The 284,449-nt window shown below is 34.0% G+C and overlaps 31 protein-coding genes and 5 long non-coding RNA genes across 47 annotated transcripts; 12 read left to right on the top strand and 24 right to left on the bottom strand.

Moving 5' to 3' along the window:
- Positions 1 to 8,391: 8,391 nt before the first annotated feature.
- LOC6642444 (protein odd-skipped) lies at positions 8,392 to 10,700 on the bottom strand. Its single transcript, XM_002065452.4, has 2 exons — positions 10,166 to 10,700; positions 8,392 to 10,062 (listed from the first exon to the last, which is right to left on the bottom strand). The coding sequence occupies exons 1-2, from the start codon at positions 10,236 to 10,238 to the stop codon at positions 8,885 to 8,887; spliced, it is 1,251 nt and encodes a 416-aa protein (XP_002065488.1). The 5' UTR covers positions 10,239 to 10,700; the 3' UTR covers positions 8,392 to 8,884.
- Positions 10,701 to 30,752: 20,052 nt separating this feature from the next.
- LOC6642442 (UDP-glycosyltransferase UGT5) lies at positions 30,753 to 32,598 on the top strand. The gene is made up of 3 exons (XM_002065450.4): positions 30,753 to 31,969; positions 32,035 to 32,251; positions 32,316 to 32,598. The coding sequence occupies exons 1-3, from the start codon at positions 30,886 to 30,888 to the stop codon at positions 32,596 to 32,598; spliced, it is 1,584 nt and encodes a 527-aa protein (XP_002065486.2). The 5' UTR covers positions 30,753 to 30,885.
- A 63-nt stretch (positions 32,599 to 32,661) lies between these two features.
- Positions 32,662 to 33,140, bottom strand: LOC6642443 (kunitz-like peptide PcKuz1). Its single transcript, XM_002065451.4, has 2 exons — positions 33,023 to 33,140; positions 32,662 to 32,966 (listed from the first exon to the last, which is right to left on the bottom strand). Exons 1-2 carry the CDS (start codon positions 33,138 to 33,140, stop codon positions 32,791 to 32,793), a joined length of 294 nt encoding a protein of 97 aa, XP_002065487.1. The 3' UTR covers positions 32,662 to 32,790.
- A 1,826-nt stretch (positions 33,141 to 34,966) lies between these two features.
- Positions 34,967 to 84,236, bottom strand: LOC6642441 (cGMP-dependent protein kinase, isozyme 2 forms cD5/T2). Of its 2 annotated transcripts, XM_002065449.4 has the most exons (9): positions 83,612 to 84,236; positions 62,452 to 64,057; positions 53,989 to 54,155; positions 39,250 to 39,469; positions 36,697 to 36,933; positions 36,489 to 36,638; positions 35,803 to 36,422; positions 35,551 to 35,740; positions 34,967 to 35,489 (listed from the first exon to the last, which is right to left on the bottom strand). In XM_002065449.4, exons 2-9 carry the CDS (start codon positions 63,993 to 63,995, stop codon positions 35,324 to 35,326), a joined length of 3,294 nt encoding a protein of 1,097 aa, XP_002065485.1. In that variant the 5' UTR covers positions 63,996 to 64,057; positions 83,612 to 84,236; the 3' UTR covers positions 34,967 to 35,323. The 2 variants fall into 2 exon arrangements, with proteins under 2 accessions (XP_002065485.1, XP_023031750.1); XM_023175982.2 differs by lacking the exons at positions 53,989 to 54,155; positions 62,452 to 64,057; positions 83,612 to 84,236 and adding an exon at positions 40,542 to 41,778.
- A 9,918-nt stretch (positions 84,237 to 94,154) lies between these two features.
- LOC26530077 (paired mesoderm homeobox protein 2B) lies at positions 94,155 to 147,273 on the top strand. Of its 4 annotated transcripts, none has more exons than XM_023175925.2 (8): positions 94,155 to 94,347; positions 107,594 to 107,717; positions 116,606 to 116,697; positions 116,773 to 116,874; positions 125,984 to 126,085; positions 127,786 to 128,363; positions 146,147 to 146,331; positions 146,489 to 147,273. In XM_023175925.2, the coding sequence occupies exons 2-8, from the start codon at positions 107,621 to 107,623 to the stop codon at positions 147,202 to 147,204; spliced, it is 1,872 nt and encodes a 623-aa protein (XP_023031693.2). In that variant the 5' UTR covers positions 94,155 to 94,347; positions 107,594 to 107,620; the 3' UTR covers positions 147,205 to 147,273. The 4 variants fall into 4 exon arrangements, with proteins under 4 accessions (XP_023031693.2, XP_046866500.1, XP_046866502.1 ...); XM_047010544.1 differs by lacking the exon at positions 94,155 to 94,347 and adding an exon at positions 104,092 to 104,312; XM_047010546.1 differs by lacking the exons at positions 94,155 to 94,347; positions 146,147 to 146,331; positions 146,489 to 147,273 and adding exons at positions 104,092 to 104,312; positions 129,174 to 129,409.
- On the bottom strand, positions 126,492 to 127,521 carry LOC26529843. Its single transcript, XM_015178482.3, has 2 exons — positions 127,363 to 127,521; positions 126,492 to 127,304 (listed from the first exon to the last, which is right to left on the bottom strand). The coding sequence occupies exons 1-2, from the start codon at positions 127,408 to 127,410 to the stop codon at positions 126,693 to 126,695; spliced, it is 660 nt and encodes a 219-aa protein (XP_015033968.1). The 5' UTR covers positions 127,411 to 127,521; the 3' UTR covers positions 126,492 to 126,692.
- On the top strand, positions 129,759 to 132,471 carry LOC111518604. Its single transcript, XR_002724018.2, has 3 exons — positions 129,759 to 129,874; positions 129,931 to 132,162; positions 132,220 to 132,471. It is a non-coding gene; the product is annotated as an uncharacterized LOC111518604 (long non-coding RNA).
- Positions 132,846 to 134,015, top strand: LOC111518605. The gene is made up of 4 exons (XR_002724019.2): positions 132,846 to 132,953; positions 133,013 to 133,494; positions 133,552 to 133,749; positions 133,806 to 134,015. It is a non-coding gene; the product is annotated as an uncharacterized LOC111518605 (long non-coding RNA).
- Positions 137,538 to 138,145, bottom strand: LOC111518603. Its single transcript, XM_023175927.2, has 3 exons — positions 138,029 to 138,145; positions 137,774 to 137,971; positions 137,538 to 137,718 (listed from the first exon to the last, which is right to left on the bottom strand). The coding sequence occupies exons 1-3, from the start codon at positions 138,093 to 138,095 to the stop codon at positions 137,558 to 137,560; spliced, it is 426 nt and encodes a 141-aa protein (XP_023031695.2). The 5' UTR covers positions 138,096 to 138,145; the 3' UTR covers positions 137,538 to 137,557.
- Positions 147,274 to 148,989: 1,716 nt separating the features above from the next.
- On the bottom strand, positions 148,990 to 149,338 carry LOC6642260 (kunitz-like peptide PcKuz1). Its single transcript, XM_002065447.4, has 2 exons — positions 149,252 to 149,338; positions 148,990 to 149,184 (listed from the first exon to the last, which is right to left on the bottom strand). The coding sequence occupies exons 1-2, from the start codon at positions 149,319 to 149,321 to the stop codon at positions 149,015 to 149,017; spliced, it is 240 nt and encodes a 79-aa protein (XP_002065483.1). The 5' UTR covers positions 149,322 to 149,338; the 3' UTR covers positions 148,990 to 149,014.
- A 790-nt stretch (positions 149,339 to 150,128) lies between these two features.
- On the bottom strand, positions 150,129 to 150,666 carry LOC6642259 (male accessory gland serine protease inhibitor). Its single transcript, XM_002065446.3, has 2 exons — positions 150,496 to 150,666; positions 150,129 to 150,436 (listed from the first exon to the last, which is right to left on the bottom strand). Exons 1-2 carry the CDS (start codon positions 150,578 to 150,580, stop codon positions 150,249 to 150,251), a joined length of 273 nt encoding a protein of 90 aa, XP_002065482.1. The 5' UTR covers positions 150,581 to 150,666; the 3' UTR covers positions 150,129 to 150,248.
- Positions 150,667 to 151,204: 538 nt separating this feature from the next.
- LOC111518638 lies at positions 151,205 to 152,041 on the bottom strand. Its single transcript, XR_002724034.2, has 2 exons — positions 151,521 to 152,041; positions 151,205 to 151,460 (listed from the first exon to the last, which is right to left on the bottom strand). It is a non-coding gene; the product is annotated as an uncharacterized LOC111518638 (long non-coding RNA).
- A 1,331-nt stretch (positions 152,042 to 153,372) lies between these two features.
- LOC6642258 (male accessory gland serine protease inhibitor) lies at positions 153,373 to 153,737 on the bottom strand. Its single transcript, XM_002065445.4, has 2 exons — positions 153,671 to 153,737; positions 153,373 to 153,606 (listed from the first exon to the last, which is right to left on the bottom strand). The coding sequence occupies exons 1-2, from the start codon at positions 153,735 to 153,737 to the stop codon at positions 153,434 to 153,436; spliced, it is 240 nt and encodes a 79-aa protein (XP_002065481.2). The 3' UTR covers positions 153,373 to 153,433.
- Positions 153,738 to 155,931: 2,194 nt separating this feature from the next.
- Positions 155,932 to 157,406, bottom strand: LOC26529585 (kappaPI-stichotoxin-Shd2a). Its single transcript, XM_015178461.3, has 3 exons — positions 157,321 to 157,406; positions 156,273 to 156,384; positions 155,932 to 156,205 (listed from the first exon to the last, which is right to left on the bottom strand). Exons 1-3 carry the CDS (start codon positions 157,384 to 157,386, stop codon positions 156,024 to 156,026), a joined length of 360 nt encoding a protein of 119 aa, XP_015033947.2. The 5' UTR covers positions 157,387 to 157,406; the 3' UTR covers positions 155,932 to 156,023.
- LOC6642257 (chymotrypsin inhibitor SCI-III) lies at positions 156,510 to 157,155 on the bottom strand. Its single transcript, XM_002065444.4, has one exon. It carries the CDS (start codon positions 157,111 to 157,113, stop codon positions 156,760 to 156,762), a length of 354 nt encoding a protein of 117 aa, XP_002065480.3. The 5' UTR covers positions 157,114 to 157,155; the 3' UTR covers positions 156,510 to 156,759.
- A 1,954-nt stretch (positions 157,407 to 159,360) lies between the features above and the next one.
- LOC6642256 (protease inhibitor) lies at positions 159,361 to 160,372 on the bottom strand. 2 transcript variants are annotated; one of them, XM_015178392.3, is made up of 2 exons: positions 160,173 to 160,372; positions 159,361 to 160,104 (listed from the first exon to the last, which is right to left on the bottom strand). In XM_015178392.3, exons 1-2 carry the CDS (start codon positions 160,327 to 160,329, stop codon positions 159,929 to 159,931), a joined length of 333 nt encoding a protein of 110 aa, XP_015033878.1. In that variant the 5' UTR covers positions 160,330 to 160,372; the 3' UTR covers positions 159,361 to 159,928. The 2 variants fall into 2 exon arrangements, with proteins under 2 accessions (XP_015033878.1, XP_002065479.1); XM_002065443.4 differs by having other exon boundaries at positions 159,361 to 160,107; positions 160,173 to 160,368.
- A 2,282-nt stretch (positions 160,373 to 162,654) lies between these two features.
- On the bottom strand, positions 162,655 to 163,113 carry LOC6642255 (protease inhibitor). Its single transcript, XM_002065442.3, has 2 exons — positions 162,976 to 163,113; positions 162,655 to 162,915 (listed from the first exon to the last, which is right to left on the bottom strand). Exons 1-2 carry the CDS (start codon positions 163,109 to 163,111, stop codon positions 162,740 to 162,742), a joined length of 312 nt encoding a protein of 103 aa, XP_002065478.3. The 5' UTR covers positions 163,112 to 163,113; the 3' UTR covers positions 162,655 to 162,739.
- A 4,017-nt stretch (positions 163,114 to 167,130) lies between these two features.
- Positions 167,131 to 167,540, top strand: LOC6642278 (kunitz-like peptide PcKuz1). The gene is made up of 2 exons (XM_002065441.4): positions 167,131 to 167,304; positions 167,368 to 167,540. Exons 1-2 carry the CDS (start codon positions 167,229 to 167,231, stop codon positions 167,538 to 167,540), a joined length of 249 nt encoding a protein of 82 aa, XP_002065477.1. The 5' UTR covers positions 167,131 to 167,228.
- Positions 167,327 to 169,104, bottom strand: LOC6642277. The gene is made up of 2 exons (XM_002065440.4): positions 168,588 to 169,104; positions 167,327 to 167,841 (listed from the first exon to the last, which is right to left on the bottom strand). The coding sequence occupies exons 1-2, from the start codon at positions 168,688 to 168,690 to the stop codon at positions 167,621 to 167,623; spliced, it is 324 nt and encodes a 107-aa protein (XP_002065476.2). The 5' UTR covers positions 168,691 to 169,104; the 3' UTR covers positions 167,327 to 167,620.
- Positions 169,105 to 171,077: 1,973 nt separating this feature from the next.
- LOC6642276 (kunitz-type serine protease inhibitor vestiginin-1) lies at positions 171,078 to 171,597 on the bottom strand. The gene is made up of 2 exons (XM_002065439.4): positions 171,441 to 171,597; positions 171,078 to 171,382 (listed from the first exon to the last, which is right to left on the bottom strand). Exons 1-2 carry the CDS (start codon positions 171,535 to 171,537, stop codon positions 171,171 to 171,173), a joined length of 309 nt encoding a protein of 102 aa, XP_002065475.1. The 5' UTR covers positions 171,538 to 171,597; the 3' UTR covers positions 171,078 to 171,170.
- Positions 171,598 to 173,157: 1,560 nt separating this feature from the next.
- LOC6642275 (chromosome transmission fidelity protein 18 homolog) lies at positions 173,158 to 178,692 on the bottom strand. Its single transcript, XM_002065438.3, has 11 exons — positions 177,813 to 178,692; positions 177,153 to 177,756; positions 176,753 to 177,098; positions 176,589 to 176,691; positions 176,379 to 176,524; positions 176,084 to 176,318; positions 175,517 to 175,692; positions 174,230 to 174,363; positions 173,944 to 174,167; positions 173,469 to 173,532; positions 173,158 to 173,405 (listed from the first exon to the last, which is right to left on the bottom strand). Exons 1-11 carry the CDS (start codon positions 178,620 to 178,622, stop codon positions 173,305 to 173,307), a joined length of 2,943 nt encoding a protein of 980 aa, XP_002065474.1. The 5' UTR covers positions 178,623 to 178,692; the 3' UTR covers positions 173,158 to 173,304.
- Positions 178,693 to 179,168: 476 nt separating this feature from the next.
- Positions 179,169 to 182,239, top strand: LOC6642274 (glycerophosphocholine phosphodiesterase GPCPD1). The gene is made up of 4 exons (XM_023175599.2): positions 179,169 to 179,514; positions 179,576 to 181,526; positions 181,600 to 181,746; positions 181,863 to 182,239. Exons 2-4 carry the CDS (start codon positions 179,586 to 179,588, stop codon positions 181,980 to 181,982), a joined length of 2,208 nt encoding a protein of 735 aa, XP_023031367.1. The 5' UTR covers positions 179,169 to 179,514; positions 179,576 to 179,585; the 3' UTR covers positions 181,983 to 182,239.
- Positions 182,240 to 198,038: 15,799 nt separating this feature from the next.
- LOC6641861 (potassium voltage-gated channel protein Shaw) lies at positions 198,039 to 207,528 on the top strand. Of its 5 annotated transcripts, XR_006954171.1 has the most exons (8): positions 198,039 to 198,406; positions 198,476 to 198,593; positions 198,661 to 198,855; positions 198,921 to 199,139; positions 200,168 to 200,771; positions 200,847 to 200,981; positions 203,029 to 203,455; positions 205,876 to 205,910. XR_006954171.1 is itself a non-coding variant. In XM_002065435.4 (7 exons), exons 1-7 carry the CDS (start codon positions 198,153 to 198,155, stop codon positions 206,250 to 206,252), a joined length of 1,884 nt encoding a protein of 627 aa, XP_002065471.2. In that variant the 5' UTR covers positions 198,039 to 198,152; the 3' UTR covers positions 206,253 to 207,528. The 5 variants fall into 5 exon arrangements, 4 of the variants coding, with proteins under 4 accessions (XP_002065471.2, XP_023031758.1, XP_023031757.1 ...); XM_002065435.4 differs by lacking the exon at positions 203,029 to 203,455 and having other exon boundaries at positions 205,894 to 207,528; XM_023175990.2 differs by lacking the exon at positions 203,029 to 203,455 and having other exon boundaries at positions 205,876 to 207,528.
- Positions 207,529 to 211,598: 4,070 nt separating this feature from the next.
- Positions 211,599 to 251,695, top strand: LOC124460196. Its single transcript, XR_006954132.1, has 3 exons — positions 211,599 to 211,704; positions 212,154 to 212,482; positions 251,534 to 251,695. It is a non-coding gene; the product is annotated as an uncharacterized LOC124460196 (long non-coding RNA).
- LOC26528769 (kunitz-like peptide PcKuz1) lies at positions 220,309 to 220,782 on the bottom strand. The gene is made up of 2 exons (XM_015178404.3): positions 220,682 to 220,782; positions 220,309 to 220,623 (listed from the first exon to the last, which is right to left on the bottom strand). The coding sequence occupies exons 1-2, from the start codon at positions 220,746 to 220,748 to the stop codon at positions 220,442 to 220,444; spliced, it is 249 nt and encodes an 82-aa protein (XP_015033890.1). The 5' UTR covers positions 220,749 to 220,782; the 3' UTR covers positions 220,309 to 220,441.
- On the bottom strand, positions 221,349 to 221,763 carry LOC26529773 (hemolymph trypsin inhibitor B). Its single transcript, XM_015178478.3, has 2 exons — positions 221,664 to 221,763; positions 221,349 to 221,605 (listed from the first exon to the last, which is right to left on the bottom strand). Exons 1-2 carry the CDS (start codon positions 221,728 to 221,730, stop codon positions 221,436 to 221,438), a joined length of 237 nt encoding a protein of 78 aa, XP_015033964.1. The 5' UTR covers positions 221,731 to 221,763; the 3' UTR covers positions 221,349 to 221,435.
- LOC26529382 (male accessory gland serine protease inhibitor) lies at positions 222,339 to 222,775 on the bottom strand. Its single transcript, XM_015178449.3, has 2 exons — positions 222,663 to 222,775; positions 222,339 to 222,585 (listed from the first exon to the last, which is right to left on the bottom strand). The coding sequence occupies exons 1-2, from the start codon at positions 222,727 to 222,729 to the stop codon at positions 222,404 to 222,406; spliced, it is 249 nt and encodes an 82-aa protein (XP_015033935.1). The 5' UTR covers positions 222,730 to 222,775; the 3' UTR covers positions 222,339 to 222,403.
- Positions 223,265 to 223,689, bottom strand: LOC124460193 (male accessory gland serine protease inhibitor-like). Its single transcript, XM_047010601.1, has 2 exons — positions 223,589 to 223,689; positions 223,265 to 223,511 (listed from the first exon to the last, which is right to left on the bottom strand). The coding sequence occupies exons 1-2, from the start codon at positions 223,653 to 223,655 to the stop codon at positions 223,330 to 223,332; spliced, it is 249 nt and encodes an 82-aa protein (XP_046866557.1). The 5' UTR covers positions 223,656 to 223,689; the 3' UTR covers positions 223,265 to 223,329.
- LOC124460194 (male accessory gland serine protease inhibitor-like) lies at positions 225,667 to 226,091 on the bottom strand. The gene is made up of 2 exons (XM_047010602.1): positions 225,991 to 226,091; positions 225,667 to 225,913 (listed from the first exon to the last, which is right to left on the bottom strand). The coding sequence occupies exons 1-2, from the start codon at positions 226,055 to 226,057 to the stop codon at positions 225,732 to 225,734; spliced, it is 249 nt and encodes an 82-aa protein (XP_046866558.1). The 5' UTR covers positions 226,058 to 226,091; the 3' UTR covers positions 225,667 to 225,731.
- On the bottom strand, positions 227,675 to 230,893 carry LOC111518640. 2 transcript variants are annotated; one of them, XR_006954131.1, is made up of 3 exons: positions 230,765 to 230,893; positions 230,174 to 230,691; positions 227,675 to 227,812 (listed from the first exon to the last, which is right to left on the bottom strand). It is a non-coding gene; the product is annotated as an uncharacterized LOC111518640 (long non-coding RNA). The 2 variants fall into 2 exon arrangements; XR_002724036.2 differs by having other exon boundaries at positions 227,675 to 227,821; positions 230,183 to 230,691.
- On the bottom strand, positions 228,069 to 228,503 carry LOC124460195 (male accessory gland serine protease inhibitor-like). The gene is made up of 2 exons (XM_047010603.1): positions 228,393 to 228,503; positions 228,069 to 228,315 (listed from the first exon to the last, which is right to left on the bottom strand). The coding sequence occupies exons 1-2, from the start codon at positions 228,457 to 228,459 to the stop codon at positions 228,134 to 228,136; spliced, it is 249 nt and encodes an 82-aa protein (XP_046866559.1). The 5' UTR covers positions 228,460 to 228,503; the 3' UTR covers positions 228,069 to 228,133.
- Positions 228,789 to 229,196, bottom strand: LOC26529866 (kunitz-like peptide PcKuz1). Its single transcript, XM_047010604.1, has 2 exons — positions 229,091 to 229,196; positions 228,789 to 229,036 (listed from the first exon to the last, which is right to left on the bottom strand). The coding sequence occupies exons 1-2, from the start codon at positions 229,155 to 229,157 to the stop codon at positions 228,855 to 228,857; spliced, it is 249 nt and encodes an 82-aa protein (XP_046866560.1). The 5' UTR covers positions 229,158 to 229,196; the 3' UTR covers positions 228,789 to 228,854.
- Positions 238,884 to 239,446, top strand: LOC124460192 (carboxypeptidase inhibitor SmCI-like). The gene is made up of 2 exons (XM_047010600.1): positions 238,884 to 238,995; positions 239,058 to 239,446. The coding sequence occupies exons 1-2, from the start codon at positions 238,924 to 238,926 to the stop codon at positions 239,253 to 239,255; spliced, it is 270 nt and encodes an 89-aa protein (XP_046866556.1). The 5' UTR covers positions 238,884 to 238,923; the 3' UTR covers positions 239,256 to 239,446.
- A 129-nt stretch (positions 251,696 to 251,824) lies between the features above and the next one.
- On the top strand, positions 251,825 to 252,163 carry LOC124460304. Its single transcript, XM_047010836.1, has one exon. The coding sequence runs from the start codon at positions 251,825 to 251,827 to the stop codon at positions 252,161 to 252,163; it is 339 nt and encodes a 112-aa protein (XP_046866792.1).
- A 248-nt stretch (positions 252,164 to 252,411) lies between these two features.
- On the top strand, positions 252,412 to 261,089 carry LOC6641860. The gene is made up of 10 exons (XM_023175741.2): positions 252,412 to 252,890; positions 254,735 to 254,931; positions 255,080 to 255,221; positions 256,869 to 257,042; positions 257,215 to 257,516; positions 257,611 to 257,769; positions 257,966 to 258,127; positions 258,202 to 258,373; positions 258,458 to 259,202; positions 260,541 to 261,089. The coding sequence occupies exons 1-10, from the start codon at positions 252,419 to 252,421 to the stop codon at positions 260,944 to 260,946; spliced, it is 2,931 nt and encodes a 976-aa protein (XP_023031509.2). The 5' UTR covers positions 252,412 to 252,418; the 3' UTR covers positions 260,947 to 261,089.
- A 7,453-nt stretch (positions 261,090 to 268,542) lies between these two features.
- Positions 268,543 to 280,902, top strand: LOC6641858. Of its 2 annotated transcripts, none has more exons than XM_023176001.2 (20): positions 268,543 to 268,587; positions 268,844 to 268,890; positions 269,464 to 269,601; positions 269,660 to 269,841; positions 269,904 to 270,077; positions 270,672 to 270,815; positions 271,102 to 271,167; positions 272,155 to 272,498; positions 272,568 to 272,877; positions 272,950 to 274,501; positions 274,567 to 274,835; positions 275,072 to 275,175; positions 275,470 to 276,896; positions 276,955 to 277,150; positions 277,765 to 277,899; positions 278,556 to 278,968; positions 279,025 to 279,230; positions 279,308 to 279,471; positions 279,590 to 279,731; positions 280,392 to 280,902. In XM_023176001.2, the coding sequence occupies exons 1-20, from the start codon at positions 268,569 to 268,571 to the stop codon at positions 280,441 to 280,443; spliced, it is 6,084 nt and encodes a 2,027-aa protein (XP_023031769.1). In that variant the 5' UTR covers positions 268,543 to 268,568; the 3' UTR covers positions 280,444 to 280,902. The 2 variants fall into 2 exon arrangements, with proteins under 2 accessions (XP_023031769.1, XP_046866687.1); XM_047010731.1 differs by having other exon boundaries at positions 275,072 to 275,229.
- The last annotated feature ends 3,547 nt before the right edge of the window (positions 280,903 to 284,449 follow it).

The following is a 284,449-nucleotide window of genomic DNA, read 5'->3' as shown; positions in this document are numbered from 1 at the left end:
TTCTAAAAAGTTCTTTCTTCTCATGTGTCCATCATCTAGTTACTTGCCAAGTTGGATCTCTCTCTCTGTGTGTTTGTGTGTAATTGAATTGAATTTTAATTGTTTGCCAAAAATTTGCAATGCCAATCAAATTGAAAACAAAAATCAACTTGAACCTCTGAGTATTTGTTGTTAACAAATTAACGTAGAAAGCGCAACGAAGCGAACAAACAAGACCTCTCCACACAGCGGGGACATCATCATCATTCGTATCGTCATCGGCACCCACAAAAAATACAAATGAAAAAAAAAACAGAAGAGGAAGATATGTCGATTGGCATGACGACGCAATGCCCGGGTCCCGATGATGAGTTCACAGACGACTTTGATGCCAAGGGACACCCTGGTGTGACCAAAAAGCGCAATGACCACCACATCCCAGCCAGAATCCCAGTCAGAATAATTCGTCTGAGCCTGAACCTGGTCATGGGTTTGGCCCATGTGCATGTCAGAGGCATGTAAACGTGAATAAACATAATTTGTGGGCACGTTCGGCCAAACGCCAACGCCAATAAGCCCCAACAGTACACTACTGATGGGAGTAGGAGTAGCCAATGGTTTGCACTGGACGAGGGGCTTGACGGGGCTACAAACATATGTAAATGTCGGGGCGTTAAATCGGTGCATCCATAGAGTGAGAAATAGACAGGGAGGGAGGGAGGGGCAAGAAGGTAGAGTAAGACTCAAACCGTTTATGCCTATGAAATATAGTTGCACTGGGGTTTATATGATCATTGTTCAGGAACTTGCCAGATCTTTACATTTTTCTAACAGGGTCGTAGGCAAGAGGAATTTGCTATACTTAAAAGGGGTTTTACTTTGGTTCTCAAGTAGATAACTGAGGAATCAAAAATTGGGAGGATAAATGTATAATTAATCGGTCCAAATGTTCTATAATAAAGATGTAAGTGGTAAAGCCGAAAAGTGAATAAAATTAAAGGTATTTCTAAGAGTTTTCTAAGAGTAATAAGGTTTTATTGTTGTATGTGTCGCAAATAAGGATATTTTTAGTTCGGTTTATATATTCAAATATATTCCACAAGCAATTTTCCAACCTGACGGCTTTGTTTAATTGGCTTAATTTAAAAAAACAACATATAAAACACCAAAATTAAATTAAATGTTTTTCATTACTTAATGGACAGTTGAGTAAACTATAAACAGAAAAAAATTCATAATATTGATATGATTTATCAGTCAGTTTCTAATGACGGAAAGTGTACATCACGTTTTAGTTGGCTCTATTTTGTTCTAGTAAATTGAATTTAATCATTTCATATTAAAGCACTCTAATTAAGTTTTTTTTACTTATAACCAAGTACGTTTAGTACATTAAAGCTGCATAAGTTTCTATGTGGAAAATATGCATTAAAAGATCTTAGAATATTTAAATTATAATTTGTTAATACCAGATATTAATTTCTGTTAACGAGCTGAAAGCCCTGGCAGCTAAGTGCTCTATAGGATAATAAGCTAAAAGTGCAAGTATCCTTTCTCTTCAAAAAGTAACAAATTTTCAATCGCCAACTAAGTTTTTGTTGAAGTTTAAACTAGTTGGAAATTACAACTGAATAAGCCAATAAAAGGGTCATCTAAAAAACCTTTTATTATTTTTAAGAGCTTCTTTCTTAATTGCCTTTCGACCCCTTAAAACCCTTTTTGGTGGACTTAATATTTTTAATATGCACCTCTGTCAATTGTAGGTGTTCTTCTGCCTTCATTTACCCTTCTCTCTCGCACTGTCTCACTCTGTATCGCTCTCTTAATATTTCTTTAAAGATTCACATTCTATATGATTAATGATGGCCCTGGCTACGGAATTTCAACATAACTACTTTGTGCTCAGATACAAATCGTTATTACACATTAAATGTTCCCAGTGAGTGGTTAATCAACACAGTCAGCCAACCAAGCAAAAGGGTGGGGAGAAGTGCGCGAAGTACGCTGGAAGGAAAGGGAAGGGTCTCAGTGTTCAATTCTGTGTCTCCGGCTGGGTTCTCTGCCCCTCTCTCTCTCTATCTCTCGCACTCTCTGGGGGTATTGGGTATATGTGAGGCGGTTGTAGGCTTTTGAACTGGTGAACTGCCAGCGTGTAAATCAATTGAAAATAATTTGTTACTTTTAATAATAAGTGAAAGAAGCTGCGAGATGGAGATGGAGCGTGGGTTTTGAAGCTTGGGAACCTGCCTGCTCAGCTTGTAATTGATCATGTGTTTTGTCTGCGTGCGTAGGAGAGCGAGGAGGAGATCCGTAGTCAGAGACACAAACAAATAAACAAAACATCAACAATAACAACAACGAAAACCTTCAGCGTTGACTGTTAAGCCATAATCGATGAAATCAATCGATCATCAGTCCGAAGAGCGCAGGAGATTTGCCTTTTGTTTTCACTTTTAAATGAATTTCTGTTGAAAACTCAAGCCAAATTGGATGGGGGGGAAAAAGTTAAGGATATGGCCATAAGTTCAAAGCTTGTTAGGTGGTCCAAGCTTTAAGTAACTAAAATTCTCCCTCTCCTTCTCCTCCTATAGATCTCGTCTCGCCTTGCCTTTCTCCCTCTTTAAAATGTTTAAGAAAGGGTCAAAATGGTCAACAAAAGAGTTGTCAATTTGGGACCATGGTAGATTTCCCAGTGTTATCTTTTACCACAACAAATGCCGTTTCTTTTCTTCTATTTTTCTTCTTCTTTGACTGCGTTTCAATTAAGACCTCCCAAAAGAAAAAGAAATAGAAACTGAAACAGAAACTGTCTAGTCGCTGCCAATAAAATTCATCGCTCTTTTAACCACCTTAAAAACGAATGAAAGAATGAAAGAAGAAAAAAAAAAGAGGACAACTAAACCGTACCAAGTGATTTGAGCCTGGTGATAAATTCTCTCAACTAATTGACAGTCCCTTCTAGGGTTTCTACTCGCTTTGTCTAGGGAGAGGGTGAGGAAGATTGTTGGCCAAACGATAAGCATGTCAACGATTAAATTGTTCTTAAACAACTTGGGAATGGCTTCTCGCCTCGACTCATCTCTCTCTCCTCTTTGCTCTCGTCTCGTCTCTGTTTGTTTTGTTTTTCCTCCAATCTATGGTAAGTAAGTTATAATCGAAGAAACACCTTTTTAGCCCAAAACAAAAGTGTCAAAATAGTCGAGCCATAAAAATGGTTAAGAACACCCAACACGTTGACAATGATCAGTCTATCAGGTGGAGCACGGCAAGGGGGAAAAAAGGGGTATGAGAGGAACCTGCATGTTTAAGTCAAGTGCTTGGGTTACCTCAAGTTGGAGGCACAGGTGAAGTGGGTTCGCCTCTCTGTCTATTTGTCTGTCTGTCTCTAAGTAACTACGCGTGTAAATGAAGTGCAATTAGAGCAGCAATCAGTGTGACACATTATGAACTACTGTTTGCAGTGTGGCACCTCCTCGCCTCCCCTCACCACCAACAGATATCCTATTCTCACATGAAACGTCATCATGAAATGAAGAACGCAAGAAAGAAAATGATTTATACACTTGAAAAATTGTCACTAGCATAGTAGAACAAGTTTTGTTCGTCGTCCAAAACACTTGTAATGATTCGTTGCCTTTTTCCCCACCATCTGCCAAGTTCTGACACCTTTTGTGATTCATTGAGGTCTATATTATCTTTGAATCTGTAATTTTAATTTGACAAGCATTTATTATAATATATTGTCAAACGTGATAGAGGATAATTCTCCCTTTTTCTTTTATATTACGATAGACAATTTTGTATGTGTAACAATAAAATACACATACAATATAATAATAAGAATAAGTGCTGTTAAATTTTTTGATTTTTAGATGTCATAACTTCATATTTATAAGAAAACATAGCAGAACGTTAATCTTACGAATAGACAATGTAGGCATACATTATCTTTTTGATTAGAGTTAGTTATTTTCGTCATCAAGTTAATAATATTTTAATGTATTATATTCATTACTAAGATAATTTGAGGATGAATCAAAATTTTCCTCCAATTCGCTTCATCCAGTTTGTTGGGACAATTCTCTGATTCAATTTATTTAAATTGTTTTAAAATTATCCTAGACATTTTTAAATAATGACTGAGGCAAAACCTTTGTTATAAAAAGAAGGTGAAAAGCAATTCCCTTTGAAAGATGTTTCATATATTTTGGATGAATTAGTAAAACTAGGTTAAAAGGAATAAAATACAAAACACATATATATATAAAACACGTGCATAGTAATCTGATATTCAAAATATTCGATTTTTATTATATTTTACTTGTTTTTGTAGTTTTCGTAATCAAAGCAAAATATAGTTTGTCTAACAGAGTGTTCAAGATAGGGCTATAAAATTATTAGTATTTAATTTGAAAAATATTTAAGCTTATGTATTTTTTAAATCTCTTAATATGTCGCTAGAATTCATATGATTTATTACAAGGATAATAATAACTCCTGAGTTTTGATTCTTTTATGAAAATATCCCAGCATAAACTTTTGTTTAAAATAATTATTAGTTTGTTGCTAGTTCCTGAAAGAATCTATATTAATAAATTATAGAATTTCTTTTAAGCAAATATTGCCAATAATACAGAAGAGGAGGTCAATTGGTTCTTATTATTAAGACTCTTAAAACTAAATTCTTTAGAAGTTTGTCTATTTAACTACTTGTTTTAACATTCTCACAAATAAATTGACATTTCACTGAATGCAATTATGAATTTACTAGTTAAGTGGCCTTTTGTGTCACTTTATTGCAACATTCTACTATAGTCATAGAGTATTTTCTCTGTGAATTTCCATTGACTACCTTTAGATGATCGAATAAGTGATCGTATATACATATATGTTTCCCAATGAAATGCGTGAAGTGCCCCATCAACATTGTTATTACTATTGCAAAAGGCGTCGGCATATCAAAAATCAAATAAAGAATGTAAGACTACAACAACAATTCAAATGGCTGACAATCTCCAAACAATGTACAATTATGAGAGACAAGTTTTATTTTTATAGATACATTTTTTGGGCTTGGCCGGAGCCACTTGACAACTGGCAACAATCTGGCAGATACATAGATAGACAAGTTAGACAAGTGGCTGGGGTTGTCATCGTCATCATCATCATCATCATCATTGCCAGCATCGCTAGCATCATCATCCCCATCCACATCAGCAACAGGCAAGTTGTCTCTCTAGACGATTCAATGGCTTTAAATCGATTTGCAACGTTTTAATTGGACAAGAGACAAGTGAAGCAACTTCATTTAGGCCAAAAGAAAGATTGTTTTTTTTTTGCGTCTACATCTACTTGGCCAATCTTTCGTTTTTTTTTTTTTGAGTTTTCTTGGGTGGTCACGGAAAGGGACGAACGTGCTTGTAGCAGCTCATTAAAATTGTAGGCGCAGCAGGAGCTGCTGCAAGAGACCATGAGCCAAGGGGGTGCTCCTGTAGGCTCACTTTTGGCAGACGTCCTGCATATCCTGCATGGCCACTAGAATTTACAATCCAGATAGATAGATGTAGTTGTAGGTGGAGTGAGGGGAGTATCCTGAGATGAGATGCCACCCTAGTTGCGGAACCGATGTGTTTAATTGTGGCCCAAACACACACACACACGCACCCACACACTTGCACAAAAAGGACACACATCAATCTGACAGGATAACACACACACACACAATCGCTTGCCATTGTCATGTCCTGCTGTGACTTTCACAAAATATTTTGGTTGGTGCGGATTCCTCTTTGCCCATGTGCCCTGTGGCGAAGTGTTGCAAAACACTGCCAAGGCGAGACCCTAAATGTGGGACAACAGGGACAACAAGTTCTACGGTTGACCAAGAGGAGATAAGGTTAAGACTTCTAGCTGGGCATTTGGCCAACCCACTGGCCAAAACTGCTGAGAGCTGCAGGAGATAGACAAAGCCAACACCAAGAAAAAAACAAAAAAAAAAACTGAAAAACTAAAACAAAAACCTAAAGGTAAAGGCACTCGGCAGGCGGGATGGGCTCGCTCTGGATACTTGTCAAGGATATTTTTGTTTTTGTTTTTTTTTTTCTGAATGTAGACATCAATTTATTTGAATGCAAAATCAATTGTCCATGGCCCATTATTGGCCGAAAGAATAAAGTGAGATACCAAAATCGAATGGAGAAAATTGAAAATCGACCAGCAAATGAGGCCCAAACAGTCGCAGCTGTTGTCCTGTTGACCCGAGCCGGATCCTTGGCTCTTTGGCATGCGGGCAAGCACACGTCGTGTCTCAATTAAAACCAGAAAAAAAACAAATTCCTGAAACAAAGATCTAACAGTTCTTAGTACCGAAAAACGCAAAACTAGAAATTGAATTGAATTAAATTGAATTAGAAAATAGACAAAAACCTCAGACCTTTTCTTAGCCATTTGGCACGTTCCCTTTTTATTTATTTGAGTTATTTGTTGTCTGTATTTTGAGTTTCCTTTTGTCCAATATATTCGGACCACACCCCAACAACAAAAGATTGAAACTAACCTGAATTGAATTAAATTCTCATTCAGTTCATATAAATTAACATTTTGCGACATTTTCATGTTTCGTGTGATTTTTGCCTTTTTTGGCCCAAATCTATGGCATCTTAGGCATATTAATAGAGCTGCTCATTATACAAAGATATATACTTATGTATGTATTAACTATGTATATACTTACTATCAATACAACAAAAACTGATTTATGCGATTGCTTAATAAATTTTGACAGCTGTCAGTGCCCCAGATGGGCAATCAATTGGAAGTTATAGTTATTGCTTTTTATATTGTGGGTGTTAAGTGTGGCACAATCAACACACACACACACACACAAAATGACAACCAAACAACATGTTTTACTATAATTAAATTATATTCATATTAATTTGATATGCAAGAAAATGTCATGAAATTATTTGCCACTGAAATCTACACTAGAGAAATATCTCTTTATGTATATAATTATTTTCAAAGGGTGTCTAGTTTATAGATTGTTATTAGTTAAAGGGTTATAGAAGCACTAGGTGTTTGTCAGATATCTGCGGCTATATAAAATATTATTTTTAAACTGCACCTCTATTTCTTAGATAAATAAGAATAATAATTTATTTATTTCTTTGTGCCCTAAAAAAGACTCATTTTTTAGTATTTATCTGTGCCTTCAGTTACCTATATAAAATATATATTCAGCTGCACCCATTTTAAAGACATAAAAAAGTATGAAACAGTTTTACGGTCTATTTTACTTAATATAACTTTTTTTTTATTATTATATTTTCTTTTAAAAATTATTGACATGACTTTCGTTTAATGTTTTTGCAATGCAGTTTTATATGATCTATATTTAAGATTATTACGAGGGTGTCTATAGCTGTTTATCTTTTCCCTGGTTTAAGGGGAATCACTTTCTATTAAAATATTTACTTTTTAGTCTAGAACTTGAGATATTTTAGTCAACTTGCATTTCTTATCTTGCATTGAAACAAAATGAATTTGAGTGTTGGAATAAATTCTAATATTTAACCAAGCAGAATGAATCATACTAAGTGATTTTCATTTTCCATGAATTAAACAAAGTAGAGACGCCTTTAGTAGTCTTTTTGTTGTTTTTTGGAATAAAATCATATTTACTAGACATTTTGTTAAAGTTTTTGCCTTACGACAAATGCTTTTGTCGTAACCCACCTAGGAGTGGCATTTTATTAGTGATTTGCAGTGTTATTCAAAACGTTGCAACTTCTTTTAACAGTATTTTTTTTTTAATAGTTTTCGAAAACATAAAAAAAGTAACTAATCTTGCTTAGAGCCTAGTCTAGTGAGCCAGATCTAAATTATATAAACAAATAATTATTTTGGGCAACAAATTTAAGTAACTTACCTTGTTGACGATTCGACCCAGAATACCATGAGTTAACTAACTTCATTCAGTCAATCCTTTATGAAGTCCTTTAACTCAATATAGATAAAATATAAAAAATCTATGTTGAAAACCGAAAAATATTCTGTCATCAAAAATGAGAACATAAAATGCAGAAAACTTCTTCATTAGAGATTAAAACTAATCCTCTCTATGATTAGTTCGAGATCGAACTTTAATTTCCTTTTACCCATAGTAAAGAAACAAACAATAAAAATTTCGTTTAAATAATATTATTTATTTTTACTTAACTAAGACAATGAGATCGTTGTATCTTTGTGTAATATATGTAATATATATGTATAGAGAATAATGATCTAAATCAAAATCAACACTTAAATTGCTTGGGTTTGTATTTTGTTTTTGTTTTATTATGAATCCGTATAATCTGCAAGATTTTTGGTTCATAATTCATTGAAAAAAACAAAAAATTGGAAACAGTCTTTGATGTAATAACCAAGAGCGAGGGTTGTTTAATATGTTTCGGTTGAGGTTTGTGGTATTTCGTTTTTTAACTATTATTACAGAAAACAAAGTGAACTATTTAAGGCTATAAGGTACAACATAAGCTATATAATATATATATAATTAAACTATATATGGTTACAGTTACATTTGATACATGTTCAATTAGTTGTTGATTGGTTTCAATTTGTTGCAATACTTTGTTGCTTTGGCATTTTGCGACAAAGGGCGACGACACTTAAATTGGACGACGACCTTTTGTTTAGCACTAGCTTCTAATGACTTCATCACTGGGTGCGCAGAGCGAGAGCTGGACAGCCGGAGCTGGAGCTGGACCTGGACAAGCTTGAGAGCGTCAAATCCTGGCCAGGCATTACCCATGCCTGGCGGCGGTATCCAGACAAGTTCTAGAACTTTAGTTCCGAACGAAAACATAAACCAAGAAGTTGTTATGTCTACATCTGGATTGCTTTATCTGCTCATGATCTCATCTATGGTGAAACCCTGACGTTTGGGTTTCTCGGTTGCAGGCGTAGATGAGGCAGAGACAGATGTGGCGGCGGAGGAGGAGGAAAGATCTAGAACTGGCTGATGATGAGGATGAGAATGCGGCATTTGCAACTGTTCCCCTTGATTCGATGTCAAGGGTTGAGTTCCCGTTGCCGCTGAGGTATGATGATTCGCCTGGTTCTCCTTGGAGCTGGCCTGCTCGCTGTGGCTCTGCAGATGACTCTTGAGGTTGGCTCGCTGATTGAAACTACGCTGGCAAATGGGACACTTGTGTGGTCCCTCCTCCAAATGGGTGACCTTATGGACGGCCAAAGTGCGCGACTGGCAGAAGCCTTTGCCGCAATCGCTGCACTTGAAGGGCTTATCCTTGGAGTGAATGTAACGGTGATCCCGCAAATGATCTTGCCTCCTGAAGGCCTTGCCGCAAATGTCACAGGAATAGGGGCGCTCGTCGGTGTGGGTTCTCTCGTGGATGAGTAGATTGTAGGATTTGGTAAACTGGCGATTGCAATATTTGCAAATGAATTGCTTCTTTGGGCGAGAGCTGCCGCTTCCCGTTGCACCACTTGCTCCTCCACCGGCTGCACCACCAGCTCCGCCGCGGGGCAGCGAGGCAAAGTGGCGACCGGCAGCCATGGCGGCAACATGCAGACTATGCAGTCCAGTAGGACCGGCATAAGGACGTCCCGAATGATGATGATGATGAGGATGATGCGCATGATGATGAGGCATATGATGGGGCATATGATGACCGGGATGTTGCTGCTGCTGCTGTTGCTGTTGCTGATGATAGAGGGCTGCATTGCGTATCCATTGATTCATTATATGCTGTTGCATGGCCACATGATCCGCTTGATTGGCTTGACTGGCTGCATAGACTGGATAATGCTGGGGATTGGCTGCATGTTGTGGATGCATTTGAAGCCAGAGGCGATGTTGCTGCTGTTGTTGTTGCTGTTGCTGCTGTTGTTGCTGCTGCTGGTAGTGCATGTGTCGCATGGGATAACCATTTGATTCTACCTCGACAGGCAAACGCCTTTGAGGCGGCTCCTCTGTGGGTGTATGCGGCGGTGTTAACATTGGCGATAAGCTGCCCTCGCGTTCTTCTTTAATCACAATGAAATCGTCTTCGGCAAAATCTAGAAATTCAATAAAATAAATCACAAAGTCAGTTAGCGATAAAGAACTTTCAAAGTGAATTGGACGAGTGAAATAATTGATTCACCGTCGGTGGAAATTTACCTTGTTCTCTGCTCAAATTAAGTTCGTCATCCACTGTTATGTTGCTGATGGGTGAGGCCGATGTGGAAGACATTATTCCTTAGTTGTGTTTGCTTACAAATTTTCTCGTCAAAATGCACTTTTCACTATATTTTTGGTATATATATTTTTACGTCACTTTTTCTTTCACGTTGTCGTTTGAATTTGTTTCCCTTTTTTTTTTACAGAGCAACTCAAACGACGTTCTTTCTACTTCAACGTCTCGACATGAACTGAATTGGCTTGAGGTTGAACTCTCTCCGACTCAAACTAGTGAAAATCGGTAGACGAGTTGATACTCAACTTGCTATCTCACTCTCACTCCCACTCTCTTTCGCTATCTCTCTTACACTGTATGTGTGTGTGTTCGTGTGTGCGTTGAGTGAAGTGACTTCTGGCTGCTGGCTGCTGCTGTTGCTGTAGCTGTGAGTAGCGCTCGTTAATAACTGAATGCAACTGACGACTTGCCGACCGGTTTTGAAGAGAAGCAGCAGCCACACAGAGACCCAGAGCCAGAGCCTCCTCCCTAGCCAACGGCAGCGATAGCAGCAGCAGCAGCAGCAGCAGCAGCTGTCGTTGTTGTTGGTGTTGGTGTTGTTGTTGTTGCTGCTGCTCGACGGGGTTGAATTTATTTGGAAATGGTAGATACTGGGTCCACGCCTACCTGCCTAGTGAAGCTCTCCGATTGGCTGCTGCCGTATCTTTTTGTTGCGCGTGTCCATATGTAGTCCATGTAGTAGGATCATCATGATGATGGAACGTGGTCCGGGTTGAAAATTGGGTTCACAATCGAGTTCGGGTTTGGGTTTGGGTTTGCGTTTTGGGGTCTCTGTTGTCTCTGCTTTTCTTCTTCTGGGCAGTAAGCAAGCGGAAACTGTTGGCCTGATGGTCGGACGCCCTTGTTGCTGCTGCTGCCGCTGCTGTTGCTGCTGCTGCTGCTGCTGTCGCTTCTGCTGCCGTAGCAAACCCGCATCTGCATTTTACGTCCAATCCCACCCAGACTCTTCCATTCGTTTGCTGTTGCTGCGCCCCAGGATATTGTAATCTATTGTCCCTTTTTGTGTGCAAAACTGTTTTATATTTTTTTTTTACTTTTTTCCTGTCGTCGTCGTATTTTTATTCTCGTTTTTACTTTAATCTGGAATTCAATTAGCCTCATCCCAAATGATGAGTGAATGATGGCAGTCAAATGGAGATGGAGTTAACTATATTGGCATGACGCCATTTTAGTAGGCAAAAAAGAGATTTCTCGTTTTATCTAGCACATTAAATGTTGACTAGTTATTAAATTCGTTTAAACTGTTTTTTTGAAGCTTCACAAATTGTCTTTAATGAGTTTGTTTTTTTTCAATATGTAACTAAAAACATATTTCATGCTATTTATCAACCGATGAAAGATGATTTTTCTGTGTTTAATTGATTTCGAGCAGGTGCAAGTTCTCGAGTCATTAAAAATGTCGAAAAGGTGTAAGTAAATTATAAAGAATTTAACCTAAGGGTAAGATCAAAGATATGTAATAAAGGGGAGACAAAGAGAGAGAGAGAAAGAGAAGGGTGTTTTTAGTTTGTGTGGAGTTTACAAGGAATTTATAAATGAACCTTTTAAAATCTGTTTTAAATGCTGCTTAAGTTAATTTTCTTGACAGAAATTAAAATTAAATATTTTATTAATATTAATATTATTCCATATCATCTAAATTTGAACGGCCTGACTGGTTTGAATTGTGTTTTTGCTTTAAGATAAACAGCATGATTAAAATTATCGTATTATTTATGATTTTAAATTTTGCTATGAATCCTTTCTTCTATGAGTCCTTAAGAAACAGTAGAAATTAAGATATCAAAATGCTTGTACTTATAAACGTAAATTCTATCAAGAGTTCTTAAATAATTGTAGTCCTGAAACAACTAAAAATTTTGACCGAAAAAAAATGTATTGAAAAAAATTCAATTTCTAAAAATATTTATCATAAACTTCAATTCTCTAAGCACTTTTTACCAATTATTTAATTTCATATAAACGATTCGAATTGAAGAAACAACAACACCTAAAAAATCAAAGTATTTTAGATTTTAAATGCAGCTGAAATAAATTGAAAAGATTTTGATGCTCAGAAACATATGTATTTTGTAAATTGTTCAAAAAATGATTTAGTTTCTGCCCAACTGGCTATATTAATTTCAATTCCGAGTAAATTTATTTGGAAACATAAATCGAAACATAATGGAAATCGCTTTTAAATGAAATTCATGTTTTACTCAAAATAAATTATTGAAATTTTAATAATTCTGAGGTCATACATTGCAAAAAGACGTTTCAGCCTATTTCAAAAGTAAATTAAGAAGCCAATTAATTAATTTCACTTTATTATTATTAGTATCAGTATAGGATAAAGTTGAAAACTATCAATAGAACTAAATTTTACTGCCAACTATGACCTTCGACTTAGACGAAAATCTACATTCCTACACTAACCTGGGATTGGAAACTGGAAATTCATATGATTATTGATTTCAATTCCAACAAATTTATTTAGAATCGTTAACTTAATCGTTAATGAGCAAATTTTTACAACTCTTTCGCAACTGATTGCTTCACTCCCAGCCCTAACTATCTCAATGTTTTAGTTTTGTCTGCATTTTTTGTTTCTTTGTTGTTTTGTTTTGTAAGTCAACCGCTAAAGTCCCAAATGACTTGTTGATTGAGTTGAACTAACAATTAGTATACAAACTTTCCCATTCACAGTGGGGTTTACCCACGATTGAAAAACGAAAAAAAGGACTTTATGTACTCACATAAAGTTGGTTGATTTTTTAGTTTTTAAGTTCTAAAAACGTAATAAATACATTTAAAAAAATAAATGAATTCATATTTTTTATTTTGAAACATTACATTAACTACTTGCATTTAAATTTTTTCTATATCGCTTTTAGTTTAGATTTTATAGGAAGACAAACTTTTTTCAGGGTGCTGGTTGAAATAAGCTGTGAGCCACTGTATGTATGATCAGATGATATTAATCTGCAGAGGATTTGGATTGGGATTATTGGGATTGACTTGCCACTGGGAGAAGAAGCCACAACGCCGACGCTTAGCCAATTAAAAAATATTTACATAACCAAATAGGATTTGGTTATTAGCTGTTTGGACAAATTTTCCCAAAATGTGTGCTCAGTGCGGGTTTCCACACAGAGTCACACAAAATCACCGCAAGTCAGCGCTATATCCGCCGAATAGCTTTAGCATTTGTCGCAAGTCGCATGTCGCACCGACGACATCAATATCGAGAGCCTATTGACACGGCGTAAATATGGGCGGCGAAACTTAGTTGGTTTCCCGACTATTTCAAAGCGAGTCGCGCGCAGTAATTAACATCATGTCATAAGTGTACTAAAAACAAATAAATAAATAGATAAAACACACAAACAACAACCGAAACAGAGACAGAGACAGTGACAGAGAGACATGAGGCGACAACACATGAGAGCATATGAGAAGTCACCAGATGAAAGAAGCGAACCGAATAATTCCCAACATACTCTGGCATTGACTTCCTGTCCATGCGTAAAGGATTAACTTTTTCCAAAACCAAACACACATGTCCACTTGGTCCAGTGTGTAGAGAAGAGAAAAGCAGAACTAGAGAGGCAGACAAGAAACAAAAAAAAAAAATCAATGTTTAGGAAAAACGGAAGGAACGACTGGAAATTGAGTCCATGTCCATGTCCTTGTCCAAGGACCTGCTTCAATAAAGAAGTCATTAGGCCATAAAACCATAAAAAGGAACAAACTCAGCCATTTCCATGCTCGACATTAGTAGCCTGCCATTGTTCCATCCATCTCCTGAAGGACCTTGGCCTTCTCGAAAAGAAAACCAAAAAAAAAAAACAAGAAGAAAACTACAAAAAATTATGACAAAAATGTAGAGCGTAAAAAATATAACAACGAGAGCAAAAATCAAGAGGAAAAAACAACATAAAATCTAATGTCAACTTGTATTTCGTCGTTTGTCTCTCATTCTCTAGCTCTCTATTTATTATTTTTTTGCGCTGAACCATAAACGACACTCAAAGCATTTCGAAGAAGACCTTTGGGCTACGGGCTCTCTGACCCGGTTTTTAGTCATTTTTTGGCCATTATATTCAAATATGCTTGTCGATTTCTTTGAAAAAAATTAGATTTTTTAGGCCAAGTGACTTTTGTCTTGTCAATTTGCTTCAAAAGAAAAAATGAAGAAACCATTTACCATATGCCCAGAGTCAGAGGTTTTTTCCGCACTAAAAAAAAAAAAAAATAAACACACAAAGATACATTTTCTTGTTTTTAGGGGGCAATTGTCAGGGGTATAATTCAAATTGAATTGAAGGCAGTTACAAAAACATTGGGAAGAAAAATTGTTGGGCGTGATTTTCTTTTTATTGTCAAATCAGTGGCCTTCGGCAGATATCTTTCGTTACATATCGTATATAGTTAGAGTGAGAGTGATAAATTCTATATAATAAATCATAAACACATTTTCAACTATGATGACTTCTTAATTTATGTAGTTTAGTGAAAATAAATATAATAAACAAGGGTTAAGGACTAATATTTCCTGAAGATTTTGGAATTAAAAACAAAAGTAAACATTACAGAAATAAAAAATGTAATAACTTTTAATTTTTATACTTTCCTAACTATTATTTGCTTTTATTTTGAGTTTTCCCCAACTTAAAAATAACATAAAATAAAATTTTTTATTCAGAATTTTGAGCTAAAGTTAATGTGTTTAAAATACATTTTACAAAAATCCTAAAAGTGCCTTTCTTAAAAACAATTTAGCTGTTTGAACTTTATAGTTGTTAAAATATCATACTAGATGATAGCGATTAGCGATATGATGTAATACATTTGAGGAATCTGTAAACGAAATTAAAGGACTATGTAAAAAGGACAGCCATGTTCTTAGTCCCACCAAGATTTGATGTTTGGTGATGTTAAATGCCATCAAGAAATATTGAGAATAATGAGTTGCATTTTATATAATTATACGATGAAATGTGAATAATTCAAAATTAGCAACTGCCAACTCAAGGTAGGGAAATCAAATAGAAAAGAAAGGTGACAAAAATGGACTAAGTATCTGTGAAAAATGATGAATTTAGACTTAAAATGTTAACCGTCTAGTTTTTAGTTTTAGTTTAAGATAAAGTCATAGCACTTTTTCTGTAAAAGATACTCAAATTGGTGTAGCAACAGCAGCCAATCATATTCAATATCGATTTCTCCATTTTGCCTCTATAAAGTCAAGTTTCTCTTGGGAAGGGGGAATAAATAACTAAGGTATTCCCTTCTTTTCATCCATTTGGCACACCAAAAGATGCTTCTTTCAAGGCCATTAACTTTGCGTCTGGCAATTTGCAATTTCATGGCTAAAGGAGAAGGGGCAACAATTGAAAACAGAAAAAAAGTAGAAGCAAAATGCATCCGTAGCCAATAACAATTTGCAATCTGTGGAAAATGCTTCCAATGAAAAGTCATCAAAAGTTGAAGAAAAAGTCGCGCAAAAATTGCTTCACATGGATGGATGGTTGGATGGATGGATGTACGGTCGTGAGTCCTTGGCAATTTGCGTTTATAATTAGGTAAATATGCCAAAATAAACTATTTTGCGTAGGCCATATAAACAACAACAAAAACAACAAGAACAAAAAAAAAGGCAACGCGAAAGTCAAGGCTAAACAAGGCGGACGGGTGCAGAAAGTGGGCGATTGTTGCGATTTGTATTGCTTGCGAAAAGTATCTAAACATATCATAAAACGTGTCACGCCCGCGCGACTCTCGAAAAGGACATCAAGGACGTTAGGGAATGGGCAATAGAATATGAGCAGAAACCAAAACAAACCATCCGTTCAGTTCACTTGGAATAGATGGGCAGAAAAAGGGGTGTACCCTTTAGCAGAGTAATTAAAAAGGGGTGTTGAGGTAGTAGCCCAGGTAGGCAGGTCCAGCCAACTCCGAGAACTACTAAACCTGAAACCCTAAACCTAACCCTAACTCTAACCCAAAACCTAAATGTTATGCTGAACTTGCGGTGGGCGCGACGCACTTTTACTCCCTTCATATTCTCTTTTCAACACATTCGCACACAAAGAGACAAACACACACACACACACACACACGACTAGGCAGACGTTACCTGGAAGGATTAAGACATATCTAGGATATCTTCCAGCTGACCTTGGCTGAAAGATGTGCATGAATATGGATTTTTTGCTTCGTGTGTGTGTGAGTGTAGCGAATCTGCAGACACAGATTTAAAGCAAAGGGTTTTTGAGTTTGCTTTATTTGCTAAAATAATTAGATTAATCCTTTGACGAACTTGACTTTTCTGGTCATATTAGTCCTGCAAATGAGTCTCGCCCACTGGCCAAACAGCAGAGTAGAGTTGGCAATTGAAAGGCCGCGTGAAAGGGTTTCCAAAAAGGGTTTACACAAATAATTAGATTAAGCCTTTCATCATCATCTCACATCCGTTACGGTTTCTAAAGATACCAAAATATAACTCCTCACGGGACTTGCAGAAAGGCTTAAATAATGTAATTAAATAAAATAAAAAACCTCTTTATCAATTTATGATAATGTAATATCAAAGACAATTACTCAGTTTAATTACTCATATGAAAACTTTTTTTTAGTAGACATTAACTATTTTTTAAAAATTATCTTCTTAATAATGCTAAATAATTAAACAAATAATTTTTTTTAGCATTTCATTTTAAATTCATAAATTTTATAATTAGTGATACGTTTTGGATTGAATTGAAGTAATTTACTCTGTCACTTCATTTTGTTTGTCTATCTGTTTGCTTGATCAAATAGCGAATAAATTTGGGAAAAAATTTTTATAAAATATAAAGATATAAATAGATCTAGATATACTAAATAGATAGGCCTTAAAAGTAGAACTAAAAATAAATCATTTCTCATTTATTTTAGATAAATAAATGTATTTAAAATGCTTAAAAACCAAGCATAAAATTCTTCATTAACATATTAAGTAGTTAAGCATTTCTCAAGTACATAATTTAAATTTTAAAAGGTGATTTAAGTTTTAGAAGATGATTTGAATCTTAGAAGTTGATAAAGAAAACATTACTTCTTTATTGGAAACTGTTAACGGAATTTTTCATCAAAATTCCGATATGTGTTGAATTAAGTAAATAATAATTGTGATAATATGATTTATAAACTAAAAACTTTACGTTGTCAGACACTCTGCTTAGTTTCTAAAAGTTAAGTAGATAAATTCCAAACTCTTGAAAACTGGGGTGAAAGGTCCACAGGACCTTTTTCTCCCAAGACACTCCTTACTGTGGGAAACATATTTTAATGATTTACATACATATGGATGTATATTGTTTTCGAGATCGACCTAAGCATCAACATAAATAAGAAGACATAGAAAACAACCATAAATATTGAAAAAGTTGTCTTTGAACTCAGTTAAACTATTTACTTACTATTTTAAATACCTTATTTATACATAATATCCCTAAACATTTGCAGATAGAGAGTAGTTATTTTCAGAACTTTTGCTAACAGCTAGAGAGAATCGACTCAAACTTTCCTTCATTGAAAGGATAATGCCTAGGGAACGAATGTAAAATATTTTGAAATTTGAAAAATAGATAAAAATAGTATTAGAATATATTAAATGTTTTTCTTTAATGTTTTGATTCTACGAAAACCGCATTTTTACGTTTATGTTTCGGTTTTTATTTTGTCCACCCAAAACAAACTGTCAAAACCAGAGAAATCCTTAGAGTTGCGAGATAAGAGCCATGCGGTTTCAAGTAGCAAATTTAGCTTACTGGTTTAATATGGGATCCTCCCTAGAAATCCACGGGGATGCCACTTGAGTGTTTTGAAAACTATTTACTACCGTTTTTTCTTCTTTCTTTTATCATCACAAAGAGTTCTACGAAAAGTTCTTACTTAAACGAGTCGTAAAAATGCAAATGCAAATGGAAATTGGTGAATGGAAATGCGAGCATCCACACGAGGACCACACAAAGTTATAAATTGTAAAGTGATTTTCATTTCGAATGGCTGGCAAACGAAATATGCCTAAGAGTCTATAATTTCGGATGTCCAAGGAATATTCCTGTCGACAATTAGTCTCACAGTAAAAATGTAAACAAAAATAAACTCAACCCAGAGAGTGGCCGGGGGAGGGGAGAGTTTTCATCATAAACTCATAAGAGCAAAGGATTTTGGGATCAGATTACCGAACTCAGATTTAAGAGTGGCTTGCTCTGGTTTGGCTTGGGTTCGATTTTTTAAAAGGAAGGGGCGCGACCCTGGTTGATGCGTTATGTAATTTATGTGCATAGCGCCGTACACTCATTTACTGTTGCAGGCACTGTAAACACTGGCCTCCAATAATAATCAGCAACAAATAAGCAACATAGCATGTAATCGGAGCAAAAGTATAAAACACTTGACACTTGGCAAAGTGGCGCTCAAGGATCAAGGATTCTCCTCTCGATTTTGGCTACAACTCCTCCTATAACTCGGCTTTTGTTTTTTTGTGGGTCGCACATGTTTTGCTATCATAAATCATCAAATGTTATGGGTGCGACATGTCATGTCGTTTTCAAAACGCATTTTCACACTTTTCATCGGCTAGTAATTTGAATACTTTACAAGTCTTCGTTGGAAAAAAAACGAGAAAATCAGAGAGCGACTATTGGGAAACTACAACTGAGCATTATTAATTATCCACACTTGTCTTGGATTTCATCTGGTTTTGCTGGTCTGTTTTTTTTTCTTTGGATGTAAGTGATTGTAAGTGATATGAGCAACACCTCGATCAATGGGTGGGCCTTCATAGATTTCACCCTTCGCCCTGGCAATCCATTTAATCGATTAATACTCACCTTAATTAGACAGAGTTCTCAGCCCCAACTCGACCCCAGGGGGTGATATTCAGTTAATTGAAAAGACAACGGCAACAAAACGCTTTTTTGTTTGTTGTTGATGATCACAATCATCATCATCTTCGTGATGATCGTGGATCGGTAATCGGTAACCCATTTGATATCGTCAAGATAGATAGATATATCCAGCAGGCGGCCTCCCTACATTGAAGTCAATTCAATTAGCCTCCATGTGATCAATAATTAATCAAAGCATCGTTTGCCTAGGCATTCATTGAGCTCGCTCACTCGATCGATGGCTCGATCGGTCGATCGCTCATCGTTTTTGATTGGCCGCCTTCGCCTCATTTGGACTATGCCGACACTTGGCTAGGAGTTTCGGTGTGTGCCTACCATATCCGCCATATTGCTAAATCACAAACGCAAATAAAGCATAAAAATAAAAGAGAAGTTTACAAAAAAGGAGAAAAAAAAAATATATATATACAAAATAAAAATGGATGGAAGAAAAAATAAAAAAGAACACACATAGACGGCAAAATATGAAAGTCAGCATATAAAGCGACGTTTATGACAAGCGTGTGGCGGCTAAAATCAAAGCCAACTCGCTCCGTCCTCCTCCGCCGCGTCCACCGCGTTCTCTCTTCTGCAGTGCTCCGTTTGCCCATCGTAAAGGTGTCTTAAACCATATTGTTGTTGTTGTTGTTGTTGCTGTTTTTTTTTCATTTTATTATTAGATTTTTGCGACATTTTTGGTGTGCGACTGAGCGAGAGTGTGTGTGTGTGAGTGTGTGTGAGTGTTTGGTCTTCTGTTATCAGTGTGTGGGGTTGGTTTTTATTTTTATGATCACAGTAAACACACTGTGAGTTGGAAAAAAAAAGGAATGCGGCATTCACCGTGTGATGACTGACGCTTGAGCGATAATACCACACGATGCGATAACAGAGCTCGGGAAAAAACGCAATACCATACATATATGCGCCTCCCTCCCTCCCAAGGCAAAGGCACAGGCAAATGCAAATGTATGTATAAGGTAGCTACATGCCACAAGAACTACAACAAAGACCCCTCCCCCACACATATCAAGTGGGAGGAGTCTGCTGGCAGACACCTGGAAGGAGATATTGAAACAATGAGCCACTGTTCTCTATGAAGTTACTCCTTAAGTTAATCCTTCAGCATAAAATCACTTGAAATATTCTTGGAATAAATAGATCATCAATTAAGATTAAAAGAGTTGTTCTCTTTAATTTGTTGGCTCCTTAATTTCCATTCACCATTTAAATATTTATTTGATATTAAGAAAAAAAGTATAAAACATTTTAAAGTAAAACTTTTTGTTTTATTTTATGAAAATTTCTTCATTTAAGCCAACTCTCAGGTGTGAATTATAATGAATTATGGATTTATTCGATAGTTCCTTAAGGTAACTTACTTTTAAGTTATCACTACAAACAGATGAAACATTCGTTGAGATTATGACCTTTTTAAAATTTAAACGAAACCTTGTGGACGTCAATCTTAAAAAAGCGCAAAGTTGGATTTGAAATGAATCATATTTTTGAAACACTTTTAATTTCAATAACATTCTAACTAATTCATAGATTGAGCCGAGATTATATGAAATATGGCACAAAAGTGTGAGGAATATAATAAAATGCAAAATCAGTGTCATTTGTGATTTTAATAGTTCATAAATAATTGGTAGCTACTCATTTTAAAGAATAAATAACAAGTCATACTTAAAATTATATTCAATTTCAAAGTTTAAGGTTAAATGAAGTAAGTAAGTCGTCTCGCCGACTTAGGTATACCATACACCAGTAAAGCAAATATTTCAACTTTATTAAACAAATGCATTTTCACATGCTTCTTACAAGCATATCTTAGTATCTCGCTCACTCAATCATACGAGCACCCTAGCGCCCCCACCAGCCAACGGCCAAATCCGGCCTTATGGAAAAACGTTTATATGCATAACTCGACTGTTTTTTGTCCGATTTTGACCAAATTTGGTATTTTGCTAGATATTAGTATTAAATTTAAGTGTGCCAAATTTGATTGCATAAGGTAAAAAAATACGGGAGATAATCAAGTTTTTCAAATTAAGGGGGCCGAAAAGGGCGTGGCAAAATTTTTAGACATTCAAAATGTGTGCATTTACTAAGCGAATATACATACCAAATATGGTGTCTCTAGCTGGAATAGTTTTTGAGATAAACGCTTTTTTTAAATTGCGGGGGCGGAAAGGGGCGTGGCAAAAATTTGAAATAAACTTGATCACTCTACATACTACACGAGTCTACATACCAAATTTGGTGACTCTAGCTCTTACAGTCTCCGAGATCTAGGTGTTCATACGGACAGACGGACGGACGGACGGACGGACGGACAGACAGACGGACATGGCTAGATCGACTCGGTTGTTGATCCTGATCAAGAATATATATACTTTGTGGGGTCGGAGATGCTTCCTTCTGCCTGTTACATACATTTTGGCGACTTTAATATACCATTTCACCCTATGGGTGTATGGTATAAAAAATAGATCCTAAGTCAGCAGTTAACAAATACTTAAGGTAATGAACTTCAATTTACACTTTAAGTTGTAAAAGACAATCAATTTTTTCTGTAAGGTTGAGGCATAATTGAGTGATCAAAAGGGAGCAGATCCTTTTAATGAATAAGTCAGCATGTTTAATTATTTTGCTCACATATTTAACTTTTTACTCTCTGTGAATATGTTCACTAAACTTGTTCTTTTCTGACTCGTTGAAGTAGCTCTCCCTCTTGTTCAATTGATCATTCATTCAACTGTTTGTCGACTCACTTGTTCAGTTGTTCCGTGAAACAAAAGGAAATTGAGATCTTCCACTGGATGATTTCAGTATTAAATATTCGATTGATATATTTTCGCATACGCCTTCAATAAATAATGATAAAAATCTAAAAATGCCAAGCAATACCCGATATTTACTGCCTATAGTTTGGCGAGGAGAAAATAATTGAATGGAGTCAATAAAATAACATTTAAAAAAGAGGAAGCCATTTAAACCAAAACTAATATGTATCACTAAACACGTTGGAGTACAATAGAATAGAAAATAAGTTTCAAACTTTGGTAAAGTTCATGATCTTGATAAAGATTGTTGAAAATTGATGTCAAATACTTGCTACCTAATGGCCACTAATCAAAATTATTTCAAAAACTTAGAAACAGTTGTATTCTTAAAATTAAGAAGAGTAGAAGAAGAGAATTCTATCCAAAAATCTTTAAATAATCCTGAGGTAAAAAGAGCTTAGCCTATATATGTATACAGCTACATATGTATAACTCACAAATATATTTTATTCTACAGTAAATTCCTTACACAAATTATTAAAATAAATTGAATAAATTGTCAAAATTAAGCTCATAAGTTTTTACGTGAGCATTTGTTTATAGAATTTTAGAAATTTCATATGAAGTTGTTAGTTAAATTCAACTATTATTATCCAATTTCAGATGGTACACAGAAGTATAGACAAACTAAATTTGAAAAAAGGCAAATGAAATGATGCTACTCATATAGAAAAACATATTTTAAACGAATTCTTTGCATATTGGTAAGTACCGTTTGTCTTGTTAAGTATTAAAAGATGCATAGAATATTAAAATTTCTGTATTACCTATTGAAAAACTATAAAACACTACACTCATATGAATCAATTTGGGCTTAAGTTGAGATCAATTATCAAAGAGTTGAAATTTGTTTAAGTAGTTTGTTTAGGCTCTTTAATTAATGTTGAAAGCAAAGATGTGTTAGATGAACTTTACATAGACAAATTTCCGTTTCCTACCAATTCACTTTTCAGAACTTCCTTTATATGAGTTCTTTTGAGTATTTAGTAGGTGCTAAGAACTTGATTTGTGCATTGAATTTCGTAAGAATTGACAATGGGTCAACATCAGAGAGCAAACAGTTTCTGTCCATTTGTTTGTTCATTACTTGATTTTGTTGTACTCGGCCCGGTGTACAGGGGCAGGGGCAGGGGCAGAAGCAGGCGTGTGCTCAATGCAAACAAATGGAGAGGACGGAGGCTGCGCACGCGCACTAAACTCAAAAACCGGCTAACACAGAGAACAACCAAAAGTCGGAACGGAAGGGCAAAATTAAATGGGAAGTCGAAGGGAATGGGAATGGGAATGGAAATGGGAACTTTTGGGACATGTTTTACACGTGAATTATGATGACAAAAAGACGCCGGCCGTTGTTGGCCCGAAAAGGCGATTCCGAAGGCTAATAAAACAGGCAAAGTGAACTGAACTTAAATGAAATGAACTGAAGTGAAGTGAAGTAAAGTGAAGGTGAAATTCGATGAGCATACAAATTGGTAGATGCTTGTCCTTCCACGCGACGCGTTTTATGAGCTATGAGAATGCGCGTTCGTTTGTGATTCGTGGAAAATATTCAATTGATACGAAATTGCTGCAATATAAATGCAGTGCTGACGATCTGTGTGGAGAATCTGATAGGTAGGTACAAAACTACAAGTAAAATGCGGCAATAAAACCATCTAGGCACAAAAATCTTCAGGGACGCGTGGCTATAGCAAGGATAGATAGAGACAGAGACAGAGATAGAGAGAGAGACACTGCCTGGCGAAGGTTGAGTTCGGAGTTCGGTCCATTGCTCATGCTCAACGCTTACAATGATGTTGCAATTATTGAACCTTCTGTATTTTCAAATTTCCATCATTAATAACACAGGCGGAGACCAAGGTGAACGACGGCTATCGACGACGACGACCAACAACCAATGGAACGAAACGGAACAGAGCGATGTGGATGCTCCGCTGTGACCATTAGCGAGTTTCGGCGGAATACGCGTGAATTCGTTTTGTTCGTCGACGACTCACTGAGCGCATCAATTGAAGGCAATAACAGGGATCTCGAGGGATGGGAGAGAGTGAACATTTTGTTGGAATGCAGGTATAAAATATACGTATATTTGTATGTATATCTCAGCAAGGAGCCGGTGCTAGCATAAAGATTACCCATAATTATTCATCTTGGGTGGGGGGCCCCGCAAAATGTAAACGCTCAACTCAACTCAACTAAACTGAAGGAATTTTTTCGCCTTGAATTTTGTACGGGACCGCTTACTGTGTTTGTCAACGCAGATGCTAATCACGACATTAGTTTCCCTGCGATGCTGCACTTCAGCAGGACGAGGAGGAGGAGATACAACTATATAGACATACAGGGCAGAGATTTTCAAAGAGATTTAACAGATTTGCCACGCCTAAATGTCTTGGCTAGTTGTGGGCTAACCTCTGGATGTGGGCCCCCCTCCCGTGTTACTCTCAAGGCCAAAACATTGCCAACTATTCGATGTGCGTTATTTTGAGTATTTTGCCCAAAATAGATAATTATTCGTAACTATATGACAGCTGGAGAGAGGCATTAAACTGAGCGAAAGGTGACGAGCGTTAAATTTTGGGTTAACCAGGCAAATGCTTTGCAATTAGTTGCACTTTAAATTGAGTGATTAAAACACACACAAAAAAAAAAACGTTTTAAAATAGTAAACTTTTTCTTTAATGCATGCTAAAGATGCTTACGTATCGCAGGACAAAGTCGACAAAACTCAAAAGTAAAGTCTAAAGTCTAAAAAAGTAAATCTAACTCGCTCAAGAATGAATCATGTACAAACCAGAGAAACCAGGAAACAAATTAATTTTAAATACATTCTTGTTTGAATTACAAAAAAAATAGGCGAACAGAAATGAGCTACACAAATGAATTATTAAAAACAAAGATTTTAAGAAATTTAATTTGAAATAAAATGTCTTCGTGAAAAATGTGTAGAATTTAATGCCCACACTTGGCCACGTCCCTGAAAATGTATATTGAGATATTAATAAATGATTAAATCATTCTATCAAAAATTTAAAAAATCAAAAGGTGAAGTTTGACATTAATCATATCTTTTATTTAAACATTTCTTCTCTAGTGTTCAGAACTTTGTTTTTTTGTTTTTTTTTGTTTCATACTTTTTGCTTTTTCAGAATTTCGTTCAAGCCTTACGCCGACATTTGTTTTATTTGATAACTTTGGCAACCCTGTGACTTGCAAGTTGCAACCCATTTACCTTCTTGCTTCCTCTTCGGTCACTCACCTGAACTTTTCTGAGCTCTTTTCATCTAATTTTACTCGTCTCTTCCTTTTTCGATAATTTCGGTTTACCTACGACAAAGACAAATGACAGATTTGTATTGCTTTAAGTTTTGATGTTTTTAAAAGAATGGAATATTTATTCTATAATTGGTTAAACAATCTGCAATATCAAAATCTTTACTTTTCTTCTATCCAAACAACTACATGGTCTGAAGAAATTACTTCTTCGAAACTATTGAGAGCTAAAATTGTGTATCTTTCTGACTTCTCAAATCCACTACTAAATGTAAGATAAAGAATGGTTTCCACTAGGCGCTGTATACAAATTACAAATGACTTTGCTTTCTGGTCATTAGTTTCTCTTTGGTCACAGTGAATTTCATTTTACAATTTTTTTTTTAATAATTTTTATTAAATATTCTAAATGTTTGACAAGGGGGTGGTTTCTTATTTGATAGAAAATCCTTACACAATCTCTACAACCTTTCAATCAAATGGAACTCCTTCATCTTAGGAATACAAAAACGTTCTTGATGATAAAGTGATATTTATATTCTATATTTGTCTGCCTATTAGTTACGGATTGTGAATCAAACTTAAAACTTATTCTTTAGATTTGTGATAACTACTATTTGGACTTTATTTTCCTAAGTAGATAATAATATCAAAGGAAAAAAAAACAAGATATGATGTTTGAAAATAAAGATAATGTCCAGTAGCAAAGCAAAAACTAAGACCCGTTAAAGTAAGGCGGTTAAAATATTTAGAAATGACAAAATTGTTTGTGCTACCAACCGTTTCTCACGTAGTCACCGATTTCTACCCTTGAATCAAGCATATTTTCATATTCCATAATTATCTCTAACTGAACTATCTGTCTATCTATCAGTTTGAGTGGCAACAAATCCCTGAACAATGTGTTTTTCATTCTTAGACACAAACAAAAAAAAAAGAAATAGAAGTTATCTCTAGACAAGTTGCCAAGTAGTAGTTAAGCTCTAACGCCCACTTTTTAAATTCACACTCGATTCTTGCATATCAAAGGCGATTGATTGATAAGCTGCTAGCTATCAATCTAAACAATCGATCGGTGAAAGCAACTTACATGTATCAGATAATTTTGCAACTGAAGTGGCAACTGTTGAGTAGCTCGTGTGTAGTAAGTAGGCAGGAAACTGCAGCTCCAACTGGACAGTTGCAACCAGTACTGACCAGCACTTGACAAATTTCATGCTATCTATTCACCTTCTCCTTCTCCCTCTCCGTCTCCGCCTCCTGCTTCTCCTCTGAACAACACCACTCGGCAACTGGTCAGAGATTGAGACTGCTCGGAGGGTTCGAGCTACCCGTCATTGTTCCATTGGCACGAGTCTTATTTGCCTTTTGTGTTGGCCACATTAAATTGGTCCCCTCTAGTGTCTCTTGCCCCCCAATTGGGTTTACAGCTGTCTATTTAGGTCTGCCCGCTGGGCACACATGTCTCCTTTGCTCTTTGCTATCGTTTGATTGCCTACTAATCCAAATCATTGATGGTCTCCAACGTTTTCTCATCTAGACAGACAAATGAGCAAACAAATGTCCTTAAAATGCAGCCAAATTGGATCATAACTCGGACGAAATGCGAAAATCTGTGCAAACAGCGCATTAATTAAGTCATCCTGCAGTGAAAGGACACACCAACGCCCATGCACCCATAAAATTCATAGCGAAAAGGACCTCAAGGCCTTAGGACTTTGTCACTGCCGGGGTCATCGTAATCGTCAAATCGGTCATCCATCCGCCATTAATGTCTGTTTGCCTCAATTGCGTCATGAGTTGAATCCACTGACACGTTAAACGGAATAAAGGATATTTTCCACTCCGGATAGTCACGAAATTTTTGTATTGTATTCTAATTGATATTTCGAGAATTTCTCTTGGAAAACTTCGCTAATTTATAAGAGGGAACGTAACTTTATGGCAGATCCAAGTTGTTAGAGATATTCAGAACTAGAAAAGGATGATTCAAATTGGCGTTAGCTTCGTAGGACGATGACTGAATCTAATATTATTATCTTTTAGATAATCCATGAACACGTTTATTTATCTCTTTTTGAAGATGAAGTGTCCTTTTAGGAACGATGTTAACATCATTTGTAATGAAATTTAAAGATCGTCCGAATGACCATCACTGAAAATTAAACCAAATTTCATATCATTGCAATTCTTGATTATTAGATGATGACTTTGACTTTGCATAGCCTGATCCAGAGTTAAATTAAGATACAAGGCATACGAAAAGTTATAAACTTGTTGCAAATAATGAATACTTCTTGCATTTTCCCATTTCACAGTCCTCCACTCTTAGTTCTTTCGATGATCGAGGCAAATATTATGTTAATAGAGCGCCAGTCCTGCCTTTAGAAAAGCTATCAAAGATTTTGCCTTTTATTTAAGGTGAACTTTTGGATTTTAAAATAAACACATTTCAAAAAGTATCTTCAATATCTTACTAGCAAAAAGTATTCTTTCTTCCTCTGTCAAAATACATTTATATAAAAATCCCCCAAAACTGATCAAACATATGCAATAATTTAACTCAATGAGTTATTATAAAGCTAAGATCCTTGAACATTTTTAAATTTATGTCGAAATGTTATTTTATATATTGCTGGTCAGCAGTATCAAACATTTGGAAACTTCAGAAGTTCACTAGCAATGTCAAAAACAAAAATAAATGACTTTTTGCAATAATCTTAAAGAAAACATATTTCACAAGGCCCCTCGCTTTCTCACTGCAAACTCATCTAGTGTCCCCAATATAATTGTTAGATTGTTATAATTTCAATTTGTTAAATCTACACACAATCAGCAATCACAGAGAGTGTTTTTTTTTTTGTTTTTGTTTTTTCATTCTTTCATTTTATATTGGGGGGCGTCAGAGAAGCCATCAACTACCAATGAACCAAAAATAATTATTCCCATGGGCACCTACTTATCGCAACTACGGTCGGGGGCAAACACTTAGCCTCTGGCTCTCTTTCTTCTTCCAATTTTAATTGCTGTGTTTGTGGATTCGATTCTTCTTCGTGTGTGTGTGTGCGTGTGTGTATGTGTGTGCGAGAGTGAGTGTATTTTTATCGAAAAAAACACTTAACTTTAACGCTGGTCGTTATTGAGGCAAACAGCCAATCGTCATCTACATACAATTGTGGGAAGTGGGTCGATAGCACGCCCACACCCATTCTCATTCCTATTCCAACACTTCTAACAAGCCTTCATCATCATCATGATTATCATCTTCATCATCGGCGTCGTCATCATCGTTCGATGTGCAATGTGTACAATTTGTTGTTCTCTGGGCTGTGGTCTCTGTTCTCTGGCCACTTCAATAATCTTTCCGGACCCGGGCAAAACCGCAATACGAACACAAAGTGCACACTTGACAGGCAGATTTCGAGGGTGGAGATGGAGGGAATGGGGAGAAAAGAGGGGCAGCTGCTGCAGCTGCAATTGCAACTGCAACTCCCTGTAGATGTTGCATGTCGCTTGTCTGGCAATTACAAATTATTAACGCATTGCAATGCCACAACGACTGAGAGACTCCATCGCTTGAGGTACAATTAACGCTTACTTACTTACTACTGTCTATTATCTCTTGTGTTCGTAGTGTTTTGAGGGCGTTTTCTTCAATTCAATTGTCTTCGTCCTTGTTCTCGTTCTCAATCGCGTTATCAATATCTTAAGGCTTTTTCAATTGCTTCTGGTGTTGTTTAATTAGATGAAAATTAACTAGGAATCACTTTAAACAATAATTTTATTGAACTGCGAAAGATAACTTTACAAAATCTTAAACATAACAATGAAACTTTCTTCCTTTAACAGGTAAAACAATTTGGAATTTTTGAAATTAGAATTCATTAAAAACGGAATGTTAAAAATTGGTTAAACTTCTTTATAGCTCAGTAGAATCAGCTCAAATATTTCTTCGACTTATGTGCATCTTCTTAGGAATAATATAAATAAATTGCAGAAAATTGAGAAAACACGATTTTAATATCGTTTTGCTGTCATTTTTGCAGTTTCAGCATTCGAGAATCACAGTCTAGACGAATTGAACAATCGTCTCGAAAATCATTCTTCATTTAAAACCAAGACGAGAAAATATGCAAATTGGTGTAAAGATTAACGGTAATAACAAGTAGACCTGTTGCAGAATATTTGAGAGCAAATTCTAAATCAAAACATTCAAATTTATGCGGAACTTACTCAAATTTTTCAACCGTAATCAGCTAAAAACCATTAATGATTCTGCTATCACCCAGAAAGCTAAAGATTAGTTATTAGGTTTGGATAGCAATTCTTTAACAATTACAATCAAAAATTGGTAATATTTTGAACTTTTGCAACCGTTTTGTACAACTAAGAAGTTCAGATAAATTACGGAAATTACTGACAAAGCTGCCTGACTTGGAAACCTGCAAGACCAATTAGGGGCAAATACAAATAAACTGGAATCAAGACCAATTGTGATTATTCATATCTTAATATATATAAATCTCGTGTCAAAATGTTTGTCCTCAATGGACTCCAAAACCACTTAACCGATTATAATAAAATTCGCACACCATGTGCAGCTCGATCTAACTTGAGAGTTAGGATAGTTTAAATCTCAAATTATAGTCGCAATTTTAATTTTTCAAAAGCGGGCACAGCGAAGCGTGGCAGGGTTTCTAGTATACATATATAAAGAAGTGTATTTAATTGTTCGCTAACCAATCGAGAATTTTCGTATCCCAACATCAAAATATTGGCTATTGATGTTGATCAAAGCTATAAACTAAAACTCGTTTTGGATTATTATTAATTAATTTTCATTAAGGTAAAAATTTGGAAATTTGCGTTTTTTTTAATTTTCAGTTCTGCTTTCAATTTACACCCCAAAAGTATGTTCAATGAATTAAAAATAAGCAGCCTAAAAGTATGCACACTTTATTCCTTTATTCGACAGACCTCTGTTAAAGTAGTAGAGCTCTGTTAACTGTTAAAGGTTAGCTTAACATTTCACGTCAAATCTAGCTTTTTTTTTACAAATTGCCTATTTTAATAAAAAATTTAATGTTTTTTTGTTTGTATTTAAAAATAGTTGTAATATTACAATCGCTTCGTTTTGTAAAGTATAATTAAAGGGACGATTAAAAAAAAGATTACAAAAGCTCGTTTGTATATTTTAACACTTCTGATTTACATTCATTGTCGTATAAAACATATGTAAATTTAACTAAGTTCAAGATCTGCCTATGAAGCAAATACATTTTATTGAATTACTGGATTACATGTCGTATGCGTTAGTTGCATTGCGCATACGACAAGTATTACGGAAATTTCCGTGTTTGCCCATTGTGATTCGTTGAACTGGAACCAATGTCTGGAACTGGTTCCTGTTCGTCATTACGTGCAATTGCTATTGTACTTGCAATTTGCCATCTAATCACTCTGTATAACTCATTCGATTATTAAATCAACAATTCGAGGGTGTGAATAAAAACAAACCCCTCGTCGATAACCCCCTCCGAAGACCTTTCAATTTACATAAGATAATCAAAATGTTAGTATTGCGTCGAAAGTTGAGGAAAGAAGATGAACGCGTGGAAATGGCTAACACTATTGATTACTTTGTGGTTGAATGTCGGTCACGGATTGACGGGAAACATTTTGGCCGTGTATCCACACTTTGGTTTCAGCCATTTTAAAGTGGTGATGCCGATATTAAATGAACTTGTGTCACGTGGCCATCGCGTGACGGTTATCTCATATGTAAAGAATCCCCAAGCCAAGTATGAAGAGTTGGTCATTGCCGACAAGGATGAGGATCAGGCGAGCACGACCATCAATGTGGTGCCTCTAAGTGAGCATACACCAACCCGTTCCTTATGGGTTCTCTTCCAAGAGTACATGGGTCTGCATCACGAAGGGCAAGAGACATGCGAGAGACTCTTTGCCAGTGGCCATGTTGAGAAGGTCATCAAACGTCATCAGAGATTGAACTATGATCTACTCCTAACCGAATACTTCAATGCGGATTGCCAATTGGCCATAGCCAAGATCTTGAACTTGCCCATAATAGGATTGAGTACTTGTGCCCTTATGCCCTACTATTTCGATCGCATTGATCTACCCAATACACCCTCGTATATAACATCGGAATACGTAGGATTCGCTGCACCTCTAACCTGGTCTGAACGTTTGCTCAACTTTGTTCAAGCCAAGGGATTACGTTTACTCTACGAATATCATTCGAATAGAGCGGATAATGCTTTGATTAAGCGTTACCTCCAGGTGAATGTGGATGTCGATGAAGTGGCACGTACCCAAACAGCTTTCATACTGGGCAATCAACACTATTCCCTGATGGGCAGCCGTCCGCTGAGTCAGCAATTTGTCGAAGTGGGTGGGGTACACATAACACCAGAGGCAGAGAAGAAACTCCCTGCCAATGTTGAGCAATTTCTTCAAGAATCGGAGGAGAAAGTTCTATTCATCAGTTGGGGTTCCATGGTCAGAGCTTCCAGCATGGATGATGACAAATTGTTGGACATCCTAAAGGCACTCGACGAACAACCTTTGCGTGTCATATGGAAATGGGAAGCTAACGATTTACCACATAAAATCAATCCCAAGAAGATTCTCCTTGTCAAATGGGCACCACAGTTGGCTCTATTATGTGGGTATTACTTGGATTCAACTCTCAACTTCCATACTCATCGGAGGTCGCACTTCCCTATTTAGGTCATCCCAAGGTGGTTTTATTTTGGTCTCATGGCGGTCTCTTGGGCACCACCGAGGGTGTTCACTGTGGCAAACCCATGCTGGTCACTCCCATCTATGGTGATCAATTTCTTAATGCCTTTGCGGTACAGAATCGTGGAATGGGCTTAAAATTACACTATCAAGAGATAAGCCATACAAGTCTAAATGAATCTTTTCAAGAATTGACTAAAGCAAGGTGGGACCACAAAATGTCTTAGACAAATCTCTCTGGATTATTAATTCTTAACTTTTCTTCTTAGTTACTCACTACGGGCCCAGAAGATCTCACAGATCTTTCGTAGACGTCAGCATACACCTCTTGAATCGGCAATTTGGTCAATTGAACATACAATCGAACATGGTTTAATGGGTGCCAAATTATTGCAATCTCCTGGCATAGATCTTCATTGGTTTATCTATCATTCTATAGATAGTATATGCTTGATTTTCTGTACCTTAATGCCATTTTTGCTAGGTTGGTTCTATCTAACTGGTTGGAGTTTTAGAAGTCTTATGGCATATTTATTTCATTGGAATATCTAATTCGTTAACAATAGTTAGATATTAAGAGACTTATTTCGAGTTTTGTATAGAAGTTAACGAAAATTTGGTAAACTGAATCACTGTATCTTAAGACATACTCTTTAAATATATATATACATGACGTTATGTTAAGCTTCAATAAAAATATATATGTAGGTATATACAAAACGACATGAAGATTTTAGACGCCAATTAGTAGCGCAAACGGAGCATACAATCACGACGACACTCTTCATAGGTCAAGAAGTTGTTCATCGTCGAGGCGCATCCTGTGTAATAAAAACTCTCACAATTTCCCGAAATCACATTGTAGGCATAACGCAGCTGTCTACCACGGCAGAGACCAGGAGCCTTTGGCTGGCGGCAAGCTGTAAACGGAAAACAAGTTAGTCTCTAAAGCTTGAAATTCATTTTAAGTTATTACCCATCAATTCCTGGTGCAGTTCCTCATCCGTTTGATTCTCCAGATTCAACAATCCTTGGGTTAATGTCGCCCACAAAAGCACTAGAAGCCACACTCGTGGCCAATTTAGCCACCACATAGTTGTCTCGCCTCAGATCAATGCAATTCAATTCAATTTAAGAATAAATTTTATTTTTGTTTGGATCAGCAAAAAATTTAATTTACAAAACAACAGATAGAGAGAGAATGAGAACTTTATGCGGCAATTTCACTTTTCACACTGCTCTGATGAGAATGTTTTGACAGATTTTTCTTGGCTTGTTTACAAAAGTTTCTTCTCGTCTGAGCTCACGTAGTTTTCGTTTTTTATTTTTATTTTCCATTTCATTTGTCAAGTTCTTTCCGTTTTTCGTCTTTGAGTGAAAACGTGTTCTCAAAGTCAAACTCAAATACAGGAAATAACAGAAAGTTTAACTAAAAAGGTAGCTTAAAAATATATTCACATTTTACTGTATATAAGTAGAACCAGATGGACAAGAGAATTTATTCTATATTCTATCTCCCTAGCCCTTTCACTTCTCTTCTAGCGAAAATTGATTATTTTAATTCTATAGAAATTTAAGGTTCTGCAACTTTAGCTATAGCTAGATTAAAATATTATGTAATAATAGAATTTGCATCGGGATGTGTCTAAATTATTATATTTCTTATTTTTAAGTAATTTTACGTAATTTGTAATAGGCGTTAAGCTTGTCTAAGGAGGAGTTTTGCAAACAATCCTTGTAAAAAGCAAATTTATTTTAAATGTTATTTTAATTGGAAAATGGGAATTGAAAACTATACAAGGCAAAATACAAGACTATAACCTGAATCGCTTGGGTATCTTTCATAAATGATAAACTTGTATATTTTAACTTATGAGTTGCAGATATGATGACGTCATAGTGTAAAAGAATTTTAACAGGCTTAAAGAATTAAAGACTACAATTGCAGCTATTACAGCAAAATTTTGTCCACTTCTATTCTATGGTTGATAATGTTAGCCATAATAATTCACTTGTGGTCTCAGGTAATATTAATAACTTGCAATACCTAAATTGTCACTTTCTAGAAATTATAAATCTAATAATAAAAATTTCCACAACAGTTCCAAAATACTTTTAAATTTGGGACCGAAGTCTGGTCCTTCGAATTTTAATTAATCTCAAAGTAAAAGAATATGTTCAAAAACAATCAAACAAATCAAAAACAATTTTGACCACCATTAACTATTTACTAAATAATTAATCTTACGCTCGCTCGACATACAAACACATACCTTTACATCTATGTCTATTCAGATTCAATATATATCGAATACTTATATACTCTAAATACCCTAAAATTCTTGAAATAGTTAATCTATCAACAATTGAATTCAACTAGTTCATGGTCTACGCTTCCAAGGTTAATTTTCCTAATTAACCTTTTCGATCTCTTAATTGTTATGAAATTTTTTACAAAAAATATATAAACTATAAAGTCACTCCAGAGAGAATATATAAAAAAAGTATAATAATTTCGTTGCATAAAATTTGTTTATTAAAATTCTAATTATTTTGACAATTTGAAATATATAATAGTTTTGTTTCTTTTTCTTCTTTGTAAAATTTAGTATATAGAAATCCGTACTAGAACTAGGATGACAGATTTAAAATATTAAAAACATTTTTAGTATGCATTTTGAACAAAATGTTGTTATGATGGGAGGGGCGGGGAGGGTTTTGTCATTAATAGAGATGAATAATAATGCTTAGTGGACTATAAGGCAACCCGATTTGTGTGTAACAATGATATATGTATGTATATAATATGTATAAAAATATGTTAAATATAGTTATAGAAAATAATTTTTTTTACAATGCACTTGGCCGCTACTTAAAATTTATCTGTATATATGTATATATATATATCGACACATATATATATATATCAATTATGTATTTCCAATGAACTAGACAAATTACTCACAAATTTCATCTTTTTGCTGGGCTTAATTAGTTGTAAACTCGTTAATAAATTCATTGTGTTTCACATTCCTACAAAGATGGATGTATATGTATATGTATGTGTGTATGATTGATGTGTGTGTGTGTGTGTGTGATTTTGCTTATACATTATGATTTTTGAGGGCCTGGGGCCAATGGAGACTTTTCCTTTCAAGCTGCTGACTGTTGCTTTGGCGTACATATGGCGCACAATTTAAGATCAAAGTTTATAGATAGAGGATAGAGAGCATCGTCTAGGAAATATATTTGTGTGTGTGTGTGTGTGTGTGTGTAACTAGAAATCTTTATCCCATCCGGTGATATCATCTGGCGGTGGTCCTTCTGGATCGGGTGGATAATCATCAAAGTTTGTTGTATCAACCACACTCTTGACTGTTGGCTTTATGGGCGGTTCTAGAGTACAATTCTGCAGGCCCCACCAATAGAAGCCATCGAACCATCTGTGAGGATACAAATAGGAGTTAAGTAGGCAAAGTGGACTCCACAAAGGGTTTTACTTACTTATGCTTTTGTATTTCACTAATCCCACCACGTTGATAGCCCAAACGTTCAGCTGGATTATCACGACACAATTTCTTAATCAAATTGCTGGCATTGCGTGTGATATTGCGTGGAAATTCGATGGCATCAATGCCCTTAAGTATAATATTATAGGTACGCATGGGATCAGAGCCAGTGAATGGTGGGGTTCCTATAAAAGAAAATGAACTTTAGAAGTGTCAAATCTAAGATATTTTTCGTTGTGTTGCTCACCCGTCAACAACTCAAACATCAAGACACCCAACGACCAATAATCCGCACTAATGTCATGGCCGCGATTCAATATCACTTCCGGGGCCACATATTCGGGTGTGCCACAGAATGTCCAAGTCTTGCGACCCGTTTGCAATTTCTTGGCAAAACCAAAGTCAACCAATTTGACATAGCCCCGCTCGTCGAGTAGTAAATTCTCTGGCTTCAAATCCCTATAGATGATATTGCGCGAGTGCAGATAATCAAAGGCCTCCACCACACAAGCTGTATAGAATCGAGTGGTGCCATCATCGAAGTTGCCCTTGTCACGCAATATCGTCCACAGTTCACCGCCCAGACAACTCTCCATGAGCATATAGAGATATTTCTTGTCCTTAAAGGTCTTGAATAGTTTCACTATAAACTGACAATTTGCCTCGCCCATTATCTCCTTTTCGGACATTATGTGCTGCTGTTGTCGGGTCTCGACAATTTGCGACTTCTTCATCTGTTTCAGGGCAAAGGAACGTGAGCTATCGCCATTCGTTTGGACCAATTCAACGCGTCCGAAACCACCGACTCCCAATGTGGCAATGACACGTAGATCGGTGAGATTTAAATCACGGAATTCCTCATTGATTCTGCAACAAAGAAGAAAGTGAAGTTAGTCTTGTATTTCATTCTCAAGTCTCCCCACATTCACTTACTTTCTACGCTCGAGAGCTCCTTCATCATCGTAGCGATGTTTGATTTCATCTAAACTTGAAATCAGCTGATTAAATGTCTCACGATCAATGACCAAACAGCTGACACCTTCAGGTGATTCGCATATAATATTCGCCGTGCGTAGATCATCCCTAAAAAAAGAGAGAATTGTTTAGTTGGAAAATCTCTTCCTCCTCCATGATTACTCACCCTTGCAAAGCTTTTTCACCAAAGAAATCTCCTTTGCCCAGCATACGTATGAATTTCTCCTCCTGTGTATCCTGCTGCTTAATGGTCACACGCACTTTACCCTTGGATATGATGAAGAAGGTATCACCGCGTGCTCCTTGCCGTACAATATAATCACCGCGTTCATAGTGAGTCTCCTCAAGGACATCCGAGATTTTGATCAGTGTATCATCGGGCAAGTCTTTGAAAATTGGTACACTATAAAAAATGTTTGAAGAAAACATTGGTGAAAATACATATCTGGAGTAATAACAAGTGTAAAAGTAATATATTTAGCACTATGCGAAATTTAGTAATATTAAATATTTTATTGTTTCATGTTGCTTTGTCTTTTTTTTAGTTTTTCATAATTTAACATGGTGTATGATCCTGACTTACTATATAAATTACTAGCTTAACTGATAAGCATAACAAGATATTATAAATTGATTCGGACTCGGACATCATTAACTTTTATTTCCAATATTAAGATCGGGTGGGAGGTGTTCCTCCTTTTATCCCATTATACAAATTTTAAATGGAAATCTTTTTTCTTTTTATTGTTGTATTTTGATGAAGATATAACAAATTGTTGTGATAGAATAACTTGATGTATGCACAAACAAGTGAAAAAAAAATCGATGAAAACAACAGTTTATAGGATAGAAATTATTGCAAATTGAGATAAACCTGCTAGTTTGTCATATATATTAGTTAAATTGTTCATTAGTTTAACCCATTTTGCACCCGGGTTGCAAAAATTATTGATTTTGTGATGCAAAGTTTTAAAAACAGTGTAAAACTTTAGCTTATATGCGACTATTTTGAGCTACTTCCAATAAACTACACTTATGAATTGAAATCATCTTAAAATTGCACAATATTTTTAATACAAAGTATGAAAATTAAGTTAATTTTAAAGAGATTAAAAAGCTGTAAAATTGTGGAAATAACAGGATTCCATCTTAAAAGTCAACCTCTAATTTTGATTTGTACATAAATCGGGTTTTAGCTGGAAAGAGTCTAAAAGCAACTCTGACTCTGCTCACAGACTCTCTGATTGAAGTTCTTATTTATGTAATAAATTCCTAAAAAGTCATCGGTTGATTAAAGAAAGAGATTTATACAGAATTTAGACCTCACCCTTCTCCACCACATAGAAAGATTTATTGAGATACATATTTGTAAATCTCATGCCCAACCCTCGGTATGGAAGATTTAGTGAGATTTTTTAACTTCCCTCTCTCTTGAAGTTAATGAATATTCCCTAATTATAAGTCTTTAAGTAACTAAATAAGTTTTAAAACAATTATGGGATCTCTTCGGTAATTTGTCAATAATTTTTCAGAAAATTCAGCTAAACTTGAAATGGAGTAGCAAAAAGAAGAAAAATCCTTATGTAGCTTATACTTAAATACTTTTTCAAGGCTTTTGATAATCTACCTAAATTCATTTTGATAAAGCAAAACAACTCAAGTTTGTTAGTAAATAAAATTGGAAAAGACTTTTGTTATTTCTCCTTATTATTTCCCTGCCTTATCAGCTGATCATTAAAATATCTGTACATACATTGAATTTAACCCCAGGGAAACTTTAAAGTCTTTTCACATCCATTAACCAAATGGTAGAAAGTTAATTCTTTCAGTGTATCCACTTTTGCTTACATTATCATCATGAACAAATCTGAATCAGTTAATTACAAAAAATTTCTGCTTCCAGTGAAGTGAAACATTTGTAGATCCAATCATCATCGTCATCATCATCATCATCATCATTTTTAACTACGAAAAATTTGTGCACTTTCGATTTTCATTTGTGTTAAAGTCATTGAATTAAGTGCATTTCGGTTAGTTTTTCCGCCAATTCATGCTTAAATTTCAACTCTATAATTATAGTCATAGTCCGAATCATATTATATCTCCCATATCCATATTGAGAGATATTGGCAGTTGGAAGCTGGAAGCCTAAAGGCATGCCAAACCTCCATTACAGTTTTATATGCACTTTTTGTCTATGCCTTGGCCAATTAAAAGTGATTTTAATTTGTTGGTCATATATATGTGTATAAAGTGTGGTGGAGGAAGAAGAAAAGATTGAGGGAAAAATAGCCAAACTGGTTGCTAACTCTCTTTAAAGAAAGAAGACATTTCTATGCGTTCGTTGACGTCTTTGGCCAAGTTGGACTTGAAGTTGGGAGTCGGAGCCGGCAAATTGGCAGTCGACTGTCCATTTTTAAGACGTTGCCCACACATCATACGGACGCCCATGACCATGACGATGCCCGTCAATGATGACGACGACGACGACGAGATGCCATTGCCCATACCCATTGGAGAAAGTTACTACTACCACACAATCCTTAAGCTAAGCGTTTTTTTTATGTTTTTTGGTTTTTCGTTGTTGTTTCGTCTGATTTTCATTTTGTTGGCATTTTGTTGCTTTTGGCAATATTGATATAATTAAGTGCAAATGAACATTAATTGCAGGCACCTGGCGGCAGGTAGCCAGACAATTTTTTGTTTTTTGGTAACTCACCTCTTGAGGAAGTCCGTGTACTCGGCCTGCCTGATCAGGCCAGTTCGCATCATTATTGTTTGGAAACATTGTCGCTCAATGGCCCAAAGATTGCACTCAGTTATGGCCGTGATTGTTGCTGTCCTCTGGCAATTATATAAAATGGCCAATTCACCCAAAACTTTGGCTCCCGAAAGGGTTGAGAGATATTTGCCTTCGCGTGACACCTCAACGCGGCCATCTGAAAGTAAAAGAAGAGACAGAAGTAATTTAGTTTTTGTTCATAAAGTTAATTGTGATGAAGACCAGCAGAGCCAAGAAATTTTTTCTACATAATTGCATTTCTTAAAGTAAACAATTTAATTTATAGTTCTTAAAATATAATCTAAAAATTTAGTACAAAGTAAACGAACTCTTTCATCAATTGTTAATAAGAATTTAAGCGTAAATGTTTATTAAGATTGTTTCCAAGGAAAAGTACAACCATCTGCGAAGCAATTAGTGGATCCAATGACGATATCAAGGCATTCAAAATCGGGGAAATTTGCCTCCAAAAGTATACAAGAAACAGTTGAAGGTTTCATTTTTGAAAACTATAAAGGACTTTTGCAAATTCTTATGGCTAAAACATTTTCTTTTTCGTTTTTAGCTACAAAACAATTGAAAAGTTGTTTTTATTTTTTAAAGAAATGAATTTTTAATGCCTAATGCAAAGTTTAGACGGAAAGTTTTCCACATTTTCCATCCCTAAATCCCGCATCAACTCGGCAACTGGTTAAAAAATTGGCTTAAAAAGTAAATTCCACGTCTTTTACCAGCTTTTTATAGTTCTTAACACTGGAAAGGTTGTTTATAGTATAAAATGAAATTCTGATCACAGCCTATAACATATTTTAGGGGGAAAATATTCAACATTAACATCTCAAAATTAGTCATTAGCTTGTTAACTAGCTCAAAAAAATTGTCTTAAAAGTAAATAGAATGATATAAGCAACCTTATACATTACAAAAGATTGGAAAAGTTGGTTTCCTTAAATGAGTCATTGAGTGGGCATTAAGTTCAAAACCAGAAAATGTGATTTTATTCAACATTCTTATCTGAAGACTTTAGTATTATATTATTCTCCTCTTTGAGAATTGATAAGTTGATTCAAGAATCTATGCCCAACAAGCCTTTTTAATTGTTATTATATAACATACATATATCATAACATATCCAAAAAGCTTTTTAAATTTAGAGTAAAAAATCTTACATTAACTTTATAAAAACTTCATTACCCATTGAAATCATTTCTTAAGAGTATTCTTCTTACCACTTTGCTTTTGATTTTGTGTAGTTTCTGTAGTTTGATCTTTTTGTCGACTCTTTGAGGTCGCTTGATCTTTGAGATTTCCAGTGCGTCTTCTTCGCGCATAAGTGTGAACAGGTACAATGAGTCTGGGACGAGGAATTGAGAAGTTCTCGCCATTGAGATCCTTTGTGCTGCCATTGCTGCTGGCAGTGGGTGAAATCCTTTCCTTAATCTCGACCACCCCTTTCTCCGATGGCTCCTCCTTCTGGAGTTGGAGCTGCTGCAGAGCCTGTTCCAGGCTGTGACGTCTGTCAGCATTTCTCGTGCCAAGTGATGTGGTGTAGGCGGAGGGCATGCGTCTGATGGTGGCATAACGTTGGACCACACTGGTATTTGAGCGACTCAGAGATGATGCAGGTGGCTTGGGCGGCGGTTCTCTGGGTGGAGGTCTGAGTTGAGGTTGCTGGCAAATTACTTCCGCTTGAGGCACCGAGACGGCGGAGAAGCTCGAGTATTTGGAGGAACTGGGTTTCGTTGTCGGGGTCGCTCGCATCGTTTGGGAGCGACGCACTAACGAGGGCGGTTTCACTGAGACTTGTTGACGTGGTCGTGGAACTCTTAGTCTCTCAGTGGGATCCAAGACATAATGATTTGCGTTTGCTGCAGGTGCTCTGGATGGCTCCTTCTCCTTTGACCCATCATCATCATCATCAGCTTCTTCCTCGGCCACCCATCGATTGTCCAATTGTTGTTGGGGAAAATGCTGCAGCGCCGATGGCCGATAACCATTCAATTCCTTAATGGTTCTGACTATGCCATGATCTTTCGTTTGCTCCAATTGTCGGATATTCTCCAAGGTCATTTGATATTTGCTCAATGCGGAGATGCCATCCAAGAGAAAGCCGCTGCCCGCATTGCTAGGCTGGCGACTCAATTTATGTGACGACGAGGCCGACGACGAGGCGGTCGATGAGGTGGAGGAGGAGGTGGAGGAATTGACTGCCGCTTGCCGTAACCAGTTAGCCTCATATAGGGCTCCCATGGCATTATGGCCATCTAATGATAGACTGGCATCGACCGCTTTGCCTGGATAATGTTTGATTTTCATTGTAATGGAGGAGGAGACGACGGAGGAGACGCCGGAGGAGGAGAAGGTGGGCGGGGATTTTCCCTAATGTTGTGTATTTCGCCACGAAAATTTCACTGTCCAACGACGATGAGACGTGCTTTGTTTTCTTGATTTGGATATACAATTTTTTCTTTCGTTTTCTTATTTGTTTAAAGTCTTTTTTAGTTGTTATTGTTGTGGTGGTTTTTTGCATAACCCGCCATGAAGAAATTAGCTTTTGGTATTGTTGACAAGTTGGCGTTTATTTATTTATATAAATACATATATATATATTTATTTATTGTGCATGTATCGTTTTTTTGTAGTCTTCAATATTGACGAAACTTTCCATATTCGAATTCCCCCATGCTCTATTTATATATAAATTTGTCATAACAATTAATAACAATTTGGCTTTAGTGCAAAAAAAAAAATGAATGAATCGTTTTATCAACAAACAACAAAATTACTCAAGTTTATAGTGGAAACAAGTTGAGCTGGGAGGATGGGGAAGGGGGCGAAGGGATGATTGAGGGCTTATTGCGATAGCTAAGCATAATAACATTAACATCAGCAACAACAACAACAATAACAATCAACCAAAAATGACGTAGTTAAACGACCTAGACGAATAATAAAGCGAAACGAAAGCAAAAGATGAAGACAGAGACAGAAAGTAGAGCGTGACTAATTCTGTACAAGTACTGCAGCAAAATGTATGCTAATTGCTCAGGTAAACTATGCACTGATCACTAGATCAGATAATCGAAAGATGATAATAAAATATGACTAACTCAAGAGAAAGATTTGTGTCTCAAATCATTACACACGAAATCGGTGTGTCATCTGGAAATGAAGGTTAATAGAATTTTCAGAATTTCAGATTCAGTGCAAAACTTTATGGAAAGTAACAATGTTTTCGCTCTATTTGTTCGCTAAAAGCATTATAGGAAGAGTTCTTAAAGTAAAAGAATGTTTTCCAGCAGCATGAAAACTTTGAAAACAATCTTAAAAAGGTTTAAGCGTCTCAAAAAGCAAAAAAATATGAGTCCTTAACTCACTCCTAGTAGATTTCCCTGTTAAAGCAAAATTTAAAATCATCAATTGAAATCGAATTTTAGAATGAATTTCATAAAGAAATACAAAACATTTCTAAGTCAACTAAGTTAAAGATTTTATAGATTATAAACTCAAAACAATAGAGCTGATGAATAAAATTTCAAATAGTTCAGGTTTAATGTTTAAATTCAAAGTTTAAATAAATATTCTCTTATTTGTCTTGGCCTTTTTGATTTGTTTAAATTTATCTAAAGTTCATTATTCCGTTAATAAAAGCATCAGTTGCTTATTTATGGAGCAACAATTTAAATTAAAGAAAGTTTGAATGACTAAACTGTAACCAGTTGAACAAGTTCCCTTCCTGTGCACTGGTGACAGGTAATTGAGTGTGACCATATAAGAAATGAGAGACAAATAGATTTACTTTAACCACATTAATACAATGCTTTAAATACATTTCTAATCAAGTTAATCCTACAAGCAAGATTAATTGAATTTAGTTTGAAATGTTATATAGAAATATCTTCTAGAAAACTTTAAAATTTTAGCAGGCTTAGTCCGTTGGGAATAAAGTAAATTCCAATAGCAAATATTTTTTAAACTTTATGGTTTAAACTAACTCTCTTAAATCTTGATGTTTCTAGGCAATAAAGTATTTAATTTATATAAATTATTAACTACCAAGTTTTTGCAAATATTTTGTTAAACTTTGTTTTAAGCTTTTAGACTTTACATTTTAAAGTAGAGAAGTCAAAGACAAGAAATTTCAAATAAATTCTTGGGAAATTCGAAAAGTTGTATTACAAATTCAAGAAATTTCAAAAGAAAACTCTTAGAAATCATAATAAAGTACTGAAACATTGAATTGCCTCAATGACTGAAAGTAAATTTACCGTTATTTTTTGAATTCAATGTCATAAGCATAAAATATTTAACAATTTGGATTATTTATTGATTGAGTATTTCGGTTTATACTGCTTCTCATTTCATCTAAGCAATCTATTAAACAAAATTACAACTTTAATTAACTTTTTCTTGTATGGGCAACATGATAATTTTGACGTATCGTTAAGATGATCAATCAAAGAGCAGTCTGAAACATTTTTTCTTACTCGTATTTTGTTCTTTCAATGTTATTGAACTATAAATTATTTTTGTTTTGTTTGTGATGAGAATTGCTGACATAACTATATATAGTCAAATATAAGATAGACAGAGGCCGTTGTGTTATCAACCTTTTAGGCTGCAGATAAGAAAACAAAAACAAAAATAAACCAAAAAAAGAAAAAAGCTAACATTTTACAAAAATTAGAAAAAATTGAATGGAATTTTTTGTATGCCTCTTTTTCTCATCTTGTTGTTGTTTTTTTTTCATTCACAGGTTGAAAGACTTTTTGCGAAAGATCAAATGCGGAAATCCGTCATGGCAAGTTGAAGCCAAGAAATATATTTTGCAATAATTTAACGCGGCCCCAGCCGGACCCCAAAACGCGCAAGGTCAGCCAGTTAAAACTCAACGTTGATTTGAATACAATTCAGAGAGACACACAGAGAGGAAGATTGAGGAGAAGAAGGAAGGTGAAAAGGTAAGAGAGTGTAAAACAAGAATTTGCCAACTTGTTAAACTATATACAACTCATTATATATGTAAACTTAACGGTCTCTGACAACGCCTTGACGTCGGTCCGAGTCCAAAAAAAAAAAAAGTCGCCAAATAAAATCAAAGTTAGTCACAGACTTTGCCTACATAAAGCCAAGGGCAAGAGCTACATCATTTGTTCAAACTGCTTGTAATTACACAGATACAACAACAAAAAATTGTTTTTTGTTTTGAATTCGCCCCCATCCTCCTCTTTGTTTCCGTCTCTCCTTTGCACTTCTTCTACCTTCATTTTCAAGTCCAAAAATTCCATTAAATTAGTCATACAAATCTGACCGCATTTTGAACATGGTATTTTTTTTCTCGTCTTTCGTTCATTTTTTTGGTGTTATTTTTTTTTTGCTTATAAATTATAATAATAAATATTTATAGACCTCATAGTGTTTGTCTATTTGCTTGTCTAGTGCTAATGAAAGTCAACAGAATAAAGAAAGTTATCAGAAAAAAATAGGAAAAAGAGAACTTCTATGAAATGCACAGAAAAAAATAATTTTGAAAATGAATTTAGACTTGAATACATTATGAATCCTTTAAATACAGGAAGAATACTACACTTTAAGGAGTATTTAAAATAGTGAAACTATTTTCGAAAAAAACAATGTTTGAAAATTATTTTGCAATGTTTTGGAATTCGATCTTTAGAAAATTTCGTAATGAAATTTAAAGTCATAAGATATGTACATAAGTTTGAAAGTGTTTAAGAGTTTTTTGAAAGAATCGACTCCTGACTATAGAAGAAGTCATTTAGTTAAAGTCGTCATCGTATATAGAAAGTAAAGAATTAAAGAATTGAAGAACTTTTATCAACTCTTTAAGATCCAAACGACTGTGCAAGGATTTTGTTTGGAATTAGAAATATAATAAAGACAGGCCTTACTAGTGACTTACTAGTTGGGGTGAGTAGAGAAGAAAAAAATTCAAAATTATTTGATTCACTAAAAGTGTCTAGAACCCCCAAAACCCATTCCTCCCCCTGGATCCGTCGATGTTTATAGTTAATGTTAATTTGTAGACACTTAATAAAATTGATAAAAAAAAAGTCTACAAATTTATGAGATAAGATGTAAAAACTTGGTTTAAACTGGCTTTAAAACTGTCATACAAAAACTCATTAAAATTATTTAAAATTTAATAACAAATCAGAAACCATAAAGAGATATCAACACTTGAGCACCTTTACCTAAAATGAAGTTGTATTGCTACATTTTTCGACTTCGATTTACCTAAATTGTTGTTCTATGGCAACTTTTATCAAACCTTTGAAGTGCCGGCTCAAGGTCATATAAAAGTTTGATAAGATTTACATAAGGTATCAGATCAGGTACCGTAATAGATGAAATAATAGATGGAGTAATAGAGGGAGCAATAGAGGAAAATCATTTCTGACTGAAATCAAAGTGAAATGAAACTAGAACCAGAAGGCCGGGGCTAACTTTGACCGCGTCAAAGTTTGTATACCCTTGCAACTTTTTTGGTAACTCTTTCCTTACCTATAGCCATTAAAGTAGAAAAACGTTTTATCTAAAAAGGCTAATATTGCGAAAGAACGGCCTACAATCTTAGCGTAGGAAAGAACGAAGATATTGATCAAAGTCACTGTTTTCCTCCGATCGTTCCTATGGGAGCTATATGATATAGTTAGCCGATCTTTATCAAATTTGGCACAGTCATTAATAGATATATTAAACTGACAAATGTTAAATTTGAAAGCAATCGCGTCAAAAGTGTCGAAGTTATTGACAAAAGTCACTGTTTTCGAAAGATCGTTCCTATGGGAGCTATATGATATAGTAACCCGATCTTGATCAAACTTGGCATAGTCGTTTATATCTATAATTAACTCACCAATATTAAATTTCACGACAATAGCTAAGAAAATAACGAAGTTATTGAGAAAAGTCACTGTTCGTGACTTTGCCATTTGTATGGGAGCTATATGATATAGTGATCCGATCCGACTGAATCCGAGATATACAACGCCTGCAGTATATACAAGCCTACATGCAAAATTTCAACTCTGTAGCTCTTACGGTCTAGGAGAAGTTTGCGTTGATCCAGACGGACGGACGGACGGACGGACGGACGGACGGACGGACGGACGGACGGACGGACATGGCTATTTGAACTTGTCTCGTCGTGCTGATCAAGAATATATATACTTTATACGGTCGGAGATGCTTCTTTCTATGCGTTGCACACTTTTGACCAAAATTAATATACCCTTTTTGCAAGGGTATAAAAATAGTTACGAATAAAGACGAAAATATCTTATATTTCATTTGTGAAACATACTTTCAGTAAGTGGACCCTGAGACGACAATCCTACATGGAACTGGTAAGGTTCTTAGGGGTCTTCATAGCTTTACATATATAAAATATTTATGAAGACTTGTTCAAATTCAAAAATATTACAAATCCTTTCTACAGATCTTTCTTATTTGCTGAAACATTTTCAAAAGTTTTCACAGTTGAATTTCTTGATTTTCTCTCTCTGTAAATTTCTTGATTTCTATACTATTGCCCCATATTCTTATCTTTTAAGCTTGAGTCTTGTAGCTATAGCTTTAATTTGCAGTACGTTTGCACATTTTCCAATTAGATTATTAATTACAAATATATGAATCTTCATCTAAAAATCTTCTAATTGTTCTATTTCAACATGTGTATTTTTTTCACAGTGTATGAACTTTTTTTTGTTTTATGAATATCTGATATTTAGATAGTAGTCAAGCAAGTTGGAGGTTTGGTTTTAGCTCATTAAACAAATGATATTTGCATAAAAACTGCACAAAAAAACAAAACAGTTTCGAGAAGATATTTGGCAACATCAACAATCAATGGGATCGCATCTTCCACTAATACATATATGTATATACTTATTGTGTATATATTTATATATTGTGTTTAATGCAAATATTCAACTGGACACTTGACCTTGTTGTTATTCACCCAAGTGATCTTGACTTTTAAATTGCAAAATACAAATCTTTATATAACAATTAGCCAGTTATATCAAACAAACTTGACTTTAACAATAAATTCCCCCCGTTCAACTGATAAGATTTTATTCTATAGGAATGAATGGGTAAAACCGCATTCAGACAGACAATCTACCTCTCTCTCTCTCTCTCTCTCTCTCTCTCTCCCTCTATCTCTTCTGACATGATTGATATGCATTAAATGCTTCAATTGGAAATCTGATCATTATTTGATCATATCATCATATTTTTTGGTCTTCAAGGGAATTTTCCTCATTTCAAAGAAATTATCTTTATTTTGATTTTCCACACATGTGGCCTAAAGAAAAAAGATTACTCAATCATTCAACTGAAAAACAAAAACAAAGCCCCACCATAAACATTTAGCATGTCAGAGAGAAAAACGAGAAACCAAACTCAAATGAAAGACAAGAAACTTGTATTTAAAAAGTGAGAGTGCCTCCGGCTACGCTCGAACAACAACAACAACAAAAGCAACAACAACTCGATGCTAGAGTAAGTAAGCATTTAAAACAAATGACTTGTGAGTTGAATTGGTAGAAGAAATCAAATAATAATGAATTCAAAAAGATTAAACTCAGTTGTTTTTTGTTTTTGTTTGGGGTGAGGCTTTTGTCTTTGCAGCATTTCCAGATTTCACACGATTTCTTTTTTTCTTTTTTGTTTAGTCTTTTGGTTTAATATTCTTTGAGTTCATTTTGGAGCTGATTCTTTCCAGAGTTGATGATGTCTTCCGCATTTTAAGTGAGAATTTCTTTCTTTTTTATTTGCCATCTGATATGTATGTATGTTTTCACCTGAAGTAATTCTAGCAATCACTTTAACATTCTTTCACGAGTTTTGGTTATGGGGCTTTGGCTTTATGTTATGCGAAAAGAGAAAGAAGAAGACGAGAACCGTTTCACATTATTTGTGCGCTTCTGTTGTTTGAAAATGGGTATTTGGGCTATATTGAAAAGTTGGTTATAGAATTGTAATCTAGTGAGGAAAACTTCGCAAAAATCTCCACTCGAAATTATTTTTAATTAATCTTAAAAGTAATTCTGTAAATTGTTGGTTATTTGAATATCTTGCCATCAAAATTTAAATCAAAACACTCAAAATTAGTGAAGCTCTGGCCAAACTATATTCAAATATATTTTTTCCTTAAGTTTTTTAATTATTTTGATTAGATGAAAAACAGAATAGACACTTAATAGACAAAGTCAGTTCTTATTCCAATGAAATTGCACTGAGAATCCTAATTATTATCTTTTAAAATGCCAACGATAAATCTATCGGACTTTGATAATTCTAAATTTCAAGGGAAAAGGCTTGTTTGGAATTAAAGTGGTTTCTGAGAAACTTTCTGAGCACAATTTGTCTTTAAAGAAGCAAAGATGTGTTGAGTTTAAACCATAAACGATAAATTTAGTGCAAAATTTTAAGAGAATAAGATCTGTTTTGGTTTTGGTTTATAAAAAGGTTTTTCCAACAGGATTTGTTTTCAAGCATTGTAAGATTTGTGGGTTTCAATGAAAAATATATAATTATTTCGAGCCTTTGAAATTAACCGATTTTGACATTCTTTTCTGGATTCTTTAGAACTTTATTTATTGGGATTTCTGATGGTATTAAATTAATCGAAATTAAAATGTATTGAAATATCATTTTTTTTGTTTAATCATGCAAATTCGACGAAGATTTTGTGATTTTTTGTTTAAAATCGAAAAATTGTTCGATACCGTTTGAAATTTTTTGGTCTAAAATGCTCAAACTTTGTTATCTAAAACGAAAATTTGTATCTAAAAACGTTTGACTATAGAAAAGATCGAAAAGATCATCAAGGATTAAAGTTAAAGGAAATATCTATTACTATATTTAGTTTACAACTAATTGTTCGACAAAGATCAAAATGTTTGGTCTAAATTGCACGAACTTTGTTATCTAATACAAAAATTTTCATCTAAAAACGTTTAACTATACAACTAGCTGTATCTCATTTCGAAAATATCATCCAGAGATTAATGTTTGAGGGAATATCTATTACTATATCTTTATTTACAACTAATCGCTTAAATGCTACAACTCAAATCTTTTGAAATTCGCAAAGAGAGGGTATTGAAACTACTGTGCGATTTCAATTGCTACTAGCTTGGCCCTCTGTCTGTATATTTTTTTTGGGTTTTTTTCAGACCAATGACCGACAAAAAAAGTAAAATACAACAAAATCAACGGAACGAAGCAAACGGCAGCGGCCCAGACACTCGGACAGCCAGACAGACAGATGGACCAAACAGACAGAAACAAAAAATAAAACCGGAATTCTTCAAGTGATCTTTTCGTTCAATCGAAACATTTTGCTCTTTTTGCTACCTTTGTTTGTTGTCTCTGTTGCTTGTACATACACATGATATTTGTGTCTCTGTCTGTTCCACTGTCTTTTTCGAATGTTTGTCTGTCTGTTTGTCTGTCTGTCGATATGTTTGCTACGCCTACGGCTTTTGTGGTCTATAGAAAGGAATCGAGACTTGCATTAACTAAAGTTGGTTGGGTTTTTTTTTCTTTCTTCTTCTTAAAACACTTTCACTTTTCCCATTCTCTGCTCTGTGCTTCTCTTTCTTGAAGAATTCTTGCATGGTATTTTTTTCGTTTTTGTTTTGTTTTAGTCGTTGTATAAACAAATTGTTGCTTGGTGTTGAAGTCTCGATGTTGTTGTTGTTGTTGCTGCTGATGTAATTGTGTTAAAAATATTTTAATTGTTTCGGCTTGAGTATTTCTTCTACTTTATTTTTTGTTGGTTTTTGTGGTTGTTGTTGTTGTAATATTCGACGCTCGACGAAGCGTGCACATATATATGTAAAAACACTCACTAACACACACACGCACACACACTCCTACAGAGTATGCAAAAAAAGACAACAAACTACTGCAACTGCACAAAGAGACGCATTTAACGGGTACGCGACGCGGCGGGGGTGGAAAGCGGAGAATATATTGGGTGGTGGATTTTTTTTTTTATTCGCAATTCCGTGTAGCTAAGCGCGCAGGCGCCTCGCACGTTGTCTCTGTTACGCGGTCTGACAAACGAATGAGCGACGACGACCTGAGAGAGAGAGATAATGCTGCGCGCTGCTTATGCTGGGTTGTGATTTCAAGTGTACCACGAAGAGAGCGCAAGCGGGAGAGCTACAATGAGAGAGTGAGCCGACGACGAGATAGTGATAGTGGGAGAGATTCCAAGTACGGGCAGCTGTTTCATATTTGTATATTTCTTGTGGGTGAGAGCAAAAACTCTGCGAGAAACCAAGAGACAGAGAAGGATAGACTGAGACGAAGAGAGCAGAATTGGCAACAAAAAAAATTCATTATTGAGGTAAACAAAAACAAGTGAAGCTGATGGATGTAGGTGTAGATTAAGCAGGTTATAGACAACCTGAAGATACACTACCATATATGTTATACTTGAAAAAACTATAGTTTTAAGAACATTTAGCATATTATTAATATTAATATTACTACTAAATTAATAGATTAATTAATATACAAGGCCTAAACACACATATTATACATTTAATATGCGTATGTAGTATATTTTTCCATCGAAGAAGTGCTGGTGTTATAAATCATTCAAACCAAACATGGGTCAGTTCTAGAACTGTAAAAAGGGGAAACTGCCCCTTAAAGTATGCAATAGGCTGTAAAAATTTCCAAAATTTATAACTGTTTCGTATGGCTTATTACTTAAAGCCGATTTACAAACAATATTTGCTTTGAATATTATTTATCATCCACAGAATATTATAAAAATTCTTTACTTATTTGAGAAAGCGAATTCCTGGGTGCATTTTCCAAATTTCCCCATTTTCTAAAACCAGAATAGTTTTTACAAAGATAAAAATTTAATTTATTATAAAAATATTTCCCATATTATGAGAATTTTGACAGGAAAATATTTAATTTCCTTTTCTCTGCATATTTTAACATGAGAATTTTGATAGTAAAATATTTTGAGTGATTTATAAAACGAACTGACAATCCGTAAAGTGTTAAAAACCATAAGAAATAGATTTTTCCAGTTATATCTCGACACTACAGAGTATTTAAGGTCGATCTCTGTGGGATACATTAAATTTGCGATAAATACCTTTTATATTTAGGGATAGATTCTTCCTCACAAAGAGAATTTGATATTGTCTTACTTAAGAGGTTAAGCGTAAGCGTTTCGTATGATGAATTGTTCTTGGGTTTTAGATTATCAAAGTAGTATTTGCATTTGATTATCTTCTAGCTTAGTCATTAAGATTAAACTTTTAATTTATTTTTTACTTTACAACTTCGATACCGCATATATGTACATATAGTAAGTATATTTTATTGTAGTATTGTTCCCAATACATTTCTCTCTTACTTCATGGGCAAATAAAACTGTTTTGCACATAATACATTGTATGTATGTATGTAGGAACATATGTTGACCATAAAAATGTATATGAATTGTAAAAGTTTATATTCATTTTGGCAATTAACATTAATTACATTACTTTCTTAGTTTTTTTTGTTCAATTCGTTCCAATTCGAATGCTCTGATAAATCCAAAATAAACGCAAGCACACGCGAACTTAGGTACACAGATATCAACTAAATATATAAATATACACAAGACTGTTTGTCTAATCAACAATTTACTCCACGTTTAGTATTTGATTTCTTGTCACATTCAGCGTCATTGTTCAAGTTTAGACTTCAAGGCAGACAATCGAGTATATAAAAATTCGTTATCTGTTCGCTCTATTTTTATTGAATATAGTAATTCTATTCGTATAATCATCAATAAACTTCACCCCATTCACTCTAGATAGGGTATAAACCAAAACTAAATAAATGACCCAAAACCCACAAAACATGTGTGGAAGCGATTTCACACAGGAAGAAAAAGAGAGAGGGAGAGAGACAGAGACAGAGAGGAGAGAAGTGCATGGAATTCGAAACCTAGAGACAGCTGCCGTCCGTGACATCTGTTCCTCCAGTCGAGTAGCGGGTTATGAGTGTTGTTAAACACACACACACACACACACACACACTTAGTCGGTGCATGGATGGATTAAGGAAGCAACATGTTGCATGATTGAGGAAGCAGCAGTTCAGTTAGCCTTCCTTCATCTGCTGCTATGCGACTCATTCTCATAGTGTATAATTTGGTTGTGAATTTTTATGATATTTTTTCCATTTTTTTGTACACACATCACATCTAATGCAATTTACTCCTCTCTCTGACGCAATTAAAATGCTAACATTAATACGTAAATTAAGTCGCTGACTAAATTAACACGAAAAGAGCAAAGCAAAGCAAAGCGAAAAGCCGCAATAAACTTGTAGAAACCCGTTGAACCTAAAGCAAAATTAAACCGAAACCGAAACCCAATCCCAGTCTCAGTCTCAGTCTTGGTACTAAACGCCTTTTGCCGTGCAAATATTTAAAGCAACAATTATTACTACGACCAAACAAACGTTCGGAACGAACAAACCAACTGAGCAAACCAACCCAAAAGCACACCTAGAAAAAATTCAAACAAATACAAAATCCAAAACGTGCCAACTTGAAAGAAAAACTCGTAAACTATTTGTCTACTGACATTTTGCTATATGGCAAAAGGCATTTTGCAGCATTTGAACTTATCTCCACCGCCCTCTCTTCTCCAATCGCTGTGGGTGTGGCTCACACGTGCACTCAGTGTTTCAGTGTCTCGGTGTCTTATCTGCCACAACTAGTTGCACGATCTTGTGAGTGGGCGATGGAAATTCAAGACATTCAATAATAATGCACTGCATTTGGCATTTCTTTGGAGGACCAAAACATTGCATACTTTGCGGATGTGTCTTTAAGATGGACTTACAAATGCTTAGCATACTTAAAAGGGCAATAGTTACCTTCAAGAGGGCGAGAAAGTTAACTTTTCAAAATTAAACTCAAACAGATAGCAGAACACTTTACCACAACAATACTTTAAATTTAAAAACTGACAGAATTTTATTATTAATTTGGAAACTAAATTAATATTTTTTTCATTTCTTTTTTCATCAGAATGTAAAGCCTAAAAATTATTCAAGATTAGTCGGAGCTAAAACTACCTATTTAATTATCATTTTAATCTTAATGATTTTTTGATTCATGGCTTGTCTATGACTGTAAAGTGGGGTAAAATTTCCCCCTAAAGTATGCAGTAGGATAGGTTAACAGAATTTTATAACTTTTCTTTTGAATTTGAATTGTTTACTTAAAAATATTTATTTTTTATCCATTTCATTACTTCATTTCTTTCAAAAGGTTAGTTCCTTGACAGCTTATTGCATACTTTAGGGGGAAAATGTCCATTTCACAGCCCTAGATTCACCACTATCCATACCAATAAGAATTTGTATGAAAAATATTTAATTTTTAAAATTATAACTTGACCTATTATATATATTAATTTCTAATATTTTTTAAATTTTATTCTCATTTATAATTTTCCTTTTTTTTAGGTACATACATGAGAAAACAACTCATATACATAGGTAAGTATCCTATGTTGACCTTATTTGTAATTACTTTCGCAGTGATCAATTACTTTTTGCTAATCTTAATTTGTAATAATTGATTTAAAATATTTTCAAACTTACCTTCCATCACATAGACAATGCTGCCGACATCCCCTTCTTTGATAATCAGATTCTTGGCTGGATATTTAACTGGATACATGCAATCGACAATTTCACGAATTTGCGTCAAGTCCAAATTCTTCATGAAATCGTTATCCAAAATGGCAGCTTTGATAAGCTCACGGGAGCTGCAAGTAGTGCAAAACGGTCAAATCGATAAATTAAATGTAATTTTTATTTTGTAGACTCTAACTGTCAATTGATTGGAAGTAACAAAATGAGGCATGAGCCTCTGACTCTCCGACTCTTAAGAATTATGAGTTGCCTCTGACCAAAAGGCCAATTAATTTTCAAGCTGACATATATAAATCGTTTTATCTGGTTTACCAGTTTTGGCTTACACGAAAATTCAACAAGTTGCCGCCGATACCAAACGCCGATGTTGCCGCTGCCGTTGCAAAGAAACTAAAAATTGTTAGGCCACAATTGATGTTGGCATGCGACCAATCGACCGATATGAAATTAATACAAATTTGAAAATTGTATGCTTTGGCATGACACAGTATATCCCACCTCCCCCTCTTCCCACCCACCACACACAAAACCGAAGGTGCTGGCAGGGTTTTGTACGGTGAGGGAAGGGGAGGTGGAGAAGTTATGTTGCCAATGCCTGTAAATGTCAAATGACTTTATCTGTCAGCGTATTTGACAACTTGGCCCAAGCTCGCTGCAGAGGCAAACGCAGACATAGAGCTTAGCTTAGTCTGATTAATTAAAGCCACACTGAGAGAAAATTTTAAATGCACTTGGTAAGCGTTAAGGATTGTCTGCGGATGGCTGAGAAAAGACCGAAGGTTTTTCTATATTTCTAGGTAAATAGGTAATATAATATAATATAATAGAATAATAATAGAAAGAGCTTCTGGTTTTTGCTAATATTTTCCCTTATGGATACTTTATGCAGATAAACCATGTTACTTGTCTATTTAAACTAACTATGTAACTAACTATGTTTAGCCTAAACTCATAATATTTTATTTAATGTTAAACTCACGAATGTATAGAATAACAACTTAACGTGAAATAAATGAATGAAATATTACTTTTGCTGCATAAATGTACAAACAAAAAGTTCTTCTAAAGACTTTAGAGAAAATCAATAAAAATTATTCCCACTATCTCATATAAATGATTCTCTTAAGTAAATATAATTTTATGTCCTCTAATCTAAAATAATTTAGCTTATGGCCTAGCAACTGTAGCAAATCTAAGAATTGGGAGTATTTTGCAATTGCCATTCGAATCAGATTATATATAAATGTACTCCTGATATAACCAACAAATACCAAATTTAAAGAAATCTAAACTAAAGTTCATTACCTTTCGGAATAATATTTGATTAAAGATATAGCTCATTAATAAGCCCGTCGATGGGCACACCATACCTACATATATATTCTTCTTACAATTCTTCCTATCTTCTTCTACCTATATCATAGTATTATGGTATTTGCATTTTAAATCCTTCCTTGATAAAGGAAGGCGAATTCATCAGTCGAAGTCCTAAGTTGTGTGTAGAAATGTTTAACCGAATGTAGACAATAACAATAAATTGAAGAGGAGCCTTTTGTTGCTTATTAGACTAATTAGAGGTTATTGTGGTCTTGTACATTGTGTTTCTACCATGAGAATGCAAAATATATTGTTATCTTCTAGAAACTGTTATTCTTAGTAGCTATGTGTATACAAAATGTTTCATAATTCTAGCATTCATAAATTGTTGTCCATTTTTTTGGGTCTTTAAATTGTTTTTTATTTGGCAAAAGGTGTGTCAGTAGGCAATTGCGTATACGCAGGGAGTGCCAGATAGAATAATAATATTCAGGAGAAAACGATGGCAGCTGAATATTAGTATTCTCCCTTGTATTCCTCAACTCAAGATTCAAAAACGCTTATTTGCTGGACGATATTTTTAGGCAAGATAATCTTCAAAAGAAATAGTAAATTGCCTCAAAAAATTGTCAAATTATTGTTATTGTTATACAAATTAATCATTTTTGTGTTCTTTTTTTATATAGAGGTTATTATTATTATAAAGGTAAAATTGTACAATTGTTTACTACACAGCAAACAAAGCCTTAAAAAGATTTCATATAGACATAACTAACGAAAATTTCATTCATTTCTCTCAGTGCACTGACAGCATCCAAATGAGGCATTAAGGCGTATCTGGGCTGTCGTCGATAATATTTTTGTTTTCTTTTTTCTTGAGTTTTTGGATAGATTTTCGCGCGCGTTCACCCAATTTGTAAAAGACATTGCGCATGCTCAGAGGCACTTAAATGAAGTGAGAAAAGTTGGCTACCAGATTGCTCCGACCCGCGGCCACTTGGGACAGCCAAAATATGTCGGCGCAAAGATGATGAGTTCAAATTGGAGTGGGTAGAGAGTCAGCCACTACAACGACCACCACCACCACCACCTGTGGTGCCTGTTTGGCAGGTGGTTGCATTTTAAATGTTTTTTGGTTATGGTAGGTTATTTTTGGGTTACACCACACACACACACACATAGACAACAGACAACACTTACAATTAAAATTTAATAAAAACAAGTAAACGATATTCAAGTCACGACTCTCGATGGCGCACTAGGAAGCGACCAGTATTAGATTTCCCCCTCAAACGAGTTCTCGAGGTGCCCCGGGGCGTTGAATTTTTGCACCGATTTTGCGTTGCTTTTTTTTTCTCTCTATGCGTAAATGCGTTTTGGTGGCAGCGCAACAGGCAAAACAATTAATAGCCTCAATTAAGACCTACGGGGCGAGAGACTTCGACTTGGACTCATACTCTCCCAGGTTGTCGCAGTCGGAAGCTATAACCATTTATATGTCTATATTTGTGCGTAAATTTGTTTCCATTCGTCAGAGTATGTGTGCCAAGGCATCGACAGGCAGAAACTGCACCTCAATTTGCAACTCCCAAGAGATAGATCTCACTCCATAGAGAGAGTCCACTGTACGTTTACCCAGATGCGGGTGCGTTGGTTTCCGCGGAACCCACAAAAATTGAAAGTGCAAATAGTTTTCAAAGGCAGAGAGTTGACAATAAAACAAAGTGGCTTGAGTCATTTTGCTCTTTTGGTATTTCAATGGATGCTGACTGGGTGGGGCCTCGTTTCAGATCAAGATACGCCTGATATATGCGCGATATACATATTTTCCAACTTCAACAGACATATGAATACATTTATGAGTATATTCACTGTCACTTAGGTGGAGGACAATCACTGCTCAACTGTCAGCCTATAAATTGAGTGTTGATTGCTTGATAATTTGATTGGAAAAATGTGAAATATGAAAATAAATAATAATTGCATCTAATGCATTAAATCAGTATCTAGTTTAACTGCAATTTATTAAATTGAAGTCATTTTTATATACAAAATACAGTTGCGTTGGACTCGGAATATATGTTTCTCTTTTTAAGGGATAATTGCAAATCACAAGTTACTAGACTTTGGAAAATTCAGTTCGAGCTGCTCTATCGATCTATGTATATAATTATCTATTTATTGGAACTTAGGTCTTACTATTAAAACATTGTGAATGAATAAATATTTAATTAAACCCCCGATTAAAGCAAATCATATTAGATTTTAACTCACGTTTTATGATTTCATATCAAACAGAAAATAAAGAAATCTCTGTATGAATAAAAGTATTTTCGTACGTATTTAAAACTTAAACTTAAATTAAAATGAAGTAAGTAAGTCGTCTCGCCGACTTGGGTATACCATACACCAGGTGAAACAAATATTTAAAATTTCGAAAACCAAATGTACATATGTCTACTAAATTGTTTTAATATGCCTCATACCATTTGCTATCTCGCTCACTCTACAAACACACAAGCACTCTAGCGCCGCCACTAGCCAACGGCCAATTCTGCCCTTATGGATCGCGTAGCAAAATACGTTCATACGTATATTTTGTATGTTTCTAGTCCGATTTAAATCAAATTTGGTAGTTTGATAGAAATAGATAAGATTTATTAGTCTGCCAAATTTGATCGCGATGGTCAAAAAATTGCAAGAGCTAATCGGTTTTTTCTAAATTATGGAGGGGGAAGTGGGCGTGGCAACATATTAAAATATATGTATTCTGCGCGCATACTAAGCCAATATACATACTAAATTTGGTGAGTTTAGCTTTGTTAGTTTTCGAGAAAATCAGTTTTGTTTAATTTTCGGGGGCGGAAATGGGCGTGGCAAAATTTTTAAACAGTCAATATCTGCGCGTCTATTAAGCTAACTTACATACCAAATTTAATGTCGGTAGCTTTCATAGTTTTTAAGAAAATCAGAGTTATGTAAATTCCCGGGGCGGCAGGGGGCGTGGCAAAAAGTTGGAACAATTATTTTCTGCCCGCTAACTAAAAGAGTATATAAACCAAATTTGATGTTTCTATCTGCTATACTTTTTAAGAAAAACAGTTTTATGTAAATTCTGGGGGCGGAAGGGGGCGTGGCAAAAATTTGAAACAAACTCGATAAGCGTACATACTACACGAGACTGCATACCAAATTTGGTGGCTCTAGCTCTTATAGTCTCCGAGATCTAGGTGTTCATACGGACGGACGGACGGACGGACGGACGGACGGACGGACGGACGGACGGACGGACGGACAGACGGACATGGCTAGATCGACTCGGTTTTTGATCCTGATCAAGAATATATATACTTTGTGGGGTCGGAGATGCTTCCTTCTGCCTGTTACATACATTTTGGCGACTTTAATATACCATTTCACCCTATGGGTGTATGGTATAAAAAGAAATTGAATGTTTATTTCAAACTTAATAGATATTCTAATCAATTAATCAACCTCAATTTATCTAAATTTTTGTGTGATAAAAACCAAATAATATCTTTTCCTGAGAAGTATATAAATAGGCGGTGTAAACATGACAATATCCTTGCAATAGGACTAATATACAATAGCAGCAAACAAAGAGGACTAAAACGATGTCAGGTGCTTGAATTGCCAATAGATCTTTAAGAATATATATGTATTAAGATAATTTATTAAGTTTACTTATAAATCATTTTGATTATTGTAGACTTAAACAAAAAATCTTTCAAATAAATTGTTACAACATCTTTGGGGTATCCCCGTAAGGAATTTGAACTGTAATGTCCCAGTCTTCACAAGCAAAAGCGAAACCCGTGCAAAACAAAGGACCTTATTTATAGACTTTACTGTTTTTTTGCTTTCCTAATTAGAAATAAGAAAAACTTTTGACCTTGTCTACACTTTATAGTTTGTCAAGGCGTTAATCATACATTTTATTAAATCATTAAAACTGATTATTGTTTTATCATTTGGCCAATTTAGGTTAAAAAGTTTTCAATGTCTGTTCATATCATAAATAGATCTTTAAAATCCTTAAATATAGCTGGGACTTGGTGGGTTTATGCAATATTCCAATATATATTAACCTTAGTTAAGCCATTGGGAGAAAAACAATAATAATATGTTTTCTTATTGACTTATTTTTTACTATTGTGTTGACACTATTGTTTATGATTCTTTTAAATTACCTATTACTATATTAACACCCTTTTTAAAGAAGTAACAATTATATTTCTATTTGTACATTCTTTCAACATTTTCGCTCCTAGATCAGCTGTTTCTCATATTAACTTTTGAGTCAATCTCAATACTTTTAGCAATTTGTTTGAATGTTCTGTAAAAACATCAAATCCCAATACTACAGGTATAAAAATGAGTTATTTGTTTTGAACGTTTTTTTCGAATATGGAATGAAAAGTTATGGCTCCCGAACACAATAATATAAATCACTTTGGGCTACATTTAGATCTATCATTAGCTGAGAAGCAAAAAGTTCTTTACGGTTTTGCATGTTTAAATGAAAAAACAAGGTATACAACATTATGTTTGTTTACTAACCCATCATCAGCCTAGGTAAACTCCTTCTTCTAATGGACTAGTATGGCCTAGTAGGAGACTAAAATACACTGATACCTAACAGTGCTCACTTTGAAGTGACAAAGTACTGAGTAAAGTCAGAGTCCACTGACTTTATGAATGATTCATTAAATCGTTTACATTCTAAATATTTAAAGTACTCAAAGTAATTATTATACCCTTGTTTTCCAATAATTTTGTTATATATTAATTTAGGAACTCTTCTCTAATAAAATATTTTCTATTAGTCCTTCTCCGACTACAGAACTTATTGGCTTATAATGGAATTTGTAAGGAACTAAGTAAAAACTAGTAAATTTTAGTCTTACCTCGCACGACTTCTCTCTAAAATCTAATTGTAAAATTTGCTTTTAGTTTCGTTAGAAATCGTCATGTTTTTAGTTTTAAGCAATCAAATCTATGTATGGATCAACTTTTATTTAACGATTTCATTGCCTGTTTGAATTCAATTAGTTGTATTCTTATCTATTTGTCTAAGGTCTGTCAATGCCTCCAACAACTAAGAAATTTATATCTACATCTATCGCAAACTGGTTTTTATTTTCTTTTATCGCTTTTTTGTTATCGATTAAGTGCATAAGTTTATTTATTTGCATTAGTCAATGCGGCCAAATGTTATAGCAAGTACCTACTACTACTCCTCTATGCGACCCCCTGTGCATATGGCAATTTCGCACAATTTTTGTGGGGCATTATTTATTAGATGGCCACGTTGAAAGCTCTACACCAAAAGCAGGCTTCACTTTGTGGAGTGGTGGAACAGCGCGACAGTTGCGTGGTGTAAAATTGGCCACAAAAGACATGGACAACTTCGAATTCAACTCCCAAGTCGAGTATGTGGAACACATTATACTATATAGAGGTGGAAGGCCTACGGCGCTTTTGATTTATGCCATGCAAGTGTCAAAAAATGTCCTGTTGCACACACGCAGTGCCCGAAGCGGCTTTAGATTTGCCATACAGATACAAGTAGAGTCCAAGCAATCCCATTAAAAAGTCTAAATTGTTGCCTGGCTTATTCACTATTTTATTTTATTTTTGCATATATTTTTGTTGAATTTTTTTCCGATTGTATGTATTGCAGTTTAATTGAGAATCGTTTTCTGCTCTCTTCTCCACGTGTCGCTAATTTTTTATTTTACTGTTTTGCCGGGGAGGAAATCTTGGCAAAATAAATATTTGTATTTTTATGTTTCCCCTTCTCTCACACACAATCTGCTGGGCCAACTTCCAGTAAGTGTGAAAAGTGTAAAGTCGACAGATTGTTCGGCACCCACGCATTTTCACAGAATGAAATTTCTCGTATATCTCTTTTCTCTTTCTTTGTGGTTTTTTGTGTGTTATAAAAAATTATTATTTTTTTTAAAAAACATATATGTATATCTACATATACGAAATGACGCAATGAAGCGTGCTGCCTGCCCCAGTGGATGCCAGTTGGCATCGTTTTCATAGGATGACACCGATCAAGGCCATTCGCTCATTCAACGGGCAAAAACTGTCAACGGGCATTTTAATAAACGCATTTCGGGGACAGGCGACAAAATGTCATAGACACAGACCAGAGAGTGAGACAGAGAGAGAGGGCATTGCTTTCTATATTGATTATAGATTGCTTTGCCCTGACGCTAATGCTAATGATAATCGGCAGACCACTATATAAAAAATATATATATATATGTGTATTGTATAGGTAAGTCTGTACATATATTTTTATACGATTCAAAATAGCAGAAGGCGAGCAGTAGCGAATGAGAAATTGAATTTAGTATAATCCAATTTGTGTTCTCATTTGCAATAACTCATCAAAAACAACGGAAACATTTGTCTTTTTATATTTACAAGGGAAAAATATTGACAAATTTTTCAATTTAAATCTTTTGGGATTTGGATGGAATCAGAATTGTCTATATAGAAGAAAGATGATTCTGCTTTATGGAACGTAAAGGCATATAGTACGAAATGGAGTAATAGAATTGACTAAAATCCATCGATTTCTATTGAAGAAAGTTAGAACTAATCTAATAGTTTGCTATTATTACGTTTCAATCGAATCACTAGGCTTTTTGCCAAAAAGACTTGCAGCAACAACTCCAATTTATACATTTCATTCCATTTTATACAGTTCATAGGTTAGAAGCTAAAAGCTTCACTTAGTAACCTTTCCAAATGACTACCCATTATGCTTTCCTGTTTGTTTTGCTCTCTGTTCTATTTCATTTCGTTTCATTTTAGAATTTAACTTGCCTTTTCATTCTCTCTATTCCCTTTATTCAAGCACCAATTACACACAAAAGTTGACTATGATTCCAGTTGTGATTTCGTCATTTCGTCATCAATTTGACTAATTGAAATTGAGGCTAAATTGTAAACGAAACCATCATTCGACCCATAATCATTGGCGTTTGCATGCTTATCGTTAATAACAATCTCAATCACATCAAATCAACAACAAAATTGTAGCACACTCACCGCTCATCCTTATCATATTTGGGAAAACTGACATGCTCCAATAGCACCGATGATTCGCTTTGCGGTTCCGCTGATATACCCTGAGCGCGCTGTCGTTGAAATGTTTGACCCGATTTCCGAGTTGCTCCTGTGCCTGTACTTGGTCCCGGACTAGATCCACCTCCTCCACCGCCGCCTGAAGCACCACTACCTGCTCCACTGCCAGCACATCCCGCCGCACTACTTCGACTGAAGGGGAAGACACTTTGAAATTTATCCAAATGCGATTTGAGTTCAGCGATTTCATTGTCTTTGAACTGAAGGGCTCGTTGCATTTCCTGAATCTTTAGATCCTTGGCCTGTATTATCTGAATGAAGCGCTCCTCTTGCGGCGTGGCGGCTATGTAGGTGAGGGATGCAGATGGATCCGCCATACCCACCGGAGACGGGGTGTCCGGGGTACAGCCCGACGATATACGCAATCCCTGCATTTGCTGGGCCAGGCCTAATGTATTTGGTGGTACTGTGGGCGAATGACACGCCGCCGGTGATCCGGGTATGGGCAGAGGTTGAGTTTGTGCTATCGTTGGTTGCTGTTGTTGCTGCTGCTGCTGCTGGTGGTGCTGCTGCTGTTGATGATGCTGGTATAGAACCGGACTCCCTGTGGCCGTATAGAAACCTTGTGTCTGCGCCTGCAATTGCTGCAATTGTTGATAGCGTTGCTGCAACTGCAGTTCCTGTTGATGCAGCAGACTCCTGGGATCTGTGTGTAACTGCTGCAGCGTACCACTCGGTGGTGTACCATAGATTAGTGTGTGGGTTAGAACATCAGAGTGGGGCGGTGGTGCCGGCACTAGACGTAGACCCGCTGAGGTATGCTCCAGTCCCAACAGACCCAAATTGGCAGCGGGCAATGTGACAATGCCCGTGCCCAGAAGCTGATTCGGATTGTTGTTGTTGATGTTGTTGGGGTTGGAGGTGTTGATAACGATGGGTCCAGCACCGGCGTTGTTGTTGATCAGCCCCAAGTCGCTGGGAAACTGATGATAGTTGGCATTCGGCTCCTGTTGCTGCATACTGATGGCTCTTCGCAGCGTCGGTGTTTCGCTCGGAGATTTTCTCGTCGCTGTCGTCAACGTTCGTTGATCTTCGGCGCTGCTATGACGGCGATAGAGACGCAACGGCAATTGAAATGGCGCTTCTACGATGGGTGGTTGTATGGGTGGTGGTGCTGTCTGGGTGGGTGGTATGGGTGGTGAAGGTGTAGCAGACAATTGTGATTGTGGTTGTAGTGCTATGTCCGGTGGCTTGGCCTCGCTGCTGCTGTTATTGATTATCGCCGGTTGCAATTTCTGATAGTCGGCATAGAAATGATTACTAACTGACGATTCTGTTGTTGATGCAGGTGGCAATTGTGCTGTGGGTGGTGCTGATCTCTGTGATGGTGGTGGTGCATCTACTTCTGATATGAAACTAGTGCACTGTGGCTCCTCATTGGTTTGATTTTGGCGATTTGTGGCTGGCCGCTTTGTGGCAAAGCACAGCCGATCAAAGCAAAAACGCATCCAGGCGGCCTTCGATATGAACCGCCGCCAGAAGGAATTCGTTCACAAAATAGAAAGACGCCCTAAAACAAAACAAAACCAAAAGAAAAAGCAGGTAAAATAAATTATTAATATCATGGGAAATAACATAAATTTATTAAGTATCATATAATATGAATATACATATATTGAATCTAATCGCTGGCTAATCTTTGCTGTCTCAACTGATTTACAATTATTAAAGGGGAATTCATAGCAACAGCTGACTAACTGAATGAATGACTGCACTCTTTAGAAAATTAATGAGAGAAGAAGAGAGTGAGAGAAAATTTGGACTTTAATAGTCTCCGCTAAAATTTTGATTTCATAATCTATTTTAGCTTTTTCTTCTTTTAGAAAGAGAAATATTTGTTTCAAATAATTTATTAATAATATTATTATATTTTAAAATTCAGCTCAAGGTCAATGACCTAGTACAGTAGTCATCAGTAGACTCCAATAAATATATCATTTGGACCCAAACTAAAAGATAACTTTTCAATACATAAATGTATATATGTTTATGTACAAATCGGTAGAAAATTAATAGAATTACAAATTGGCAAAGTAAGGAATATCTGACAATTTTTTGAAATATTTTCAATATAAGTTTTGATGAATTTTACAAATTTTCCACAAAAAATGGCATAAAAAACTTGAAAATGTAACAAAAAACATTTTTTTATTGATTTTTTTTTTGAAAATTTATAATTTTTATTCCGAAAACTGACAAAATTTTGGTTGCAATATTAAATAAAATATAAATTTTAAGAATCGGTAAAAAATTTACAATATTACAGATTTGTAAAATTGGGATTATTAGATTTAAAACATTTTTAATATATTTGATTATTGGATTTGAGACAATTTTAATATATGTCTTATTCTAAACAGACTGTATTTTGGTCACTTTTTGACCGACTTCAAAGTAATATGTCTATTATATCGCAATTTCGATGCAACTTTATTTTAAACGTCATCGAAAACTTGATGACTTTGGGTAAACAAAAATTATTCTTCATTTCGGAGAAAATTCACAAATTAAATTAGAAATTATTGCCATGTTTTAGTTTTAGAGACAAATTAATCTTATTTATTATGCTTTCAGTCATTTATTTATTGAATTAAATTTTTAAAATCTTTCAAAGCATAAAAAGTTTGTAGAACTTATTTTCCCCCTTTTTTGAGATTTTTTATATATTTTAGTTTTTATAATTTTTGCCTTTGCGATTTGCTTATCTAAGAATATTTAATAATATTTAAAGCCAAGATTCAATGCAAGTTCTTAACAATTATTAATTTTAAGCAAATTTCCGGCTTCATACCACAATGATAATGCCATATAATTTGCCCCCTTCTTACTTCTCTCGGCAAGACAATAATGTGAAACCAATTTGTGTTTTTTTGCTGCTTATCATTGGTTTCTTTTTTGTTTATTTTTTTGTTTTTGGCTTTTTGGATATATGTACATATGTACATACAGTTTGGAATGGCATTACATGACTTGAATGTCTCCATACGGCGGACTATCTGAGCTAACATGACAGCCGCGCCTAGCAACCCCTTGTGCCCTGATAACGCCTCTATTAGAACTTTATATGCCAAAAATTGAAAAGAAATAGTACGAAAAAACGAAAACAGAAACCACAACATGGTAAATAAAACTGGCACAGACAACTTCTTGACATATTTTGTGTGTTGTTACGGTTGCTGGTGTTAGCTGCTCTTGGCCACGTTTAGACAATAATTCAAACAGAATGAGAGAAGCTAAAAATAAAACAAGTTGAAAACCTAAACATGGCCTGGGTAAGTTATAAACAAATATGATTAAAAACGAAGAAGAGTGCAAAAACAAAAAACTATAAACGAGTGTGTCAGGTTTTTTTTGTTTTGTGGGTTCTCCAAGATGAAGAAGAACCTGAATGAGTGGGCCGTTTTTTTTTTTATTGAAAACTGAGTAAATGAGTAAAATCAAGATAGAACTAGTCAAAACATAAAGTCAAAACAAACAAAAAAATAATTTTGTGCTTGTCATAATAAACTTATAAAAAAAAGTAATTTGTTTTGGAAACTAGAACAAAATCATTAATTTAAGCATTTTGAATGATCTACTTAGGTTAGAGACTAACAGCACAGACTAACTACTTTTGAAAGAATGGATCCAAAAGAAAATTAAATTACTAGTAAGTATGAATAAGGCAAAACGACTATGTGTATACTCTTACTATAGATTAAGAAATCAACATTTTTAGTCAAAGAGAGATACATAAAGGATAAACGATTAATAATCACAAATGATTTCGTTAATTGATAAAGCAAAGGTTTGAAATTTGTTTCAATTAAAGAGATTTTAGTTTTTAGAGTATAATTAAGTTATAATTAATAAAATAAACGAAAGAAGTAGGTATTAAGTCGTTGTCCCTAGTTTAAGACATTTCCAGTTTAAGGCAAAGAAGATAAAACATTTCGGAGAATTTCTTTCAAGATTTGGAATGAATCAAAGTAATCTTCTTAAGGACCGGGAGTCTGAGGGTCTATACACCCCATAATATCGACAATTTTAACCTTTTTCAGCCCAGATTCATTCGGACAAATTTGATAAATTCTCAAACTGTCAAAGTGCCACTCGAAAATTACTGAAATCCGTTCATGAATCTTTTATACGATTTTGCATATCGTGTTTATTGATATATGCCCAGCCTAGATCAGCATTTTTTTTGCTTTTAAATATAATATAAGAATATGTATGATTATAAGAATTAAACATCGTATTTTAACAGTGGAGAACGCAAAGGATCGGTAATTAAAGGATAAAAAGGTTGTGTCGATAGGAAGAGCTTATTTTAGTTCACAATAAAATTCTTTTCCATGTCTGTCTATGTATGTTCTGTTGGCTTTAACAACATATGTATGTATGAGTAAAACATAAATTAATAAATGAATACTAATAAAGTACGTATTTTACATAGGCATATCCAATTTAAATTAAATGACTAATTGTAAGATACTTAGGTTTTCATTGATATTAATATAAATTCATAAAAATATTGATTTTACTAAAGAGAAACACTTAAATTCTCATACTTATTCGATGACTAACAAAATAACTCTGTATTAAAAGTAGTTTTCTCGAAGCAAACAACAATTAAAGGTGTAGCCCTAGCAAATGAAGTTACAACAGCTGAATATAATATATATAATATATAAAGATCACTTGGATTTATTTTGCAAAATCATCTACACGATAAGATATTGAAGAGATCCGTTTATGATACGATATTGTCCAAGTTGAGTGGGCAATCCCACCTTGATTTTTGGGACGAGTGACACTTGACTTGAAAGCAAGAGAGACAAAACGTACAACAAAAAAATACACAGACAATTAATGTAAAAGATCACATTAGATACACATTAGCATATTAATGATCGCACACAGCCGGCCCAGAGTCGGCACGATTAATGGTCGATTTGTATGCCAATGTATGCCTATTTATAGTACATCACACTCCATAAACAATTCGCAGGGAATTGGCATTGTAAGTGAAGGTAAAATCAAGAGGGGGAGAAGAGAGTGGAAGGGTATTCCCCCTTCAGCAGTCTGTTGTGTCTGTTGTTTGGCCAATTACCGCACTTAATTACCCGCAAATTTGCTAAATGCAATTTCTCGACTGACTTTGAATTTTTTGAGTGACGGAAAAATGGAATGGCTTGGAATTAGTGTGAGTGAGGGCTGAACAAAAAATTGAAACAATAGCACAAAATATTCAAACAAATTGACACAAGAGAGCGTTGGAAATGTTATTTATAGAACAATTGACAGGCCACTCAGAAAAAAAAAAACAAGAGCTCCCCGCACCGAGCATTATCATCGTTCTCTCTCTTTCTCACTCTTGGGGTCTGCATGGCTTTTCAATAAAAAGACATTCATTGTGATCGGTTGAGTTTGTTTTTGTTTCTTTTGTTTTTGGTTCCACTTAAACGCAATTTACTTGTGCAATTTGTTTTCATCTCTACGTAATATTTTAAATGATTTTATATTTTTATTGTCATTTAAATGACGATGGCTCTTAGCATTGAGTGGAACAGAGAGAGAAGATACAAGTGGTGTGTGTGTATGTGGTGGCAACTCTGGGTAACATTTTTTTGAAACAGGTTCATAATATTTTTTTGCTTTTTTTTTGTTTTGTGGTTGTTTTGCTTAATTATTTTGCGGTAATTCTTAATGTCAAACACCATGAGCGACGACCAAGTAACTTGGCGAACAAGTTGAGGGTATTAACATCAAATCGATCGTGCGGTTCTCCCGAGTTCATTCATGCCAAAAACTGATAACACGGCAACAGTGTGACGGTGAGAGAGAGAGATAGCAGGATTGGGGTGGAGGGGGGTAAGCGAGATGGAGTGTATATATTTGTTTAAATATTGTTTACACAAATAACTTCAGTATTTGTCGTCTGGCCATTTAGGGAGGCGCATGCTAGAAGCATGTCTAACTAAAATTCTAGACAGGCGACAGCTCACGATCCGATCACGATCTCTTTTGCCACTGTGTGTGTGTGTGTGTGTGTATGAGTGTGCTGGGATTTCAGTTGATGACTATTAATCGCAATTAGTGTGTCATTATAATGATGATCACGGTAGATAAACAATTTAAATCGAGGCTATTTAAATACAATATCAAAATAAATCAAGTGACCTACATATTAAGCAAACTATTTTTAATTCTACTTTTTTTTACGAAAAACAGGCAATAAAACTACAACAGTTTTTTAAATGAAACCAAGACAGAATGTTCATGGTTCATGGTCATGGATAATGATTCACAAGGTTCTTCTTTTAAGATTGACTTTTTCAGGAATGATGTGCAAGTTTAATCAGAAAAGGAATCTCTTAGCAACTTTACAGCGATTCCGCCTTATGCAAATTCCTTTATCAATTTGATTGATATAATTGGAACAAAGAAGATGTAAATTTATAATTTTTATCAGTATTAGAAAAAATTTGTATCTCTTGAAAGATTTATTTTTTGATTTTGGGGCACAGGAAAAGAGCTTCTTGAAGGTTTTCTTAATTATTATCTTCTAGTTTTATCATATATCTGTATAAGGTGCTTTTGAAAGGAAAGCATTTTGAAAAGGAAAAATGAATACATCGCAATATCATAGAGAATAATTTGAAATTCAAAGAAAATTTGATCCATGTAAATGGTTTTGAGTTTCTCCTGTTCTATTATGCCATTTATTCCATCTTCAATCTATCCTATCCTTTAAGGTACTAATGAATGAAATGCTAAAAATCGATTTGCAACATTTAGTTACTAATGAAACAAATGAATGTAGCTTTAAAGTGAAGTGAATGAAATAAAGTTAAGTACTAAGGTTGCACAACTGAAGAGCGAAATAAAGAATCGAAACGAATGGATGAGACGGATAAGTACTCATAAATAATAATAAATAATTAAATACAAATATTCAAAGAAAATCCAGTGATAAAAGATACTCAGTTTTAGTCAAAGTGCTCTCTACATCTTTTCATTCAAAAGCCCTAACCTTACGAAAATCATGAAAAAATTCCTGCCAATGACTAAGTAAGTATGTGGTACTCCAAGACTGAACTAATTTACTGAAATTCTTACATCATTAACACTTTTTATTCTATGAATAAACAAAGCTTTCCCAGTTTTCAAAGATTTATTCATTTATGTATTTAGGACTTATCAATATGTACTTGAAATATTACAAATATCACTGTGAGTCTTCGAAAGACTTAATCTTTTTATCGTTTATTCATTTATTTGAAATGCTTTGCAATGAGTAAATTTAAGATTTAAATTAAATTTTAGTCTGTGGTTTAAACGATTTTACTACAGTTCTCGAGTTCATATCCCTACGATAGTGAAAATATTTGTTCAGGTGAACCCAAAGCAATACTCTATCTGGGATAGTTATGGAAAGGAAGTTGAATTATGAAAGTATATTTTGTTTTTGTTAGCCTTGAAATAAGTAGATACTTCTTGAAATTCGAATTTCAATTCAATATTTTGTTCAATAATGAACAGCGTAACTGAAATTTGTTGCTGTTATTTAACAAAAGGTGATAAAAGAAACGAAATTGGTCATTTATTCCTCTATAATCTCATACTAAAGCTATATACTTTTTATAATTTCTTGTTTATCTCCCATCTTTATAATGAAGAAACTCAAGTGTCTCTCTACAATTAACACAATAGTATTCTGTTTTAATATTTTAACAAACAAAATATTGATTTTAATTGTTTTCGGCCTTGCACCTTGATCGAATTTTCACCTTTTCTTAGCCGTTGCACTGTGCAAAATATTCGATTTGATTTGATTTCAATTCATTTCATTTTATTTTCGCTACGTTCCGCCTGCTAAATGAAGGTTTTTTTAATTGATCGAACGTGCAGTTAATGCCAATTGGCTGTGCCTTCAATTTTTTCCTTCTTTTTTGCCAATTTGTGGAGACTTGTGTCTCCATGGGTAGTCATAGATAGAGCTTCAAAATGAGCACATTTAATTCCAGATATCAAACGCAACCGAAGCAAACTACTAACTTGAAACTGAAATTCAACTTTTCTTATCAGACGCGATCAATTGCCTTCGACTAGACCATTCTGGCCATCGATCAAATCGTGTCGGCCGCAACTAATGAGAGTATTTTGTAAAACGCACACGATAAAACCAAATAAAATAAAAAAAAATATTTTTCAAATGTTTCTCAATTTTATTAATATTGATTGGCGCATTGACGATGAGGACGAGAAGGGGGAGAGCCTGTCGAAAAAATTTGAGAAGTAAACTTAAATAATTGCACATCTCTTTCAATCAATTTATATAAATATTGTGTAGCCGCTGAAATCCGGCTGATTCTTGTTTTTGTTTTTTACATATATATTTTCTGAATTGGCTTGAGGAAGCAGCAGCGACAGCTCAACTGATTGGCGCGAACCTATAATTATAGCATTCTATATATACATAACAGACATTTCCTATACATAACCAAATATGGTTGCCACATAACTTTCAATTGATGTCTCAATTCGAGAGGGAGAGAGAGAGAGAGAGAGAGGCTAACGAAAGGCTGACTAACTGCTTAATTATGTTTAAATGATTCGAATGATCCGCATTTTTCAAATGTTTCATCTCTCTTGCTCTATCACTTGATCTGTCGTCTGTCATGTCATGTCTCAACTGACAGTTGGCTATGCATTTAGATCTGTTCTTGCTTTCAGTTTGTTGTGTGTGGTCAACTCGAAGCGCCTGTCAATATTTTTGATTAGCCAATTTGCAAATCCGGAAGATGTCACGAATTGAAAGCAGTTATCTCAAACATTATTGATCGATAAAAGATGCCGTTCAAATCAGACTCAAAAAGGAGATAATCATTTTAATGATCGATTTGGTGGACATATTCTGGTTAGGAACTTTTCTAAAGGGTACTTTTTTCTCTTTAAGAACTGCTTAAAGAAAGATAATTACTGATATTTTTCTTAGATCTAATGTTTAGCTTTTCAAATGCAGCAGTTTTAGGTTAACTATGAACAGTTTTTTAAAGATTTGTGTCTTTGATAATTATCTTGTTTGGAATGTTTTCTCCTTTTTTTTTTAGATATTGTTCCCTAGGCTGCCCTACAGTTGTCTATTCAGACCATGAGTGAGGCAAAACATTTTGAATAAGGGCAAACTTTGAAATTATGCGCATTTTTATAAACATGTCGAGATACAATCTCCAGTTTGAAGGGATCAGAAAAGGTTAACACATGTGAGTTCAAGTATTATGTCGCGCTCAAATAACTGAAAGATTCATAATTAAGTGAAAAGTATCATATAAAAATGTCAAAATCTGAATTTTTTATCGTTTTTTATGCAAGATTAAGTTTTTTACTTGGAGCTAAGCCGAATTTTGAAATTATAAGCATCGTAAAGATAAACATTTTCAATGTATATTTTATCCATCTCACTGGCTATACATCAGAAATATGGACGGATCCAGGAGAATGGGTTTTAAATGATCCCCGAAATGTCAATAATTACAAAAATTTTTATTTTATTCATTTCTTTATACCCTCTTTTGATCCTGATACTGAGAAATGGCACTAATAGAAAATTACTTAAATTACTGAGCCAAAAATTCGACCCTTTCCCCAAAAAAATTTGCTATATATGTTTATGCCTGCAAAAAAAATAATATTTAAAATTCCATGGCACAAAAAATCTCAAGTCCCAAAGACGATCTCTAAAAAAAACTACTAATGACTAACCTACTACTAACTACTAACTACTAACCGACTAATAAAAGGATTGTTTTTAATTAAAAAGGATGAAAAGCTATCAAACACACTTAGAAGAGTATTCCAAAACTAAAATTCATAACTATATATAAACCATGACTAAAAAGCATTTTATATTCTGTTGATGAAGTTGTGCTATAGAGTTTTTTGATCTATAGGATATTGAAACGATGAATCACCAAAAGATTATAGAATCTAAACGACAACCGCGACATCGTTGTTTTTATTTTTGATACTAAAATCAATTTAAGTTATTATTAAATAAAAATTTATCTAAACAAACTCAATGTACTTTGTTGTGGTATTTTAAAAATGTCTAAGCATTAGTTAACCGTGATATGTGACGTTCATTCATCACAAGATATATTTTTATCTTTGATAAATCAATTGAATATGTCATGTCAGCGCCTTAAAAAGACATTTGAACAGATAAGAATTAGCCAGAACATGATAAACGTGTGAGACTTGAAATAGAGTTGTTAAGAGATCCATTCATAATGCGAATGGGGCGAAAAGCATATTATCTGTTGCCTTAATAAATGCCAAAGCGAACCAAAAACAGAATTCAATGCGATAAATTACTATAAATGAAGAAATGTTGTGATGATGTTGGAACCAGTTGACAAGTTGTCCACAGGTTGTTCCCTGTTCTGTTCTATGGGGACCACCCCACACGTCTTTAACGACTTCCTCACACATTCTCATTGCACTCTCCTTTGGCTCTGCCTCTCTCCCCCACCCCGTTTAATGGTCGGTCTCTTATGATTTTGCTGTCACATGACTGCTGCAAGGAACTCTTCAACATTAATTAAAGCGTTTTTTTTTTCTTCTTGTTTTCGTTTCTTTTGGTTTGACGATCTTGCCTGAGCAGGAAAATTGCCCACTTGGGAGAGATTGCACGACATAAAAGGAAAAAGGAATTGGTATTCGCTGCTTTGGTTGAGGAGGTTTTTGGGTTACCTTTGTGAGGCAGACACAACAATTTGCACTTTTAATTAACAACCACTTTGGGGTACGTCGCGAGTTTTTTTTTCTTCGCTTTATTTTTAATTAGTTTTATGCGTGAAATCGTTTAAGAGAATTCCGTTACGATCCACACGAACCGATTCACAATTCTGTTTTGGGCTTGTTGACCGTTCGAGCGACAATTGAGAACTGAAACTCAACTCAGAGTAAAGGAGAAGGAGAAGCAACGATCGTAACAACAAATAGCACACACACGCACACATACACGTACACATAAGCCTATCGATAATAGTTTCGCTGCGACAGAGAGACATTTGTTATCGAAGCAGCAAATGGAGGCAGAGAGCTACAACAACAACATCAGCAACGACAACGACAACAGGGAAACCCAGAAGCGACAGTCGAGTCGATATTGTCGTTCGTTACGGAATTTGGCTGGGAAACCAGTTAAAAACACACACACACACATGAACATATATAAGCCCTGCCTCTGCTGTGATTCGTCGCCAAGCGTTAAGCTCACGTTTCTCCCCTCGATCATCTCACAGACACACACACACATACAGTCAAACATCTGTGATGAAAATTGCATTGATCTAATTGCCTGGTGGCATGCTACCTGCAATGAAAATCTCACGCACTTCCAGCTTCCCTTACTTCTCGATTCTATTTTGCATATTCATGAATTGCTCTTTAATCGTTTCACATGCTAAACTCTGTTTTTTTTTTGCCTTTTGATCATAACTCAAGAGGATAGTTAACTAAGCCAGAAGACATCTTAATTGCCCCAACAAGTTAGCATAAGCTACTAGTTGGACAAAATATCTACAACAGAAGGCCTATCTTAAGTGGGATAAGAAACAAGTGCTTTAACTGGGCTAATTTATCACTTGGCCATATTTAAATTCTAGAAATGGGCTAAAAAACTAGGTCACATGTGGCGTATACTTAATATGGGATTGGTGTTTTATCACTAACCATAGAACACATAGATGGGACAAACTCATGATTTTTTGATTGCAAACGCTAGCCTAGTCATGGAACCCCAGAGAACTTCGGGAAAACCCGAACGCTCTCACTCTCAATGAGAGCGTAAAATGGGGAGAGGGCAAAGCAGCTGGGGGGAGAGGGCAAAGCAGCTACGAAAAAATTTCAGTCTAGCACAGACTACCGAACGACGAAGGCAGGCCTACGTCGCTTGTGATTTCGTTCTGTCTATGTATGTGTACACTCGTCGGTACATGCTCAGGCTTCGTAGTGTGTGTGTGACGTGAAGTTGTACAACATCGCATTTCAATAGCTCGCTCGACCAAAATTTTTCATTTTCGACAAAACAGCGGCAATGCGAATAGGATATGCCCCTGTCGAAAGAATATCAAGAAATATTGGCATCAGCTACGTATGTATCCCGGTGGCTGTGCCGATAGAGTGTTTGCTTGGCAATAGGAATGTCGCTGGTTCGAATCCCAACTCGATTATCGTTAACGAAGTTTTTTTTTGTCTATTTTTTATTGTGTTCCTTTTTGATTTTTTTTTTATTTATTTTCATTTTGTTTTTTTTTCCTTTTGTTTATTTTTATTTTTTTATTTTTATATAAATAAAAAAAATAGACAAAAAAAAACTTCGTTAACGATAATCGAGTTGGGATTCGAACCAGCGACATTCCTATTGCCAAGCAAACACTCTATCGGCACAGCCACCGGGATACATACGTAGCTGATGCCAATATTTCTTGATATTCTTTCGACAGGGGCATATCCTATTCGCATTGCCGCTGTTTTGTCGAAAATGAAAAATTTTGGTCGAGCGAGCTATTGAAATGCGATGTTGTACAACTTCACGTCACACACACACTACGAAGCCTGAGCATGTACCGACGAGTGTACACATACATAGACAGAACGAAATCACAAGCGACGTAGGCCTGCCTTCGTCGTTCGGTAGTCTGTGCTAGACTGAAATTTTTTCGTAGCTGCTTTGCCCTCTCCCCCCAGCTGCTTTGCCCTCTCCCCATTTTACGCTCTCATTGAGAGTGAGAGCGTTCGGGTTTTCCCGAAGTTCTCTGGGGTTCCATGACTAGGCTAGCGTTTGCAATCAAAAAATCATGAGTTTGTCCCATCTATGTGTTCTATGGTTAGTGGTTTTATTCTATGAGATTAAGTATACGCAGCGTTTAAGGTGGGTTCATTAGAGATTATGATTCATTTTTTGAAATCAGTCCATCTATAGAGACCTCAATATCCCATGTAAAATGCATTGGTCCTCAATTTGCAGCATGCAGGCCAAAAATCAGAAAAGACTTCATCCCCTTGACCAGGCCTTTAGATCAAAGAAGGACTGGAGATTCGTCTCCCAAGTGCCTGAAGTACATGACCTCCACCTCTATGTGATACCCTTAATAATATTTGCTTATGGACTATAACATTTCCAAAATTGTGAATAAAAACTTTTATAACAAAATTTTTGTTAATGAAAACTTCTACATTAAATATTTACATTACATATTTTAATAATACTATTTACTATTTTTATACCCTTGCAAAAAGGGTATATTAATTTTGGTCAGAAGTGTGCAACGCATAGAAGGAAGCATCTCCGACCATATAAAGTATATATATTCTTGATCAGCATGACAAGACGAGTTCATATAGCCATGTCCGTCCGTCCGTCCGTCCGTCCGTCCGTCCGTCCGTCCGTCCGTCCGTCCGTCTGTCCGTCCGTCTGGATCAACGCAAACTCCTCCTAGACCGTTAGAGCTACAGAGTTGAAATTTTGCATGAAGGCTTGTATATACTGCAGGCGTTGTATATCTCGGATTCAGCCGGATCGGACCACTATATCATATAGCTCCCATACAAATGGCAAAGTCACGAACAGTGACTTTTCTCAATATCTTCGTTATTTTCTGAGCTATTGTCGTGAAATTTAATATTGGTGAGTTAATTACACATATAAACGACTATGCAAAATTTGATCAAGATCGGGTGACTATATCATATAGCTCCCATAGGAACGATCGGTCGAAAACAGTGACTTTTGTCAATAACTTCGTTATTTTTAAAGTGATTGCTTTCAAATTAAATATTTGTTAGTTTTATATATCTATTAATGTCTGTGCCGAATTTGATAAAGATCGGGTAACTATATCATATAGCTCCCATAGGAACGATCGGTGGAAAACAGTGACTTTGATCAATATCGTCGTTATTTGCTATGCTAAGATTGTAGGCCGTTCTTTCGGAAACAGCTTTTTTAGATAAAACGTTTTTCCACTTTAATGGCTATAGGTAAGGAAAGAGTTACCAAAAAAATTGCAAGGGTATACAAACTTTGACGCGGTCGAAGTTAGCCCCGGCCCTCTGGTTATTTGAAAATTAGTTTTGGGAGGCTAAGAACCATTAAACTATTACATTGTAAATTAAGTAAAATGAAAGAAAAAAACCAATAAACCATTTATATGGCTTATGGTTAAGTCAAACTGTAAATTCCTAACAATCTACAGACAACAAACTCATTTTTTGTTCCCTCTAAAAGGACCCTACAAAACGTATGTACATTTGGAATACTGAAATAAATTAAATAACAAAACCAAAGGTCATCAAAAATAAGTTATGAAAAATTACGATTGAGATAGAAATATCTTCTGGCGATGTTGGCGAAATCGATGACAAAATTTTGGCACTGCAAAATCTTATAAAAATCCTTTTTATTATAAGTGGCTAAAGATTTTAAATGAATTATCTAATAAATTTAATTATAGTATAAGATTGGGTTATATAAATAAGACTATATATATAAGAGTCTATATAAAGTTTATATTTAAGTTTATTTGTGGTTTCTTTTAACCTATTGAACTGAATACAAATGAACATAAATTTCTGCAACGTTTGAAAAGTAAAACATTTATTTTATTTAAATATGTGTAAAGCATTCCCTGTGATTATTAATGAAACTAAATTTAAGCAGTGTTTGACAAAATATCACGTTTAGGCGTAGGGCTGTCGGTTAAAATATTCATTTAGTAGTCAACTAAAGTAATTAATATTGTTTACAATTTGTAATTTAGACGATGCACCCATAAAGTAGATGCTACCTTTACGTTAAAACGTAAACGATTTTACAAATGAAAGGGTACTACCTTGTTTATATCCTTAAAAGTTGAAATGAATATAGACCATTACTTATATAGAGTAAAAATGAGTAAACTGTAATTACACTACAATATTTAGTTAAGTAAAGAAGTTAACATGAATAGAAATACTAGATAGATAATAGTGACAGAAAAGTATTTGCCTAATGACTCATTTTTCTGAAAATGCTTTATAAATACTTCAAAATTATTAATTTTTATTAAATTTCTATTAAAATTTCATACGTTGAGAACAATTTTAGGATTTATTCAGTGCAATCAATAATTTTCAGTTTGTCTTAGTAGACAATCAAAAAAATTCTTCAGTTTTAACGATTTATAAGATGAACAAAGTCAAAAACTCCAGACAATTCGAAGAAAATTTCAATCTGGTGGAAAAATCCAAATTTATCCATCTGCAGTCAAGTGAAAATGTTTGTTATCAATCAAAATGATTGCCAGAATTATCAAATGGGCTATCGATTATGTAAATAAAAACTCAATGTGAATTTGTATTGAGTGTTTTGTTTTACAAATTCTTGAATTCAAACATTTTTCTAAATTAGATAATAATTTATAAGTTTCTTACTTTAACCGGCTAACAGGAAATACTTTTGTTCCCTTCCTTTATTAAAATTCAACACAAAATTAAACTCGTTACGCATACGCCATGTTGACAATTTGATATCAGTCAAAGTTAAATTCATATTAAATTTCGAGTAATTATAGTATTCATACAAATATAAATATAAAGTGATAAACATTTGCCTATTATATCATAAATTAATGTATTATCAACCTCGAGTCGGCATAACTATTTACAAATAAAGAAGACAAAAAATTGCTAAATCCATCAACTAATATCAAAAAATATTTATTTGCATTTTTTGCATGCCTTTGTTTTCATTTTTAGCCCAGGAAAAAGTGATTTATTTCATATAAACAATATTAAGCGGCAACATGTAAACAAAATAAAACCATAGAATGAGTGAGACAGTAGTAGAGAGAGAGAGAGAGAGAGGTATATATAGATACGTGATTTTCAAATGAAAACATTTGCATTGCATGCAAATTGAAATGCTCGGCTAACTGCTTTGATTGGTTAGATTTGGCATAAAAGTTGACTTTTTGGCTTGCATAGAAGTTGGCGTAATGAAGAGGGGTGAATAGGGGATAGAGGGGGGCAGACGAGGCATAGGCAAGCATTGCGGGTGATTCAAGTTGTTGTCTGTTTGCATTCAGCGACATTGGAAGGCATTGATAAGCCCCTCCGCTTTGTCGCCGCAATCGTTGTCGTGGTTAATAATTATATATATATATATATATAATCGTTATAAAAATATATATCTGTCTATATATATGTAGGTAAGTAATTGACGTAATTGTTTAAGGTTATTTGGGCGGCAACAGGCCAAACGATTGAAATTGAATTTAAAATGCTGTCTACCACAACAATTTATGTTTTTGCTCTTGTATCCAACCTGATTTTGTCTGGAGGTAAAAGTTGCTCAATAATAGGAAATGTTGAATAAAAAATAAAGGTGTAGTACATTTTATTTATATGCTAATTTTCCTTATCGACATTTCCACAGACATGCAAACATTTAAATGTGTATGTTTTTATTTATTTATGCATATTATTTTATAAGCAATTGATTGCCTATTTGTCAAGTTTAATAAGCAGGAATCCCATAATGATAATGTGATAATGACAATAATCAGTCAATAATCTCACACCCTCAAAGGAAACTTTCTAGCCCAAGATCTTTCTAAAAGTTAAATAATTTTAATATAATTGCGACTGATATCTGTTATAAAAGGTCTTAACTTTATAAAAAGTTATGATTTTTTAAAACTTTCTTGAATTCTTTAATATTTTTGTGAATTGTTATTGTTATACTCATTTGTTTATAATTACAGAGAGTTTGAATCGAATTACTGATGGAGAAAATAGTTAGCTATTCTATTTAAAGTAACAAACAGTTTAGATCTAATTTTTGACCTATGATGTGTTCTCTTTCTGCATATAAATGGTTATGATGAAATTTAATAATAATAATAATAAATTATTATTCAATAAAATTTTAATGCTTTTTGTTAGCTAAAAACTAAAACTATCGATAAACTATCAAAAAGAAAACTCTGCCATAGCTCGATAGATTTTCATGCCCTTTTATAAGGTTCAAGCTATGAAGTAATGAACAAAAAATAATCAATATGAGTATTTCATAAGTTTAATTTAAATTATATATAAAACTCCAGTTAAATATTCTAAAAAATGTCGAAACTATATTCATATATTGGTAAACAAACTTTATTCCTAATAAAGTTTTGGTTATTTTCCGTTAATTCAGCAAATTTTCCGTTAGTTTTGAAAATCAATTCAAAGCATTCGCTGACAAATGATAAAAAGCTTTCGTGCAACTTAGTCAGCAAAAGCTTTTCCATAGAGATGGAACATTGCGGCAACAAGTTGTGGATAAAAGAGGGGAACAGAAACGATTGGAGGAGGAAATAAAACAAAATGTTATTGAAATGGAGAATAGCAATTTAATGGAAAAAATATCCAAATACTTTGTAGCCATTAATGACAGTTATAATGCAATAATAATATTGATTGAGAATGACTTTTATTTTCACAATAAATATGGAATATTCCCAGGTTATTTATAAACAACAACAAATGTTAAGCTAACAACAGCTGTTCTGAAAGAGAGCAAAGAGAGTGAGCACCTCTCTCTCTCCCTTTCTCTCTCTCTCTCTCTTACTCTCTTTGCTGTGATCTTTTAGTGATAAATTCCAGAGTTGTTTTTTGTTTTTAGGTTTTTATATTTTATTTTTATTGTTTTATGTGGTTTGTTCAATCGAACAGGTGGGCCAACTCTTTCATTAATTTCTTGCTCTCTCTCTCTCTTTCTTTCTTTCTCTTTTTCAACATTTTATTTTATTGGTAATAAAGAACTTGTTGAATAGTGAAAAAACGAACCGCAAAATAAAATAAAATAACACCAAAAAAAACCGTAAACAAGCGAGAAATTTGCCAATTTGACACAAAATTTGATATGCCGGCTTACACAAGCTTGAACCTTTTTTTTATTTTGTTGGTTGTGTATTTGCAACAAACCATTTCAAAAGGGGCGCGACTGAAATGGCAGTCTTCAGTAAAAGAAATTATCCAAGTGCAGCAGCTCCTTACAAATTGCAAATACTCTTTTACCAATGACGGCAGAGAACCCACAAGGTAATCAATTATGGCCAAATACATGTTTTATTAGTGGATTGTTTTTGTTGTGTTTCTAATTGGACAATAAGGAAATGTTATCGAAAAGTACATAAATGTGTAAAACTATATTTATATGTGGATATGTTATTCAAAAAATAAAAAAAACATTCTTGAATTCCAGATCTTTCAAACTTCATTGAAAAGAGACATTAGCCAAAGGCGTTTCCTTAAAAATCTTCTTAAATCGACATCAAAAATTAAGTTAGTAAGTCGTCTCTCCGACTTCGGTATACCATGCACCAGTACAACAAATATGTTTTACATTTATAATGACAAATGCATTTATGTATTTTTGAAAAATTTCTGTTTACATGCTTCTTACAAGCATATCTCAGTATTTCGCTCACTCAAGCATTTGAGCACACTAGCGCCACAATTAGCCAACGGCCAACAGGAAAACGTTTATATGCATAACTTGGCTATTTTTTGTCTGATTTTTTGTCTCAAATTTGGCATTTTGCTGGATATTAATATCAATTTAAGTAGTCAAAATTTCATTGCATACAAAAGAAAATTACGGGAGCTAATCGAGTTTTTTTTAATATTGGGGGCGGAAGGGGGCGTGGAAAATATTTGAAATAAATAGTCAATGTACCAAATTTGGTGGCTCTAGCTCATATAGTCTCCGAGATCTCGGTATTCATACAAACGGACGAACAGACGGAAATGGCTAGATCGACTCGGAATATATATACTTTATTGGGTCGGAAAAGCATCCTTCTGCCTGTTACATACCTTTTGGCGACTTTAATATACCATTTCACCGTATGGGTACATGGTAAATTTACAGTGTCCGTAAAAAACTCAGACCCAGAGACAAAAGTTAAGACTTTTAAACGGTTTAGAAGACATCGGAACTTCAAAATTCAAAAATAAAATGTGTCACCTGTCTGATTTGGGATTTGTATCTATGAAAATGTGTATTCTGGTCTTTGGGTTCGAAATCCGGCTACATTAAATCGCCCTGTGTTATTGATTGACTTAAACTTAGTCTTTAAATTTGTATGGCAAAGCTGTGAGGCTGGAAACGGGGTTATTATGTAGTTTTTTGAATCTTGTCGCCCGTCAATAGTAATATTTTAAAATAATACTCTCAACACATTTTTCCCAAGTTAATACACGATCAATTTCTAAGATATATTTTACTTATTATGGAAAATGAGCCTAAGATAAACTCTAATCGGGTTGGAAAACAAGTCAAAATTACGTATTTAATATTGACCATGAAAGCAGATGTTTAGAGTAAAGTTTCAAACTCTATAATTGCTATGACAGATGTAAATATTTTAGAGAATTGAATTTGTTATACAATCAATTCATAGAAAACTTCAACACACTTGCAGAAACAGTATAAACAAAGAGGGTATACCCTCTTTATTCCCTTATAAATACTGGGTAAACAAAGAAAAAATAGGAAATACAGAATTCATGCGATATTTTTTGTTTATTTATTTTGATTGGGGATTCTGTGTGGCAAAAAGTTTTATAATTTTCATTTTCAATTCGATTTCAATGCATATGAAATTTCTTTTGCTAAAGAGCTCGAGAAATGCAGCTGAATAAAAATTTTTATTTAGATAAGCAACTAATAGGAAAATTCCATAGCCAAGCGACCCGAAACTAAAACCGAAACCGAAACGAACTAAAAGCCGAGAGCCACCAATTAACCTAAATTAGTTGCAAGTATTTTAGTTATTATTATTAGTAGTTGAGTTGTATAATTCATATGAATTCTATTTACTATTTTTGTTCAATAATTTGCAATATTAAAAATTGTTAAACTTTTTGTTTTTTTTCTTTTTTATTCATTTATTTATAAAATTTTGTTAACCCCCGCAATAGTTTTTGTTTAGTTGCGTCGCAGTTGTTCGGCAAAAACAAAATCGACAAAAATTACTTAAACAAAATACAACAACAAAAAAACACAAAAAACAATAAATTTGTATGGCCCAGCTATTTTGCACTGTTTGTTTTTGTTTGTTAAACATTATGACAAAAATCTATAAATAGTTCAAGGCAGAGAAGAGAGGGAAGGCAGAGGCAGCTGGAGGGGTGTGGGTGTTGTTAGTGGGGGGTGGTGGTGTGAGCGGGAAGGTTAGCCAGACACAGGCGAACGCTTTGTCTCTGTCTTTGTTGACGGTATCAATCGGCTATTGAAATATCGGTTATAGGGGGTATGATGGGGGAAGGGGAAGAAGTTGGAGCTCAAAATAAACCATTAATATGCACTATATAATAAATGCAATAGAAATTTACATACATTTACGTACATATATCTTATCAGAAGTGCAGTCTTTGTTCTATACCCTGGAATATAGTAATCGGATTGGGAAATATTCTAACCAGATTTTAATGGAACATGGAAAGTCGGAAGAATACAGTTTATTTAAAACAATTCTTTGGGGAATGAGGAATATATTGATGCAACGAGTTTTTTTTAGTAGAAATCGAAAACTCTTCGAAAAGTTTTCAAAGAATCCATTTAAACATAAAGAAACCAAATATGCATATTGTCCAAGCTTGCCTTATCGACATCGAATATATATATACACTTTATTTTCAAGGGTATTTTAAACTAAATAAACAACAAGGGCTTTAAAGTCGAACTTATGTATGGAGGAGCCTTCATTGATTATTCAATGCAAGCACAAGGGCAAGAAATAGAGAAAGAGAGAGTAGGAGAACCATAAAGAGAAGGAGACAAATATTGAGAGAGAGATAGAGAGAGAGCGAAAGAGTTCCTCGATTTCCAATCTCTTGCTGTTGATTGTGCAATCAGTAAAACAAAAAAAAAAAAACACAAACGAAACAGAAACAAGAAAAAAAAAACCGAGACGTGGGCGTCAATAAATTAATTAAAGAAATCACATAAGATTGTAAACAATAATTGCATATTAAATAAACTTACATTTTGATGATCCAATATATATATCCAAGAGTGTGAAAATTATTCCAATTCGATTCGATTCGATGAAGAACACTTTTCACTTTTGCAATCTGACCTATCCAATTGGATAACACGATAATCAATTACTGTTATTTATTTCTGCTGCTGATGATCAATTGAGATGCATTGGGACAATCCCAATAAGGAAGTACGCCCAATCCAATTGGATATAATTTAAATTTGCAGCGGGAGGTAGTCTCTCATATGAGATTCTTAATCGCTTTTGTTGTTGCCGGCTTTTAAAGAAGAAAGTTTTGCTTTTGTTTGATATATATGTATATATAGATTCTCTGCTTTTTCTTCTGTCACTTGTTGTTGTTGTTGTTATTTATTATGATTACTTTTTCTCTTTCTCACTTAGTTTTCGTTTTTCTTTTTTTAACAGGAAACACAAAATTAAGGCAAAAATGCAGGCAAAGTCGACAGCGGCAGAAGCATCGGCAGCAGAAACGTCTGCGTCATCACTGAATTGGCCTGCACTTTGTCACTTCTTCGTCCGTGTTGTTGTTGTTTGTGCTGTTTGTGCCTTTTGTTCTTTTGTTAAATTATTGCTTTTTGGGTTTCTTTTTCATCCGCGTGTTGTTGTTTTCACTTGATTTTTCTATGAGGCATTAAAAATTAAAATGTTATTTAGGTAGGCGCAGACACAGACAGGCAGACTGACAGTGAGAGCATGAAGCGAAGAGAGCAACAAGTTGTCATGCCGTGAGAGGCATGGATGAGAGCGTGCTTGATCAAACAAGTGTATTAGCTCTCTACCACGAGAGTGGGACAGTTCTCTCTCTCTCTCTGGCACGCAACGTGTATTGTTGTTATCACCTGAATACAGTGAAACCCTGACAAATGGGTAAACGAAATAATCGAAATGTAAATAATATATTGTAAATTTATATTAAGTACACTTAAGCCCGGCTAATAATAATTAAACAGTTAACTGTTATATAAATTCACTGTTATGTGATTCAGGACTTAAATCGAGCTAAGTGATATCTCGTTTAACTATGTTTCACTGTAAGTTCTTCACTAGCTCTCCCCAACTTTTGGCGCTCTCTATCTCTCTCACGCTCTCTGCATAGTTGGAGCTCTGCTGTTATTGCTCCTGCTCTTCTTCTTCTGCTTGTTTTTGTTGCTGCCAGCGTAGCGTAGTTAACTTTAACGGGCAACAACAACAAACACACGATATTGTTGCTAAAAATAGATGCGCGGCGGCGGCAAGACACCAGCAAAAAAAAAAGAAAAAAATTGAAGCGAAGGCGGCAACGCGCACAAATTGGAAAAAATTGTGTGTGGCAAACTTAACAAAACCCACAGAGAGGGCCGCGCGACAGAGATAGCACATGGTGAGGGAGGTGGGAGGTGTAAATGCCAGAGCGAGAGAGGAAGAGAGAGAGCGAGAATATTAAAATATTGTATGAACAAAAACAACAACAATTTCTATCAGCAAATGAAGGAAATGCGTCGCAAAACTGCATTGAGAGCGTGCAAGCTAGAGAGAGTGAGAGTGAGTAAGTGAGTGAGTGAGCAAAGCGAGGCTGCAATTGAAGCTTTGATTGATGCGGAGTTTTGCGGATTATAAGAAAATACAGAAAACAAACAACAACAAAAATAACAAAAACTATGCCAAAAGAAGGGGTGAAGTGGGCCGGGGAAATAGAATAAATTGATGGCTATATTTAACATTGGCTTAGTAGCCACTGCAAGGCAACATTGTCATTCCGATACCCTGTAGTCAGAAGGGGCATATTGAAGCTTTGTAAACACGGTTGGACCAGGTAATGGGAGTCACTCTCGGATCAGCAAATGTCTTGAATTCTACTAAACTTCACTTGTTTTAGGGTGTTTGGCAGTCGACTCCTTTTTTCTTTACGTGCAGAACTTTTCAAAATTCAAATGCCAAATCGAAGCATTAGAAAACCGTGGATATGCAAGGGGGCTGAAGTGGGAGTGATAGATCACATTGCAGTTTCAATGATTCGATTTGATTTTGATTTACATAGAAACATTTAACAAAATGCTGCACATATGGAATCTAATGCTTGTTTGTTGTTGCCACTATTAAAAATTGAGGCTAGATCGTACGACTAAAATAACAACAATAACAAGAACAACACAACAGCAGCAGCAACTTAGTAGAGAAGCACACACAAACTCACACACACACGCACTCGTACACGTATTAATACCCCAACAAACACGCACACACACACATTCCCGTGAATGTACGAAAACAACCGCTCGAACGATGTGAACGCCAAGAGAGCAAATATCGATCATACGCGATGGATGCCAACTCATACCGACGATGCCAACATTCAATGCCAACTCTAACATGTTATGTTAACTTAGCTCATACCTGAGTCTGTTCACCAACATTGACAGGTGAGCTTATGTTAAAAATGTGTGGGAGTTTTACCAAGTCAAAACTAAGTTTTAAATTTACTACTTTTGAAATTGAGGGATTATTATAATAATAATATTAATAATTGTTTAGATTTTATTACGTAAATTGTTATAATTTTTTGACAACAAAAAATCAAATTGTTCAAATTCACGAGTTTTTTACACTTTTTACACTTATCTGAACTGCGTTTTTGTCAATTCTATCTCTAACTTAATGAATATGCGAATATTATAAAAAATATTGTAAGTTAAGCAGTCATATTATGCGTAAGTCATTTTTGATTAAATTTCAATTTCAATAATTTTATCTTGTTGTTATTGCCCAAAAGTTTTTACAGAACAATTGCAGATCGCTAAATTTAAAACTTTGCGCTTAATTTCATAATACTGGTACTCAAAAAACCTTTTACTCAAAAAGTGGTAAATTAAAAACAAGCAAATACTGTTTTAAGAATACCCAATATATTAATTCCCCTTATTTCGTATATTCATAGCACGTAAGGGTGACCTGGTAGATAGAACGAGATGCAACATAAATGGGGGCGGGATTAAACCAAAGAGAAAAATCAAAAATACCGACAAAATGGAAGAAAAGGGAAATTATTCAAAACATTTGAAGCTCAACTAGTTATTGAATTTAATACTTTATAATAATATGTATTTAAGTGATTGGATTTCTTTTTTGATTGTTGTTGTTACAACTTTTAGTTCTGTTTCATATTCGATTTAACATAAATTAATATTCTAAAGCCGAATATTTTCAATTTTATTTAAGCTTAGAAAAATGGATAATTATAATATTGATATTACAAATTTATATATACACATTTAAATATGTAAATTCTTTATTTTAATATCTAAATACAATCGAATCGAAATCGCTTCTAACTATAGTATGAAAGAAAAAGTCTAAATAATTTTTTAGATATTTCTATACTTAAATCTTTTACTTACAATTCTATATCTGCATATTTATTTCCCAACATTTTCTACTCATCACTGAAACAAGACACAACATTTTTCTCCTAGCCAAAGAAACCGAAAAACAGAGAAGAAAAAAAATAAAAAGGCGTTCCAAGGAGAACCAACCAATACCCACACTCTCTGGATCTGCTGCTGCTGACGTTGACGTTGGCGTCGCTGCTCTCGGTTGTCAAAGCTACAAAAGGAGAAAGAAGAAAGGTGACTGCGGCTGGCTGAGGCAGTGGGCGATGGGATGTTTGTGTTGCCAGGGAGGGGGCGTGGGCAAAGAACAAAAAGTGAGGCGGCAGCAAAAGTTGATTAGATGGATTTCGTTTGGTTTTTGTGTTTTTAATCACACACCAATTTCATTTATTAAATCTTCGCATCAGCATTTCATTTTTCGTATTTTCTCTCTCTTGTGCTGCTTGTTCTGTTGCTGGCTGCTTTTCCATCCCCTCCCTCACTCTCTTTCACTCTCTCTCTCTCTCTTTCTCTCTGGCAGCCTGCTGAGGCTTTCGTTGTTTTTGTTGGTATTTTTGTGTTGTCTACCGACGGCATTTTTGCCGTTAGTGTCTCTGTTTGTGTTTGTGTTTGTCTCTTTGTGTCTGTGTGTGCGTGTGTGTATGTGAGTTGGCTTTTTGTTTCTGTATTCCTTTGCACTCACTCATTGTCACGAGCAATTTGAGCTCTCACCTCATCCTCGTATCTCCCCCAATCCCCTTCTCCCACTTACCCTTCCGCACTTCTCCCCTATGTTGCCATCTCGCTCACGCTTTTTCTGTGTGCTTGTCCAATTGAAACTTTTTACAAAATGAAATTGTTTTCGTATTAACAATTTCATTAAAATTAAATTACTTTTATTATTACCAGAGAATGATGGCAAAGCTTTTGCTTTTTCAGTTACCATCTCTACCCTCTCTCTCACTCTGTCTTACGATGATCCCGCTGCTCCACTGTCTCTCTCTCTCTGTGTTTTACCCGTTGTCTAGCTTGGCGTCTGTTTTCCTCAACTGTCAAACAAATTAATTGCGCTTTTAATTGATTTTGTTGTGGGTGAAAAAGAGATGGTTGACTACAGAGAGTATCCTAAGGGAAGAGAAAAAGAGAGCCACGTTAGAGATTCAGCTTAAGTTAAGACAAAGAAACGATCTCTTCTCAAATTTGAAAAGAAAACACATGCATAAATGATATTAAATCAATTATTTGAAATTTTTAGAGATTTGTGGAAAAAATTGTTTTGTTTGTTTTAATTGCCGAAATGAATAAATAAACTCAAAATAATTTCCGAATCTATCATTTTTTAAGGTTATAAGGTTTTCATAAATTTTTTCCGAGTGTTAGGCAGATTACATATTAATACGTAGTATTTATATTGGCCAATCATGTAAAACATTAGTTAATACGGTAACATAGAAAAAATTATAACTTCTTTATTGGCTTTGAACCTAAATTAGTTTGTTTTTAACAGTAATGTCGATATTATTATTATTATTATTAAAGTATAGGATATAGTTAAAAACTATCAACCTAACTATATTTTACAAGCACTGGCAACTAAGGGCTTTGGCTTAGACGAAAACTACATCCATACAAACTCAGTTATAGAATAGCTATAATTCGGACTAAACAAATTTAAAAGCGTTTCTACTAAACTGCCCAAAAAAGCATGCTTTGATTTGTCTTCGTTTAGGCGTGCGCTAGTCAATAATTTCAATAATTTTTAATCGTCTTGTTAGTCGCTAATCTACATAGATACAAATTTGTATTTTATTTCCCAAACAATTTTAATTTAATATTGTAATTGAATCATTGTATTCTGTGTATTTACGCAGTTTTTGTCTTATTAATAGCATGTTACATACGGTTGCTACAGTTACGTCTGAGTAAATATTTGCCTTATGTGTACTCCACAAAGTATGCTACACTTAAGTTACATTTTCAATCTAACCTGTTCAAGATTCAAAATGAATTCATATGAATTATATTTAAAATTTATCATATGTAGGTCTATTTAAGGAAAAAAGTATGTATGGTTGTACAAATAAAAAGCCATCATAACGTTCAATACAATAAAGAGGATTCCAAAGATGATTTCGTTTAATTCTACAATCAGTGCTGGTTTCAATCGACAACTTAGTGATACTTAGAATATTTTGGGCCATCACACATCTTTAAGGCTTTTTCATTAAATAAACCTATTGTACCAAGTGATTCTAAAGATAAGGCACCTTGATTAGGCACCTAAAATAACACATTAAAACAACTTTTCTGTAGATTTGAAGAGTGTAAATTCTTTTTGGCTCAATGTTTTCAACATTTCTTTCTGTAACTGCATCTTCTATGATTGATTTTTATAGAAGTAACATTGATTATTATCAAAACAAGCATGAAAATAGAGTTTCAGATTAATAGAGAAAGGCGGAGACTGACATAAAGGGCTAAGAGGCAATTGCAACTGGTTTTGCCATAATCTTTGGACTTCTAGAAGCGCTAAAATTTGAAAGACGAGGTGAGGGTGATAGCTAGATAGATAAAAATGAGAAATAAACAGAGACGACCAAGAGAGTGTAATAAGAGGAGTGTATAGGAAATGGTAGAATGAAAAGGAGATGAGACACATTTCCACTACCACTTTACTAAGGATCCTGGGTGAAATTTATGTAATTTATATGGGCACTTGACTGTCTAAATTGCCTGCGGAGGCCCCCCCTCTCAGCTTCATTGCCCCGCAATGGTCTTCCTTCTTCTCCTACTTTGCCACTTTTTATATCATCTACTTAGCCTTAATGGCAAATAATTAATTTCCAGCTTCCGCGTTTCGTGTCGTTACGCCTCTCCGTTCGTTCTGTTTACTCCTCCATCCTCCATCCCTTCCTCCCTACAACAACGACCATTTTCAATTTACAAATTGCTTATTTTTCGACTTGGACTTGGTCGAGAGAGAAGGAAACAGAGAGAACAAGAAAGAGATAGCGAGAGGAACAGCAATAGCATCCAGGCCCAGTTAATGCATTTTACGTGCGGCCAGTCAGCGAGAATGGCGTAGAGAATGGGCCCCGGCAAAGGCTACGGCAATTACGGTTATAAATTTTCCAAGCCACCCCCCTCCCCCACCCATCACCATCGCAGAAATGGCATAGCCTCTTCGAAATGAATAGCCTGCTAAAAGGGAGGATTGAAGTGAGGGGTAGTGGTGGTGGTGGGGGGAAGGGGGAGCTCTGTTCCGCCATTGAAATTTTATTAACTTCTTTTTAGAGGAGAAAAGTTTGCTACCAAATTGCATTGCGGTTCACTTTTATTGGGCCCGTGCCCGAGCCTAGGACCCATTTAGAGTCCTTTCGCTCAGTTTCAGTTATTTATGAGGCGACATTTCAACTGGAATTGCTTGCCTCCCCCCCACCTGCCGCTCTGCCAAATCCCCTGCTCAAACCCTCAAATAGGCATATATACAAAATTTATTGATGCCATCAAAAAACACACACACACACAAAACCAGCATTCAGAAATTGTTTATATTTATTCGTTTTGAGTTAGAGGCCGCCACGCCTACCTTCAGTCCATTTGTAGGGCTTCCCCGCCCTTTATTTTTTCGCTTCTCTCTTTTTTTTTATGGCTGACGCATAATTTTGTTGAGAGCTTCAGCTCACTTAAGGCTAAAATGCCTAATAAAATAAATGGCTAAACAGAATTAGAATAAAATGCCTAAAAGGATAAGGCCAACCAGACAGTAAAGGGTAAGCAGGACACTCCTCTGTATAGGCCATTTTGCCTAAGTGGATCAAGAAACGAGAAATAAGCGAAGGTAATCAAAATTTTAGCCAAGCTAAATTTTTCAATTTTGTTCAGCTAAGCAATCGGTTTGGTTCATCAATCGATTGAAAATATATATAAGTTAATCTTAGAGATGATTGCAAACAAATTTTTGGTATTCTAAATTAGTTAATGATATATATTTTAATAAAGAAATTAATTTTTTAGTTAAAAATGTATCCAAACCAAGAGTTTCTTTGCTTTTTCTTTTCTCTTAAAAAGACTTTCTTACCTAATCATGATTTTTATGTACTTTAGTATTAAAAGAAAAACAATTAAATTGATGTTAAGATTCCAACTAAATTTTAATAAAATATATAAAATATTTTAAAATTGTTTTCAGTAAAAATCAGTAAATTGTTGCAGTAAAAATTGTTGAAACAAAACTAAAGTGGTAAATATTTGCAAAACATTTTTTAAATTTTGTCCGTCAAAGAAATTTCTTAAGAAGTTTTTACAATATTTTAGTTAATTGAGAAAGTAATTATTTTTACTGCTATAAAAATTCAAATGGTAATGCGTTTTGTAATAATATTTGGAAAGAAAATTGTTATTGGATATCGAAATTGGAACCTAAAATCTAGGGTTTGGGCTACAAAATTTCGCTCATTTCCTCGGAGGGCAAGGATCATCCACTGCTTATATGTACATGGTGTCCTTGGAATTCAAGGTATAAATTAAATAAAAATCTTATGCAAACTAATTTAATAATAGTTTGACAACAAAAACTTCATTTTTCCATTCATTCCAACACACTTATTTAAGGCCTAGAAAATATTTTTAAGGAATCGACAAACAATTTTCATTAAAAAATCATTTAGATTTTAGTTTTAAATTCAATTCCAATGCGATTTTGGGGGAAAAAAAATTACCTCATAAACAAAATTGTGTCAAAAAGTGTCCTTGGAATTCAAGGTATAAATTAAATAAAAATCTTATGCAAACTAATTTAATAATAGTTTGACAACAAAAACTTCATTTTTCCATTCATTCCAACACACTTATTTAAGGCCTAGAAAATATTTTTAAGGAATCGACAAACAATTTTCATTAAAAAATCATTTAGATTTTAGTTTTAAATTCAATTCCAATGCGATTTTGGGGGAAAAAAAATTACCTCATAAACAAAATTAACACACCACAAAAAAAAAAAAAAACACCAAAATATAAAGGAAAAAACTTGAGAGGAAAACAAATTGTATAAGAGAAATCTGTCGAAAATTATTGTTGTTTGTGTTGTCGCTGGCGCTTTTCACCTGCTGCTTGGAAAATTGCCTTGGCGCCTCGAAAAGGAAAATGCTGAAACCTCCAACCACATTTATTATTAAGCAAGTAATTCCACTAAAATCAACAAAATGGAGAAAAGAATTTTTCGGAAACGAAAACCAAAGTCAAACCAAATACAATATGAAATAAAACAATAGAGAGACAAGAAGGTGTAGGGAGCAGGAGGGAGGGAGGTAGGGAGGTGGTTAGATAGAGATAGATGAGAATAAAGAGAAAATGAAATGAAATACTAATAGAACTAAAACACAAACTAATGGCCAAGAGCCGAACCAACTTACAATAGACGCAAAAGTCATAAATCAGGGCGCCAATTTGGTAGAATGACAGGACTGCTGCTACCCCCAAGAGTCCTGGCGGGCTTGCAACGGGGTGGGGGTGGGGGAGGGGGAAGGAACGAAACGAAACGAACGAACAAACAGGCGAGCGAGCAAAAGAACGAAACGAAACGGAAATGGAGCTCAAGGAGCAAATTCATTTCGTAATTGTGGCCAACGACCCAAACGTGAGAAGAAGCCAGTGAGCGAAAGAGATAGAGCACAAAAGAATAGAAAGAGAGAGAGAGAGAGGGAGTAAACGAGAGGATAACAATGATAATAAATTAGCTGAAATTCACTTAAAATTTGTTTCGCCCACCCACACACACACACGCAAACACACACAAAGACTTTGTCTCCCTCTCTCATTCTAACTAACTTGCTCATGCTCTGTTTCTCTCTTACTCTCTCTCTCTCTCTCTCGCTTGCTCTCGTCATCTGAGCCAAGAGCTGAGCTGAAAATTAATAAAAATAAATTGAGTTGTCAAAAATGATATGCGAAATAAATTCCAACGGTGAGTAATCGCAGCTAACCAAAAGGACCACCTAAGTGGGCGAGCGAGCGAGCGAGATGGAATGCAATAACAATGGGCGAAAGCTCTGGCAAACTTCTGCCACCCCTCCGTCCCCCTCCCCTAAGTCATTGCTCAGCATCTACCAGGCCATTTACTCCCTCGTCTCCCTGCTTGTTACTCTCCTCTCTCACTCTTGCTACCACTTAACGATGAAAATCCAATTTAAGGCTCTCACCCTCTCTCACTCTGGCTTGCTCACTCCTGCCACTCACACAGGCATTCTCTCTCGCTCACACTCTCTCTCTCTTTCGCTCATTCAGTTGCTCTCTCTCCCTCATAGTAATAAAATAAAGTGGAGGTAGAAATTTAGAAGGCCAAAAGTTCTTCCCCTCATCCCAATGCCGACACCGACGACGCCTCTTACATGCTAGGAAAATTCAATTTTTCACAATGAAAATGCGCGAAGAAAATTGAGAAAATTGTCTTACAAGAGCAGCAACAAACCAAGCGTGCATGTGTGCGAGCGAGAGAGTTGTGTGTTGACTGAGATGGCAATAGAAACTTTACTTTTGTTTGGCCAACTCTGCGCAGGCGCTTAAATTCCTTGCAGAAAAATAAAGGGAAATCTCTGGCAAAGGCGGCGCTTAGGGGCTCTACTCACACTCATTCTCTCGCACACACACACACTCATGCCCATCCCCCGTTGCGGCCATCTTTGCCATTGCATTCAAACGGTGATTCTCGGCCGCAGTCGCAGTCTCCGTTGCCGTCGCTGCCAACGCAGATCTAATTTGTACGCCGGCAGCAGCATCGACGTCGCTTTTGCGACCAGCGAGTGTTAGATCATTCGCCATCTGACGTTAAACGCGTTCGGTTCACAAGTCCCTCAATCAAGAAAAAAAAGATAACCAACAAAAAATAAACCCAAATCCCAAAGCTCAGTCTTATTATCCATTCATGTCATTTGGAAAGATTTCGTTGAAATACGTAAAATATATTTGAAAGTGATATCCCTCGAAGCGTCGGTAAAGTGAGTGCATAGAAAACTTTTGATTGAATCCTTTCGAGTTCACCCTTTTTAGTGCTCAATTAAGCCCTTGATTGACTGTGACGTCAAGTTTTGTTCGAGGCACCTGTCTTACACCAACAAGAGTAACTTTCAAAAACTGAAAACTTTTGAAAACTTTTCAAAAAAAACACTTGCAAAAGTTTTCCACATTGAAACGCCTTGTTAGGTACTCAACCAACACTCATATCAGTTAACCACGTGTGTGTAAAAGTTTTTGAAAAACCAAAAGCAAACCAAAAGGAAAAACGAAACCAAACCAACCAGAAAACAAACAAAAGGATAGTTTTCTTTTGACACGTTCGTAGAATTACTGCCAAAATTTTCACGGACGGCAATAAGGTGAGTTTAAGGATAAGAAAAACGATGAAAATTAACTAGAAATAATTGAATATTGGGGTAGAAAGGGAAACTTATAGGGCAAGGGACATATCAGCCAACTCAGAGGCAGCTCAATCGCAAACTATCTAAGAAAATATTGTTATATATACATTTTTAACGAAAGGTTCCTCGATTTGCTTAACCAGAAAGGTGTAGATGCAACTTAAACAACTATTTGTACTTCATTATTAAATTTAATTCAGATTATCACACATCAAATTAATGTTAATTTTGCATTGAAGCCGCTTTTAAAACAGTTGAAATACTAGAATCATTTGTTAATTAAACTTAACGAATGCAAAATTAGAATTATAATGTTCAAAATTTTATTAGAAACTTTTATTTGTCATAATGTAATTAATAGTACAGTTTCCTTAAAGCTATTTGTTATAACAAATAGTTATGAGGTTATCAAAACTAAAACTAACTTTACCTCTAACATGAAACATAGATATGGAAAGTTATTTAATATGAAATGGTTCTATTACTTCTACACATGGACAACATCCTTTATAATATGGCGAGGATATCTCTAATTGAAATCAGGACCTCAGAAATAAGTTAGTAATCTTGTCATTTTGTTTGATAACTAATAATGAGATGGAATATAGAAATAATCTCTAGATGAAGTCTTATAAACACGGCATATTTGGCTTATGTTTTGTTTCAAAGACTATTTTGCAAGTTCAAAATTGAATGACATTTTTATCAACCTTACCAATTACACAGTTATTACCGGCAAAAATAATTTTAGATACTGGCATTAAGTTTAGACTATTTATTATTTATTTATTTATAATGTGATTGGCCAGTGATTGTAAATTAGAGCCAATCTTCTTACTTGCTATAGCTACTAGGCCTTAAGCTAAAAGTTTATACTAACACTTTGACATTCAAACAGTTTCTTATAGGTTTCTGCGGAAAAATCCAACCTATAATATAGAAATCAAGATGACTATGATGTTAGGGGCTTTATATTCATATATGTATATTTAATAGTTATTTTTGTGTTGTTTCGATTTTGAAATACAGTTAATCTATGGTTAAATATGGACACTGCTGTTAGGTATCTTAGGATTTATCTTTCATTGACTTTTATTCAGTGTTTGTACATCAAGGATCAAGTTGTGGATCAAGGAAATTGATGAAAATTGAGAAATTGCCAAGATATCAGATAGAGTCCAGATAAAGATAGAAGTTTTTTTTTACTGTACTTAAAAACTTTATGCAAAAACTATAAAAGACATATTATATTCACGTATTAAAGGGATGAGAAAAATATTATAATGTAATGATGTCTTATATTATGTCCGTAAGCCAATTTAAGGAAAATGAGATATTTGAACTTTTAAATTCATCTTAACTTAGGGAGAGGATAGATTTTAATAGTAACTAGAAAGAAATGTAATCATTTCAATAATTTGATTGTTAGGGATAAGTAAACAAAGAATTAAGGCTATTTATATATCTTTTCTCATCTTTATAATCAAAAAACTCAGACTCTCAGACATAAACTTTTATTCTCAATAAGTTGAAAAAATCCACATAAGATTCTAACGGACATTCTATTATCACATTTATCTAACAGGTGAAAGAGGATAAAGCACTTTCTTACCTCTTTTTTCTATGGAATCTAATTCCTTTATTTCAGTTCATCAGACATATCAGCAAATCTTTTTGCCATATCAAAAAAACTCAAATGCAAAAACCTCAAACACATCAAATAAAAAAAAGCGAGGAAAGAGTTTATAATTTATTTAGCAGCATTTTAATTTGAATTAAAAATTTCTTAATGAACTCAAAAGGGGGGCGAGTGAAGTTGTACGTCTGTGTGTGAGTGTGTGGGGGGAGGGGAGTGCGCACAATGTGTGATAAAAATCACGAAACACAAACCTCAAGTGTGTGTTGAAGAAGTGAGTACGAAAAAAGTTTCTCAAGTGTTTGTTCTGATGCCTTTCCTGTGAGAAATCGCACAAAGAATTATTTCCTCAACCCAGAGACACTTTAGTTAGCATGGAGCAACAGCAAGAAGGGGGGCAATGTGGCGGATGGAAGAGGAAACGAAAAAAAACTGAAAGGATTCCAAGGATTCAAGGAGTTGTCCTTGCTTAATTGAGAACAGACCAAAAGTTGATCATTCTGCAAATGCAGTTTGAATAATTGATGGATAATTAAAAAAGAGTGCTGAATGAATGCGGTTACCCTCCACCCCCCCTTCCCGCTTCCTTCCATCGCTGCTCCCAGTCAGACAAGGACAAAAATCAATGGCCAATAATTTGCCAAAGCGAAAACCAAAACCAACAGAAAGGAGAGAGAAAAGTAAAAGAAGAAGAGGGCGGTGGAAAGAGAGATGGAAAAAAAACAGCAACGAAGTTTCAAATTAAATTGATCAACCGCAAATTAATTGGCAGCCATGCAAACGTTGAACATTGGACGCTTCACTGGATGTGACCCCCAACCACCTCTATTGGAGCCACGTCCAATTGGAGTCGAATTGGAGTTTCGCCATTCAACTCAATTAGGGGGCTTCACAGTGCATGGTGGGTGGAGGGAGGAGAGGCGATACAGCAGCAGGAGACGAAGGAGGAGGAGCTAAAAGCTGAAATACAATTTGGCGTATTTAAATTTAGCAAATAGAATTATCGTTTTTCATATACACACGGCTACTGTGTGGTGTTGGGTGGGGGGAGGTAGGTAGTAAGGGGCGGAGGGGGGTATAGGTTAGGTTAGTTGCCATGTTTATTGATTGCTTGATTGAATTGACTGTTGAATATTGATATTTATTTTCGAAAAGCGAATCAAGTTGGCCTAATTGATGGAAATTGAGAAATTGCTTAGATGAGGATGAATGAATTGAAATCGATGGCAAAGATATTAGATAATGAATACATACGATTCGATTTGAAGAGTCTTGGACAATATGCGAAATCATCTGCAAATATTTCCAAAAAATGATTGTGGAACTTGTCTAACTTAAGTTTTGCATTAAATCTCTTACTAAGTTATTATTTACCGTTTTATAGTTATTTATTATACAATTCGATTATCTTCGTTTGATATTTTCTATCCAATTGAGACTGGCAAAGATTGAAATCCGTTTACCTATTATTATCCTTATCCGCTTATAAAATTGTATTTAACCGAACAAAATAAACTTGGGAAGAAATGGAAAGATGTAATATGAAGTCAAATAGAATCTTTAAAGTACTCGAATACTTTTCTGAACTAAATAAGGATCTTTATAAGTTTTAAGAGACCGATTTGAATACATGAATGAAAACGCATTCTATAATTGGTCATCGTTTATTTACAATCTTAACATCTGAAGCTAAACTAAAAACTTGTATATAGATTTCTTTTAGATAAACAATTTTGATGACTGTATTACTGAAATTTTGAAAATTGTATATATGTACCTATCTTAATGCATCATTCAAAAAACTATTTGATTTGATTGCATAACTAAAATTTAGAAAATTTAAATGTCTATATTTCAAAGACTATTCCAAGTTTGAGATTCGTCTTATAGTGCCACTATTGGAAAGACGAAATGCCTTAGTTTTAAAACTAATCCTTCAAAGAGTTTTTGAACCTTTTCTAAGCTTTGACCTATATAAATTCGATGAAAGTTTAAGGTTAACTTAAGCCTAAAAGATTTGCCAAACTGAAGAATAAGTATTTTAATCGCCTTTTAAGGCACTTTTTTCATGATTAAAAGAGTTTCGAATTCAAAGGAGGTAAAATAATTACCCTATTTCAATATACAGAAATAGTTTCTAAGAAAAACTAGTCATATGAATGTAAAACCAAAATGGTATTAGCCTTTTTTAAAGAAATAACAAAAATTATCAGTCCCAACACTGAAAAGGTTTGAATGATCCCAAAGTTTGATCCCTAAGTTCTTAATTTAATAACATATCATTGTGCCATATTCTGTGTTAAGATACTATATATCATTTGCCCTATAACATAATTTTTAATGTCTTTATTCACACACTTTTCTCGATTCGAAACACCCAAGAAATTAGATATTGTAGTATTGAATAAAGTTAAATATTTACATGAAATAATATTCATAAAATCGAATCAATTAATTTCATGTCCAAATTATTTTCACCCTTCTCGAAAATTTGTCATGTTTTCTGTAAATTATTTAATCGGCTTCACATTAAGGCCAAAGAAAGAACAAAACCTCATTCCCCCTCCGGCAATATCTTACCCCCATTCCAGCCCCTTCTTCTTCTGTTTGTTGTTTTTGTTGTTCTCCCTCATCTATGCATAAAACAATTTGTTTTAATTAAACAGAAAATTCAATCAAAATATTTATTATAATAAAAACGAAACGAAAAATCATGCAACAGCTCAAAAAAACAAAAAAAAAAAAACTGCAGGGAGAGATCAGTTGCCCCTTTCCACAATGCGGGCGGTCTTACCCCCACCCACCAAGACACACATTTAACTATATACATGTATGTGTGTGTGTGTATGTAGATATAGAACTGAAGGGTTGACGCTAGCGCGACACTTGGACACGGATCGAGTTGAATAAGCACAAAAAGAGAACGAATCAGCGGGTGCATAATTCAATTTACAGCTGATTTTTTGCAATGTAGGTAGATTTCGGTTTGCCTCCTACAACAGGAGACAGACTGCAGAGAGGTGGTCGAGAAGGGTGTCAGGGGGGACTGAGGATGGCTGGTATCAGTTTGAGTTGAGTTGAGTCTAGGCGCGAGCCAATTGACACAATCAAATTCGAACCTCGCAAATTCGCTTAATGCGCCGCGAGACAAAACACAAAAAAAAAACCAAAGCAAAAGAGAACGAACCAAAAACCACAAAACTGCAATCAACACTGTGATACCTTGAATGTACAGTGAAAATTGGCTAAATGTGAAATTTTGTCTAACTTACAGATAAGAAAAGGTAAAGGTCAAAAGGTCTATTTTACAGATAAATTGTAAGGATAAGTCTAATAAATTAAACAAATAAATACTAATAAATATTAAATTATGGCGCTTAGTATCATTTTGACAAGAAAATGTTTCCAAATTTTAAAAAATTTAGTTTATGAATATCAAATCAACATTTTTGGGTGCTTTCTATTTTGTTTTTAAAGCTCTTAACTTATCTAGCTTAGTTTTGAATAGACTGTAGACTAAAATTATCATAGAATTCAAGTCGTCAAAGAATTTTCAATATATTAAGAAGAGAGTCTTCCCTCAAAATCCATATTTTACCTCTCAAAATGGTAAACTAAACTTTTATATAATTCTTAAAATGGTAAACTAAACTTTTATATAAGAAAAAGACTCTATTTATCAGCTAAGAAAGTAGCAACAATCTATAAAGAAACTTTCCTCTTATATGATCCGATTCTTTGGCTACAAAGTCAAAGTCTAAAACTTTTATGAAATTCAATCCTATCTCAGATACTTCTCGGATATATACCAAAACAAATTGATTGCCTGTCTCAGATACTTCTCGCATATATACCAAAACAAATTGATTTCCATTTTAACAAGTCTTCACTGTCCATGTGCCACCTACTCACTCGTCTAGAAATCAGTTGCAGTTGCAATTCTGGCATAAAACCTGCGTCAGTTTACATAGTTTGATTATTCTAAAAACGGATGCACTTTGCTACAGTGATAACCTCATCAACTGAGTATCCATATGCACTTTCCCTACCCCCCCCCTACCCACCCATCGCCATACACAACCAAATTGTCTCTCCACTTGCAGTAGTATCACATCACCTCAGTTGAAAATTATAGCGGGTTTAGTTTTTGCCACAAAAACAAAGAGTAGAAGAAAAAAAATCAAAAAAATAAAGCAAAATGTTGTTTTTTTCCGAGTATGTGTGTGTGTGTGTGTGTGTGGGTGGGCGGGCAGACAATTTTGCAAATGCGTTTAAGTGGCTCTAATGCCAGCGGGATGGGGGGCAGGCATAGAAGAGAAGCGGCATCTGAATAGGCAGGGAGCGCACGTGGATAGATACATATGTACATAGGAATAGACATAGAGATAGGCATGGCCATATGGGAAATGAACCGAATGGACGAATGGCAGTGTCTGCTCGGTCTGGCTAGTCTGGAAGCTGAAACTGGCGAATTATGCCAGTTGAGTGTCTCGTTTAGTCGCGATTTTGGCGAGTTGGCGAGATTCAGCCAGACCGATAAGTCTATTAGGTCTGTGAGGGGATCTTCTAATGACGTTATACCATTTGACCTTGGCAATTACAGGATGGTTAGAGAACTACAATGCAAAATGTAGGTTAAGTGTGGGTGGTATCAACTAAAATGAGAATATATGTTAAAAGAAGACGAATGAAAGAATATTTTGAGACAAACAAAGGCCATTTGAATTTTTGCTTCTCATTCAAAGAACAAAACCAAGTGAATCCCTTATTTAGCAAATCTTTAATTGAAAAATTTTTGAAAGTCATTTTTAATTATTATATAAAATAATCAAATATAAATAATTTGACAATAGAAGTATTCAATGAGATTCTAAAGCTTTAATTGCTTATCTTTTTTCATTCCAAAATATTCTCACAATGTGTGAGTGATTCTAATTCTCATTTCTATCTCAGACAATTTCTTAATTTAAGAATTGTATTTTCGCTAATTAGTCTAAACAATGCAGTTTACATTTTGTAATCTTATCTCTGACATATGATAACTGAATCGTTAGTCCTCTTAATTTCTGAATGGAGGATTTAGATATTATCTTAATGATACAAAATTCAAGTTTCTTGACGAAAAAAAATATATAGAAATTGATAAAATATATGATTTTTATGAATTAGGTATAATAATATTTCAAAAATTTAATTTTTTGGATAAGTTTGATTGTATAGGAATGAGCAAATTTAAAAAATTATTCCTAAAAAATCAAACTTATCTAAAAAATGAAATTTTTATGAATTAGGTATAATAATAACTCAAAAATTGAATTTTCTTGGTAAGTGTGAGTGTTTAACAATAAACAAATTTCAAAAATGAGCAGATATAATAAAATTTATTATAAATCTAATTCCTTGGAATCTTTCTCACTGCATTAAGTGAAATAGGAAGGGGGAAAAAAAAATGTGGAAAATTAACTCAAAATTAATTAAAACGCATCAAAATGTAATACAATTTGCAACAGGCGACTTCACATTATGCAACAGCTGCTGCTATATAAAAACTCATATAAATATAAATTAATAATGTCAAACAACAACAACAAAAACAAAAACAACAACGAAGCGAGCAATTGCATTAATTGAACAAACAACAAAGTGGGAAATGCGAATGCATCTCTCTTTCTCTCAATCTGCCTGTCTGTTTGTCTGTGTCTGGACTATGCTGATTCTCATATAGCACATATACATATGTACATACATATGTATGTATGTAGATGTATATGAATATGTATGAGGAGCGATGCCAATGCCAATGCACTTTTCCAAACAAAATGCATTTTGCAGACAGCAACAGCAAAAAAAAAAAAATAAAGCGAAAATGAAAATAATGGAGAAAAAAAGGCAAACAAATTATCAACTGTCGCTTGATTAATTTGAATTAACCAAATTAAAAATGAAAACACAAGTCAATCAGCCAGAGCAACACCCAGCAGAATGAAGGATGATGTTGGGGCGAACAGGGAGCAGGGGGGTGTGAGATAGGGGTTATGGGATAGGAGTGCGAAAGAGAAAGAGGCAAATGCTGAAAGAAAGCATAAAGGAAAGATGGAAATGACAGAAAATTTCTCTGCAGATGCTTAATGTAGACATTATTTTTATTCCTGTTATACAAAGCAGTTGTTCTACGCACTGTTATACAAAGTGTTATACAAGCTGCTATACATAACTGTTATACAACTTTTTAACAAATCTGTAACTGTTATAATTAAGTAAAATGCAAGAACTGTTGTTTCCAGATCGGTTGACTGTTATACGAGCAAAGTGTTATACACACATTTTAATAGACTTGAACTCTCGGAACTGCAGTTAATGGACCTATTCTTAAGACCTTTATACCGATTTATAACATAAAATTGATATTTTATTTTTACTGTTATACAGACGAGTTCCATACTACTTGTTTTGAGAGACTTAAAGTCATTGTTATACGGTTTATAAACTTATATTGCATAGTTGTATTGAGAGTCAATCGTCTTGAAAGGCTTTAAGATCATAATTATAAGATTATGCGTTTATGAAACAATCATGAATTATAAGCCTTAGTTTTTAATGCAATTCTATCTAAAAACGTCTGTTATTTAAGTAATTAGGCAGTGTTTTATATAGTTCCTTCAGATCAAAATAAAAGCTATACTCTCTCACTGACTTGATTAGTTAGGTCCGAGTTATACCAACCTTAAGACTGATTCATACTTATATGTATTATTATAGTAATATCTTTATGTTGAAGTTTGAAATTCTTATTCCGATGAAACATTTTACAGAACTTTCCCCTCTTAACCTTCCCAAAGTTTGAATATTGACTACTATTTGCTGAGATATTGAACTATCATTCTCTTACATTGATTTTAAATACAATGAAGTGCATTACTTACTTATTTGTCATTGTATTGCTAAATAACCTTCAAAATTAACCAAAGTTCTCCCACACCTTTAAAGATGAAATCTAAATTGCCTACTTTTAGGCGGCGCTTGGCTAATTGTTCACACCTTTCCTCCCGCAGATTAAATTTCCATGTTCGTGCAACGCGTTTGCGTTGACAAGATTCCAATATTCTGTCAACTCCTGTAGTTGTTGTTGTTGTTGCCCTGTTTTTGGTGTTGCATCTGTCGCTTTCTCTATTAGGAGAGAAGGAGAGAGAGAGAGAGAGAGAGAGGCCAACGCCAAGCCAAATGCAATTATCCAATTGCACGAAATGCACTTGCCAGAAGTGTCCAAGTGTGTGTGCTGGTATCTTTGTGTGTGTGTGGCCTAGACAATGCAACACACACACACTCAAACACTCACACACACATACGTACATTTGATGGCAAACAAACCAAACTGGACGGTGCATGGCAACCAAAACTGATGGCAAAATGCCGGCACACGCGAAATTCAATTAAGTGCGCACTAAACAGCGAAACGATTTCGAACGGCGAAGTAATCAAGGGAGCAACACGATGAGAAGGTGGTGAAGGAGGTGAAGGAGGATTGTGCGGCAGATGGAAAATCTGTGTGGTAAGCCTTTGTTGTTCTGTTCATGTGCAGTGAGTGAGTCAAGCCAACCGAGTTGCAGTTTCGGTAGTTTCTGTCCGAAAAACGGTGGAAATTCAATCAGAGCTCCAGGATTAGTTAGAGAGACAAAAGCGTCAGACAAATTGTATTTGAAGCTTCCCCGAAATGGTGTATGCTAGAGAATGGGAGAATCTAAAGAGCGTTCATGGACACTTAATGATCTTTGAGTAAAGAGTTACGGAGGACGATATAGAATCTCTCTCAAAAAAGGGCATATCGAATTTATAATTAAATTCTAGATAATCTGTGATCTGTGTAACAGTCCATTATATTTACCATGACTAAATAAAATACATAGTCTAAATATTTTCATAAAACGTGTAATTTCTTACACTTACACGTTTTTTATAAATATAATTGAATTAGCTATATTCTTAGATACGGTTGTTAAGGTTACAAAATACTGTGAGATTTTGTAAGACGCCTATTTAATCAGCAGAGGTTGCCAAGAAATCTCAGATGGCAATGACATTATAATCCTTTTTTACGCTCTACCAAGTAATGAATAAAAGATAAATCATTAAAAAGTGCATATCTTATAAATATATCAATTATATATCTGTGACAGAGTTAAAGATTAAGATATAGTCACTGATTGATTATTACAAACATATAAGAAAAGTGTTTTTTACAACAGTGTTAAACATAGAAAGATTTCTTTTGATTTAAATACAAATTTGGGTAAGCAACATCATATAGTTCCTTTTTTTTAAGATTCTTGTAATCACTTCTTAGAGATTATATATTTCATGGATTCATTTTCATAAGAAGTTTAACATTTGCTAGATAAACTACGTGGTCAGAATCGTATCTTTAATTTTTTCGTTTACTTCTTGGATTTCTCCTATTTATTTGTATCTAAAGTTGATTAACAAAATACCAAACTGCATTAACTAAAAATTTCCCTTTTATGAAAAAGTCTTATGTGAAAATTCCTGCTCTGAAATCTACCTTACTTCTATGTGATTTTCATTTCACAGGTTGTCATTTCCCCCAAAAAAAAACATATTCATATATGTATTAATAATGATTCTCATTCCATATCCATTTCCTGTGTGTTATAGATCGTCATCAGGATGCCAGAGTTACATTTCAATTGCAATTAATATTCAGAAAATATTGTTGTTGCCGCCCCTGTACAACATTTTAATTTATTTGAGTAAATTTATTAAAAAACAAAAAAAAAAACACAGAAATTACAAAAATATAGAAGAGAAACGAAATGTTGTATGAAAATTTTATTTATGACTCGGTTCGGTCGTGTGTCCCAAAACCCAAAGCCAGGTCCAATTCCAACCCAAGCCACCCTGTGTGTGAACCACAAGTGTTAGCATATCATGTTACAGACTATTTCCGCCAAATTTACACACGCAAAATAATTTAACACTAAGGGGGAGGGGTAAGCGGGGGCGGGGGGCATGACAACGCGGTGGACCCAGCTGGGCCTCGAATGTTGTCCCTCGACGAGCGGCGCCAATAAATTTCCATTTAGTGGAGGACAACATCAGGAGGCAACATAGCATCATCACCTGGTCAGGGGAATGGGTTGCTGGTGGTGGGTCAGGCGGGGCACATTCCATTAGAATTGTGAGAATTTGTAATTTTGCATAATTGTTATATTTGGAGTCCGTCGGCCGCAAAACTCATTTGCCAAATGGAAAATTGCCATTTCGTGTCTAATGTTGCACATGCGGCACTCCGGCAAACTCCAGTGTTCCGTACAACCGAACTATGAGCCAAAGTTTTAGTGCCATCAACCGAGAGTATAGAGAGCAGTAATAGGAGAGGGGTGGAGAGGAGCAGAAGGCTGCTCGATGGCCCGGTAGTTAGGATGAATGCCTGACTAACTGGTTACTGGTGTTGTTAGTGAATTAATTTCCATTGAATAATTTATGCTGAATTATTTTCGGGCCATATTAAATAGGCACTAGTCGGATAGTCAGATGTATCCCATACCCATGGAGGTCATATCCACAAGAGTTAGAGGGACAGGATGAAAGAGCTTTGCGGTATGTGTTTGTATGTGTGTGTGCTGACTGACCCCTGGGTGTTACTTTTAAATCAAATCAGAATGCTATTTCTGAAATTGATTTTTGAAATTTTAATGCCCCCAGGAATCGGAAATTTGAAAATGAAAATAGACTAAATCAAAAAATCTATTCCAAAAATCTAATACATCTGAACAAGTGAATATTAATAGATATATTTCAGTGCCTATGAATTGAACATAATGTTATAATCTCGATATGTAGGCAAAACAGCCATTGAGAGGTAGATATTTCGATCTCAAGGGACTTTTGCCTCAATCTGGCGACGGTACTGACATCGAGGAGTCTCCAAACTCCTTTGAACATTGTCTTCGGTTTCAATTTGCAAGAGGTTATCTTTGAAAATGTTTAGAGTCCACATATATGTGACAGATAAAACACTTCCTATTTCCTCTACTACCTTTGGATTAAGCGAATCTAATTAAAGATAAGCACATCTTAATTCTCACGAGATTCCATAATAATCTGACCATGTAGCTGAACAAAAAATCCTACTACTTTCACCTTATTTTTGAATTATGATATTCTGATACAATCCTAACCAGATAATAAAATTCAGTGTTTTGTATTTATATGTGTTATCGACATGGACATATATAGAAAATATTTTCGATTGGCGTCCGATCAAAGTATTACTTACAAAATTCAGTAAGTTTCTATGCGGAATTTGGTTAGATTAAGAATTTATTATAATTTACCGAAGATTCAGGTAAAAAGGGGTACAAACAGATTAAAATAGTTGAAAAATTATTCCAAATTCCAAATTAATATTTACAATTCGAGGAGTGTCCAGACCGGCGTGTCCAGATCGTGGTATATTCAACTTGAACTTTCTTTTTGATATGACACTATCATTTCTGTATGGTAACTCTAACCAATGTAACTAAGTAAAATGTAATAAATGGAATATTAGTTCAATTGCAACAATCTTTTGCATTAACTCCTGATCATTATAATTCTTCGTTACCCCCTTTATTTCATCTTGTTGAAGAAAATTGCTTAATCGAAGAGAATATTGTTCCCACAAAGATCTCTTACATTTACTTTTAACTCTTTTATCTGATGATCTATAGTTTGAGAGATGCCTTTCTTGCATTGTCTTTGAAGAACTTTCCCTACCACCCAGTGAGTAGAATTTCTTTCTTTTCCCTATTTGTGATGTGACCCTGTGATATGATGTGATGCGATGCGATGCATTGCGATGGTTATGCATTCCTCGGCTAATTAATATCTAAGGAAGATGGCCTAGCGCCAAAACGCAACTATGGCAAAAGATGTCAGTTCATCAACTGTCTGCTGTACAACAACAACAAGAAACAGTTACAATTCTTCTCTTTTGCGGCAAATGCAATTAATTTAAATCAATTGATTCGTTTGAGGACAATTTAATTGTATGCAGACGACAACGATGATGATGATGATAATGATGATGATGACGATGACAAAGACAAGTTTCGATTGAGTTTTGTTTGAGTGACTGCAATAAGACAAAAGATGCAAAGAGAATCGATTCGTATCGAATCGGTACACAAATCGATTCTATATAGCTACATACATGAGATGATTATTTGTCATAAGGCCCTGGTAATTGTCTTTAATTGAATCGAATTGAGTTTTGAATTCTTTCTCTCTCCCTCTCTCTCTCTCTGTCTTTCTCTGTGTCTCTGGTTGACATTTTGAGGTGCATTTTATATTCTCTGGCGTCGCATAGTCGGAGGCACAGCCCGCATTTTTGTTCTTCAATTGAATTGTGTATTTAAATTACAAGTTTCAGTTCAGTTTTTTTTTTATTTAGTTTTTTTTTTACGTGATTGGCAAGTAAATTAATAAAAATTACATGCAATTTAAAAATGAATCTCCACATATCTCACTCTATCTGTCTTTCTCGCTCTCTCTCTCTCTCTTCTGTTTTAGCTCGGTCCTGCAGCTGCGGGCAGAGGAATGTTTTGTTATCAATGTCCGCCCGCCCTGCATCCCTGTGGACCGCATCCACCAAGGTTGCCAACATTGGACTATCCATTTGCTGCCACGCATCCATGTAAGTACATACATATATAAGTATATATTCTGGAACAGATGTATTTTGGATCCTATCAGATCGTTCTCACTGCCAAAAGTGCAATTCAAAATTGAAAATTTTAGATAAAAAGCCAATGATAATCGCCTTGTATCTTCTAGTTACATTAACGAATTATTCTATTAACGGCACGAGGGTTAACAACAGACCAGATCAGTGGGAAGGGGGATGGAATCTATGTTTCTGTTTCCCTCTCCGTGAGCTGCTCATATCAGATTTCATGGGCGCACATGTCGAGAGTTTTCGTATTATTATTACTTTGCCTTTTTTTCTTTTTGCTTGTTTGTCGAAAAGTTTTTGCTGCCTGCGGATGAAGGGAGAGTGGGAGGGGGTGAAATGGGAATTATGGTAGAAGTGGTGACTGACTGACTGACTGTTGGTTGCAAGTTTCGTTAGTTGTTTTTTCCTTGTACACTTGTCCGAAGTATTCGAGACTTTAATACCAAAGGTTACATTTGAATGCAAGTGTTGCTGGTTGATGCTTTTCTTGACTTGGTTTAAATTTTTAGAGGACATTTTTATGATTTATGTTCATTTTTAAAAGGATTAATTTAGTTTCTACTGGTTTTCTACTTTACTTTGTGTACAGCCACAAATATGAATCCCTCCTACGCTATCCCAAATGATGAATTTCTAGAATGTGGACAATATTGTCCAACTAAAGGGGTGTTCCCCCACCCACAACTGTTTCCCATGCGTCCCTATTCAAACGGATGGATCGATGCTAAGTAAATTTCTTTCTTCATGAAACTGTACAACAAAAAAGATTCCCACATATTGATATGATTTATTGATTTATACTTATCAGTTTAGTTGTTCAGTTTAATTCATACTTATTAATCCATTATTGATATTTATCGAAAGTAATCGAAGCTAAGCGTTTATTAATCATGATTAAACGTAAATACGATTATCTCTTAGAATCAATTGATGAAACGATTTTCGCAAATTTGATCCAAATTTGTATATCTTTAGATTTCTCTATGACGAAAATGTCATTTGAAAGCAACATCGATTAGGAAAGACATTAAGAAGTACCAAAACTATTCATTTTTATTTGTCTCATACGGAATTCGTAGACAGCAGCTGGGACAGACATGTAGTGCATAATTGATACCTATTTTTAGTGGCTCGGACATCTGCATCTAGGAAAGTCCGTATAAAAAAAAACAATACCGACAATTTGAGCTCTTTCTGAATTAGAGTCTTATGATGGATCTTTAAGCCAAATTTAACGTTGTCAGTTAAAACGTATCTTGGACTTTATAGGCTTCCATTTGTTTTTGATGGTTTAGATGTTTGTTAATTTATGTTCTTTATAGCTAAATCTAATCTAAAGATTAAATAAAATCTTAATTATGAAGCATAAGTCTAAAAGTATTGTATTTCATGATCGACAAACAATTCAATTATTGGAAAGGTATTTTTCGATACAATGACATCGTAGGCATAAGCAAAATATTCGATTATTGCGTATCATATTTATGATCCAAAATGCCACCAATAGAGTAATTACACTATGGGTTTTAATTGTAATTCCCTAGTCAGTTACTACCCAAGATAACTTTGCTTTTGTGACCATGGCAGCACTTTTTTGACAAATACGTTATCGCCTTTACTTATTAATAAATATTGTTTAAATATTATAGATTTCATTCATATGTGGATTTGTTTTTATATTCATTCATCAGTTATTCATAAAATGAATGTACGCTCAGCCGCAAGTTCATTCACTATATGGATTCCTAAATACATTCATTGATTCAGGCATATATTCATTGATCATCAACTTATTTCAACAATTATTCGTATATACTAGGAATGTGTAAAATACTAGGAATTCATTAAAATATATTCATTTACACGCTAATTAATTTATTATTTTTATACATTCATTCATTTATATTTAACATTGTGCATATATTCGGATTTTTTTATCGAATGGCTATGTTTATTCATAAATTTTTTCTATATTGACTCAAACATACCTAAAGTAATGAATAAACTTAAGTAATTGTTTATCTTTCTAAAGATGCCAATTAAATTTCTAAATTCCATAATTTGAGGCACTCGAATATTGAAATACTTTTCCATTTTGAATGCGGTTTGCCTTAAGTCCCTTCCCTTTTCTACTCAGTCAGTTTGAGTGAAGTTATGCCCGAATATTTTCGCCGTCAATTTGTGTGTACAAATCAAATTAGAGACACCTGCTTATGTTTCTTTCCCCGCTCTCATCTCTCATCTGGACAAGTGATTTAAGTTACAGTCTAACGAAAAATTCTGTCATATTGAATAAGTCAAATAGTAAATAGAATTTGCACCTTGATTTGGATTAAAGATGAAAGGGAGAGTACGAGGGAGAGAGAGAGAGGGAGAGAGGAGTGAAAACGTGCATAGCTATACTACTTACGAGTGCTTACATTGGTCATGCATTATAAATGCCTGTAAGAGGGGGCGATGGCGGCTCTCACTCCCCTCTTACAACTTTGCCGTCGTCTTCATCGTGGCTAATCCCATTAGATGCCGCTTTGAGCCGGCAACTTAAATGCGCAGAGCAATTTATGCGACACTTTTGGCTATGGCGGTGCCTTTTATAGTGGCAAAAAAGAAAAAAAAAATGGCAAAATAAAAATCAATAAACTATTTCGTCGGCAGGTGGCACTTTGATTTTGATAAATGGCCCTGACGAAATCTGACGAAAACTCACACACACGCACACACACACACTCAGGGAGTAGGGTAAAACACTTCACATTCCACAGCAGCGTTACAGAAAAAAAATTTGCATGCCAAAGCATTAACGCTTTGCCCGCGATAATTGCATAAAATGAAATCCAAAAAAAAAAAAAAAATCACAAAAATAAAAGAAAGATATCTGGAATATTACAAAACAAAAAAAAGTCAGCCAACTCCAACCAATTTCAATTCCAATTCGAATTCGAATCTCTCACTCACTCACTTACTCTGACACGTTCACGTTTGCTTGACTTTGCCTTTTGGCCACTCCTTGTACCCAACACTTCCCCATCATTTCCCCATCATCGTTCGCCCGATTATCGATTGAGTTGAAGCGAAGCGGTTTTTTTTTCATTCTTTCTGATTCAATTATATATGTTCAGAGAGAGTCTGTCAGAGGAAAAGTTTATTATAACCAGGAGATGAAGGGAAGGGAGGAAACAGACATCGGGCCAAGAATTGCTGCAGAGGCGAAACTGACTTCTGATAGAGTAGAAGAAAGAGTAAATCAAATTTCATTGTGGTTTTACTTGTACAAAAAAACAAAATCAAACGAGTGTTAAAATGTTTTATCAAAGGCTTAGAATTTAGATTTAATAATCAACATGCTTAAGGTTAATTTTAACATCACAATTTGTGATTTTCTTAACATAAATCTTGGTGAAATAAGCTAAGTAATTTTAATGTTGCATGAATTTATATTTATTTTTGTGTTGAAGAACTAAAGGTATATCCTTGAATAAGCGAAATGATTGAGTGTTCTTATTTTCCAACTCCCCAAATTTTTTTTTAAAAACCTTTATCAACAGCAAAATCAGTTTTGCTTCTTAAACCTTGAACAACCGAAACGAAGTACTGAAATTTTGCCGTTTAATTCAATTAATCCTTTAATTCATGCCAAAATATTCAATATTCCATAAATAGAGGAGGCAATTCATGACTTTACTATATACAGTGCAGAGAGCTTAACTAATATTTTTTTCTTGAACAACCGAAATAAATGTTTAGATTTGAAAGGAAAATTCATATTATTTTTTTAATAGAAAATGAAACTACTCTTTTAGTGCATTGAGTTTACTTAATTTCATAACAAATAAAAGGATATGCACATACATACGACTCTCTAATAACCGAAACAAAATATTATAGGAATACGTTAGTCACCTACGTTAGTTCAGCCCTACCATAAACAAAAAGAGTTCTAAAGGACTTCATGCTGTAATATATATTTATTTTAGCTAGGATTTTGAAAAATAGCCCGTTTTATAGGAGAAATCTTGGAAATTGCGGTCATTTTCCCTCACAAAGATTCGAAAACTGTCAGCCCAGACGTCACTTATATGACAAAGGTTTTTAATCAAAAATTTTCAAGCCTTCAATATTTAGGAAGAATATTTTGTTTAATAAACAATTTAGAAGCTAATACATTACAGTAGTTTCCGTAAAACTAAAATTATATAGCTTGACTAACAAAACCAAGTCATAATTATATTATTAGTCATAACTCTAAATAAGTAAAAAACTTTACAAAGTAAGGGTCGAGAGAATCGTTTACCATAGCCAGTTACCAGAACTTTTATATAAGTATGTAGAATTTTGGAGAACTAAAAAAGTTTTCACATACAAAAAAGTGTAGTTTCAATACATTTTTAAGTCGACCCAAGTAAGTCTAACCCATTTTAATCTCTCTTCGACTTTCAACTCGCCCATATGCCACACCCATTTCTACTCCACTCTACTCTCAATAACAAATTCCTTTGCTGAAAGCCAACAGCAGCTGTTGCCCCAAAAATTGTTGGCTAATTGAATTTTCTAGCAGGCAGAACGCCATTTTGTATGCCATAAAATATTTTATAACCAGAAGTTGTGATGGAGAGATGGTGGGTGGGGAGAGGGGCAAAATGAAAGGGGCAGCAGGCAGAAGGCAAAGGCGTTGACAGGCCAAACTTGACCCCAAACAGAAAGAGAGATGGAGAGAGACAGAGCAGACATGAGAGAGCAAGCGAGAGGGCAAGCAAAGTTGAAAGTTTTTGCCAACCTTTTTGTGCTGTTGTTTTTTGCCTCCTTTTCATTCTTTCTTCCTTTTCGTTTTTCTCATCTGCTTCTTTTGCTGTAAAATTAATTTTCAATTTGATTTTAAATAAATAATTAGCCTAGCAAATTGCAAAATTTAATTTGAATTTCTCTGCTGCTTCAGACCAAAAGTCGCTATCTCTCTCGCTCACTCTCTTTCTTTCTACGTCTATCTCTCTTTCTCACTCTTATTTTTTGGCTGTCTATCTCTTTCGGTTTTTCGTGTAGGTTGTGTCAACTTTTGTTGTTCTTGTTGTTGTTGTTGCTGGGCGGCTGCTGCTGCTGCTCTAATCCGATTAGCTGAAATGTTGTTACTTGCCATTCATTTGCGCCAAACAGGGCTGAAGGTCAGGTCAAACCCTCGCTACATTCGCTTCCCTTGCCCCCTTCTATAATATCTTTAGTTATCCTACCCTTTGGCCATCCTTCAACCTGCTTTAACTCCCTGGAGAATCCATATAATGCGCACTAATGTTGTTTTTCTCAAAGAGATGGCACGAGAGAAAGAGAGAGAGTGAGAGATAAAATATAAAGTAATATAAAGTGTCGCTATAAGGCTGCCAGGGGAAAGTTGGGGCACATTTATTAATATTTAATTATGAAAATAATTAGAAAATGTTTCACAAGCTTCACGTAAACGTAAAGCTAAAAATATATGAGAAATTCGCTCTACAAAAATGCTGCCAAAGTGAAGCAATCAGAGACCAAAACGAGAAAAGTACACTGCTACAAAAAAATGGAAGGCAGTATGAGAATTAACCATTAAAAAACGATTCATACATTTGTCTGGAGAAGAAACCACCTGTACTCTTTAATATTATCATTCATTTATATAAAATGTAAGTAAAATGATTGAGCAAAGTAGAAAGAAATACAAGTTTTGGGTATAACATACAGTAGGAAGTCTTTCCATTACTAACTTCTCTCATAATAGAGCAAATCGCTCTACCAGGATATATAACGCAGCGGGTTAATGCTATCAAGTTAATGTTTCTGTTCTTGGTTGACATTTAAATAAGTCAAATCAGTTTGAAATCTCATTATAGCAGTTACACATTTGGATTCAATAGATTTTTAATCTCCATCTCTAGTAGTTATCTTTTCTTAATGCTTTTTAGTTAGATAATTTCGAGTTAACCCAATTGTTAGTTTCACTTTAAATGTCACCCAAACTCGCTTTAGTATCCTCGATTCCAATTCCAATATTTGTATAATATCTGGTAAGATTACGCGACCTACTTGAAATTTAAATCAAACCTTGCAATTTGGCCGGCTCAAAGTATATTTGTATAATATTTTACTTAGGTGTAACAATAAACAATTTAACCTTTTTTTAGATCGATTACACATATTCAACATGTGAGTTGAATATTCAAGAAAAAACATATTCAAATCAATTTGATTTATATGCTTCTAGCTTTTAAAAATATCTTAAAATTCATCGTAGACTCGGATTTTGCCCTAATGTATGAATATGGTTTTGAAAATAACTAAAAATTATGCCTATATTTATTAGGTTGGTTACTAGTAGTTTTATTTTCTAAAATATATTCCATTAATTTACAGGAATCGAGAAATTAAATACGTAGATATTTCGAAATCGATTCAATATCCTATGAAATATTAAAATTATGTACTTCTACTACCTAAAAAGAGATGCAGTATTTTTTTTAAAATCAAAATCTACTAAAACTATTTATAATGCAATGCGTTGAATCTCATTATCAAGTGAAATAAGGAATATCCTTTAATTTCTCAAGATAATGGAATTTCTTTCAGTGTACTTTTTGAGCCTAACTCTTCAATTTTGGTTTCTATGTTCTGGTCTCTTTTGCTAATCGAATTCTATTTTTGCTAGCCAATAATTGCTGCAAAATGCAAATGGCAAATGGCCTCAAGAACGTTCCCAAAAATGTTCCTAATACTCTACTCAGTTAGCAATCTGCTCCCCGTCCCCCCGCCCACCTAGCTAATGTGGACAGGTCCTAAGCCTGACCTGGTCTGGTCTGTTTTGGTCCGTTTTGCTCTGTTCCATGCAGTTCAGATGAGTTCAGTTCGTCAGCAGCGGGCAATTAGCACAATTAGGTTTCGAGTGCAAATCCCAAAGCGCACTCTTTCCATCTCATTCACTCAACCATTCACTCATTTGGCCTCCCTTTCACTTGCCTTCTCTGTAGCCATCCATCTATCTATCTATCTAACATCTATCTAACTGTATCTGTATCTGGTTCCAATAAGAATTTCATGCTGAAAGCTTCAGCTGCTGTTGATGCTACTTTCCGCCCTCTTACCATATTATACAAAGAGGGAGGAGATGAAGAGACAGAATGGGAGAGAGAGACAGAAAAAAACATCAAACGTCATGATGATGGAACAACAACTCAACTAACCGCACTTGTCAGGAAGACAGGATTAACAAATCCTTGTTGGCAAATTGATTCAAAAAGTACGCAAGGGTGCTCGACCAGAGACGAGGAGAGACTACGAGAGAGATAGAGAGAGAGAGAGCGATGGAGTAGAGTAGCAGAATGGGTAAATCTCTCTCTTTCCCACTCATCGTTGCAAGTCTGCCTCGTTAGCTGCTGTTGCCGGTAATGGGAGATAATTCAATTTTTAAACATTTGCTATAACAAGCGAAACCATCATTAAGGGATTTTCGGTCTTCAGTCCTTGGCAATCAGACAGAGACAGAACCACAAGGACGTGGACGAGGACGAGGACGAGGACGAGGACGAAAGGAAACACAGTTGAAGGACATTGCAGAGGAGACTGTGGCAGACAGACTGAGTCTGTTGTCATGTCTGTTTCTTGTCTATGTCTGACAATAAGAAATCAATTTTGTTACAAATTTTTCATTTAATTTTCACTCTATAGTTATCCTTACCTCTCTCTCCCGCTCTCTCTCTTTCTTATATTAGTTTTCTCATTTTCCCAGGCCTCGCTCCTTTTCTTCTTTTTTTTTCTGGGTTTCAATTTCAATTTCTCGACACGCGTGTGGAATAAATTTTTTTGTTCTTTTTTTTTATATTTTAAATTAGTTTAGCAATTGAGACGATTCGACTGGGTGTTGGTTGGTTGGCAACTGGGTGGGTGGTAAGAAGAGGAAAGGGGGAGGAGGGGGAACTGGCGTTTTGTCAAGTGTCATAGCTCAGATATCACGTATTCAAAATTCAATTAGCCTATGCAAATTTAAAGCATTTTTTGATTTTTCAATGATACATTTGAATCTTGGACTAAATAAATCAAATAAAAAGCGATTTTAAAATGCTTTTATTAGGGCAGGACAAAAAAATTTGCTACACAGACAAACCGCAATGCAATCTAAATTTATTTTGTAGTGTAAAGTTTAAAAATAAAAAGTTTTATTAGGCGCTAACAGCTAACAAATTATCCCTTATTAAATATTTTAGTCATATTTTTTTTCAGCATTAAAAAAAACAATTTAACTTAAATAAAGTAATTGATTTTCCAAGCTAAAATACATACAGAACAAAATGTAGTTAGCAGCTATAAAATGAAAATTTAATTGAACTTCGAGTTGGAAAATTTTCTAAACAAAATGTATTTCAATGAATCACGAACTTATATAAATATAAATCTAAATGAAATATAAAAAAACTATTCGAACATATTCATTTCGTTAACTAAATCTTTTAAATCTGCCAATAAAGACAAGTAAAGTGATTGTTAGACATAATCTTTGAGTACTTTCAATAAAAAGTTCAAAAGCAAATTTTATATTACATTGACTAAAACGATAAATATAACAAATCATAAGGATAACTTGCTTAAATTGCGAACTAAATTTTACTACAAATTTAACTTTGCATTAGTTTTTCTAACAGATTCCATCGGACGAATCTCAATCTAATAAGACTTACTTCAACTCTTACACCTTCAGAACAACTACCGACCGAAAGGAAACTTAAACTTTAATTATTCCAACACTTTTGTGTGCTCTAATTCTGTAAATCCTTGCTTCTTGCTTCTATTTTTTTGTTTTTAACGTCCTTTTTCGTTTTTATTCTCATCTCATATAGATACCAGCTACTCGTATCATCCTGCCATACATGATGAGACCTTTGTCCGTCGCAAACAGCGACGAAATCGCACCACTTTTACCTTGCAACAGGTAAGAAGATAGTAGCTAGGAGTAAAAATCTGCAAGTGTTTCCTTCACTCGAAATTAATTTTTAATTTCCTTTAGCTCGAGGAGCTGGAAACGGCATTTGCCCAAACCCATTATCCGGATGTATTTACTCGCGAGGATCTGGCCATGAAAATAAACCTAACTGAGGCACGTGTACAGGTGAGCAATAAAAAAAAAAAAAATACAAACTTTTCTGTGATTCCAAAAAAGTAAAAAAAATTATGCAAAATATGAAAAGGTTAAAGGAAAGGGCAAAAGTTTAAGTTTGAAAAAAAAATGAAAAAAAGTTGTATCAAATTTCAGTCCAAAAAGGCAGAACTGACTACCCTAGTCCAGTCACGCAGTCTGATCAAAGCCAGAAAGCTCCTTCAGCCCCCTCCCCCCCAACCAACCCACACCACCAGTTCCCCCTCTATTAATAATGCATATGCATGGCTAAAAACCTAAGGCTCAAACCTAATGCAATAAAAAACTGCCTTCAAAATGGAATCAAAAAATAAAAATGGATAACTGGGAAAACGTAAAAGAAAATGCTATATATATATATATATGTATATACATTTTCAATGACGTCAAAGTATGCAAAGTAAAAAAAAAAGAGAACTTCAGGCAAAAAGCCTTGAAGGTTGGTCTAAAGGGCACAGAAAGAAATTGCTCATCGCCTTCAGCTTTATCTTCATCATCATGATGCTGTCTTCTTCTTTTTGGTTATTCATAATAAATCAAATTTATTTTTCAATATAAGTACAGTTAGATAAAGAGACCCACCAACAGAAATTGTTCATGACGAAGCATTTTGTTGAGGAAAAAAACGTGAAGAGGAAAAAGAAAAGTGCAGAAAATAGGCAGAGGTTTAAAATAAAATGGAAATACATAATTTCTTTTGGCTAAAAGGGCTTTTATAGTATGCTAATCAGAAAGATAAATACGTTTTCTTATAAACCAATTTGTAAACTTCGTCTATGACCTATTTTTTAAGTTGAGTCATATTCAACTGCAGGACCAATTGACAGCTGCTGAGTCAATCTTAGTTGGTCTGTAATCCCAAAGTCAATGGGCAATTATACAATATAGATTTTACTTGTATTTTGCTTTAGTTGTATTCGATATACTCATGTAGTTGATATCCGCGAGTTATCATTTTCATGCTAAATATGGTCGGAGAAAAAAAAACTACTCGAAATGGCAAAGAATGAATAAAACTCGTAAGCAAGTCCTTCCAAGTTGGGCAGTTTCATACATAAGAAGCAATTTAACTCTTTTGACTATAGACTTTGGGAAAAAGTTTTCAGTGGGTGGCTAAAAAATCAAATGAAACATACAATGATAAGAAGGTAACTCATCTAAATATCCAGCAGAGTATTTGTTATAGCTATCAGAAATATTTTTTTATACTAAATTTTAGCTGAAAAATTTTAGCGCAAATCCGATTAAGCTGCATTATACTAATGTAACAAAATGCACATGTAAACGATAGTTTCTGGGAACCTTTTGTTCTAGATCTAATAAAATTTGAAATATATCACTTAAATAGCTTTTAGATTCAATGTATAATGATAAAGAATTGAACATAATCCGAATGATATTGGTAGATAGAAGAACTTATATCAGTTCTAGTAAGGGCATTCACGGGAACATATTTTTCCAAACTAAAATATGCAGAGTTGGCTACTTGTGTACATACTGTTACTTGAATTTAAATTAACGCTATATGTACATATATCAAAATGTAAATATCGAATATGTAAATATCACATTCCTTATAATCTGCTTTTTTAAAATCGTTTTATATCCTTTTTCTTAAGATTTACATGTGCCAACTTTTTTTTTAACGAAGCATCGTAATAAACTACACTCTATTTAAGTATTTCTTTGTCTGAGACTAGAACTACCTTTGTTTTCTTAACCTCTAATGCAATTATGATTCCCAAATGGTTGAAGTTTGAAATGAGAAGCAACATTTGATTGATATTCTTTCCTGCAGAGTCTGCTTAGGGGAGAATCAAATGTTAACACTTAAGAGCTAAACTATAATTCATCAAATTTAAATCAGAAATATTAAATGTAGGATTATAAGAATATATAAACAATTATCGAATCCCAGAAAAGGGTTTAAGATGCTGAATGATGGTGTTCTTAAAGGTTGGTAAGACAGGAATTCAAAGTAGCGATAAAAAATCATAGATATTGGATAGAGAAATTGAGAATTTTATAAATTGTTTCGCCTTTCTTTGTCATTACATAAATCTTGCTTAATCTACATACACACACAGGATGTTTCATTCATAAAATGACAAATTTGCCCAATGTTCATCATGATTATGCTGTTTAGTTAGTCATATTTCATATTTTAGATTTTACTTGCGTCAATTGTATCCAAAATTAGACAAACCTACGCCATAATCTTGGCTCAAGATTAACTTTTTGCCTCTATGCAAATTGCATTCATTAGTGGTTAGACCTGAATGCTGAACGCTGAACGCTGAGCTACATTCGTCAGATTAGAGCACGGAAACCTGACAATTAGCGGATCTATTTCAATGACTTTCAAGATGTTCTCTCGTAGGTGGTAGTGGTCCAGGCACTCGAGCACGCAGCACATGAGATGAGAATGAAACGGCATGTAATGAGGATGCAACGCTAACTAGACACGTTTGGAGGCTATTATAGAACACTTTGGTGGCGTTAGGCGTAAGTTCTCTTCCACCTCGATGCGATTCATCTAGCTATTTCCGGCACAATTAGTAACCAGTTCATATGAACTATATAGTCCAACTTGACTTGGTGTTTCTCTGGATCCAAGACTCTCTAATGCTTTGGTTCCCAGGCGTAATTTGATCTTTGAGTCAAGTGAATATCAAATAAAGTTATATGTCAAATGTCCAACAATGGGACACTTGTGGCACTTGCCAACAAACACGTGTTCCTGTCAAACTAACAAAATTACCAGAACAAGTCACAAAATCAACCCTCCCATTCCATGGTCATGGCCATGGCCTGTCAAATAGATGTCTGCAAAATTTAGACTTGAAAACCCACACACACACAGGTTCACAGGTCTTTAAACGATCGGAAAAATGTGTTAAAAAAAAAAAAAATATAAAAAAGTGGCCAACGGGCATAGCAAAAAATGGTCTGGCCATCGACTTAGTCTGGGATTTCGATAATGGAATGAATGCCAAAAAGCAAAAAAAAAAAAACAGGAGACGGACATTTTTTATATAGATTTTGATGAGGGTAAGCCGTGGTGGCGTATTGTGCGACCACATTTTGACACAACACGGAAAAGCGGTGGAAAATAAATTTTATAATAAAATTTGTTATGTATTTCGTACGCTTCGTTTCACATTGCTCCTGCTCCTGTTTTCCTTTCACTCTGTAACCTGATATGTTTGGCATTTTGTTTTTCTTTTTTCGTTTGGCGTCTGCCTGACTGTCTTTCTATCGTCCATCACGACGCATTTTCCAGTGCAAAAATCATTTACTTAATGTATATATCCCCTCTCAAACTCAACCTGTATCTGAGCTTAATGGTGGATTTTTCTGTTTTTCGATAAATCTGCATCGTTTGGGGAGTTTCCTGTGAAGCACAAGGGCTTACCTGTTCGAGAGAGACGAAGACAAAGTGCTTTGAAGTTGAGCCAAGGCGATAGGAAAGAGCTTTCAAATAAGTGATATTGATTGATAAATTAGCGAAAACTCTATGGGAGAAAAAAAGAATAGGATGTGATTTTAAAATTCAATATCATTTACATTTTATACAAATTATATGTAATTTTGTTTGATGAATTATCAAGTAATGCAAAAATTGTAGTTAAACAAAGAATTTTTAATATATTATAGAGCAGATATTAACTTAAATATTTGTGGGATATAGAGAAAATAAGATAAATTTGGCTTTATATTAGGTTAAGCTTAATAGATGCTGAAGAGGATACCAAAACCAATTGATTCCTCATCGGCAGGATATACCCTATCTGAAGTTTATATTTAAACTGACTATATTAGAGTTCGCAGATAGAAAAGGTATCGATTTTGAGTTGCAGAAAGGATCATAATAGTTAAAAGTGACAAATACATTTGCAAAAAATACTACTTATAAGTATTTCCAAAAGAACTTTCTAGAAGTAAAAACTTTTGGCATAATTTCTCATTTAAACAGGAAATAAAATGACTCATGAAAACTTTTAACTTATTGTATTGAGGTAAATTTGCTCCCTAAAGTATGCAATTAGGAGTCTAAGAACTCGCTTTTTGAAACATGAAACGAAATTATAGAATGTTCTATGGATAAAAACAACTCTCGAAACAACTATTGTTTTTAGATCATTTTTACATAAGTTGCAAAAGTATAAAAATTATTATAAATATGTTAGAAACAATGAATACTTTTTCAGCCTATTGCATACTTTGAGGGGCAACCTTCACCCATTTTATAGCCCTAGATTCGCGTGTTCCGATTGAGTGCAAAATATCGAGTACTAGTTTTACACAATTCAAAATTATTATAAATCTATTGCCATCATAGTAAAAATTCTCTAAAATATAAGATTTTTGAACTTTGTACAAATAAACATACTCTGGTGTGACTTTTTAATATAACCCTAGTTGAGAATAGTTAGTTTAGTTAATTAGCAGTAGATATATTAATAGCTGTCATAAGTAAAAACCGTTCTTTTGGTTTTTGAAGTCAGAGCTTTAACTTGAAATCCTCATGAAATACTCATCTCAAAATAGGAAAAACGTGAATGTTACCTAGGATTTTCAAATTTCCTCTTCATTTTCTTAATATTAACAAAAAATCAAACACTTATTAGTAAAGAGATATGCCAAAATCTTTGTTTCTCATTTACCTTGAGTAAAAAATTACCCTTAAATTTTATGAATTAATTTTGTATCCCCTAATGAATTTAACAAGTTGAAGAATATAAAAATAACTTCTCATTGAATTTGTCGTTTGCACAAATCGGAAAATTCTGATCCCTTTTACTAACCTACTCATATTTCAATAGATTTTCTCATACATATACAACTAATTCGATTAGGATTAATGTTCATGGGCGCAAACCAATATAATTCCACAGCAGCCACACCCACTACAGCATGAAATACTTACTATATATAAAAAAAGAAACTAAGGGGAATTGTGGGTGGATGGGGGGAAGGAGGAGAGAGTGGGAGGCAGCATACCCGCACATATAATGCCAATAATTGATAATTTATTATAATCACAAAGACCAAAAGCCAAGAGACAGAGAGGTAGAGACTGAAACTTGCCTCCATCATAAGACTCTACCCGAGTTCCTGGACGGCGGTGGTGGTGGTGGAGTGGAGTGGAGGTCAGAGCCTCAGGCGACAAAGGGGTGGTGTTAGTGGTGACTGCTTGCTGGCTGGCTCGCTGATGAGGCAAGGGGGGGATTCCGGGGGTAGTGGCCTGTCAAATAATTGCATTTGCTTGAATAATCCTTTAATGCTGATCCAAGTTGATGGCTGCTTGGAGAAACTCACAGGGCGAACAGCTCGATAGCTCTTTTGCCTCAAGGCGTTGCGTAGAGTGAGGGGGGTGTGGGCTGAAGGGTGGTGCTGTTGCGGTAGCCCAATTATTGTTTGCTGCGGCTGCTGTTTCCTTTTCTGTGTAGTGTGCAAAGGGTTCGTGGTTCCGAGTTCGATTCGTAGGCCAAAATGCGTTTGATATTAACACATCTGTTCATTCATTCCACTTGAGCTGCTACCTCATCCTCATAATCATCATCATCATCGTTGTCGAGTCGGGTGTTTGCATTGAGTGTTTCCCGGCAAACTGTGAGCCTTGTTTGCGGAAGCTAATGGTGCGCACTTGTCCATAATTACCCGAGATCCGTCCTTGTTCCCCTCCTGCTGAGCCTTTGCCTTATTCGCCCTTTCACTTTATGTTGTTGTTTTTTTATGGCTGGTATTTACCTTTTGTTCCCTGACATTGTTTCCTTTTTTTTCTGTTTGCTTTCATTTTCATGGTAAATCGGTTTTGATAACTTGTAACCACACACACACACACATATACAGAAATTTCTAAAAAACTCTGTTTCTGTTTACTTTGCCAAGTATGTTTTCGGTTTCCATATCCCATTGTTAGCAAAATTATGAGAATTTTTATTCAAGTATGACGCCTTTGGGCGGATTTCTTATTGTTGTTACTTTTTTGTGTCATTGGGTAAATAAATTATAAATGAAGTATGTACTCTACCATGAGATGAGATGAAGGAGGTGACAGGGTAATTCATAAGATGTTGTTGAATAAAATAAGCAATAAGCTGTTGTAATTAATTTTAGAATGAGCTGAATTTGTTCAAAATGGATAAAAAATATTTTAAAATATTTTTGTCGTTTTCAAATTTAAAAAATTAAAATTTATGAACGTTCACCACAGCTAAATTGTAAGTATTGCATTTCTTTTCATCGAGAATATGTTATAATATCTATCTGTTCTCTACATACTATGTAGGTCATATTAATAGAAATTCAATAGAAATTCAATTCAATAACTAGGGCTGTAAAAAAGAAGTGAACTTTGCCCCTAAAGGCCCCTAAAGGCAAAGGATGAAGAAGTATTTATTCCTTTCGTCAAATCTATAACTTTAAATATACATATCTTTTGCTTCCAGCCTAAATTTTAGAATGCACATGCAATAAACTCATTAGATGCATCCAAAAACAATCTTTTGGACAGGTTTTTGCATACTTTTGGGAGCGAATGTTTCCCATTTTACCTAAATCCCTAAATTTACCTGTTATACTTATGCGATTAAGATATTAAATTCAAACAAGTTTAGATTTTTTAACTTGGATATTTTTGTTATAACTATGGCAGTTCACAATGTATTTATTCATTACACTTCACAACGAAATTATCCACTTTAATTCGATCAATGAGTTTGAGAACTTAAATAATAAAGTCAATATGCTGATTGGAAGTGGCTGTTTCTGAGAATATCTTTAATTATAACCGCTCTTGCTTGCGAGTCATAGTTTTCACTTAAAATCGCTGTTAGATAATGGTAATTTCCTGACAATGAACCTTTAAAAAAACGTTTTACAGATAACGTTTAAAAGTGGGTAGGTAAATTATGGTTCTATAATTTACTTTGGTTACTCTTGGAAATATAAAATTTACCTATATAGGCACCTATTCTATTCTAAATAAAACACAACAGTTACGTTTGAGTTAAAATGGGTTGGCAATGGAAACTGCTAAGGCAACAAACGTGCAAAACAACAGATTTTAAATTAACATAGTACATTCATCAGATTTTTCTAGTTAGTTCGAACAAAAGATCCATTTCCCTTAAACGGGAAATTGATTCTCAAATCGGTTAAAAACTCAAGACCTCAAGTGCTGCTATTATATTCAACTTAAGAGTTCATTAACCTGCAAAACTTATAGCATAAGCTGTTAAACATTAATTAAATTCTGTTTTCAATCAAATCTAAAGTTTATTTTATTGAATTTTACTCGCAAAACTTAGCCCAAAAAAAAGCAATGCATTTGCATGCGCCTCCTAAAAGTATGCACCTCAAAATATACAATATGAAATATTTAAGAGGTTGCTTTCTTTCTTCATTTGTTTTTAGATTTTTCTTCATATATTGAAATCAATTAAAAGTGAAAAAGCAACATAATTAATTTGCCCAAAATGCAAAACAAAGCTTCTTTCTGTATATGCTCCTTCTCTACCGCTATCGAGAATTTCTTCCCCTTTATTTTTTGCAATTTTCCATAAGCCTTCGGGAAGCAATCAAGAAACTAAACCAAGCGAATTGAATAAATAAGAAACACGTTACTTGTGGTAATAAAACAAAGCAAAATTGTGCATGAAATTATGATTGGAAGAGAGACGAATGATGGAGAGTGGGAAATGCGAAGGAATAGAAAAGTCCTGATGGAGGCAGACACCCACACACCCACACACTCACACACACAAACACACACAATTGTTTTTCATTATTCAATTTTTGTCATAATAACGAAAAGTTCCCTTACTCGCTGACTGCCATAAACAGTTGTCTCGCTCTCGCTCTCGTTCTGCCCTAGGGGTAGGTAAAAATAAAAAAAAGAAGGAAAACATAACCGAAACTTTTGCCCAGCCATATTTTATTGGTAATGTGCTTATGGCATAAATATTGTATTAAGTAACTGGTGGGCGTCACCACCAACCAACAAAGAGAGGAGGAATGAAACAAAAAAAAAAGGAAAAATAACGAGAGAGTGAGTGAGAACGAGTGGAGGAAGTTCTCTGGGGAAGTTCAGACGAGACTGTAGGATATACATATATATATATATATAAGTGTGTGTGTGTGTGTGTGTGTGGCATGTGGGGGGTGTTAGCTTTTGCCTTTTGGGGTTGGATTGTGCGCAATTTATTGTTTGAGAGGGGAGCAGGAGTCTTCCTAGCCGCCCCCCTCGGCCCCTTTCTTCCATTCGCTGTGTGTCTCGTCTCTCGCTCAACATGGCCACCATGACTCGAGGCAAAATATGTGGAAATTGTTTTATTCCTGTGCCGCCTCCTTGTGATTACAATGCGAACTTTTGCACAATGTCTAATTTGAATTTTGATTAGGAAATTTACTTACACACACACACAGACAGACAGACAAATATGTGTGGGGGGTAAGTAGGGGTAAGAGGGTAAGGAGGCAAGATGGCGCCTCTAACAAAATCCCATTAGGGCGAATCAGCTACAACCGGAACTAAAAACAACAAAAGGAAACACGCGCGCATAAGCAAGCAGCAGCAGCAAAGGATATAACACAGACCCAGGACAAGAATCTACCCACAACCCATTCCACTTGGCATTGTCTTGATTGGTAGAAAGTAGGAAAAGCGAAGCTCATAAGACCCATGTGTGTATGTGTATGTGTGTGTGTGTCTCAATTTAGGCGCTGATTACAGGCCAAATTTGTTTTGCCTGGCAAAAATTTCAGAAAATCTGATTTTGTTTGTTTATGTGTCTTAGATTGACTTGCCATCCAAGAGAAAACAAAAGGGGAGGTCTACAAGTGGAAAATTGTTAAAGTTTTTGAGGTGGAAAATTTGCTTTCTCTTCACTCTATGTGTGTGCGTTTGTGTGTGGAAAGAAAGTTTTTCAATTTTCTATTCTATTTTGGGAGCAAAAATACAAAACAACAAAAAATGTTTAGAATAAACTTTTGGCTTCTGGCATAAACATAATACATATGGAGAGTATGTGGCAGCAAAACATTTTCTCAAAACTTTCTATCTCAATTTTTGCAGGTTTGGTTTCAAAATCGTCGAGCCAAATGGCGTAAGGCGGAACGGCTTAAGGACGAGCAACGCAAGCGAGAAAATGGCGAAAGTAGCAGCTCATTGGATAAGGTGAGAAAATTTAAAAAAAATAAATCTCAAAACATTTCAAGAAATGTTAATTAGAGGAAAATACACTATAAAGGATAATAAAGTATTGTGGGCTAAGTACAAGCAACTAAGTTGATAATCCTAAGATTGTCTCTATGACCATTTACACTTATTCAAACTCAAGAATGTCTTCGTTGTTGAAGTCGAATATCCTCGATTTGGAAAATAATACAATATAATTTTAACTCAAATTTAGTCTATTATTAGTCTTGATCTAGAAAACCCGAAACATTGTCCTCTATTTAGTGGCTTACCCCAAAAATGTGATACAGGAAAGGACATTTCCAATGCTCGTCATCAAATTACTTAGAGTAACGTAGCGAAAAAAACTCTTCCGGGTTATCAAAAATGATTAAAAACTCAAGTATTCCACTCTGTTAATAATTTATTAAGATGTTTTATGGTCTATCTGGTTTTTGTCAGTTCTTTTTGCAAAGGAAATCACATCACACATCAATTCGAATTAGCCTCGGAACTCGGAATCCATTGTCTTGGTCATCATCGCCATCGCCGCACACACACACACACCCACACACACCTACACCCACGAATACATTATAGATGTATCTTAGCGTTTCCGCATCGCCCATCTAGGCTTGATCCGTGGCCGTTGATTTTTCCTCTGAGCCTGTCTCCTTTTGGCCTCCTTCATTTTCATTAATTTTAATTTTTCCTTAATTTTCTGTTTACGCTTGTGTTGGGCCATCAAGTCAAAGTTGAAGGCAAGAGTACGGGTTCGGCCAACTCTGCATCTATCACACCTCGATTCGACCAAACACGGGGGTCTGGGACGTAAACCAAAGTTGTGATTACGATAGACGATCCTGGCCCTACAGAACTTCCTTCCATTCGCAGCAGAGCACACCGATTTCATTAAAGAATGAGGTATCAAATTATCCCGGCCCGGATGATTACGCCACTGACTTGTGTTGCGCCATGGCACATAAGCATCACTGGGCGTTGTCTTGTGCGAACTGGGAACCAGTAAACACGACGAGCCATCCGAGAATAAAGACGTAGAACTGTCTGAATTGTTATTGTCATTAAAGATCCATGGTGATTTGGTCATTCTAGGACAGTTCTTTGAGGTGGACGGCAGTTCCGAGAGAGGATCTTCAATATTGACCTTCGACAAGCCATCCCCAGCTCCGTCATTTGACTCCAATGAGGCCATGGACATCTAGTGAAAAGTTTAATTATACACATAACTAAATTTCCAATCTCTTGGAATCACTTACCTCGGCCACTTCTGTGTTAAGCAAATTTACGCGTTTCTTATTGGACATTTTACAAAATTATACAGATATTTTTATAGAAAGTGCTTAATAAATTTTATTCAAATTCACACGAACTTGACTAAAGAAAGTCTAAAAATGTTATGAGCAGTTTCTAGGGAAGGAGCTGGTATATCAACTTAAATCTTCGCCAGGCCAACTAGATGAGACATAAAAATTCATTTTCAAATGAAATACACGAAAATTTTGACTTAAATACTCTTGGTTTTATCAAAATGATTTATCGATACTTCTATGATAAGACATTTAAAAAAGATAGCCTTTGAAAACATGTCGAAAACTAGGTCAAGTTTATTAGAGATTAAAGAACAACAATTTGAAATCATTTGATATAAATTTATGAATAATTTGTTGATTTTTCTACAGCTTCATGACTCACGCGAATCCTCACCGGACATCACTGGCGAAATTGATGACGATATGGATGACTTACCGCCACGTCAGCGCTCACATAGCCCCATGGCTAATGGACCCATAGAGCAACAGCATTCCCATTCCCATTCCCGTAGTCCGCCCAGCGTCGGTATCGGACTACATCATCTTCACGATTCGAGTGACAATGAGCGTCCCTTGTCCTCGAATCAATTGACCGCCACTCCACACTCTGCCTCCCAATCGTTGGGCTCCATCAGCGCTGGTTCCCCATCGCCGGGCATGCGCGAGCACACACCCCTGGCCAGTGGTCAAGGGCCACCGAGTAGTCCATCGAATTCACGCAACACCGATTCACCCATCGAAGTGGGTGGCCCAATGTCTTTGACAACGGGCTCTCGCATGGCACCGTCATCAAATAATTCGGCCTCATCGACACCAACACCAACCACGCCACTGGGCGCCGCAGGATCAGGAGCCGGACAATTGCCATCACATACAGCCGCAGCGGCGGCAGCATTTGGTAGCCATATTTTTGGTAGCTTTGGTGCCGGCACCAGCGTCAGTGATAGGTAAGTTTTATTCACAAATGATCAAATTATATAGAACCTAGTCGCATCAAACCCAAAATGAAATCACCTATCCAAAAATCAAATTCGATTTATTTCATTCTCAAACAAATCTAAAATAAAAGTGTGGTATTGGAAGGGTTCAATTGTGGTTTTTGAAATGTATATGGAAAGTTTGTTTCTATATAATTATATAATTTATTTTTTGACGACCTTTAGTATTCTTTTTTGGAATACAAATTCCAAAGTAACTTATAAATTATATGTGTTGTAAAATATAAAAAAAAAGTAATTATGCATGCAAATATTGTTAATAAAATCCATGCAAAACTAATCTGAATTCCGTTCATGTCCAAAAGTTGTATAAACATACATATTTTTGTGATTTTAGACCAAAGTAGAACAATATGCAAAAACCGTAATCAATATCCGGTACTAATAGATTCAAATGATTGATTGTTAATGCTTAAATATTTTTATGCTTGGATTAATATTTGCTGCTACCTCTACCTCATCACCTACATGCATACAAATATGTTCCTATATACTTACAAAAAATTGTTTAAGAATTCCAACCAAGTCTAATCTCAAGGAAATAAATTTTCGACACACTTTATTTTGTAATTTTACACTTTGATTTGTGGGAATGTTTAAATACCGATCATGTCCAAAAACTGACATCAGTCTAAAAAAATATTCCATTGAAAATCAACATGAAGGTTATCTGGATAATATTTACAATATCCCTCACCCTTTTCACTTTTGCTGCATCAAATGGTCGTAAGTGGCATTGAGTTTACAATTTATTTTCAGAATTCACACATTTTGAATTTCAGCGCGCTGCAGCAGTAAAATTTTTGTACCATTTATGTTATGCACTCCGGGTATAAGGCTATGGAATTTGAAAGGAGACAAATGTACCGCATCCAATCTTTGCCATAATTACGGTAATAATTTTTTCACCTCAGAAGAGGAGTGTAAACGCAAATGCGAATCAAGTTGATTTACTTTAATTTGTGTTTTATTAAATAAATCCCAAGAGGTGCAAATTATTTAATTTTCTCATCTGAAATTGTCGTTTCTCTATTTTGGTTACAAATCAGAATATATAGATTTAGGTGTAGCTTTCCTATGAATAAACCTATATATATTTATATGATTTTGGAGTAAAGACAAAACATAGTACTAAACGATATTATAATTGATTGGTTAATATATAATTCTTTACATAATAAGCTGAGTATTTGCAGCTACCTCCACCTCATCACCTCATGTTCCTTTAAATTTATATGTTGATTAGGAAATCGAAGCAAATCTAATCTCAAGGAAGTAAATTTTCGACACACTTTATTTTGTAATTTTACACTTTGATTTGTGGGAATGTTTATATACCGATCATGTGCAAAAACTGACATCAGTCGCAAAAAATATTATATTATAATTCAACATGAAGTTTATTTGGATAGTATTTACAATATCCCTAATCTATAACACTTCTGATGCAATAAAGGATCGTAAGTGGCATTGAGTTTAGAATGTAGTTTCAGAATTTTAAAATTTCGTGTTTTAGCGGCCTGCTTCAGTCAAATTGTCATCCCATATTTTGGTTGCAATAGGCGTAAATTACAGTTTTGGAGTTACGATACAGTAGAAAGGGTATGTAAGCCCAACTATCTATGCGACGACTTTGGTGGTAACGTATTCGTCACAGAAACACTGTGTTCTATTGCATGCGAATTTTGATAAAATGGTATAAAAATATACAAAAAAAAAAAAACCCAAAAGGTGGTTAGCAAATTTTAAAATTATCAGTAATATGGGATCTACATTTACCTTTGTCCTTTGCAAATCTGAATGTATAAAATGATTTCTTTGTTTCACTTAAACTTTTAATTTCACACTTTGATTTCTTTGTTTCACTTAAACTTTCAATTTCACACTTTAATTTGTGGAAAGATTTAATTATTAAATACAAACCAAAACTGATATTAGTTTGCTTAAATTTCTGATTAAAAATACCTTGAATATATTAATATTTTTCTTAAATTATTATCTTTGATTAGCATTCGATCAACCAAAAATATAATTGTTCTTGAATACCGGTTCGAGTCCAGTCTTACTAAAAATGATGTGACTTTTTAAATATATTTAGAACAAAGTTCTAGCTGGCTAAGGAACATTCTAAAACTTAAAAGATTTTCCTAAAGATTAGAAAGTTTAGGCAATTCAACGACATGGTTCAATTTCACATAACTCCAGTAAATGAGATTTCTCCCCGTTTTTTTTTTTTGTTCAGTACTTGACATCTCAATTGCAATTGCAATTGCTTCACCTCCCAGGACATTATGTCACCCTCTGCTTCAATGTATAACTAACTCACCCCTCAAGGTTGCCCACCCTCTTTGCCTTTTGATAAGTATTCAGCTAATTGCTTGCGTGTCATTAAGCTCTTCCACTTACAAAAAGAATTAGACAAACAAACAATAAATTTATGGCAAGTGTCGCATTTTGTCAACAATTTGACAAAAGCAACTACAACAGGAATGCTGAGGCGAGAAGTGAAGAGTTTTTCGAACATTTGCAACCCCCCAACATGACAAAAAAGAATACAAAGTAAAAGTGAAAATCAAAAAACAAAATTTCACCCCTAAAACTGAACTAAATTAGCAATTGATTGCACAAAGAGAGAGAGAGAGCGAGAGAGGAAAACGAGAGAATCCAACAAACGACCGCAATGAGAGCAGTAATGACATTAGATGGTTGGTTGGGAAGATGCTTAGAATTTGCTGCGATTCCTTGAGAACTCCTGTGGTGCCCCCTTGAACTTTTTGCTTCTCGGCTGCACGGACTATTGAACAGGCGTGCCCTAACGGAAGGCGTTTCTACTTAATGTCTTGGATGGAAAACGTTTAAATTCCATTGGCGCACTTCCGGTCAACCGGATGTCGTGTGCGCCAGCGGAAACATTAAGCGTAAGAGAAAGAGTGAATTGAGAGAGAAAGAGAGACTCTAGAGTTAGAATAAAACTTATAAATGTATATCGAAAAGAAATCACTTCATGTCTCTCCCTTTCCCCCAACTTAATGATGATTCAACTGCATTGATATCATCGGCACGTGCAAATCCAATGTCTAATCATCAAACGGAACAACGCCTGAATGATGCAGTCATTGTCTTTAGCATATGCCAAGGAAGAGCGACTGGATACTAGTGGGCTAAAATGATTAATGATTAATCAATGAGTTTGCACAGTAGTCCCAAAAGCATCGCCACTTTCTATAAAGAGTCAGACGAATATACAAAAAATGTAACGTGTCCATGATATATAAAGGAAAACATTAATTTCAAGATCTGCATGATCGAACACATTTTAAACCATCTCACGAATCACGAATCGATAGGATTTTATAGGATACTCAAGTTTGATCTCCACTTTACGATGTGTTTTCTCTGGCAAGTCTATAAAAGATATTTATTTGTTAGGAACTATAAGCAGATAAACTGCTACTTGGATTTCAGAAATCAATTGAGATTTTTTCTTCACATTTTTAAACGATCAAAAGATAATTCATCAAACTGAGCATAAAAAGCTGTCAAGCAAAACTAATCTAAACAAATTGAATATTCGACACACTTTATTTTATAATTTTACACTTTGATTTGTCGGAAAGTTTAAATATCGATGAAGTCAAAGAACTGACATCAGTCTTCAAAAATATTCCATTATTCAAAATGAATTTTATTTGGTTATTAATTGCAATATCCCTAATCTATGACACTTCTGATGCGAAACGAAGGAATCGTAAGTGGCATTGATTTTTACACTTTAGTTTCAGAATTTTCACATTTTGTATTTAAGCGTCCTGCGGCCAGCATCTTGTCATCCCATATATCGAATGCGCTAAGAAAGATGAGTTTTGGAGTTACCAGTCAGGCAAATGTGTGCCCATCTATATATGCCGCATATTCAATGGTAACATATTCTACACAGAAGAGGAGTGTAAACGCAAATGCGATTAATACATGTTGTGTAAAATATTAGTAAAATTAAGTTGATACAGTTTTCATTAAATAAACCCAAATAGGTGAATTTTGTATCATCTTCTCAACATTTAATATTGTTATTTCTCTATTTGGATAACAAATCTGATTCATATAGTAATTTAGTAATTTGAGCTTTTAATATGGTAGGGAGGAGAAGGGCTATAGCTTTACGTGTAGCTCTCCTGAGAAGAAGCTATATATTCATATGATTTAAGACATGATACTACAAGATATTACAATTGATTGATTAATGTTTAGTTCTTAACATAATAAGCTGAGTATTTGTAGCTCCTTCTACCTCATTACCTACTTACATATATGTTGTTATATATTTACATATCCAAGCAAATCTAATCTCAAGGAAGTAAATTTTCGACACACTTTATTTAGTAATTTTACACTTTGATTTGCGGGAAAGTTTAAATATCGTTTATGACCAATAACTGACATCAGTCTTAGAAAATATTCTATTATAATTCAACATGAAGTTTATTTGGATAGTATTTACTATATCCCTAATGGTTAACACTTCTGTTGCAAAAAGGAGTCGTAAGTGGCATTGAGTTTAGATTATAGTTCCCGAATTTTCACATTTTGTATTGTTTTAGCGATCTGCGACAATAGGGTAGGAAGCGAGGATATTGGTTGCTTTGGAGATGAAATAGAGCAATGGATTTACAATCCACTGGAAAGTAATTGTGTGTCTACCTATGTCTGCAGGCAGTACAATCTTATGTATTTCGACACAAAAAAGCAGTGTGTACGCGAATGCGTATAAGCCCTTTTGTGTAAAATGGTACTAATAATAAATTGATAGGGCTTCCTGCATAACAAACTTGTAAATTAGATGAAAGATGGGAGAGCCGCACTTCCCTATTTCCATAGCAAATCTGAATATATTTAATGATTTCATTGTTACACTTAAACTTTCGATTTCACACTTTGATTTGTGGAAAGATTTAATTAGTAAATGCACACAAAAACTGATATGAGTTTACTTGAACCTTTAATATTAAATCGAACATGAAGTTCAGTTGGCTAATATTTACCATAGTCCTAACCGTTTTCGCTTTTGCCGCAGCATGGCATCGTAAGTGGCATTGAGTTCTCGATTCGCCTTCGAAATTCTCAAATTTTGTTATTTTAGCGATCTGCGAAATTACCCCTAATACACTGCCACATAAATGTAATCGTGCTATGCAGATATGGAGTTACAGTCCGCTGTGGGGTAAATGTACATCTTGGTTAACCTGCCCAATTCCCCGTAATGGTGAGAATATGTTTAATTCGAAAGCAGCTTGTTCAGAAACATGCAAAGAGGATGAACTCAGAATCAAAGAGAGTCGTAAGTGATATTTATTAAAGAAGTTAGCTTTGAAAATTTCAAACTTTGTATTTTAGCCGCCTGCGGGATGTGTACTAAGAAGTTTGGAGTATGGAGTTACAGTATCCTAGAAGGTAAATGCATTTCTTGGCTTAGCTGCTCACTTCCTCTCTATGTGGGAAATATGTTCCGGTCTCAAGGGGAGTGCAAATATAAATGCAATTAGAACATTAACTAAAATCTTTTACAAACATAAAGTTGATAAAAATTTTCCTTATTTTTCATGACATTTAGTTTAAAACATTTGGGTCTTAGTCTTATTTTCAGTTGAACAAAAATTTGCTACATTTAATGAGTTGATTACAAAAAAAATCCCTAAAGAAAATGAAACAAAGTAAAAACTCAAAAATTTGTTATCAAGTCCATATACCATATAGCCAGATGGAACAACAAAGCAAAACTAATCTTAGTTAAATGGATCTTAGACACACTAGTTTGTCACACTTTAATTTGTCGATATGTCTAAATGCCAGACATGTTAAGTAACTAACATTAGGCATTGAAAATCTCTATAAATCAACCTGAAATTCATATCGTTCATATTACCTTATCTATGGTAGCACTTTAACTTTAATTCTTCCAATTCACGAGTCTGAGTAATGAGTAACTCTATTTCCTTAGCGGTTTGCAAATTATGCTAATTCATTTGATATTTGCTATGGAAATAGAAAAAGCCAGCTCTAATTTTAGTGAAAATTGAATATTTCGCTGATTTAAGAAGATGATACAAATCAAACCTTTAAGAGTTTATTAAATTAAAACAAAAATAAAAGGGAAGCTGTATCAATCTGACTCGCATACGCGTATACACTCTTCTTCTGTCCAGAATTCATTATCAAAGAAGTTTCTGCATCGATACAAAGGAGCACATTTACCATCTCTCAAATTCCATAGCTCTAGATAGTCATCGCATCCAATCAATGGGATGACAGTCATACGGCCGCAGCGCGCTGAAATAAAAAATTAATTTATTCTGAAAATAAATTGTAAACTCAATGCCACTTACGATCCTTTGCTGCAGCAAAAGTGAAAAGGGTGAGGGATATTATAAATAATATCCAGATAATCTTCATGTTGATTTTTAATGGAATATTTTTCGCGACTGATGTCGGTTTTTGGACATGATCGGTATTTAAACATTCCCACAAATCAAAGTGTAAAATTACAAAATAAAGTGTGTCGAAAATTTACTTCCTTGAGATTAGATTTGCTTCGATTTCCTAATCAACATATAAATTTAAAGGAACATGAGGTGATGAGATGGAGGTAGCTGCAAATACTCAGCTTATTATGTAAAGAATTAAATATTAACCAATCAATTATAATATCTTTTAGTACTATGCTTCGTCTTTACTCCAAAATCATTTAAATATATAGGTTTATTCATAGAAAAGCTACACCTAAATCTATATATTCTGATTTGTAATCAAAATAGAGAAACGACAATTTTAAATGAGAAAATTAAATAAATTGCACCTCTTGGGATTTATTTAATAAAACACAAATTAAAGTAAATCAATTTAATTCGCATTCGCGTTTACACTCCTCTTCTGAGTTGAAAAAATTATTACCGTAATTTTGGCAAAGATTGCGTGGGGCACATTTGCCTCCTTTCAAATTCCATAGCCTTAGATACGGACTGCATCCAATCATTGGGATCACAATCTGACGGCCGCAACGCGCTGAAATTCAAAATGTATAAATTCTGAAAATAAATTGTAAACTCAATGCCACTTACGATCCTTTGCTGCAGCAAAAGTGAAAAGGGTGAGGGATATTGTAAATATTATCCAGATAACCTTCATGTTGATTTTCAATGGAATATTTTTTGCGACTGATGTCGGTTTTTGGACATGATCGGTATTTAAACATTCCCACAAATCAAAGTGTAAAATTAACAAATAAAGTGTGAAAATGTATTTTCTTGAGATTAGATTTGCTTGGATTTCCTAATCACAATATGTCAATATATAGGAACATGTATGCAAATACCCAGCTTATTATGTAAAGAATTAATCATTACCTAATAAATAATATTATCTTCTAGGTTTATTCATAGAAAAGCTACACCTAAATCTATATATTCTGATTTGTAATCAAAATAGAGAAACGACAATTTCAGATGAGAAAATTAAATAAATTGCACCTCTTGGGATTTATTTAATAAAACACAAATTAAAAAAAATCAATTTAATTCGCATTCGCGCTTACACTCCTCTTCTGTCCTGAATTCATTATCAGAAGAGAAGATTCTGCATAGATACAAAGGAGCACATTTACCATCTCTCAAATTCCATAGCTTTATTTTGTCATAGCATCCAATCAATGGGATGACAGTCATACGGCCGCAGCGCGCTGAAATTCAAAATGTGTGAATTCTGAAAATAAATTGTAAACTCAATGCCACTTACGATCCTTTGCTGCAGCAAAAGTGAAAAGGGTGAGGGATATTGTAAATATAATCCAGATAACCTTCATGTTGATTTTCAATGGAATATTTTTTGCGACTGATGTCGGTTTTTGGACATGATCGGTATTTAAACATTCCCACAAATCAAAGTGTAAAATTACAAAATAAAGTGTGTCGAAAATTTATTTCCTTGAGATTAGACTTGGTTGGAATTCTTAAACAATTTTTTGTAAGTATATAGGAACATATTTGTATGTATGTAGGTGATAGAAGTAGCTCCAAATACTCAGCTTATTATGTATGTAAAGAATTAAATATTAACCAATCATTTATAATATCTTTTAGTACTATTCGTCTTTTCTGTAAAATAGTATAAATATATACATACCCACATAGGTTAATTGTCAGAAAAGGTACAGCCTTAGCCATATTAAAACCATATACATACATCGTTCGGGACGCATACACGCACAATTAATGTAGTGTTGCTGTGTACTTATTTGAGCAGAGCCGATTTATATTGAGTGTAACTTTTGTTCCATTCATCGGATCGGATTGAAATTTTGGAATCTTATTTTTTATTTCCAAAACTATCACTATCAGATAAGTCAATCTCAACTCATGCACCTATTTTTTGTCCATCACTATGTCATACAGTGGTCCGACACAGATGATTTTCATACCCTGGTTGTTCTGGTTTACCCAAATAGAGAAATTACAATTCTAATCGTTGAGATTGGAATTTATTTAATAAAAAAAAAAATAAAAGAAAGCTATATCAACTTAATATTAGTTCCATTTCACACAAAAAGTCTTATTCGCATTCGCGTTTACACTCGTCTTCTGTATAGAAATAATTATCAAAAAAGTTTCTGCATCGATACATAGGCACACATTTGCCTGCCATCAAATTCCACAGCTTTAGTCGCTCATTGCATCCAATAAGTGGAACGACAATACGACGACCGCAGCGCGCTGAAATACAAAATGTGAAAAATTCTGAAAATAAATTATAAACTCAATGCCACTTACGATCCCTTTCTGCAGCAAAAGTGAAAACGGTGAGGGATATGGTTAATATTATCCAGATAACTTTCATGATAATTTTCAATGGAATATATTTTTCACTCTGATGTCGGGTTTTAGACATGATCGGTATTCGATCATTTCCACAAATCAAAGCGTAAAATTAGTCAATTTGGTGTGTCGAAAATTTATTTTGCTGCTCTGCAAAACTAATAAGTATGTTTAGAGTCATATTCTCAGTTGCGTTAGATATTTTTGTTGCTGTAGTTGGATGTTGAAGTTTTTTAAATAAAACACAAAAAACCGGAACCAATCTAGTTTTAGTAACATTTTTTAATTGGGCTTCTTTTTGCATATCAAATCGCAATCATCCTTAGAGCGGAAGTTGTTTCGTCGATACTGAGGTTTTTTGCATGAATGCCAAGAAATGCATCTTTCCTCTAGCGTACTGTAACTCCAAATAGCATATTTCGGAACACATGAGCCGCAGGATGCTAAAAAAAAAGAGTCTACATTTCAAAGTTCACTTCCACATCAATTGCCACTTACACCTTCTTGTAATTCTAAGGTCAGTATCTTTGCAATTGAGTGAACACTCTGCTCTCGTGTAAAACATATTATCACCGTAGTTAGGGATTGGGCAGGTTAACCAAGATGTGCATTTATCTTCCAAAAAATTGTAACTCCACACTTCAATTTGATCCAAACATTTACGTGGAATTGTAATAGGTGTCTCATCGCAGATCGCTAAAATCGCCAAATGTGAACATTTTAAAGCTAGATCGTAAATTCAGTGTCACTTACGATTCAATCCTATAGTAAAAGTCAAAAACATTACGAATGTGGTAAAAAATATCAAAAATGTTTTCATATTGATTTTTAAACAAGAGATTTTTAAAGACTGAAATCTTTTTTTCGACATTATCGGCTTTTACACAACATTATCGGCTTGTGACAATTCAAAGCGTAAAAATTTGAAAATCATCTATGACAGGGAAAAAAAAAAAAATTTAATTATATTTGTTTTGCGGCACATAATGAAGTGTGAATCTCATAAGTATTTGGTAGGAATGATTTTTCGTTTTCTATTTTAAATAAAGTTTATTTTGAAGCATAATCTTACCCATTTTAATATTATTCAGCTTATTATTTAGCTTATTATTTAGCTTGGCTTAGTATTTTTTAAAAGTTTATGCAAGTGTGACCAAAATTCAATTTAATGTGATTAGTTTTGCTTGGTTTGTTATCGAAATAAACAATCTTTGTCCCCACTATCCAGGCACTTAAATGGGGGCATGGTATTGTGAAATCGCCTAAGTGTTAATAGCAGGAAACGGGAAGCATTTTCCATAATGTTCTTTTATTCTGGATCATGATCAACAGCCAAGCTGATATGGCCAAGTCCCTCTGTACTTCTGTATTCTATCAGTACAGTGGTATCCATAAGTCCATTACCTACTTAATTTTTTTAGTGGATAGGTATTCACATCCCTCTAGAAGGATGAAAATAAAAATGATATCTTGAAAGATTTTTGGGAAAACACTTTTAGATACCGCGGAGGCTGTTTCTTCTTTATCCTATAATACATTCAACACTTTGGCAAAAAAAAAAAAAAACAAAATATAATTTCGTTAAACCAATAAATTTTAAAAGGTTTTTCTTAAACCATGATATACTATTTTAAATTCGGTCAACTGTAAAATTCCAAAAAGGTATTTCGATATCTAGTAGGACTATAATTCGTCTTATATGTAGCAAATCTTCTCTCAAAAGGTCTACATTTCTTGCTTTTAAGAATTCATAAATTTTTCTAACATTTTTAATGTATGTACGATGTTCTATTATATGATTTAAATCAAAAGCTTTTACAATGATATCAACTAACTACAATTTTTGTAACCATATTTTGCTCACTTTTCAACTTGCTATTAAATTGGAGGGCAAACAAAGTTGCTACTTGAAAATGTAATTGGGCGTAAATGAGGGTGTTTTATTTGTGATAAATATAATAGCTCAAGTTCCAAAAAAAAGAAAAAAAACAAACCCCTATGACAAACCAAAGTAACCATATGCCATGACGCAGACACAAAAGGCGGTGGATGCTACTGGTTTTTCTAGACCTCACTTTGGGCGGTCTCATCAGCAGCGGGTGGGCGGTGGAATCGAGACTTTTTCTTGTTTTGCTCACATGTCAACGCGCCCAAACAACAAAAGCATTACACCACAATCAAAAGAGGAAGAAGAGAGAGAGATGGGACAGAGTGGGGGAGAACAGGAATTAAACTTGGGATATAATAGCGCACAGGATGCTCATAGAGGACCGATAGCCCACTGGGCAGAGAAGCACGCGTCACGTCACGACTTCTGTTTGTGGATTCCTGCTGTTTGTTGTTGTAACGGTTGACCGAATTCAAATCGATTGCGAATAATTTCTCGATTCGTACTCAACACATAAACATGTGTGTGTGTGTGTATCCTTGTGATAGTTTTTTTTATTATTATTTAAATAAGGAGAGCATGTCCTGTGAAGCGTTTCATAGCAAAACATTTGTCAAAGCATTAGTCAAGCTTTCTCCCAATCTCTCTCTCTCTCTCTCCCCGACACAGAAGAACACACACAAAATTGTATAAATCACGCTGAATATTTGAAATGAAATTGTTACCTATGACATCAGACTTCAAATATATTCTATATATGTATATATTTCAATCTCTTCCCATCGAACTCATTAACTAACTATGATGACCGGAAATGAGAGGCTAATTAAAGACCGGCAGCAACAGCCGAAATCAGTTGAGCATTATCATCAACTAACCAAAACTTGCCAAAATTCACATGATCATATTTTATGCACAAATAAACTAAATATGTATTACAAATTGCCGCGAAAAACGGGGTGGTGAGGGGGTGGCAGGTGAGGAGGCGATGTACTAAACATAAACCTCGAGCTACTTAAACATGGCTGTATATATGTACATTACTCAAAATCAAAATCAGGTACACAAATAACAAAACACTTAACGAAAAATTAATTCGTAATTAAAGATATAAATTTGAAGTCTTATAGGAAAAATATTTTGCGATATTTTGATATTTTTATGCGAAAAAACTATATAAAGAAACTAATTAGATTTTTAACCATAAAAATATTAAAAGAGAATCTTATAAAAATTTAAAATTTTGGTTAAAAGCAATCATTTCAAAGAGTAGTTTCTTCTTCTGTTTATCATATGTTTAATTTAAGTATTTTGGAATACTTAAGCAGCGTATAATAAGAATTTATTAGAAAACAACGAGATAACAAATTAAAAATACAAAAACTTCAAGAATTAGTATTTCTACAGAAAAGCTAATGTACTTACTTTTAAACGATTATGCCTGAGCTGAGCAATAATAAGTTTTCAGTTTCAAAATTTCAATTTCAATAGTTGCAATAATTCCATAAATTGCAGTAACTTCAAAAATTTCAAAAGTATTTATGTATCAGGTACTTAAAAAAAAGCGTTATGTTTGGTATAATGTAATTAAATTACTTTTATCAATACTAAGTTGAATGCAAAATAAGTATAAGGTATTTACATTATATCTATTATTTTGAATTTGTTGTTAAGACAACGATTTTTATGTTTTGAAACACACCGAAAGTATTTGAAATCTAATGCTACCCTTAAGTAAGTAAAACAGGTATTTAAGAGTAGTTAAAGTATTATTTAGAGTTTAAGAAATATCAATAATAATGAAATTACAATTTATAGATTAGTCTTTTTGTGGCTATTGGAGGGCTAACTACTGAACAATAAGTCTATAAGTTCTAAAGTTCTATTGGTTAATTTTCGCTGTGTGTATTAAGAGCTTCATATTTACAGAGAAGGGGACAGAGAGCGAGAAAGTGAGAGACAGATAGAAAGAGATGGGTATATAGAAAGGTGTACCTACCGTCAGGCACAAATGCGAATGCCTTGAATAATAAATTAAGCAAATATTTTAATATTCATCATGCAATTAAAATAAGCTGACTCGCTGACTCCAACCAGCCAGTCCCATCCCCCCACCCATTAGAATCCACAAACTTTTCCTCCTAATATAATAATAAGCTGGCTTCCAAAAAAAAAAAAGGAAACACACACAAAAAAAATGAAAATTCTGCGGAAATTAAGTTTGGTTTGGTAAAGGAGAGAAGCAAAAAGTTGCTCCATTTTTCCTACCCAACTTATATACATACATACATACCCTTGTTATACATATACACACCCATAAATATATGTATGTATATGTATAAGTAGGTGTTGATTGCCTTGAGTTTTAATTTGTTGGATGTGCGTAAAGCATTAAAATGTTTGCCCCAAAAATTACACACAGAGAGTTTCAACTGGCTGCAATCTTGGAGGAAAAAGTGCGAAAATTTTAAGAAAACTTTCTGACATTGACAATCTTGTTCTAGCCAAGTCCCTCAGTCTGTCTCTTTCTGTGTGTCTCTCTCACTGTCTCTTGGCCCAGAGCCAAAGTTATGTTCTAACTAACGAGCTCAACGACAACACTCAAAAAGCCTGCTGAATGTCTTAATTAGAGATGGGAGATGCAATGGAACACAGAGACAGAGATAGAGATGTTGTCTCTCTAAAAGATACCTCTTCTTGTTGAGTATAGCAATTAAAACGGCGGCGACGGCAGCTCCATCTCCTCCTCGTCCATCCATCCATTCCCTAGACTTTGCTATGGCATAGCTTTAGGCGTTTCAGGTTGCTGCAAAAATTTGCCAGCCCCTTCTCTGGCACTCTCGCTCACTCTGTTTGAATGAATGTGCACATGCAAAATTTAATTACGACCAAAGGATGAGTGCTTAATTATACGCAAACATTTAAGTTTACTGCTTTTTTCGTTACCTGGTGCGAGAGAGATGGACAGCAGGTTTGGGGGGATGTTTGGGTGGAGGGGGGTTGGTGCTGGAGGGAGCTTGAGGCCTGGGCCAACTCTCTATGTCTATGTCTGAGTGTTTGCATTTCTTGTTCTTGTTATTTGAATTTGGACTTTTGTTTTTTCATTTGTTGCAGAGAGGAAAAATATTTGTTATATAAATCTCAATAAATGTAAAAAAATTTGTATAAATTTAATTACTGAGAAAGAAATTACAAATAATTAACATAAAATCTAGACTGGGTTAAAGCAAAAAATGTGAAATTTATGGTTCAAATTTTTAAATTGTTTTCTCAACATGTAGATACAAAATTTATCTATCCCTTTCGATTTAAAATATCGATTTTCAAGAGAAAAATAATAAATCAATTGAAATATTTTTTATATGCTTTTTTGTAAAAGTTTTTTGTGCTTTGGATATCAGTCTAATCTCTATATTAAATGTATAGAGTCAAGCTATAAACAGGGCTAATTATGAAAAACTTATTTGTTCAATCCATAAACAAAGATACAAATTTATCAAATTACATTCAGTCTTCAAAATCGTTAATTTTCTAAACAATTAATTGTGGAATTTGTGATTGTCAACAATTTTCCATGCTTACATGACATTTTCTGTTTATAGAATTCTAATTTAAATTACTTTTGTATCATCATATTTTTGATTGATTAAAAAATAATGCAGAGAGGCTTTGTATAGTTTAAAGTAATTTATTCAAGTACTATGCACCAACTTAAACTACTATTTTAAATACATAAAACCAAATTCATAACTCTTTACATAAATTTCACTCCAATCGGGGGCAAAAGTAAACAGAAAATAAAATCTGTTTAATATCTGACATACATCTTATACAAAATCATAACGAATTTCAATGATTTCAATTTCTTTTCCAATGTTTTTCTACTTTTTTTATGCAAATATCGATCAAAATCTAGCTTGACTCATCATCCAAAATTCCAAAATGCTTTGTATCTGCAATAAATGTTAAAGATTCCAGCACAAACTACAACAACAACAACAACAACGAGAACAAAATATGCTTTTAATTAACGCTTAATTGAAATAAATTAAAACATTTTTATGCGTAATTGCATTATTATTAATAAACCTAAATATTCTGGAGAAGTGAAACTCCCTACAGTCGGTTGTTGTTTCAATTTTTTAATTGAATGAAATATGTATAACGCTTAGAATGAGAGCATGGGAAGGGAGGCGGGTGGTGTGGGTGGGTTATATATGTAGGGTGACACTGACATCATGTCAAGGCAATCCCCCCATCCCTTCATCAGCACACTCTATTCGTACCCGCCCCCTCATCAAACACTTAATGCAATTTAAAATTTTAATTGATAAGTGAGCCAAAACATTTTATGCGAAATGATGATGATGTACGATATTCATATATACGAGGGCCGTTCGATAGGTAACTATTAAGTTCTTTAAACCAACAAATATTCGAGATACATCATCTAATGGAATAATATTTAATTCACTAAATAACTTGTAGTTTTTAAAAGTTTTGCTTTCTTTAGTCCATCCACAGTTTATCTAAGGAATAAAGCAAACGTTCATTTTAATATTCAATAGATTTAATGTAATAAATAAGGTGATTATATAAATAATAAATTAAATTTGAATTCATATAGTTCCTTAAGAAATGTGTCTTCAAAAATTCTACAGTAAGAATTTTTAAAAACTATTTTTCACACGAAGTTTTGAAAATTTTATCACTGTCAACAGTCAGAAATGTTTAAAAGTGTTTAAAGTCACTTATTTAAGTAATAATTCTTAACCGACTCTCGTTGTATTTAATAAATATGACTGGCATATAATCCATTAATAAAATTATAGAATATTATTATTATTTGATATATCAAATAAAAACATTTGCAACTACTTTGCTCTTCAAATAGAGCAGACATAATTGTGCGGTTATAAATTTATTTGACATTGTCGGTGAATTAGCGGGACAATGAAAACAACCACAACAAAATATGAACAAAAAATGTATACGAGAAAAAAATGTGAAAAATTCAATTTCCATTTATTCAAATTTACATTAAGCCTAAGACCATTTTGGCTAAAGACCTTGGGGGAGTTGAATCAACATTTTGGTGCTGGAGCAACAGGATCATGGGTCCTTCTGCTCTCTGTGGCAACCACAAATGTCGCGGCCACTGTCGCTTTTAATTCTTTTCACTTTTCGTTTTTTCCCCCACACTCATTTCACTTTCTCTGCGTTTTTTTTCTTTTCTCCCATCAACTAAACTCTCGTGATTTGACGAGGTTTTTGCCGCTTTTTCGCGGTGAATCATTTTGGCCGTTTGAAACAGAATTTTGAATGTGTATTTCGATCTCTCCCTCTGTCTCTACTTCTATCTCTCTTTTTGGTGGAGTGTAGTGATTTTCCAGCAATTTCTTGTTTCCTTTTTTCCTGGTTTTAGGCAATTTTCTTCACTTATATTCTTTTTTTTAAGTTGATAAATATTTTAGTAGAGGTTTTTAAGTTGTCATTTTAGAAGTCCGCGGATGGGAATTCGTGGTCGAGTTTTTTGTTTATGAAATTAAAGATGAAACATTCATATTATAACCTTGGCGTTGGTTTGTTTTTTAATGATGCAATTGAATAAGTATTTGTCTTTAACTTCTAAATACTTTCTTTGTCTCTTCTAGCATTTTATCTTATATACTTACTAGGAGTCTGTGGTTATTGGTTTCTATACGAGCTTTACGAAAAGCGAATACATTCTTAAGAGTAGTCATTTTCTATTTGAAGTTATCCTTTATCAGTCACAGATTAAATATTTGTTATTATATCAAAAACCCATCCAACTAGTAAAGTGAATTCTAAGATCCTCCAAGAACCAAATGTCTCGAATGGGTTTTCAAATTAAGAATGCATATACATATGATTATAGTCAATAAAATGTTTGCATTATTATTTATTTGGATGTAATAACCAACATATTACTCAAAAATTGTTTTATTAAATGGGTTGGATGACGAGACATTCCAAAATAAAGTAAACAAACCTAAACCTAATTAAAACCATATGCAATAGCCACTTATTTACAATTCGTCCTTTTTTTTAAGCATTTTCAAATAATAGATCAAAAACATGTTATAATAAGTATACTCGTTTGTACATCATTTCACTGTATATGGGCTACAATTTAATTCTTCGAAATGTATACCTTAATTTGATTCAAAAGAGCGTTTTTCTTCAAGAACTTGTGTCATGCATTAAACGCGTAACGATTTTATTATAAAACTTTTTATCTGATGAATCACATTTACATACATTTTCACAATTTCTGTGTCTAACATTTCCCACAATTTGATTTAGTATGTCCTAACAAATGGAAAATGAGTTCACCAATAAAGAAAACAATGAGCAGTCTTATCGATTATCTAGAAATTCTTGTTGCTTTCTTAATTGCTTATTGTTAGTCATGCAAAAATTAATTCTGTAGTATTACATGTAAAATTTCACAAGTAATATTTACGTCTTTGTTATAAAACCTTATTTATACTTAAATAGAGATGTCGTAAATGAAATACATGTGTTTTTTATTGTAAGACTCTGAGAATCGATATCACTCAACTCATCATCTATAGAAGAAAATGACCCAATGTTTTAAATTAAATCGATGATTCACACTTGGGATGTCTAAGGGATGCCTGTAGTCCCAGGGACTGATTCAGGCTTATAAATGTTTTTATTACTCCATGTTCTAGTGTAGTTAGAATTGGTTTAATCGATACCTACAAAGTTTCCATGACAAATCAATTGAAAATATATATATTTAAATAATTATGAGATGTTACTGTTTATATATATGTACATTGATAGAAGTAATTAAACTAAAATGATCATTATAATTGTTTCCTGAGAAAATATTAATAAATATTTTTATGTTTTTACTAATTATGGTTAATTTCTTTAGTAAAAATTGAATAATTAAGCTAATTAATATGTTTCCTTTGCAATTTTATTTACAGCAATTGTGGTTTTCGTCCAGTTTTAAGTGAACAGAGTGCTGTGGCAGCTGCAGCTGCGGCAGCAGCAGCTCAACGGAATGCCGCCAACAATCATCCGCATTCGCATCCGCATCCGCCACTATTTTTGCCGCCACATCTGGCTGCCCAATTTGGCCATCATCAGCCCCTGTTTGCCGGTCTGAAAGGTAAGTGTCTGCTTTCCATCTCAAAGCGAATTTGAATCAAATCAAATCAGTTTTAAATATTATCAGCTGAGTTTGGTTGAGCCAATAAATCAAAATCAGAAAATCAAAAAATTATCAAATTTATCAATATCAATTTTTGTCATCTTCTCTTTGGCAGGTGTGTCGCCGTTTCAGAGTCTTTGTTCGTGCTGTTCGCTGAAGCCGCCGCCACCACCCCCTGCCACAGTTGCCCCACCGACACTGAGTGTGCCGGTGAGTAGCAGCTCGGCAGCCAGTTCCCCAGAGTCTCCCAAATCGACGAGTGGAGGCGGCAGCAATGGTGGTGGTTCGGGTGGCAGTTCCTCTGCTGATCCACGTTCGAATTCGGTGGCCGAGCTGCGTCGCAAGGCCCAAGAACATTCGGCAGCTTTGTTGCAATCGTTGCATGCGGCAGCTGCTGCTGGTTTAGCCTTTCCTGGCTTGCATTTGCCTCCCTTATCCTTTGCCCATCATCCGGCCTTGGGTCACAATAATAACAATAATCACCATCATCATCATCAGCATAATCATCATATGAGAATGAAGCATGAGGCTCAGGACATGACGGCCAGCACCATGAATGGTTTGAGTGCTGCCAACTCAACGGGTCTGTTGCCTGTAACAACATCGGCTTCTCTCTTGGACTTGGCTGAATCGGCAGCGGCATATCAACAGCAGCAGCAGCAGCAACAACAACAGCAACAACATGCTGCCACTTTGTCGCCCCCCACCACGCCCACTCAGTCGCAGGCACCCACGGCTGTTGCAGCCGGCGATTCGCCAACAACCACAACAACAACAGCAACGACACCAACAAACGTCAATCCGTTGCTTTTGCTTACCAAAAGCGAATAATAAGCAACGCATTGAAGTCTCTGTGCAATTCATTTGAATATTTATAACAACAACAAACAAGAATTAAAATTAAAACTATAAAATATTTAGCATTTAAGACTAAAAACAAAAGAAACAACAAAAACCTTTTAGTTTATCCCCAAAAAAAAAGAAGCACAAAATGCACATTGAAAATAAATTATAAATGCAACACTTAATTAGATTAGTTAGAAAGTTATTGAAAACAAAGGCAAAGGGTCAAAAGTTAATAATTTTTCAAAACTAAGATTGTAAAAATATCAGAAAATTTTAAAAACAATTTTTCACTTACTTTTGAAATAAGCTTCCTTTTTATGTTCCTCCCGAAATTATAAAAATTTTAGAGTTCAATTAGTTTTGAGTATGTAGCAAATGTATTTATCAATGTTATATACAATTTCGATCCATTTTCGTTTGATTATTTTCCTAAAATACTAATTCTTTTCTACAGATTTTTCTGCCAGATTCGTTTTTGACTTTTGAATGAGTTTGAGTTTTAACTAATTTTTTTTTTCAAACGTTGTTCGAATGTCAAACGTTCAAATGAGTACAGTGAGTTGTCAAGCCGTTGATAAACCGAATCACTCGTTTGTGCAATGCATTTACATATTGTACATGACAAAAAATTATAATCGATTTGATTATAGTTCATTTTTATTGTTAATTGTATAAAGGTTTATCACTTTTTGAGTTCAACAATTTACTGAACAGATTCTCAATTTAGCCTATTTTCGAATAGATCTGTCTTTTTGCAAAATCTTTTTTTGGGTTTAATGAGATACTTCTTTTTTGGTACCACTGATATCTGAATTATACTGAATTACAGTAGATGCCGGATATGACGATGTCGTTTGCAACGATATTCAGCTTTTGACGAAGGAAGATTTGATTGGCCTTATATTTACAATTTTGTATGGAAGCACAATCGTCTATAACGTAGCAACATTGGCGGTCCCTTGAGTATTGTTATAACCGACATCTTCTGTATATACATACACATATATAAATCCTAATTTATATAAATCTAATATTACCACAAGCAAACCTGCTCGTTTGACTCGCCAAAAAAATAAGCCTTATCAAAGCAAATCAGCTGCGAGGGTCAATTCGTATGCATTTGTTTAACTCGTTAATATTTTAATATATTAACAATGAAGCGCAAATATGTTTTATATATGCATATTTTTAAATTTCATGAATATATTGAACAGTTAATTGAACAAATTCATTTAAAGTTATTTGGCTAATTATATTTTCAATTGAATTAAAACTTTGCCTGAAACTTGTAGAGCAACTATTGATAACCTCTCTATCTCTACCTCTCTCTCTCTACCTCTCCCTCTCTCTCTCTATTCTATTGATAACCCCCACTCTGCCTCTCTTTTGCCCTGCCTAACCTTAGACAACAATAAACCATGATTTTAAGATAATTTTTGTATATATTTGAATTAATTTCTTGATATTTTTGCAATCTTTTAATGTAGTTATTGAGAATTATACTCTCTGCAGCCTTTTACTGATTTCTAATAAAAAGATTAACACAATATCAATTAAAGAAGCATATAAACAATATATATATACACACATATATATATATATATATAAATATAGATTATAGCTAACAAATCAGCCTAGCCTATCACAACTTACAGTAACAACCAACAAAATATATCGATGAAAATGCCCATGTTAATTAAAGTTAATTGTAAAACCAATCAATAATAATAATAAAAGATTAACAAAAAAAAAAAAAAACCAACAACAATATTTGAAAATAAACTATAATTTGTATTTAAACTTTGCAGGTCTGTTCACATTGTTTCTTATTTTCGAATAGATTGTTATTGCCATGGCATCCGCTGTAATTGAACTGAATGCACTCGTTCGTGTCACGACGATAGGTCCACTTGTTCTGCAGGGCACGACAATCGCCAATTTTGCCAAACTCTTCACCACAGGCAGCTAAATTTAATAGATACAAATTATTAGTTCTTAACTTTTTACTTTTCTTTTTTCTATATAAACTCACGATTCTTAAGGGCAGCCAAAGCACTTGCCATCAGGCAGCAGATGAGCAACAAAACAGCGAAATATTTCATTTTAATTTTTGGTATATTCGTTAAGCTTCTCAAATGCAACTAAACTGAACTGAAAGCAGATGATTCGGGCATTTTATAGGCTCACACACGAAACCGGCCTCAGGTCTCAAGCTTATCTGAGGGTCAGACCCAGACTCGGACCTCTTCTCTCGTCTCAAGTGTGTTATGTGAGCAATGTTTGAAGTCGAGCAAAAAAAATATACAACAAAAAAACGAAACGAAAATCTGCTAAACAATTTGGTTAGCTGACTTGTCAATGCTCTGTAAACAATATATTTACTTACTTACTTATAACTAAACAATTATTTTGGTATATGTAAATATATTTGATTAACAATAAGACAATATTTAAAATATTTTGTAATTTTTCCGAAATACAAAGGACAGATAATGTTCAGTTCTTATATTTTTCTGTACAGTTCTTTAAAACCAATAACGTGATTTAACCTTAATCAAAATAATTTTAAAAATTAACATTTCAATGCTGATTATTTTGTAGACTATATATCGCAAATTAATAATACCCTTTACCCACTTTGAATACACATTAAAACACAAAGAAAAAGTTTATGGAACTGACAGATATATATTATATTTACACGACTTATAGATGATGAAATTGTGGTATATTTTTAATTATTAGTTTCCCAGATAAAGTGAAATTTAAAGATGTGCTAAAATTGGAATTATAAAACTGAATAGTTTTGGGCAAAAAGCACCTGGTAGTGTCCAAATTGAAGTAATTGTAGATATACCCGCTTCTTCTTTTTCTGATGGCAAGTGTAGAAAACAAAACAAACCTTGAAATTATAGTGAAACTTTGTTTTGGATATATTTGTATGAATATTTCGCAAAAACAAGCCGGTTATTATTTACGAATCTGCATTAAGTGGATGTGTATATTTCTTTTTGGTATGTATCATTTAGTTAGTCCTTGCAGGCCTTTTCGCATTCCTCTTGACTGTTAAATTGATTTGAATTACCGCCACAGCCGCCAAATATAAAGTCAACACAGGCATTTTTGCTGGGATCATAGCTCCAGGCTGGCATAAAAGCCATACAAGCCGCCCCATCCTGGGCCATGCCAGCCATAGAATGCTGCTGATTGCACATCTCTAGCCAGGAATATATAGCTTTCGAATGAGTATATAGAAATATGATTGGATGGACTTACCCGGTTTGGTGGCCTGCACCAGAAGGCGACTATGGGAGAGACTCATGAGCAAACCCAACGCAGTAGCTACCCACAAATACTTCATGATGTTTATGGAAACTCCAACTTTTGTAATATAAAGAACTACTCGGCCACGTCAGCAGTTTATAAAGGCAAATATATGTAAAACATATATATTTATATATTGAGAAATAGAGAGAGTACTCTCTATCTGCGGAAGTTTTGCTGCCTTATCTCAACAAAGGTCAGACAAGAGATGGACTCTAAGCTGGCAGGTGGCATTAGAGCATGACGCAATATAGAAAGTTAAATGATAGCCCAGATGTCCCCAAGAACAACAATTGTTATATAAATATGTATTTATACACAGAGAAAAGAAGCAGAGAAAAAAAGAGTCACCAATAACACCTTTATAAGGAAAAAGGAATAATTGACCACAAAGTTCGTCAACATCACAAGTATAGCAAGTTTTTTTCTGTAGAAAGAAATTTCAACTAAAAACAATCCAAATGAAAGTGTGTCTATATCTGAAGTACATATATTAAGAACTGTTTCAGTTGAGTTTTCATTGTAAAGACCCAAATCAGTTAGATACTAGAGAAAGGAACAAGCTGACTTAAGTAAAAAGAAAATAAAAGCTTTGGGACTCCAAAATGAAAATGGAAAAAACTGAAAAACTAATCTTTTGGATGAAGTATACATTACCTTCTTACTGGTCAACTGGTGTAACTTTATTAGGACTCTTTTTGAATCGTTAACAATAGTGTTGATTACTAGGTATTATTTCACTAAGTTACACATGGCTTTACATATCTCTTCATTCAGATAGCTATTGTCTGAGGCCTTATTATTACAGGTGGGCTGAAGGAGTCTAATACACTTTCTCAACAGAGGACTGTATGACCATCTGGGTGCTCTGTCAAGGCACTTTTCTGATTTTGTTCGAGAAAGTGCACCACATGCCGCTGTGGGGAATATAAATGTAAAAGACGAATTGGAAGTAGCAAAAAAAAATAAACACATACCATTGTACTTAGATTGAACCAAGGAAGTTATCATGAGAACCACAAATATCACAAAAATAGCAAAAAACTTCATTTTTAAGAGCGTAAAAAGAACAAATTCGACTCATGAATATGCTAAGTAGAATCGAAATTTTATACCTTAACAATGAAAAGATTAGTTCTGGCTTAATTTTATTTAGTTCCATATCCGTTCCACTTGACAGTTTTTAAGCTGACGACAATATTGTACAGCTCACCTTAACTTACTTTGAATTGAGCGAAACTTTATCAGTTAAATTTGAAGTGAATTGTAAAAGCAACGCTCAAAAAACATTGCAAATAATCAATTCCATGTCATCATCCATGTCATCATTCTGTTAAGTACATCGCTTTGCTAATTTAAAACGTTTAAGACGTTAAAGATTTATTGTAACTGAAGGGAAGATTTGATTTATCCCCAAATGATTCGTTGCTCATTACCAATGAATAAATTGTTATAAAAAGAAGATGTTTAATTTTAAACAATTTCTACCACTCTTAGAGCACACATTTTTCCATACACTTTTGTTTAGTACCAAATCGATTGGCATTACCACCGCAGCCGCCATAAACAAATGAAACACATTCATTCAATGCCAGATTGTAGGACCATCCTGGCATGTAAGCTGTGCATTTGATGACTCCGACGCCGTCAAGTGAATGTGGCAGACCACAGGCAGCTGTTTAGAAGTTTTATAGAATCAGAGTTATATTATATATTGAAAAGTATATATTTTGGAATATTATTAATACACACGATTTTTCCAGGACCACGAATTTGTCACGAAAGTCGCCAAAATCACAAATATAACAATAAACTTCATTTTGAATACTTGTACTTGGCATGTAATTTTCGACTGTGGCAAAATCAAACGATAATCCCATCTATATATATACAATACATACCTAAAGTGTAATGAGATCAGTTACACTAATTATCTTACCACTTATCCAATAAATGGAAATTTATATAGTTAATTTACCAAATTCCAGAGATTTTCTGGGGTAAAAATGTTTCAAATGTTTTAAAAGATTGCCATACACAAATTTTGAACGGGCATTTGATTTTGTAGTAACAAAAACTTGCACCAATCCTGCACACTAGGCAAAAAAAAATACATTTCAAATATAGCTTTACAATTATAAGTAGAGAAGCGTAAAATTTACTTGTGAATCTTAATGGAACTAATGGAAAACTAATCTTTCTTCAGAGGACTCTTACAGAATATCGTCTGATGAGGCTTAAGCCGGCATAGCAATTCAATTTAAATATCTTTTTCATACTACTCAGCTGACCTTAAATCATATATATAATAGCTAATGCAAAAATCGTCTTAAAAGTTGCCATCTCCTGCACTTGATCTATAAGGATCAGAATTTGATTGTTGATCTGTTCTCAAAAGCTTAAAAAAAAGCTTAAAAATCTAAATCAATGTTTGTTTTGTGCGTCCATAATCTATAGTTTGAAACGGTTAGAAACAGACGTTTTAAAGACTAAGTTAAGAACTTTTGTCACTGTCAACAAATCTAAGACTTTAATTGACGGAAAAAAAAACGAAAAGGGAAAACCAATATTCTTAAGAGAAAACTTAAGTTTGAAATTTAAAACCCAACTATATAGTAGACAAACAAAGGATAAATTGAGTTGATAAAGCAGTTAAATTTAAAGGACTAAAAGTAAAATCAGTTCACTCCACCGAACATGTAACTGTCGTTTTTTCCACTGCTCTCACAGTCTTGATTGGAATTGAAGAGCCTGGAATCTTTAAACACTTTTAATCACACCTCATATAAAAATATTTTTGAAGCAACCACAAAACACAAATATCCAAAGTTTTCCCATTAATGTGACTAATTTATTAAAACGTTCTTTGGTGGTCTACAAGTTGGTGAGATTACAAACACTTGGCCTCACATGCCTCTTTAGTGCCAAAACGATTTGCATTGCCACCGCATCCGCCATAAATGAATTTCACGCACTCCTGACCATCGAAGGACCAGCTGGGTATATAAGCCTCGCAAGAAATGCGTCCATCGCCGTTACGTGAATGAGGAAGACCACAGTCCGCTGTAAACGTTAGTGCCAGAATGTAAGAAAAAGAAGGTAAAACATCACAATAATTGCCACATACGATGTTTCAGGGCCCAGGAAGTTGCCACAAAGGCAGCCAACATTAAAAATATAGCAAGGAACTTCATTTTCAAGAGAGAACTTCTGACGTAAACAGTGACAATATTCGACTGAAGTCAAATGAAATCGAAACCACAATTTTATACCTGCTTTCGATGATTAAATGATGATCAGTTCCGCAAGCTTTTGTAGGGCTTATCGCTTATTTCATATTGGGTCACAAAGCTAGCTCAAACAAATAAATGTAAGTATGTATATAAATATATTCGAATCTATGGGGAAATCTCAGACTCGTGTTTGTGTAAATATTATTTGTTATGTTTAACCTTAATGCTTGTTTATTTACATCAAATTCTGTTCTGAGAATTCATATTGTTTACTTCTAGCTCAAATAAACGGTTGGGACTTCCCATACTAAGTATTGGTATTACTTATTGAAATCGCAAACAAACTAACTAAATCGCAATATGTATTTAATGAGCCATTGTGATTTATCTCTTGTCGGCGAGTATCAAAAATTGTATTGAAAATCTGTTGTCAACAACTCTCGTACTTTTTAATTAAAACACTTGTTTTTCGGGAAATTTTTATGTCCATATCACAATAAACATAATTAATAACTTTGAGCTCTTAAAACCCAACTTTTTATTCGTGGATTTATTCAATTTATTTTTTTTTTATCAGACATTTCGATGTTTTTAAATAAAGTTTCTTCTTGTCGAGAGATTTCTAAAGGGTTAAGACTATAACTTAGCATCTTAATTAGGTTAATAAAATATCGCCATTGATCTTAAACAAAGTAATTAGAGCTTTTTAAACACAACATCGGTAATTAGATTGAGAAGTATACTAATATTTATTTATTATTTGTAACTTGTTGTAAGGCACTAAGTTAAGAGAAGACTCAACATTAAACATTTAACAAAAAGAGATCTAGTGGCTAAACATTTCATTTATATTTTCATATGAATTCAACAAATCAGAGAGTAACCTATCTTATCAAATTAAAAAAAATGTGTCGCCTTGTCCTCGTTGACTGACAAACTCAACGATTACTCTATTTTGATTCCACATTTCCTCATCTGTTGCGTTCCTATGAGGTCTCTTAAACATAATTCCAATCGATTTTGTCTTGAATTTTCATTCATTGCCGCGTTGTCAGTACGATTTGCTGTTTCTCGATGTGGAAACGGTTTTACTTTGGTTCGGTTTTTTGGAGACAATTTAAGTATAAGACCCTAATGACAATTGCCTTGCCTGCTATCCTCTCGAAAGTGTCATTTTGCGAATAGCACCAAAGTAAACTTTACTGGGCTTTGTTTTACATTATAAATTAACATTTCGTGGAGATCTACTTAACCTATTAAACTGTTGTTCTTAAGGTCCAGCCCCTATGTAGGTTGCATTTCCCCTCCGATAAAGCAATACCGAAAAGTTGTTCCGTCGGTAATAAGGGAAAGGATTGTGGTTACCAAATAATTTTCACTAAACATTAAACTCTAAATATGTAAATTATATTTAATTCATATAAATAAACCGACCAAAGTTCAGTAAATTAAATAGACTAAATTTTCGCCTCTCCCCAATATTAAATTGAGATATTTTTCTTTAGCATCAAGTGTTTTATCTCATCTCTGTTTCTAAGTCGTTAGGGGAAACAGGTGCATTCCACTAATATAAACATTTATATACCATACTTATTACCTAAACATACATAAATACCTGCCATTTGAAAGATCGATGAAGAAATAAGTTTTAGTGAGTTTGGCTAATAACTCTAACTCGACACAAAACTAATCAGTATTTTTTTTATGTCTTTCTACTTATTTACCTAATTTATTTGACATAAACGAAATATGCAGCTACTTGTCACCGAGAACAGCAGCTAATTAAAGTTTAATTTCAGCAACAATTTATATTATTGTAATAAATTATAATTTATACTCTAAAGGATTAACTAAGGTTGCTGTGAACCAATTTAACAAACTTATCCAAGATTTTATTTAAATATACGTCCAATATACCCGACGGAACTACCTTTTAGTATTGCTTCATCAGGGGGAAACTCCACCTACGTCGGAGAACATATATCATATTGCAGGATAGAAGATAGTGAGAGAGGGATTCTGTTAAGTCTTTAGTTAAATATATACATATATTTGTCGACATCTCAGAGACTCAGAAAATCAGATACGTCCACATTATAATTAATAGTAAACACTTCTAGACTTTGAATACAAGGTAAGCACAAAAACAGTTCCATTTCGATTTCATTAACTAAAGTAATTTTATTCCAAAGCAAATAATATGAATGTAGGTATGTATATTACATTAAATCGGTCTCAATTGGTGGCTTATTCCTTGCACTTGGCCTCACATGCTTCCTGGGTGGTGAAGCGATTGGAGTTTCCACCGCAGCCGCCATAGACGAAGCTGGAGCAGGAATTCGATGCTGGGTTATAGGTCCAGCTGGGCATAAAGGCGGCACACTTGATTAGACCATTGCCGTCGGCACCAGCAGGTTGATCACAGATGGCTGTAATAAGTTTAGTGTTCAGATTAAGAATTTGGGTATATCCCAGTCCAAAATAGTCGAGACCTACCATCCTTAGCGGCGTAGGTCAGACCGAAAAGGGCACACACTAGGCAAATGATGGTGAAGAATTTCATTTTGATTTGTATTAGACAGCTTAACAATAGCAACTGAAGATCTGTCTGAAAGTTTCGACAGATTTATACTAAAATTTCAAGTAGTACCTAGAATTTATACGCTCTCCCTCTCTCGCTTACTCTCACTTATTGGTTAAATCTTGTTTTGTAGAGCTTATCAGTTTCTTTATTTAATTTTTCTTTTTTGTAGTTGTGTTTGAACTTTAAGTTCATTAACAAATGCTTGTGAAATATACATATTTGTTTATACATATATACAACGGAGTACAAATAATTGCGAACCACAGCAAACGAGAACAATGTATATAACAATTATAGATCATAAATAATCTTATATACTATATACAGACATTGTATATAAAGGTGGGTGTAAATAAATTGTGTTTTTTTTTTTTTTTTTGTTTGTTTGTTTGTTTCGCCTTAGTCGCTGGTGCTAATATTGCTGGGGATTGTAGTGCTGTCACTGGTCACAGTAGTGCTCTCCTCGAGCTCCTCCTCTGTGGTTTTACCCAAACACTTGGCTTCACACAGACTTTTAGTCTCGAAATTATTTCCATTGCCGGCACAGCCGCCATAGATGAATTCCTCACACTTTTGGGTATCCACATTGTAGGCATAACGATAGAACAAGGCAAAACAACGACCCGTTTCCTTTGGCTGATGACATTCCGTGGGCACATTGGGTAGTTCACTTGTTTTCTCCTCACTCTCCACTTGTTTCTCCACCACAAAATCGGTGGAATCCACTGCAGCTCCTTGACTGAGACAGAGCATTGATGCCCCAAAGATCAGCAAGAATTGTTGAGTTTTAGTAAACATTTCGTATCTGGTTGAGTGTTTGACTGACAAAATGAATGCGTATACTGCCTTAAATACCCCTTCAATACCCGTAGACATTCAGTGCGTCATCCAAGAGACAGAGAGAGAGCGAGAGAGACCCTCACGTAGTCATAGTTTTGCGTTTCTTTTTTTCGTATTTACCCAACTGATTCGCTGTCGCATGTAAATCACAGTCAGCCCGCTGATGACATTTATCCGCGCCTCCATTTGAATGCCAATGCCTCAGTTAAGATGTGTCAACCTTCATTATTACTGTTGGTTATCGCTCTATGTCTAGATATAGATAAATCATATGCATATATTGATTTCCTAGTGGCTATATAAGTACACATATAAGTGTAATTACATAAAACTCTCACGAAATTGGTTTAGGCCAGGGGGGAATAACCCGCCTGATACTAGATCTTAATTGATTCTTTGAACAATTATAAAATCTCAAAGCTCAATTGTTTGCCTAAAACATTTAGCCAGATGTTAAGTGATTGATTAATGATTGGGAGACTATTGTACGCAACTAACTAAATGGTTTCAAATGATTTTCCACGAATTGTTTTTCCCATTTAGGTCAATAGGTATGGAATCATCCATCTGATTATTATATAAAAATGAAGTAAGTAAGTCGTCTCGCCGACTTAGGTATACCATACACCAGTAAAGCAAATATTTCAACTTTATTAAACAAATGCATTTTCACATACTTTTTACAAGCATATCTTAGTATCTCGCTCACTCAATCATACGAGCACCCTAGCGCCCCCACCAGCCAACGGCCAACTCCGGCCTTATGGGAAAAACGTTTATATGCATAACTCGACTGTTTTATGTCCGATTTTGATCAAATTTGGTATTTTGCTAGATATTAGTATTAAATTTAAGTGTGCCAAATTTGATTGCATAAGGTAAAAAAATACGGGAGATAATCAAGTTTTTCAAATTACAGGGGCGGAAAAGGGCGTGGCAAAATTCTAATACATACAAAATGTGTGCATTTGCTAAGCGAATATACATACCAAATATGGTGTCTCTAGCTAGAATAGTTTATGAGATAAACGTTTTTTTTAAATTGCGGGGGCGGAAAGGGGCGTGGCAAAAATTTGAAATAAACTTGATCACTCTACATACTACACGAGTCTACATACCAAATTTGGTGGCTCTAGCTCTTACAGTCTCCGAGATCTAGGTGTTCATACGGACAGACGGACAGACGGACAGACGGACGGACGGACAGACGGACAGACGGACAGACGGACAGACGGACGGACAGACGGACATGGCTAGATCGACTCGGTTGTTGATCCTGATCAAGAATATATATACTTTGTGGGGTCGGAGATGCTTCCTTCTGCCTGTTACATACATTTTGGCGACTTTAATATACCATTTCACCCTATGGGTGTATGGTATAAAAATCAGAGGTAAAAATTTGATTATATTAAGTATTCTCTTAATACTTCTGCTTCACATGGGCAAAGGGATTTTTTTAAGAAATGTTTTCTCTTTTAAGTGTTACATTTTTCATAACAATTATTATGATTGAAAAAAAGGAATTCTGTCAGCTTTAAAACTATCTCAAAGGAAATATCTGAAATAAGTGAACCCTCTAAGACCTAAGACACACTTGTTAATCTTAAATTTATTTTTCAAACGATTTTAAAAATTGTCAGTATTAAAGATTTTATTTTATTATTATTTTATTTTTAGGCTTTAGAGACACATATCAATATTTTATTAATAATGACTGATTTTTAAACCATTTGAAAGCATTTTATTTAGGTTTAAAAGGTTTTTATCAATTACTTACTGCTTAAATAAATTTGCAAAAATTTCAAAAAGCTTTCCATTATTTGTCATAGTCAAATTGGAGAATATTTCGCAATAGATTTATAGCGTCAACAACATTTTTTGTTTACATATATTGTTCTAGTTTAAAAAACTTTTTCCAAAAATGTTTAAAATAAAAGAGTAGACTAATATATAAATACTATTATTATAATTTTAAATTTAATAGTGTTCCAGCTATAAATAAAGTAAAGTAATTCAGATGTTATTAACAATGAATTTTTAGCAAATTTTAGAATTTTAATAAAGTATTACTTGGAAGTTTGTCTTGGAAGATTCTCAGGATTATTTAGAAATTCTCATATTGAATTTTCGTCTACAATATTATTAAAACTACCTATATAAAGAGGTTTCGAACTTTTTATTTAATTTTAAAATTTCATTTGCTTTTGTCAGTCTAATTTAAGTAAGAACATTTACAACAAATAATAAATTTATTCGGGTTTCACTTCAATTTATAAAAAATATCAAACTTGAAAGAATTATAGATTATATTTGAATCAAATAGAAGACTTTTAGAAACTGAACGTTTAAGAAAATTTTACACTCAAAAAGGAGTACAATTTTTGTAATATAAAGGCAAAAAATATGGTTCTCAGAATTTCTGTAATTAAAACTGATATTAATCTCATTATGTAATCTGTTGATGTATGTATGTATGTATGTATGTACCTGCATTTCATTATATTTGCCTTTTTATTTAATTTAAATGGTAAAATTTGCTCCCATTTGTATTGCCCATAAACTAAAAAGTTTTGAAAATGAAAAATTTCTCCAATTTGACTATGATATTCAATAAATTATCAAAACAGTGTAATTTTCTTTTAGTTATTTTTTCGTTTTTGAGTATCCTTGACAATAATTTTTCTTAAATTATTTTTAATTTTCCTGTTTACATCAAAAAACACTTTCATTTCTTCACTAGACAAGCCTCTTCGCAGGTCTGTTTGAAGCCAAAACAATTATCATTGCCTCGACAGCCACCAAATTTGAAAGTCTCGCAGGCATTCTTATCCTTATTGTAGTAATAACGCTCCAAGCTCATGCGACATGGACCTGGATCCAAGGGTTGCAAGCATTTTGCAGCTACTTAGGGGACAAGATAAAGATTAGAAATGTGTTGGACATTTGTCTAAACTCATCTATAAACTTACCCTGGATTTTTGGGGGCTTGGTTGTCTGTGAGGCTTGAGTGGGTTGGGGCACTTGGGCCACAGGTTTTGCATTATTGTTCGCTGCCTGCACTTGGCTCAAATGTAGAATCATCACCAGCAAAACAATTGCTCTAAGGCTAAGAAACTGGGTCGACATGGTAGTAAATATTGCTGATAAAGTCACAATGCGTGTTGGCGCTAATGAGTGACAATGTGAACTGAATGTGAATGGAATATGTTCTCTATATTATAAATGATTTAATTTGTTTTTCTTCTCACTGTCTGAGTGTGTGTGTGTGTGTCGCTAAACGAAGCGTTTAACTTATGCGCGAGCTGTGCTTAAGAGCTTAATTCATATTTTTTTCCACTACACAAACACAAATAGTATATATATTTGTTTGTATTGAGGGGCGTCTTTGTCAATTAGCATCTGCTTTGTGAAATTAGCAACTCATTGTAGACAATTGCATGAATACCCTACCCTCAACCACAGGTGTGGTTCTTCACCAGATATTAGTGAAAGTGTAAATCGTTCAATTTAAAATAATTCGGATAGACATAGATAGATTTCATTTATAATTCAAAATTTCGAACATGATCTCTTTTGCAGATTTTGTTTTAGAAAAGGGAAATTTTCAGAGCTTCTTGTTTCTGTGCTTGCTCTAATCTTTTCTGATCTGTTCTTTTCGAAGGTTATTAAACTTTACGTAGTTTCTTACATACCAATTTTATTCAAAAATATTAAAAATTTTTTGCAAGATTCAAACCTTTTCTCATATCAAATAAGTATATTGCTTGATATACCCAAAAACAGATGCTAGCAAAAACAGATGCTAGCAAAAACAGATGCTGTCTGGTGACAAGAAATATTTATCTTTTTTAGATCCAGTTCTAAAAAAATGTTACTTTCTTGATTTCTATTACAAAAGAAACTAGTTAATATAAAAGGAATATAAATTTAATTTATATAATATATAAAAAAAAAATTTAAGAATAAGAAGGTTAAGATTTTTAATCGGTAATTGTTAGTGAACGTTAAGATTTATAATACACAAAATATCTTCCTTATAAATTTCATGATGACAATAATTAGCATCTGAAATCTAAAGCATCCAACGAACTTATAGACAATTACATATATGACATAATAGAATATAATATAACACTTCCTAAAAGCGCAAATAACTAATCAAAGTGCTTTTATTATGACACACCTCAAATATTAGATTTAATTTTATTATACACCCTAAATGAACGAACATTAATTTTAATTTGTATTTTATTGTGTAGTGAAATGAAATCAACAGCTTAATTAATTATATATTCCAATCACAAAGCTAAAGAACGTCATCGCATTCATCAATTGTTATTTAGAGCACAAACAATATCGGTGCAAAGCCATTAAGGGTTTTTCCAATATTTTGTGATTTCTAGTTGTTGAGTTGTTTTAGAATCAAGAGAGAAAAAAATCCCTAAATCCCATATTATTATTATTATTATTATTATTATTAAAGTATAGGATATAGTTGTAAACTATCAACCTAACTATATTTTACAAGCACTGGCAACTACGGCCTTCGGCTTAAAATTAGACGAAAACTACATGCATACACTAGCCTGGGATTCGAACCCAGGTCCTCGTTGTTCAGTTACTAAATGACAGGGCCACTTAGACAACTCATCTACCGAGGACTGCCTAAATCCCATATAATTTTGTATGGTAAAACATATTTTCAACTTGTTTTGGGCAAACGACCTATTCTGTTGGAAAAGTTCGCAGACTCACTGTGTGTGTGTATACGTGAACAAGTTCATTTACTCACTCATTTTACCTAACTCAGTTTTTCAATTGAATTAAATTACTATACCATTTATATGCCCAATCTAGATTAAATTTGAAGTTCTTAAAATCGGTTGGAAATTGGCCAGAATACATCATGAGAAAAATAAGTTTAATCACCGAAAACTATTCCACAATAGTTTCAAAATTCATGTCTTTACTTTTTTTTTTGGTTTGTGAATTTTTAATTGCATAAAAAAATTATTGTTAAAAGTGTTCACCGACGTCTAGCATGTTATTGTTACATGATAATTTAATTTTAAAATTTTTTGTATAACTAGATTATTATATCAATTTTCAAAAGTTGGTTAAAAACTAAGACACAAGTTTAAATAAGTTTATTTAAGTTCTTGTTCTAAATCAGTTAATTTAAAGTTAAAATATACAAAATTTCTAAAATAGTATCTTAATTCTAGTTTTAATTTTTCTTGATAGTCAATAGACAATAAAATATTATTTAAAAGACATAATTGAAGATATAATTGATATAATGAAGAATAAAAGACTTTCTTGGAATTTACTTGAAATTATCAATGTCAATTTATAATTCTATTTCGTTTAACTTTTACTTATATGTGTATTTCAGGCAATTTTAAATATCTTAGCTGAAAAACTTAAGCCAGAAATTTTTAAAAAATTTAAATTTTTTTTTCGGAATTCTTCAAAACCAACGACTTTTAAGTTCCTTTGAATATAATTTTAGAAATAATTTGCTCACTTTTTATTTTCATTTCTTCACTAGACAAGCCTCTTCGCAGGTTTGTTGGAAGTTAAAACGATTTTCATTGCCGTGACAACCGCCATATTTGAAAGGCTCACAGATATTGTTATCCTTGTTATAGTAGAAACGCTCCCAATTCATGCGACACGGACCCGGATCGAGAGGTTGCAAGCATCTCGCATCTAATTAAAGAAACGATTAAAAGTCGAATGAATACTGATTTTCATCTCTCCTAGACTTACCCTGGACTTGGGCCACAGGCTTTGCATTGTTGGTCACTGCCTGCACTTGGGGCAGTTGGATTATCATCATCGTGACCAGCATCAGACTGCACAATAGAATTAGAAATTGGGTCGTCATTTGACCGATCGTTGGCATTATAGTGAATATAACTGATAAAATCACAGTGCGTGCTCGCGCTAATGAGTGGCAATGTGAACTGAATATGAATGTGGAATATGTTCTCTTTTTTCCAAACCATTTCAAATGCTCTACTTTGTTTTTTTAAACTTTTCAGCTAGTGTTAAACGAAGCGTTTAACTTTTCCAGAGAGCTTTTCAATGTTATTCATATTTTTGATACCCTTTCAGATATTTTAATTCAGAGAAATTCATTCAAGTTAATAGACGACACTGAAATATTTGTGTGGCTTGACAGGATGTCTTCGTCATTTTAGGTAAACTGTAACAATTTGCATAATAAATGCGTTAAGTTGTATAAGTTATTAGCAGGCATTGCACTTTGAGGATTCGGACCAGGCCAAGATGTGTGTGTGTGCGAGTAGACTGTTTGGCTCATTAAAATTGCATTTGCAATTGTCGACAATATATCCCAACATGTAATGGCTAAGTGATAATTAGTGAGACAACCCTAAAGACAAGGAAGCCATGGACATGGACGTGGAGGAATCGGAGTTGGACTTTCATTGAATGCAACACTTGTTGTAATTGGGCAAAAACGTTAGCAGGTGTTAATATATCAGGCAAATTGAATTAACGCTGATGCTGATGCTAATGACGATGACGATGTTGATGTTGATGAGTAGAAGGACCGACTATCAAATAGGTCGTGGCTATTTATTCATTAGCTCACACACATGGCGCTATAGTCGGTCTATCAGAAATAGAGAAAGGGGGTGACTTTGAGTGGGCAGAGGGTCGCAAAATTTGTGTGCGTGACAATTCAGTTAACTGTTTAATTTACTTGAAATAATTGAAATGTTGCCCAGTTTTCATTCTTTCCCCCCTAGGCATACCCAACCTTCAAATCATTCCTCGTTTAATTACTAAATTAGTGGAGCTCTTTCTCTGACGACTTCTCATTCAATTAACCTGTGAGATTATTTTACCCAAATGAATAACTAAAAACTAAAAACAGTAGCAAGAGAAAGAGAAATACAAATTAGCATTTATGTTTTAGTCGAAATTTCTATACACTAAATGATGTAGACGAAGTTTATATACATATACTGATAAATGTAGGCAAATAAACGATATATCGAGTAGGATTGAAAGGTTTGTCTCAAAAAACTTCTCCAATTTTAAAAATATTTTTAACATCCTATAATTCCAATTTCTTGACAGATTTGACAGGATATGTTGCTCTGCTTATCTTTGTTTCTTTTAATAAATGACTCGACTGATTTTTAATACTTAAGATATAAATTTTTATTTAAAGAGTAAGAACACTATGAATGTTTTCTTTTTGTTTTTGGACAATTTTAGCAGTTTCCTAATCAATTTCTTTGTTTTTGTTCTTTATAGCAATTCTAAACACTTGATCTCACAGTCTTTTCTTGTGTTGAACCGATTCAAAGTGCCATCACATCCATTTTTTCCAAATTCCAAAAAGTGTGTGGAAAAACAGCGGTTTGTAGTCCGATTGTAGGACCATATGGGGGCATTAAGTATACATACAGTGCTTCCATTGGCCACAAGTAAGTCAGGTAGACCACAGTCCTCTGTATAAATTCAAATTCAATTAGTTCAGAAAAGAAAAAGTGGTATAATATATTGGCACTAACCATGTTTCAAAGACCAAGAAGTCGCAACATACAAAGTTAACATCAAAAATGCATCCAAAAGAAGCATGTTTTAAGGAAGAACTTTAGATTTAAAAAAAAAAAAATATCGACTCGTTTGTGTTAGGTTTAATAATGTAATCAGTTCCATTTATGTTTCACCATAAAACTTTAATGAAGTATGAATAATTGATTGTGATCTTTAGAAAAAGAGCTAAATTAGAACTAAGTTTACCAAGATAACGATTACCTTGTATTAGTATTTATAAGTATTGAGGAATTAGCAGAATTGGACAGAGATCGGAGAGATATAGCGATATCATTTTTGGCTAGTAACTTTGTTATTTTCCTATCGATTGTCATAAAATCAAATATTTATTTGTTTAATGTTGTCATTAACATTTTATAAAAATTTCAACAAATTCGGACTTGTTTATTTTAGTATTCCCCATATGAATCGTTATCTAAAACACTTTCAAAGCTGTAACTAAGCCAACAAACAAGTTAAGTCTTACTCCAGATTCTCGCAGGTTAAGATAGTTCTTAACCTAGCGATCTAGTGATAAAACACAGAAACGATAAGGAATTAATAAAAATTAATAATTGATCAGATTTTAAATAACACTGTTTTCAATTTCAATTTGGGGGAATTTTTACCATATTATTTTTAAAGGGTAATATGGTATCTATTTCATGAAAAAAAAAACATTCTAGAGAAAATCTGATGCTCGAAAAATCTGGGTTTCTGGAATATCTCTAAACGGAATCGGTGACCACAAATTACCCTAAAAACGAATATGAGAACCTTGCACAACAGAAAAAACTCTAACTTGTTATTCCACACATAAAAAATAGTCTAACCCGCTTCACAGGGTATAACAAAGTCAACACAGAGACTCTGTTAGTAAAACCAAACTAAAGAGAATATGAGAAAAGTAAGAGACAGGGAAAGAGAGTCAGAGACAAAGAGACAGTGAGAGAGAGAACGAGAGTAACTTCAGAGAATAACTCTCTCAATTGGAATTGAAATCTCGTTTTAAAATCAACACAAAATATCCAAGTAAATCCACTTGTTTCTGCGATTGATATGCGGAACATGTTTTTCTTTCTTTCTACTGTTTTTTGTTTTTGCTCTTTTTTTTGCGTTTGCAAAAGTTTTTACGTCATTTCTGTTATTATAAGAGATTGTTTGTGGTTTTTTCTTCTTTTTTTCCTTTGTAGGGTACCTCTTAATCAGTTCTAACGACTTTTCAACATCTTGGGCATAAATAAACTGTAAAAGTAGCCTTTTATGAAATGTTAAATTGTAGTTCAACATGAGGGTTAAAAATTGTCTAAGTATTTACAATTATTAAAATTTGTAACGCTCTAAAGAAAATATACCTGATTTTGGAGTATACCGCAAAACTAAACTAACAAAAAGTACGTAAATATAAAAAAACAAAAATAATAATAGCTATATATAAAAAAAATATATAAAAAATAATACATAATTATAATAAATATCATATCATCCATAAACATGTATAATAATTAATAATAATTCATACTTATAAGTATTAAAAAAAAATATATGAAAATAAAAAATACAACAATTTGCATAAAAAAAACAAATATAAAAATAAAAAAAATTTAAATTTATTACATACACACAAATAAATTGTATCTAGTTAAAATAAATATGATACAAATAAAAGCCAACGATAGCCACAATTTTTTATCTAGTAATAGTTTGTTAATACAAATTGTTAAAAGCGAGTTTAAAATTTAAAATTTCAATATCTAGCCCAAGAAGTACAGTTGCCTCAAAAAAAGGCTGCAAATTTTCACACTAGCTTTACTCTCTCTTGCCAACAAGATTTGATTAATTTTTAAAATTTTTTAATTGTATTATAAGTTTTTATGAATATATGTATGTCATTAGACCATATGCACATATCTTTCAATAGTGAAATATTTTGTTAAGTTTTAAAGAGTATTATTAAAATTCTTCAACTTTAACACTTGAAACTTTTTTAGTTTAAAGAAAATACAAATTTCGAGAAGTAAAAAAAAGTAAAAAAAAAAGTCAATAATATTTTTACATTACTTATTGTTAGATTTAAGGTTTTTAGGTTTTGCACTAAATAATTAAAGCATTGATTTCAATATGTTTAGAATAATGTAAACTCTAAACGTAAAACTATAAACTAAATTTTATATTTAAAGAACGTCAATTAACTGAAATGGAAGTTAGTGACTCTCATTAACATAGTGTTAGGTAATTTGGTTATCACCCTAGCCGAATCCCTTAACACATTTTATTTATTTTTTTTTATAACTTCATGTATCGTTTGCCATTAACTTGGTCAATGTTGAAGTCTAAGCCACAACTTGGGGTAAACAATCAAGTGATCAAATCGATAGAGCTGATCAGTGAGCTGTTGGTCAAAGAACTTGACGGTTTAGGTTTTCGAGGAGCATTAGAAGCGAAAGATGTCGCCCATCTGGCCCTTCTGCCTTATCATAGGCCTGTGTCTGCTAAGCCCTATCGATGGAGCCTCCAAGAGAGGTATTTAATTCAAACAGAGATATTAAATAAAAAATTAACGAAAAAAATGTATTTATTTCCTAGTGAAAATGTGTCTACAGCCCTCAATCAGTGGTCGTTGTTTCGGTTATGTGGAGAGCTACGCCTACAATCCCATCAAGCGTCATTGTGAGCCCTTCATCTATGGCGGATGTGGTGGAAATGATAACCGTTTTGCCACCAAGGTCGAATGTGAATACAATTGTCGTGATATCTAATGAGAATAACAACAACCACAACAACAACAACAAATGAGAGTTCTTTTGCTTTTTTTCTTTATCCAAATATTTATATATTTTCAATTTGTGGTTTCGTTCACTCTCTGCCGTTGACTGCGACTTCGCAGCTTAATATGCCTGGAATTATTGCATATTTTTTCACAATCATCTAAGCTGCTAAAGAGACGTTTGTTATTGCAGCCCACGAAATGGCAATGTTGGGTCTCCTCATCATAATAAATGCCCAAAGTGCTGGGCACACAGAGACCACTAGTGCTGGGTTTCACCTGACAGAGATCACCTGAAAGCACAAAATCATATTAATAACTCCAGAAGATTTTATATTATCAAAGGTTCATTTAAAATGATACTCTGAAAATATATATAGGTTCTGTATAGAGTCTTTTGCCCTACACAGTTTGCTATCAACTAAGTATTTATTCTGAATTTGCTTTGATTTTAAATTATTTCTAAAAGTTCTATATAGAGTCTTTTGCTCTACACAGTTTGTGTTCCATTTGATCTTAGAATTTATTCTGACTTTGCTTTCGTTTCAAATCATTTTTAAAATTTAAATTCAAAACAAAGAAGTTCATTTATTTATCACAATATACTTTTTACTTCCATCGTTATTAAAATCAAAGATTTATTCTTGTAAATTTATTTATTTTATATATTTAATAATCTGACTTTTATTTAATGAGGAGAGTTAATAGAGTTAAAAAACTCCATTAATTTTATGTAAAGAGCAATTCAAAATTAAATATTAGATTTACATGAAATCGTATAATATGGCATTGCTAAATAATCAAAAAATGTTCCAACTTTTAGAAATTAATCTCAAGTGTATAGAACAGAACTTTCTCAATGAATGAACTTTGTATTTTAAAAGAAATTTTCATATAGTGAAACAGATTTTTCTATCTTTCATTTATAGATATTCCAAAAATAGAAAAGATATAATTAAAATATAAGACAAACTACCAAATAAGAATATATGTATATGTTTCAGAATATCATTTCAGGTTCGATTCAGAAAATACTTACGCACACGTGCTTCAACCAACTGAAGTCTTAGACTGCCTATTGCCAGTATAAGGCATAGCATTAGGCTAATTGCATTCCGACTGAACGAGGACATCTTGGGCATAGAATACTTTTTGCAGGTAAAAGTCAAATCTAACTGGACAGCAGTAGTTGCAGAGAGGTGAAGTGTTCTCACAGTTTTTAGTGTCCTTTTTCAGGCTTAAGAGTCTCCAATATATAGACTTTCAAATTCAGCTTTGTATTGCTGGTTTTACTGCTCTTGGTTGAACTGCTATCGTTTGAATGGCCATAGAAGAAGTCACTCGGTCAATTATGCCAATGATGCTGACGTTGTTTAAGAAGACAAATGCGCAGCAGCAAGTCGTCGTAGCACCCATATATATATATTATGAACCGTAAAAATCCAATCCAATAGAGTTCAGACCGTATCTACTATACTGTAGATGAACGATCTATATTTTATGAGTTTTTCTACCGTCTGAGTTCAACAGAAAAAAAGTTCAAACACCTGATGCTCCTTTTTTTTTATTTATTTTTTAAGGATTTTCCTTTTTGAATATTCTATTTTAATTAGTTTTTGTTTCCTTTTTTTTGTATATATTTATTCCTGACGAAATTTCATTTCATGAAATTATTTTTGTGAATTCAATTTCTGTGTCACAACACAAACACTTTTGGTCACTGGCTAAGTGCTCTGGTTTTTGAGCCTCAGATCGACTCAACTTGAAACCTCGAACAAAAGGCAATCACAGACTGCGCAGCCAGCCGCTGACAGCGGCGTTTTTTTCACTGATAACAACAGCCTAACCCACCGATTGACTGCCCGTCTCTCGTACTTTTGCCGCCAACTTGCATGTGCGATTGATATGCCTGGACGTGCGCGAGAAGAACGAAAAAAAAAAATAAATGATGGGGCGTTTTGCCGCCGCTGCCGCCGATGTTGATGATGATGCCATGGACTGAAAACAGCAAATCGGAGGCAGCAGCAGCGCTGCTTGGGGGTTGATTGTCCGGCTTAAACTGGCGTGGGCCTGTTGCAAAAAGGCCTTCCGATTCTCAATCTCATACTCTCATTTAGTCGTGTTAACGTGATTAACCAAAAAATTTAAATGCTTTTGATTCTAAAGAATATTCGAATTTAAATACTTAAGAAATTACTAAAGTAATGCTGACCTTTGCTCACTATTAGGGTCAAGGCCAATTTATTAAGGTCCGCATTTCATTTCAAATCGTTTAATTTGAAACATTATTCTGGAATTCACATAAGAATTTTGTTTCAGACACAATTCATAAGAATCGAGATAGAACAGTCTTTATCTTTATCAAAATTCGTATGTGAATTCCAGAATAATGACCTGTGGCAGAGTATTTAATTTCAACACAATAACTTAAGTAGTAGATCTTTTTTGGAGACTTATCTTACGTTTAGATTTTGAGCTAAAAATAACTTGACATATATTTTCACTTAATGATGGCAATAGTTTTAAAAGACGTCAAGTTTATTTGGAGACTTTTCAAAAGTAGTTTGAATCAAGATTTCTTTTGGGAATATATAAGATTTTTCTATAAAACGATGTCTGCTATAGTTTTCAGTTCGAATTATTAGAAAAATTTAGACTGATGTCCCAAAATATTTCACCCAGGCCGATATTACGCATTTTTCTAAAAGTTTCATACTTTCTTCCAAATCGGTGAAAAATTCTTTTCTTTACTGATGGAGACTTATTAGTACAACGTTTTATTACCAGTACAAAAGTTGTAAAACCCATTTGAGACTTTTTCTTCGTATAGACTTAAAACAAAAATTGGTTTAACATTAATTTTATAAACAAAAACTGTTCGAATCCGTTTGATTTACCATTAATTTGAATTTCGAGACTTGTGGAGACTTTTTAAAAACCGTTTAAATTACAGTTATATGCGATTTTTCAATACCAAAATGCTTTTAATTGACTTGGTCCATCTTTTTTTTAGCTGTTGGAGACATTTTATAAATCGAATTTCACTAATAGCATTGTACGATTATAATGGAATTTAATTTGAATTATTTTAAGTTTTAAAAATTTTAACTTTTTTCACCCTCTAAAAATTGTGTAGTTTTCTTGGGGAAACCTCCAGGGGGTAAATAATTAGATTAGCTTTTTGGATAATATTCGAATCTCGTTGAAGTTTCAAAGTTCTTTTTGGAGACTTTTTAAATACAATTTATGCACTCACTCACTAGTATGAGATTAGAAGCTTAAAACAATAAAATAATGGAAGAACCCCATTTCCAAAATAAGAATAAGAAGGGTATATAAAAAGGCTGACGCAAATATTGTGTATCAGCAACTTGGCGGCGGCCTCAGAACATGCCACACTACACACACACACCTAAGCATATACTCCACACACACACACACACACACTATACACATCCATTTCAAAGCTCAAATGCTTAAATTACGTCACAGGTTAGCAACGAAACTGAGATTATTAAAGACAGATAAGTAAATTAGACGTAGTTGAACAAGGTTTTTTGTTTTATTTTTTTTTTATTTTTGGTTCAGACACTGAGTCGTGAATTATTTCACATTCGTTCACTCATTCGTTCACATATAAGTCCTGATTTCGTCGCAGACCATGCACACATGTCTCCACACAATTCTGGAGACTGCCAAAGCTTTGTCCCGGGATAAGACGACAACCACCAATCGAATACATTTGGCAATCAAATGTTGCCGAATCATAATAGTAACCCTCGACTTCCACAGTACATATTCCCGACGATCGTGGCGGAGGTTGATGGCAAATATCTAGAAGGCAGAAATGAAATTTGAAACTCAAAGCTTTTCAGATGAATTCATTACTCACTTGGTATGATGGGCAGACTGGTCAGGAAACGCGCCTCAAGGAGGCTGCAGCACAGCAACATCGAGGACAACAACAGGAAAGGCTTGAGCTGAGACATTTTGGAATCTGTATTTAAATAGCTACTCGTGTTCGTACTAAACTCCTCCTAGCTGTTAGTCAACTGAGAGCAAGTCTTAGCGAGAAAAAAACACAAACACTTTTCTACTCAGCCTTACAGCAAAATATATAGAGATAAGATAAGCGAGAGCTTAATGCGGGAGAACAAGAGAGACAGAGAGAGAGAGACTTTTCCTCAACGCACACTTACTCCAAAAAAAAAAAAAAACACAACAAGCAAGAGAGAAATACAAGGCATTAACCAGATGTTCTTCTAAAAATGAACTTATACAAAGTAGTCTATATATGTAGAATGAATAGATGAGTCGCTGATAAGACCTCCAAAACAAAACGTTAGTGATAAGAGAAGCCCGCCTTATATATAATATATACGTACATGTCGGATTCAAACACTCTTTCTTAATGCCCTTTAATTTAAATATGTTAAGAATTGTCAAGGAATTTGTTTGAAAAACAGAAACTTGGAATAACTGAAAGAAATTGATTTAAGAAACCTTTGTGAGTAAAAACATTAGGAGACCCTTTATATCTCAGGAAGGAGGATTTCTAGTGCTAAATTCACTCAGTTCAAACAGCTTCTTCGGGCAAGTTAATTTCAAAAACTGTTAAAGAACACCATTTCCGAACGACAATCATTTTCATTAGACTTATTCCACGGTTTCATATAGCTGCAATTCCTTTCCATTGATTATATTAAATAAGTCTTAAATCCTATAAATGTATGTATGAACTAAAAGAGTTAAACAATTCTCTAATTCTCTTCAAATGCATCATTTTAGAGTTAACAACAATACAAACTATTCGTATAAAATCAACTGAAACTAGTAGTACAAAACGTTCTAAATTTTTTGAAAAGAAATCTTACAGTTCTTATAGTGATAAAGATTTAATAAAATTTAGTGGGTAAAACGACTGATTTTAATAAACAAGATGGCTGATTAACTTTTTATTGCGTGAAAATGTTTGTTTACTCAGTCGCTGAGTAGCTTATTCATTTGTTTAGGTGACTCACTGATTCATTTGTTCAGTCTGTAGTAACTTAATTCGTTTCTGAAGTCCCTGATCAGTGCTTGAACGCTTATAAAACGGATGGATTAGGATACACTGTAATAAAAACGATTAAAGCGTCTTCTGCTATAGATTGAGTCTTACACTTCTCTATTTTTAATTAAATAAATGTAAAATCATATCTGATAAATTGATTTCCAAGTTTTCGTAAGCCTCAATCTATAGTAGAGGATTTATCTAGTATTTTTAGAAAAACACGGAGAAAAAATCATAGCTTTAAGTGGAAAATGACTTCAGTAATTAAAAAAGAATTAAAATAATTTTGTTTGCAGAAAAATTGGACTAGTAAGTCAACGAACAAGTGAATCAGTGAGTTACTGAGGAAACAAGTGACTGAGTCAAAAAGGAGCAAAATTATTGAACATCCATATTCACTGAATGAATGAAGTGGTTCAATTTTGTTCACTAACTCAAAAGCGACAATGTAATTCAAATTTGATGAAAATAAAATCAGTTCGGCTTCAAAATCGATGTAACTATATCTTTTAAAAAGAAAACATTTTGAGTTTCAAAATTTGCCTGTAGCTGTAGATACTTTTGATTAAATTAATAGCTTTAATTGAAACCTATGACTAAAATTCTTAAAGATTTCCATTCACTTTTTCTAAACAACTTTAAAAAATAAATACATTATTATACAAAATCTGTAAAAAGGATACTTCTATAAACTAAATTACTCTCAGAGCAATTCATTGAGATGAACATCCTTGCGTACAGCATTATTGAAACCTTCTTTATACCGATACCAAATAGGACTTTTAACAATAGCATCAGTTTTGCCTAAAAAAACAAATTAAAAGTTACCATTTTTAAGATTTTTTTATTAAATTATTAATAACTTACGTTCTTCCGTGGCTGAAATTGCCGATGACTTATGAGTAATGCGTCCAAAAAAGTCTTTAGTGAGCTAAAAATATATAAAAAGACAAATAGAGTAAGAGAACGAACCGAAAACCTAATACCAAAGCATAAAACAAAAGCTAAAAGTTGTGTCGCTTTCATTTAAGATGGGCAATAAATGATGCTTTAGCCCTAATGCCACATTATGACCCGGCGACAGGCTAAAGAGAACAAAATGGAAGCAATGACAATGCCAACTGAATCCCCTTATGGGTTATTAGCTTGGCTAGGATTTCGTTGGCCGCAAACAATTGGAGAAATTGTTGAGTAAAGCAACACAAAATGGAGGCAATAGCTTTTGTTTCCTATTCTTTTCTTTTTGCGTAGGATGATTTAAAAAATTTGCAAGCAAATTGCTGCTAAGTAAATGCAAGACATGCAAATTTTCTTGCGATCCTTAAACCTCTATATATTGTACCTGCTGCTTAGCGGTTGCATTCGGTTTATTGCTGGAAATTTGTTTCGGTTTCAATGTTTGCAAATGATTCGGTAGTCGCGGTGAGGTGGTCTGAGTTGGTTTCTTCTTTGTGTTTTCCACCGCTTTGCCATTGCCCTTGGGTGCAGCTCGCCGTATGCGTTCTAAATCCACTTCACGTGCTATCAATTGTCGACTGAAATAGGGTAAAGTCAAGCCAAGTGAACCTGAAAAAAAAAAACATTTTGCATACGTTAACGTTAATAACAAAAATGTACAATTATTTTACCTGGAAAATTGGCCAATGCATCGAGATCTGGTTCTGTTTGGAATACATAATGACCTTCGGCAGATTTGACTTGCATAAATGTTAGGCCCAAGTCAACCATTACTTCTATCGTGTGACGTAAATCGTATTGTTCTCTGGAGTTAGAAGAATATAGATTATTTATTTATAACTTATATTATTGTAAAATAAATCTGTTTAGATTACGACCATTTCGAAATGTAAAGCAATCTTTTAAGCCGTTTAACTGTGCGTTTTATTAAAAAAGAGATTTAGATAAATGGAATAGATGGCTTAAAAGTTTTTTTTGTTTAAAATGCAAAGTTTACAAAAGTATAAAGTATTTTTTATAAAATTTTCAAGACCCTATATAATTATAATGCTTTAAATCATTAAAGTTCATTTATTATTTAGTTATTTCCAAAATTTTCTAGTTTGAAGACTTGTGGAAGATATTCATATATATTTCTGCCCAGATTTTGTTAACACAAACATATTCTATATCTTTTTTCTTAAATTCTTATAATTCAAGATCATTTTACTTTTGAATACTTATGGAGACTTCATCAAAATAGCTTTAAATAACTTTATTGACGAATATTTAAGATGTTTTAGCTCTCAAGAATTAAAAACCTAATATTTTCCATTTGGAGACTTGTAGAGACTTTCAAATAATAACTTTGATTGATTATCTGGCAAAAATCACAGATAATGTAGCTCTGTTCAGGTCATAGACCTAATATTTATCTTTTGAAGACTTCTAGAGACGTTCTAAGAATAACTCAAATTGAATAATTACGAAAAATTTCATGTAATGTAACTTTAAAAGGTCATAATCAAAAAGATCTCCACTTGGAGACTTGTGGAGATTGATTAAAAATAGCTTTATATTAAAACACTGACAAGAAATCTCAGAATTTGACATAAACCTAATATATTGTGGCTCTTAAGAATTACAAATCCCTTTAGGAGGTTTTTTAAACTTTGGAGATTTTTTACTTTTGTTGAAATTATATTCAAAAGTTTGAAAACTTTTGAATTTAAAGTGAGTTGAACCTATTTAAGACGTTTTAAGTTATACATATGACAAGTTGATAATTCTTTGTAGAGTGAATTTAAAGACTTGCTTATAAATATTTGAAATTTCATTGTATGTCAATCTAATATATCAAGAGTATGTTTGGAGCTTTTTTTAACTGTTTTAAGTTATAAGTAGAACTAATTTACTTGCTTAAAAATCGTTGATATCGAAGAAAGGATGCTTAGAATAATGTTATTTCAAAAACTTACTTGGGCGATAGCAACTGCACGGCCACTGAACGCAATTGGGGTGATAATATGCGTTTTAGCATCGGCACCGTATCCAGTAATAGAACATTTCCCTGTCCCACACCCGAAGATGTGGAGCTGACACCTTTGCGAAGGGCTTGATATATATTACGTTGATTCTGTGTCTTCTGTTGAAACTGTTCGAATACAAAATGAAGGGGGAGATAAATGTTATAAAAGCTATGCACGACAAAATGAATTGAGCGAGAAGCGCATTTTACCCCCATTTTGGGTAAACAGCATTAACAAGTACTTGGACAAGTCCATGGCAGAAGTCTCATTAATCTTGTGATTGCATTTGAGGCACATAATGGACAAGAAATTACATTCAACTTGATTGTGTTGATTATGCACTCGCAGTTTTTTTTTCTTTGCCACCCCCTACACACACACACACACAGACACACACACACCACACACGAGGAATGTTTGCTTCAGCTAATGATGCTGTGCATAATACATGAGAGAGCCACAAACTCAACTCAAAAGGAAACGGGCAAACGAATAGGAAACCCTGAGAAGACATACCTCGAAACCTCGCATGGGGAATGCAATTTTCGGCCAGGCCAAAGTGGCAAAGAGTAAATGCCACATAACGAAACCATGTTGTAAATATGGATATACCGAATAGTTCTGTTGCCGATTGATTTGATTTTGTAAAAGATCCTGAAAACAAAACCATTGAAGAGCCTCGCAGACTCCATTGAAATTTGGATCGGGCATTTTCTGTTGCAAATAATTCTCATAGACTCCTTGGGTAAGACTGTAAAAGTAAGAAAAATGTAAACAAGTAAACAAACGCAAGATCCTTATTTCGTCTTACCGTTCAAAATCTCCACAGGAATGCACCACAGTCAGGACATTTTGCACACGTGTGGGTACAGACATATTTGTCAATATCACCTCGGCTGGTTCATCGGCGTTTTGAGAATTACTAGAGGCAGCCAATTGTTTTTTGGGACGTTGAATCTGCCAAAGGTGAAGAAATTTCACATTAAATATTTGTCATTTACTTAAATTTAAGTTAACTTACACGAAAAATGGCACCCCAAACATCAAATAGACCCTGATGACGATCCTTTTGTCCTAGATTATTATTTAAAACATCCTGCAGAGTTAGACTATGTTTTTGAGCGCTGGAAAAGTAATCAAAAGGAATTAAATTTGACTTTATTTTACTTGCAACTTGCTACCTACTTAAAAAACTGCATGGAGGATATACAACTTCTAACATCATTGCCCGATTTCTCGGCCAGAGCAATAAGTGAACCGAAATCTGTTTTCATTTTCTCCTTCTTGGCCACTTGAATCAACCTTTCGGCCAAACGAGCTGAATCGATGGGTGGAAATTGTACAACAAAGGCAATTTGTCGCAAGGGACGCAGGGCAGGATCATAGACATCATTGCAAATGCATACGATGGGACGCCGCAGGACATTATGCTCGGGTTTCGACCCTTTCGCCTTGACCTTACTATAAATGCCATCGCTGACGAATTTAACCAAATATTCAATTGATTGTCGTGGCGCTCCATCGATTTCATCTGAAAGAAAGGGAAATTCAATAGGCAAGTCCATCAAACAGAGTATCTGCTTACCCAAAACAATGCAATTAGGTCGCTTATCCTCATTCAAAACCGATGACATTTGAGTACCATTCTCCAAGGCCAATTTGAAGGCCTCTGGACTACGATCATCGGAGGCATTTATTTCCCTGACATTGTAGCCAGCATGTCGGGCAATGGTGTGGGCCAAAGTGGTCTTTCCAAGACCAGGAGGACCGCACAACAGGGCCACCTTTTGCATGGGTCGTCCCAAATCATCGACATTTGTGTTGAGAGCCTGGCGGGCTTTGCGCTGCCTCCAACCGCCATTCGATTCAAATTTCCCAGTACGTTTATTGAAGCTATTCAGCTGAGCTGCTGCTCCAGAACCCGAACCTGAACCTGAACCCGCGCCTCCTGCCATTTGTTGTTCTTGTTCTTGCTTGGAATGAAAGACCTTGCCAAAAACAACTTTATCCCACATTTTAAGCCAATATAAAAGACTGCGATTGGTCATCTCATCGGAGAGGAGATCTATGTACTTCCTAGGCTTATATTTGTCTACCCACAGGCCACTCGTTGAGGAGGACGAGGAGAAGTCAATAGTTTCTACTACAACAGCTGGTGCTTGGGTGGGTGGAGCCAAACGACGAAGAACCTTAAGAGAAATGGGAAATCTTTAAGATCAATTGGGCAACTTCCGCTTGGACTTACCATTTCATTGGCCTCGCGCCAAACCTGCTCCTTGCTGTCACCCAAAAGACTGCCCGTTGTGTTCTGACGTGCTCCTATTAAGTCCAATTGTCTCTGCTCATAGTCCTCTGAATGAAATCTCACATAGATCCTTTCCAAATCGCTGCGTTGTATGGGCAAAAATGGCCAATTTGGTATTTGATAGGATAAATTTCTCATTTTGAAATCATGCAACGACTTTAATCGACTAATCTCATCGTGGCGCACCGTTTTGGTGGTCTCTCGCATTTTCCTACGCAACTCCAAAATCTTCTCAATGGCCTGCTGATCCCGCTGCTCTTCGGTGCGTGCCTTCTTTACCAGCGGATCCTCGTAGGACTCATGGAATAGATCATCAATATCACCAAAGAGATCCCGCTCCAGGCGTCTTTTGTTTGTTGGACGCAGATCCACTTCTTGCAGTTTTTCTGCTGCCAACTCGGATTCTTCGATAGCTGGCATCCGTTGAAACGGAGTGGAACAGCCGCGTCCAATGCCCGGTACTTTCGGTGTGCCAAAGAGACGACGGTTAACGGGTCCTCCTCCGCCATCAGCTCCATTCTCAATCTGACTCTGAGTCGATCCAAATGTGATTTGCGACAATTGGGGAGAATTCAAGGTGGAGTTACTCAAACGGGCAACGGTGGGAGTGGATCCAGTTACAGCTTTTGCCTTAGCTGCTGCTTGATGAGATGTACTAGGTCCATCGTCATTATCAAAATCATCCATCATCTCCAGCTCATCTTGATATTGTAGTTCAAATTCCTCATTTTCATCGGGATATTGGTCCATTGTAAACAAATTTAATGAAAACCACAACACACAATTGTATTTCCCGCCAATTTAAACAACATCAGCTGCGATTAAGAGTGACCTTCCTACAACTTAAGTTCGATATGGCAACGCCGTTGTCGCAATAACGATAACTATTTTTATGCTTTATGTTTATCGAAATTTAAAATGTGATAATAAGTTTTACCTAAATATTTCACCGCAATTATAAACAATCTTTAGTATCATTTACTCAGTCCAAGTTTGAATAAAATGAGTAAGAAACTGTTGATTCAAGTCGATTTATTTAAAGATTTAGCAAATAAAACAGCCGATAAGCCATGATAATGAAAAACATAACTAACGATTAACGTAATGCGAATAGTAGAGTATCGTAAGTTTAGGAAATTATTTATTTATTGATTGGCTTAACTATTACTTACAGAATTAAATGCACTTTTTTTAATCAAATCTAAAATTTCTTTATTTTATACTATAAAATTTATAGCAGATACATGGAAAACGTGTCACGATGTTTCACGTTGCCCATCTCTATAGCACAGAGTTGCCATCTGACTGCATTTAAAACGGCAACAAAAATCTCAAGAAATTTATATGTTAACTTTTAAACATTGCTACTTATCTAAGTTTGTGCAACACAAAGAAAACTCCTGCCCACTGCCCCAAGAGGCAAAATTATATCATTATGTCCATGAAGATAGCTTGACATAGCTCGCTTGCCGAGAACAAGGCCGAACAGCTGTTTTGTTCATTGGCAAAAAAAACAAAAAGCAAAAAAAAAAAATCGAAAGAGAAAATAAAAGGAAAGGAGGTGGGCAAAAAAATAGCCAACACTGCGAATAAACAACTAGAGTGGACAAAACTCGGAAAGAAATTCGATTCTTTTTCTCAGGTAAGCTCAATTAATTCATAAGAAGTTGAACTTTAGCTTTTATTTCTTTTATTTCTAATAGGAAGCACAAAATGCAGAGTAGTTGGAATGACTACGAGGATGAGGAGGCGGCCATGGCGGCTCCAGCTCTCTCAGGAGCTGGTGGACCCAATCGTATTAGTGCTAAGGGACCACGTATATTTGGTGATATTACAACAAATCGTTTATGGACATTTCGGGTCCTAATGCACGACGAGTTGGCTCCAAATGAACAATTGGCCATTGTGGGTAATTGTGAATCCTTGGGCAATTGGCAGCATGCGGGAGCAGTTCTAATGCAGAAAGACGATACAAGTAAAACAAAAAAGAAAGAGGAGAAGCTATACGCTGATAACGACGACGCTCACGACGCCGACGACGACGTGGAAGATGAGGAGGAGGAGGCCGAAAACAATCTATGGTCAGCTGATGTTTATATACCTAGACATTGCTCGACAGAATTTCGTTATATGATCTGTACAGTGGATTCATCGACAGGTGATATCTTTATTCGTCGCTGGGAGACACATTTGAAGCCCCGCCTCATTCAGGAATTGGATGATCCCAAGGCTAACAATATGGATATCTTTGGTTCATTTAATGGTCAGTACAAAGTAGATCGAGGCTGGTTGACCAAGGAAACTTTGGTGCAACTGAAATTCTTCTATGCCCCCTTCACTTGGAAGCAACGTATGAAACGTCGTCACGTCCATGTCAAGGTGACACCCATGAATCTAAGAATACCCAGTCATGGTAATAATGGTGACATCTCAACGCTAGAGGATTCCCTTTCGAATGATACCCATGATACCAAGGAGACCTTGAACGGGGGCAATGGTGAAAATGGTGCTGTCTTTAGCGAGGTTGTCACCTTGAGCCCGGATGAATGTACTCTGCGTCAGCAAGAGCAGTTTGGTTCACTTTGTGGTCCCAACGATTTGGTTATATTTCATTTAACTGTAAATGATTTGGAAAATACCGCCTACCTGATCGATCTATATACCTATAGTTCGCGTGTGGCCAAAGAGGATGGCCCTCCCCTGCATGTGGGTTATCATTATGTCTTGCCCAATTTGATGAAACGTTCCGAGGGTAATCTGGAGTTGCCCATTACCTGTGCCAAGGGTCATCGTCCCTTGGGCATGATGCGCCTGGGTTATCTGATAGTTAAACCCTCTGCCACTGCCTCCAATCTGATGGACATGAGTGTCAGCTACTCACGCTATTGGAATAACAAATGGACTGGCCTGGATGTGGGTCATCGCGGCTCGGGCACAAGTTTTAAGGCCAAGGATGCGGTTATTAGAGAGAATACCATCACCTCATTGAAAAATGCAGCCGAACATGGTGCCGATATGGTGGAGTTTGATGTCCAACTGAGCAAGGATCTAGTTCCGGTGGTCTATCATGATTTCATGATCTATGTGTCACTTAAATCCAAGTGTAGCATGCAGGAACACGACTTTCTGGCTTTGCCCATGAGAGAGTTATCACTGGAACAGTTGAAGAAACTGAAAGTCTATCACACCGCCGAGGGTCTATCGCGGGAAACACGCTCCTTTCACAACGATGATATGGTGGAGCATCAGCCATTTCCACAATTGGCGGATGTTATGGATGCTCTGGATATTCATGTGGGTTTCAATATCGAGATCAAATGGTCACAACGTTTGCAAGATGGCCGCATGGAAGAGGAATTCGAACATGTTGTGGATCGTAATCTTTATATCGATTGTATATTGGATGTCGTGATGCGTAAAGCTGGCACACGACGCATTGTTCTGTCATGTTTCGATCCGGATATATGTACAATGTTGAGATTCAAGCAAAATCGTTATCCTGTCATGTTTCTCACCCTTGGCACGACAACGAAATATGAGAAATATATGGATCCGCGTGGAAATTCCATGGAGCTGGCTGTGTGGCATGCAGTGGCCATGCAATTGCTGGGAATTGTGGCGCATACGGAGGATTTGCTGCGTGATCCCAGCCAGGTAAAATGAACCCCTTAGCTCACACCTAAAACAAAACCCCCTCAACTGTGGTCAAACCCACCCACGTTTCCAGGTGAATCTGGCCAAAGAGCGTGGCCTCGTCTTGTTCTGTTGGGGCGATGACAACAATTCCAAAGACACCATCAAATTGTTAAAGGAATTGGGTCTTCATGCCATTATCTATGACAAAATGGATGTATTGACCAGCAAGGAGGTGAAGGTAAGTGGGAAAATATTTCAAATCCATAGGAATCAATCTATCGTAAGCAAATTTAAATTAAAGTGATTCAAGAGTTTTGGTTTCTCTACTCTATACATTCTTGTTATTTCTTTTAGCAAAGTGTCTTTCATTTGCAAGCCAAGGACAGCCAAAAGGAGCTACTCAAATTGCAGGCTCTGGAAACGGGACATGTCTGGCATACCTCGGCAAATGGTAGTGAGGAACAACAGGCTTAACCCATGGACATTTTCTTCCGCCTGCTAACATTTACGTATATGCATTAACTTATCAAATCAATTTAAACTATATACATTTATACAAACATATGTACATCCTAGGCGCATCTGTAAATCATCTAGCAAAATTTGCATTTCTTTTCAATTTTACTTACTATAAGGCCTGCTGCTGAACCAAATCTGAAGAAATCGGAGCAAAGTCTGGCTTTAGCTCTATATCTTAAAAAATTAAACAATTTGTGCTTAATTTTTCCCAATTTTTTTGTTCTTTTTATTATTTCTCTATACTTCAATTTTTACGTTCCCAAAAGAAAAAATGTTTATATACTCTACAACTGCAAATATTTTCAATGAAAAAAAAATACAACAAATGGAAAAGTTTTTTTTATATACTTTATATACAAATGGAACTATTAAACTTGAATAAAATGATTAGTTTTATTATTTAAAGAAAACAAACAAATTTGAATTGTGATACATTTTCTTAGCCCCAATTTGCAAACATATTAACTTTATTAACAATACTGTTTGACTTTGCCAACAAAATCAAAACACAGTCGGTATAAGATGAGTTATGTGTATATTAAATATTATTGTATGGAAAGACTTATGGATAAGCATAATTTTCAAATATTGAATCTAATGAATGAAAAGTTAATGTGAAATGGGAAAATAGGTGGCAATTTTAAACTAACAAAACGAATGGAATGCTTAGGCAGTTATTTGAGTTTTTGTTTTAAATGAAACTGGATTTATTTATCAATTTAATGAATAGTTGAAATTGTTCAAAACTGCTTTTAAATATTATACACTGAAATGTATCTCAAATTAAGAAAATTCTTATCAACAATTCTTATTGAAATGTCGAAGTGTCAAATTTTGTCTTAATTAGGCAATAAATTAGGTAAATATCAAGTAGCTTTCCAGTAGCTTTATAGTTGAGGTGAAACAGGCGAAGGCAAGGTTTGACTTGAAGTCATTTATTGGGGCCGCAAGCCCGGTATTTATAGGAGAACGTTTACATTGGTCTTATGGCTAGTGTCCTTAACGGTACTTAAAGCTAGACATTATGCTTAAGTTCTAATTACTTATAATCTATCCCTAAAAGTATGTGCCCTAATCTTATCCCTAAAAGTATACTACACCTCCTTTTTTTAAAAAGAAAAATTTATATTTTTCTAACATCCTTTTTATGTTATTTTTATTCTATCTAAATGTACTGTTTGCTTTTTGTTTTTATCATCCGCTATTACTATATTATTGTTAGGACCTATGCTCTGTATTGTATATTTGCCTGTGTATTTGTTATCTAATTTATGTCCTGTATCATTTTTTAAAAGTATTTCTTGTCCTTCAGTTAGCGATACTTTTTTTGTGTTTTTATCATATGTTTCTTTTTGTAATGCTTTAAATTTTTCGATAAGCAGTTTCGCTCTATTTTGTGCTATTTGTAATTTAAATTTTATTTCTTTATTGAAATCATCAATGTTGTAAATGGGTTCTACCGTTTCAGACGAGAATGGGACAGTTTTAGGATGTTTTGCAAAGACTAGTTCAAAAGGTGCATAACCATGTACGGTGGATGGAGTGGTGTTAAAGCAATATGTGAAGTATGCTAGATATTCATCCCAATCGTCTTTTTTTATGGATATATATGACCTGATGTATTCATTGAAAGTTCTATGGCTTCTTTCTACTGTTCCAAGAGTTTGATGATGGTGCGCCGTGGAATTAATTTTAGTTATGTTAAAATTTTTGCAAAGTTCTATTAGTATTGAATTCATATATTCTGTTCCCATGTCTGTTAGAATTGTTTTCACTGAACCGTAAATTAAAATGAATTTTTCGAATATTGCCTTTGCAACCGCTTTTGCACTTTTGTTTGGTATTGGTATTGATATGAGATATTTGGACAGATCGCAGATAATAGTAACTGCGTATTCATTACCGTTCATTGTTTTTGGTAATGGTCCAATTGTATCTATTATTATTGTGTCAAAAGTGGTTGCAGGGGTTGGTGTTATGACCAATGGGGAGTGGTTGTGTCTGGTTACTTTGGCTAGTTTGCACTTTTCGCAATTTTTGATGTATATTGCAACATCCCGAGACATATTTTTCCAAAAGAAATCTCTTTTTATTTTTCCTAGTGTTCTGTTTACCCCGCAGTGACCTCCCTCTATTGGGTCATTATGATATTTATTTAATGTATTTCTTATTTCTTCTTTATTTGTTATAACTTTTACTTGGGGTAGAACTGCTATTTCTAAATGTTTTAATGTGTCTTTTCCTTTTTGTTTTAGTTCATTAGGTGTAAGTGACCTTAATAGTTTTTCTGACATGTCTATCTTCAGTTTATAGATTTTTTGAGCACCGGCTTCTTTTTCAAGCCTTGGAAGGAATCGATCTAGATCTATTCTTCCACTAATGATCAAATCGCCTATGTTGAAGGAGAGTAATTTTTCTTTATTTTTGGTAATAAAACATTTGCACTTTTTGAATTTAATTTGCGCGTATTTTTTGGCTTCGCTAGGATTTATTATTTCATATACTCTTGGTGTTTCTATTCTGCTATTGTTAATTTTGTTTTCCTTATGTACTAATTTTTTTGTTTCTGATCTTGTTGCTACTTTAAGTATTTTATTAGTTTCTATGTTTTTTATATTTTCAAATTCAATTCTGGAGAGAGCATCCGCTGCGAAATTTTCTTGTCCCCTGATGTATTCTATAGTAAAATCGAACTCTTCTAAATCTAGCCTTATTCTAGTAAGCTTTGACGATGGGTTTTTTAGAGAAAATAGGTATGTTAATGGCTGATGGTCAGTTCTGATTAGGAATTTTTTCCCGTATATGTATGGTTTGAAATATTGAATTGCCCAATGTATTGCTGTTAATTCTTGCTCTATTGTTGACTTATTGCTTTCGCCTTTTGTAAATGCTTTAGATGCATATGATATGGGTAATTGGAGTCCATCAAATTCTTGGCTGAGGACGGCTCCACATGCGATCTTGCTTGCATCAGTTGTGATACAGAATTTTTTATTAAAATCTGGATATTGAAGTATTTGTGGGCTTAATAATTTGTTTTTTAAGTATTCAAAAGCTGCTTGACAGTTTGCATCCCAGATAAATTCTACATTTTTCCTAGATAATTTATTGATAAATTGTGCATGGTATGCAAAGTTTGGAATGAATCTACGGTAGTAATTACAGAATGCTACAAATCTTTTGGCTTCGTCGCCATTTTTGGGAGTCGGGTAATCTTGAATCGTTTTGAACTTGCTTTCGTCTGGTAAAATTCCTTTATTTGTGCATTTGTGTCCTAGAAAAGTAACTTCATGTCTGAAGAAGGAGCATTTGTCTGGGTGCAATTTTAGGTTATATTTTCGGCAAGTTTCAAAAACATCCCTTAAGTTTCTGATCATGTGACTTTCAGAGCAACCAATTACAATTAGATCATCCATATAAAGGAATGTTTGGGATGGTGATAGACCCGTGAATGCAAGGGACATCATTCTTTGAAACGAGTTTGGTGCAATTTTTAATCCGTATGGTAATCGCTTGAATCTGAATGAGCCCTTATCTGTGGAAAATGATGTTATGTCCCGAGATTTTTCTTCTAATTCTACTTGATGAAATCCTGACATTAAGTCTAAACAAGAGAAGTATTTAGCGCGTCCTAGCTGGTCAAGGATATCGTCCATTCTGGGTAGTGGGAATGTATCCGCTACTAGTTGTTTGTTAATTTTTCTATAGTCAACTACCAATCTCCACCGTTTTTCTTTACTGCCAGGTAGCGCTTTTTTAGGAACCAATAAAATCGGACTATTGAACTCAGACATTGATGGTTCAATAATATCATCATTGATCAATTTGTCCACTTGTTTATTGATTTCGGTTTTTTGACTGTGTGCTATCCTGTAGTTTTTGGTGTAGACTGGTGTTGTGTCTTTGAGTCTTAATTTTTGTTTATAGAAATTGTTGGACGATATTTGTTCAGATTCTATTGCGAATACATCATTAAATTCTGAGCATAATTTATGTAGAGGTTCTTTTACGAAATCGGGAAAATGGGGTGCTAGTTTGTTCATTATTGTGGATTTATGTTTTGAATCATGTTGTTTGTCTATTTTTAAGATTTCATAATCGGACAGTTTTTCATTTAATAGGTTTATATTTGCAATTTGCACGTCTGTGTTGTTAGTATTTAATATGCGGACATATGGGTTAGTCTTGGAAGCAATAGTGTTTGCGACGAATACCCCCGGGTGTAATTCTTGATTAGGGATAAAGATGTTATTGTCGTTTGAGGATATTGTAATGCGTACAATTTTTTCTGTTCTAGATGGGATATGGAATACATGTGTGTTTTGACTGATCCCTATATTGATTATAATTTTATATCTTGATTTATATGGATCTATTATCAATTTGTTGGTGGAATAATTGAGTGTGCAATTGAATTTTTTTATAAAGTCAAGCCCCAAGATTCCGTCACATGGGATGGGGAAATCATTTTCTATTACTTGGAAGGTGTGTACCGTTGAGAGGTTGCTGACCTTTAGTTTGGTTTCGCCTATTGTAAATAGGACGTCTTTGCCTATTCCACTAAGTTTTGTCCGTTTTTGTATGTTAACTGTATTGTCTTTTCTTAATATTTCTTGTTTTATTAGTGATACATCAGCTCCTGTGTCTAATAGTAATTTTATTGTCCCTACATCGTCAAAGTTTAAAGTTATGTAGCTATTAAGGTTGCAATTTAAATTATATATTTTATTTGTTCGATTTTTTACACCAGAGGACTTTCGGAGTTTTCCGAATTTTCTTCTATATTTGTAAATCTAACATTATTATTTTGTTGTGTTTTAGGAGGATAATTAGTTTTGGTATATCTATTGTTATAATTTCTTCGATTATAATTATTACTATAGTTATTGTAATTCCTAGTATTGTTATAGTTAGTATTATCATTTGGGTTTTTATTTTGGTAATTATTATTATAATTTCTATTATTATTGTACGAGTTCCTATTTGTGTAATTGTTTCTTTTAGTATAAAACACGCTGTGATCTTGTTCTATATTTGTAGATGTATTTACAAATTTAGCTATAACATCATTCATTTCAGTAAAATTGCCTGCTTCTATTATTGTTCTGACCTTTTCGTTATCGCAGTTCTTTATGATTGATTTCACTGCTGTTTGAGTGGCATATTTCTTTGCTGTTTCAGGGTTTACGTTGTCTGTTATGAATGCGCGTTTCAATGATTTAGTAAGATTTTCTATTTCTGACATAAATGAATTTGCGTTCTTGCCATTTTGTTTTAAATTCATTAATCTTGCCTCTGCTACCTGAACTGTTTCACCCTTAATTTCTTTCTTTAATGTTTGGATTATACCATTTATAGTGTTTTCATTAGTAACTAGTAATCTAACGTCCCCTTTTAGTTTTGTTTTTATGACTTTAATAGCTGTTTCTTCATGTTCTGCTTTTATTTCGTTGATTAATTCCAGTGAATCTATGAAACTTTGAATTGTTTCTACTCCACCATCATACTCTTGAATCAGCTTAGAGGCTGTATTAAGAAATTCGATCTTTGTTTGCACCATCTTTGGTTTTGTATTATCTTGAATGTTTTCTGGGTTATCTTTTACACCTGATGTATCTTGAATGTCTCCTGGGTTATCTTTTACAGCTGGTTCTTCTATGTCTTTTGCTATTAGAGGTTCAAAAGTTGCTTCTAGATTCGAATCTACCGGTATTGTGAATTTTATATTATGTTTTGTTGCTATACTTATTAGTTGTTTATTTAAACTATATATTAGCTCAGTAAAGCTTTTACTGCTAGATTCATTGCATATGTCTGTATTGCTACTCTTTATTCTATTATAACTGTCGAAGACAGTTTCAAGGTGCTTGTTTATGGTTTGAGGGTGTATATAAATTGTTTTATTTAGGCACTTGTATGCTTTCTGAAATTTTTCTTTCAATATTTCTATGTTCTGGTCCATTGAAATTACGTTAAAATAATTTTCTTCTTTTAATTATTTCATTCTCTGATTCTCCTATATTTTTTTTGTTATTGTTTTTTTTTTTTTTTCAAATTGTTTATAATTCTATTTTATAATATTTAATTATTTCCAAAAAAAATTTTGTAATTTTTCTTATAGGGTATTTAGACTTCGTTATTGGGCAGTTTTGATATTGTGGAGCTTGCTGCGATCAGAAAGCTTTATGTGTGCTTGCAAGCTTTGTGAAATTCTCTTGAGCTTTTTTTTTTTTTTTTTTTTTTTAGAAGCTTGCTTTGATCGTGGCGAGCTTTACAACTGTGCTTATGTTGTTTGTGCAATTTTGAGTGCACATGGTTGACATGTGCTCTTTGTTAGGGTATGTTGGGGTATATACGGCTGATTGGAATTTTATATTTAATTGTATATGTATATATTTGTTTTTTTTTTTTTGTTTTTGTTTTTGTGTAGTTTTCATTTTAGTGTATATTTGAAAATATTTTTTGTTTTTGTTTTCTCTTTTCTAGGGTATTTTTTTTTTTGCAATGATAGACTTATTGAAAAATATGTGATTTTTTGTTTTTGTTTTCTCTTTTCTAGGGTATTTTTTTTTTGCAATGATAGACATATTGAAAAAAAATTGTATAGACAATATATTAAATTTATTTAGATATATATGTATTTTTTTTTCGTTAATATTTACACATATGTATATTTAAATTGATTTATGATGGCAGCGCAAAGATCGCCTCTTGCCACAAAGGTGCCTAGATATATTAGCACACTTTTTATACCCTTGCAAAAAGGGTATATTAATTTTGGTCAAAAGTGTGCAACGCATAGAAGGAAGCATCTCCGACCATATAAAGTATATATATTCTTGATCAGCACGACGAGACGAGTTCAAATAGCCATGTCCGTCCGTCCGTCCGTCCGTCCGTCCGTCCGTCCGTCCGTCCGTCCGTCCGTCCGTCCGTCCGTCTGGATCAACGCAAACTCCTCCTAGACCGTAAGAGCTACGGAGCTGAAATTTTGCATGTAGGCTTGTATATACTGCAGGCGTTGTATATCTCGGATTCAGCCGGATCGGATCACTATATCATATAGCTCCCATACAAATGGCAAAGTCACGAACAGTGACTTTTCTTAATAACTTCGTTATTTTCTGAGCTATTGTCGTGAGATTTAATATTGGTGAGTTAATTACACATATAAACGACTATGCCAAATTTGATCAAGATCGGGTAACTATATCATATAGCTCCCATAGGAACGATCTTTTGAAAACAGTGACTTTTGTCAATAACTTCGTTACTTTTGACGCGATTGCTTTCAAATTGAACATTTGTTAGTTTAATATATCTGTTAATGACTGTGCCAAATTTGATAGGGAACGGGTAACTATATCATATAGCTCCCATAGGAACGATCGGTGGAAAACAGTGACTTTGATCAATACTTCGTTATTTCCTATGCGATTGTAGGCGTTTCTTTTGGACATTAGCCTTTTTAGCTTAAACGTTTTTTCACTTTGATGGCTATAGGTAAGAAAAAAGTTACCAAAAAAGTTGCAAGGGTATACAAACTTTGACGCGGTCGAAGTTAGCCCCGGCCCTCTGGTTTATTAAATTGATTTTTTTTTGATTTATTTTTCTGCTGTTGTTGCTGGTCGGTTCTGCTGCTGTTGGTTGTGCTGCTTTGCCTCTTTTTGTTGTTGCTGCTGTTCCTCAAGTCGGCATATCCTAATCCAAATTTGGCATGCCTCTGCCCATGGTGGTGGTGGGTCGCTGTTTACTTGGGCCAGCAGGGCCGCTCGCTGCCTTCTAAGTCTGACGAGAAGGCCACCTCGCCGCTTTATTTGGGTAATGGTCCTGGTCATCGGTATGTGAGTCCTTTTATCACTTTGCCTATGTATGGCAAGGATTTTTATACCCTTGCAAAAAGGGTATATTAATTTTGGTCAGAAGTGTGCAACGCATAGAAGGAAGCATCTCCGACCATATAAAGTATATATATTCTTGATCAGCACGACGAGACGAGTTCAAATAGCCATGTCCGTCCGTCCGTCCGTCCGTCCGTCCGTCCGTCCGTCCGTCCGTCCGTCCGTCCGTCTGGATCAACGCAAACTCCTCCTAGACCGTAAGAGCTACAGAGCTGAAATTTTGCATGTAGGCTTGTATATACTGCAGGCGTTGTATATCTCGGATTCAGCCGGATCGGATCACTATATCATATAGCTCCCATACAAACGCCAAAGTCACGAACAGTGACTTTTCTTAATAACTTCGTTATTTTTTGAGCTATTGTCGTGAAATTTAATATTGGTGAGTTAATTACACATATAAACGTCTATGCGAAATTTGATCAAGATCGGGTGACTATATCATATAGCTCCCATAGGAACGATCTTTCGAAAACAGTGACTTTTGTCAATTACTTCGTTACTTTTGAAGCAATTGTCATAAAAATTTATATTTCTCAGTTTAGCATAACTATTAATGACTGTGCCAAATTTGATTAAGATCGGGCGACTATATCATATAGCTCCCATAGGAACAATCGGTGGTGAACAGTGACTTTGATCAATATGTTCGTTATTTCCTAAGCCGTTCTTTCGCAAACATTAGACCTTTTACACAAAAAACTTGCAAGGGTATACAAACTTTGACGCGGTCAAAGTTAGCCCCGGCCCTCTGGTTTTTTTTCTTATTGCCTTTTTGTTTGTTGCCAATGTTAGGCAGGATCGCCATGAAACAGGCGAAGGCAAGGTTTGACTTGAAGTCATTTATTGGGGCCGCAAGCCCGGTATTTATAGGAGAACGTTTACATTGGTCTTATGGCTAGTGTCCTTAACGGTACTTAAAGCTAGACATTATGCTTAAGTTCTAATTACTTATAATCTATCCCTAAAAGTATGTGCCCTAATCTTATCCCTAAAAGTATACTACAGAGGGTATGAATCATTTCTATATCGGCTTTTCACCTAGATCAAGGATGTTAATACTTTATGGTATTGGAAATGTTTATTATAAACATAGTTTTACAATTCCCTACAGAAACTTTGAAAAAAACTATTTTGAGAAAAACTCATTTAAAGATTTTCTTAGGTAGTGATTTTCCTAGAAGTTTTTATTATTTTTAAAAATATATTTATTAAAATAATAAAATAGCTCAATTTCAAAAGTGTCTTTATAGTCGTATATTTTTTTTGGAACACATTTCGTTTCTTTAAAACCCTTTTTTATACCCTTGCAAAAGGGGTATATTAGTTTTGTTCAGGAGTATGCAACGCGTAGAAGGAAAGATTTCCGACCATATAAAGTATATGCATATGTGTATTCTTGGTCAGCATTAAGAGACGAGACGAGTTCAAATTGCCGGGTCCGTTAGCCCCAGGCCCTCTGGTTTTTACTTGATTTTATTCCATATTAAGACTGTTTTCTTTGCGCAAAGTGTTTTTAATAATATCTCAGACAATTATGTAGCATAGAAATTGTAGTACATAATGATTTAGCTTTCCAATGATAGGCTAGACATTCTACTTTTTAAATGAAAATTCTTTCTCTATCAGAAAAACCACCTTTAATTCTTAAGAATAAGTGTTCCAAAATGATTTGATATCTCAGAGTTTTAAATTTTATCCATAAAATTTAGCTATCTACTTTGTAGGCTGCTTTGATAGGCGTTTTTTGGTTTAAATATTACGCATACGCAGTGTTGTATTTTGGCGCCATAACGTAAAGTGTGAAGTGAGAAAGACTTTTTGCAACGCGCATGCACCACATTTCGAATCCATACGAACCACCAACCTCAACCAGTCATTCCTTCAAAACAGAGCGAAAATTAGTGTGTTTTTTTTTGTTTTTTTGGCTGGTATTCTTCAGTTTGTTAAATCGCATCGAACGGATCGGAGCAATTCGGAAAGAGTGAAAAGAAACTAAATAGTTCGGCAACAACAAAAAAAGTGAAAAAATAAGAGAAGAAAAAAAGAAACACAGCAGCAAAGTGGAACTGTCGACGAAACAAAACTAAGAAGAAGGAGGAAAGGAGAGAGAGAGCGGGAAACGAGGAAGAACGTTTCGGTTTTTTATTATTATTTTTTTTTTTTTTGGTTTTATTTTGTTATTTTTTCCCTCCTATTATGTTAATGTGATAGCAAAGCGATTTTTAAGTGGTTCGATTGAGAGATATACGGTTACGGTTGTCGGTTGTCCGAAATTTTTCAATTTTCCTTTTTGTTTAAATTTTTTGTTCACTTGCGTTGAAGAAAGGAAAAAGGAAAAACTATGTTTTTGGTAGGACGAGAGCGCAGAAATCAAAAACGAAGCGACAAATAGGTGAGAAGGCGGCACCAAAATCATCAAAAGTCCATGCAATGCAAGTGGATATCAATGTGTATATGTAGTGTGTGCGTGTGTGTGTGTGTGTGTGTGTGTGTGTGTATCTATAACAAAGAACGAAAATCTTTTTTGGAAATTTTCGAAATTCATCGAAAACTAAAAACAATAAGAAAGTTTTATGTTATACTAAAAAACGGCAAAAAATCGATGCGTGCGCCTCCTCCACACGTGTATATCCTTCTTCACCTCTCTGCATAAAGTACTACTACGAGAGTGTATGTGTGTGTGTGTGTGTGTGTGTGTATCCTGTTTGTAGGTGTGTGCGTGTGTGTGTGTGTGAGTGTCATGTACACGCCAAGTTAACTGAGGCCAGCCAACTTCATACCCACAACAAGAGCGTGAAAGAGCGAGAGAGAGCAAAGAAGCAGAGCCGTTTTACCAAGTCAGGCCGCACTTACAAACACTCCTGACCTACTGCCCGAACACACCTCCTACCAGTCCCCCCTACAACCGCCCCCGCATCAACCCCTATTGCCCCCTTAATGCTCTTCCACAACGACAAAAAAAAACAACTTCTCCTTACGAGTAATTGCGTGTGTAGAAGCTCAGGATATGCTTTTTTTTCGTTAAGCGGTGTGGGTAAGAAACAAAAAAAAAACAAAAAAGGAAATTTCGGTATATAAAAAAAGAAAAACTCATTTTAAATATATACCTACACTGGGAAAAAACACACCAGAATGCCGGCTAGAAGTGGAAATAGTAATTAATGAAATGTGAAAATAAAGTTTTCGCTTTTGAACCTTTGGAATTTAAAGAATAACAAGACACAAGACAAGGGGCATACACCCGGAGTTAAAGAAAATCATTTTCAGACAGTAAATGTAAAGTGGTTACTATTTATGAATTAAATTATTAAGCCCGTAGGTAAACTCTTTTTTTGACCAGTGTAGATAACGGATAAATAATTGTAGGGTAAAAAATTTAAAGTCTGATATATAAAGGCAGGGCTATTGTCCCCCATATATGTACAGAAAAGTTTTCAAGCTTATTTTTGATTGGTATACAAGTTTTCGTAAAGAACGTTTTATTCATGGGCTGAGCTATTTTACCTCCAAAAGTATGCAATAATTAGTTGAAGAATTAGCTTTTAGAAATATACAAAGAAATTTGAAATCTCTTATGGTTAAAAAGTCATCCTCAAAGCAAACATTGCTTATAAATAACAAACAAACTTGAAAATTTGTTAAAAACAATAAATAATCACCAGCATATTGCATACTTAAAGGCGCATTATTCTCTCAATGCATTGCCCAATTTCGCTATAGCTACAATTAGGACTTAGTTAAAAGTAAACCTATACTTAAAGAAAGAAAAGAAGTGAATTTTAAGAAAATTTATTTTCAAATCGAACAGAAATTCGTTAAAAATAATTAGAAAATTTGTCCTAACTAAGCTAAAGAGGATTAGCAAATTGAAAAACGTTATAAAAACAAAAAAATCCAATGACTTACTAAGGAGACGGAATAAAAAAGCACTTAGTTTATATATTAGTATATTAAACTAGAATAATTATTGATTTTTCGTTAGATTTTCTTTCTCTAAGTGCATGTGCTATTAAAACATTTTTAGCTTTTTTTTTGAAGTTTTTTCCGCTCATTAAAGGTGAATAATTTAGAATCTAAAAATACTTGGAATTTGAAAGACTACAATTAAGAAAAAAATAATACATTAAACGTATCTGTACTTGAGAATTTATTTATCCTAAAAATATGAAATGAAATAATGAAATGGAAATGGTTGGAAAAGTGTGTGTGTAACATAATTATTAGGTATTAATTGTAGTCTTGGCGGAAGAAGAAGGGAATGGGAGACGATATGAATTAGGGGAGCTTTTTGCCCCCCAGCGTGGGGTTATTCTTTAGCTTCATCATCATCATCATGATCATCATCATCTTTTTCTTCGTTTTTTCCTGTTTTCGGTTTTGTAAATTGTTTGTTTTGTTTATAAAGCAAAAGCCAAAAAGCCTTATGTTTTTCGATTTTTATTGCCTCCAATTTTTGGAGGAGAAATGTTTTTTTTTTTTCTTTTGGAGGAGAGAATTTGGCCGCCGACGCCGCCGGTCGCCTTCAGAATAAACAAAAATTGAAAAATCCCGAAAGCCAAACGAAACGTAAAAACACATACTACAAGATAGACGGACAGACAGACAGACAGACAGCTAGAGGGACATCCAGACAGAAGAAGAATGAAACAGACTGACAGACAGTTGGACAACAGTTCGTATGGGTGGTGCTTGCTTTGCTGGTCGTTTGGTGGGTCGATGGGTAGGTGGTTCACTTCGGCTCGGTTGTATCTCTATCCGTGTGTGTGTGTGTGTGTGTGAGTGAGTGAGTGAGTGAGAGTAAACAAAATGCAGCGCCAAAACTAAATATTGTTTAAGAACAAATATTTGGCTTTTGGTGCAAATCACAGAATATGAGGGCGATTTCTAGCAATCTCTTTGAATACCCAGTAATTATACGGAAAATGGGTATAATGAAATTTTGAAAAAATGTTTTAATTGAATATCGTAATGCTTTTATTGTCTTTAAATTGGAAAAAGTTAAGATTTTTTCCTATCACCTAAATATATGAAAGTATTTTCCATGTTTCCTTAAAAAAAGTCTTGTTATTATAATATTTAATACTTATACATATGTCTTGGTATAAAACATGCAGCAATTGCCTTTATTTTCTTTGCTTGGTTTAACAAAAGTTGGTAATCAGTATACTTAAAAAAAATAACTTAAAGTTAATTACTTAAAATTGAACAGCATCAAAGTAATCACCACACAAACTGCTCAGAAAATGGTTTAATTTGTGACACTTAACTTAAGCTACTTTCATTTAGAACTTTTAACCAGTGAAAATTAGTAGGATGAAGATAAGAAAGACAATTAAACCGAAATTCTTAAATCCATTTTGAATAGATTAACGTAAACATTCCCATTTGCGAATCCATTTGATCCCTATTTGTTATAAAGAACCTTTCCTTTCTATGATTTATAAGGAATAAAATTAGAAATTTTGAATGTAAATCAAGGATGAAATAAGGTTGACCACTTGACTAAATCTAATATTTCTAGATTTATCTTCATATTAGCGATAAATTCAAAGGGTATCACAAAATCGATACCCCAACTATAACAGCTGTTACATTTCGGTAGAATAGACATTTTATTTTGGTTTTCCATGACGTTATATCTGTGGCATAGAAAAGATCTTGTAGGATGCGATTCACGAGCTGCTAATGGGTCAATTCAAATGAATATGATGATCGAAAATTCTAAAAATCATTTTACCGAGTCATCACAAAAACGAAAAAAAAAAGAAAAAACAATAGAAAAAGAAACCACAAACAAACAAATGCATACATAAAAACTAAAAAAGAAATACATTGACTCATTTCAGATAGAAAAACTCAAATTCGATATCCCATAATAAATCTCATAAACAATTTGGTGTTTTTCCTACCTTTGGCAATTGTTATTATTTGTTGTTCTTGTCATAAATTGAGAGTGTGCGAAAAGAACTCACCTGAAATGATATAAAAAATATGGAATATGTTAATGAATTGTATACATAAATATTGATTTAGATGGATGAAGGATTTGTATATATGTATGTATACAAATCTATTCACATAAAACATTGCCAAGGTCATAGGAATTATAATGAGATGAATTGGAACATTTGAACATTAATCAAATCGCTGAAAAGCTCAAAATATATAAAAATTAATGGTCTAATCGACAGCACATGTGTTTGCATTATTATAATGTGATTAATCGGAAATGTTTGTTTAAATTTGTTTATTGTATAAATTTATTTAATCGTTAAAAACATACTTTTTCATAAATTCATTGAAATAACTTTTTAATTAGGACTATATAAAATATGGATTTGCTGATAGTTAAACGTAAATTTACTAATCTGTTTTAATATTTGTTTATCTTTTTCGTTTCACATTGAAATCATTCTTCAGAAATCTGACTTGTCTGGGGATACTTTCCGGATTATCACGATTATATTTACATAGCAACTCGTTCTATGTGTATACATATATATATTTTTTTAAAACATACGGAAGAGTAAAGAAAACGTAGGATAATGACAAGTATGTAAGAAGGAAAAGCCTCCTTTAATGTCTTTTAAACATGTTCTTTTTTGGACTCACTTAAAAGATTTTAAATTTGCATGACTCAGCGGAAGGACTTCTGAAGTGAGGACCAAAGTGAAAGAAAAGTGAAAGGATTAAGTGCAGTAATTAAGTCTTAAAGCGGCTTTTCCATATGCATTCTGTTTAAGGCACCTGACAGTTGTAAAAAAAGGAAAACATGAGAAAGAGATGCTTTAAAAAAGTCGTCAAAAATATACTCACACAAGTTACACACAGTTTAAAATACTTCATTTTGGGAGTATTGGAAGTACAGAAAGAAGTTAAAGCTGATGAAATATTTGATAATTATATACCACGGGCTGCTAAGGTCATTGGCCTTTAAAAAAGAAGGGTTAATGGAAAGAGAAAATATAAGATTTGGACTAAATTTTCGCATGGTAAATTTGCAAAACACGCAACTAGAACTCCAAGTTCACAATGTATTATTTTTTAGAAAATTTGAAAAAAAAAAGGATAAAGTAAGAAACTAGACGGAACTATAAAATATTACTCTGGAATATTCTGATCAAAAAATGAAGGCCTTACGACTTAAAAAATTGATTAATTCATCAAAATTATTATACCATTTCGAAGACTCGTTGGTTAAAAGCAAAGAACGCCGTAAGGAGTAGAAAATTATTTCAAGAACCTATATTTGGGTAGACACGTCTCCTAGATTCTGGATAAAGAAAGAAAAAAGAAAGTCTAAGTAACAATTATATAGTAAAATACAATATAACATAATTTTCACTGTACTATCGTATAAAAATCCGACCTAAGACAACTCATTAGCCAAATCATTTGCTTTAATTCCACTTGTGTAACGCAAATTAATGCAACTTATCAACGAATTTATAGAGCCAGCATAACTACGTTAATTGTTTTGAATCAACACTACAAATGGGTTGTTTAAAGAATCATGAATATTTATGTTGTGAAATATTCAATTTATGTAAATGAAGTTTTCCATACACAAACATATGTGAAAATACTTATGTGAACATTTTAAAAGTTGCATGCAAAATATTTATGCAAAATCATTTTTACATTACTTTTGCCAAAAAAACAAACAAATGAAATAAATGTTAAATGTTCTCTCTTTCTCTCTCTTTTTATAGCGCCATGTTGTCGTCCAATCCCCCAATCCCAAGCTAGTGAGTAATCATCTACACCCGCATAAGCAGGAAGTCCTTAGCTTACCACTCCTCCAGCATAGAATTATGCCTTGGTTATCCCAGAATCTAGTGAAAAGAGCAACGAATTGTTGATGCGTGAAAATTGACAAAGCACCGAGTGACGAGTGACGAGCCGCCGAGTGAGCAGCAGGAAGCGAGCGGGCGAGTGGACAAGTGGGCGAGTTAGTGAACGACATTTGCGTGTGCCTTAGAAAACACAGAGAAATATAACGGTAGAAAAAGGAAACCAAATAAGGGCACACACAAAGAAAATTAACAGAAATTAAAGTGGAAAAGGAAAGCGAAAAATATCACACAGGTTGGACAAAAAGAAAAACTATTAAGCACGACAACACTCACACGAAATACCGTAGAAAATAGTAGTGAACACATAGACACTTACAAAAGCACACAAAGTTATTTTGTTTTTCTTTTGGTTAAACTTTACGATCATGACTTATATACCTAAGAAAATGCAACATTATGCGCATGCAGCCATGAATCTGATCAATATGGACTCGGAGAATCGGGTGGTTCTCAATGTGGGCGGAATACGACACGAGACATATAAGGCCACATTGAAAAAGATACCAGCAACGCGTTTATCGCGTCTAACAGAAGCATTGGCCAATTATGATCCAATATTGAATGAGTATTTCTTTGATCGGCATCCGGGTGTATTTGCACAGGTGCTCAACTATTACAGGTAAGATCAGAAGCCTAAAAATATTAAAGATTTTTGTCACTTAACATTTCTTTTCTTCTGTTTGCTTAGAACTGGCAAACTGCACTATCCCACAGATGTTTGTGGTCCGCTGTTCGAAGAGGAATTAGAATTTTGGGGTCTAGACTCAAATCAGGTGGAGCCCTGTTGTTGGATGACCTACACACAGGTGAGTCAATATAAATTACATTTCTTAAATGGAAATTCTAATGACAAATTTATTTTTTCTTTTTCAGCATCGCGATACCCAGGAAACTTTAGCTGTATTGGATCGTTTAGATCTCGATACAGAAAAACCGTCCGAAGAGGAATTGGCTAGAAAATTTGGTTTCGAAGAAGACTACTACAAAGGCACTATATCCTGGTGGCAGGAAATGAAGCCTCGCATTTGGTCCCTATTCGATGAGCCATATAGTTCCAATGCCGCCAAAGTAAGTTTGGTATTTGGCAAATTCGAATTTCTTACTAATCGACTTTTGTCTTCTACTTTTTACAGACCATAGGCGTTGTTTCGGTATTCTTTATATGCATTTCAATTTTATCATTTTGCTTGAAAACCCATCCCGATATGCGTGTACCGATTGTCCATAATATAACCGTTAAAACAGCCAATGGTAGCTCGGCCTGGGTGTTGGAAAAAGTCGAAACAAATGCACACATTGCATTCTTTTATATCGAATGCGTGTGCAATGCCTGGTTTACATTTGAGATATTGGTGAGTTATAGACGAACTTGAGACGGGAAATGCGGTTCTTTGAAATAACTGTTAGTTAGTTAATTGTTGTTTTTGGTTTTTCTACCTACGATTTTCTTAGTATACGCCTTATTTCAAGATATTCTTTCTTCCACTTACTTATAGACCATCTTTTTTTAATTTCCAAATTGTTTGTTGTTACTAATTTTTCATTGCTAAACAATTCCTTTCGGCATTAATCTGAATCGAATTCCAAATCTGTCCTTAAAGCAATGAAATGCTAAGTAAGAATATAAAGAAAAGTTAAAGATAATCATCAGCCCAGAAGACTCTATGTTTTATTCTTCACTCCATCTTTGTGTCTTATTGAATCTTTCTTAAGGAAGGATTCCTTCTTAAGGAAGGATTTCTTGATTCTATTTTTCATTACTGTTAATCTGAATTTCAAGTCTAACTTTAAAGGAATTAGATGTTAAGAGTAAATAAAATCAAAATCAGAGACTCAAAAAGTCTCAAAAAAAGAATGGAGAGAGTCTTTTAGGATCTGGGCTTATATCTTCATTCTTGCCTTGCTTCCTTTCTCCCACTTCAATTTTTGATAGTTATTTTCATGGAGTTTTCAACTCTGATTGATTCGAATAAAACCTGAATTGTTCTCGTCATGTTTTCCTTATTGCATATTGCTTTAAATTAGTTTCAAAATGCACATTCTCCTTTTCCTGTTTGTCGAAAGTACCTTCCAAAGGTTTTATTTTTCCTTATATTATATAAATCTTTTTATTACTACTCCAAAACTTTCAAAACCAAATCTATTAGCAAACCTAGTAGCCTCCTTTACCTTATATTATATACTATACTTTATCCTAATAGCTTCCTCCTATTCTTTGACTATAATTGCCCTATCCCTTTTCATTGATTTTTAATACTTTCTTGATACTTTTGACTCATTTCTCCGATTCGTGATTTTCTAAGTCATTTCTTCTTTAATTCAAAATTTGAAACTCTTCTTGAAACTTACTAATCTATATTTTTTCTATATTTTGTTGTAGGTTCGCTTTATCTCATCACCGAATAAATGTGAATTCATCAAGTCATCTGTTAACATCATCGATTATATAGCAACGCTTAGTTTTTATATCGATCTAGTGCTTCAGCGATTTGGTTCGCATTTGGAGAACGCCGATATATTGGAGTTCTTCTCGATAATACGTATTATGCGACTATTCAAGTTAACTCGCCATTCGTCCGGCCTAAAGATATTAATCCAGACGTTCCGTGCATCGGCCAAGGAATTAACCCTATTGGTATTTTTCCTAGTTCTGGGCATTGTGATTTTTGCCAGCTTGGTATACTATGCGGAACGCATACAACCGAATCCACATAACGATTTCAATAGCATACCATTGGGTCTGTGGTGGGCTCTGGTCACAATGACCACTGTCGGCTACGGTGATATGGCGCCAAAAACCTATATTGGCATGTTTGTCGGAGCATTGTGCGCTCTAGCCGGTGTGCTAACCATTGCACTGCCAGTACCCGTTATTGTTAGTAATTTTGCCATGTATTATTCGCATACGCAAGCTCGAGCGAAGCTGCCAAAGAAGCGGAGACGAGTGCTTCCCGTTGAACAGCCGCGACCGCCGCGTTTGCCAGGTGAGCGTACGTGACCAAAAAACCATTGCCAAATGAAATCCAGAAAATTGACCATATTCCAATTCCCCCCAACAGGTGCTCCTGGTGGCGGTGTCAGTGGTTGTGGAACTCCTGGTTCTGGACCACATTCCGGACCCATGGGCTCCGGTGGTACTGGTGGGCCACGTCGCATGAATAACAAAACCAAGGATCTGGTCAGTCCCAAATCAGGTGAGTTTTTTTGTAACACAAATCTGTTCGAGATCACAACAACAATGCGTGCTTCCAATTCCACCAAAACAAAAAACAAAAAGAAGGAACAAACGGCACTGCCAAAAACTAAGTTCTTAACCGCTCTCAGCTCGCACAGCTGCACTTTGAAGTTCGAAAACAAAAGGTTTTAACACCCCCCTCGCCCGAAAATAAAGCAAATATTTTATTATCACTTATTGCCATAATTTTGTTGTAAGGCGTCATAACGAAAGTATCAAGCTTCTTACCATTCCTATTTTTTTGGCCTTTACTTTACCCCCCAAAAAGCATTCAACAACATGAATTACATACATTTGTCATTCCATGTACGTGTATATATGTACTTACTTGTAATTACTTTAACTACCAAAATCCAAACGGCTTTTTTATCTCTATCATAGATCATCCATCTATCTCATATATCATAAGTCAAGCTTAGCTTTCATTTGACGCTATTCTCATTATATTCCTAGTCTAATCATTGAACGAGCAGAGTAAAGATCAGAAATGGAACTCAATTAGGTACTTGTAATTTTTCCAAAATTCTTTGTGGTTTTTAGGTATCAAAAATAAGTTTCTTGGCAAATGCATTATCTATACATCTTTCAAATAGCTTTTCTTACTTTTTCAAGCTTCTTACCAGAAGCGAGGAGTTCTTGACAAACGCATTGCCTAGAATGTTTTAAAATGGTTTTTATTACTAAATACTTCAGTTTGTTGAAACGTCAAGCATCTTATAATGCAATTACGTTATCGTTAAAGCTACAGCTTTTCTTACCAAATACTTTGTTCAATTAAGTAAGATTATCTTGATAATAAAGCAAAAACAAAAGCGATTGTCGATTAATAAATAAATGACATATTTCTTCAAGTCGTCAAAGTAATTAACAATGAATATTGAATTTAAAATGATGAACGTTTTCAAAAATAAACATTCAAAATCATCGTTTTTGAAAGAATTTTAAACGTTATTTGAATATTTGGCGATGAATATCAACAATTGCACGATTTTGAAAAGCTAACCATCTAACTGATAATAACTCTTAAAGAAAGTAACAAAATGTTTTGCCTTCTTAGTAGAGAAAACATCAAGGGAAATAGTTGTTTAAAGTTTGTAATTCGAGAGTAATCGAGAATCACCAATTTGATTTTATTAGGCTTAATATTTTCAAAATTTTGGAAGTGGTTGATGCTTCGACATTAAATGTCCTAAGACATTAAGAGAATGTTTGGAAATTAATTAAAGAGATAAATTCAGAATTGTCATTTTAAATTAGTAAAATTCATATTCAATATTAGCCTTGAAAAGTTTCTTTTTAGAAAATTCTACAATTAATAAAATCTGAAAAAATACTTTAACGAGAGGTACTTCAACTGAAATCTGTATTGGAACTTAACTCAAAAAAGTTTTAATCCACATTTTCCTTTTAATAAACATCTTTTTCAGTATCTGTTTTCATTTCAAAGAACATTTTTTAAATGCCAATACTTAAATGTTTATTAATCCCGTTTAGAGCAGTAATTGATTTGTTTAAAACTAAAAAACTATCAATTCAATTAATTATATTGCTTAGACCTATAATTACAAATATTTTTTTATAAGTTTTAGAACTCTGCTCGTCACTTGATTCCTTTCATAATATTTCATTACCAAAGCCGTTTTTTCATCAACTGATTCAATTTTGTTAATTTTTTTACGATCGTAAAGCGATGACTGTTCAAAGTTCTTCAAATGAGCATTAATTGTATATTCAAGTCATCAAGCCCATGGGGTCTTATCTATATAATTATATATACAATTATATGCAATATTTTTATAATATCAAGATACAAGACTCTAATTATATTTATACCTATACATATTTTATACACTATATAAATGTAATTTTAATTTTATTTGATTGCGAGATATGTTTCAATTATTTTTTTTCAATAATGTTGTGTATAAAGAACAAAAAAAAAAAGAAAAAGAAACCAAAAAAAAAACCATCAAACAACTCCTCCCTTATAAATCTTATGTAAATAGATGAATATACAACAATGATTGGCAAACCGCGAGATGGCAAAAAGAGCAGGCTGCTTTAAAGCCAACGACCTCTCAACCTCAACCACAACAACAACAACAACAACAGCAACCAACCAGCGAGAAGAAGAAGAATAAACGCCTTCCCCGAAATCCCCAACCCCAACCGAAACGTCCCACAAAACGAAATGAACAAATTTTTTTAAATTAAACCCAGAGACAAACAAACGTTTTATCGAAAGAAGAAAACCCAAAATTGAGATACAAAATTTTTGAACAAATATTGAGATAATTGAAAATCAAGGAAACTGGAACTGCCAATGGAACGACTGGGTACGCAATTAACCAATGCTGGATACTATATACTACATACATATATACGAATCGAGGACAAGTGCTATGTGCTATCTACAATCTGCTATATATAATTGTAATTTCTACGTGTTTTCTACTCTCTCTCTATATACATATATATATAAATATATATATTATCTATAATATATATTGATATCATTCAGTGTTGTTCTTCTACTTCTTCAGTTCTGGCTCGTTCGTTCCATATATATATAAATATACAAATATATTTACTTATATATTTACATATATAAATTATCCTGTATACTTCTCTATCTATCTATCTCTCTATCTCTGCTATATATATATGTGTGTGTGTGTGCGTGTGTGCGTATTATATATATATATATCTTTATATTCTACATATACATTTACTTTCTTTTTTGTTAAAAAGTATTTACATAATTCAAAAAAACAACTTTGTATTATCTTGTTGAACTTTTGTATTTCAGATATGGCCTTCAGTTTCGACTAAAGACAAAACAGAAATTTTGTAATTTGTTTAAACAGTAAAAAAAAAATGAAAAAACTGAACAAAACACAGCACCAAAATGAATAAACAAAAAACGAAAAAAAATCAAACATATATAAATGACAAAGAAAAAACAAAAATCAAAATCGAAATCAAAAATCGAAACTCAGTTATACTATATCCTCATCTAATCATGCTCTCAGCTATGCAAAACCAAATACCTCACGGATACAAACAAAAGCTGGGCGGGTGTGTTGGTTTATCTACATATATCTAATATATAGTTATAACTATCTATCTATTTATTATACAAATATTTTCTAACTAGACCCCCGTTTAATAAGAAATTGCTCCCGCTCTTCACACCCAACCCTCACCCCTTTCCCTTTTACAATCTTTCTCTTTCTCTCTCTATGAATCTCTATAAATCTCTATGTCTCTATGTAGAATAGGTCTTAGTAAACCTTAGCATCCAAAAAACCAAAAAATATTACCCCAAACAATATATCAAAATATTTTTAATTTCGGTTAGCCGAATATTTTTTTACTCTTGCAGTTTGATATATACATATTAAAAAAAATAGTTATTCGAAAAATATAAGAACAAGAGATTATTCCCTTCCTAAAACAAGTTAGGTTTCCTATTCTCAATGTTAATATACTTTATTTTTTTTCCCCATACTTTGGAATTTTAAGTTGAAGTTTTTTCAGTCAATTTAGTCCGCAAGTTTTGATAATTTTTGGCATAGCGTCAAAAGTTTTGCTTTGCCTTAAAGTCTGACCAAGTATTGATCAACTTTGTGGTTGTTTTCTTTAAGATCTTACCAAATTTTGTTAAAATATATATTAAATCTTGATAATACATATATAAATCAAATGGAGTTAGTGTGTTATACAACAATCTTAACAATTTGTTTTAGGATTGAAAAGTTTTTCGGAACGTGAAATGGTATCGTTTGTCTCGACCGTTTTTAAGTGACCGATCCCGAAATTGATTTGGAATTTCTTAGAGTTACAATATCAAGACTCATGTCTCCCTATTCTTTTCTGTTTTTACTTAAAATTTTGCAATTAAAATGTATGTATAGAGGCTTTAAATGAAGAATAGATTTTAAAGAAATATTTTATTTTTATGCTATAAAAAGATTTTCCGATTTTCAACATGATCATTGCGATTAATTTCCGTTTTTGCAAGATTTATCGAGTACAAAGACATTTAAAATCTATGGTTAATTCTAATTCTCGATTTTAGACTAATTATTTCTGCAAGGGTATATGTTTTATAGAAAGACACTAAATTACATCCCAGCCCCAATCGTTTTTTTTTTTTCAAAAATCTAGTTTGTAGCTCTCCTTGTGCCAATGGAAAACCTTCACACCCTCTAACCCTCCAGCCTGGTTTGCCGAACGAAATTATATATACTTGTTATAATATTTTTATGGAATTTTAATGAATGGAGTCAATCCCAAACGAACCAAACCCATTATAGTTTTGTTTGAAAGTTGAAGCATGCTGCATGTTGACCCTTAACCAAATGTTTGAACTCTTACCACTTGACATGAGTGTTGTGTATGTATATGTGTATGTGTGTTGTTGTGTATATGTACAATTAAACGTTGTTTGTGTAGTAAACAAATGTGCACCCTGTATTAATTAAGTATGAAATATAACTAAAAAGAAAAGACGAAAAACAAAAGATAACTAACTTAATATGAAATGCCAAAAAACACTTAAAACAAATTCAACGTTGCGTATGAACTTATATCCTTTCTTCCCAAGTTGAATTCGATAAAATAATTTTATGCTTTTGCCAATTTGTTAACTAAATTTTTAATCAGAATTTCATTCTTTTTTCTTTTCTTTCTCTCTCTCTCTCTCTTTCTCTCTATATATTTATCTTACTCTCTTGCTCTCTACACTTTGTTTCTTCTGGCTACTATCCCTTCAATTTTTCTATGAAACCAAAAATTAATATCAAATGCAAAACGAAAATTTGAAAATTCTCTGGCCTAAACACAAATAGTTGCTCAACTTTTCACAGGTCCCTTGGGTGCCAGCATTGTAGCCATGAGTCCCAGGACAATGTTAGATCTAAATCCAGCCCTGGCCATGGGTAAGCCAACATTTCAGCCCAGATTTCCGACACACCTGGCTGCAACACCTCAGCCGCCAGCGACAATGGGTGGAGGAACTGTGGCGGGTGCCGGAGCTGCAGCTGCTGCTGCTGCCGCTGCGGCTGCTGTGACCGCAGTGACCACATCCGCTTCGGTTATACCGCCACCATGTCCCCCCGTTACAGTGCCGAGCATAGCCGTCTCCACCACAGCCAGCTTGGGTAAGGATAATGGCAGTGCCACAACTAGCACCACACTGGAATCCAGCAAAAAGGCTTTTCTTTAGATCCGACCGACATTCAACGACATTATTTGAGCCTGAATCTCAACATTAAGCAATATTTAATCGATATCTATTCATAAACTTGACATATGTACGTATTACATACTATATGTATATCAAATTGTTCAGTTATTTAGAGATGATGATGGCAGAGTAGATGCTTTTTCTTCATATCAGATTCAGTTTAACTTGAAAACAGGAAAAAGAATAAACCAAATTGCAAAAGTAACCATGGATGATGCTAACAAATCAACTGTCTGTAGATTTTGCCCAAGAATGAGTTGTCTGCAAAATAGTTAACATGAATAGGTTAAGAATAAAGTGAATATAACAAACAGGGACCACGAAGAACATAAATAGTTGGACACTAATGAAAAGAGACTAGAAGGTAAATGACTTGACTAGATAACCAAACAGGAAAAGTTCACAAAAAAGTAACTTGGGATGAAATTATATCAGCAAAGACAGACAGCAAATTGTTTAGTTAACTAACCGAAACAAGGACTATCAAGCTACCAATGTTACCTTATCGATAAGGGTCATATTGGTTATTCAAGCTGAGTAAATTATTAAACGTATTAAGTCATACACTAATACTTACCAAAAAAAGGGTAATTTCGGTTTCCTAAATATATGCCGAAAAGCCGTTTAGGCAAAAAATCGGTTATTCACACTGTAGATCATAAAAATTTCAAATGTCAAAAAACGTTAAGTAAATTCGGCCAACAATCTTTAAAACACAGAAAATGGTATCGGTTATTTGATTCCTTTTTAATTTTACTCCTTTAATTTGTTCCGGTTGTTCAAGATGTCGATAAAACCAACGAAGATTTATTATATCAATCAATAAAAGAAAACATTATTATATCGGTTATAAAGGAATTCCAGTGAGCTGTGTGCGATGTAAATCGTCATAGGTTTCGGTACTTATAAGCATATTTGAAGTCTTTTGCGTTTGGCTTAATATCAAATAAAGCTTTGGCTTTCGTTACACAAATAATTGTAAGACGTTTCGGTTATTCTTCTTATACAAAATATTTCAAATTTCGGTAAGATGATAAGTCAAAGGTCAATCCATTCTTGGTTACATTTCGAAATAAAATTTAAAATGGTTTTAAACAAAGAAAAGTCTTTGCCATCATCTCTCAAAATCCAATTGACAATTTTCCGACTCTCTCATATGATTTATCCATATCATGAACATATATATCAAATATCAATCAACATATTTCTCTAGCTAACTAAGTACTACATTACCAAAAACAAAACAAAACAACTGCTTGGCAACATTTTTAAACAGTTTTTCTTTAATATTTATTTATTTTTTTTTTTCATTCATTAACTACTGTATATAATGATTATATATGTATAACACACTAAATATAATGCTTTATATAAACAAACAAATAGACAAAACAAAAAACAAACTATGTATGTTCAAACTCGGTTTGCCAGTTCCTTATGCGTTGTGTAAAGACTTTGCTGGTTTTAAAGCTTTAATTTCATAAGAAAACCAAAATAAACAAATCAACAAACACCAAAAAAAAAAAAAAAAACAGAAAAAACAAAAAACAAATCGATGAGGATGAGGTGGAAAATGTGAAGAAAACAAAAAACCTAAGAACCCAAGCCTAAATGAAAAAAAAAAACTTCTAATTTAGCTTACAAATTATCCAATTTGTTGAGGGGCAAAACCAATCAAACAGAATTGGGAAAACAAAACTAGTTAAAATTCAGACAGAAGAAAACTTTTGTAAACTTTAGGAAAAACAATTCTCTCATTTGCTCTTCATCCTCTCTATACCAGACAGACACACTTTTCACTCTATTCACTCTCTGACATGTATCTCGACTACCAATTAGCTTCAATTATTTTCAACCTGTGCAAAGGGGAAAACTCCATGTCAAGGAAAGGAAAACTCTAAGGCAACAAGATTTTCCATCTCTGTTGCCGGTTGCTACTGCTGCTTTTGCTTGCTTGCTTTAACCAGTTCAAAACTAAGCGTGGAAAATCTTAAACACAAACAAACAAGCAGGAAAAGAAAAGCCAAAGGCAAAATGCAAAGTTAGATATATCCTATTCATGTATATATCTAAGTGGGAAATGAGAAAAGGGCGTAAAAAACGGGGGGGATGGGGTTGTTTTTTTGGAAAAACAATAACATACAAACATATATATATATATATATATACATATATTTACATTCACATGAAATTACATCTAAATGAAAACTTGTGTTTTTCTTTCAAAATCATTAAGGCGAAAAATATAAAACGAAACAACAAAAAAAATTCTTGTAAATTTGCAATGAAATTTCCTTCTCTGTCGCTCTCTCTCTCTCTTTCTCTTAAGCAGCAAGCAAAACATTTAAATGCATAAAAAACATTTCAACTTAAATAATAATAATTAAGAAAAGTTTATATACAACAAAAAACGAAAAGAAATATTCAACAAAAATCGCTTTGCCATCAAGAAGAAAAAAAAACACAGAAACAAACAATAAACAATGAAACAAAGTTTGCAAAACAATTTGTTAAGTTTTTACAATGAAATATAAAAGAAAAAAACAAACAAACAAAAAAATCAATATTAATATTAATAATTATTAATTAATTAAATAATATTGATAATTAATCTTAATATATATATACATTAAAAGCAAGCAACAAAAACTGTTTATATTGTTTAAAACTTTTTAATTTTTCTCTTTTTTTTAAATTTATTTTTTATTAAATTGTATAGATAAGCAAATTGTATACTATTTGAACTAAAAACAAAAATTAAAAATTGCAAAACATTAAAAATAAAACAAATGTTCTCTCAAAATTAAAATTAATATTAATTATATAAATATATGAAAAATTAAAAAAAAAAAAAAACAACAAACAAAAAAACCAACAACAACAAAAACGAAATGAAAAATGCAATAAAAAAATCTATTGAACACCAAAAAATTAAAATTCATGGTTCTTAAATTTTTTAAAAAGGGTATAAAATCAGCTTGTTTTTGGACAACTTTAACATATTGAAAATGATTTTTTAGCTTTCACAATGAATTTGCTCATTAATATTTAAAATGATGGGAAAATCAATTTAAAAAAAAAACGATCCCTATTTAAATGTAGCAAAACTTTATTTTAAAGTCGATTCTGAAATAACTTTATAAAGCGGTCACCTAGTTGATAGACAATTCATCGTTTATTATTTCAAAGTAAAAACTCTCAGAACACATAAATTGGGAAGATATTTTTCGTATGTCGACATCTAAATTGGCCTTGTTTTAATTTTTTTCCTAAGTAAGTTTTCGCTGTATGAGTACTCTAAAGATTACTTTACTACCCTTTACTACTCTTTACTTTACTTCACCTTTTACTTTACATATATGTTGAAACAATTGCAAGATCTTCCTCTATTTCTTTCATACCTTATTTCTTTTCTTTTCTTTTCTTTTCTACTTGATTAAATAGAAAACGAAATTATCTGAAGAATAAAATCATAGTAAGTATTTTATAATATCATATCGTATCATATTCTATACTTAGGTTAGAGGATTCCCTAAACCATTACTAACTTTGTTGCTATTAAAAAGTCTCTGTTGCAGCTTTTATCCATATTCCCAAAACTTTTCCAAAACTTGTGTTTATAATATTTTTGTAGACCTTATTGAGTCCTTTTAAGACACTTAAGAGTCCACCTAAATTCTTTTAAGTAATCCTTGAGAGAAAATCATGTAAAGGAAATATGGAAAATTTCTTGCCCAAAAATAGGCTTAATCCTAATAATAATCGCACTGCTAATTCTCTTTGTCTGCAGCTAAAATACTGAAACTTTTTGCATATTCCTAAAACTCTTTTAAAAACAATTTTGTAAACCTTTTCAACTCATTTTTAGATATTTAAGAGTTCATCTAACAATAAGTAACCATTAGTAAAGAGCATATTAAGAAAATTTCCTATCCTGCCTATTCTTAATAAAAATAGAACTGCCAATTCTCCTTCTAAACAGGTAAAATGCTTCGTATCTTTTTAGATTCCAATCGTTATTTTTCAAGTACTTTTCAAACCCGACACAGTATCTATTACTTTTAAATTGTTTTTAGACATTTTTATGCAATCCAATGCCATTTGAATTCATTTCAAAGCCGTGGCACAATTTTTTTTGTCGATTTTAGTTTGTTTTTTTTTTAGGGTTTAACTTTTACTTTCTCGTCAAACGGCAACACACAATTGGCCCATTGGGTCTTGACCTTCAGACACAAACGAAGCAGAAGCAGAAGCAGCATCATCGTCATCATCATCATCAGCAGCAACATGAACGGTTTCACCTCTTTTGCCCTGGAGGCTTATTGAACCAATAAACCAACTAAAGCAGCCCTTCCCTCCATCCTCCATCCATCCATTCTCTCATGCTTTTTTTGCTTTGCTTGCTGCTTTTTTTTTCTCCTTGTTTATTTTGGCTTAGTTGCCTCCCCCAAACTTAGCCGCCCTCACCGCCCCCTTTAAACCCACTAAATACTACAAATTCCAATGTCTATGAAAAACATTCAATCAACAGTTGGCCATAAAAGAGATGATGAGGATAATGCTGAGCTGAGGATGAAATGAGATGAAAAGGTGACTTACTTCAACAACTCTCTGGAAAGCTTCAATGAACACAGAAAAAGCAAAAGGCAACGAAAAAAAAACCAACTAATAATCCATGAAATTTCAATTACAAGTCAAAAATCATAAGAGCTTAGTGAGAGATAGACAGAGAGAGGGCGATTGAATGAGTGAGAGGGGAATACCACTTGTAATTGTAATCATTTAAAATTGTTGACTCTCTCTCTTTGTGGACTGGAATGTTGTGGGAGACTACAAGATTGTTAAATTTTTTTTTGCACAGATTTTTCCAGTTTTCTTTCTCTATGATTTTTTGGTATATGCGCACAGAGAGAGAGAGAGAGAGAGTAATGGAGAGAGAGAGAGAGAGAGGGAAAGCTCTCTGTGTGCTTAGCTTTTCTCAATGAACATTTCTCTTTTTGGCTATTTTGCATCTTCCTCTCTCTCCCACACTGTATCTATCTCTGCTGCTGTCTCAGACCCTGTCTCCGTCTACATCTCCATCTTCCTCTGTCTCTCTCTCTCATAGAAATTGTTAGCCGGTCTGGATCAGGTTGTTCACACAGCAAAAAGACCGAAAAATTTCAGTTGAATTTCGACTGCGCGACGTGTAAGTTGAAATCACAGAAATTTGCTTTTGGTATCCAATATACCGAACCATCGTTTCGCCGCCGTCGCCTTCTCTGCATTTTTCCGCGAGTGACATTAAAATTTGTTTGCCGACAATAGATGTAAAATAATAAAGAAGCAATAAGTCCATCCAAGAAAAAGGAAAAACAAAGTACAAGCAAAAATTTGGTGTGCGGTTGTTTTCTGTTTTCGTTTTTCGTTTCCAGCTGTTTTCGTCGCCTTGGTATATTTCTTTGCTATATATTTTGGAATATTTAAAAATACAAATCGCGAAAAGTTTAAGGTGTCCCGCAGGTTGACAACTACTCCCCCACTCTTTAGCCTCCAAGTCTCCTACTTCTGCTCCTCCTGCTTCATCATTTGCTGTTGCTCCTATGGCGCGATTAAGACCAGTCAAAGTTGTGTTGCCTGGTTACAATATTTGTCTTGCTGTTTCGCCTTGCCTTGTCCCCATGCATTATACATGAAGGTGGTGGAGGTGGTGGTGGTGGTGCTGGTAGGAGCAAGAGGTCTAGGGGGCTAGAGCAGTTGGTTGTCTCTGCTGTGGCTCAAGTAGCTTCAGCTGGTCTCTCCAACTAGATTAAGTGTAGCACTGTTGAAGCTTTATATATTTTCCTTTCCTCGTTTTATTTTTCTTATTTTTTTTTTTTTTTTTTGAATCTTTATTATTAGCACACTCTTGGCGCCTTTAGTGTCCCCCGACCGGCAACCCGGCCAACCCCCCTTTTTGGCCAAGCCAATCTCCATTTTACTCTGGCAAACTCTCAGCAAACTCCTCAAGTTGAAGTTGAAACTAAAGTCGTTAGTTATTAATAACATTTCATGACAAATATTGAATTGCTGCTTGTAACAGTGAAATGTGAAAATGTAACTCGATGCGCGGTTGGAAATATAAGTAGTTCGGATTTTATATTGCCACTTTGACAACAACAACTACAACCACAACAGCTACATACATAATACATACTACAGGGTATGCAAGTCAATATTGGGATCAATTGGTAAGTTATTGGCAAAAAAGATATAATTTTTTAATGTTATAAATATATTCAGTGTCGCTTTTAGTAATTTAAAGTCGATTGAATGGAACTTAGTAACAAATAAAGGTTTTTTTTTAGGCAATCTACAAAGTCGCCATACCAATTAAGTACTAATGGCTTAAAAGATATGAGAGTATTACCTAAAAGATAAAAAGGTAAAAGAGATCTTTTGAACAGTTTTCAAGTTTGTTATTTGTAAGAAATTGCACAAGTTCAAATATTAAGAAAAGTTAAGAAACTTACTTACTTCATATAAAACTGTTTTTTTATTATTGATATCATTGAATCCATTTAAAATATAAACTATAAAATATCTCCTGTGATGGGGTAGGAATCATATTTTTTGTTTATGTGAATAAATATTTTTTAATGTTGTAAAACGCCATCGAAAATTACAAAATTTTTAAGCTTTTCTTTTGTAAATTTTTAGTTCAGAAAAATGGATAAATATTTACCTAAACTATACGAGATTTTAGTGTTGAAAAGTGTCAAACGACGGATAAATGACTGAAGTAAGGTTTAGTGTTAGTAAGACCTATTATTTATAAATTGCGTTGCCTGACTGTTAAGAAAATATTTACCAAAAAACTGGTTTGTTTTTTCTATTATTAGTGTTATCTTTCTGCAATTTTTCCTTAGCCGAACAGCCAGCAGATATCATAGGCAAAATAAGTAAAGCATTTTTTAATAAGGTGATATTTTTTCTATACCACCCAAAAAAATAATAAAAATTGAATAAAGTATTTTTCAGATATGACAAAGTATTAACATGAACCTCTGAAAAATTGGCCTCTAAAAGAATATTTAGGATTTTTCTAAAACTTCTGGTACACAGTCTTTTAGGTCTACCATACACTTAAAACCCAATATTTAAGCTTTGCATAAAAATTATGTCACATTAGTACCTATAGTTAAATAAATTTATGTTTAACCCAAAACTCCAGACTCAACTGCAAGTGCAAAAAATCCCATTGAGAGAGAAAGTTGTACTTCTAAAACAGTTTTAAGTCATTGGTGAATGTTACAATTGTTTGGATATCATTGGAATTTTGTAATATTACTTGTAATGTCAGTGTTTTCAAATTGAAGCATATGTAGCACAACTTTTTTCTTATCTCAACATAGTTAAAATTTTTGCTTAACTTACAAATCTAAATGAAAAGTTAACATTTTTAGTATTTTTCAACATTTCTAGAGAATATTTCGTGTTTCTTTAACCAATCTACATAATTAAACACATTTCAGAGTGGCATTGTTCAATTATTGACCTCAATGTGGCCACACATAAAGGATAAATTAAAGCAAACATAAGCACATCTAAACTACATAATTTAATTTGTTTTAGCAAAATAGACAAATGGTCAATCTTTTAGCTTGAAAAACATTAAAATATTAATCTAATAAAGTATTTTTAGGTAATTTAACTAGTCTAGCAATTGTTTGTTTGCTTATCTTTGCCTCATCACTTCGAGAGCAAAATTGTAATTGCATTTTAATATTGATGATGAATTCCCACCATACGGTTTTACCTTTTTGTTCTTATTTGGGTAATATTAATGATTTGCGGCCTCTCAATTGGAATGAAATTTACATAAACCGAATTGTGAAATAAAACTTTTAACCATACAAATTTGATTGAAGCTTCATCGGGGGCCATTGCGTATTTTCTATTTTGTTTATCCTGCAGTTTGCTTTTAATTGAAGGTTTGAGTTTTCAGATAAGAATAAGGGGGGGAACGAGAGTGTGTGGGTCCTGGTTCATTTGCATAGTTTGATTTCGAAATTGGCATTCCAATGTTGACACTTTGTCTATGTGTGTGTGCGTGTGGCTGTGTGTCACCTGTAACAATATCAGAGAACCAGAAAAGGTGAGCAATAGCAATAGCAACAACAGCAGCAGTAGAAATAACCGAGTTTGTCACAAAATCAATTGAACGGTAATCTTCCATCGAACACTTCAATATGAAACGAGGGTGGATCACAGATGGTTTAAGGAGTGGAGGGGCACAAGAAATAACAAAAACATTTTCCAATATTTTTTACCCTTGTGAACCCACGTATTTACATGCAATGTTTTACCTTTGATACCCATGAATATACAAAATGAATGGCTATTTCGTTGCCATCAAATTAGGCTTCAACCTTATTTTTTTTTTAATTTTACAATAGTTCTAAAGTCTTAATATGTATCAATTTACTTCTCGAATAATAATATATCTTTGTACAAAAAAAGTGCTGGAAAAGTTAATTCAAATCAGAAATGTTCTGTAAAGCATAGCCTACTTTTCAGAACAGTCTGGCCTCAGAACCGTGAGTAAAGCCTCCACTCATAAAGGGAAATGAAATAAAAATAATAAAGTAAAAGACGAGAAAATGTGATATGCCTCAAGGGTATTTTCCGGTTTACACTTCTGAGTAGCTTTCAGGCTAGTCAAGTCACTTGGAACACTTTAAGTAAAGTAAACGAAGCAATAATAAAATGCGTTTAAATACCAACAATGTGGTTAAACAAAAAAAAGCCAAAGGCATATGAAACATTTTTTATATATTTTTAGACAGAAAAAATATTTAGCAAAAATGACAAGGAATTGGGTTGAATTTTAAACACAAAAATTTAATCAAAATCTAAACTCCGAATCAAAGTGCAAAAAAAAGTACACAAAACTAACAAAATGCGGTTTAAGAATTTGTAACAATCAATTTCATCTTTATCTCAAGTCACACAAGTTTTCTAAGTAAAAGTTTTAAAAGAAAGTGTTTATCACTTGGAAAAATTGGAGAAGAGTCCTACAAAATTGATGATTTAATCCTCATAATGAAGGCAAAATTAAAAGGGTTTTGGCATTTTATTAATATTTTCATTAAACAAATTTTAAATATCTAATCGAACTTATTAATGATACTTTAGAAATTTTACAACATTTAGGTAATTCTTTTAGTCTGGCAATCGATTCTTTCATTTTTATGTTCCACTTCATTTGATTTTAATTGCCTTTTAATATTGATGACGAATTCCCACCACACGGGTTCACCTTTTTGTTCTTATATGGATAATATTAATGATTTGCGGTCTGTCAATTGGAATTAAATTTACATAAACCGAAATGATATAAAAATGTAAACCATACAATTTTGATTAAAGGTTTGTCCCATTTGACTGGGTATTTTCTATTTTGTTTATCCTTAATTGAAGGTTTTAAGCTCTCAGGGAGAAAGGGAGGGAGTGGGTGGTTCATTTGCATAGTTTGATTTCGAAATTGACATTCGAATGTTGACACTTTGTGTGTGACTTGCGTGTCACCTGCAAGAATATCAAAAGAACCAGAAATGGTGAACAACAAAAGCAGCAACAACAAACATCTGATTGTGTCACAAAATCAATTGAACTGAACTATGCACTTTTTCTTCTTCTAGAACGAAGAAATTGAAGTTGACAATTAGCAAGTGAAAAAGTAAAAAGGTTATTTTTCCCCTCTAAAGGTCCGCAAGGAATATTAAAGTCGCAGCCAATTAGTTAGTTCCAACTAAACTAAACTAAGACTAATTACAACAATTTCTTGGCTCTTTTCTATTTAAGTAATGGTTGACATTTATCTTTGGACTTAACACAAGAAGGGTAAGAATTGATATGTAAAAGGAAGACATAGAAAACTTAAGAGGACCGGGTTTATATGCAGATGTCAAAGTTCTTAGCCTTGATGTTTGACCTTTTGCAGGGAGTTTTTCGGTACAAATTGATTGAAACTTTTAGTTAATACTAACATTATTTTTGATAGATGGCAGAGTTACATAAACAAACAACAAGTATTACATAAGTTATGATTATGTTTGAAAATTCATTTAAAGCATATGTTAAAGTATAATTTTCAATTAAATAAACACTGTTACATCAACCAGAGTTTTAATTAAAAGCGCTTTGCTTTGATGTCCAGAAAATGTAATTTTCCATTGTGACGCCTTCAGCAATTGCCTTTTTAATACCCAAATGTGAGAGGCATCAGAAACAAGCAAATTTTAAACACTTGGCAATATTATTCCTTATTTTTAAGCAAACTGACAATGAGTTTCTTTATAGAGTGTATTTTAAAATTCGACATAGGACGAGATGTTTTGCCATAGAGTATAAATCTTCTTGATCAGCAAAAACTAATCAGTCTGATATAGACATTTTAGACTGGTCGTCCGTTTGTTTCTATCAACATCAAGGACTAAGTATCAATCTTGATTATCAGAGTGAAATGAAGTATCTTAATAATTTACTTCGGACAACTTTAACGCATAGACTTACTTAGAAAAGGAATAGAGGATAATTTCATAAAGAAATACATTAAGTGAAAAGAATTTTTGAAATTAAATTCTCTTCAATCGAAAAGTCTTTATCAATTTAATATCGATAATATTTATTATCCATAAGTGTTAATATTAATATCAAAATCTTGTGCATTTATTTTTGCAATCCTCTAAAGAGACAAACTTATTGCCTCGGATCTCGCATCCGTAATATTTCCATTTATCGCACTGTTGTGTATCTTGATTATAGCTAAATAATTCTGTGCCATTCTCACATCTAGTGCGTACTATTTCTGATGATATAGGAAATTGGCAGATTTCCAAGTTCTCTACATATGATGTTGGATCCACATAGGCTGTTGGCTCACAGTTATCAAGACAGTCAGCGAGTTGGGTGAACATGTTACCAATAATTGCACATCCCTTTTGCTTTCGATAAATGCATTTTTTCTGATTTCTGTCATAGCTCCAGAAATGTTCATATTGGCAGTTATTATTGTCAACTGATTCCACAATGTCTAAATTGCATCTATCTGAAAGCAAAATAATTATTTTTTTTTGTCAAAATGGGGCAAACTCTGGCACTTACGATCTTTGATCCAAGCAACTGTTGTCGGTGTACGTACACATTGATATCGGCAATCGGCATAAGTGGCAAACATATTGCCTTCGACATTGCATCCAGAAGATGTCCAAGAGAGGCATTCATCCAAAGCCATATCATAGCTCCAAACAGTTTTATAATTACAATTTCCCGGTTTTTCCGATCTTTTGCGATTGCAAACATCTGAAAATGTTACAAAAAACCATATTTGAATAGTTCTTAATGTTATATTGAGGTAATTTCTTGCTACTTACTTCCCATTCCAGCATAAGCCAATGCGGGAAACAATATTGTGACTATGATCCAAGTTAATTTCATATTCAATTTATTAAAGACACTGAAGGTGAATAATTGATTGAATGTATTATTTATAGCTTTCCAGTAGTTCAAAAGCAAAAATTTATAAAGTGTGAAAATTTAATTAAAGCACTTATTAAAGTATAATATTCAATTTAATAAAAGCTGAAACATCGGAGAGTATTAATTAAATGCGCTTTGCTTTAATGTGCAGAAAATTTAATTTTCCATCTTAACGCCTTTAGCAATTGCCTTGTTTTATACCAAAAATTTAAGGGGCCATCAAAAACAAGCATATATGAAACACTTTTTCTAATTTTTATTTTATTTTTAAGCAAACTGTAACATAGATGACAATATCTTCTGTCATAGAGTATAAATATTCGAATCTGTTCGACCGTTCGTTTTCTATCTGAATTATTAAAGTTAACTTGAGTTATTATATGGGTCAGATCGGAATACTATATAATATATAGGCCTCTATGGCATGGACATATTAGATAGAAACAGATGTTTTATTTAGAAAAAAAAAAAATTGTAGACCAATAAATATCAACAACAATATTGGGTATATATGTATTTTACGATGCATTTGAAAATACAAAAGAATATTCCTTTTTTTAACATGTCAAAACTTTGAGATATCCAATGCAGTCTATCATATAAAATCTATGAAACTTTTTTTTACTTAAAATTTATTATATGCATATTATCGTGCCCAGATCATATCTTTATGTTATTTACAAATTTCGGAATTGTTTAAGAAAACGTACGGCGTTTTTATTAATTTTTATTTTACAAATTTTTAACACATTCACGTCTGCAAAAAGATAAATCCGTAAACATATTTCCATTTAATTCGCATCCTTCATATTCTATATAGATACATTGATCTATATTTTTGTCATAAGTAAAGACTAATCTTTTGTCACAGCGAGTGCTAAAAACTTCTGTGGAAATTTCCAGATCACAGATAGCTAAAAGAGAAATATTATGTAGTTTATACTATAATCTTAGTTTTACTTACTTTTTTTAATTGGATTTTCTCGTAAACCAGACTTAACGCATTTAGCATGACAATCTTGGGATCTATAAAACTTATTGCCTTTGACTTTGCAGCCATAATATCCATATGTAATGCATTCATCCAATACCTTATGGTAACTATAAACCACCGATTTTGATGGTCTACAGTCGGCTCCAAGTAATGAGGCCGATATAGGACCATTGCAGTCACCTTGAAATATTAGTTTTTAATTTGTAATCAAAATAACAAAAAGTAGCTTGTTTTGTATAGACTTTTCCTACCTTCTTGAGCGTAGGTAAAAAAGGGAAAAATTATAGTAGATATGATCCAACTTGATTTCATATTTATCCTTCAAAACACACTGGTTTGAATAAATGTTATTTAAAGTTTATTTATACCATCAATTTACTTCAAGTGCGACTTAAGAATTAAATTACAAATAAAAGTGTGAATGATGAAATTCGTTTTGCTTATGTAAACTAATTAGTTGATAGATATGGTTTTACATATATAACGTTATTTTATTCTGAAACAAATTATGTATTTTCCATTTAAGCCATCCATAAATTCTCTCTAGCTCATGCACTTTGCCACACAATCTGCCTTGGTATTATAACGATTTGAGTTACCACCACATCCGCCATATCTAAAAGCCTTGCATTTCTTGGCAGATTTATCATAGGACCATTTCGGCAAAAAGGCCACACACGTTCTCCCACCATTTCCATTTGAAGCAAATGGCCTTTTACAAGAACCTAATTTCATCGGGGATAATTGTGGTATTTGGATTCGTAAGTGATTAGATCCTAGTACAGATTTTCAAACTTACGATCTTGAGCGGCGTAGTTTAAACCAAAAAGGCCGCATAGTAAACAAATGATGGCTAAAAGTTTCATTTTGATTCGAATTGTGAATTCCAACTAAAGATTATTTCAAAAATTTCAACAAATATATAGAACAATTTGTAACCATAAAATTCTTTACTTTACTCTCAACAAGTTTTGTTTTTGTATAGCTTATCAGCCTATCTTTACATTTTTAATTTACTTAGTTCTGCTTGAACTTTATAGAATACTTATATATAAAAGGCTTGAAAAATTTTCAAGTATATCTACTTATATATAGATTACGTAAGTTAGACTCAAGTCAATCTTAAGAGCCTATTAAAGCATTAAAATCAAATGAAATAATCTTGTTTTTTACTATTAAATTTGCCAGAAATATTTGAAAAAGGAATTTAAAAAAAATAGTATTCAACGTGTTTTAGTTACAGTTTTTAAACTAATTGTAATTTTTTGTTTTTGTTTTTTATTTTTATAACATTTCAATATCAAAGTCTATTTAGGTTTTATCACTCTAGCTAAAACCCTTAGCTTACTCTTCAAAAAGTTCTGAAAAAAGCATACGAATCGTTAATTCTCGTCCCCTTTTGTTTCTGGACAAAAAGGGATTTTCAGAATGTTTTGCTCTTTCTCCAATTTTTATCAATTTTCATTTCTTTATTTGCAAATTTATCCATACAACGTTTCAAGTAGTCGACCAAAACTTAAGGATAATCCACGTCAAACATTATTATCAAAAAATTTATTGTTAAAGTAAAAATGTACAAAAATTACTTAGCACTGCATATTAGCAGAAAATTAGCAAATGGTTTAGATATATAAATATTTTTTTAACATAATGTTTTGTTTTTTTTGTTTTTTTAAAATTTGCACTTTGCCTCACATTGGCTCAGAGTATCGAAACGATTTGCATTGCCTCCACAGCCGCCATATATGAATCTTCTGCAGATATTGTATTGCGCGTCGTATGTATATTTGGGAACATAGTTCACACACTTCTTATTAACGGGTCCATTTGCACTTACAGGCAGGTCACAAACGGCTAATGACAAGGAGAGTGATTTAATTTTGTATTTCCTAGCTAGAATATTTAGACTTACGATACTTGCCGGCAGAGCTGAGACTGAAAAGGGCGCAAACTAAACAAAAAATGGCTAGAAACTTCATTTTAATTCGAATTGAAAACACCAAGTGAAGATAATTTTTAAAGTTTGAACAAATATATATTAAAACTTCTTCATAACCGGTTCTTTACTTTCTTTTAATTTAATTAGTTCTGCTTGAACTTTAAGAACATTATTAATTGGCCTGTGAAATATTCACACTACAGTAAGACCATGTTTATATATGAAATTCTCCACAGTCCTTAATCTGACCCTTAGCTATCTAGGAAGAAATGAATACTATCTTTATTTCATCCCACTTTATTTAACGATAAAAAAAAGAATCCATTTTTGTTCCAAATGAAATAAAATGTTGTTTCTTAAAGGTACAGAGAAAGTTTGGCAGATTATCTCAAAGATTAAGAAGCAAATCGAACAGAATGAAATTACTTTTGGTACTTAATTTTCCGATAACCTTCACATGGTGAATATGCGAGCTCGTCTGACATTTTACCAATATAAAATTCTAAAATAATGACTTCTTGTTCATTTTTTACAATTTTGTGTTTCATGAGAGTATTTTTATATTATATGATTACTATTTCCCCCGCTTCAAGCTTGTCAAGCTACATGTTTCAATAAGATCTCAAGAATTTCTGAATAAATGGAAACCAAAAAAAACCAACCCCAATTTATTTAATTCTTTAAACAACCAAAGTATATATATTACATGCATATGAATTAGCTCTCTTTACTTTTTGCACTTTGCCACACACTGTTTCTGGGTATCGAAACGATTTGCATTGCCTCCACAGCCGCCATAGAGGAATTTCTTGCAGCTATGGATCGAAGCGTAATATGTAAACTTTATAGTAAAGGCCTTACACTTTCCGCTTTCACCTGGTGGCAGTCCACAAACCGCTATTGACGAGAAGGGTGTTTGGTATTTGGATTAATCGATTTAAATATTTAGACGTACGATCCTGGTCGGCATAGTTTAGACCAAAAAGGGCACCAAGTAGGCAAAAGATGGCTACAAATTTCATGTTGATTCGTATTGACTGAAGGTATCAAATTGAAGCTAGTTCTATAATTTTCGACATAAATATATTACCATTTTTTTTGTAACAGTTTCACTCGATTTGTTCTTCTAATTTTTTTAGTTCTACTTGAACTTTAAAAACATTATCAAGTCATTACACTAAATATATACATACATGAATGATTATTTTCCCTCCTCGTTCTGGCCCGTTGCTGGCTATGAACAAATTAATTTCATATCTTTTTTATCATCGTCTTTGTTAATGATAATAACAGAAATCTCTATTTATCCCAAATAAAATAAAATCAATCAGCGACGACAAGAACAAGTTAGAAAACAACTCGAACATAATTTAATTAGTTAATTGGATCTAAAATATATAGCGAAAAAGCCTAAGTGACTTTTCGTAATTTACGAGCTAACGTGTGGCATTCAGGCAATATATAATTTGAAAATATATTCATTTAATTAATAATAATGTAATTATTCTTTCATTAGTCCTAATTTTGTGCCTACAAAAATATATTTCTATACGATGATGAGCCTGTCAAACTGCATATATAATTAGAATATTTATGTACTTATATGCCCCAAAGGTAACTCTATCTAAAATTTATAAACCAAATAAATGAACCGCTATATATATTTTAAGATCATTTTTACATAACGATTTCTCTTCAAACTTTGCATTTTTCCTCACATTGTTCCTTCGACTCAAAACGGTTGTCATTGCCTCCACAGCCGCCGTAGTAAAATCGCCTGCAGTCGTTAGAAGACTCATAATATGACCAACTTGGAAAATGAGCGTAGCACAGGACAACAGGACCTCCCATTCGTCCTGGAGGTTGATTACAAATGCCTATTGGCAAGGGGGGTATTTGGTTATTAAGTTAGATTTTTAATCTAATTTAACCTAGCCGAAAAGTTTAGACTTACGATTTTTGGCGGCATAGTTCAGACCGAAAAGGGCACACACCGAACAAAAGATGATTAGAAACTTCATTTTGCTTTGAGTTCAGAACACCAAGTGAAAATAAATCTATGAATTTCAACAAATATTTATAACAGTTTTTGTGTAACAAATTTTTTTCATTTGATTAGTTCAGCTTAAACTTTATAAACAGTATAAAACACCTATATAAGTTTTTAACGATAAAGATTAGATGATGAAGAATTATGTTTATTTTTGTGTTTTTTAGAGCGATTATCTCACAAATTAACTAGCAAATTAAATAAACCGAAATTAGTTTTGCTAGTTAGGTTGCAAAATATAATGCAAGACCTCGACAACCTTGTCTTTGTGAACTTACGAGATCTGTCGGTATTAAGGCTGGCTTAGTCCACGTGACATTCAGGCAATATATAATTCGAAAATTAATTCTAAAATTTATAATAATGTAATTATCTTTCATTATTCATAATTTTTTGCCCACAACAATATATTTTTTATATATTTTGTCGGCGGTTATAAGCCTGTCAAACTGCATATATAATTAGAATATTTATGTATATGCCCCAAAGGTAACTCTTATCTAAAATTTATAAACCAAACAAATGAACCGCTATATATATTTTAAGATCATTTTTACATAACGATTTCTCTTCAATCTTTGCATTTTTCCTCACATTGTTCTTTGAAATTAAAACGGTTGTCATTGCCTCCACAGCCGCCGTAGAAGAATGGCCTACAGTCGTTAGAAGACGCATAATAGGTCCAACTTGGAACAAGAGCTAAACACATGAGATCAGGACCTCCTTTTTGACCTGGAGGCTGATTACAAATGGCTATTGGCAAGGGGGGTATTTGGTTATTAGGTTAGATTTTTAATCTAATTTAACCTAGCCGAAAAGTTTAGACTTACGATTTTTAGCGGCATAGTTGAGACCAAAAAGGGCACACACCGAACAAAAGATGATTAGAAACTTCATTTTGCTTTGAGTTCAAAACACCAAGTGAAAATAAATCTATGAATTTTAACAAATATTTATAACAATTTTTGTGTAACAAATTTTTATTTTAATTTGATTAGTTCAGCTTAAACTTTAAAAACATTATATAACACCTTATATAATATAACGATAAAATATAACGATAATAAAATCTGAAATTAGTTTTGCTAGTTATGTTTTCAACATATACAAAATATAATGCAAAAAGATCTCCTGGCATTAAGTCTGGCTTAGCCTGTCAAACTCCATATATAATAAGAATAATAATACATATATGTTCGTAAATGCCCCAAAAGAAACTCCATGTATAATTTATAAAACAAATGCATGATTAAATATGTATTTAAAGATCATTTTCGCATAATGATTTCTCTTTAATCTTTGCATTCTTCCTCACAATGTTCTTTTGAACCGAAGCGGTTTTCATTGCCTCCGCAGCCTCCGAATACGAAGAACTTGCACTCGTTGGAAGACGCATAATATGTCCAACTTGGACTATAAGCTGAGCATTTGATATAATCATTTCCATTTTTACCTGGAGACTGAATACAACGGGCTATTGGGTAATAGGTTAGATTTTTGATGTAAAATATCCTAAGTTTAGACTTACCATCCTTAACGGCGTATGTTAGACAGAAATATGTGCACACTAAGCAAACTATGGTAAGAAACTTCATTTTCAGTTGTTTAAAGCGATTAGAAAAAAGCGACTAACTAGGTTTTTGGAAGTTTGAGCAAATTTATAGAAAAATTTCAAGAAAATAAATTTGTTGAAATGTTTTTTATACCATACACCCATAGGGTGAAATGCTATATTAAAGTCGCCAAAATGTATGTAACAGGCAGAAGGAAGCATCTCCGACCCCACAAAGTATATATATTCTTGATCAGGATCAACAACCGAGTCGATCTAGCCATGTCCGTCTGTCCGTCCGTCTGTCCGTCTGTCCGTCCGTCCGTCTGTCCGTATGAACACCTAGATCTCGGAGACTGTAAGAGCTAGAGCCACCAAATTTGGTATGTAGACTCGTGTAGTATGTAGAGTGATCAAGTTTATTTCAAATTTTTGCCACGCCCCTTTCCGCCCCCGCAATTTAAAAAAAGCGTTTATCTCAAAAGCTATTACAGCTAGCGACACCATATTTGGTATGTATATTCGCTTAGTAAATGCACACATTTTGTATGTGTAAAAATTTTGCCACGCCCTTTTCCGCCCCCGTAATTTGAAAAACTTGATTATCTCCCGTATTTTTTTACCTTATGCAATCAAATTAGGCGCACTTAAATTTAATACTAATATCTAGCAAAATACTAAATTTTATCAAAATCGGACAAAAAACAGTCGAGTTATGCATATAAACGTTTTTCCATAAGGCCGGAGTTGGCCGTTGGCTGGTGGGGGCGCTAGGGTGCTCGTCTGATTGAGTGAGCGAGATACTAAGATATGCATTTGAAAATGCATTTGTTTAATAAAGTTGAAATATTTGCTTTACTGGTGTATGGTATACCTAAGTCGGCGAGACGACTTACTTACTTCATTTTAATTTATAGAACACCTTATATAATATAAAGTTGTTAACGATAAAGAATAAATGATGAAGAATTTTGTTTGTTTTTGTGTTTTTTTTTTTTTCAAGGTAGAGCGATTATCTCACAAATTAACTAGCAAATCGAAAAGCCTGAAATTAGTTTTGCTAGTTGGGTTTTCAACATATACAAAATATAATGCAAAACCTGGACAACCTTGTCTTTGTGAACTTACGAGATCTGTTGGCATTAAGGCTGGCTTAGTCCACGTGACATTCAGGCAATATATAATTCGAAAATTAATTCTAAAATTTATAATAATGTAATTATCTTTCATTATTCATAATTTTTTGCCCACAACAATATATTTTTTATATATTTTGTCGGCGGTTATAAGCCTGTCAAACTGCATATATAATTAGAATATTTATGTATATGCCCCAAAGGTAACTCTTATCTAAAATTTATAAACCAAACAAATGAACCGCTATATATATTTTAAGATCATTTTTACATAACGATTTCTCTTCAATCTTTGCATTTTTCCTCACATTGTTCTTTGAAATTAAAACGGTTGTCATTGCCTCCACAGCCGCCGTAGAAGAATGGCCTACAGTCGTTAGAAGACGCATAATAGGTCCAACTTGGAACAAGAGCTAAACACATGAGATCAGGACCTCCTTTTTGACCTGGAGGCTGATTACAAATGGCTATTGGCAAGGGGGGTATTTGGTTATTAGGTTAGATTTTTAATCTAATTTAACCTAGCCGAAAAGTTTAGACTTACGATTTTTAGCGGCATAGTTGAGACCAAAAAGGGCACACACCGAACAAAAGATGATTAGAAACTTCATTTTGCTTTGAGTTCAAAACACCAAGTGAAAATAAATCTATGAATTTTAACAAATATTTATAACAATTTTTGTGTAACAAATTTTTATTTTAATTTGATTAGTTCAGCTTAAACTTTAAAAACATTATATAACACCTTATATAATATAACGATAAAATATAACGATAATAAAATCTGAAATTAGTTTTGCTAGTTATGTTTTCAACATATACAAAATATAATGCAAAAAGATCTCCTGGCATTAAGTCTGGCTTAGCCTGTCAAACTCCATATATAATAAGAATAATAATACATATATGTTCGTAAATGCCCCAAAAGAAACTCCATGTATAATTTATAAAACAAATGCATGATTAAATATGTATTTAAAGATCATTTTCGCATAATGATTTCTCTTTAATCTTTGCATTCTTCCTCACAATGTTCTTTTGAACCGAAGCGGTTTTCATTGCCTCCGCAGCCTCCGAATACGAAGAACTTGCACTCGTTGGAAGACGCATAATATGTCCAACTTGGACTATAAGCTGAGCATTTGATATAATCATTTCCATTTTTACCTGGAGACTGAATACAACGGGCTATTGGGTAATAGGTTAGATTTTTGATGTAAAATATCCTAAGTTTAGACTTACCATCCTTAACGGCGTATGTTAGACAGAAATATGTGCACACTAAGCAAACTATGGTAAGAAACTTCATTTTCAGTTGTTTAAAGCGATTAGAAAAAAGCGACTAACTAGGTTTTTGGAAGTTTGAGCAAATTTATAGAAAAATTTCAAGAAAATAAATTTGTTGAAATGTTTTTTATACCATACACCCATAGGGTGAAATGCTATATTAAAGTCGCCAAAATGTATGTAACAGGCAGAAGGAAGCATCTCCGACCCCACAAAGTATATATATTCTTGATCAGGATCAACAACCGAGTCGATCTAGCCATGTCCGTCTGTCCGTCCGTCTGTCCGTCTGTCCGTCCGTCCGTCTGTCCGTATGAACACCTAGATCTCGGAGACTGTAAGAGCTAGAGCCACCAAATTTGGTATGTAGACTCGTGTAGTATGTAGAGTGATCAAGTTTATTTCAAATTTTTGCCACGCCCCTTTCCGCCCCCGCAATTTAAAAAAAGCGTTTATCTCAAAAGCTATTACAGCTAGCGACACCATATTTGGTATGTATATTCGCTTAGTAAATGCACACATTTTGTATGTGTAAAAATTTTGCCACGCCCTTTTCCGCCCCCGTAATTTGAAAAACTTGATTATCTCCCGTATTTTTTTACCTTATGCAATCAAATTAGGCGCACTTAAATTTAATACTAATATCTAGCAAAATACTAAATTTTATCAAAATCGGACAAAAAACAGTCGAGTTATGCATATAAACGTTTTTCCATAAGGCCGGAGTTGGCCGTTGGCTGGTGGGGGCGCTAGGGTGCTCGTCTGATTGAGTGAGCGAGATACTAAGATATGCATTTGAAAATGCATTTGTTTAATAAAGTTGAAATATTTGCTTTACTGGTGTATGGTATACCTAAGTCGGCGAGACGACTTACTTACTTCATTTTAATTTATAGAACACCTTATATAATATAAAGTTGTTAACGATAAAGAATAAATGATGAAGAATTTTGTTTGTTTTTGTGTTTTTTTTTTTTTCAAGGTAGAGCGATTATCTCACAAATTAACTAGCAAATCGAAAAGCCTGAAATTAGTTTTGCTAGTTGGGTTTTCAACATATACAAAATATAATGCAAAACCTGGACAACCTTGTCTTTGTGAACTTACGAGATCTGTTGGCATTAAGGCTGGCTTAGTCCACGTGACATTCAGGCAATATATAATTCGAAAATTAATTCTAAAATTTATAATAATGTAATTATCTTTCATTATTCATAATTTTTTGCCCACAACAATATATTTTTTATATATTTTGTCGGCGGTTATAAGCCTGTCAAACTGCATATATAATTAGAATATTTATGTATATGCCCCAAAGGTAACTCTTATCTAAAATTTATAAACCAAACAAATGAACCGCTATATATATTTTAAGATCATTTTTACATAACGATTTCTCTTCAATCTTTGCATTTTTCCTCACATTGTTCTTTGAAATTAAAACGGTTGTCATTGCCTCCACAGCCGCCGTAGAAGAATGGCCTACAGTCGTTAGAAGACGCATAATAGGTCCAACTTGGAACAAGAGCTAAACACATGAGATCAGGACCTCCTTTTTGACCTGGAGGCTGATTACAAATGGCTATTGGCAAGGGGGGTATTTGGTTATTAGGTTAGATTTTTAATCTAATTTAACCTAGCCGAAAAGTTTAGACTTACGATTTTTAGCGGCATAGTTCAGACCAAAAAGGGCACACACCGAACAAAATATGATTAGAAACTTCATTTTGCTTTGAGTTCAGAGCACCAAGTGAAAATAAATCTATGAATTTTAACAAATATTTATAACAATTTTTGTGTAACAAATTTTTATTTTAATTTGATTAGTTCAGCTTAAACTTTAAAAACATTATATAACACCTTGTATAATATAACGATAAAATATAACGATAATAAAATCTGAAATTAGTTTTGCTAGTTATGTTTTCAACATATACAAAATATAATGCAAAAAGATCTCCTGGCATTAAGTCTGGCTTAGCCTGTCAAACTCCATATATAATAAGAATAATAATACATATATATACGTAAATGCCCCAAAAGAAACTCCATGTATAATTTATAAACCAAATGCATGATTAAATATCAATTTTAAGATAATTTTCGCATAATGATTTCTCTTTAATCTTTGCATTCTTCCTCACAATGTTCTTTTGAACCGAAGCGGTTTTCATTGCCTCCGCAGCCTCCGAATACGAAGAACTTGCACTCGTTGGAAGACGCATAATATGTCCAACTTGGAACATAAGCAAAGCATGAGATAAAACCAGTTCCTTTTTTACCTGGAGACTGAATACAACGGGCTATTGGGTAATAGGTTAGATTTTTGATGTAAAATATCCTAAGTTTAGACTTACCATCCTTAACGGCGTATGTTAGACAGAAATAGGTGCACACTAAGCAAACTATGGTAAGAAACTTCATTTTCAGTTGTTTAAAGCGATTAGAAAAAAGCGACTAACTAGGTTTTTGGAAGTTTGAGCAAATTTATAGAAAAATTTCAAGAAAATAAATTAGTTGAAATGTTTTTTATACCATACACCCATAGGGTGAAATGCTATATTAAAGTCGCCAAAATGTATGTAACAGGCAGAAGGAAGCATCTCCGACCCCACAAAGTATATATATTCTTGATCAGGATCAACAACCGAGTCGATCTAGCCATGTCCGTCTGTCCGTATGAATACCTAGATCTCGGAGACTGTAAGAGCTAGAGCCACCAAATTTGGTATGTAGACTCGTGTAGTATGTAGAGTGATCAAGTTTATTTCAAATTTTTGCCACGCCCCTTTCCGCCCCCGCAATTTAAAAAAAGCGTTTATCTCAAAAGCTATTACAGCTAGCGACACCATATTTGGTATGTATATTCGCTTAGTAAATGCACACATTTTGTATGTGTAAAAATTTTGCCACGCCCTTTTCCGCCCCCGTAATTTGAAAAACTTGATTATCTCCCGTATTTTTTTACCTTATGCAATCAAATTAGGCGCACTTAAATTTAATACTAATATCTAGCAAAATACTAAATTTTATCAAAATCGGACAAAAAACAGTCGAGTTATGCATATAAACGTTTTTCCATAAGGCCGGAGTTGGCCGTTGGCTGGTGGGGGCGCTAGGGTGCTCGTATGATTGAGTGAGCGAGATACTAAGATATGCTTGTAAAAAGCATGTGAAAATGCATTTGTTTAATAAAGTTGAAATATTTGCTTTACTGGTGTATGGTATACCTAAGTCGGCGAGACGACTTACTTACTTCATTTTAATTTAATTAGTTCAGCTTAAAATTTAAAAACTTTATAGAACACCTTATATAATATAAAGTTGTTAACGATAAAGAATAAATGATGAAGAATTTTTTTTTGTTTTTGTGTTTTTTTTTTTCAAGGTAGAGCGATTATCTCACAAATTAACTAGCAAATCGAAAAGCCTGAAATTACCTGGACAACCTTGTCTTTGTGAACTTACGAGATCTGTTGGCATTAAGGCTGGCTTAGTCCACGTGACATTCAGGCAATATATAATTCGAAAATTAATTCTAAAATTTATAATAATGTAATTATCTTTCATTATTCATAATTTTTTGCCCACAACAATATATTTTTTATATATTTTGTCGGCGGTTATAAGCCTGTCAAACTGCATATATAATTAGAATATTTATGTATATGCCCCAAAGGTAACTCTTATCTAAAATTTATAAACCAAACAAATGAACCGCTATATATATTTTAAGATCATTTTTACATAACGATTTCTCTTCAAACTTTGCACTTTGCCTCACATTGTTGCTGGGTTTCGAATAGATTTGCATTGCCGTAACAGCCGCCGTAGTAAAATTGCCTGCAGTCGTTAGAAAAAAAATAATACGACCACATTGGAATCTTAGCGAGGCACCTTATAATACGACCGTCTTTTGGTGGTGCTCCTTTTTGTCCTGGAGGCTGAATACAAATGGCTATCGGCAAGGGGGGTATTTAGTTATTAGGTTAAATTTTTAATCTAATGTAACCTAACTGGTTTAGACTTACGATGCTTAACGGCGTATGTTAGACAGAAATATGTGCACACTAAGCAAACTATGGTAAGAAACTTCATTTTTAGTTGTTTAAGGCGATTAGAAAAAAGCGACTGACTAGGTTTTTGGAAGTTTGAGCAAATTTATACAAAAATTTCAACAAAATAAGTTTGTTGAAATCCTTTTTTTATATATACCCTTACAAGGAATAATATAAAAGTTATTATGTGGCCAAAATCCAAGGGTCTAGAAACTCTAGAGAATAGAATGGAAATATTTTGTTGTAGAAAAATCTACAAAAAAAAACTTATGTTCTTTTCATTGATTATAACTGTCAATAAGGCATAATATCTTCAAGTTATGAGCAATTTCAGCAAAGTAATCTGACAGTAAAATATATAGAATATATAGACTGATGGGGACTGACATTAAAGTAAACAAAATTGTGATTTTGAGCAGATAACATATGTAACAGATATACATATATAAGGCACAAAAAAAGAATTTGAAACTTAATAAAAAGGGAAAGTCAGATACTGTAAGCGTATATAAACTTTGGCATAGGTGGAATATACCTATTTTGATTTTTCTATAATATTAGTGTAGCTTGAAGTTTTAGATCATATTTAGATTACCATGTGATTGTAAGTATATATGTGCACTTGGAAACAAACGATTTCAATATAATCCAGATCTAATTGTAAAATAACAAAGGAATGTTAATGTGCATAGACAATTTAATTATTTTTTGTAGCCTTTTAAATTTAAATAAATTCTTTACATAAATAAATAAAAAAAAATATATATAACTCAAAAATAGCAAACGAGAGCCAATTGAAAATAACAAATATGAGCTAACACCTTTATTTCCATTTTCTATAAAACGATAAATCGACAGGGTGAGCCTGATTCCATTCCTTATCCTTTTTTGGTTCCATCGAATACCCACAAAATCCAATAGACTAAAGGTATGACAATACTTTTTCTGGTTGGCTTATTTATGTTTATTTTGTTTTTTGTTTTTTGATGTTTTGTTTTCTGTAACCAATTTCAATAACAAGTTCATTTCTTAGGGGTAAAATTCTTTTGGTAAACATTGATTGGTCCTTTTTCGAATTTGAAAGTATTTTTGGTTTGTTTTTATTGTTTCTCTTCGTTGTCCATTGGTTTTTTGTTTTTGTTTTGTGAGGGAGCAAACAAATTGGAAAATGTGTATATTGTATACAGTTGACTTATCTCCATAGCCTTCTGGCTGAACATTCAAGTTTATTCAGATCAAGCACAAATGGCAATTATTATTGATTAGTTAGATATGAAGATTTATTTACGCAAGAAAGAAATAAAGAACAAAAGGCTTTTGGGAGCATAGAAAATGGAAACGAATAGAAGTTAAATGAACTTTGTTTTTAGTCAAGTTGCAAAAGCAAACAAAAAGAAACATTTTCCTAGACAAGAGAAACAAAAAAAAGAAGAAGTTTATTGTTTAAATGAAGAAGTTTGTGTTTTAAAATTTTTCATAACTAATTGGACTTGGATAAGAGTACGAATTTTGCCATTATGATTTAAGTAGGCGTGAGAAAGAACGACCTACTTAACTAGATCTACTGAGACTAAGCATTAAATCAAATGAGGAAAATGGCATACAAGTAATTAATGTATGCAATCACAATTAGTGTTTATTGAAGTAAAATTCTCAACTAAGGCCATTGCCTGAATGAACAGAACAATAGATTCTTCTTCATTACAGTAAATTAAATAACAATTGCAAATTATTGGCTCATTGGAATAGACAATTTACTTTCTATTATCTTTTGTTATTGAAAATTGATTTGATTGTAGCTTTTGCAGGGCCAGAGAATGGCTAGTTGTAAATATATTTTAGCCGGATCTCAATTGAATTTGTTCCGTTTTACTTATCTGGCAACCAACTGTTCATTTATGACACTTCCGGTGACAAAAAGGATTTGCATACTTTACTTCCTGCCTCTGGTTTCGCACCAGCACTTTGGCTCTCACTTTTGACCACCTTGAATTTTATAGATGGTTGTTAAGTCTAGTGACAACGAATGGTCTGAAAGCTAATAAATAGTTCTTGTGGCTAGATAAATATATAAATTTTATGACTTGCTTACTTTAAACTATTGCTATTTTGTTATAAAAACATTATATTTTCATCTTATATATGGAAATCTTATTCTGAGGAATCCGCGATGCATTTACATAACATTTTATATATGATTTGATATTTGAAACTGGCCTAGAATATAAAAAAGTTTAAGTAATTCAACTATTCAAGTAAGAAAATTTTAAGGATTCTTAGTTTTTCGATATTTTCAATCGTTAATCACACTTTTAAAAGTATTTATGTATGTCTTCAACTTTGCTTTTACTTGTTACTTTTGTGTCTTCATTTAAGTCAATACTATGGGGACTATAATTTGACAATTTAGATTGAAAATCGAATAACTTTAATGGTTAAAATACAATATACCAAGAACTTGATAATGATGATGAAAGGACCCTAAATCATTTAAGGCCAACCGACAAAACTTGTTGTATTCAACCACAAGAGCTTTGCCCCCTTTATAGTGAGGTCGCTTTATGCCTTAATTGTCCTTCACTACGTTTTGCTCCTTCTATGTAACTTTGAATATTTCTCTTGTGGTTTGCCAATCCCTATGGAAACATTTGACAGTTAACTGGTGAGAACCTGAGCAAGGAGTGATTGTGTGCGTGTGTGTGTGTGTGTGTGTTACTTTTATTTTAAGCAGTAGACCAAGGTAAACGCATTGGCAGCCACTTGATGCTGATGCTGCTTCTGCTGCCGGTGGTGGTGGTAGCCAAGGCAACAGTTTTAGGTTATTAGATTCAATGCAGTTAGGTGATGTCGCTCAGTTAAATCCTTTATGATTTAGTGCCTTGTCCAGTTCATTGTGACCATTCAAAAAGCCACCCACTTTTGGGCCTCCCTTTCGGTCTCTCGTTCCACAATCTATTCCCCTTTCTGGTTGTCAGATAAACCGATTAAACTTTGAGCAGCTTATGCATTTTGTATCTGTCAGCTATCTGCGTATCTGACTAAATGTGCAGCCATAAGCAAAGCTCCAAAACTCCTAAGCTCCATCTCTCTAACACCTCCTCATCGTCATCCTCTTCTTCAAGTTACACAAAACGTTTCTATTTAGTGACACAAATGTTGAAGCTTGAATATGAATATTAAATTTACAATTTTCTAATTCATTTTGACTGTTTAACTTTTTCTTTTTCATTTTTGTTGAATGCTTTTCACAATTATGGATTTTTGTGTGTGAAAGTTTTTCATTTTTATTCATTTTTTTCCACCCTCTTTTATTTGCTTATTTGTTTGTGCTTGTTTTGTTTAACAAATAAACAGACTTCATTCTGTCAAAACTTTGTTGTTTTCTAATTGTTCCATGTTTATTATCATTGCGCTTTGAAGCTTAACAATTTAGCTTTTGCTCGTTGTTTTTATTTGCTCTTGGATAAAAATAATTAAACGAAACAAAAGGGTACCATAAAATTATGGTAACGTTTGGAATGCACGTCTGTTGATATAGCAAAAAAATAAAATTTAAAAAAAAAGAAACAAGCTTAATAGCTTAATTACTCTACAAAGTGTGTTCTATTGAAATCCATATTGAATATGAAATATAGAAAAAAAAAAAACGTATTTAACAAATAAACCCATGGCTGACATTCGATTTGTTTCTTTTTTGGTTGACCAAATAATTAATTCTAAAATATTGCTACAATGACTTTATCAAATGAATTTACATATTTTTATTATCACAGATAAATAACAGACTTCTAAATTTAACAAAAATAAGAAGAATAACATTTATTATTATAATTCTATTTTAAAATCCATTATACAAAATTCGTTATCGAACTTATTGTCAGAAGGATTGATTTTTAACAACATTATTTTATTTAATATTCTCAAAATAAGATTTCTTTTGACTTTGGGATTGATAGAGCTGGCAAAAACCATTTTAAATTTGAGTTGACATTCTTAATAGTTTAGTTGTATTAAATTTTTACTTTTAGTTAGTTTATTTCCTCGGTAATCCTCAATTTTGGAAATGTTCGCAAATTTTAAACGTAAATATACTAAATCACTAATTATTAAACAAGATTCTAAAAATATATGATATTCAGAAACAATATAGTATTGAATCGAGAACGGGTTGTTATTGAATTAAGGATTTTTGGCTTTAAAATTGAAATTCTAACATTTGTAGGAATAAACCAAAGCTGAATTATAGCTGGTTTAAGGTTAATAAATCTGATGAATATTTAAGATTTAAAATCATAAGCAGAGGAAATAGTGGAAAAGTTGTCTGTAAACCTATTTCGAAAACTACCAAGTCCTGTCATTAGCAGTCTTTGCTTAAGATCCGAGACTTGTAATGGCTATAACAAAGCTAACTTTAACGCCAAAACTAGTTGAGAATTCCAACTCAATGAAGCGAAAAAAGAATGGTAAAAGCTTGCATCTGCATTTGAATGCAAAATTTACCATGAGTAAATAAATACAAAATTCTGTTAGGTTTACTCTAAATATTTTTAAACGTTTTGTTGATACTTCCACAAGGATTTCTAAACATGTTCTTATAGATTTGGCTACATGAATTCCCAGATATAGCTAAATAAACTGGCCTATACCTTTTCTTACAAGTGTTATTTGTTTTAAGATTATTAAAGCTTTAAAAATCATAATCAAAATATTACAAGAGATAAAAGAAAACTGAAAGTTTTTCATCAAGTTGTTCCTAGTATTTAGAGTATGAAATATTCATTTAGTTTTCCACCTTTTTGTAATGTTTTTCTCTTGCCAATTCTCCAGTGTTATGTCTTGGAGTGTGTGCCATTTTCTTACATGCCCTCCTCTCTCTCTCTGTCTCTCTCTCTGTATCTCTTTGTCTTTGCATCTCGGTGTATGCCTTGCCATTCGCTTAATATATTATTCAATTAAAGCAGGCAGCAAAATAAACTTTAATCTCAGAGCAGTCATCAGCAAAAGACAAGGCAAGAAAGGCAAAACACAACAACAACAACAACAACAACAAAAAGCAACCAAAATATGCATATAATAAATAAATAAATGGAAAATCGTGTGTGTGTGCCAAGGAAAAATTGTTGTGCTGATTTTGTACTTTTTATTTTTGCATACAATTTTATATTTTTATAAATATATACAAAAATATTTATTTTTTGTACGTTTTGGTCTTTTGGTAATCGATTAAAAGTGCATGCCAAACTGTGCGTGCGGCCGCAATTTTTAATGGGCTGTGAGAAACAAAATAAAATAAGCAACAAAAAAACAAAAAAAAAAAATTGTTTTAAGTGCAAAAAAAAAGAAAGAAAGAAAATATGACAAAATTTACGAGCGATGGATGCTTGTGCCTCATATTTGTACATGCCACAGTGGGCGGGGGGAGGGAGACAGGGGACACAGGGGAGATAGAAAGAGAGCGTAAGAGTAAAGAAAGGATGCCTCCAGTTCCCTGCCCCCCACCTACTTGCACGCCTCTATACTTTGGCTTGTTTTTAGTGCTTTGGCACGTAATGGGGTCGTTCCACAAAGCCTCACCTCCCCTCCCCGACGGCCGCTTTTGCCTTTGTGGCTGGCTCTGCCACTTGTGTGCCATATGATGATGATGCTGCTGATGACGATGAGTTGATGATGATGTGTCGAGGAGTTGGAGGGCAAGGAGGCGAGGAAAACCCAGTTGAGGACCATGCGGAGCCGGCCCCTAAACTAACTGCCGAGTGTAAGTCCTTTTACTTGCCTCCAACGTTTGATGTGATATGAAGAACCGATTAACGGGCATTTGAAGTGCCTCCAAGTCGCAGAAGTCCTCTCTGGCTCACTGTCTAACTGTCTGTCTGTCTAACTGTCTGAATGTCCTTCTGTCTGTCTGTGTCTCCTTTTGCCAAGCCACGAAGAAAATTATGTTGAAGACTACAAGAACAAGACCAACAACAACACCAACAACGACAACGATGATGAAGATGACGACGAGGAGCAGCATTTTCCACTTTATTGAATTACCCCCGTACCCAAAAAAACGAAAGAAAAAAAACTTTGCAGAGTTGGGGGCAAAATGGTAAAAGGAAAGCCTTGGCCACAATATGTGGACGATTTCCGTCAACCGAGATAAACAGAATTTCAATTTAAAATAATTTTGGCTCCAACGTGCTCCTCCCTACCGTTTCAACTTCTTCGCTTTTTTTTTTGTCTGTCTTCTATAATATTTTCCATTTCCCATTTTCACGTTTTCGTTTCTCCTTTGGCATTTTTTGTGGCATTTCTTTTCCTACGTTTTTAGTGCTGCGTTAGCATAATTTTGTGTTGTGCGTGTCAGTCGCAGTCAATGTCTTTACTTAGTTAAAACTCAGACATAAAAGTAGCTATCAGCGGGAGATTTAAGGTGGCTCTACTCTGTTTAGGGTGGGTGCCATGGGACCTATGTATGTATGTATGTGTCTCTATCCCATGCCATTCTTTCATTAGCCGCGTTAAAGTCTTTTTTTGTTTTGTTTCTTTTCACGCTGTTTGTTGCTATTTTGTTTTGTTTTCTTTCTCGGATTGTCACAATTTTGATGAGCCAAAAAACCACAACTCTGCTGCTGAATGTATTTATATGTATATATATATGTATATATCTTTGTTTTTATATACATAAGCATAATCATCATTGTTATGCGCATTTGAAGCACTTTCGTCCGACACTATGACACGTACAGTGGTTTGAGATGTAAGCGAATTTGTAAGCAACTCATATAAATGTTTAGTATTTGTAGTATATCTTCCATCAATTTTAAATATGCCACAGTCTAGGCCATTTTATTATGGACATATTCATCAGTGTTGCGAAAACTCCACAAAAAAACAAAATCAAAATATTTTGATGCCATCAAAAATAAAAAAAGGTTCTTAAAACGTTTCAATTAAGTGACTGAAAATAATTTTTGGGTTTGAAGACTACGTTTTTTGTAAGTGCTTCTATTAATACGAAAGTTATTGTTACATCAACGAAGAAATCACTCTAAGCTTGTAAAATTTTGTTACATTTTGCTGAAATAGAATTAGAAAAGAAAAAATGTAAGTAATGTAATGTACATGAGTAAGATTTTTAAGTCGCTCAAGCAACACATTTCACCAAGTCACATGTTTTGAGTTAACTTTTATGACTATTTCTTAACGAGGTAAGAAACATTTCAATTTTTTGGCTAATGAAGGTAAATTTATATTCTGACACAAAGAAAAAGGTCGCTACCTTAAATGAGTAAGGGATATTAAATTTATTCAGCATCTTCAATTTAAAGTAAGTCTATTAGTTCACAAATATTTTCTAAAATATGTTTCCTAATCAAATCGGACTAAACCAAGCCAGATTGTGTAAATTATTCAGAACCAACTAAAATCTCTCATGGCTAACTGATAAATGTAATTTATTTCTCTAGCTTAATCATAAATCTACTTTCCAACAATCAGAAGAAAGGGTAAAAATACTCGCAATGTCGAAAATTCGTGTTTTTTAACTTTAACTATCAAACTCCTTGGGTTCGTACTTAGAATAATTCTTCCAGTTATGATTTTTGTTGGCACTAGCATTGATTGATTAAGTTTATCAAGTTTTAGCATAAAGTATTTTATTGACTGACCTTTTTTTAAATTTGTATAATGAAAAGGCACTTGTAAGCCTTTCAGGACTAAAGTTTCAACATTTGTAAACGCTTTGTGTAGACCCACATTATTTCGGTCCTAAAAGGCTTAAAACTCAAAATTTCTTCTATATTCTGTTTGTTGACAATCATTTATAAATTACGTATTCGATTTCTTAAGTTCGAATGAAATAACATTTTATAGAACGATATTTAAAAACTTTCATCTGTCAACTACCCCAAAAAAGGATACTTTTAGGCCAGGCTAAAAATGCAATCGAATCGCATTTGCACTGTTGTCGTTCCTCGAATCATACCACAAGCCTTTCTTACATAAGCATAACACATTTACTCATATTCGATTCGTTTTAGTGAATACTTAATTTCACCCTAATTTACATGAACAAGACATATATATAATGGTGGGAATCGTTTCCTGGAACTGACTTTATTCTTAACTTTAAAGTGAAAATAGTCAAAATGCATTTAGCTCAATTTATATTTACAATATTGATATTGGTTGCTGTGGCTTTTGCTCTGGAGAAGCATTACGTAATCGACATTGTTTTTAGAAATTTTTGCAATTATGTTATTTAAATAATTTGTTTTTAAAGTACTGCGATTTAAAGGCCACGGACGACGAATTCTCAGCACGCTCTCCAGGTTGTAAGATGCGCACAAGAGACGTATGGAGCTACAATAAGACGGCAGAAGTATGTGAAGCTTGGGAATATACGGGATGTCAAGCAATAGACGGTAATAGATTCAGCACTTTCGGTGAATGTGCCTGGTTTTGTAATGCCAACGAATGAATTACATTTTTCATGGTCAAGCAAATCAAGATCAAGTGATGATTTAGGTCCCTATAAGGAATTTCCATCTTTTTCTAAATTCTTTATCAATTCTTTGAAACATTTTGTTACTGTTACTGTTACTGATTGTATTCGAAATTGGTGTTAAAAAATAAATTTGCTTTAAGATGTCTTTTCAGTTAGCATTATAATTTCACGCTTTGATTAAGTTTGAGTACGAGGTAAAGGTGTAACACAAGCAATTGAAATGATATATCAATTTGCTTTAACCATGAATATCTTACGGTTCATTTTATTTGTAACTCTTCCTATTTGGTCTATTGCTAAGAATGAAAAGATAGGTAAATGGCTTACATTTTAAAATGTAATAAAATTAATAATTGATAAATTGTTTCTTAAGATTTGAGATGCCATTTGCGGTCTACAGATGATGAAACTGAAACAATCCCCAAACGTTGTAAATACACTTCTGTATGGAGTTTCTTTGAGGAGGAAAATAAATGCAAAAGTTGGCCATATTTGCGTTGTAATAAGTTCCGAGGCCTCACGATTACCTCTGAAGCGGAATGCCAAAAAATTTGCTCACATCTCATTAAGTAGAAAAATTTTAAAATTCGTTTTCCATTTCAATCCAATCATTCTTTTTAGCAGATGTAAAAATTTCAAAATAAATTTTGAATTTAGCTTCCTATTTGCCATTTGGTTAGTCTTTTGTAAGAGAATGAGATGATTCAAACTTAGTAATTAATATATATTCTTGATCAGCAAAAGAAACCGAGTCAATGTACTCGCCCAGTTTACATTAAGCCCTATGAATCTAAGCTATAACCAATATTAAATCTACCATAATAACAGTTAAAATTAGTCATAATCATATATCAATTAAAATGCTTTAACTTTAATATATGAATTCACCACAACCTTTATTTTAAAAAGAACTCAAATTTGCTTATGTATGTAATTTAAAGTGAACTTTATAAATTTCCCCACTTCATAATAAGTAATTTCATACTTTTAGCTCCACAAAAACAAAACAACAAAAAAACCACAGTGACAATCTGCATTTGATTTGAAGCACAGCAAAATGAAATTCATTTATGTAATATTTCCCATAATTATTCCCGTTTTTGTTGTGGCTGTGGAAGCGAGTCGTAAGCAAAATCGAACTTAATACTTTGTTAGAAAACTTTCATACGTGATCTTTTAGCTTATTGCGATGTGCTTCCTTTCAGTGGAAATGCTGGTTCAAGCTCCAAATGTTCAAATAACCTTGTTGACATATGGAGTTACTTTCCATCTGAAGGTAAATGCAAGTCATGGAAATATATTGCCTGTGATCAGCTTGTGGGCAATAAGTTCAAAAGTTTAGAAGACTGCGAACAAGCCTGTACATCGAATTAAATATTATTTTACTTTCCTTTGGGGAAAATTTAAAAAAACCAAACAGTTACAACTACACACACATTTGGAAAAACACCATGGTAAATTTATTTAATTTGGGATGCGTGCGAAAAAAAATCATTTAATGTAATAAATTTTGTGCTCATTCGGTCTTTTGTTAAGCAATGTATGAGCAATAATCATAAGTCTCCCTAAATAATGCTCTGTTGATAGTTTACACACGAATAGCTTAAATGAAAACTCTCAAGAGGATATAAATTCGAAACAAAAGACATAGAAGGAACAAGGAAGAACTATTATTTCCTACAATATTCTGTATTAGACCAATAACAAAAAAAGTTCAACTGTTATATGGAAGCATTCTTTCAAGGATTAGAAATACATACATATTCTTCGGAACCTATTCCAATGATCTGAAAATTCGTTTGTTTTCTGTTCTCATTCTGTAAATTTTTAGAACAAGCTGGCGTCCGATTAAAGTTCTTGTGGTGTTATATAAAACAAAGTGATGGTAGCCCAGCAGGTTCTTTCAAAATTGCGCTTGATATATAAACATGGTTGAATTGTAACGAAATTTAGTATTTATAAGTATTTTTGGTGTGATTAAAAATGCATTAAAATTTTTCGAAAATTAACTATTAAAATCCCCAAAAAACTGTCAAATTTTATTTTTAGCTTGAGATTTTCGTATAATTCTGTCATTTTATGATGTCATTGTCAGCTGTTTTAATAAGCTTCTGTTACTAGGGGTTTCCAACAGGTTTTTACTATTTTAATAGGTTTCTATTATGATCACCCAAAACTGTTTCAGCTTTTAAATGCAGATTATACAATTTCTTTTGTTTATTTAACGTTTTACTTAACGAAAAAAAGTTCACTAGTCGTTAAGCTACATAAATATATAAATAGTGTGGTTTAAGGTAAAAATTGACTACATCAAATATATGAATAAGAATTCATTTAAACCAAATTTTATATATTATTTAAAAAGTAATAAAAAAGAAATCAAAGAAAGGCAGTTATAATTCAAAGATAATCTCTCATTTCGAAATGCATTTTTAAAATTTTTCAGTATTTATCAATGAAATTAGCCAACAAACAATGAGCTAAATAAATGTTGCTCATTTATTAAATTTGGGCAAACTTATGTTCATGAACATTCCACACATGGCGGTCATTTAGATTCAGATATATAAATATATAAACATGCAAGTAATTAGTTTTATCACTTAATTTATAATCAAATTGTGTGTTGGATAATGAAATAAGAAATTCAATTTGCAAGCATAATTAATGATTCCTAAGCCACTGTGCATGCTGGCGTCATTCCATACAAAATTCGCACATATTTTTGCTATTCAAGCTCTGCGTGCTTAAAAGAGCATTGCCCGCCGGCATTATGTTTTGTGTCAGCACTAAAAGCTAAGGGGGCTCAGGCAGGCGGCAGGCAGGAATTTAAGGGGAGGCTAAGAAGGAGTAAAACGTAATGTGTTAGCCCGAATAGACGGCAACGGCATTGCATGCTACAGCATTTTGTGGGTTAGCAGGCCTTACCATCCTCTGCCCCACATCACATCACATTCATTCCCATTCCATGGCATCCATTCATCCTGTCTAAGTTGGCCATGTTGACTATGTCATTTGCTAATTTAGCACAAACTGTGAACGATGACGGCTAGCAAAAGAGAAAGAAAGCGAGAGGAGGTTGTGCCTGAATTGGCTCGAATGTGGTTCAACTTGCATTTGGCCGCAAAAGGTCAACACAAAAATTGGCCCAGAACAAGAGGAGCTAAAGGAAAAAGAAAATAAACAAAATGGCAAACCAACATTAATTAACCAGGCCAACAATTTCATCGACGATGACAATACACACATACATACATATGTATGAATGTATATGTATGTAGACAAACATAACCCAGGATGAGTTGAGGGCAAACCAAAAAAGGATGAGTGAACATTCATAATGCACACAAGAACAAAGATCAATTGTATGCCCCATATATATCTACATATAAGTGACTTTATATGAATGAAGACGGATATCTGGGTCACATGGCCATCAGATTATTTTGACTTATTTCTGCATAATATTTCACTCGAATGAGGTGAATGTTTTTGGTTAACATTTAGAAAGAAATAACTTTTAAATATAATAAAAGATTGAAAGTTTATATTGAAAGTTAGATTTATTGGAGCATAAAATCGTTATAGAATTGATCGAAAGAAACACATGTATAACACAAGGAAAAATACGCTTTTAAATATTATTAGATTTGATTTGATTTGAGATTAATTAAACATAAATTCAAATTAAAACATCGATTAGTCATAAAAATTCGATAACCGATGCCATGAGTGATTATAATCATAACAGTTTCTATTTCCGATTTTAAAAAAATTATTTAATAATTATATCTATATCGTTTGTATTATTTTTATTATTTTTCGGGAAACTTGTAACAGAATTTAAAAAATATTGCGCTGAATTCACTTTCGATAACTTGTAAACAACAAATCGTTAACAATTCGATATAACTTAATATCGTGTATTGATTCGATAAGACAATAATGTCACTTGTTTGAATCGCTCTAGTTTTTGTTGGTAAGGGCAACTGACAGATGGACAAGTCACTGACTGATTCTAGGTTTGTTTCCTTGAGATACCTATCGTATGTTAATATGTGTTCATAGGGGAATAATCGATACAATTTGAAAACTTATTTTCCATATAAACTCAATCAATTTTCAAAAAATTAAGCGTAAAGTTTGATTGATTGAGACTTTAATGATGGAATCCCCACTGAGATAGGCACTGTCAAAGATTTGCCAGCTACCACCACCTATTGATGATGCTGTCACCCATATATTTCAAACAAACACACACACACACATACTAAGGTTTACCTTCTCCTGCTCTACCATTTCGGTGTGCGGTTGACAAGGACTAACGCTTTCCGTCTCCATCTCTCGCACACACACTTACACTTTGACACATTGTTAGTCAAACAAAAGATTTTGCATGCTAATTCGATTCCTGGGTGAATAAAACTGAATGGATGGATGGATGGAGGCAACAAAAACAACAACAACAAATCAAGCTAAACCATTTTTGGGTCTTAGGCTGAAAAGAAGAACGCATATAAAATGTGGAAATGTCTGCTCATTTGTTTTTGGCATACAAATTTGTATGCTCTCCGCACATGTAACTATTCTCAACCAACTAAAATAATGTATGTGTTCTTAATAGAACTGTCTGCCCATTTATCAGTCTTGGCAAATAAATGACAACTTAGCTAGAGATAGTCAAAAACGTAGTTAATAAAATTTATAGTATCCAATCCAATGAAAAAATACAGAATGCTCATTCGGATTTAATAGTGTTTGAGAAATTTTCTATCAAAGGAAGATAGAGACACATTTTTAAGACATTTTACTATAAAAGTTTAATTGAAGCTTAATTCAAAACAAATGGAAAACAAATCCAAGAGCTTTAAATTTATTTATTTTATTATGGGTGAAAACAAAAAACTAGCCCAATGTTAGCCTTTTCCTTATTGCTTTCTGAAAACATTTTTCTTCTTGTACTTAATTTCACTTTCGTCACACACTTTGACACATTGTTAATCAAACAAAAGATTTTGCATGCCAAGTCAAAAATAGAGGAGACAACAGAAACAAACATAAAAAACATTTTTAAAAATACGACCAAGACACATTTAGGGGCATTTTTGGGGCCAAGACAGAGACAGAGACACAGGGAGAGAGGGAGAGAGAGAGAAAAATACGACAAGAACGCAGCCAAGTCATGACTCTGTGTAATTTTTATTGTTTTAGGACGAGGAGGCTTGACTTCCGTTTTGTTGGCCTTTTTGCTTTTATACGTTTTTCGCTCCTCTCCCGGCGGAAGTGTCATTTTTCAGCTAAGAAGCCGGATGATTTTCAGTTTATGGTGCCAAGCCACGGGCTATATCCTCCCTGTCATAAGATTTTTTGTGTTATATAAGCAGAAAATTTTGTGCCACTTGATCAATTTATTTTTAATAATATTAATATATTAAGGTTACGGCATGCTGCCTTGCCACAACTGTGGGGGCAAGGGTATAGAGGACAAGCTAATTATGATTTGATAGCGTATTTGAGTAAGGTTCTATGTGGAAATCCTGTCACAAACATTTTGATAACAAAGCTCGACCGCACGAAATAATTCAAAATGGTTGCCTTAAATTAGCTAATTATATATATACTTTTTGGGGCTTTAATGTATTATTTCTCAGTCATTTAGAGAAGGAGGAGGACAGAGGCACAGTAAATCCATTTAACCAATTTTCTTTCTTCAAGTGGCTTAATATAAAATGTGTAGAAAGTTTTGGTCAACTTGAAAACTTTTGAAGCAGTTGAAACTAAATGAAAAGTATTAATACTTATATCTAACTCTTTTCTTTTTTTTATTTGTGTCCTTTCTTTTGCCTTCATTTTATCTCCTCTACTCTACTGCCTGGGGCAAAAATGCTCAAAAATTATTCCCTGGAGTGTGCGAAAAGTCTCTACATACACAGTCACACACCCACACATTTAGTAAAAGGACATCAAATTTCGTACCCTTTTTTTTACACGCCAAGGCAAGGAAATAAAACTTTATTTAAAAACGAAAGACGAGAAGAAAAATAATAGAGAGAAAGAAAGAAAGGCATGCAAATGTTTTCATTGACATTTTCTCTAGCATTTTGTTAGGTTTTCTATGGAAATTGAAAATATTAACTGCAACTCCAGTTGAAGAATTTTTTTCATAGCATACTTTTCAGAGTCATGTTGAACTTTTTTAATTTTAAACAAGACATAACAGTCTCAATAACAGTTTCAGTAATTTCTCGATATGGCAAAAAGCTAACAGTTTTAAATTGAATTAAATAGACTTTGAAAAGGTTTTTCTACTACTACAAAGAGAATAAAATTGTATTTAAATGGAGTAAAATAATTTATACTTCAACGAAAACATGTCAAGTAAAAAAGTTTTTTTTTTCAATTGTGGGAATAACTTTTACTGTGCATAATAAATCAGAACTATTGTATGGAGTTGTGAATGTGAAAGTTTAATTCTCTGGAGTCTTATTTTTCATTTATATTTTCCTCTACTAGGCATACACACATCTGGAGAGCAAAATGCTTTATTAATTATACATTTATATATATTCCATTTTGTATATAACCATGAAAAAACTACGGACATACTGAGAAGACTCATTAAAGAAGAAGAAGGCACTAGTTTTTTGAATAAATTTCCAAAATAAATATGTTTAAAAGTTTTATTTTACGACGGTTGGCTTAATTTAGAATAGAATAATGAACTTAAAGCGCCGATGGGTTATCTAATGGGAACTATAATACACTTATCGATAGTTTTATGAACATAGATATTGTGACTGACCAAAATGTCCTCTTACCATTGCCCCGTGGCGTAAACTTATAAATTTAAATATATTTTTAATATTTCTTCTAGTCGCATATGCTTTTTTCTCCCTATTGTCAGCCTCTGGCCAAAATTAATAAACAACATTTTTGTTGAAAAGGGTTCGTAAATCATTTCGTTACTCCACTTTCATGAAATCAATTTCGGGAACATCCTTCTTTTTGTCAATTTAAGCTCCTTTCTATACCCTTACAAAAAAGGGACTATTAGTTTCTGTTCGATCTTTAAAATCCTTGAGACAAAAAGATTGTGTATATAATATTTATATTTGATTACTTGCTATTACAACACTGGGTTTAACTATTGTTTTAGACTTTTATTTTATATCCGATTTATCTTTCTTAACCAGAACATTGGTATTATTATAAAAGAAAGAAAGACTGTTTCGAAACATACTAGTACTTGATTACAGAAAGAGTATATTAAATGCCGAATGAACTAATTTTTTTTGTAAGGCCTTCCCTCTAGTTTTCCTTTTTTTGTCGCTATTTTTTATGGATGTTCTTTTATTTTTAAGGGTGTTGCTGTCGCTGCTCTTGTTTGGTATTTCGCATATTGTCGTCGTATTTTTTATTACAATGCAAAGTGCAGAAAAACTAAAATGTAAACCCCTGGGGGCAAGAACATGAGAGTTACCTATTATCTGCCCTAGCTGCTGATGCTGCTTTGGGAGACTGGAGACAACAAACAACTTTTTCTGCACAGCGCCGAATTACATTTATTTATTTTTTCTTTTCTCTCCTTTTTTGTTTGGCTTAAAGTTGCAGGCGTCAGATATTTAATTTAGCAAAGTAAACTTCGGTTTCAGCAGGCGAAGCAGACATGGCGAGTAAGGTAACGCCCCCCCCGAAAAAAATAAAAGTTGCCTTTTTTGTGTTTCTAGGGGTGTGAGTGTGTTTGCGTGTGTGTATATACACATACATATAATTTGAGTGCCCTGTAAAGTTGGTAAAAGTCAATGACCAGTTAAGTCAACAGCTTGGACATATGGTAAACATTGTAGTAGTAGTAATGGATGACTGGGAATTCAAATGGGTGTATGGGTGGGTTATCCGGATTGTGTGCTGGAGGGGATGGATGGGTTAGTGGTGGGGAAATGTCATTTTTCAGTGGCCTATTTGCATTTGCGATGTCGTGTTGTCAGACACTTACTGAACATTTTTATTATTGCAATGTCAGAAAATATATATGTATGAGCACAAGCAGATCAAGTATACATATATAACACGGATTGCAATGTCTGCGACACTGACATTAAAAATGATGACAAAACAACAACAACAAAAATAACTAAAGAAAAGATGAAAAGCTGTGAAAACTTTTAACGCTTGACATGGCAACAACTACATGAGCAAAACGATGAAAAACCACCACACAAAGAGCAAAACACAAAATGAAGAGAGAAAAAAAAAAGTGAAAAATAAGCGATGATAAAGGATAATGGCAAAGAAAAAAAACTTGAAACACACACCAAAAAAAAAATACTCTTAAAATAAAATTCCATAGTTTCAAACTTAATAAAGGGAAATAGTTTCAAGTAACTTATGCATAAAATTATTTTAATTAATAATAAGCTATACAAAAATTATTATATTAATTAATAAATTGCATTAAAACTATTATGGAATTTGGTAATACATGTTCATTTAGAGCAATTTTTTTCAGTTATAATTCTCAACTAGTTTTAGTGCAGAAACTTACCCTGATTTTGTTTAAAATGTTCCCCTTAAAAAAGTCATTTTTTTTGTAAACTTTGCTTCGTTTTCCTATCGCGCCTTATTTAGTTATAATTCTCAACTAGTTTTAGTGCAGAAATTTTTCCTGATTTTGTTTAAAATGTTGTTTCCCCTAAAAAAGTCCTCTTTTTAGAAACTTCGAAGCCTTTAATCAAAATGGTATTGTTTGCTACGTTTTCCTATCGCGCCTTATTTAGTTATGATTCTCAACTAGTTTTAGTGATGAATATAAACTTGATTGTGCTTGAAATGTTGCCCTAAAAGAAAAATCACCATTTTCTAACCTTAAGACCCACAAATGATTACATAAAATTAAACTTTTGGGAAGCAAACTTTGTTTCAGTTACTTTTACGAGTGCAAATCGTGCTGAATGAAATTTTACGAAATTCTCTTGCACAGTGCCAAAGTAATGAAAAGTTTATACAATTTATCAATTTATGCTTCTTGACAGTAGCTAGCGACCTCTCGCAGAAAAGGTATAAAAAACTACAAAAATTTTCAGCAATATATTTCATCCACATCCAACACATACATAAACACTGAGGTAAAGGAATAATGGCATGATGGCAAAGGATGAGAGATGCTGTTGTAGAAGAGGATATAGACTAGGATGTCTTTATGCATTGGTTGTTACTTCCGTTTTGCACATTTTTGTTCCTCCTTTTTTTTTGTGTTACAATGTTGTTAAATTTTATGCTTCCACAGGTGATGGAGGTTGCCTCCTTTCCTTCTTACCTTTGATACTTCCTTTTTGCGAGAGAGAGAGAGAGAAAAGAAGATGTGTGGGCAGGGCTTGACTCTCCCCGCTGGCTCTTTAAGCACTCCCGTGCATGTTTTGATTGATGTACGTTGTGGGCCGCAGGGGCGGGGCCCCTTCTCACCTATGGTGATGCTTGTGGGCACAGGTTTACCTGGATGGTTTTTCCTTCTTCAACTTCAACTTGCAACGTCTACTTCTTGTTCTTTTTTCCAATTGTGCTTACAATCAATTTAAATGTGCCGTTGTGCATTATATATCAGGAAAGAAAGGGGGTGAAAAAAAGAAAAGTAAACGAATCGTTATATGTGCAAGCCGTAAAAGTAGAACAACTGCTGAAAACTTTTGCTATCGTGCAACATGCACACGAACACACACACACACACACCCAGACACACACCCCAGTAGAGACATTTGCTTTAAGGATGCAAAATGATGCAAGTTTTGCTTTTGGCTTCAATCATTTATCATTTTTTATAGCTTTTTGGGCCTGAGCACACACACACACACAACCACACACACACGAGCGCGTATTGAAACTAATCGAAACGATAAAAATCGGTAAGGAATGAAGAAGCAATTCATAGCACAAACGATATATATTCCATCCAAAACAAACACATAAATCAATCATGGTACTAAACGAAGAGAGCAAGAGAGATGGAGATAGAAAGTAAAAGAGAGAGAGAGGACGAAAGCACTGCCTTTTCGAAATTGTCATTTAGGCTTTCCAAATAATGAATTAATGTCAGTTTTTTTATTTTTTCGTTCATTTGACCATGATTCAACGTTTTATTTTCTGTTTTCACCCCAAAAAAAAAAAGAAGATAAATGAAAGAAAAAATAATTCATCTTGAACATCCGAAATGAAGTGAATATTTCATTCAATTTGCTCTTCATCAACTCTCTTAATGCGGGTCAAGATGAAAAGTTTAAAGGCAACCTTTGTGCAAACTTTGTTTCATATTCGTATATAATTTACTACCATATAAATCAGAATTGTGACATTTTGCGAGGGCAGCTTCTATGTTACATGAGAAGGCAAATGGCAAAATGTTATCTACCCATGAAACTGACCTCTCAGACAAAAACCAAAACAAGCAAATCAGCTACAAATTAAAACGGTCTTTCTTCTCATTTCGTTTTTTTGAATAAATTATTAAAGATTTTCATTTTAATAAGTCACAAAAGTTTGAGTAACATTATGGGTTGGGGGGCGTGGCGCGTGTTCATGTTGAAAAAATTCAAGCAAAATCGTGAAAGCAATTTGTGAAAATTCCAAAGTGGCGCAATTATGAATTTTAAGAATCTGAATAAATTGACGCCTAAAACAATCAACCTAATCTGAAAACGGGACATTTGAATAAATATCAATTAATTATGTCAGTTGATTTTCGAACTGACTTATTGTAATTATTGGATTCAGTTGGAATATATGCAAGCTTATTGGCATGTTATGAATTAAAAAACTGTAAGGAATGAAATAAAAACGTTTAGGACGAAAAAGTGTATTCAATGTCCACTTAAGTTATAGCTCCTTGATTGTTACTGCAAAAAGAACAGACTAGGATGAAAACTAATAAATGAAGCTAGGACTTAAACTTTTAAATTTGTGTTTACTTTCAGACTTATCCTTTGAAATTTATCTATTAAATAAACTTTTAGTAATTGTCAGAGAAATTTCTTTCTATACATTTTTAAACACGGTCTGTAAAAAGAGTTAACAGTGTTTTTAAGTTACATATTAAACCAAAAGGATACTATTTTAGGAATTTTGTTTCTATTTAGGTCAAACCATTTATTTAGTTATTTTGTTTAAGTTTAATTAGTGTTTTAATATAAAAATTGGCACAACAAAATCAATGACAATTGAAAGTCTTTTGATAGTAATTATTAAATCCTCGTCTTAAAGTCTTTTGTCTTCCTCGTCTTCTTGCTTAATTGGCTCTGACATATCTCGGTACTCATTCTTAATGGCTGGCTAAGCGGAGATGCCAGACCCAATCCCACACTATTGCCATTAATTTCTAAAAAGCTATTAAAAAGGGACTTCATTTTCAGATTTCATATAAGGATATAAAACTTTTATGGTCCTAACTGGCTGATATGAGCCTGAAACGAGCAAGTCCTTCGCTGTACTAAAATGCAATGGAAATGCACTTAGATGGTATATAAATGGCGACTCTAAGTCTTTCGGCCTTAGCATTTGGAGGTTAAGTTTCTTCACCAAACACGAACTAAATTAGATGAACCAACAATTTTAACTATATCCTGGAATTTTCACCCTTCGTCTAAATATGGCTGAAAACTTTCTGCCTTTCGATAATCTAAGTTAAGAAGTCTTTCTTCTGAGAGTGACTAAATTTTTGCCCAAATAGTGATCTAAATGCGGCTTAAACGAGACACTTGGGGGTACAAGTAGGTCAACGCCTTGCGTCACGTAATAAGTATTATATATTTAAAAGGAAAATGGCTTAAAAATATCTTGTACATTTTCATAGAATAGATATTTGCTTCAATTTTATGTACATTTTTTCTAAATTGAACAATTTGCAATTGATTAGATTTGTGTGTGCACAATTTGTGGTTTTTCAAAGTGGAGTGAGAGAATGAGAGAAATAAAAGTTGGCCAAAGGGGGCAGGAGGGGGCCCATTGGCCGCGTTTCGATTCATTTGCTGGCAGGCAATTGAACAGCAAATTAAATTATGCATTGCATATGGTTTTAGAGTATACATATGCAATATGCTTCTATTTGCAGTTCAGTTGTTGGTGTAGAATAAACAAATTGATTTTGATTTGATTTATTTATTGACTCTATGGCACGATGTGTTTGGGTTTCGATTCTCCATCTTATTTTTGTCTTATTTAGTTATTTTCTACTTTTCTCTCTCTCTTTTTTTTCGTTTTTGCAGTGAATGGCAATGGCAGAAATAGAGATGACAATAATGATGATGGTGGCACAGAAACAAATGATGCAGATGATGATGATGACGATGATGATGATGATGGTGATGATACTGGCACCAAATGGTTCCTAAGAGACAGAGAACAGAGACACAAAGCCGGAGAGAGAGACAAAGAGAGAGTGTGTGTTTTGTGTGGAAGGAACGAGCAAAACCAAAAATACAGAACCGAATTGAAAACCAAAACCAACTTAGAAAAAAAAAAAAGAAAACGAAAACTAGAAGGAGGTAAAGTATACCATGGTTTTACAGTGTACATGTGATTGCCAGTGTAGTAGTAATAGTCGAGATAAACGGAGAAGCATCAACATCTCCTGCCTGCCAATAGGAAAAAGAGGAGCTGCTGCTGGCGGTGGTGATATGGATCTAAAGATTCCATACTATAGACGTCTTTCGAATAGCAATACCGCACTCACCACATCCTCAGCAGCGCTCTATGGCAGTTGCCCACAACTAGTACCAAATTCCGGGAGTCCTCCACCCAATCGAGCAGCGAACGTCAACGCCAACGCCAACGCCAGCATCGCTGCCGCTGCTGCTGCTGCTGCCACAGTGCTTTGCCAGAAATGTGCACTGTGACGAAAATACAATTTGAGCTGTGAGCATCCCACAAAACCCATCCTTAGATCTTTGGGAGACATTGCAGGAGGAGATCACGAACAACTCGTAGTCGAACCATCAACTTTACCCCCAAGATATTTGTGCCACGAGTGTCGTTTCAATAATCAACCCCTAGCCTGGTGGGTATCCTGTCCCCGTTTATCCAATCTAACCGCCAGTGAGAATCAACAGCAGCAGCAGGGACAACAACCATCCTCACAGCAAGCAAGCAAAATGCAATCCACACGATTGCCGCCTCGTTTCCCAGCTGGTGCTGGTGCTGCTGCTGCCGCCGTCGTTTCAAATGCAAAATTGCGGCACTGTGACAATTTTGGCAGCTATGCCACATTGAACACCATGGATCAACAGCAACACCAGACAAGCCTAGCAGCCGCTGCTGCTGCCGCCGCCGCCGCCGCAGCCTCTTGCAACCATCGCTCTCGTCATTGTTTACCGCCTCGTTGGTATGGTGAACAAAATCCTCCTGCCCATTCGAGCCATTTGAATGGCTGTTGTTATATGTACAATCCACTTCCGGCGCCGGCACCAGCTTTAGCTCCAGCTTCAGCTCCTCTATACTGCCTATGCGATAATTGGTATCACCAGCAACAAAACCAACACCAACAGCAACAACAACATCTAATGCAACAACATCTCCCACATCGCCATAAGCCACTCATACCCAATGGAGGCGGCTGTTATTTTGGTGAGTAATTTGTTATTACGCCCAATGACTATTAAAACAATTGCAACAGATTTGTTGCTGGATAACAATCTAAAATGTTAGTACACTTGAAATAACAGCATAATGTGCCACAACGGCTGGAATTTATAATTAGAATTCGCAACCAGTTTTTGGCACATTTCACTTAATGAAGTCCTGTCGCATTCTCATTGATTGCTTTTTCATATCAACTAGATAATGGTTATTGATTTGACCTAGGGCCAGCAAAAAGATAGTCCATTTTAGAACAAAGAGCAAAATATCATCACAACGCTCTATGTAGTAAATGTTATTAGTGCAAATTACTTACACTAGACTGAAAAACATTATTTGTTGAACTAACTTTAATAAAATACTCTTTAAAGAGCAAAGCGACTCAATTTAAAAAAGCTTTAAATATGCAAAAATTTTAATTTTAGCCAAATTAAAGAAATAATAATAAGTAAGAGACAATTTTTTAGTAAACAATTTCTGGGCCAAATTTCTGACCTCATGAAGTTAACTTCTACTAATTAAAGTTTTTCGTTTTATGTATTTAATTTAAAGAGAAACCTTTTTCATTTTATTATGCAGATTCTTATTTGCAATTTCTATTTAATTAACATTTTGCTGTTGGTCACGTGCGTATTGAGCGACTAAATGCAAAAAGTTAAGCTTAAAGAAACTAATTAAAGAAATTGTAAGGAACCAATGGCTTCTAAATTCACTAAGGCTTTTTGTGGCAATGCTTGATGATTTGAAGCAACAATAAACAGTCATTATATAAAAGGATTAAAGATAAAATTCATAAAAATAAATATTTTTGGCTTCAACAATACTTTAAGCCGAATTGAATAACTTAAAATAAAAGTTATAGTCGACAAAAATTTTCATTTATTAAAATTTCAACTTTTTAAAGCTTCTAAGCCCTTTGCGGATAATGCTGAATTTATTCAAGACCGCGTGCAAAGTATTTTGAATCTTAAATCAATCTGAAATTACCTTATCTTAAATTGTTCAATATTCAATTTTGACTTTTTCTTTGATATCGTGTATTTCATTTGAAGAAGCATTCTTTTGATCTCATTACTTTGTCGTTACATCAAATTTGTAATTTGTTATTACATAAACTTACTTATCGACAAAATCATTTTCTGAAATGATTGTCCATACAATGTAAATGAAACTACATTTTTATTTATTTAAGATTTCATGCACATAATTTGGCACTTAAAAAATCCTGACTTCAAAGGAGTGTCACGACATCCATTTTAATACTTTAATTTTTTATGGATACTTAAAAATGCAATAAAAATGAAGGTTTACTTTAATTTAATGTATGAGTCATATTTTTTTTTTTACAAATAAAATATGGTAGATTTGCCTGCTTTTTCAGGGACCAATCCCAGTGGACTTTCCCTTTAAAATTTTGCACAGTTTTTAATTACCATAAGAGAGATGGCCTTGCCATATAATATGGCTAATATTAATGTGAATGGAATATATTATTTTGCCACAACAAGAATTGAAATTCTCTGGCTTCATTTGGTTCATTTTTGTCGGTTTGTGTAATTTTTAATGCAAATTATTACCGGAAATGATTTGTAAATCTCAACGTTTTTATGTTTATGGCACATTTCACAAAGTTAACACACAGTTTGGGCCACATTTTATTTTATGTAGCCGCCTTTAGAAATTCCAACTTGTTTTCACTTGCTGAAGTTAATCAAGTCCTGCATACCAACAGTAAATGTTTTTACAGTTTTCATGAAGATTGCGAGTTAAAAAGAGCTTGAATTTTTCCGTGGAATTTTTCACCCGAATCAGAATGTTTTTCTTTTCCGCAGGTTACGACAGTCACCAATTGCCCAATCCGAATGTAGTGGGAGGAGCAGGCGGAGGAGGAGGACATCACAGTCATGGTCATATTACTGATGAAGAGGATTCAGCATTTAATGGCTTGGCTGATCGCGAGTTCCATCTGCTGCATAGGAATATACCGGCTTTGCGGCGCACAGGTGTGGATACCACACGCATTAGACAGGTGAGAACACAACCAAAAAAAAAACAAAAAAAAAATGGGGAAACAGTAAAACTACCTACATTTCTCTTCCATTTCAACATTTCTCTGTGGTTTCTTTTCCTTCCTTCCGTTTAATTTTTTATTTTTTTTTGTTTTTGTGTCCTTTTAGTACTTTTATCCAGATGGCGGCTGGGGCTGGATAATATGCGGTGTGTCCTTTCTGATACATATACTGACCACAGGACTGCAGCTAAGCTATGGTCTCTTGTTGTTCTATGCTGTACAATATATGCATAATACTACAGGGATAGGTAAGTGCAAAAAGGGAACGCCAGAGGATTCAGTTAAAGTGCAGCCACCAAGATTTCTGCGGTGGCTAATTGGAAATAAAATTGGAATTTCAGAGAATGAGCAGTGAATCACAGAAAATAGTTGGTGGTCACGTATGCGTTCGAGGGAACGATGGAGCGAGGTAGGGGCTGGTGGTAAATGATGTTACATTTGGTATCAATTAATCAATTAGACCAACAAGAAGGGCGGAAGTCAATGTTGAGGTCAGAAAGTGCTTTTACATACATGTAATTAAAAGTAAATCAATGTTATTTCGTTCATTTGGGGCAAAAGCAAGTATCGAATTAATTAACTTGCTGGCAGGCAAAAGTAATGGTCACAAAAACTCTATAGAATTTGTAATGTTTTAATGTGATCTTAGTAGCTATTAATAGATTCTTAATATATCTCAAAGGGCAAGTATGTAGGTATATACTAGTGGACTGTATGAATACATTCAAAAGATTCTATCAAAGAATTTCTATGTACTCTTTAATAAGTAGCTATATATGTTCAAATACAAGAAAGTCATTTATTCAAATAGTATTTGAATGATTATTCGTTTTAATAAGTTTTAAGAAATTCTTAACAAACAAAATTGAATGAATGAATCTGTGAAATCGAATAACTAGTTCATAGCGCTATTTGAAAACTTAAAATACTTTGAATTTTTAGCGCTTTTGAGTACTCGTACTTCACGGATTGAATGATTGACTTATTCATTCATAAAATCAGTGTCGCTGATTCATACAACTTTTTAGAACACAAATACAACTAGGTCAGTTAACCTAATCAACGAAATTAGCAGCTTTATTTAATTTATAGATACAAATTTACAAACTAGCAGCAAAAGTTTTCACTATCATAAGCAGAAGTTTTGACTTCATAACTTGAATAGTCTCAAAAAAGCGACTGCTTTCACTTTTTGATTGAACATTTTGATGTTCTTTGATACTTATCGATTAACATGAATTGCAAACTGATTGATTTATCTTAAGAGGATGCTTGACTGAGATAATAAGAACATTTTCTTAAATAGCAAGTGACTTTGCTTTCTTAATACAAATTTTACTTTCTTTTATGCCAAATGATGTCCTTAGTCAGCGAATGACTGAGCTATCTTTAGCGATTGTCCCAAATTCGCAGAAGCTCTAAACTGGACTCGCTTTCTCTAATAAACTTCAACTAGTTAATTAATTTTTAAGTTTGAAGCTAATTTACGAGATATTTGACTGGATTAAGCTATAGACATCCTTATTTGGGAAGTATATAGTAAGGGTATCAAGATGTGTAAATCAACTGTATTCATTAAGCAAAACATGTTTCACTACATTAACCATTTTGCGTTTTCATTTAAGAGAATGATTGCCAAAGTTTGTGAAAATTTGCGAAACTTGTAGACTAATTTTTCTTCTTGTGTGTAAAGTCAATTTTCTTTTGCTACCAACTGTACTCATGTTTTGAAATGACCTTTAACAAAGTACAGTTGACTTTGCTTGTTGTCGTTTTTAAAATCTAATCACTCAAAAGCATATTTCTGGCAACCATTTTTCTCCTATTCCCTCCCCATTACCTTTTTCTCCTTCGCCTTCCTGACTTCCTTTCTGCCACTTTTTTTCTCTTTGCAGAGCTGCTTGGTGCTTTGAGTTGGTCAATTTCGATGTTGGCCATACCGTTTGTGGTCTCGCTATGTCGCAAGCGTTCCATACGCCTGCTCTCCATAGTCGGTGGTTTGGTGATGCCTCTGGGCATTCTATTCACCTCATTTGCCACGGAATTTGGTCAGGTTGTTTTCAGTTATGGTGCGTATATTAATATATATGTTTGTATATATAAGATATCTGTTGTTGTTGTTGTTGTTGTTTTGTGTATATATATATATACTCTATGTGAAAGGTATGTATATAAATAAGTAACAACGGAAGTTATCCTCCACCTCCTCCCTTTTTCCATTCTTCCGCCCCCCGTACTCAGGCATCGTCTTTGGCATTGGTGTTGCCATGGTCCGTGAAGCTTCCACCGTGATGTTGGGCAATTACTTTAAGCGGCGTCGTCAATTCGTCGAAATGGTGGCCATGTCCGGCGAGGGTGTTGGCATCGCTTTGTTCTCCGTCATCTTGAAAGAGGGTGTGGGTAAGGCAGGCTGGCGCCTCGGATTGCAAATCGTTGCCGCCCTAACAGCTCTCAGTTTTTTCATGGGTCTCATGTATCGACCCGCATCGCTATACCATCCGCAACGTCGTGCCATTCAACATTTGAAAAATCAACGAAAAAAGGTTCGCAAAATGCCAGTTTTTCACTTGTTTGTTATTTGAACTGTGATTTTTTTTCTCCCACCACCCACCACCACCGACAATCGACAACCCGTAGCTGCGTGAGAAAAAGCCTATACTCAATCAGGAGGATGTGGAATCACCAACACGATATTTATTTTTGGACATATCATCATTGAAATCGGTTACAGTTAAAATATTGCTCATGACCTCCAGTGTGGCATCATTTGGCATTTATACGCCCATGTTCCTAATGGTAAGATAAACTGAATTCCAACAAATTGTTTTATCTTAATCCCCAAAAATTGCTCAATTTGTGAGTTGAACCAACAAAAAATTGACCCTTGAAGGCAAAGTCATAGCAACAAATCTTAAGAACTTTATATAAACGATTTATTTTTCATATTTACTTATCATTTATTTTTGTCGTTTTCATCAATTTTTATTTCAAGGCTCTCAATGCTGCCAAAGAAGGTTCCGATGTTCAGGAATTGGTCCTTTTGCAAACATTTCTAGGCATATCCATGGCTTTGGGTGTAGTAATAGCTGGAGCATTATTACGTAGATGTTTTGTGATTCGAACTATTGTGATTAATTCGAAAATTGTGGCTCAGGTGAGAGAATGCAAAAACCCTTTCACCCCCCTCTTAACTTTAACATTTCTTTTTTTTGTTTTTTTAATCGACAGCTCTTCATATCAATAGTTGCCTTGGCCATATTGTTTCTCTCGTTTGTGATGGGCTACAAAGGTCTATGCATATTAAGTTGGCTTTATGGCATAGGTTTGGGTGGATTTCAATATTCATTAAAGATTTTGGCTTTAGAACGCATCAAATTGAAGCATTTTTCCAAGGCTTGGGGTAAGGCAAACAGTACGAAATTTATTTAATATTCAATCTAAGACCTTAATCCTTGTTCCTTTCCTTTTTTTTGTTTTTGGGTAGGTTTTATACGTGGCGTAGAGTCGGTGCCGGTGCTCATCAGTGTGCCCCTTACCTCGTTCCTCAATGATTACTCCCTTAAGTATGGACGAGCTGGTTATTATATATGCTCGGCAGCAGCTGCCATTTCTGGTATTATAATATTTTTTATCAGCGAGCCGCAACAGCAACGAACTGCTGGTGGTGGTGGTGGAGGTGGGGGACCTCATCAACTGGCCAATGGCCATTTGCCCACTCCCCTGCTAATGCGTCATTCATCGGCACGTCAGCATTCTCGTCCGGGCCAGTTTCCTTTACCATTTGGCTATCATCATGGCTATCATGGCGGTGGTGCTGGTGGTGGAGAATATGCTCCAGCTCCACCCGATCTACTTAGCCGGAGTTGTATTAGTTTGAATCAAATGGAACCATATCTACTTCAGCAGGCCAATTCGAGCTATTGCCCGCGCCATTTGCAGCATCAGCATATGCCACAATCTCAACATTTTGCTCATCTTCCTCCATCAACTCATCGCCAGCAATTGCCGTGCCACAATCTCGATATGCAGCAGCAGCAGCAGCAACAGCAGATGGTTCGAGGTCCCTATCAATTGGGCCAAGGCAGCATCGGAGCACGCATGGGCAAGAGATTGCAACGCAGCTTATCCTTTATACAACAACACAATTGCTGTGATGGCCAAATGTATTGCAGTTGGCATAGCACCTATGAACTCGGTTGCCACAAGGCAGCAGCAGCAGCAGCCAATAAGTAAGTTCACAGAAGAAAGTTCTCTCTCATTACTCTCCCCCTAGAAATCTGTGCTAAGGTAATTAAATTGTATTTAATTTCATAATCAATCAATTAGAAAAATTTCAATAATGATTTTAAATTGATGCAATTTATTATTCCAATTCATATTAACAAATTTTAATTAACATGTCATTCAGCGAGCTTTATAATTGAATAATTAATTTGATTAAAATTATTTAGTTATGTTTTTGAATGTAAAAAAGGGGTTATGTTTTTTGTCCTCTTTTTGTGAAAGAAGAAACGTTTCTTTTGGAAAAAAAAAACTATAAATTTATAATTAACAAAAAAAAGAACACAATATTTTGCAATTCAAAAAAATATTAAATTAAATTAAATTAAATATTAAATAAATAATATTTATTGGAAATTTTGCTAAATACCTTGCAGCCATATGATAAAATTATACATTAGTGATAGAAATTGTATATAAGAGGCAGAAAGAAGCGTATTTAATACCATAAGGGAAACATATTTTTGATTAGCCAAAATGATATAGCCATGACGTTTCTATCTCCGAGATTATGAGAGACTAGAAGAAAAAACAGATTCTCTGCTCTTTTGTTTAAAAGAGTAAGCGATATAGCTTCTATTTGCTGTGATACTTAAAAGAAGATTAAAAGAAATTAATATTCAAATGAATTTGGGCCCAACAATTTCGTATAGTTATCTAACTTGTTGCATGGTATAACAAATTCGGACTCTCGACTAACTTCACTGATAATTGAAATTATTTTCACAACAAAGCAAATTGAAATTAAAAACTTTTTTAAAAAAATTAGCAAATATCAGCACATAAAGTTTAGAAATTAAAAATTGTTTAGTAAGGTGGCTATTAAAATAATATTTTTTGTTCCACCAACAGAGAACAGAAAACAAAACAATAAAAAAAAAACCCCTTTCGCATGAGAAAAAAGTTCAACCAAAACAATTAAAAAATTATTGAAAATTTGTTTATTTGGTATCTAAAATTATAATTACTTTTTCCGTACACCACAAAAAGCTTATGAAATTTAACCCCAAACAAAAGCTAAACGAAAACAAATACTAACCAAACGCAGCAAAAAAATGTACGCATATTGTTTATTTAATCTCCATTTCAACATGATTGTAAAAAAAATAATTAATAATTAAATAAGGAATTAGAGATGGAAATTTTATAGCATACTTTTTGGGGTTTTGGATTTTCCACACATATTGAATGAGTAATTGCTGATTTAAGCGAGCATTTCTTGTTAATTTCAATCAATCCATAGAAATTCAATTAACTTTTCTTATGGCTTCTCCATTTCTTGTCAGATCACTCGACAGACAACCACTGATATGCACCTGCAGTAGTCCCAATTCCACGACAACCAACACCCACACCCATACCACCAACACCAATGCATATGGATCCGGCGGACTGGCCCATATCCCTTCAGCTGCTCATTCGGCACGTAGCCGTAGTGTGCCCGAAGGTCTATCCACCATGTCGCAACAGTGTAACTGTCGCCACTCTGCCGCACCGCCCACCACCACCCATCCCACACGTGAGTTCATCTACGTGCCACATGCCTATGCCTCGTTGCAAAGAACCTCTCAGCAGCAGCGGCAACAACGGCAACCCAACAACAACAATTTACAACAATGTCGTTTGAAGCGTTCGCAGTCCTTATGCCGACCTCCCGTGCATTTTGTTGAGCAAATTACCACCTCGGTCTAAGACTACGCATCGAAGACCAAAAAGTCAATCGTAGGAAATTGAAAACAAAACAAGAAAAAAATACAAAAAATCTTTTGTAGTTACGTGAAATGAATACGAATTCGAATTTGGATTCGGATTTGTCAGAGATCTCTTCTAGTCTTTTGCGGTTAATTCTAGTAGAAAAACAAGAAAATTAAAAAAAAAAAAAAAAATCAAATAAATAACAAACAAAGGAAAAATATATTTAAGACGAAAAAAAAAAATAAAAGAAAACGAAAAAGTTTTTAACCAGCGATCCGAACCAAAACGAAAATTTCGCATACAATAAAAAACGGTTAAAATTACGTGGCGTGGCTATTAAATAGGGAGATTGACTCCACTTTAGTTAACTTTTATTGGATATATGTAAGTACGTTTGGCCACCAAAGGGCTCAACGAACTGAACAACCATGCACAGTGGTTCACAATGAACGGAAATTTGTGGCAAAGTCTTTATGAAATTCGAGTTACAATTCATTAAGTTACTAAATTGAACTGGCTTTTCAAGTGGGATAAGTTGTGGAAAAACCAATTTTAGGGGGAAACAAATATTTAACAATTTTAAATGGCAAATATTTACTTACGTTACTCGGGCCCAAAACTGCCTTTAACTACATAAATTTGGTATAAAACGACCGAAAAATTCCACGACTACGACCTCAGGTGCGCCTTGGCGATTTATTATGTAGTTTTTGTGTAATTAACAAAAGAAAAATTATGTTTTTAGCGGGACTATAGCTAAAACTCGATATTTCCGGCTAAAAGAAGCTGAAAAATTTTGATATACTGTTGCTAGATGCCAAATTTCGGATACTCGAATACGCGGGCTTTTTTTTAAATTTTGTTCGTCAACAAACGAAAATATTGTTGAGTTTGAATATTTCTTGATTTTAGAGAACAAATATAGTTGAGAATACAATAACAACGCGAAAATAAGAAATAGCGTTTGCCAATACTGATATCTAGCTTTAGGCGATTTTTTCACTATTCAACCCTGAAATCTCCAGTAGCTTAAGTAAATATTTACCTTTTAAATTTCTTTATTTCTTTTCTTATTTCTTAATTTCTTATTTGTTCAATTTTTTTGTTTCGGATCGCTGCCTTTTACACTAGGATACAAATTTTTACTCAAGACAGCAAAGCTTTATCTTAAAGTATTTCAGAAAAAAAAACTACTAAAAAAAGAAAACCTTAATAAATGGTCCATTTTTACATACCTACATACATACACAACTCTTCACACACACACGCACACACATACACACACACACACACACACACACACACACACACACACACACACATGCATACATAAAAATTTATCCACCGAATATAAAAATAATTATAATATGTAATACGAAATGAGAAAATGGAGCTCAGCCATTTTGCCTTTGGCCAATAAACTTTATTTTTTACATTTACATTTGCATTTAAAATAATATGCAATTTCATATTTAAGATGCAGGCAATATGGACAGAAGAACAGACAGACAAAATCCTTGACAAACAATAATACAACAACAATAGCAAGAACAAAACAAAAATTGATTATGATAATTATCATAATTATGTAATTAATTGCAAAATTTTTGGCATGCAAAATATGGGTAAACAATTAAATTAAATAATAGCAACCAAACAGCGAGGACGATTTTAATAAATTACTAATAATGACTGGCCATAATGAGATTAAATAAATATTTACATTATTTATATCTCAAATATATATCAGAACTAAAAAACAAGGGTACAAAAATTAAATATCTACATAGTCATTGATTTTGGGTTTTATATAATTTTTGTGTTTGCATTTTGTTAATCTTAAATAAATGCTGAATTGCAGCTATTTTTAACATTTCAATCATTGTCAGGACAAAATCCTAGAATCAATAGCAATCAGTTATTCTTTTTGTACTTGAAAAAATATAAAATTCCTATTTAACTTTTTATCACTCGGTTTTCTTGGGTTAAATTGCTGACTTTATTTCCCTTAACAGTTATCGTTTCGTTTGCCTCTGTGACTTTTATATGAAGAGTTTTTTCCAGTGACATCCTTTTAATTGATATTGACAATGAATTTCTTTTTACTTTTTAACATTTAACCATCGCAAAAACAAATGTCCTTGCTACTACCACATCAAACGAATGAACTGCCATAAAATGCAATAAAATCAACAACAAAATTTTTGTATATTGATAGAATTCACAACCACATAAAAGGGGGCAAAAATGGTATACTTAAAAACTGAAACACACATTTTTCACCACCAAGGTCATAAAAATAAATTAGCCATAAATTCGCCTTTTTATATACCTACATACATACCTATAAAAAAAAAAATTAAATAAAATGAAAAAAGGAAAGAACAAAAATCACACATACTTATATAGTATATCTCTCTCTCTTTCTTATTCCACACACTTTTTTCCAACTTCTACAAAAACAAAACAAAAATTTCAAAATTTAATATGCAAGTCGGTAGACCGACTTTTGAATACCGTATAGCAAGTAGGAAAACCACTTAAAACGGCAAATAGTAATTATTCCTCCGATTTATTGCTATTTGGGTATAAAAACTATCAAAATTACACGCCATTTGTGTTCAGAATACAAACACACAGACACAAAATAATAAAAGACAAACAACAATTTAGCATAAAAGAAAAATAAGTGAACAATTTACATCAAGCATATCTGAAAAATAAAAAAAAAACATAATTGCAAAAATTTGTCGACAAACAAAAACTAATTAACTTTAAGGTACAACTTGTAGCTAAATGAAATTAGATATGAAAAAAAAAAACAATTTGTAAAACTCTTTTTGACTCTTTCGTAGTTTAGTGTGATAAATGTTAATGAAAATAAAAATTACAAAACTAAAGAAAAAGTAATAAATAATAAAGAACATTTAGAAAAACTGTTTGTTTCAATTGGTTGCTCTACTCAATATGGAAACCCCTTTAAGGTCTTTATTTTTGATTTGATATTCTCTGATGTTAAATCTTAGTCTGTCAAACATTTGTCGAATCTTAAATAATTAAAGTATTAATTATATTTGAATAAGAAATACATACTTACAATTATTTCCACCAAGTGGACTCTACTCTTTCATATTCATGGTCCTCACATTAGAAGGGTTTAAAGAAAAACTTCATATTTTCTGTTTGATAGTGTGAACAAGATAAACACTAATTTATTACGTGCTAAAAATTAATAAACATACAAACAAAGTTCAACATAAAATGTCATGGTATATCCTTTATAGAAATAATCGTATAATATTTCATTTATTAATTAAAAGGCATTAACATAACAACGCATAGCGTCAATTTTGTGGCTTCAAGGCGATTAAAAAGTTTTAGCCCAAAATATATATCTAAATATGGGATGGACATTTAATCTTCCTTCTACACTTTCACGTTTCTACGTCTACCAAACGTGCCCCGAATGCAAACACTCTTGTAAATGCGACATGGGATGAAAATCTTGCTCTTGCTCTAACAATATTCAACAGACATAACAATTTTTCCCTCAACGTTCAATGACATGCTCAATTTTTCATACATTATGGCTGGCTGGGTCACAGTGCGTATGCTTAATGTTTGCTTCCTCATATTGAAACGCATACATCCGCACCAAGCATCCACAAATACACACACACACACACAAAGAGAGGGAGAGACATTTACAACCTTCCTTACAAAGCCACATTTTAAGCTCTGAATATTTGCCTAGTAAAGCGACGAAGCCGAAAAGCCATAAGACAATTTCCATGCATCCCATATAACTTTCATATACATATATAAAATGCAGGAGTGGATTAAGCGGTCATAAGTTAGTTGTCTATATATAAGGTATCAATAAAAAAAAGGGTTTTGCCTAGGCTCTCCAATTTGAAGTCAGCAGTTTGCTAAGATGAAATTGGAATCCTTTTGTTTAGTAAAGTAAAGACTTTGCTCTTGTTAATTGAAAGTAAAATATTCAAACCAAATTTAATAACGACACATGTTACACATGTAAAACTAAAGTATGTAAAGCTTGACTCAACTGTAAGATTACATATACGTAATGTGATCTTATATGGGTGATAGATGTGCATTTGAGATCGCACTGTGCGGAAGTCAAATCTAAATGTATCTTATATAGCAAAGAAAGTAAACCAGAAAACATCATTGAAATAAAACACTTACAGAGGATTTTTAAGTTTAATATATAAGTTAATCAAATTACTAAACGAATTTACGTTTATAATGTCTATCCTGAAAATGTTTGTGCCAGCTGGCATACGCTGCGTATGTGTATTTTATTCTTCAAGTCACTTCTACCCCTCAAGTCCGCTACTGTTTACGAGTATTTTATATACCCAGGGCTTACGCTAGAATATTCCCATACGGGATGTGTGAGTGTGTGCGGCTATAAAACAAAACCTAAGCAAACTGAAACGGAAACTATTGTTGTCGATTGAAACGATGAGCATAAGATACGGAATACTAAGCGGGAGAGATAGAGATAGAAATTGCAGGAGGTCACATGGCAGAAGTGGTGAGTGTGTAAAGGTATAAACTGAACCTCAATGCGTAAAAGATATGTAAACAAATGTGGTTCGTTGTTGATAGAAATTAATGATTAAGCCAATGTCAAACAGTAACATTAAAATTAAAAGTGTAATTTTGGGTTAACCTAAACCTATACCAAGGTCCTTATGTAGTCTTTAAAGGTGGATTTAAATCTTGAATTTGGTAAACGTTTAGTAGATTGTTTTTTTAGTAGCTTCTTGTGGAATATATATGTATACACAAGGAGGAATTTCAATTGCTATTTATTAGTCAAAGTCATTGATTGAGTAGTCTTTAGTTAGTTAGGTTTTAGTTATATTATATAAATTATTTTGTTTTTCGCCTTGAAGTAACTGGGTAAAAAAATATTGTTTTGGTTGGATTTTTCCGATAAGTTTTAGTATTCGAAGGGACTTTTTTCACTAAATATTAAACTATTTATAACTAGAATTACAATTATAACTATACAAGTCAATTATTTGGGAAAAGTGCTACGAACTTATTCATAAATATTATTCGCTTATTTTTTTAGGGAATGCTTTTCCGTGACTCTGATATTGAAAGCTTGTGACTTAGGGAACTCGATTTTTGGTTAGAAAAACAGTCTTCGAAATGAAGAGATGGTAAAAATTCTTGGTAAAAGATATAAAATATTAATAAGATTGATGAGTTCATCTCTTATGTATCTTAAAATAAGAATATCTATAGTTTCTTCTTGGAAATTTGGTTACTATTTTCGTAGTACTATAAATAGTTTATTAGCCAGCAGCAGTTTATTGGCAAATGTGAATATTGTCTTTGGAACTCATAAACTCCAAATTCTCTGTTTGTACAAAATACTTACGATTAAGATTATTAAAGTAAAATCAATAATCATATTATTATTATTATTATTATTAGTGTAGAATGTACCTATGTATGTACAATCTAGTTGCAACCTAACTATATTTTACATCCTGGTTTCTTGTTGGTCAGTTGCTCAATGGACTGGGCCACTTAGACAACTTATCTACCGAGGACTGCTACAGTTCTTTATGCTTTTCGGATTGCTGCTGGCAATTCCAACATTTTCTATATCCTGGATTGGCTTGTGCATCTCTCTCAGCCTACTCCGATTCCTTAAAGACTTCTTTCATTTATATGTATATATATTTAACATACAATTTCATGGCTGTCTGGTAAAAGAAAATACGCTTAAATTAATGACAGCATCGAATTTATTCACGATTGTTTCATGTTTAGCTCAACATATTAAAGATTAATGGAAAAATATTCGAAAGCTGAAATGTTTCTGCGTGTCAAAGAAAATTGGCTATTACTTTTCATTTCAACGACAAAAGCCTAACCATTTTGAAACCGAGAAGGACTTAAATATCTTAAATTTAAACCTTGGTTACTTGATAAAAGAAGACAAAAACCGATTTCAGCTTTGACGGATCTTCCTTAAGGTTTAAACACAGGAGTTTTAATTACAGGTTGGCAAATAAAGTTATTTTTTTATTCATCATACGAAAAGTTCCTTATGAAAAAATAATACATTTTTGTCCTTCCCTAATGAAGACTTGCTTCGACTCTCCTGAAAGGCTGCCTAATTTGTTACTTAATTTGTAGTTTCTGAGATGAAATGGTGGAGAAATTCAATAAGAGAATTACCGAATAAATTTATTAGATGTTTATATCCAAAGATATTTTCAGCAAATTAACTAACTACACAAAAACACACACACACACAGAATGCCTCCCCCGCGCCTTTGAAAAAAAGAAAACGCAATTAAATGCTTCCGCAAGGACATAAAAGCTTCATCTCGTTTTAGGCATATTTAAAGCTCAACGCCAACAGCATCTTTTCGGTTTTGGTTTTTGGGGTAGACTTAAAGCCACCAGTAGCTAACTTCAGAAGGCTCAAGGAGGGCAAAGTCAACTTGTTCGTGTTGACGCCTTGCATACTGTGTTAGAAAGAGAGACAGTGAGAGAATGAGAGGGAGGGGTAGAGACGGCAGGGTAAGTGAAATTTAGCTGCTAGCTGGGCAAGCAAATACGTGAGGCCTACAGCCATGTCCTGGCTGAATGTCTAAAGTGTTGCTGCTTCTGTCTCTGCCGCTGTTGTTGATATTTGTGATGCTGCCTTTGTTGACGTTAACGCTGCAGCTGACGTTGGCTGCGCTGTCAGCGCTGGTCATGCGCATACGCACGCATATTTTGTTGCCTACTTCCAGGCGCTGGCTTTACTAAAATTATTGTTGCGCTTTTGCAAGTCTCACCTCTTTGTTCCTCTCCTCTCTCACGCATTTGATGGACCAAAAAACATATGTTTTATGTTTGCTTCTCGCTCTCATTCTCTCAAAGAGTGACACTGTATCTTCCAATCTCTCTCTTTCTTTCTCGCTCTCTCTTACTTTCTCTCTCCCTGTGACAGCGGCTGCTGTGCGTCTGCAATTTTCGCCAACTGTGTGTTTCATCAGTTCCAGCCTCAAAGCCATAGAGCAAGGAGTAGCAGCAGCCGAAGCTTGAGAAATAGAGCAAAAATACAATTTTCTTTCGAAATTCCTTCACATACGCACACACACGCACACACACACACACACAATTAGTCGCGCCAACAAACACAAACAGAAAAAACAAAGGAAAATATAAAAATTCAATTCAAAAACTTTCAAATAGTATTAAAGTGAAAGAAAAATCTGCGAATCTGTTACTCAGCGTGTGAAAAGTTCTTCTTTTTTTGGGAATATCGATTGCTGCTGACTGCCTTGCATAAGTCCACACACACACGCACTCGCACACACACACACACACACGTACACACATATACAGAGTGAGAGATGAGATTAGTATAGACAAAAAACTTTGACAAAAATACAAAATTCGCCCATTGAGAGAAGGAAAAACACAACGAGTTATTTAAAATAAGCAAAATATGTTAAACTACAACTAAAACTTAGTATTATAATTATTGCGCGTGTGTGTGTGGTGATTTTCTTTTAGTTTTTCCTTTTTGATTTTACTTCAGTTCATGTGTGTGTGTGTGCGTTTTGCTTGAGAAAATGGATATTACTGGCACTGGTAAGAAGACAAACAAAAAAAAAAGAAGGAAAAAAAATGGTGAAAGCATCCTCATCCTTGAGTGGGGCTCCTCCTCTGGGGAGCCTTCGCTTGTCACTTTATTTTTTTTCTTTTGGAAACTGCTCCTGTCGGCTCGACATGACAGTTCAAAGACAATGACAATTGTTGTTACATACCAATGAAAAAACAACAACAACAACAGCAAAACCAGAAAAAAAAAACAAATACAACAAACAAAAATCCATTTCATTTGCAGGTTTACATCATGCTGTGTCATTGGGCAACATCGAGGTCTCCACGAAGGTTGGTAAACAGGACATGCCCTACCGTATACCTCCTCCTTCTCCTGCCCTACCTTATCCCTTAGCGAAATGAAGGAGAAGGAATTGATGGAGAGGTGATTGGAAAGGAAATTAATAAGCACAAAGCCAAAGGAGTGCTTACACTTGAGTAGTTTCTCATAATAAACTTTAACTAGGTTAACTTGCAAGTCATTGGATTCCCCTTCCTCCCGATGCCTCTTCAAATTTGTACTGTTTATTGCAAAGAGAATAACTTAATTGTTTCAACGCTTCACTATATACTGTAATCGATATATATGTAATGAGATGTAAGCAGATGGTGATATCAAGAAAATAGGTTGTATAGATAAGATAGCTAAGAGAAAGGGTTTTCCATTAAGGGACCCTAAAGCTTGTTTCGCACAGATAGTGCGAAAAAACTCCATACTTCAAAAGAAGAAAGGGTATTTTAGGAAAGTCTTGACACAAAAGATTTCCATGATTCCAATATTTCACAAAATAGAATTTTACCCAAGATTGAGTGAAACATTTAGTTTTAATCTACTCTAAATGAATTTTATAAATAATTATCTAGGCGACTTATTCCAGTCACATGGATCGAAGTTATGATTCTGAAGATGAGCATACAAGTCGTCGAAGACTACGTCATACACTATCCACCGAGTTGCAGCCTCGCACGTCCGTCTATTCACGTGGCGATATAAGGGAACAGGTGAGTTACAAGTTATTTATTATTAAAGTCCCTATCTCAGACATCTGTTTCTTTATAGTACTGCCTTACTGATCGTCAGTTGCACAGCATTGAACAACGTCCTCGCCGTGAACGCTTTTTTGGCTGCCTATCGAGACGTGGCCAGACACAAGCTTCAAGTTTTTTGGGTGGCTGTGTGGGTCGTAGGGTCCCATCCGATGAGAATTTGGCTGCCTATGCGCCATTTGAGAAATATCCACGGTGAGTTTGAATAATAATCAAATAAAGTCCAAATAATATATATAATATTTTCTTTGATTTAGATATCAAAACAGTTATACAGACACTCACGAATTGGAAAGTTCCTATTTTCGCCGTCAGCCAGCTTCAATATTAAGTACTGGTAAATCTAGTGAACCTGATTTGGGTGGACGTTATACCTGGCAGGCGGCTAATAATAATACTACTACGACTAACGACTATCAAGTGGACCACAGGTAAGTTTTATCCTACACAGAGCGACACTAAGCGAAACACGCACTCTAAATGAAAACAAAATGAAATTGAAATGCTATGCCAACTATCGCTAGATCATGCTTTAAACTTACTATTTGAAAGAACTATCGCACTATTCTGTAGATCTGCTAAACTATCTGCTATACATACATAAACAAATAAAACCCAATTTGATATTACTATGCCTTGCTATGCTGCCAAAATCAAAAACAAAAAAGAATATCCCAAAACAGACTTTCTTCTATCATCTTCATCATTTAGGCTTTTAGCTTTGCTATTGACACGCTATCTTCTCTCTTTTGCATCCAACCAAAGAAAAACTATATCCCATATTTATCAAAGAAATGTATAAAATTCAAAAACAAAAATCTATTTCTCGTATTCCTTTCCCTTATATTCACCACCTACACCACCTTCTCTCCTACCAACAACAAAATAAAATCTAATGATTGCTAAAAATAATGACTCTAAACAAATTATATAAATCGTATGCAAAATTTTTGAACAAAAAAAAACCAAAAAAAAAACAAATTGTTAAACAAAACAAAAAAAAACTGTAAAAAATATGCGTAAAGGGCAACTTGTTGTACAGCACCACTTGAATCCTTTTACCAGGATATATTGCTACGGAATTATTATGTCGAGCTATGCGCTCCAACTTCAAATCCTACACCACAACCAACATCACACACCAATCAAATCGCTAATATAAATGTTTGGTATGTAAAGTGATATATGAACAAAAAAATCTAAATCTAAAAACCAAAAAAAAAAATAAGTTAAATTAAACTAAATTTTAAATATAAAAAAAAAAACAAATCAAGTGCGTTTTGTAAATGTTATGTGTCTGCACGTGACTGATGATTAAAATAATGGGCAAAAAGTTAAATGCCATAGTTGTTTGTTTAATTATTATTTTTATTTATTTATAATTATTAATAATTTTTGTAACTGGTTTTGTAATTTTACTGGTCTAATCGATGGTTCAACAATTTCTTTTCACAGCTCGTATCACTGCCCCACATATGCCACAATGCCGACGACGCAACAGCAACAACAGCAACAGGCGAGGTAAGGATCCTTAAATAACTAAGAATTCGTATGGGTTCACATTAATATCGACATCGATCGATTAAGATAGCTTAATCAATTGAAAATCCTAACTAAAAGACAAAGTGTTGTAGTTTGTTATACAATTTTCTAAAAGTAGAATTTAATTCCATAAAATTTCAGTTCAAATCTATTACTGCAATCCGAAGGCCAAAAGCAACAAAGATAACAGAAATTTCATTTTCTTACTAGACCCTACTTTGATATATTTAGCGGGAAAATCATCTACATTTTCCTGTCTTATAGAAAATTCAGTCAGTAAGTCTCTTTATTTATATATTGTCTACTGATTGAATTTCGTGACGAAAATTCAAAAATTATGCTCATTGAAGAAAGGAAAACTGCTTTTTAATCATTTTCAGGACGTTTCCGATTTACCTTTTAGAGAATAAGAATTCCACGATTTAATTTTCATTACTTTCTTATATAAATATAGGAACTTTACCGAAACAAACTGAACAAACCGAACAAACAAACTGTCTGTTTAAAGAACTAGAACTTTTTCTTTTTTTCTTGAAATGAAATAGGAATTATTTCATTCAAGGGGAATATTCCTTCTAATTTAGTTTGTTTTCACTTGAATTGATGTTAGAAATAGGTGTATGAAGTCTTTAAACAGCCTCGCTAAGTCTTGTGGCACCTCCATAATCCAATTTAGAGGCCCAAATTTAGTGGAAAGTTGGCACAATAATCCTGCTTATATGGCATATTGACATTATTATATATCTTTGTTTACTTCGAAGCTATAAAATCATACTTACATATCTTGATTCTCATACCAAAGACTTTTCGCTATAAATGTCTTATTGTTAGATTATTTCATCCATCGAAGTATTTCATTCAAACCATCCTCAAGCATTTCATCTATTTCTCGCGAATCTTTCCAAATTATGAATTTCTAGTCCATACCTAGATCTAACATTTTCAATTGTTTGTCTTCCAAATTAGAACCAAACATGTGAGCTTTGCCCGTTCGCACACTTTGACGAGTTTTGATAATGTGAATGCTGGATTTCGTTCCTCGGGTCGCATAAAGTCGGCGCGCAGTCAAGAGCGTTTAATTGGCGGGAAAAAGCCCATTATAGCCACAGGGTCGATGTACGAAACACTGCAGCCAACGGGCTTGCAACAACCAAACCAACAACTGCAACAACAACAGCAACAGCAGGCACAACAACTGAACGCAGCATCTACGGGGACCACTGCCACGGCTTGGTTGCCACCCTCCGTTCAATTGCAGGCATGTCAACATCATCATGCACCCATTCACCTGCACCATCAGCAGTTGCCAGGTAAGTGAATAGAGTAACCAAAATATTATGGTCTACCACTCACGCGCTCTCTGTGTTCCTTTCTTGTAGACAACATGGTGGGCTTGATTATACCACAAGCATTGCCTGTGGCTTTACCTCCACCAAGTCCGGAGGTTCTGATTGTGGAGAAAAAGTTTCGCAATGCCATGAAAACTCAGGCCACTCAAACAATGCAAGTGGCCAGACAACATGGGTATAATACACAGATTTTGGCGCTTAGTCCACGACCACCGCATCGCATTAAGGTGGTCTCGCAAGGAGCCCAAACAAATGGTCTGCAGAATGGCAAAAAGCTAACCAAAAGTCTATCAGAAATACCGAATGGCAAAGAGACACAACAGCAACACTATCAGCCGGGGTAAGAGCCCCATCCCTGACCCTAAATCTCAAGATCCTTCTCTAAAGCTTCAATTTCTTCTTTTCTTTCTAGTTCCATTTACCCCCATGAGATGATATATCGTACTCAATCGCAAGATGTTACACCATTGCAAACACTTTCGGATGCCCAGAATAATATTATGTACTATAAGCCACCGCCTCCATTGCTTGATCCTCACACTTATGGTCTTGGCATGGAGCATTTAAATCGCAATCGTTCCTCAATGGATCAAACGGCAGAGTATGTGAATGTCAATGCAGCCGCCTTGGCTCTAAATGAAAGTTTTGACTATGAGAGCAATAGTTTACCGCGTCGTAATTGCACTTCACATGCTCGAACCGAAACGGATTACTATTCAAATAGTTTGCCACGTCATTCAGAAGCTTTGCATTCCCATGACATTTGCAAACATATAACAGAATGCGCTGAACTCATAACGGATAGTGTGCCATTGGATTTCACTAGGCCACATTTATTGCCGCCACCGAGTGAGTATTGCAAAAATGAAGAGGAGGATGAGTTTCAAGAGGAATACTATGACGATGATGAGGAAGACTATGCGGCAAAGGCACCTGAAACTACAGAAAGTTATAGTTCGGAGGTATGTTTGGAGCAGGCGCAACGACGCATGTCTATGGTACCTCAGATGATAGATTCACCGTTTCGTCGCGATGACATTAGACGTCAGTCGATGCCTGTTTATGGGCAGACCGAGAAACTAATCGACGGTTTTGGGCCACGCACCTCTTTTCGACGTAAGGACAAGGTCAGTTGTTTTCCTGAAACCTCCAACGCCGCCGCCGCCGCTGATGACCCTGGCAGATTGTCACCCAGAGATGAGGAAGAGATTTTTATTGATTTCAAACCACATGTGTCACCAAAGCCAAGTCCCAAGATACAAATAAAGCATCGTAAGCAGCATAAGGCTGAGATAGCCATGCGTAAGATGCAACAACAGAGAATGGCTCAGGCGGCGGCTTTAACTTTGCCAAAACTTAAGCCACAGCCAGTTGAAATTGAGGTTAGAAAAGTTGAGCATAGGCCAAGCGAAAATCATCCTGAATACGACGAAGAGGAGGACGACGACGACGACGAAGAAGATGAAGACGAAGAACAGGAAGAGGAAGACGAGGAGCGTCAACAGCAAAATGATATAGACAATGAGGAAGAACCTCTGTATGAAAATATAACTCCAGTAGCACCAATAACAAATTTGGTAGACAAACGCTCACAATTTCGCAAACGTTCGGTTAGCCTAGATGATGCCGATCATCCATCTGTTAATACCATGTCTCTGCCGCCCATAATAGGCGGCAGTCCTTGCCGCGATGACCACGAGCAACAGGACTTGCTTAATCTGGCCAATGTATCAACTTATCCATCCTCAGATTCACTGGCCAATGACAATACACGCGATCATTCCGATGGCATATGGAATGAATCGCAGGTTACTGTCTTGACGGCCACCGAACAACGAGATATATCCGATGGTTCATATAGTTCCAATCTGCTATTGACACCATCGACCAAACGTAAGAATTTACTTTTGCAACACCAGCAAAGAAGTTCCGTGGATACAGATGCTTTGGACTTTGAGGAACAGGTACAACTAAAATTATACCTCGCAATTTTTTCGCTTTCTAATGTCTCACTCTCTCTTTTTCGTAGAGCCCCACTTATGGTCTACAAACACTGCCCAAAATTATTAAGAGCCCAACACCAAGTATTACAGCAACTAGCACCACCGTGAGGCCAGCAGCATCCACTCAATCTTTGGCACCACTGCCAGCTATAGCCGTAACGCCATCATCGCTGGACATATCGTCCCATCAGCAACAGCAGCAGCAGCTGTTAACTTCTCCTTTGCCAAAACGTAGTATGATGATCCCACGCGGATCAGTGCCCGATGCACGGCAATTGATGTATATGAAGCAACGGTGAATTTATTAGCCAATAAGTCTTTCCCCTAATCCCAACTCCATAGGACATTTAGGGCTATGAAATGGGTGGAACTTTGATCCTTAAAGTATGCAATAGGATTGAAAAGAACACAAAAAGATGGCTTGCCTTTTGCATACTTTAAAGGTGCAATGATCTTTCCATTTCACAGTCTCAAATCCGCCTTTGCCCAATTGAATGGTTCAAATATGTAGTTCTTCTCTTTGTTTTGCAGTCAAACAGATACCATGGATTATGCACGTAGTGCTGATATATCGGAATGTAGCACTAACACAGATGAGTATGCCACATGCACGGATACATCGAAACGTACTCCAGGTATTAAGACACCGCCAACAACGACAAGTTCATCGTCAACGACACAAGTGCCAGGTTTGGGAGATATTTCTGTCTCTCTCTGTATGTGTGTGTGTGCGTGTTTTTGTATGTATCTGTGTCTGTGTCTGTGTGTGTCTGTATGCTTGATCGTAGAGTCCTCTCATCAATATATAGATTGTTGTTTTTACTAATTGCTTGCCCGCCCTGCTTTAGCTGTGTATTTTCTACTGCCCCCAAAGAGATATGCCCGAACTTTTTTACTAAAGTCCTTTCAAATCTTATGTTTTTTTTCAGTGTCCACTCACAGCTCACAATTGGAGAAAACTCACGGCGGTAGCTCATTTGAAAGCGCCAGTTCCTTATATTCTATGCGTGAGGATTTACTACAACACGATGAGAAAGAAAAGGAGAAAGAGAAGCGATCCCAACGCATAAAATCTCCATTGGGCTCTTTGAATGAATTGTCAAAGAGATCACCATCACACTCTGTAAGCAGTACGACAACGTCTTCTGTATCTATGGCCAAGGAAAGTCCTCCGCAAACTGTAGCCAGCACTTCCACGAGCCAAATGAAAATGACTACAGCCAAGGGAAAGGGTGGCGATAATTTGCCTAAACCAAAGCCAGATTCCATTTCCGAAGATGAGCGCAGCGAAGTGCGCTACTCATCCTCGGGTTACTATGAAAGTCCCCACGAAGATGACGACGATGAGGATAAGGAAGTTGTGGTTACTAAAATGCGACGACAACGTCAAGAAGATGAACGTAAACGACGTAAAACTAGCATGAAATTGGATATCGAAAAGGAGAATATGCGTGCTCTAACCAGCCCCATTAAAAAGTCTACAGTCAGCCAGGGTATTGCAACCAAAATTCAATCGCCCGAACAGCAACAACAATCCATCGAGGCAAGTGTTGGTGGTGGTAGTCCCAGTAGTAAAATGAAACGTTTCCGTCCCAAAATACGACGACAATTGCGCAAGACATCACGGGAAGATGTTCTTTCGAATGCAGCGGCTGTGAGAAGAACTCGCGGCACTACAACAACGGCAGGTTCAGGTACACCACCCATTATCTATGGTCTAAGTAGTGCTACTAGTGGTAGTGGTGATACCGAACTACTTTTAGATGGCAGCATGACCTCAACTACAACTATAACAGCAGCTGCGTCTACCACTAATGCTGTTGCAACAACAACTACGACTACAACAACCACTTCGGCTTCGTCGATAAGTACAGTGACACAACAAGAGCCCCTTAAGAAACCCCATAGCTGTGCCACTCCCACAGCTTTACTCTCGCCCAAGATGCCCCACTCGGCTGCAAGTTGCACCCAATCGAAATCGACATCGGAAACATGTCAACTAAAGGCCAAATCCATAGAGTCGCTCCGATCTGTTTCACCCGGTTCAGATTCAGTTTTCTACAGTGAAGCCGATGGCAATGTTGCCGGTGGCGATCATGGACATTGTCTGCATTGTGGCAAAGAGATGGAACAGGGTAAACCTCCAGTTACCGGGGATTCAGTTGAATCTATACCCTATATTGAGCAAGAGGCAGATATTGTAAAACCTCCATCGGACTTCGCCGACTCTCCAGTGATAACAAAAACCACTCAGCGATTGTATAAGAAAATGGACAAACGTTTTCGTTCCGAGGAGCGTTATCATGGCGAAAGGGGTAGACACTACAAGTCCAGGCAAGAGAACATAAGAGCCAAGGTAAGTGAATAAAAAGAAAGTTTTGTGAAATTCTTATTAATTTCGAATACTTTTCTAGAGCGAAGAACGCGGCCGCATTCCTAGTTTACCCAACACACCAGTTTTACGTCCTGCCGGCTCGAGTCCTTGTGTTCTGCCCGATATCAATACAGAACAAAGTCAACATATAATCTATAAGGGTCACTATGATGCTGGCCGCTATACACGTCTAACTGATGATGATTTGTGGACGCAATTGGATCATCAATGTTTTGGTAAGTCTCCAAAAGATCCAAGTAAGCAACTATGAAGGAAAATAATCCTTAATGGCAGTGAACATTTTAAAGGAGAGAGAAGAAGACTAGACCTACCAGGATCTATGGTTCCCTATCTCACTTATCATAGTTTTATATTTTGATTATAATCTCCTTAACCCTTAAAATATCTTTCTACTGCGAAAAAGGCTTTGTCCTGGTGTCTTAAACGCCACTTGGAAATTCTATGTGTCTATGTTAAGTCACTTGGTTCTAAATGAACTTCAGATTTACACTTACGAGTGTCTTTCTGCCCACTAATTTCTCTTCCTTCGTATTGCCTTTGTACTAGCACAGCAAAGTACTTTCTCTTACTAAGTCGAGAGTATGACGAAACTTTGTAAGATCATCGAAGAAGATCAAAGATCTTATGTGTAGATCAGCGTATATATTTGAACATTTGTGATTCACATTAAAACACAAAATGCCAATCCTTTCTTTTACATTTAACTTAACCTTTTGATCTTTAAGTCGTTTTTAATTTTTCTCCTTTGAAACACTTGCCAAAAAACTCCTAGAACTATGATAGACCTTTTATGAAATACTAACCAAATTTTCCTTTTTCCATCGTTTAGATCGATCCCGCGAACGACGCGCTTCCACAGAATCGGAGAAAGGTTTCCATGCCAAATATCAAGTGATACTTCATCGTCTTGTGCAGCGTCGCTGCACTTTGGAAATGTATCATCGTCAGAAGCATAACAATTTTCGTAAGTACTAATAGAAAAGACACCCTGTATTCAAATCTAAATATAAAACGCACGTTGCTTACACTACTGAGAGCAAAGAATATTAAATAGAAAAAGAGTGAACACACGTTGGCAGATTGAGAGCTTTTCAGATAATATTTTATTTTTCACGACCGGCGCCCAAAACTTGGCATAGATACTACATACTACAACATTAGAATTGCGTTAGTGTTTTTTCTGTTTTTTTTTTTTCTTTTTGCTCCGTCGCGTTCTTATCGAAAAATACTTAGTTGCGGTGCGTGCTTTGTTGTGAAAAGACCGCGCTACTTAGACTACAAGGAAATCTATTTACACAAATCTTTAGGGCAAATGATTGGTGGGTAAACAAAAAGCAACAATAGAGAAAGAAACCAGTTGGGTTATTATTTTTTGTTCTTAACAGAATTAATAGCTTCGAATGCCACACCGGATTCGGTACGTCGTAAATTGGAAGAGGTTTTGAAACTAATGCTTTTAGTATGGGCACGTGAGAGTTTTGTTATATCAACCCTCAGCAATGGCAAAAATGGTACGAACACACAATGTTCCGGAAATAAAATCACACAAATCATCTAATTATATATACAATAGCTATATATTTAATCTATCTTTCGCTCTCATTCTTTCTCAACGTTTAGGTGTGGATAAAACTGTTGTGGTGAAAAGTGATTCCGGTGAATTTGGTTTTCGTATACATGGTTCCAAGCCAGTGGTCGTTGCAGCCATTGAACCTGAAACTCCGGCAGAAAGTTCTGGCCTAGAAGTGGGTGATATTATTATATCGGTCAATGGAGTTCAAGTATTGGATAAACATCACACAGAAGTGGTTAAAATAGCCCACGATGGTTGTGAGAAATTGGAATTACAAGTGGCTCGTACAATTGGAGTTTTGATGCATGAACAATTGGAACCACCAAGTCAACCAATTTTCAGTGGTTACCTCTGGCGTCAGAGTGGACAAGCCAAGGGGGCACCCAATTCAAAAAAATGGGTGAGACGTTGGTTCTCACTGAGGCCAGACAATTGTCTCTATTACTACAAAACGGAAGAAGTAAGTAAATTAATATTTTAGTCAATCGAAATACACTTTAACTCTCTTTTTTTTAGGATTCCCAACCAGTGGGCGCCATGATTATGGCCAAACATACTGTAGATTTATGTCCCATTGATATAGGCAAACCATTTGCTTTCAAAGTCGATGCTGGCGAGGGTATACCCATGTATGTGGCAGCCGATTCCGATGAAATGGCTCAAAGATGGTTAAATCTTTTGCGTCAGGCGGCTTCACAGGATAATCAATGGTTGGATAAAAGGTGGGGTACAACAACAACAAAAATACGAATATAATGGTAAACTCTCTCTCTCATCTCTTATCATTTTCTCCTCACAGTGCGCGTTCACTTTATCAGAGTCCATCGAGCATAATTCGGCCCGATTGCTTTGGCTATTTACTGAAATTGGGCTCAAGGTGGTGCGGTTGGTCGAAACGCTATTGTGTACTTAAGGATGCCTGCCTCTATTTTTATCAAGATGCAAATAGCAAAAGTGCATTCGGTGAGTCACTCACCTTACCTCACCTTACCACACCTCACCACACTACTTGCTTAGATAGACAACAACAACCGACGCAAAACATGCTAATTAATTAATTTTCCACTTTTTTACGCTCTAGGCATGGCCTGTCTACATGGCTATAAAGTGGCCTCAATGTCCACAAATGCATCGGGCAAAAAGAACTCTTTTGAGATAATACCACCAGAAACGAAATTACGTCATTATTATTTCTGTACCGAAAGCGAAATGGATAAAAAACGGTGAGTAGAATTTCAATTACTTTTGGTAATTAGAACTACAATTTCATACTATGTTACTTTATATAAAATACATTACTTTATATAAGTAAATATTTAATTGCTTTAGTAATTAAAGTTTTTAAAAGCATTTAATATGGTAGTTGTTAAAAATGTGGTATTTTAATTCTTTAGGGTAATTGTAAATACAATCACTCATTCTAAAAAAGTATTTATTTTATTCTAATTAATAGCAGTTTTAGCTTTAAAAAACAGATTAACAAATGCTAGATCACATTTAGTCTTGCAGTTTTATTTGCTAAAGCCAAATTTATAATGAATTACCATAACATACTTAAAACTGTAATTGCCTCATAAAACAACTTACTAAAAGTTAAAGATATGTTTTTAGCAAATAATCTACTAAGTTCTCAATAATGCAATAAAAACTAACTGAATTTCATAAGTTCTAATTGTAAGAATTTAATTACTTTCAGTAATTATTAGTACTTTTGATAAGGTCCAACTGAGAACACGATATCAAAGTCATAAGTATATTCTTATATTTAATACCCAAATATTTATAATATATAATAAAATACACGAAAAAAATTAAATACTAACTACTTAAAAGTAATTATTTGCATAAAGAAGTTATGAAACATTTTGATTAATCTTTTCTAGATGGATATCTGCCTTGGAATACTCAATAGATCGTTGGATTAAATCTGGGTAACTAAGGTTAAAAACACGCTCCAGATCGGCTTTGGGTAGCCGACGAAAGCGTCGCAGTTTTAGCTATTTCATGGATTGAAATTCAAATCGTTATTTGACATTTGGACACTAGTACGGGTACTACCAACACAAAAAAGGAAAACCATAGAATTTAAGTTTAGAAACAAAAAAAAACAAATGAACTAGATTTTAGAATAGAACCAATAGTCCAATAATACAAAAGAAGAGGCGATTTTTGATTAGCCAATAAGAAAAGACAAGGAATTTAGCCAGTCTGTCAAATCGGGATTATAACTATTTTGAACAGGAACAAATATATATATATATATATGTATATGATAGAATACAATATAGATGATTTTTTGGTGTGTATTCTTGTTATATAAATTATATACATACTTATGTTTCGTGAGGTTGTCATGTTATACACACACCCACACCAACATACACACACACACACTCACATGCGTACATAATATTATATTCAGCAAAATACAAAAATGTGTCTATATATACATAGTAAATAAATTTACAAAGTTCGACAAAAAAAATTGAAATGAAAATTGCATTAGGTATTCAAAAACGGCTTAAAAGCATTACAACAATTTTTTAGATAAATGTCTAGAATGTGAGAATGTATTTACAGCAAAATTAGAAATAATCAACAACAACAAAATAAACGAACAAAATTCCATGACCAAAGAAAATTCAAAATTATCAAGCAAAACAGCAATACGAATAGGAAAACTATATACAAAACTACATATACATATATGTACATATACAATTCGATAATAAAACTAATTGAAACATTTTTTAGCATACAAATTAAATATTAATAATTGGCCAAATAGTCAAAATTCACAGTTAATTGTGTTAAATTGTCTTGGTATAAATTTTATAAAGTTGTTTTCAAAATTAAACTCAGAAAAAATGAACGAAACTCATCATTTTTGGACTTTGTTTTAAATAGTTTTGAGATTTAAAAGACAATTTTTAATATAAATAAAAAATAGTTTGAATACTTTTTTCAACATTTTTTTGTTGGTAAAAACAAAATGGACATTTGAGATGTAAAATCTATTTTTTTGAGGAATAAAAATATATTTCTACCTCTTACAAAACAATGAATATTTCAAACTAGAAAGAAGTTAGTACTTCTTTTAGAAACAAAATTTTCCTGAAGAGTTCTAAAGTTTTTCCAAAAATTTACTGAAAAGTAAAAATATTTTTTATGTTTTTAAAACTTGAATTATTTTTCAATCTAAAGTCTTAAACTACTAATTGTTTATATGAAATAAAACAAATAGGCTTTAACACAACTCTAACAAAATGTTCAAAAATATTTGTTTAATCTCAAGACACTTAACATTCAATTAACTGTGAATAGACTTGACACAAAGAATGATTAATCTGTAAATTTGCCAAAAATCTCAATATTCGATTTGTTATAAATTTATTAATCAGGAAGTACTAACATTCATACACATATACAGCTTATGAAATAATTTTTAAGCGTCAACGGTTTTCGTCCTTATTGGAAACAAAGAAAAATTCTTAGTTAGACACAATTAATAATACAGATTTTATAGTACACACAAATACACTAACACTCGCATACACTTTGCAATTAGTTAGACGATTGTTTTTGTTGGTAAATGGTTTTACCATAATCGAACACAAGACATGCCATTGAAATTTATGTAGAACAAAGAACAGACACACACACAAAGAATTGTTGTTGCATTCAATAGTTAATGTGTATAACTTAAAACTTATGTAAACAATAATTAAAATATAATTACAATTATAATTACTTCAAAATCCAGTAGTTACTTTGTCATAACAAATGGGAAAAAAAAACAAAAGCAAAAGATTAAATCTTAAAAAAAATACAAAATAACACTGATTTCGATTGTTTTATTCGATCAGTAATTGTGAGTGAGGCAAGATAATTTTTTAGCTTGATTTTATTTGATATATAATATTTTAAATAGAAATTTCCAATTTATGTTGTACATGAAAAACAAAAAAAACACTAAATAAGAGCTTTAATTATATTTAAAAAATAATACAAATGAAAAATAAATGATTATACCAAAACAAACGATGTCAAGTAAATTCTTTTTCTACCATTTGATCTGAAAAGTAATGATCCTGCATGGGCTTAGAGACGTTAGCCTGGTTAGAACGTCGCAAAAATCAAACATTAAACATCTTTAAAGTATCAAGGCAAAGTACGCACTAAAAATCCATGTACACAAGAGCATCCTAAGACTGAACATCATTAATTAGGCCCCCAAAGGAGGAAGAGAATTTCATCTTCTACCTGCGCCCACACGAACAAACCAACGAACCTAAAGAATGAGCAACGACGACAACAACAACAACGGAGAAGTGAATTCAAATGCGATCAATGAACCTTGGTCTTGGAACCTGTCAAGTTGTAGAGTTGGCCACATGTTTTACACAATTTTCAAGTAATTTATTTTCAACCAAAAAGAAAAATTGTTCAAAAAACCTCTGCAAAATATGCACAGAGGCAGCAGCAATAGTAGAAATAGAGGTATAAAAGAATCAGAGAGGAGGAACAGCCAACAACGACTAGCATAACAATTCGCTCACCCTATGAGACCTGCTACCGTTTCCATTCCACACACACACATACACTCACACACAAACAGACACTCGCACACAAAACAATTTAGTTCCACTGTGCGGCAACCGCTACCAATGCTACTACCTTAATTATCTATTTCTCTGTCTCTCTTTCTGTTGTCTTGAATTTCTTCTTGGGTTTTTCTTTCTCTTTGTGATCATCATGATGTTGATACTGATGATGATCGTGTGATGATCATTTCGTCTAAAAACCAAAAAGTCAGAGTTAGCTCAGCATCAAGCGTTAAGAGGCTCTCACTGGTTTTCTTTTTGTGTTTTTTTTCTTTTACCGCATTCCTGATGTGTTGAAAAGGTTGCCAGATTGTTGCATAGCACCATGCTGTGCTCTACCAATTAGCAAATTGATAGATATAGGTAGAAATGTACCTAATAATTAAGAGTATTGTCTATTGATTAATGAATGAACCTAAGAAGTTGGTTGAGAAAATTTGACTCACTCGTAGTTTAAACATGTATTGCTTAGTACTTGGGCTAGAAATATGTAAGTTGAAATCTTTAGCAATAAGCTCGGATCTTTGCCTAGATGTTATAACATTTAAATGGTTTGTTATTACTAGTTTCAGGCCAAGATGTCATAATATTCAAATGCAATTTCTACTACTGTGCTCGATTTTCAGCCTGCTGCTGCTCCCCCATGAATAATAATCGAGATACATATGGATCCATATACGATTTGTAATACGTTTTTCATTCTCACGCATAGATATCTCCGCCAAAATAGGACGGACGATATATAACATATACTTCTAATGATCGAGACCTCGATCTAGACCTAGATATCATAAGAATAAGACCCTTTGGTATCTTACTTTATGGCCTAATACTTTGACAATTGCAAAAGAAACTGTCAAACTGTTGAAACTGTCTAAGATTATGTTAATTGCAATTTAAACCAATATATACGATATGTAAAGCTCTGTTTCAGATAACCCAAAAAAACAATATATGTACATACGATAAATTATAGATGCATATCTAATATGTAGGCATGTATGTATATAGTTAATGGACGGATCGAAAAAGATGTTCAATAAAAAAATATAATTTTTGGCTAAGTAATTTCAGTAATTTTGAATACCCACAGGACTTCTTCCTTGGATCTGTCCATGATAAAGTTGAAGCTTGTAGTCTCAGATACGACATTTTTAAGCTTTACAAAGTAACAGATGTAAATCACAGTAATATTCGATTATAACGTATTTTCTGATTATTGACCAAGAAATCGTAGATTTAATATTTAGTCAAGTTTAATAAGACAAAACATTTTCAAAAATCGATTCGAACGTAGGAATTCAAGTGCTAAAATATAAGATATAAATTACATTCAC

The sequence above is a fragment of the Drosophila willistoni genome, assembly GCF_018902025.1.
Source record: "Drosophila willistoni isolate 14030-0811.24 chromosome 2R unlocalized genomic scaffold, UCI_dwil_1.1 Seg167, whole genome shotgun sequence".
Classification (NCBI taxonomy): Eukaryota; Metazoa; Arthropoda; class Insecta; order Diptera; family Drosophilidae; genus Drosophila; species Drosophila willistoni.
The sequence above is the reverse complement of the archived record's forward strand: the minus strand, read 5'-3'. Positions and strand labels throughout refer to the sequence as shown.

What these genes read in the sequence shown, in the direction of transcription:
- LOC111518603 (XM_023175927.2), bottom strand. Translation starts at nt 138,095, where the DNA reads ATGAAAACATTTTTGATATTTTTTACCACATTCGTAATGTTTTTGACT. An exon ending in TTTTACTATAGGATTGAATC is followed by an intron (nt 137,972 to 138,028) that starts GTAAGTGACACT and finishes TGGCGATTTTAG; the next exon opens with CGATCTGCGATGAGACACCT. An exon ending in CCTTAGAATTACAAGAAGGT is followed by an intron (nt 137,719 to 137,773) that starts GTAAGTGGCAAT and finishes CTTTTTTTTTAG; the next exon opens with CATCCTGCGGCTCATGTGTT.
- LOC6642274 (XM_023175599.2), top strand. Translation starts at nt 179,586, where the DNA reads ATGCAGAGTAGTTGGAATGACTACGAGGATGAGGAGGCGGCCATGGCG. An exon ending in TGCTGCGTGATCCCAGCCAG is followed by an intron (nt 181,527 to 181,599) that starts GTAAAATGAACC and finishes CCACGTTTCCAG; the next exon opens with GTGAATCTGGCCAAAGAGCG. An exon ending in TGACCAGCAAGGAGGTGAAG is followed by an intron (nt 181,747 to 181,862) that starts GTAAGTGGGAAA and finishes TATTTCTTTTAG; the next exon opens with CAAAGTGTCTTTCATTTGCA.
- LOC6642255 (XM_002065442.3), bottom strand. Translation starts at nt 163,111, where the DNA reads ATGCCAACGATCGGTCAAATGACGACCCAATTTCTAATTCTATTGTGC. An exon ending in GCCTGTGGCCCAAGTCCAGG is followed by an intron (nt 162,916 to 162,975) that starts GTAAGTCTAGGA and finishes TTCTTTAATTAG; the next exon opens with ATGCGAGATGCTTGCAACCT.
- LOC6642260 (XM_002065447.4), bottom strand. Translation starts at nt 149,321, where the DNA reads ATGAAATATTTCGCTGTTTTGTTGCTCATCTGCTGCCTGATGGCAAGT. An exon ending in TTTGGCTGCCCTTAAGAATC is followed by an intron (nt 149,185 to 149,251) that starts GTGAGTTTATAT and finishes TATTAAATTTAG; the next exon opens with CTGCCTGTGGTGAAGAGTTT.
- LOC124460192 (XM_047010600.1), top strand. Translation starts at nt 238,924, where the DNA reads ATGCATTTAGCTCAATTTATATTTACAATATTGATATTGGTTGCTGTG. An exon ending in TTGCTCTGGAGAAGCATTAC is followed by an intron (nt 238,996 to 239,057) that starts GTAATCGACATT and finishes TTGTTTTTAAAG; the next exon opens with TACTGCGATTTAAAGGCCAC.
- LOC6642441 (XM_002065449.4), bottom strand. Translation starts at nt 63,995, where the DNA reads ATGCGTTTTTGCTTTGATCGGCTGTGCTTTGCCACAAAGCGGCCAGCC. An exon ending in AAATATGATAAGGATGAGCG is followed by an intron (nt 54,156 to 62,451) that starts GTGAGTGTGCTA and finishes CACTACTTGCAG; the next exon opens with CTCCCGTGAGCTTATCAAAG. An exon ending in GATGTTTGAGTTGTTGACGG is followed by an intron (nt 35,741 to 35,802) that starts GTGAGCAACACA and finishes TTTCTTTTATAG; the next exon opens with GAACCCCACCATTCACTGGC.
- LOC6642256 (XM_002065443.4), bottom strand. Translation starts at nt 160,329, where the DNA reads ATGTCGACCCAGTTTCTTAGCCTTAGAGCAATTGTTTTGCTGGTGATG. An exon ending in CAAGCCCCCAAAAATCCAGG is followed by an intron (nt 160,108 to 160,172) that starts GTAAGTTTATAG and finishes TTGTCCCCTAAG; the next exon opens with TAGCTGCAAAATGCTTGCAA.
- LOC6642277 (XM_002065440.4), bottom strand. Translation starts at nt 168,690, where the DNA reads ATGCCCAAGATGTCCTCGTTCAGTCGGAATGCAATTAGCCTAATGCTA. An exon ending in GTTGGTTGAAGCACGTGTGC is followed by an intron (nt 167,842 to 168,587) that starts GTAAGTATTTTC and finishes TTGTGCTTTCAG; the next exon opens with GTGATCTCTGTCAGGTGAAA.
- LOC6642275 (XM_002065438.3), bottom strand. Translation starts at nt 178,622, where the DNA reads ATGGACCAATATCCCGATGAAAATGAGGAATTTGAACTACAATATCAA. An exon ending in GGCGCGAGGCCAATGAAATG is followed by an intron (nt 177,757 to 177,812) that starts GTAAGTCCAAGC and finishes ATTTCTCTTAAG; the next exon opens with GTTCTTCGTCGTTTGGCTCC. An exon ending in AATTTCAGCCACGGAAGAAC is followed by an intron (nt 173,406 to 173,468) that starts GTAAGTTATTAA and finishes TTGTTTTTTTAG; the next exon opens with GCAAAACTGATGCTATTGTT.
- LOC26529585 (XM_015178461.3), bottom strand. Translation starts at nt 157,386, where the DNA reads ATGGAGGCGCGGATAAATGTCATCAGCGGGCTGACTGTGATTTACATG. An exon ending in TGCGACAGCGAATCAGTTGG is followed by an intron (nt 156,385 to 157,320) that starts GTAAATACGAAA and finishes CGAAACTTTCAG; the next exon opens with ACAGATCTTCAGTTGCTATT. An exon ending in GACCTACGCCGCTAAGGATG is followed by an intron (nt 156,206 to 156,272) that starts GTAGGTCTCGAC and finishes AACTTATTACAG; the next exon opens with CCATCTGTGATCAACCTGCT.
- LOC6642258 (XM_002065445.4), bottom strand. Translation starts at nt 153,737, where the DNA reads ATGAAGTTCCTTGCTATATTTTTAATGTTGGCTGCCTTTGTGGCAACT. An exon ending in TTCCTGGGCCCTGAAACATC is followed by an intron (nt 153,607 to 153,670) that starts GTATGTGGCAAT and finishes TAACGTTTACAG; the next exon opens with CGGACTGTGGTCTTCCTCAT.
- LOC124460193 (XM_047010601.1), bottom strand. Translation starts at nt 223,655, where the DNA reads ATGAAGTTTCTAATCATCTTTTGTTCGGTGTGTGCCCTTTTTGGTCTC. An exon ending in CAACTATGCCGCTAAAAATC is followed by an intron (nt 223,512 to 223,588) that starts GTAAGTCTAAAC and finishes CCTTGCCAATAG; the next exon opens with CCATTTGTAATCAGCCTCCA.
- LOC6641860 (XM_023175741.2), top strand. Translation starts at nt 252,419, where the DNA reads ATGCAATCCACACGATTGCCGCCTCGTTTCCCAGCTGGTGCTGGTGCT. An exon ending in GCATAATACTACAGGGATAG is followed by an intron (nt 255,222 to 256,868) that starts GTAAGTGCAAAA and finishes TTCTCTTTGCAG; the next exon opens with AGCTGCTTGGTGCTTTGAGT. An exon ending in TCAGGTTGTTTTCAGTTATG is followed by an intron (nt 257,043 to 257,214) that starts GTGCGTATATTA and finishes CCCCGTACTCAG; the next exon opens with GCATCGTCTTTGGCATTGGT.
- LOC26529843 (XM_015178482.3), bottom strand. Translation starts at nt 127,410, where the DNA reads ATGTCCAATAAGAAACGCGTAAATTTGCTTAACACAGAAGTGGCCGAG. An exon ending in TTAACACAGAAGTGGCCGAG is followed by an intron (nt 127,305 to 127,362) that starts GTAAGTGATTCC and finishes ACTTTTCACTAG; the next exon opens with ATGTCCATGGCCTCATTGGA.
- LOC124460194 (XM_047010602.1), bottom strand. Translation starts at nt 226,057, where the DNA reads ATGAAGTTTCTAATCATCTTTTGTTCGGTGTGTGCCCTTTTTGGTCTC. An exon ending in CAACTATGCCGCTAAAAATC is followed by an intron (nt 225,914 to 225,990) that starts GTAAGTCTAAAC and finishes CCTTGCCAATAG; the next exon opens with CCATTTGTAATCAGCCTCCA.
- LOC26528769 (XM_015178404.3), bottom strand. Translation starts at nt 220,748, where the DNA reads ATGAAGTTTCTAGCCATTTTTTGTTTAGTTTGCGCCCTTTTCAGTCTC. An exon ending in CAGCTCTGCCGGCAAGTATC is followed by an intron (nt 220,624 to 220,681) that starts GTAAGTCTAAAT and finishes CCTTGTCATTAG; the next exon opens with CCGTTTGTGACCTGCCTGTA.
- LOC6642443 (XM_002065451.4), bottom strand. Translation starts at nt 33,140, where the DNA reads ATGTGGTGGCTAAATTGGCCACGAGTGTGGCTTCTAGTGCTTTTGTGG. An exon ending in ACTGCACCAGGAATTGATGG is followed by an intron (nt 32,967 to 33,022) that starts GTAATAACTTAA and finishes TTCCGTTTACAG; the next exon opens with CTTGCCGCCAGCCAAAGGCT.
- LOC6642276 (XM_002065439.4), bottom strand. Translation starts at nt 171,537, where the DNA reads ATGTCTCAGCTCAAGCCTTTCCTGTTGTTGTCCTCGATGTTGCTGTGC. An exon ending in CAGTCTGCCCATCATACCAA is followed by an intron (nt 171,383 to 171,440) that starts GTGAGTAATGAA and finishes TCTGCCTTCTAG; the next exon opens with ATATTTGCCATCAACCTCCG.
- LOC26529773 (XM_015178478.3), bottom strand. Translation starts at nt 221,730, where the DNA reads ATGAAATTTGTAGCCATCTTTTGCCTACTTGGTGCCCTTTTTGGTCTA. An exon ending in AAACTATGCCGACCAGGATC is followed by an intron (nt 221,606 to 221,663) that starts GTACGTCTAAAT and finishes TCTCGTCAATAG; the next exon opens with CGGTTTGTGGACTGCCACCA.
- LOC6642442 (XM_002065450.4), top strand. Translation starts at nt 30,886, where the DNA reads ATGAACGCGTGGAAATGGCTAACACTATTGATTACTTTGTGGTTGAAT. An exon ending in ACCACAGTTGGCTCTATTAT is followed by an intron (nt 31,970 to 32,034) that starts GTGGGTATTACT and finishes TTCCCTATTTAG; the next exon opens with GTCATCCCAAGGTGGTTTTA. An exon ending in CAAGAATTGACTAAAGCAAG is followed by an intron (nt 32,252 to 32,315) that starts GTGGGACCACAA and finishes TTTTCTTCTTAG; the next exon opens with TTACTCACTACGGGCCCAGA.
- LOC26529382 (XM_015178449.3), bottom strand. Translation starts at nt 222,729, where the DNA reads ATGAAGTTTCTAATCATCTTTTGTTCGGTGTGTGCCCTTTTCGGTCTG. An exon ending in GAACTATGCCGCCAAAAATC is followed by an intron (nt 222,586 to 222,662) that starts GTAAGTCTAAAC and finishes CCTTGCCAATAG; the next exon opens with GCATTTGTAATCAACCTCCA.
- LOC6641858 (XM_047010731.1), top strand. An exon ending in GCACCATCAGCAGTTGCCAG is followed by an intron (nt 272,499 to 272,567) that starts GTAAGTGAATAG and finishes CCTTTCTTGTAG; the next exon opens with ACAACATGGTGGGCTTGATT. An exon ending in ATTGGATCATCAATGTTTTG is followed by an intron (nt 277,151 to 277,764) that starts GTAAGTCTCCAA and finishes TCCATCGTTTAG; the next exon opens with ATCGATCCCGCGAACGACGC.
- LOC124460304 (XM_047010836.1), top strand. Translation starts at nt 251,825, where the DNA reads ATGGTTTTACAGTGTACATGTGATTGCCAGTGTAGTAGTAATAGTCGA.
- LOC6642259 (XM_002065446.3), bottom strand. Translation starts at nt 150,580, where the DNA reads ATGAAGTATTTGTGGGTAGCTACTGCGTTGGGTTTGCTCATGAGTCTC. An exon ending in GGTGCAGGCCACCAAACCGG is followed by an intron (nt 150,437 to 150,495) that starts GTAAGTCCATCC and finishes ATTCCTGGCTAG; the next exon opens with AGATGTGCAATCAGCAGCAT.
- LOC6642257 (XM_002065444.4), bottom strand. Translation starts at nt 157,113, where the DNA reads ATGCTCTGTCTCAGTCAAGGAGCTGCAGTGGATTCCACCGATTTTGTG.
- LOC124460195 (XM_047010603.1), bottom strand. Translation starts at nt 228,459, where the DNA reads ATGAAGTTTCTAATCATATTTTGTTCGGTGTGTGCCCTTTTTGGTCTG. An exon ending in GAACTATGCCGCTAAAAATC is followed by an intron (nt 228,316 to 228,392) that starts GTAAGTCTAAAC and finishes CCTTGCCAATAG; the next exon opens with CCATTTGTAATCAGCCTCCA.
- LOC6642278 (XM_002065441.4), top strand. Translation starts at nt 167,229, where the DNA reads ATGTCGCCCATCTGGCCCTTCTGCCTTATCATAGGCCTGTGTCTGCTA. An exon ending in CGATGGAGCCTCCAAGAGAG is followed by an intron (nt 167,305 to 167,367) that starts GTATTTAATTCA and finishes TTTATTTCCTAG; the next exon opens with TGAAAATGTGTCTACAGCCC.
- LOC6641861 (XM_023175989.2), top strand. Translation starts at nt 198,153, where the DNA reads ATGACTTATATACCTAAGAAAATGCAACATTATGCGCATGCAGCCATG. An exon ending in GTTGGATGACCTACACACAG is followed by an intron (nt 198,594 to 198,660) that starts GTGAGTCAATAT and finishes TTTCTTTTTCAG; the next exon opens with CATCGCGATACCCAGGAAAC. An exon ending in GGTTTACATTTGAGATATTG is followed by an intron (nt 199,140 to 200,167) that starts GTGAGTTATAGA and finishes ATTTTGTTGTAG; the next exon opens with GTTCGCTTTATCTCATCACC.
- LOC26530077 (XM_023175925.2), top strand. Translation starts at nt 107,621, where the DNA reads ATGTTTTGTTATCAATGTCCGCCCGCCCTGCATCCCTGTGGACCGCAT. An exon ending in ATTTGCTGCCACGCATCCAT is followed by an intron (nt 107,718 to 116,605) that starts GTAAGTACATAC and finishes CATCTCATATAG; the next exon opens with ATACCAGCTACTCGTATCAT. An exon ending in CCTGTTTGCCGGTCTGAAAG is followed by an intron (nt 146,332 to 146,488) that starts GTAAGTGTCTGC and finishes TCTCTTTGGCAG; the next exon opens with GTGTGTCGCCGTTTCAGAGT.
- LOC6642444 (XM_002065452.4), bottom strand. Translation starts at nt 10,238, where the DNA reads ATGTCTTCCACATCGGCCTCACCCATCAGCAACATAACAGTGGATGAC. An exon ending in TAATTTGAGCAGAGAACAAG is followed by an intron (nt 10,063 to 10,165) that starts GTAAATTTCCAC and finishes TTGAATTTCTAG; the next exon opens with ATTTTGCCGAAGACGATTTC.
- LOC26529866 (XM_047010604.1), bottom strand. Translation starts at nt 229,157, where the DNA reads ATGAAGTTTCTTACCATAGTTTGCTTAGTGTGCACCTATTTCTGTCTA. An exon ending in AACATACGCCGTTAAGGATG is followed by an intron (nt 229,037 to 229,090) that starts GTAAGTCTAAAC and finishes ATTACCCAATAG; the next exon opens with CCCGTTGTATTCAGTCTCCA.